The sequence below is a fragment of the Carcharhinus amblyrhynchos genome, chromosome 3, assembly GCF_965287045.1.
Source record: "Carcharhinus amblyrhynchos chromosome 3, sCarAmb.v2.hapA, whole genome shotgun sequence".
Classification (NCBI taxonomy): domain Eukaryota; kingdom Metazoa; phylum Chordata; class Chondrichthyes; order Carcharhiniformes; family Carcharhinidae; genus Carcharhinus; species Carcharhinus amblyrhynchos.
In genome coordinates, this window is record NC_137326.1 from 11,702,604 (window position 1) to 11,912,412 (window position 209,809).

Genomic DNA, 209,809 nt, shown 5'->3' on the forward strand with positions numbered 1-209,809 from the left:
AAATCCCCCAATGGCCACAGTCCAGTGCCTGTTTGGGTACACCGAGGGAGAATTTAGCATGGCCAATGCGCCTAACCAGCGCGTCTTTCAGGCTGTGGGAGGAAACTGGATCACCTGGAAAAAACACGGGGACATGGGGAGAATGTACAAACTCCAGAGAGACAGTGACCCAAGCTGGAAATCAAACCCGGGTCCCTGGCATTTTGAGGCACTTGGCACTAACCACTGTGCCACCGTGCTGGTGGGGAGAGAGGTGAATGAGCAGGCGTTCCATCTCCTGCTTTTGCATGGAAGGTTGTCTTGGAGAGTGGACAAGGCTGTGTGAGGAGTGAACCTGGTTATCACGGAGGGACTGTTTGCTATTGTCTGTTCCACACCATTAGGAAGGTTGAATTTAAAACACTGTAAACTCTAATAATCCCTAAAGCTGGCAAACCCAGTTTAGAGCGGCACGGTAGCACAGTGGTTAACAGTGCTGCTTCACAGCCCCAGGGACCTGGGTTCGAATCCCGGGCTCGGGTCACTGTCTGTGCGGACTTTGCACATTCTCCCTGTACCTGCGTGGGTTTCCTCCGGATGCTCCGGTTTCCTCCCACAGTCCAAAGATGCGCGGGCTAAGTTGATTGGCCATTCTAAATTGCCCCTTAGAGTCCCGGGATGCGTAGGTTAGAGGGATTAGTGGGTAAATATATGGGGATAGGGCCTGGGTGGGATTGTGGTTGGTGCAGACTCGATGGGCCGAATGGCCTCTTAGTGCACTGTAGAATTCTATGATCTGTGCCATACAGGTCAGGGGGTAATAAAAATTAGATTTTCAAAAAAAAAGTCCTGATTGGCCCCAGCTAATTTGTACTGATGACCATCAGCAAGCCCATTCCACTCCCTGAATGTGCTTGTGTTTGGCAGTTCACAATCTGTACCAATCCATATTTATAGCCATATGCTTCTCATTCTTGGGCTCCATTGGCAAGTAATGAATTTCTGTGTTTTGGACTGCCATTTCCTCCCTGTTCAAGTAAATTGGCAATGCTGCAGAAAGTCTTCGAATGGTTTCAGCATTCAGAGGTTTTGGAACCAGCTCGAACCCAACAACGGAGACCAGGACTGGAAGAGTTTTCATGCTGTATTAATTAATACTGGTTGTAGATTGCTGATTGCCATGTTGCTTCTATCCAGGGCAGCACCTGATTTATATTGAAAAGTGCTGGAAAATCTCAGCAGGTCTGATAGCGTCCGTGGAGAGAGAGACTAGAACCCACGTTTCGCATCTTCAAAGGGTCACCCAGACTCAAAACGTTGGCTCTATTCTCTCTCCACGGATGCTATCGGACTTGCTGAGAGTTTCCAGCAATTTTTCTGTTTTTGTTTCAGATTCCAGCATCCGTCGTGTTTTGCCTTTATATTTCACAGCTCAAGCCACCAACCCTTCCCTTGGAGCGAGCTCTTTGTGTATGTGTTAGCCTCTCGCCTGTGAGTCAGTGTCATGGGTTCCAATTCCAACTCCAGAGATGTAATCCAGGTTGCTGCGATAGTACAGCGCTCAGGAATGGCTGCACTCAGATACTTGAATATTGCTGGAGAGACATGTTGCTGAAGCTTTTCATCTTGCACTCATCAGGACAAACACAAGAATACCAAATTTCAAACAATCGCAATAATCTATACTCCAGGGGTGCTGATTGGTTGGCAAGTTGACTCTGATTGGCTGAGATCATTGAATCCTTACAGTACAGAAGGAGGCCATTCGGCCCATTGAGTCTACATCAACCTCAATCCCATCCAGGCCTTATCTCCGTAACCTCACGTATTTACTCTGCTAATCTCCCTGACATCCCCCTAACAAAGAACAAAGAACAAAGAAGAACCCAGCACAAGAAACAGGCCCTTCGGCCCAACGAGCCTGCGCCACCATCTTAACAAAGCATTTTCCTACACCTACCTTGCCCCGTGTGTATGCGAATGGTACCCCTATTGTAACCAACACTAAGGAGCAATTTAGCATGGTCAATCAACCTAACGCACACATCTTTGGACTGTGGGAGGAAACCAGAGCACCCAAAGGAAACCCATGCAGACACGGGGAGAACGTGCAAACTCCACACGGACAGTGACCCGAGGCCGGAATCGAATCCAGGTTCCTGGTACAATGAGGCAGTAGTGCTAACCATTGTGCCACCAAGATGTTGTCATGGAGAAAGCAATTCTTGTAATCATTTGAAATTTGGCACTCTCATGTTTGGCCTAATGAATGCAAGATGAAAAGTGGGGCAGGGGACACCTCTGTTGTGTGGGAAGATCGTCCATCAGGGCTGATCTGAACGTGGCCTCAACTACACCTTCCTGTCTATCCCTGATAGCCTATGGCTCTTCTGATAATCATGCTGACACTATAGTTAAGAAAACCCACCAACGCCTCTACTTTCTCAGAACACTAAGGAAATTTGGCACGTCAGCTACGACTCACACCAACTTTTACAGATGCACCATAAAAAGCATTCTTTCTGGTTGGATCACAGCTTGGTATGGGCTCTTGCTCTGCCCAAGGCCGCAAGGAACTACGAAAGGTTGTGAATGTAGCCCAATCAATCACGCAAACCAGCCTCCCATCCATTGACTCTGTCCACACTTCCTACTGCCTCAGAAAAGCAGCCAGTATAATTAAGGACCCCACGCACCATGGACATTCTCTCTTCCACCTTCTTCCGTCAGGAAAATGATGCCAAAGTCTGAGATCACGTACCAGTCGACTCAAGAACAGCTTCTTCCCTGCTGCTGTCAGACTTTTGAATAGACTTCCCTTGCATTAAGTTAATCTTGCTCTACATCCTAGCTATGACTGTAACACTACATTCTGCGTGCTCTCTTTCAATGAACGGTATGCTTTGTCTGTATAGCTGGCCTTTATAGTGAGGGGGATAGAACATAAAAGCAGGGAGGTCTTGCTGCAACTGTACAGGGTACTGGTGAGGCTGCAGCTGGAGTACTGTGTGCAGTTTTGGTCGCCGCACTTGCGCAAGGATATTTTGGCCTTGGAGGGAGTGCAGAGGAGGTTCACTAGGCTGATACTGGAGTTGAGGGGGTTGGACTATGAAGACAGACTAAATAGTCTGGGTCTGTACTCGTTGGAGTTTAGAAGGATGAGAGGGGATCTTATAGAGACGTATAAGATAATGAAAGGGATGGATAGGGTAAAGGTAGAGAGATTCTTCCTGCTTAGAAAGGATAGCAGGACTAGAGGGCACAGCCTCAAGATAAGGGGGGGGGCAGTTTAGAACGGAGTTGAGGAGGAACTTCTTCAGTCAAATGGTGGTGAATCTCTGGAATTCTCTGCCCGTTGAAGTGGTGGAGGCTGCCTCGCTAAATATTTTTAAGTCACGGGTAGATAGATTTCTGATTGACCGGGGAATTAAGGGTTATGGGGAGAAAGCGGGAAAGTGGAACTGATCCACTTCAGGTCAGCCATGATCTTATTGAATGGCGGGGCAGGCTCGAAGGGCTAGATGGCCTACTCCTGCTCCTATTTCTTATGTTCTTATGTATAGCGCTCAAGAAACAATTGTTTTCACTGTTTGTAAATACATGTGACAATAATAAATCAAATCAAATCAAACCCATCTCACACAAACATAGAGATAAGGAGCATTTTCAGATTTAAACCTGGGACTGTCTAACCATTGATGCTTTTCTTCTCTCAACTGGCCTTTCTAACCAGTCTGACCTGCACTCTTTAACCAGCTTTCCCAACTTGGAGTTATAAAGTAGGTTCAAAAACACAAACCGCATGAACTCAAAACTAGCAGTTTTAAGTATCAAATAATTCTCTTTATTCCCAGTTGAAATTTATATATTTTTTAAAAAATTATAGAATCCCGTTCATTTGGGATTGGTCTTTCAAGTCACAGGCTGCACTGCCACATAGTGGAGCATTGCTGTGTATACAGATCATCTCATATATTTTATCCTTAAGTTGAGCATTAGATAAATACATTTTACCAATTGTAGAATCATTGAATGCCTGCACTGCAGAAGGAGGCTGTTTGGCCTATGGTGCCTGCCTTAATCACAGTCCCACCCAGGCCCTATCCCCATAACCCCACTTACTTACCCTGCTGATCTCCCTGGCACTAATGGGCAATTTAGCAATGCCAATCAACCTAACCTGCACATCTTTGGACTGTGGGAGGAAAAACCAGAGCACCCAGAGACACGGAGAGAACATGAAAACTCCACACAGGCAGTCACCCATGCCGGGAATCGAACCTGGGCCATTGGCCAGTAATCAACGTCCTGAGGGTTTACATAAATCAGGAATTGAACTGACTGGACCAGCCGTACACATGCTGTGGCTAGAAGCGCAGGTCAGGAGTTGGGAACCTTGTGACAAGTAACTGACCTCCCCAAAGCCTGTCCACCAGCTACAAGGCACAAGTCAGGGGTGTTTGGAACACTCCCCACTTGCCTGGATGGGTGCAGCTCCAACAACACTCAAGAAGCTCGACACCATCCAGGACAAATCAGCCCTGAGGCACCCCTTCCACCACCTTAAACATTCACTCCCTCCACCACCCACGCACAGTGGCAGCCGTATGCACCATCTACAAGATGCACTGCAACAACTCATAAAGTTTCCTTCAACAGTATCTTTCAAACCTTAGATCCCTACAACCTAGAAGGACAAGGGCAGCAGATACATGGCAACACCATCACCATCTGCGTGTTCCCCTCCAAGTCACTCACAATCCTGGGTCAAAATCCTGGAACTCCCTCCCTAACAGCATCCGGGGTGTACCTACATAGACTGCAGCAGTTCAGGAAGGCAGCTCACCATGACCTTCTCAATGGACAGTAAGTGCTGGCCTGGCCTGCAATGCTCACAGCCCATGAACAGGCGGATTCTCGGAGGCTATTTCCCAGGGCTGAAATGGCTTCCACAAGAGGACACAGGTTTAAGGTGCTGGGAAGTAGGTACAGAGGGGTACGTTTTTCACTCAGAGGGTGGTGGGTGAGGTGGAATCGGTTGCCGTCGGTGGCGGTGGAGGCAAATTCGATAGGGTCTTTTAAGAGACTTCTGGATGAGTACACGGGACTTCAAAGGATTGAGGGTTATACGTAAGCCTAGTAGGTAGAGATATGATCGGCACAGCTTGTGGGCCAAAGGGCCTGTTTGTGCTGTAGTTTTTCTGTGATTCTATGAACGAATTTAAAAAGCAAGTTTATTTCGCGACACGGCTTATCAGAAAACATTTGGTATTTTTGCACGCTGTTTAATCTACCTGATGTTATCTCGAACAAGGTTGTTTTTCTTAAAGGCAATGTTCCTGTATTTACAATTTACTTTTAGATTTTAAATGTGATGCAAAATCAGTGAAGCAAAGGGTGACGCACATGGAAAAACATTGCGTCCATCTGTACCCAAGCAGTCTTTACCACCCACCTGATAAATAGTCCTAATCCCATTTAAACAAGCCCTGTATCCACATTCCTTTATCTCCTTAACCTTCGACAATCACTCCAAGATAATCTTGAAAGTTTACTTGGTTTTGCCTCAGCCAGTAACCAAGGGAGAGAATTCAATCTACCTCATAGTGCCCTGTTTAAAGACATCTTGAAATCTTTTTGTTCTAAATCTTGAATAGATCTCCGTTCCATTTAGATATCGGGTAATATATCGAGACATGTTAATGGCTGGAGATTTTTTTGCAAGCTTTGTACACAGTAGGGACATCAAGGACTCTTAAAGCAGATGATGGCATCAATTTGATTCAATGTGGCAACTTTAATAATTGAAAGTGTTGCAAACTCAGGCTTGGTTTTAGAACAGTCAGATTGAACCAACGTTGTTGTTCTAATTTAGCCCATGTGCTTGCAATCCATTATCTCTCTGGATGTCCCTGTACATATACAAACAGATGGGACCACCTCAGTGTCTACTCAGTTAGTATTGCTCCAGGCCATTAAAATCCTCTCCCCTGTGATGATTCTAAAAATGTACCCCAAATCTCATGTGGCCGCACTGCTGTGTCAGTTCTGGAACTTGGTGGCAAATGATTGCCTGTCAAACTTGTGCAGTTTAATTCTCAGTTTGGACTCGTGCCCAGTGTGTGCTGCCAAAACAGAACTCAACTTCACTTTAGAGAACGTGGCTTTAATCTGTTTCTGATAATAAATTCAAAGTGCAGCTTGCATTAATATAGTTCCTTTAACATCGTCCCCAAACAACATCACAGAACATTAGCAGAAAAAAATATTGATATTCAGTCGCAAAGAGATCTGCAGACAGACGATCAAAAGTGACAAAGAGATGGCTTGAAGGATGGGACAGGGATTGAAAAAGGGAATTCCAAAATTTGGAGCCAAGAATGAAGACCATCGTTGGTGGGAGGCTGAAAGTCGGGATGAACACAAGCCAGAACTGGGGGATGGAAGACACCTCGGAGGGTTGTATTTCAGCCAGAAGGAAGTTAGGGATCAGGAGGATTTTTCGATTTTGATTTTTTGAGTTGATTTATTACTGTCACATGTATTAACATACAGTGAAAAGTATTGTTTCTTGCGTGCTATACAGACCAAGCATACCATTCATAGAGAAGGAAAGGAGAGAGCACAGAATGTAGTGTTACAGTCATAGCTAGGCTGTAGAGAAAGACCAACTCAGTGTAATGTAGGTCCATTCAAAAGTCTGATGACAGCAGGGAAGAAGCTGTTCTTGAGTCGGCTGGTACATGACCTCAGACCTTTTTATCTTTCTCCTGATGGAAGAAGGTGGAAGAGAGAATGTCCGTGGGATCCTTAATTATGTTGGCTGCTTTGCTGAGGCAGCGGGAAGTGTAGACAGAGTCAATGGATGGGAGGCTGGTTTGCGTGATGGATTGGGCTACATTCACCACCCTTTGTAGTTCCTTGCGGCCTTGGTCAGAGCAGGAGCCCATACCAAGCTGTGATACAACCAGAAAGAATGCTTTCTATGGAAGCGAGTAGAGGCTGAGCTGACAGCAAAAGGCTAATGCTTCAGATGATGCAGGGGCCCAGCACATTGAAACTCGCTACACCACAACAGCAGGGGTCCAGGGTAGTCGCATAGCAACAGATATCAGAACTGCTAAGTTCCTGATTTAAGCGCAGTGCCACAGCAAGAAGCTGAACAAGCATTGGATGTTTTATTTTAAGCAAGATATAAAATGAAAGGGAGTGTTATTTGGGACGTTGTTGGCTGGGGAAATGCAGAATTAAATAGTTATTCTGAAGAATAAATCATTCTGCTCAACCCAAGTGTATTGGTGTTTATTCTCTGTATATCTGGAGCCCTAATCTGAGCGGATCAGAGGCCAGGAATACTGTAGCGAGTAACTCACCTCCTGACTCCCCAAAGCCTGTCCATCATCTACAAGGCACAAGTCAGGAGTGTGATTGAATACTCCCCACTTGCCTGGATGGGTGCAGCTCCAACAACACTCAAGAAGCTCGACACCATTCAGGACAAAGCAGCCCCGCCTGGTTGGCACCACATCTACAAACATTCATTCCCTCCACCACCGATGCTCAGTATCAGCTGTGTGTACTATCTACAAGATGCACTGCAGAAATTCTCCAACGATCCTTAGACCGCACCTTCCAAACCCACGACCACTTCCATCTAAAAGTATAAGGGCAGCAGATACATGGGAACACCACTTCACCTCTGAGTCACTCACTGTCCTGACTTGGAAATATATCATAAGAACATAAGAAATAGGAGCAGGAGTAGGCCATCTAGCCCTTCGAGCCTGCCCCGCCATTCAATAAGATCATGGCTGATCTGAAGTGGATCAGTTCCACTTACCTGCCTCCTCTTCATAACCCTTAATTCCCTTATCGATCTACCCGTGACTTAAACATATTCAACTCGGTAGCCTCCACCACTTCAATGGGCAGAGAATTCCAGAGATTCACTACCCTCTGAGAGAAGAAGTTCCTCCTCAACTCTGTTCGAAACCGCTCCCCACCACCCCCACTTATTTTGAGGCTGCGCCCTCTAGTTCTGGTTTCCTTTCTAAGTGGAAAGAATCTCTCTACCTCTACCCTATCTAGCCCCTTCATTATCTTATAAGATCCCCCCTCAGCCTTCTAAACTCCAACGAGTACAGGTCCAATCTACTCAATCTCTCCTCATAAGCTATACCCCTCATCTCTGGTGTCAACCTGGTGAACCTTCTCTGTACTCCCTCCAAGGCCAATATATCCTTTCGGATTCCGTCACAGTCACTGGATCCTGGAATTCTCTCCCTGATGGCATTGTGGGCCAACCCACAGAGCATGGACTGCAGCAATTCAAGAAGGCAGCTCACTACCACCTTCTCAAGGGAAACTAGGGGATGGGCAATAAATGCTGGCCAGCCAGTAACGCCCTAGTTCTACGAATGAATTTTAAAAAAAACCTGAAGAGCCCACCCTGCTTTCCTTCTCCCTCCATCTCCCATTCCTTCAATCCCCACCCCCTTCCCCACCTTTTGAAGCAATAAAGACAGGTGTCTGCTGCACCTCTGGTACCGTCTGGGTGTAAGACCAGGAAAAATGGAAGGAAACCAAAGTATGTTATAGAAACTGGGGAGCAAGAAAAGCACACACAAGGCCACACCACAACATTATCTTTACCTCAGTATGTGGCTGAATCTAAATTGTTCTGATTCAAATATGGTGAATTTGGAAACATTTGGTTAATGTTTGACTTTGCTCCAAAGCCAAATTAATAAATTTTGATGGGAAGTTTATTTCCTGGTAGCATTTATCTTTGGTTCATCAGTGTGATGACTGGTGACAGATGGAAGGTGTGGTGTGTGATGAGACTGTGCCTTTAAGAAATGCACCTATGCTATAGTTCTCATGAAGGGAATGTTTTAAAATTCAGCTTTGATTAAAGTGCCGACCTGTCTTCTCCAGGCAGCCCACGTGCTGGGAATGCATGATTGGTCCTAGATATTGGGGTGTTTGTTTTAATCTGAGCTAATGCAATTTTTATTTTTTTTTGGGTTATCCCCTGGGGTTTTAGAGTAGGTTTAATTAGGTTGATTGGCAGGAGCATGGCATGTGCTGATGGGAGAAGCTAGGCTTACAGAGATAAAAATCAAGAAGTTTCTGTTTGGATTTGCAAGGAGCAATAGCTCTTTTCCCTCTCTCTCTCTGAAGATTGAAGCCTGGGAACTGCTGGAAAACAGTATCTCTTAAAGGTATCTCTTTCCAGAAGTGCTAAAAGGTTTGAGGACTGGCAACCCACGTAAGCCTGTGTGTTTTTGCTAACCGATTTTGAAGAGGAGTTTAAGGCTATGATGAATATTGCTTAAATTGGAACTAATGAGGGTTATGGGGAGAGGGCGGGAATGTGGAACTGAGCCACGACAGATCAGCCATGATCTTATTGAATGGCGGGGCAGGCTCAAAGGGCCAGATGGCCTACTCCTGCTCCTATTTCTTATGTTCTTATGTTCTTAATAGTGATAGGTTAGTTGAGAATTGTATCTTGGCATGTTTCAGTGTTTCAGTTGGTAAATTGTATGTTAATTATTTTTGATATTGTTAAATTAAATTTGTTTTGATAAAAACTTCCCACTGGGCAAATAGAATCACACCTGGAGTGAAACATTTCACCCACACATTAATGCCAAAATAAAATATAGTTGGGGTGTAGTCCAACTTCATAATATACTTTGGAGTTTCTAACCTGGTCTCTAACTGGTGTAGGCAAATGGGATTCTGGTTACTAGTAGAGACACCCTGGAGTAAAGATGGCTCTTTCAATTCCCTTCCTCCCCATCATGTTCCTCAATTGTTTGTCATATAGACTGTAGCAAGAACAGTCCCCATTTGATGGTAAGATTTTTGATTTGATTTGATTTGATTTATTATTGTCACAGGTATTACTATACAGTGAAACGTATTGTTTCTTGTGCACTATACAGGCAAAGCATACCATTCATAGAGAAGGAAAGGAGAGAGTGCAGAATATAATGTTACATCACAGCTAGGGTGTAGAGAAAGATCAACTTAATGCAAAGTCGGTCCATTCAAAAGTCTGATGGCAGCAGGGAAGAGAAAATTGGCAATCTTGCAAGGAACCACCACATATCTTGGTATAAAATCAATTCTGTGACTGTCTATGTGGAGTTTGCATGTTCTACCTGTGTCTGTGTGGGTTTCCCCAGGTGCTCCGGTTTCCTCCCACAGTCCAAAGATGTGTGGGTTGGGTCGATTGACTGTGCTAAATTGCCCCTTAGTGTCAGGGGATTAAATGGGTAAATAGGTGGAGTTATGGTGATGGGCCCTAGGTGGGATTGTGGTCAACTCAGACTCAATGGGCTGAATGGCCTCCTTCTGCACTGTAGGGATTCTATGATTGGTGTTGGTTGCATCATTATAACACACACATGATACAACGGATGCGTGCAAAAGTCTAAATGTCAGCCAAAGCTCCTTCAGTATCTGTCTCACCCCTTCCTGTGGACCTTTGCAAATTGAAACAGCTGTAGAAAGCTCCAAACCCTTGTAGAATTGGAACTATAACCTAACCAAAAAACATTGTCACTGGTTAATCGAGAGATTGGCAGTGAGGTCCTTCCTGGTGCTAAACAACGTGTTCAACTCTACAAGATTAAGATGTGCATTAGCTGAGGTATTGAAATCCAAAAATGGCATTCGACACCATAGAAAAGTTGCAGCACAGGAGGAGGCCATTCGGCCCATTTTGTCCATGCCACCTGAGGACACTCAGGTGCCCTTTCCAATCCCACTTTTCCTTCATCCAACCCACAGCCCTGTAGCTTACAGCACTCAAGGTGCAGATTCAGATACTTCCTAAAGAGTTTAGGATCTCTGTCTCCACCCCCAACTTGGGCAGTGAATTCCAGATACCCACCATCCCCTGCGTAAAGAACGTTCTTCCTCATATCCCCTCTAAACTTATCTTGAATCTATTCCCTCTGGAATTCTCCAACAAGGGAAACAATTTTATCCTGTCCACTCTATCTCTTCCCTTCATAATTCTATACACCTCTATCAAGTCACCCCTCAGCCTTCTTTGCTCCAAGGACTCCAATTTCTCCTCATAGCTGCATTTTTCTAGCCCTGGCAACGCTCTTGTAAACCTCCTCTGCACACTCTCTCCAGAGCAATTACATCCTTCATGTAATATGGTGACCAGAACTACACACAATACATAAGAACATAAGAAATAGGAGCAGGAGTAGGCCATCTAGCCCTTCGAGCCTGCCCCGCCATTCAATAAGATCATGGCTGATCTGTTGTGGCTCAGTTCCACTTTCCCGCCCTCTCCCCATAACCCTTAATCCCCTCTCTTATCAAGAACCCATCAACCCGCTTCTTAAAAATATTTAGCGAGGCAGCCTCCACCACTTCAACGGGCAGAGAATTCCAGAGATTCACCACCCTTTGAGTGAAGAAGTTCCTCCTCAACTCCGTTCTAAACCGCCTCCCCTTTATCTTGAGGCTGTGCCCCCTAGTCCTACTGTCTTTTTTGAGCGGGAAGAGTCTCTCCACCTCTATCCTATCCATCCCATTCAATACTCCAGTTGTGGCCTCACCAGTGTTTTATATAATTTCACTGCTGGCATCAGATTGGTGTTGCACATTGATTGATGCCATGACTTGCCCTCTTTCATATTCTGGTCCAGACCGATGTCTTCACCAATATGGCGTCCAAAGCGATTCACCCTAAACATGTACCCAAGTACCACCAGCACCATTTCAGAGCTCCAGAGACCCCCCCTCGTCCCCAAATCAGGGGCACAAAGGAGCCCAATTTCTCGCCTATTGAATTTTGGGCAGCAGAGTGGAACGGTGACACAATGGTTACCACTGCTGCCTCGTAGCATCAGGGAGCCGAGTTCGATTCCCAGCTTGGGTCACCGTTCTGCACATTCTCCCTGTGTCTGCATGGGTTTCCGCCAGGCACTCAGGTTTCTTCCCACAGTCCGAATAGACGTGCTGGTCAGGTGCGTTGGCCATGCTAAATTCTCCCTCAGTTCACCTGAACGGGCGCCGGAGTGTGGCAACTGGGGGATTTTCACAGTAACTTCACTGCAGTGTTAATGTAAGCCGACTTGTGACTCTAATAAATAAATTTAAACCTTTGCTCTTGCTAATGTGAGTTTGCTAACCTTGGATTTTCAAACTTGTCAAGGATCCGGACAGGAAAATGTTGTGTATGATTTGAATGCATTCACACTTTCTTTCAGATCTTCAATTCGGGCAATAGTCAAAAGGGTTTTGTTTCATCGAGTGCTGCTTCTGAAGCAAGTGCTTCGAAATTAGACTCTTTACATGGCCTTGCACAGATGCTTCATCCACTATTTTAACAGAGGAATCAGCCCATTTATTTTACACAGGTCAGTGACTCTGTTAAACACCCAATAAAGAATTTCCATTCAAATCCAGTAAGCGTTGCAAGGAGCTGAAATTATTATAATTTAAAAAATACAAAAATCTACAAAAATAAACACTGCATGGTAACAGCCTGTACATGTTTTACTGTCAGAGAATTTCACCAGCTGTACAATCTGATTATTAATTCCACCTTGATTCTAAATATAATTGTCATCCGCGCAGGTTCTGAATCGTTCAAACCACTTCTCAGTCACTCCCATTCCACACAATTCTTTACCAGAGCAGAACATTTATATACAAAGCAGTCCTGCAATTATCCACACCTTTGGTGCTGAATACAGTCCAATCAGCGCATTGTCCAGTTAAATCTGGAGTCCCTCTTACTTATCATTAGGCTCTAGTTCAATGTATTACAGGCCTGTCTGAGATTGATTTGCTGGGGGACATTAAATTAGCAAATTGGGCAGTTTTATCTGCATTCCGTAAACTTCTAAAAGAAGCAACAACACCTCCCGGTTAAAGAGTTATGCATTCAGCAGAAGTGAATTCAAATGTGACCTTTCTTACTTGTTAAGTGAGAACATAGTTCCAACATACACACTGACACAAAAGCACAAGCAGGGGAGAATGTGTGGAGAATTAGTAAAGGGTCTCTGTAACGACTATGCCACCGTGAGCGGTTAGCACTGCTGCCTCACAGCACCAGGGACGCGGGCTCGGGTGCCTGCCTGTGTGGAGTTTGCGCGTTCTCCCCATGTCTGCACGGGTTTCCTCCCACAGTCCAAAGATGTGCGGGTTAGATAGATTGGCCGTGCTGTCAGGGGGATTAGGAGGGTTAGAATGAGTGGGGTTATTGAAATAAATGAGTGGGCCTGGGTGGGGTTGTGGTCGGTGCAGACTCGATGGGCCGAATGGCCTCTTTCTGCACTGTAGGGATTCTATGACAGATCTCACGTCAATTATCAGTGGGCGGGGTTTTCCAGCGGCTCCCTCCAGTGAATATTTTGATCCAGCTGACAGCAAACCCATCCCCACCGCCCCCCCCCCAGTGTGGGATCCCCAGAGGCGGACAGTACGAACAACTGGAAACTCTGCCAACAGTGCTGGGATCGGAAAATATGCCACCATTGAGGTGTGGGGAGTGGGTGGGCGTAAGAAAATCTTGCCCTCAGGCTCACATGCTATGTTAAAGAGTTATGTCTGCACAGGGAGTAACTCTGATGGGGTCTCCTGCAGTCTTCATTATCTAAACTGATCCGAATTTGAGTGGCCAGTTAACCAGCCGCAACCAGGCAAACTCGGTTCTCCCAGCAAGGACGGGGGCCGCGGGGCATCTTGGTGCACGGCCAAACAATTTTATTCTACAAGCGGCAACACTCATTGCAGACGTGGGACCGCTGAGCGCACAGGTAGAATCATACGGTGCAGGAGAGGTCCTTTGGCCCTTTGAGCCTGCAGCAACACATTAGAAACACCTACACTCCCAGTTCATCCCATCTGCCAGCATTTGGCCCATAGCCCTGAATGTTATGACGTGCCAAATGCTCATCCAGGTACTTTTCAAAGGATGTGAGGCAACCCACCAATACACCCTCCCAGGCAGTGCATTCCAGGCCATCACCAGCCTCTAGCTTTTCCTCATATCCCCCCCCCAAACCTCCTGCCCCTCACCTTGAACCTATGTCCCCTCATGACTGACCCTTCAACTAAGAGGAACAGAGTCTCCTTATCCACTGCGTCCATGTCCCTCATAATCTTGTACACCTCGATCCGGTCGCCGCTCAGACTTCTCTGCTCCAACAAAAATAACCCAAGTCTACGCAGCCTCTCTTCATAGCTTGAATGTTCTATCCCAGGCAGCGTCCTGGTGAATCTCCTCTGCACCCCCTTCAGTGCAATCACATCCTTCCTATAATGTGGCGACCAGAACTGCACACAGGGCTCTAGCTGTGGCCTCACCAAAGTTCTATATAACTTCAACACGACTTCCCTGCTTTTGTAATCTACGCTTCAATCGATAAAGGTTAAGTGTCCCATATACCCTACTAATATGCCCTTCTGCCTTCAGAGATCTGTGGACAAACATGCCAAGGTCCCTTTGTTCCACAGAACTTCCTTGTACCCTACCCTTCATTGAGTATTTCCTTGTCAAATTACTCCTTCCAAAGTATATCACCTCACACTTTTCAGGGTTAAACTCTATCTGCCACGTGGCTGCCCATTTGACCATTCTGTCTCTATCTCACTGTTAATCACCTGGCCAATTTTTTTTTATATATCTGCTGTTGATACCTTGCCTGCTCACATAAAGCAAAATACTGCTGCTTTCTACCTCTTCAATAACCATCGTTTTTTTTTAAATTCTACCAAGGAGTACAAGCATCCCTGACTAGGCTGGTATTTGGGCAGCACTGTGGTTAGCACTGCTGCCTCACAGCGCCAGGGATCCGGGTTCAATTCCAGCCTCAGGTCACTGTCTGTGTGGAGTTAGCATGTCCTCCCCGTGTCCCCACAGGTTTCTTCCAGGTGCTCAGTTTCCTCCCACAGACCAAAGATGTGCAGATAAGGTGGATTAGTGTTAGGGGGATGAGCAGGATAAAATATGTGGAGTTATGGGAATAGCGTCTGGGTGGGATTGTGGTCGGTACAGGCTCGATGGGCCAAATAGCCTCCTTCTGCACTGTAGGGAATCTATCATCCTCTGATTCTATGTGGTTTCATTCTTTGGAGTAACAAATCAATGTAATCAGAATGAATCACCAAATTTACAAATGTCAAAAGATGTGCAAATTAATTGCATTGACCATGCTAAATTGCCCCTTAGTGTCCTAAAATGTGCAGGTTAGGTGCATTGGTCATACTAAGTTGTCCCTTAGCATCCCAAAATGTGCAGGTTAGGTGCATTGGTCATACTAAGTTGTCCCTTAGCATCCCAAAATGTGCAGGTTAGGTGCATTGGTCATGCTAAGTTGTCTCTTAATGTCCAAGGGTCTAGCAGAGTAAATAGGTGAGACGACGGGAATAGTGCCTGGGTGGAATTGCTGCCAGTTCAGGCCTGATGGGCCAAATGTCCTCCTTCTGCACTGTAGGGATTCAATGATTTATTGCCCATCCCTAATTGGCTTGGAGAAGGCGGCGGTGAGCTGCCATCTTGAGGCAAAGATTGCAAGGTTGCCCCCGCAGTGCCAATCGGGAGGGGCGTGTTTCAGGAATGTGCAGTGAGTGGAAATAAAGTTTAAATGCTTCCTCGTTAACAGGGACGGGCGGGGTGAAGGGGGCGGGAGAGGGGTGGGGAGCGGGAGCCTAGAAACAGAGAGCTGCTGACAGGCCAGTCACCCACTTAATCATTGTCGGACTGTAACGTGCAAATGTTAAGAGTATTCTTTGTTAAATCTTATTGACAAATGGCCTCTCGCGTATTCCAATATCAGTGATGCTGCCGTATTTCATGAATATCTAATACAGTACCATTATAAAACAAATCAGCTTTTGCTGGCAGCATAATATTTGTCACCTCACGACTTTTCAATTAACTACAAAATGTTCCATCAAGAGAACAGTGTCTAGTGAATGTTTCATCGCTTGTGCGGAATGATAAACTTGAACTTTAAACTTTGGAAATGAAACATTGATGGAAGCCAAGTTGTTGAACAGGAAAACGGTGGGTTTTTGTTTGCTGACAGAGCATTTTAGATGGAGGCAATTTGCTGCTGAGAAAACAATTCCGTTATCACTCCATCTAACTGTGGATATCACTTCCTCACCTTTCCTGCAATGTCCCTTTGCCATCTGTGATTCCTTGGTCAGAAAACTGCGTCGTTTCCACAAAGCCACCATCTCACTGTTGCTCAGAATCATAGAGACATAGACAGCGGAAACAGGCCCTTCAGCCCAACTTGTCCATGCTATCCGGGTTTCCTAAGCTGAACGAGTCCCATTTGCCTGTGTTTGGCCCATTTCCCTCTAAACCTTTCCTCCCAACATATCTGTCCAAATGTATTTTAAATTGTGTCCACCTCCTCTGGTACCTCACTCCATACTCTGCGTGAGAAAAAGTTGCCCCTTGGGTCCCATTTAAATCTTTCCCCTCTCATCTTAAACCTATCCCCCTCTAGTTTTGGACTCCCCTCCCCTGGGGAAAAGACTTTGCTCGGTGAGATCACATTACTGAGGGCAACACTTTATTGGCACAGGCATCCGATTAAACAATGATCCACTTTTAAAATCCTCATCCTTGCTTTCAACCCCACCACGTGGCAGCACAGTGGTTAGCGCTGCTGCCTCACAGCACCAGGGACCCAGGTTTGATTTGCGGCTTGGGGGGCAGAGTCCGCACCTTCTCCCTGTGCCTGCGTGGGTTTCCTCCGGGTGCTCCAGTTTCCTCCCATAGTCCGAAAGATGAGCTGGTTAGGCGCTTTGGCCATTCTATATTCTCCCTTAGCGTACCCAAACAGGAGTGGTGGCGACTAGGGGGGATTTTCACAGTAATTCCATTGCGGAGTGACTGTAAGCCTATATGTGATTAATAAATAAACTTTATGGCTTCAACCCGCCTGCCATCTGTAATCTCCGCCTGCCATAGACCTCTCTGAGATATCTGCACTCCCGCAATGCTGGCCTTTTGAGTTTCCCCAAGGGTAATCACTCCTTTAGTGGTGGCTAAATTTTCAGTTGCCAAGGCCGTAACTCCCTCCCTAAACCCCTCTCCCCTGCTACATCGTCTTTCCCCCTTTAAGACACTCCTTCAGACCTGTCCCTTTGACCTTAATATCTTATTATGTGGCTCAGTGTGCACTTTCATTGACAGCCACCTATGGACCTGCAAACCACTGATGGACCATTATGAAGAGACGCTATCTGGATACAAGTTGTTGCTGAGAAGGATGCAAGCCACTGGCCTTCACCCTACCCTAAAAGAACAACATCCATCCATTGCGCACACACGCACAATGGTGTGTGCAGGACCATTGACTGATGGTGGACAGAAGTCTTGTTACTGGAGATGTGCTTTGGAGACCCCCGTACATCCTTCCCTACAGATTGGCCTGACCACATAAATTGGCAGAGACAGGCGGGAAGGCACTGAAGGCAAAAATAATAACTCAATGGCAGGGACAACTCCCGTTGTGTTTAAAGATAACATTCTCCCCTGAAATTCAAGTCAATGTTTCGAACAGGTTTAGCAGCGAGTGCAGTGATCAGTCTGAGTCCAGGTCCAGTTCATTGTCAGTCGTGTCCATTGCAGGGTAAGGCTGGTTGTTCCCCAAGTTCACATAGTTCACTTGCAAGTTGATATAATGTTCCCCTTTCAACATGGATTGAATCGTTTCGATTTCATAGACAATCTCAGTAAACTTTGGTCGCATTTCAGGCTTTGGGTCCCAGCATCGCAGCATAATGTCAAACCTGCAAAAAGGAAGAGGAATTAGACAACAGTGTTCAGTCTGATTTTTGTGGGTGGCACATTGGTAAGGACCACTGCCTCACAGTGCCAGGGTCCCGGGTTCAATTCCAGCCTTGGGTGACTGTCTGTGCGGAGTTTGCACGTTCTACCCATGTCTGCGTGGGTTTCCTCCAGGTGCTCCGGTTTCCTCCCACACTCCAAAGATGTGCGGGTCAGATGAATTGGCCATGCTAAATTAAGAACATAAGAAATAGGAGCAGGAGTAGGCCATCTAGCCCTTCGAGCCTGCCCCACCATTCAATAAGATCATGGCTGATCTGTCGTGGCTCAGTTCCACTTTCCCGCCTGCTCCCCATAACCCTTAATCCTCTTGCCTACCAAAAACCTATCTACCCGTGACTTAAATATATTTAACAAGGTAGCCTCCACCACTTCAACGGGCAGAGAATTCCAGAGATTCACCACCCTTTGAGTGAAGAAGTTCCCCCTCAACTCCTCTTTGATGAGTTGAGAAATTCTTCTTTTAAGAATTGCCTCTTAAAGGATTAGCAGGGTAAACGCGTGGGGTTACAGGAATAGGGACTGGGTAAGATTGTGGTTGGTGCAGACTCGATGGACTGAATGGCCTCCTTCTGTACTGTAGGGATTTAATGATCGTATGAATCTAACTGTTTGTGGAGGCCATGGAGAGGGTACAGAAAAGGTTTACCAGCACGTTGCCTGGTTTGGAGGGTATTAGTGATGAGGAGGGACTGGATAAACATGGTTTGTTCTCACTTGAATGTCAGAGGCCAAGGGGCAACCTGATAGAAGTTTACAAAATTATGAGAGGCATGTATAGAACGGATAGTCAGATCCTTTTTCCCAGGGTAGGAATGTCAGTTACTAAGGGATATAGGTTTAAAGTAAAAGAGGGAAAATTTAAAGGGGATGTGAGATGCAAATATTTTTTCCACAGAAGATGGTAAATGCCTGGAATGCGCTGCCAGAGGAGGTGGTAGAAGCAGATACAATAGTTTAAGAGGCATCTTGACAGATACATAAATAGGCAGGGAATAGAGGGGCACAGGCCACATTGAGGCAAAAGATCTTTAGTTTAGAAAGGTGTCATGTGTTGGTGTAGGCTTGTGAAGGGCCTATTACTGTGTGTACTGTTCTTTGTTCTTGTTTTGTTTTAACCTGTAGTTCAGTATTAACATCAGTTTGGAACAAGTCTTTGAAAGGAAAGGAAAATAGCCGATACATGGAACACTCACAGCTCATCTGGGCAGTATTCTGGCTGAGGCAATCTTCTCCCCTTTAATAAGTATCTGGTAACATCGTAAGGATCTACTTCTGGATAGGGCGGTGCTCCTCGAGTTAGCAGCTCCCACAGCAGCACTCCAAAAGACCACTAAACAGAACAACAGCAACAGGTCAAGCTGTAGATAGTGGCAGAAATCACACAGTGTCACACTCACTCAGATTCCAAACGTGTGGATAACATAAATGAGGTTTGATCCTCGAACCCTCAGCCACTCTCCAAAATTCCACAATGCAATTTTAAATATATTTCAGAGTTAACATGTTTGTGTAAAATTCCTGTAGGTGCTATGTGAACCGCTCAGCACCAAGGACCCAGGTTCGATTCCGGCCTCGGGTCACAGACTGTGCAGAGTTTGCACGTTCTTCCCGTGTCTGTGTGGGTTTCCTCCGGGTGCTCTGGTTCCCTCCCACAGTCGAAAGATGCGTGGGTTAGATTAGTTGGCCATGCTAAATTGACCCTAATATCAGAGGGGGGTGCAGATTAAGCAGGGTAAGTATTTAGTTTTATGTGAACATAGAAACCCTACAGTGCAGAAACAGGCCCTTCGGCCCATCAAGTCTGCACTGACCACAATCCCACCCAGGCCCTATCGCCATATATTTACCCGCTAATCTCTCTAACCTACACATCCCAGGACACTAAGGGGCAATTTTAGCATGGCCAATCAACCTAACCCGCACATCTTTGGACTGTGGGAGGAAACTGGAGCACCCGGAGGAAACCCACGCAGACACGAGGATTTCCTCCGGAAATACGTGGGGTTATGGGAATAGGGCCTGGGTGAGATTGTTGTCAGTGCAGGATCAATGGGTCGAACGGTCTCCTTCTGCACTGAAGGGATTCTACAAATTCATGATTCTAAAATTACGATGCCAATACTCGGAGTGAACTAGCAAACCCAAATCCATTCCTGGCTTACTCCCAAAATCTTGGGTGGGATTCTCCAGCCACGCTCGCCTCATATGAAACCCACTCAGTTGACTGTTAGGTTAATGATAGAATCATACAGTGCAGAAGAGGCCCTTCAGCCCATCACATCAGCACAAGGGCACAGTGGTTAGCACTGCTGCCTCACAACACCAGGGAGCCGGGTTCGATTCCCACCTTGGGTCACTGTCTGTGTGTAATGTGATGACCAGAAGTGTACACAAAATTCCAGCTCTGGCCTAACCAGCGTTTTGTACAGTTCCATCATTACATCTCTGCTTCTGTATTCAATACCTCACCCAATGATGGCACAGTGGTTAGCACTGCTGCCAATGGGCTCAATGGGCCAAATGGCTTCCTTCTGCACTGTAGGGATTCTAATGATATTAGTGAAACAAACAATAATCAATAATAGATTCATGGTCACCCATTACTGAGAGCAACTTTTAATTCCAAATTTTATTAATTGAATATATATAAATTTCACCAACTGCTAGGGTGGGATTTGAACCCATGCCTAAAAGGATCTCTGGATTACTGGTCCAGTAACATCACCATTATGTCACCATCTTCCCAGAGCTTGTATTTCCACAGTGCCTTTGATGAGACAAAACGTTCCAAGATAAAGCACATTGATAATTTCAGTGTCGTCCCAGGGAAGACTCCAATGGAGGACGGCTCAGTCATTCACTGGGGACTGGGTAGCACTGGTATGAGCCTGGCAGCATGAATTCACCATGGACAGAATTTTACTGCCCTGCCCGCCACAGGAAATTGGAGTGTGCGAGGGGCAGACAACAGGACGGTCTGGTGACCTCGGGCGGGATTTTATGGTTTTGGGACGAGCTAGGCCATAAACCATACCCACCACCCCCCACCCCCGATACTAGGGTCACCGGCTTGTTGAGGAGAAAATAAAAACTTTGGCCAGGATTTTCCAGTCCCACCCACCAGCCGCAGGGCTGAAAATTTCCACCTGCAATGAATGGACCGCATCAAATTTTCCATCCTGCCAGCGACATAGAAGGGGGGGGGGGTGGTTAAAATTGGGGCCTTGAGGTTAAAATACTCCCTGCGGTGATATGAAATGAGGAGTTCCTATTACAAGCTGGTAATAATAGAAGTGTCCGATGCAACATCCTAAAACCTACCACGTCAGACTTAGTGGTGAATTTTTGGGTCTGTAGACTTTCCAATGCCATCCATTTCACGGGTAACTTGGCTTTCCGATGATCCTGAATGCTGTAATATTCCTTGTCCAACACATCCCGTGCCATTCCGAAGTCCGCCACCTTCACCACATAGGATTCATCCAGCCTGGCACGTTCAAAGAAATGCACAAGTTAACTCTCATTATTCATCACTTGTGGTTTAGTTGGTAGCGTTCTCACTCTGAATCAGCGAGGTTTAATTCCCATTCCAAATAAATGTGTCACATTCCACAAGGCTTCTCTCTCCATTACAGAGAGACAATTGGTTATATAGGTTATGGGAAGATAGATTATTACTTGAACGGGTGTAAATTGAGAGAAGCGGATACTCAGAGAGAGCTTGATGTCCTCGTGCATCAGTCGCTGGCAGTAAGTGCGTGGGTACAAAAGGCAGTAAGGAAGGCAAATGGTATGTTGGCCTTTCCAGGAATAGCAGGTCTGTCATATGAGGAGAGACTATGTCGGTTAGAGTTATATTTATTGGCGTTTAGAAGAATGAGAGGGGATCTCACACAAACTTATAAAATTCTAACAGGGTAGATTCAGAAAGAATGTTCCCAATGGTGGGGGAGTCCAGAACTAGGGGACATAATTTGAGGATAAAGGGTAAACCTTTTAGAACTGAGGTGACAAGAAATTTCTTCACCCAAAAGGGTAATGAATGTGTGGAATTCACTACCACAGAATGTAGTTGAGGCCAAAACGTTGTGTGATTTCAAGAAGAAATTAGATACAGCTCTCGGGGCTAAAGGGATCAGGGATATGGGAATCAGGATATTAAATTAGATCAGCCATGATTAAAATGAATGATGGGTGCACTCAAAGGCTGAATGGCCTGCTCCTGCTTCTAGTTTCTATGTGAGGGGCATTCCTCCACATCAAGTGTGGGGCAAGGCCAGGACATAGACCTTCCTGAACTACCGCAGTTGCTATGGGATATGAGCCCATGCTGTTGGCATCATTCTGCACCACACATTATCCATCTAGCCAACTCATCAAACCAACCCTTCAGGACTTCAGCGCAACCCTTCAGTAGAGGGAGTGTAGCACTGTCAGAGGTGCAGCCTTCATACAATCCCTACAGCGCAGAAAGACGCTATTTGGCCCATTGAACCTACACCGACAATAATCCCAGCCAGGCCCTATCCCTGTAGCCCGTATTTTCCCTGCTAATCCCCCTGACACAAAGGACAATTTAGCATGACGATTAGCATCTTTGGATGAGTTGTCGAATTGAGCTCCCTTTAGCTGTCTTAAGTTAATGGGCGGCACGGTAGCACAGTGGTTAGCACGGTTGCCTCACAGCGCAAGGGAGCAGGGGTTCGATTCCGGCCTCGGGTCACTGTCTGTGCGGAGTCTACATGTCCTCCCCGTGTCTTATGTGGCTTTCCTCCGGGTTCTCCACTTTTCTCCTACAGTCCAAAGATGTGCTGGTTAGGTGGATTGGTCATGCTAAATTGCCCCTTAGTGTCAGGGGCACGGGATCTGCAGGGTAAATACATGGGGTTACAAGGATAGGGCCTGAATGAGAGTGTTGTTGATGCAGGCTCCGTGGGCTGTATGTTCTCCTTCTGTACTGTAGAGATGCTATGATTTTCATAGGACATAAGTGAATTATATGGCTTTTGAGTGACAATCAGTGATAGTTTCATGGTCACTGTTACTGAGACAATATTCTACATTTATACACTGAATTCAGATTCCACCAGCTGCCTTGGTGGGATTTGAACCCAGGTCCCTTGCCCCGAAAGCATTAGCCTGGGCTTCGGGATTACTAGCCCGATGACATTAACCAGTCTGCTCCCCTTTAAACTGACTGTGAACGGCCTCATAACAAAGTTTTGTCAACTATCTGATGTTGTTCTCGTGTTAAAAATTAATAACTGCAATAAATAAAATTTATTTTGGAAGGATTAGTCGTTATTTCTTGGTCAACTAATTTTCTCTCTCCGTCTCTTGAATGTCTAGATTCTCACAGGTTTCTGCAAACTTGCCCAAGGAGCCTAGGGAGTAAATGATGGTAAACTATTCAATCAGCCTATAGTTGAACCCATTGCTGTCCTGTTCCCATGTCTGGGCCTATGTATCTCTTAACAGCAACCTGGATCTGACATTTCCCCCACCCCGGCTCTCCTAGACAATGATGCCAAGGTTAACTGTAGGCAGCCAAACTCACAACTCAACAAGATAAGCTAACTCAGTACAAGCCAAGAGACTTCCAATTTATTTGGATTTGTTCTTGGCGGTGCCTTTAGCAACGATGTTACTAAAAAAAGTGGGGATTGGTTAGCTCAGTTGGCTGGATAGTTGGTTAGTGATGCAGGCCGATGCCAACAGCGTGGGTTCAATTCCCATACCGGCTGAGGTTACTCATGCACGCCCTGTCTTCTCAAACTTACCCCTTGCCTGAAATGCAGTGATCCAACACCACCAGTCAGCTCTCCCCCTCAAAGAGAACAGGCTACGGTCAGCCTGTGTGGGCGGCCCGGTGGCACAGCGGTTAGCACTGCTGCCTCACAGTGCCAGGGATCCGAGTTCGATTCCCAGCTTGGGTCACTGTCTGTGAGGAGTTTGCACATTCTCCCCGTGTCTGCGTGGGCTTCCTCCGGGTGCTCCAGTTTCCTCCCACACTCCAAAGGTGTGCGGGTTAGCTGGATTGGCCATGCTAAATTGCCCCTTAGTGTCAGGGGGATTAGCAGGGTAAATGCATGGGGCTATGAAGATTGGGCCTGGATGGGATTGTGATTGGTGCAGACTTGATGGGCTGAATGGCCTCCTTCTGCACTGTATGATTCTATGATCTGTGACTACGGCGACAATACTTTTCACCAAAGGAAGCACTGTGTTAAATTTGTTTTAGAACTGCCATATATTGGCTGGAATTCTCCAGTCGTTCACACTGGCGGGATTCTCTGGTCTCACCAGCAGCACACCCTTGCCCGCAGGTTCCTCGCTGGCGTGGGGTGACGTCAGTGGAAATTGACAGCGGAGGGGTCCAGAGAATCCCCAGTAGCTGGCAAACAATGCACCACCTCCCACTGGCGGCAGACTCAGAGGGTAGTAAGGGCGTGGAATGCCCTGCCTGCAGCAGTCGTGGACACACCAACTTTAAGGGCGTTCAGATGGTCAGTGGATAGGCATATGGATAACATTGGAACAGTTTAGGTTAGAGGGTCATTAGATTGGTTCCACCGGTCGGCGCAACATCGAGGGCCAAAGGGCCTGTACTGCGCTGTAATGTTCTATGTTCTATGACACACGGCTGGGAGGCGGAGGAATCCTACCCATCGAATGCCATCTTTTCCGTGCTGGATGAAAATGATTTCAGAGAGAACATAACGCAGGTTTGTGTGAGAGAGATTAAGAGCAGCGGATCAATTGTAAAACACTCAGTACCTCTCCCCGTACAATGGGGCGATCAACAGTCATTTGTATATGTACTTACATGCAATTTCTCGCTGCGAGGTCTCTGTGAACAAATTTCATTAGTGCAAGGTATTCCATTCCCTTGGCAACCTGGAGCCCAAAGCCTATCAAATCTTTCACTGTTGGATTCTGTATATAAAACAGGAAAATACAAACAGCAGCAATCAGACTCAATGCCCAGTCGATTCAGTGAACACAGAGCAGCAGTCTGTAACCCTGCATCAATGCCAATCCAAACCAGCTATTATTAGGACTTTTTTTTTTAAAATAGCTATTTTTATCGGCTTTCCCTGGACCGTACGTCCGCCATGGCTGATGAGGCTTGGCCGATTTCCCTCCCTAATGAGTGAACCAGATGGGCCTTTACAACAGGCCATGATGGTTTCACGGTCATCATTACTGAGACTAGAGTCGAGTTCTTCCGACCCTGACAAGGCGGATGTGGCGAGCCCGCCAAAAGACCTCCAGTGGGAATGGATGATCAGGCAGGGGCCAAAAAATATTCAGGCCAAGCTTTCAATTCCAGCTCATTAACTGAACTCAAATTCCAACAACCGCCGTGATGGGATTTGAAACCCATATCCTCAGAGCATTAGCCTAGGCCTCTGGATTGGGAGGGCAGCAGTATTGCCAGTATGGCACAACAAAAATGTTTTTTTTAATTCATTCATGGGACTGGGCATCACTGGCTAGCCAGCATTTATTGCTCATCCCTACTTGCCCTTGTTCAGAGGGCGGTTGAGAGTCAACCATATTGATGCCATAGCTGATACCGGAGATGAGGGGGGTTGGCCTATGACTAAATAGACTGGGTCTGTACTCGTTGGAGTTTAGAAGGCTGAGGGGGGATCTTATAGAGACGTATAAGATAATGAAGGGGATAGATAGGGTAAAGGTAGAGAGATTCTTCCCGCTTAGAAAGGATTGCAGGACTAGAGGGCACAGCCTCAAGATAAGGGGGTTGCAGTTTAGATCAGAGTTGAGGAGGAACTTCTTCACTCAAAGGGTGGTGAGTTTCTGGAATTCTCTGCCCGTTGAAGTGGTGGAGGCTACCTCGCTGAATATATTTAAGTCACGGGTAGATAGGTTTCTGATGGACAGGGGAATTAAGGGTTATGGGGAGAAAGTGGGAAAGTGGAACTGATCCACTTCAGATCAGCCATGATCTTATTGAATGGCAGGGCAGGCTCGAAGGGCTAGATGGCCTACTCCTGCTCCTATTTCTTATGTTCTTATATTGCTATGGCTCTGGAGTCACATATAGGCCAGACCAGGTAAGGACGGCAGATTTAAGAACATAAGAAATAGGAGCAGGAGTAGGCCATCTAGCCCCTCGAGCCTGCCCCGCCATTCATTAAGATCATGGCTGATCTGAAAGTGGTTTAGTTCCACTTTCCCACTTGCTCCCAATAACCCTTAATTCCCTTATCAATCAGAAATTTAAATACCCATGACTTAAACACGTTTAACGAGGTAGCTTCCACCGCTTCAATGGGCAGAGAATTCCAGAGATTCACTACCCTCTGAGAGAAGAAGTTCCTCCTCAACTCTGTTCTAAACTGCCCCCCTTTAATTTGAGGCTGTGTCCTCTAGTTCTTTCCCTCCCTAAAGGACATTAGTGAATCAGATGGGTTTTTCTGACAATCCACAATGGTTTCATGGTCATCAGTGGATTCTTAATTTCAGATTTTTTTTATTGAATTCAAATTCCACCATCTGCTGTGGCGGGATTCGAACCCGAGTCCCCAGAACATTAGTTGAGTCTCTGGATTAATAGTCTGGCGATAATACCACTAGGTCATTGCCTCCCCAGCCACTCTTAGAAACATAGGGCATTACAGCACAGAAACAGGCCTTCTTGGCTGTGCCGAACCATTTTTCTGCCTTGTCCCACTGACCTGCACCTGGACCATACCTCCCCACACCCCTCTCATCCATGTATCTGTCCAAGTTTTTCTTAAATGTTAAAAGTGAGCCCGCATTCACCATCTCATCTGGCAGCTCATTCCACACTCCCACCACTCTCTGTGTGAAGAAGCCCCCCCTAATATTCCCTTTAACCTTTTCCCCTTGTATTTTGTCTCTTGTGTTTTGGTGTTGCCCTCTTATTATTTTCCTGAATCTCTTCCTAAATCTCTTCCCTAGGAAGGCGATGGTCTACTGGTATTATCATTGAACTACTAATCCAGAAACTCAGCTTTCTCTGATGTGGAGTTGCCAGCTTTGGACTGGGGTAGGCACAATAGGTAGCCTCACAACACCAGGTTAAAGTCCAACAGGTTTATTTGGTAGCACGAGCTTGCGGAGCACTGCTCCTTCATCAGGTGAGTGGACCTGTTGGACTTTAACCTGGTGTTGTGAGACTACTTACTCAGCTATCTCTAAAAGGGATAAGGAGGAAAACTTAATCCATTGTTGGGAGCTTGTCACAAGACACAACAAGGGCCTAAACCAGCCCGCTAAGACATCTGAGCCGCTTGCCCATGTTATTTATAGATAGCAACACATTTGGTTCTTTCTCACATTTATATAAAATAGTTGGCCCTCCCTATGCGCCGTTGCAAAGATCAGAAGATTGCTATTGAGGGCAATATCAGAGGGTTGAACAACCTGTGATATTGCCCTCAATAGCAATATTTAACTGAGACTATTAACAAGGCACGCTGTCTTGGAACCTTGTCATCTGTGCCTCAACAGTGATAGAAAGATGGAAAAAGGAAAGATGTCGTGGCAGTGGAGGTAGTTCAGAGGAGGTTCACTAGATCGATTCTAGATATGAGGGGTTTGTCGTATGCAGAGAGATTGAACGGTTTAGGCTCATGCTCTCTGGAATTTAGAAGAATGGGGGGAGATCAAATTGAGGTATACAAGATGATAAAAGGTACGGATAAAGTAGACGTGGAGCGGATGCTTCCTCTTATTGTCGAGAGGTCATAGTCTTAGGATAAGGGGTAGCAAATTTAAAACAGAATGGAGGAGAATCTATTTCTCTCAAATCTGTGGAATTCGCTCCCCCAAAGTGCGGTGGATGTTGGAACAGTGAGTAAATTTAAGGAGTTAGTTTTTAATTGGTAATGGGTTGAAGGGTTATGGGGAGAAGGCAGGAAAGTGGGGACGAGGAGCATTTCAGCTATAATCAAACAGCGGAGCAGACTCGATGGGCTGAATGGCCTAGTTCTGCTCCTACACCTCATGAACTTATGAAGGCAGGAACAATAAGTCTTGCCCAGAGCACAGCTAATGAGCTGAGTGCAATCTGTAAATTGGAAGAAATTAGTTCGATGACACCCAGTGATGTGGCTGAGATGTAGACTTTGAGGTGGAGGAGAGAGAGGGGAGGGATCTGGGAAGACACAAAGGTTCAGGAAAATAATCGAGGGCAGCGGCACAATACCAAAATACAAATGTGACTGCTCCTTAAACCACAGCTGGGATTTCCCAGCCGCCGCATGCATCCCAGACGGAAAATTCCCACCCGAGCTTGACGGATCTTTAAACAGTCCCGCCAAATTTCCTGTCTCGCCAACGACCCCATTCCCACAGCGGACCGGATGGAAAATCTTCGGCCCATATTTGCAATTTTTTAATTTAAACCAGCTACGATCTTGTGCAGCCGAGTCGTATCGTTTTAAATAGATTAGGACCCCCTGTCACTTCCCGAGGAATTCATGCGGGGGCAGGAGAGGAAAAATGGACGGGGATTTGCAAAACAAACTTGCAGCTCGGGTCTCCCGGAGGTGGGGGGGTGGGAATTTCAACGTCTGTCGGACTGGCCATCTGTTATTGGGCGGGATTGTCCAACCCAACCCCCTCCAACCAAACCCGCTGTGGAGTGCCCCGCCACTGCCAGCAGGGTTTCCTATTGTCCGTACCCTCTGCTGCCAGAGAACAATGAGGGGGGGTCGCCATAGGTGATACTGGAACATCCCACCAGCGAGAATGACAGGTAAACCCCATTAATACTTTGCACTAATGGTTAATATTATCCCAGTGTCTGAAAATGATCGGACAGTCTCCCTGTAAATTTACAATTGAGCCTTTACTTACTCGCTCCTCCTTACGGATAAAATGTCGGAGATCTCCATGCTTCATGAATGGTAAAACTACCAACGGTAACCCTTCCCTAGGAAGAAAAACTCCCAGCAACGATAGGACGTTTTCGTGGTGGAAATCCTTCATGATAATCCCTTCTTTCAAAAACTGCTCCACCTCTTCAACATCTGAGATTCCTATCGAAATACCACAACACGTCAGGATGATTATGCTGCACGAAGCGGACATGGGGTGGGATTTTCCAGCCCCACCGCGGTACGTTCTCCGATGGCGAAGGCGGCTCGCTCGCTGTTGGCGCCAGTGGGATCTTCTGCTTCTGCAACTTTTTGCCTGGCTCGCTACCAGGCATGGGGGTGCCTGGGAGGGGTGCGGGGGGGAGCCACCTGCAGCATGACTGGAAGATCCCGCCAGCAGGAAGAACTGGAAAATCCCATCCATACAATTCAGATATGAAGGGTTTGCACATTGCATTTGCACCTACACACTGACATTTTCTCAACTAGTCATTGGATTGAGACTTGCGGACTCTGTCCTGGAAATCCTTGGCGCCTCTCTCCTGCAGGTAATACAGAGCCAAAGCTTGAAAAGGGCACAGCAGAAAGACATTCAGCCAATCGAGTCCATACTGGTTGGGCGCAATGTGACTAAAAGAATTCTGAGTGCCAAAAACCTTTGAAAACTGGCTAAAGTCAATTTAGCCATGCTAAATTGTCCCTTAGTGTCCAAAGATGTGTAGGTTTGATGGATTGGCCATGATAAATTGTCCCTTTATGTCCAAAGATTTGTAGGTTAGATGGATTAGCCAAGGTAAATGGCGCAGGGTTCTGGGGATAGAATGGGGGAAGGACATAGGTAACATACATTTCTGGAGGGTTGGCCGCAGACTGGTTGGGCTAAATCGCCTCCTTCTGAACTATAGGGATTCTATGGTTCAATGTGTCAGGACAATCTTGAATGTTCATCAAGTACATCTTGAATGTAAAATGGCTTATGGTGCAAGCAGGGCTAAATTAGGGAAGACATTCTAAAACAGTTAATATCAAGGGATAAGAGAAAAGCCACTGAACAACGGCAATGTATCAGTGGTATTATTGTACATACTATTCAGGGACTTGACAGCACAGTGAATTTCTTTCTCGTTCTGGTCTTTGTACAGCCCATGGTAAACACTGCCAAAATGTCCTGCGAAGAGAGATTGCATTACTTTCACATTCTTATCAATGCACTGAAATCTTAACCAAAAATATTGCTACTCTGGACTGTTCAATGAAGCAAAATTCCTGCTTTGAACAATCAACTTTTCACAGGCAACAGCAGATGATATAACTGCCTGGTGTGGTAACTGTTACTGGATTTTGTTTATCGTTATTAAAAACCCTTGCGATGTTGTTTGGGGAGAATTTGCTCTGAGGGTAGGGAAAATATAGGTGTTCAGAATTGGGTAAAGTTAGGGATATTGTGTATCGCTATTAATTTGTAAATTGTACTTCGAGTTGACTTCATTGTTGTGTATTGTGGTATTTAATAGATATTAACTTTTTTTAAATCATCACAGTAACATTTGGGATATCATTCTTTCCTCACATTATATTGAATTGAGGGCAGTTGTGTTAAGTTTCCCATCTGGGTTTGGAACTACCTGGGGCACAAACTTAGTGTCCATTCACGCCACACTCTCCCTGCAGCCAAGTTGGAGAATTTGGTGCTCAAACAAACTCCATTCACAGCAGCAGGAGTGGAGAATCCTGGCCGCAGGCGAGGTTGGAGAATCCCACCTAAATTACAAACTGACCTTGCAGCAATGCCAGCACAGCGGGAGGGAGGGGAGGCCCTTCACCTTAGCAGGAAGGGAGAGCCTCAAAGCTTGCCTGGAGTGCTGATAGCCCCCTAGCCTGCCAGCAGAGGGTGCCACCAGGCAGCTAACCTGTCCCCGGCACCTCAGGGGGCCCAGTCAGTCTTTATTTGGTCTGAAATGTCCCTTAGTGAGTTGGATAGATTACACAACACTTGAGGGCAAGCACTGGCATTGCCCCATTACTGCTGATGTGAAAATATCCCAGGGAACTGGCACATCAGTAAGCGACACTATTTCTAACGCCCAACCATAAGATATAGGAGCAGAATTAGGCCATTCGGCCCATCCAGTCTGCTCTGCCATTCAATCACGGCTGATATGATTCTCATCTCCATTCTCCTGCCTCCTCCCCATAATCCTCGATCAAGAACCTGTCTATTTCTATTTCAAAGGTACTCAATGAATCAGCCTGCATAGCTCCCTGTGGCAATGAGTTCCAACGTCTCTGACCCTGGTCCTGGTGGGACCCAAAAGTCAAGATTCCCGTAGAGGCAAGCAGACAGACCCGGGGGGGGTGGGGTGGGGGGGGGAGGTGGGGGGGGGAGGCGGGGGGGGGGAGGGGGGGGGGGGGCGGCGGAGGGGGGGGGATTGTTCTAGTCGCGCTTGCCCCAAAGCCATAAAATCCCGCCCTAGGCCAACGGACCTTTGCATGGTCTCCCCCCCCACAATCCCACCCACTACAATTCTCGTGACGTGCAGGACAGGAAAATTCCAAGCAAAGAGAGAGAAAGAGAAAGTGGAGACAAGCTCCACTTAGGACTCCACTTAGGACTAGAGGGCACAGCCTCAAGATAAAGGGGGGGCGGTTTAGAACGGAGTTGAGGAGGAACTTCTTCACTCAAAGGGTGGTGAATCTCTGGAATTCTCTGCCCGTTGAAGTGGTGGAGGCTGCCTCGCTAAATATTTTTAAGACGCGGGTTGATGGGTTTTTGATAAGCGAGGGGATTAAGGGTTATGGGGAGAGGGCGGGAATGTGGAACTGAGCCACGACAGATCAGCCATGATCTTATTGAATGGCGGGGCAGGCTCGAGGGGCTAGATGGCCTACTCCTGCTCCTATTTCTTATGTTCTTATGTAAGCTGGTAAGACAGTAGCTGGAAGACAAGATGGTAGCTGGAAAGCACAGGCAGGATTTTCAGGTCCTGCAGGTAGGTGGAATGGAGGCAGACTGGACTCTAACACGGTCACTGGACTGTGTTTCCAAAACCATTCCAAGAGGCAGCAACCATTTTCGAGATTAGATTGCAGGATTTGGCAGGACGTCTCAGCGCTCGGTAACAAGTAACCATTTGGGTTCAGTTGGAGACAGTGTCAAGGCCAATGAGGGAAGGGCAGCTGGGGGTTTCCATTTGGCCTCCTGTTTCCTGCTGGGTTTGGGGCTGGGTTTAGATGCTCGCAGGCGGATTGCCCAGATACCCTCCCCGGTTATCTGGGTATCGAAGCAGCCACCTGCTCCCTGGCAGCCTGCCTGCTACATGTTTTTAATGTAAGATTAAGAAACATTGGTGTGATTAAGAAACAAAGGAACTTTTGAACCCCACCGGGCCTCGATGTTGGGTCATCCATTACAGGCTGCTATTTTACTCACACTGGGAGGCTTCTGCTAGGCCCACCAGTTTCCAGAGCTCTCCCTCTGCCCTGCAGTCGACAGGGAGCCTTCCATTTCCAATGGAGGGGCTCTCTGAGTGAAAAATCCCAGAGTGACGGTTCCCCAACAGCTAAGTTAAAACTTGCAAACAATCCCGACTTCCATTCCTCACCTCCCTCCCTATAACCCCTCTTCCCACATATGTAGGGAAAATCCAACACAGATATGGAGAGAGATTGAATAGGTAGAGACATAAAGGGAGAGTGAGATAGAGTGTGAGGCAGACTGAGATAGAAAGAGAGTGAGGGAGAGTGAGATGGAGAGAGAGAGAGAGATGGAGATGGAGAGAGGGAGACTGAGAAAGAGACTGAGATAGAGAGAGAAAGGGAGAGACTGAGATATAGAGAGAGGGAAACTGAGATAGAGAGAGAGAGTGAGGGAGAGTGAGATAGAGAGGAAGAGGGAAAGAGAGTGAGGGAGACTGAGATGGAGAGAGAGAGAGAGAGAGAAAGAAAGATGGAGATAGAGACAGGGAGACTGAGAAAGAGAGAGAGAGAGATTGAGGTATATAGAGAGAGAGGGAGACTGAGATAGAGAGAGAGGGAGAGAGAGATGGAGATAGAGAGAGAGAGAGACTGAGGTAGAGAGAGAGAGGCAGACTGAGATATAGGGAGAGGGAGACTGAGATAATAGAGAGGAAGACAGAGAGAGAGACGGAGACTGAGATAAAGGGAAAGACTGAGACAGAGACAGAGACTGAGATAGAGAGAGGGAGATTGAGATAGAGAGAGGGAGATTACGATAGAGAGAGGGAGATTGAGATAGAGAGAGGGAGATTGCGATAGAGAGAGAGAAAAGAAAAAGGGAGATAGAGGGAGGGGGAGAGAGAGAAAAACTGAGATAGAGAGAGCAAAAGAAAGAGAGAGGGAGAGAGACTAAAGTAGGGATTGACTGAGGTAGACAGAGAAAAGGAGAGAAAGAAAGAGAGAGATACAGAGATAGAGAGAGAAAAAGAGGAGAGTGTGGGACAGAGATACAGAAAACGGGAACAAGCCTGTGATCTAAATATTCCAGTCCTGCCTCCTGTGGGAATGGTCGCGGGAGGGGTGGACAATTTGACAGACCAGCAAAGGACCATTGCCATTGGGTGGGAATTCTGCGGGAGTGGAAAATCCTGCCTTATCTATGCCCGCAGCCACATTAAAAACAACTCATGCTAATTGACATAACCACAGGGAGGGGCGGGGAAATAAAGATATTATTTGGCACCATTCTGGGCAGCAGAGTCCTGAAAAAGACAAATGTTAATAAATCAACAAGTGAGCAGAGACTAACCTTTCCCAATCACCTGGTCCATGTACGCGGTTAAACATTCACTCGGGATCAGAATATCTTTCACTTCTTCCAGCAGCTCTGGTCTCAGGTTCTGAGGCTTTATCTCTTTAGGGCTTAGCAGCGGGATCACGGCACAGTCGGCACTGCCTTTGTAACCCCGAAACATGACTCCACTTGAGCCAGACGAGGAGGTGAGGCCTGAGCAGAAAACAAAAGTACAATTTCTTTTTGAAAAAGGTACACTCCACTTCAGCATTTGAGAAGATTAAAGATAAATAAAGGCCTGGACACATTTTCAATAATTGCCAGGACAATTCTTGGTAATTCTGCCAGATAGCTTCCTTCTTATTCGTGGGATGTGGGCATCGTTGGCCAGGCCAGCATTTATTGCCCATCCCTAATTGCCCTTTGAGCTAGTGGCTCACTAGGTCATTTCAGAGGGCAGTTAAGAGTCAACAGCATTGCTTTGGCTCTTGAGTCACATGTAGACTGGGTAAGGACGGCAGATTTCCTTCCCTAAAGGACATTAGCAAGCCAGATGGGTGTTTCCAATAATTGGCAATTGGCAATTGACAATTGGGGTGGCATGGTGGCACAATGGCCATCACTGCTGCCTCACAACACCACAGACAATTCCCAGCTTGGGTCACTGTCTGTGCACAGTCTCCCCATGTCTGCGTGGGTTTCCTCTGGGTGCTCCGGTTTCCTCCCACAGTCCAAAAGACGTGCTGATTAGGTACATTGGCCATGCTACATTCTCCCTCAGTGTACCCAAACAAGCGCTGGAGTATGGCAACTAGGGGATTTTCACAGTAACTTCACTGTAGTGTTAAGGTAAGCCTACTTGAGACACTAACACAATTACTCCCACAAAACTCATCTCTAAAATTCGTGGCCTGGGCCTCGGCACCTCCCTCTGTGACTGGATCCTGAACTTCCTAACTCACAGACCTCAATCAGTAAAGATAGGCAACAGCACCTCCTCCACGATCATCCTCAACACCGGTGCCCCACAAGGCTGTGTTCTCAGCTCCTCACTATATTCTTTATACATCTATGACTGTGTGGCCAAATTCCCCTCCAATCCAATTTTCAAGTTTGCTGACAATACCACCATAGTGGGTTGGATCTCAAACAACAACGAGACAGAGTATGGAACGAGAATTTGGTGAACTGGTGCAGTAACGATAATCTCTCTCTCAACGTCAACAAAACGACGGAGATTGTCATCGACTTCGGAAAGTGTAAAGGAGAACATGCCCAAGTCTACATCAACAGGGCCAAGTAGAAATGGTCGAGAGCTTCAAGATTTTAAGTGTCCAGATCACCAACAACCTGTCCTGGTCCCCCACCATGCTGACACTATAGTTAAGAAAGCCTACCAACACTTCTACTTTCTCAAGACACTAAGGAAATTTGGCACAACTCTCACTAACTTTTACAGATGCCCCACAGAAAGCATTCTTTCCAGTTGTATCACAGCTTGGTATGGCTCCTGCTCTGCCCAAGACTGCATGAAACTACAAAGTGTTGTGAATGTAGCCCAATCCATCACTCCAACCAGTCTCCCATCCATTGACTCTGTCCACACCTCATGCAGCCTCGGTAAAGCAGCCAGCATAATAATTAAGGACCCCACGCCGTCCGGACACTCTCTCTTCCACCTTCTTCCATCGGGAAAAAGATACAAAAGTCTGAGGTCATGTACCAAATGACTCAAGAACAACGTCTTCCCTATTGCCGTCAGACATTTGAATGGACCTACCTCACATTAAGTTGATCATAGTAGCTATGGTTATAACACTACATTCTGTACTGTCTCCTTTCCTTCTCTATGAATGGTATGCTTTGTATAGCACGCAAGCAGCAATATTTTCATTGTATACTAATCATGTGACAATAATAAATCGAAGCAAATCAAATCACTGCTCCATTCTGCATTTGTGAATTTTCATGTGAACAAAAAGGCTTGCATTTACGTAGCACCTTTCACGAACCTATTGGGCAGCATTTTCCACATGCCATCACGCCGTGTTGCGTGGCAACAGAGATGGTCTGCCTCTGATCCTGCTGCTTTCAAGGGTTTCCCATTCTACACAGCCACCCCTCACCCACCACCGAGAAACCCAGGCAGGGGTTCGTTGTCGGCAGGACAGGAAGATCCCACTGATGATCTTCCTGTTGTGGTGATTCGGTTGAGAGATGATCCTTCTCTTCTCTGTAACAGTGCCATGGGAAGATAAGAGTGCGCAAACTAAAACTGGAAGGGAATATTCAATGGAATGCAAAACATTCCTGTTCCATGCTGGCTCCAGTTGTTATTAAAAAAAATCATTCTCTGTGAATTTTCCATAGGGGCTGACGTAAGAACGGAAAAATAGCTCATTACAGCAAAAATATTCTTCACTTTCAACAAATACATTAGTTATAGTCCATCAGAAATATCATTCAAGCAAAAAAGATAGTTAAGTCTAGATATGGAGGTGTTCCTGGTATCTACGTACATCTTTGAAATGTTTTGAGCAGGTACATAGAGACCATGGAATCCCTACTGTGCAGAAGGAAGCCATTCAGCCCATCAAGTCTGCACTGACCACATTCCCACCCAAACCCTATCCCCTTTACCTAATGTATTTACCCTGCTAAGCTCCCGACTCTATGGGGCAATTTAGCACAGCCAATCAACCTCACCCCAATATCTTTGAACTGTGGAAGGCAGCCAAAGCACCCAGAGGAATCCCATGCAGACACGGGGAGAATGTGCAAACTCCACATGGATAGTGATCCGAGGCCGGAAATGAACCTGGTTCCCTGGCACTGCGAGGCAGGAGTGCTAACCGTTGTGCCACCGTGCTGCCACATACAGGAATGGTCAGGGAAATTGTTGAAATGTGGGCCTTTATATCAAGAATGGAAGACAGCAGAGGTCACCCTACAGCTATACAAAACCCTGGTTAGAGCACATCTGTTTAGGGTGGCCCAGTGGTTAGCACTGCTGCCTCACAGTGCCAGGGGCCCGGATTCAATTCCCGACTTGGGTCAGTGTCTGTCTGGAGTCTGCACATTCTTCCCGTGTTTGCATGGGTTTCCTCCCACAATCTGAGAGGTGTGCTGGTTAATAAGAACATAAGAACCAGGAACAGGAGTAGGCCATCTGGCCCCTCGAGCCTGTTCCGCCATTCAATAAGATCATGGCTGATCTTTTTATGGACTCAGCTCCACTTATGCACCCGCTAAACAATAACCCTTAAAAAATGTTTCAATCCTTGCCTTTAAAACATTCAATGAGGTAGCCTCAACTGCTTCACTGGGCAGGGAATTCCACAGATTCACAACCCTTTGTGTGAAGGGGTTCCTCCTCAACTCAATTCTAAATCTGCTCCCCCTTATTTTGAGGCTATGCCACCTAGTTCTAGTTTCATAAAAACATAAGAACATAAGAAATAGGAGCAGGAGTAGGCCATCTAGCCCTTCGAGCCTGCCCCGCCATTCAATAAGATCATGGCTGATCTGTCGTGGCTCAGTTCCACTTTCCCGCCCTCTCCCCATAACCCTTAATCCCCTCTCTTATCAAAAACCTATCAACCCACATCTTAAAAATATTTAGTGAGGCAGCCTCCACCACTTCAACGGGCAGAGAATTCCAGAGATTCACCACCCTTTGAGTGAAGAAGTTCCTCCTCAACTCCGTTCTAAACCGCCCCCCCCCCCCACCTTTATCTTGAGGCTGTGCCCCCTAGTCCTACTGTCCTTTCTGAGCGGGAAGAGTCTCTCCACCTCTATCCTATCCATCCCATTCATCATCTTATACGTCTCAATGAGATCTCCCCTCATTCTTCTAAACTCTAACGAGTACAAGCCTAGTTTATTCAGCATCTCCTCACAGCTCAACCCCCTCAACTCCGGTATCAGCCTAGTAAACCTCCTCTGCACTCCCTCCAAGGCCAAAATATCCTTGCGTAAGTGCGGCAACCAAAACTGCACACAGTACTCCAGCTGCGGCCTCACCAATGCCCTATACAGCTGCAGCAAGACCTCCCTACTTTTATATTCAATCCCCCTCGCTATGAAGGCCAGTATCCCATTCGCCTTCCTGACCACCTGCTGCACCTGCAGGCCCGTCAATGGAAACATCTTCCCTGCTTCTATCTTGTCTATTCCCTTCATAATCTTATATATTTCTATAAGACCTCCCTTCATTCTTCTGAATTCCAATGAGTATAGCCCCTGTCTACTCGGTCTCTCCTCATAAGCCAACCCTCTCACCTCCGGAATCAACCTAGTGAATCTCCTCTGCACCCCCTGCAGTGCCAGCATATCCTTTCTCAAATAGCGATACCGAAATTGTACACAGTACTCCAGGTGTGGCCTCACCAGCACCTTATACAGCTGCAACATAACCTTGCTGTTTTTAAACTCCATTCTTCTAGCAATGAGGGATAAAATTCCATTTGCCTTCTTAATGACCTGCTGCATCTACAAACCAACTCCTTGAGATTCCTGCACAAGAACACCCAGGTCCCTCTGCACAGCAGAATGCTGCAATTTTTTACTATTTAAATAATAGTTCATTTTGCTGTTATTCCTATCAAAATGGATGACCTCACATTTACCAACATTGTACTCCATCTGCCAGGTCCTCGCCCACTCATTTAGACTGTCTATATCCCTTTGCTTACTTTCAGCATCCTCTGCACACTTTGCTCCACCACCCATCTTAGTGTCATCTACGAATTTTGACATACAACACTTGGTTCCCAACTCCAAATCATTTATGTAAATCGTAAAAAACGGCGGTGCCAACACTGATCCCTCAGGCACACCACTAGTCACTAATAACCAACCAGAAAAACACCCATTTACCTCCACTCCTTGCTTTCTGTTAGTTAACCAATCCTCTATCCATGCTAATACATTACCCGTAACACCGCGCACCTTTATCTAATGTAGTAGTCTTTAGTGCAGCAACTTATCAAATGCCTTCTGGAAGTCCAGATACACCACATCCACAGGTTCCCCATTGTCCGCTGCACATGTAATGTTCTCAAAGAATTCCACCAAATTAGTCAAACATGACCCTTCCCTTCATGAACCCATGCTGCGTTTTACCAATGGGACAATTTATATCCAGATGTCTCGCTATTTCTTCCTTGATGATAGATTCAAGCATTTTCCCTACTACAGAAATTAAACTAACAGGCCTATAGTTACCTCTCTTTCGTCAACCTCCCTTTTTAAACAGTGGCATCACATTTGCTGTTTTCCAATATATGGGAACCACCCCACAGACTGTTTAGGTGCATTGGCTGTGCTAAATTCTCCCTCAGTGTACCTACACAGGTACACTGGAGTATGGAGTCGCCGGAGTATGGCGACTAGAGGATTTTCAGTCACTTCATTGCAGTGTTAAAGTAAGCCTGCTTGTGCCACTAATAAATGAACTTTAAACTTAAATCTGGATTATGGAAAGCCTAGGCATCACAGTTTAGGAAGGATATAATGGCCCTGTAGGGAGTGGAGGTGTTACCAGAATGATGCAAGAATGCAAGAGTTAAATGTTGAGGACACACTGCATCAAGTAGTGTGTGACTTCTTGAAACTGAGAGTGGGGGTTTTTAGCCCTTCTGACCGGTGGGATCTTCCCATCCCACCAATGGTGACCCCCCCCCACCATGGTGAGTTCCACAGCTGCACTGGCAGGACTATAAGATCTTGCCACCAGGTAATGGCAAGAGTCGGGGGGTGGTGTGTGTGTGTATGGAGTCCTGGCCTGAGACGTTTAAGGGGTGTTTCGGGCAAACTTTTCAAGATACCGAGGGGAATTGAAAAAGGGTAGAAAGAGAGAAACTATTTCCTCTAGTTGGGGAGTGAGCAAGTGTTGGGACATAGTCTAAATACTAGAACCAGAGCCTTAAGGAGTGAAATTAGGAAAGATTTCTACATGGAACAGGTGGTAGAATGTTATAACTCTCTATCGCTGATGCTAGATCGATTTTGAGTTTATAATGGTGAGCGCAACACATCATAGTGACCTGGATTTCCTCCGGGCACTCCGGTTTCCTGCCACAATCCAAAAACGTACGGGTGGCCATGCTAAATTGCTGCTTAGTGTCAGGGGGATTAGCAGGGTTAGTACATGAGGTTGCAGGGATAGGGCCTGGGTGGGATTGCTGTCAGTGCAGGTTAAATAGGCCTCCTTCTGCACTGTAGAGATTCAGTGGTTCTACGGGGCTGCGACAAAGGGTTATCTAATCTCGAAACGTTGGCTCCATTCTCTCTCCGCAGAGGCCGGCAGACTTGCCGAGGATTTTCCAGCATTTTCCGTTGTGCCTTAAATTTATTTAGGTTGGACACTTTTGGTAAAGAGCAGCTCTGTCTTGACAAATGAGTCCGCCTCGCTCTCAGGAAGGAATTTTAAAATCAAAGTGCAGATTAAAAACTTATGTCATGGGTTTAGAAAATGACTTAGTTCCTGGGACTTACGAGAATTCCTGTAGTCGCTGGGGGCTGGTGGTACGCTGTTCAGAGTTATCATATTCACTGAAGCTTCCAAACGGTTCAGTAAATCCGCATGTTCTGAAAAACAAGATATATCATTTTTGTCAGCTGGCTTAAGGCACCAAATTAAACCGTTCATTGAACCAAACACAACGCATCGTAATGAAATAATGGAAGTAAGCAAGGGTTACGTGTATATCAAGGGGCGATTGATTTTCTGTGAATGGGAATGATATCTTGCACCCACTGTGTGCTGAAAATCCTTGAATGTCACAAAAAAGCTACTGACTGAATTGGATCCAAGGAGACCAGGGCCATAATTCAGGGGGTGGTGAGTGAATGCTGTCGGTGGTGGTGGAAGCGAACTCGCTGGGGTCTTTTAAAAGGCTTCTGGATGAGTATATGGGATCTAATGGGATTGGGGGTTATAGATAGGTCTATGGCTTAGTAGGTATAGATGTGATTGGCGCAACTTGTGGGCCTCCCAATGAAGCCAGCCATAACCAAGCAGCCAAGTTGTAGATCAGGGCAAAACGTGGGCTCATGTCAGGACATGAGAGCTGGGTTAAATTGTGCAAAACACCAAGGGTTGAGTAGAATCATAGAATCCCTACAATACAGGAGGATGCCATTTGGCCCATCGAGTCTGCACCAACTCTCCAAAAGAGTGTCCTACTCAGGCCCACCCCTCACCCTATCCCCATAATCACATACATTTACCATGTCTAATCCATCCAACCTACACACCCCTGGACAATAAGGGCCAAGTCACCTCGGCTAATCAACCTAACGTACACATCTTTGGGCACCAAGGGGCTATTTAGCATGGCCAAACCACCTAACCTGCACATCTTTGGACACTAAGGGACAATTTAGCATGGCCAATCCACCTAAACAGCATATCTTTAGACACTAAGGGGCAATTTAGCGCAGCCAATCCACCTAACCTGCATATCTTTGGACCGTGGGAAGAAACCGGAGCACCCAGAGGAAGCCCATGCAGACACGGGGAGAATGTGCAAACTCCACACAAACGGTGATCCAAGCCAGGAATCAAACCCAGGTCCTTGGCACTATGAGACAGCAATGCTAACCATCGTGCCACCTGTGGTTTAACTTCACAGATGCTTTCTAAAAAAAAAATTCATTCATGGAATGTGGGCACCATTGGCAGAGCCAGCATGTGTTGCCCATCCCTAATTGCCCGTCAATTGAGTAACTTGCTTGGCTGTTGCAGAGAGCGATTGAGAGGCGAACACACTGCAGTGGGGGTGTAGGCTCTGGAGTCACATGTAGGCCGGACTGGGTAAGGACAGCGGATTTCCTTCCCTAAAGGACATTACTGACACCAGCCGGGTGACGTCTCCAGGCTTTATGCCCATGTATATCCGTTCACATGCGCCTCGATTTAATAAGTGAACCCACTCATGGGAGCATAGCGCAGTGGCATTGTCACCAGACAAGTAATCCAGAGACTCAGGGTAATATTCTGGCGGCCTGGGTTTGAATCCCACCTTGGCAGATGGTGAAATCTGAATTCAGTAAAATCTAGAATTATAAGTCGATGGATCATCACGAAACCATTGTCAATTGTTATAAAAATCCATCTGGTTCATTAATGCCCTTTAGAGAAGGAAATCTACAGTCCTAAGTCAAAACCTTCTTGATACTGGAGAATAAGTTAAAGAATAAGATATTATTCAAGCGTTATACAAAAATCAGATATTGAGAAATTCTGAGTAGCCCCATATAGCCCCACTGTATAGGAAGGTGTCTACACATGTTAGAAATCAATTATAAATAAGTAGATGGTGGGGGAGGTAATGGCCGAATGGTATTATTTCTAGATTATTAATCCAGGAACTCAGCTAATGTTCTGGGAACCAGGGTTCAAATCCTGCCATGGCAAATGTTGGACTTTGAATTCAATAAAAAAAAAATCTGGAATTAAGAATCTACTTATGACCATGAAACCATTGTCAGAAAAGCCCATCTGGTGCACTAATGTCCTTTAGGGGTGGAAATCTGCCATCCTTACCTGGTCTGGCCTATATGTGACTCCAGAGCCACAGCAATGTGGTTGACTCTCAACATTCCCCAAGGCAAGAAATGCTGACCATCCAGTCTCACCCCACGTCCCGTGAATGAATAAAGAAAGGACCAAGCATTGCTTGACAATAATTAGGTCAACCCGAGATAAGAAGACATGATTTGAAGGGATCAGATGAAGGATTGAAGGAAACTATCTTTGTTGGCGTGTTATCCATGGTTCTAGGTGGAATTCCAAAAGATGAGCTGCCCTGTGACTGGCCGGAATTGTCACCACCACATGCCTTCAATCTGAGCAACCGAGAAAGCCAAGAGAAGTTCTTTTAGTCATTGTTAAGCTTTTTCCTTGTATTGTTAAACAAAACTTTGTTGTCTATCTTTTTAATATGATCTTTCCACCTTTTATTTGTTCATACATCTTTTGAATTTACTAAAGTGCTAGGCTCTGCCTGATGGTCCAGTCTATTGCGAACCAAATGATTTACAAGATCACTCGAAATGGGGAATTTATTGACTCCAGTCAAACGAGCTGTACCCTGTAAATTATCGTAACGCGGCTAACCGCGGAATGGGGTAATGGATGAGTCAGAGAAAAGGGGGAAAAGTAGCAAGCCGGGTTACCTTGACTTTTCTTCCTGTATATCACCAGCACGGCAATCAAAATCAGTAATGCCAGCAAGAAGACCACAGTGCCAATGATGATTCCCACAATTGTTTCGGAACCTTCCTCAACATGGATGACGTAACCAATGAAATACTCCACGTTATTCACCCAGAGCTGAAATAGGAAAAGAAGAATAAGAACAGAAAGAGTCACGAAAGAGAAATTTATGAAGGGCTAAGGAAATTTGGCATGTCAGCTACAACTCTCACCAATTTTTATAGATGCACCATGGAGAGCATTCTTTCTGGTTGTGCCACAGCTTGGTACGGATCGTGCTCTGCCCAAGACCGCATGAGACTACAAAAGGTCACGAACGATCCTTCACTCAAACCAGCCTCCCATCCACTGACTCTGTTTACACTTCCCGCTGTCTCAGAAAAGCAGCCAGCACAATCGAGGATCCCACACATGCTGGGCATACACTCTTCCACCATCTAGGGCGGCATGGTGGCACAGTGGTTAGTACTGCTGCCTTACAGTGCTAGGGACCCAGATTTGATTCCCAGCTTGGGTCACTGTCTGTGTGGAGTCTGCACATTCTCCCCATGTTTGCATGGGTTGGCTCCCACAGTCCAAATATGTGCGGGTTAGGTGGATTGGTCATGCTAAATTGCTCCTTAGTGTCAGGGGGACTAGCTAGGGTAAATGCATTGAGTTATGGGGATAGGGCCTAGTTGGGATTGTGGTTGGTGCAGACTCAATGGGTTGAATGGCCTCCTTCTGCACTGTAGGATTCAATGATTCCGTAGGGAATGAAATACAAAAATCTGAGGTCACATATCAGTTGACCCAAGAACAGCTTCTTCCTTGCTGTTATCAGACTTTCAAATGGACCTACCTTATATTAAGTTGATCTTTCTCTACATCCTAATTAAGACTGTAACACACTGTATTCTGCAATCTCTCCTTTCCATCAGTATGTACTTTATGAATGATATGCTTTGTCTTTATAGGAATACTTTTCATTGTGTACTAATACATGCGACAATAATAAATCAGATCAAATTATTCCACCCACTGCCCATGAATACTTCCAAGTCCCTGAACCGAAACACTGTGGAACAATCAGTCAAACAATGCAGCAGCAGTGTAAATATTAGGGTAGCTCAAACTTTTACATCGTAAAGAATGACGTGCATCGTACGTCCTGTAAATTGGGCCCAACTGGTCTCAGTTCCATGCAATTCTCCTCATACTCCCCTTCATCGACCAACGCATATTGCTTTCTTCCCCCAGTACTCACTCATCCCCTTAAATGTATCCATGGTCCTCACATCGGCCGTTCTTCATGGTCAAGAGTTCCATATTCTAACTGCCCCTCAGTTGCTATCAGGGAGATGAGCTCCAACCATCTGAATGCCCCCCACCCACCCCTCCACTCCCCCATCCTTGGGTTCTTCTCATATTCTCAAATTGGACCCCAAATATCAAAATGGAGGGATTGAATCTACTTATGGTCAATCAACATAGCTTTCTAGTTTTGCATCAATTTGGCCTATATTTTGATTCTAATGAACATAAATAACACTGCACTATTTGCATTCTTATGTCCTTCACATACATTTACTTTGAATTATGTGTACAGAGTCTCTACTGTACAGAAGAAGGCCATTAAATCTGTAAACTGCATCCCACTCAGGCCCTATTCCTGTAACCCCACACATTTACCCCGTTACTCCCACTTAATATAAGGTAGGTCCATTCAAAAATCTGATGGCAGCAGGGAAGAAGTTACTCTTGTGTTGATTGGAACGTGACTTTTGTATCTGTTTCCCAATGAACAATCATAGAATCCTACAGTGCAGAAGGAGGCCATTCAGCCCATTGAATCTGCTCTGACAACAATCTCACCCAGGCCATATCCCCATAACCCAATGTATTTACCCTAGCTGGTCCCCCTGACATTAAGTGGCAATTTAGCGTGGCCAAACCATCTGACCTACACATCTTTGGAGTGTGGGAGGAAACCGGAGCACCCGGAGGAAACCCACGCAGACATGGGGAGAATGTGCAAACTCCACACAGACAGTGACCCAAGGCCGGAATTAAATCGGGGTCCCTGGCATTGTGAGGCAGTAGTACTAGATTGTGTTAACCTGGTTAATGTACTGCTACCTTAGGAGGGTTTGGTCAAGAAATATCTTAGCCAAGAGGCAGGTGATTGGCTTGTTTCTAGAATCTAATGACTGTAATGACTATACAGCATCAGCCCACCCCTCTGACGTCCCATACTTGATCCCTAGTGAGTGGTAGTGAAAAGGGCTCTTCCTTGCTAGATCAATCATTGTCTTGTCAGCTTGAAACTGGCTTGTATCTCATGTGGAGACTAGAACATAAAACGTTACAGCACAGTACAGGCCCTTTGGCCCTCGATGTTGCGCCGACCAGTGGAACCAATCTAATGACCCTCTAACCTAAACTAGTCCAATATTACCCATATGCCTATCCAATGACCATTTGAATGCCCTTAAAGTTGGCGAGTCCACAACTGCTGCAGGTGGGGCATTCCACACACTTACTACCCCCTGAGTAAAGACTAGGTTTCAATTTAATTGGCTTTTTTGATGAGGAATAAAGTATCAAAAAAAAATTATCACATAGCCTAAGACTTTACAATCACCGTGAACCAAGAGGAGTAGAATCTCCTCAGGCTGAATGAGTTATTGTGGGTATACAGTGAATATTACAGGTATCTCAGTTGTACTGAGGCACCTCAGAGTGCAACATTTTCTATGTGGACAACCTTTAAAATAACTGTACCATTTGCAAGAGCATTGTAAAATGCCCGAAACATTTCCTTGACTGCACTGGCGCATCTCAGAATGTTACTGATGCGTGTAAAGAACCTTTTGATTTGATTTATTATTGTGACATTTGTCAGTATACAGTGAAAAGTATTGTCTCTTGAACACTGTACAGAAAAGGTATATCGTTCATAGAGAAGGAGAGAGTGCAGAATGTATTGTTAGAGTCATAGGTAGAGAAAGATCAACTTAATGTGAGCTGGGTCCATTCAAAAGTCTGACAGCAGCAGGGAAGAAGCTGTTCTTGAGTCGGTATTCTTGTATCTGAATAATATTGCTTTTTGTGTGATGGTCATTTTGGAATGCTAATGTTCTGACAGGTTTATGAATCAAGTATATTTTTTGGAAAGAAAAATCAGTTTATCGCTTATGGCTATGATCAAGCATCGGATCCAGCCCAAGATGGGCTGCAATGCCTTTTCCAGTCAGCTTGGATCCCGGGCAGACCATGGATTGGGTTCAATTGGAATTTGGTTTTTGGAGTAAGCAAGGAATGGATTTGGGTTTGCCCGGTCCAATCTGAGTAGTGGCTCTGTAACTTTAAGAATGGAGTAAATTGATTCTTTAAACAAAAAATTGTTTTTATCACTTCCTGGCCTTTTGGGTTGTGATGAAGAGCGGGATTTTACAACCTCGCTTGTCCCGAGATCGTAAGATCCTGCCCGAGGTCAACGGACCTTTCCACGTTCCGCCCTTCACCTGCTCCCATCCGTGGTGGGCAGGGCTGTAATATTCTGACCCAGGCATCAGATCAAGCCCAGGATGGGGCGCGATGCCTTATCTTGTCAGCTTGAATCTTGTTTATCTCTCTTGTGGGGGACCATGAATTGGGTTCAAATGGAATTTGGTTTTTGGGGCAAACGAGGGATGGGCTTGGGTTTGTTCTGTCTGCTCTGAACAACACAGCACAGGAAACAGGCCCTTTGGCCCTACAAGCCCGTGCCGCCCATTTTAACATCTAATCCTTCTTCTACCTACGACCTTGGTCTACGCCTCTTAGGCTCCACCATAAAGGGGTGCAAATATAGAGAATTATATGTACGCCAGATTAAGGGAGGTCTAATTCAGGAACAATTTGTTAAAACCAATCAGCCTAAAAGCATGTTTTTGGGGTGTGGGAGGAAACCGGAGCACCCAGAGAAAACCCACGCAAGCACGGGGAGAATGTGCAAACTCCCACAGACATCGACCCAAGTCGGAGATCCGACCCAGTGATAGTCACTGAGCTGTCGTGTTGCCCGTCAGTTGGTCCAGTTTAAGCGTACACTAGGCTTTAAGGACAGGGTAAAGATTGAAAATAAAAAGCGGGGCCGGGGCAACCATTATGAAGGGAGGGTGGGGACAAGTCGAAGGTCTAAAAACCAGCCTCCCAACCATTGACTCTGTCTACACTTCCCGCTGCCTTGGCAAAGCAGCCAGCATAATTAGGGACCCCACTCACCCTGGGCATTCTCTCTTCCACCTTCTTCCTTCAAGATACAAAAGTCTGAGGTCACATACCAACCGACTCAAGAACAGCTTCTTCCCTGCGGCCGTCAGCCTTTTGAATGGACTTACCTTGCATTAAGTTAATCTTTCTCTACAGCCGAGCTGTGACAGCAACACGACATTCTGCACTCTCTCCTTTCCTTCTCTATGAATGGTACGCTTTGTCTGTATGGCGTGCAAGGAGTAATACTTTTCACTGCATACTAATACATGTGACAATAATAAATCAAATCAAAAGGTCTGTTGGCCATAGTGCACTGAGGGGCTTGAAAATTTGCATCCACTCGGGCTGTGGGTCTGACATTGAACATTCTTTACAAGAGTATCGAATTTGCATTGAGAAGGCAAGCATTTTCTGACTGCCCTGTCCATGACCCTCATGGTTCTGTACACCTCCGTCCATGCTTAAATGCTTTTAAGTTTCACTACAAACACAGCAAGCGGAAAACTTAGAGAGACAAATAGTTCAACTCGTAAACCTTGACTGGAAAGCCTCCGCTGGGGAAATCCTCTGCCTCAGCCTGGATCTTACAGCTGATCTCCTGCAGCAGAATCTTCCGCTCGCAGACCACGCCTCCTACAGTAAGGGTCACGTTCATACAGTCTTTGAGATCGAACAACATGGCGTGCTGTCTCCATGGAAACAAAACAAAAACTCGTGTTAAAAAAAAGTAGCTGCCAGGTAAACAGTTTACCCTTCAATCTCCTCTCGCTCTTCCAGCAAGACGAAAATCTGCCATCATTTCAAGTACAGGAAATGTATTTCTACCCCCACCCCCACCATCTTCAGCCTGCAGTCCAAAGATGTGTGGGTTAGGTAGATTAGCCATGTCCCTTGGTGTCAGGGTAAATGCATGGGGTTATGGGGATAGGGCCTCGGTGGGATTGTGGTCAGTGCAGACTCGATGGGCTGAATGGCCTCCTTCCACAGCGTAGGATTCTATGATTCCAATATTCAGCTGCGCATTCGAAATGATCGATCTGGAAGTTAGTAACATGTCATTCTGTTGACACCCAAAAGTCTTAAAGTTTATTTATCATTCACAAGTAGGCTTATATTAACAACTGCAATGGAGTTACAGTGAAAATCCCTTAGTTGTCACACTCCGCTGCCTGTTCAGCTGCTCCGAGGAAGAATTTAGCACGGACAATGCACCCACGCAGCACATCTTTCGGACTGTGGGAGGAAAGCAGGGCCCCCGGAGGAAACCCATGCAGGCACGGGGAGAAGGTGCAGATTCCGCACAGGGAGTGACCCCGAGGCCGGAATCGAACCCGGGTCCCTGGCGCTGTGAGGCTGCAGTGCTAACTACTCTGCCACCGTGCAGATCAATGACAAATGCGCTTTCCCTTTTCTTGCCTCCTTAATCGTGTTTCACAAAGTGAGTTCTTTGGAAAATTAATGGGGATCTGATGGGGGGTCTAATATAGAGCCAATACAGGACGGACAGAATGCATGCCAGCTCCTGTACAGTCAGCACCATTCCCCACTCTATCCCCACAGCCCTGCAGGTCCAATTCCCGCAAGTGTCTGTTCAATTCCCTTTTGAAACAGTGAGGATGTTTTCCAGTCCTGTTCGCCATGATGCAAATTGCATTCCTGCTTTCAAGAGGGCCATAATGGGATTGATGCCAGGGAGAACGTTACCCTGAGTGACAGTGCCACTATGCCATTGCCTACCCACCATTACTCTGATGGAAGAGGATTATGAATTAAGAAAGAAAAACAATTTTTAAAAACTTTATGCTGATTTATAGTTTCTGGGAGGCGATCAGACGCAAATAACCCCAAGTGCCAAACAATCATGAAAACGGGAGAGAATCACTCTGGGTTTTTTTTTGGGCATGATAAAAATGGAATCTTACCAAACTCTGTCAAAAAATTGAAGCCAAACCTGTTTCCCGCCAGCAGGGGGAGGGGGGCAGGGCCTAGCTTGTCGAATATCCGGCGCCGGTTAAGATTGTGAGAGGCGAGAAACCGGATGCAAACCTGATGTCTCGGCTCTCTCGCGATCCTACCAGCTCGCCCCACCCATCGGACGATGAGGCAAAAAGGTAAGATTGCGGCTTCTGCGTTTCGGTGTGTGGGGTGAAGCTTTGGAATGTTTTGGATGTTGATTTGGAAAGATGGACAGGAGGTTAAAAAAAATATAAGGATTGAATATTTTACTGATTATAAAGTTAAGGAATAACATCCTAGTATTGTTTTGTGTGTTTACGAGGTGTTATTAGGATATTAGGAACACATCAAAGTATGTAACTGGAAAATTATTAAATACTTGAATTGCATTTGTGAAAAGGGGTGGGATTTAGAAGTTTGTACTTCTTCCTAGTCCTTTTCAATTGTGTATGTGCTATACAGACAAATAATTGGGGGTCGCACGGTGGCCCAGTGGTTAGCACTGCCGCCTCACAGCGTCAGGGACCTGGGTTCAATTCCCAGCTTGGGTCACTGTCTGTGTGGCGTTTGCACATTCTCCCCATGTCTGCGTGGGTTTCTCTGGATGCTCCAGTTTTCACCCACAGTCCAACAATGTGCAGGTTAGGTGGATTAGCCATGCTAAAAATTGCCCCTTAGTGTCAGAGGGACTAGCTAAGGTAAATAAGGTTACAGGGAAATGGCCTGGGTGGGACTGTGGTCGATGCAGAGCAGATGGGCCGAATGGCCTCCTTTTGCACCGTAGGGATGCTACGATTCTAACTTCCGCACTTCCTCGCAGCTGAAGAGCCCAAATGATTGACTCACGTGGATCTTAATCTCATCTTCGTCATTCGTCAACTTGAATACGTTGCCATCGTCATCGAACGGATGAACCACGTAATCCTTCATGTATTCCATCTCAAATGACTTGAGGTTCTGCACGCCGTCCATAATCACAGCCAGCATCCCTTCAATTTCATCATCGTCATCAATCAGTGGGGTTTTACAGATCATCGCCTCGGAGGCGTCCGGCTGCTCACATGGCTGCAGACAAGAGTATTTAGAATTATGCAAATGCTAACACATCCAGCTGATTCACGTAGCAGTTCATAAGAGAGCGGAGGCACGCTGGTTTTTGATTCAGTTTGATTTGATTTATTATTCTCACATGTATTGGGACACAGTGTAAGATATTGTTTCTTGCGCGCTATACAGACAAAGCATACCGTTCATAGAGAAGGAAAGGAGAGAGTGCAGAATGTAGTGTTACAGTCATAGCTAGGGTGTAGAGAAAGATCAACTTCTTATAGGGTAGGTCCATTCAAAAGTCCAATCGCAGCAGGGAAGGAGCTGTTCTTGAGTCGGTTGGTGCTTGACCTCAGATTCAGAAGAAGTCGGAAGAGGGAATGTTTTGGGGTGCGTGGGGTCCTTAATTATGCTGGCTGCTTTGCCAAGGCAGAGGGAAGCGTAGACAGAGTCAATGGACGGGAGGCTGGTTTGGACTGAGCTTCATTCATGACCCTTTGTAATTTCTTGTGCTCTTGGTCAGAGCAGGAGTAATACCAAGCTGTGATACATCCGGACAAGTGCTTTCTATAGTGCATCTGTAAAAGTTGATGGGAGTTGTTGCGGACATGCTGAATTTCCTCAGTCTTCTGAGAAAGTAGAGGCATTGGGGACAACACGGGAAGGTTCCCCGATTTGGGGCTACAGAAGGAACAGTTTTTGATCTTTTGACAGAGTGATGTCAAGCAATTGTGAGCACTGTAAGGGTTTATCAACCATTTTATTTGGTCCCATTTTTACGCTATTAAAATCACTGAGTTTCGCTTGGATTATACTGTCCTGGGATACAGCAAGCAAGGTGGAAGATATTGGGTATTATTTCCTTTTGGATTTAATGCCATGGGAAACTTATTTTGTTTGCCCAATCAAAAAAAAACACTGGGATCTTTCTGTACGATAACCCTTGAACACAGAGGGCCAACCTCGACCCCTACAACTCAATGGTCTGATCACCCATGCCCCCAACATCGGGCACACACCAGGGGGAGCCAACAAGAAAACATGAAGTTTTCTCATTGCAGAAACAGAAAATGCAGGAGAAACTCAGCAGGCCCCTTCTCTGAACAAGGGTCGTCGAGACTCGAAATGTTGGTTCTATTCTCTCTCCACAGAGGCTGTCGGACCTGCTGAGAGTTTCCAGCATTTTCTGTTTTTGTTTCAGGTTGCAGCATTTTGTTTTTATCTAAGTTTTCTCATTACTTGGGTTAAATTGACAGACCTGTGGAGCCTGGGCATATCTTTGCTGAAAATGGGTATAATATTTGCAATTCCCCACTCTGCTGGCACCACCCCATGTGTCAAAGGAAGATTGGAAGATTAAGGTCATCGTCTTTGCAAGTTCCATCCTTACTTCCCTTCGTATCCTGAGATGCACATCACCCAGTCACACTGGATCAATTTTACATTCAGTCAACAATAGTGGTAGTTGGCGTGTTCTGGTTCACTCAGCAAGGCTATGTTGCTACGGCAACATGCCCATATATTTTAGAACATAGAACATAGAAAAACTACAGCACAAACAGGCCCTTCAGCCCACAAGGTATGCTGATGATATCCATACCTACTAGGCTTACCTTTAACTCTCAATTCTATTAAGTCTCATGTACTCATCCAGAAGTCTCTTAAAAGACTCTATCGATTTGCCTCCACCACTACCGACGGCAGCCGATTCCACTCACCCACCACCCTCTGAGTGAAAAACTTACCCCTGACATCTCCTCTGTACCTACTCCCCAGCACCTTAAACCTGTGTCCTCTTGTGGCAGCCATTCCAGCCCTTGGAAAAAGCCTTGGGAATCCACCCTATCTATATCTCTCAACATCTTATACACTTCTATCAGGTCACCTCTCATCCTTTGTCTCTCTAAGGAGAAAAGACTGAGCTCCCTCAACCTATCCTCATAAGGCATGCCACCCAATCCAGGCAACATCCTTGTAAATCTCATCTGCGCCATCTCAATAGCTTCCACATCCTTCCTGTAATGAGGCGACCAGAACTACGCACAGTTCTCTAAGAGGGGTCTGACCAGGGTCTTATAAAGCTGCAGCATTACCTCCCGACTCCTAAACTCAATCCCTCGATTGATGAAGGCCAGTACACCATATGTCTTCTTAACCACAGCCTCTACCTGCGTGGCCGGAGAAACTGAGCTTTGGATAGACATCGTAGAGGCTCCAACTTTACATCACACAGCTGACCAGGAATCACTCCCACTCTTACCAATCCATCACTCAAACCAGCCTCCCATCCATTAACTCTGCCTACACTTGCCGCTGCCTTGGAAAAGTGTAATTAAGGGCTCCACACACCCCGGATATTCTCTCTTCCACCTTCTTCCATCAGGAAAAAGATACAAATGTCTGAGGTCATGTACCAACCGACTCAAGAATAACTTCTTCCCTGCTGTTGTCAGGCTTTTGAATGGACCTACCTCGCATTAAGTTGATCCTTCTCTACACCCTAGCTGTGACTGTAACACCACATTCTGCACTCTCTCCTTTCCTTTTCTACATACAGTATGCTCTGTATAGCACGCAAGAAAAATACTTTTCACTATATACTAATACAAGTGACAATAATAAATCAAATCAAAACCTGCCAATGGCCAGTTTTGGAAGGGTTTGCAGGTCACCGCTTTGGTCACATTGTGAACACGTCATCATTGGCCATTCAAATCCTGGGGTGGGACTCGAACTCAGAGCTCCTGTCAGAGGCAGAGATGCCACCCACTGCACCACAAGCCTTCCAGCTCTTTGAGTACCTCCTCCAGGACTTATTAATTATTTTAAAAACGGGTTTTAGCCGATTTAAGGGAAAGAGATGAAGAAGAGGGATAGAACAATGGTGAAATATTTCTAATCTAAAAACTTACCTTTTCAAATGTTTTGTTCTTGTCATCAGTAAATACTAGTTTTGGTTGATACACAGAGTTTAGATTTCTCCCACTTATTGTGATGTTGAGGCCTCTGTGGAAAAAACAAGCTCATTGGATTAAACAGTGATTCCATTCTTAATACATGCATGCATGAGAGAGACAGATGCACACACACTCAAATGTGCACACTCAATGCATGCACACATACGCACACCTTACAAATACATGCATGCACGTGTGGACACGCACACAAACACACACACTCAAAGTGGTCTGCAAAAGAAGAAGTGAAACCCCGGAACCCCTTTGAAGAAACCACAGCTGACATCAAGCTTAGAATCTTTGTAAACATTGCAGTTAGGAACAATGGAGATACTTCTGGTGCATTCAACAATGAGGGGAAAAATGAATAAGTACAGTTGACTGAAAGCTGAGTAGAAAACTATTAAGCAATCAATCAAAGCCTACGTCAAAACACCACATTATGAAATTGAAAGAGATCAAAGGTTTTCAATGGAAAAGAGAGGGTTTCAAAGCATTTGAGCTTTCTAGGAAGGCTCAAAGGTTTCAAATAAAAGACTTCAAAATAAAAGAATATGGAGGCTTTGGAGAGGGTACAAAAAAGATTTGGCAGGATGTTGCCTGGTATGGAGGGCATTAGCTATGAAGAGAGATGAGAGAAACATGGTTTGTTCTCACTAGAACGGCAGCGGTCGAGGGGCGACCTCATAGAAGTCTACAAGATTATGAAGAGCATAGACAGAGTGGATAGTCAGAGCTTTTTCCTAGGGTGAAAGGGTCAATTACTAGGGGGAATAGGTTTAAGTGGTGAGGGGCAAGATTTAAAGGAGATGTATGAGGCAGGTTTGTTTTACACAGAGGATGGTGGGTGCCTGGAACTTGCTGCCGGGGTTGTAGTGGAATCAGATACAGTAGTGACTTTTAAAGGGGCATCTTGACAAATACATGAATAGGGTGGGAATAGAGGGATATGGTTCCCAGAGGGTGGGGGTTTTAGTTTAGGCAGGCAACATGCTTGGTGCAGGCTTGGAGGGTTGAAGGGCTTGTTCCAGTGCTGTAATTGTCTTCATGCTTTGTTCTGTGCCAATACACTGGGGCTGAATGAACAAGTGTGGAAAGGGGAACCCCACCACCCCTCCCCTGCAACCAAGTGAATTGACATCTCCTCTCCGTCAGAGGACTTCAAAGGGCTCTGCTCACACCTGCAGCACCTGATAGAGAGAGAGAGGAATCCCCATTGCAGAGTGGAGTGGTGCAGTGATTTGAAAGCCTGCTGGATGCCCAGGAGGCGGGGAGGTCAAAGTGATCACTTCAAAGTTTCCACAGCTGACAGGCAGGAATTAAGTTGTTAATCACAGATAAAAGCAAAATACTGTGGACGCTGGAATCTGAAACAAAATCTGAAAATTTGGGGAAAACCTCAGCAGGTCTGACAGCATCTAAGGAAGGGTCATCCAGACTTGAAACCGTGGCCCTGTTCTCCCTCCACAGATGCTGCCAGGCCTGCAGAGATTCTCCAGCATTTCCTGTGATGCTGATCACATGATTATGAGGAGCATGCTCAGGTGTGATCACTCGGCCTGCCAGGGCTAGAAGGGGCAGTCTAACCACGGGGTCTCAGGGTTTGGGTGGGCCGGTCACTGGGAATCCAGTCTATTCAATTCAACACTCCCTCCCTGCCTCAGAACCCGTCTTAGGGACATCATAAAGTCCTGACCTTTGGTTCACACAAGTAAATTTTCATGCACTGCTTACGACAGTAACGACAGCGGGTAACCTTTTGTTACCTTATCGCCTGACTAAGCAACTAATGCAAGGCCTGACTAAATAGTGACTTACGTCATGATGCTGCAGCTTGGGTAGATGCTGTTGATGACGGGGTTTTTGCGGTACTGGAACCGGAAGTCTCGCTCAGTAGTTACTCTCACCGAGTCTATCACCACAATAGGAGGCTCCTCCATTAACGAATTCGCTCTTGCAGTTGTGCATCGTATAAAAGTATTATTTTTGCTGGCAGGGGTAAGTACAAAGGGATGAGAAATGTAGGCCATTTACTCAAACAACACTTGTTTCTTTCAACACTTCTGCTCATTCAGCAAGAGAATTAAAATACCAATAGTCAGCCTGATTTTCTGTTTGTACGGTGCAATAAATAAATCATTCACCCTCATGGGACGTTTGTGGGAAGATCACTCTTCATCTTTGTAAGCTCTTCACTCCCCTTCATTCTGGAATCGAAAACTCCCTTTGCAATTGCTCAGGTGTGTTTAAAGTTTATTTATTAGTGTCGCCAATAGGCTCACACTAACACTGCAATGAAGCTACTGTGAAAATCCCCTAGTCGCCACACTCTGCCGCCTGTTCAGGCACACTGAGGGAAAATTTAGCACAGCACCTAACCAGCGCGTTTTTCAGACTGTGGGAGGAAACCCACGCAGACACGGGGAGAATGTGCAGACTCCGCACAGGCAGTGACCCAAGCCGGGAATCGAACCCGGGTCCCTGGCGCTGTGAGGCAGCAGTGCTAACCACTGTGCCACCACGCCAACAACCAGATTGATAAGATTTGTATCAGGCTCACACTGCCAAGATTTGTAGATGTGTTTACATGATGCTAGAGTCAAGGAAATTCCAAGGAATGGGGATGGCTTGGCTGCAGTGTAAACTGGTAAAGGATGCTGTTCTGCGTTTGCCCCTTTTCACTGTAGTCCACCAAGAGTTGGCAATCTGGGCGCCTATCGTGATGTAACTACGGGGCAAGGCCAGGCCAACAAGAGCTGCCTCAGCCCGTACTGCAATTGAACCCATGCTGTTGACATTATTCTACACCACATTCTTCGCCAACTGTGCTAACCAGCCCCTGGGTACACAGTACACTGCACTCAGCATTATCATCACTTCCAGCCATTTTGAAACTGTTATATATTGAAGTGATTGCAGATTGCTTTAAGAACTGATCACATGGTTTGACAATGATGTCATTAGGGTGTTGCAGTGGCTGCTGTTTTACTTTCAGTTTGTCCCCCGTACAGGCAATGGCTCCTCCTGTTACGTGCTAGTGGGAGCCCCCTTGTGGAAACCACATTATTTCCTTTTTGTTAAAACCCATAACTCCTAACACAGTCAGAACATTACAGAAACACTTGGCTAAAAATAAAGAAATATTTTGCTTTGAAAGGTTAAAGATGGGGAGGGCCAGTTTGGGTGACTCAGTGAGTTATGAACCAAACCAAGGGACCAGCAATCTTTTGCATCCAAAGAGAGAGAAATGGCCAAAATAAAAACTACTGGGAGCCACAAGGGTTTCGGATTTCTAAAGCAAATATTTGGCAAGTTGCCAGAATGTATGATTTTCTTTAGAATAAAAATAAATTAAATTTAAAAATTAATTTAAAGCCAATTTTAAAAAAATTAAATAAATGCAGTTAAATTAAAAATTAAATAAAAATAACTTAAACGGATTGATAAATGAATAATTAAATAGAATGAATTAATAAATTAAAATTACTTAACTAACCTTTAAAAATAAATGAAACAAGATAAAAAAAATACATGTATTGAATTTACGTATCATTAGAAAAAGAAATCAAAATTAAAATAGACATAACTTTGATTATTGTAAACATTGACTATAATTCTAAATTTCAATCTCTAAAATTGAGTGTGCAGATAAAAAACTTTGAATAAAACATTCAGAATAATTTATCATCTTAGCTATGCCAGCTGTATAATAACCCAAATTCAAAATCTCTTCTTCCAATCCCGTAGTACATATGAACTTATGAATTAGGAGCAGAATTTTGATCTGATTTGATTTATTATTGTCACATGTATTAACATACAGTGAAAAGTACTGTTTCTTGCGCGCTATACAGGCAAAACATACTATTCATAGAGGAGAAACGAGAGAGTACAGAATGCAGTGTTACAGACATAGCTAGGGTGTAGAGAAAGATCAACTTAATGCAAGGTGGTAGGTCCATTCAAAAGTCTGACAGCAGCAGGGAAGAAGCTGTTCGAGTTGGTCGGTACGTGACCTCAGACTTTTCTATCTTTTTCCTGAAGGAAGGTGGAAGAGGGAATGTCTGGGGTGCATGGGGCCCTTTATTATTTGGGCTGCTTTGCTGAGGCAGCAGGAAGTGTAGAGAGAGTCAAAGAGTGGGAGGCTGGTTTGCGTGATGGATTGGGCTACATTCACCGCCTTTTGTAGTTCCTTGCGGTCTTGGGCAGAACAGGAGCACTAGGTTCACTAGGCTGATACCGGAGATGAGGGGGTTGGCCTATGAAGAGAGACTAAATAGACTGGGTCTGTACTCGTTGGAGTTTAGAAGGATGAGGGGGGGATCTTATAAAGATGTATAAGATAATGAAAGGGATGGATAGGGTAGAGGTAGAGAGATTCTTCCCGCTCAGAAAGGACAGCAGGACTAGAGGGCACAGCCTCAAGATAAGAGGGGCGCAGTTTAGAACGGAGTTGAAGAAGAACTTCTTCACTCAAAGGGTGGTGAATCTCTGGAGTTCTCTGCCCGTTGAAGTGGTGGAGGCTACCTCGCTAAATATATTTAAGATACAGGTAGATAGCTTTTTGGCAGGCAAGGGAATTAAGGGTTATGGGGAGAAAGCGGGAAAGTGGAACTGATCCACTTCAGATCAGCCATGATCTTATTGAATGGCGGGGCAGGCTCAAAGGACTAGATGGCCTACTCCTGCTCCTATTTCTTATGTCCTTATGTTCTTATAGGAGCAATACCAAGCTGTATTACAACCAGAAAGAATGCTTTCTATGGTGCACCTGTAAAAGTTGGTGAGGTTCGTAGCTGACATGCCAAATTTCCTTAGTCTTCTGAGAAAGTAGAGGCGTTGGTGGGTTTTCTTAACTAAGGTGTTAAGCATAGGGGGACCAGGACAGGTTGCTGGTGATCTGGACAGCTAAAAACTTGAAGCTCTTGATCCTTTCTACTTCATTCCCATTGATGTAGACAGGGGCATGTTCTCCTTTACGCTTCCTGAAGTCAATGACACTCTCCTTCGTTTTATTGACACTGAGGGAGAGATTATTGTTGCCGCACCAGTTCACCAGATTCTCTATCTCATTCCTGTGCTCTGTCGTGTCATTGTTTGAGATCCGACTCACCATGGTGGTGTCATCAGCAAACTTGAAAATCAAATTGGAGGAGAATTTGGCCACACAGTCACAAGTGTATAAGGAGTGTAGTAGGGGACTGAGAACACAGTCTAGTGGGGCACCGGTGTTGAGGATGATCGTGGAGGAGGTGCTGTTGCCTATCCTTACTGATTGTGGACTGTCAGTTAGGAAGTTCAGGATCCAGTTGCAGAGGGAGGTGCCGAGGCTCAGGGCACAGAGTTTGGAGATGAGTTTCGTGGGAATAATGGTGTTGAAAGCTGAATTGTAGTCAATAAATAGGAGTCTGACGTAGGTGTCCTTGTTGTTCCAGGGAGTGAGCCACTTGGCTCTTCAAGCCTGATCACCATTCACTAAGATCATGGTTGATCCAATTGTGACCCGCAATCCCACATTCCCATCCACGCCCAAAAACCTTTCACCCCCTTGTTTGCCAAGAACTTATCAAATTCTGCCTTAAAAATATTCAAAGATTCTGCTTCCACCACCTTTTGAAGAAGAGTTGTAGAGACTCTCTGTCTTATTTTATAAAGTGGAGGTGGATCCCCCTCCCCCCCCTCTGAGAACTAACACCTAACAACTCAAAGAGGAATACCTCACCTCATAATCTGTAAAATGTGAGTGTGAAGTGGTACGATCTGCTCTTTAGCAACTTTTAACAGTTAAATCAAAATAACTCCCTAACACTCTCTCTAAAATCAACAAGTAACAATTTATTTATCTAACTAACAGTGAACAGGTTTATTAAACTATTAACAAACCAAATAAAACACGATTCTAATGGAATGCTGCTCAGATAAATACAATTCCCACGTATTACATAAGAACATAAGAAATAGGAGCAGGAGTAGGCCATCTAGCCCCTCGAGCCTGCCCTGCCATTCAATAAGATCATGGCTGATCTGTCGTGGCTCAGTTCTACTTTCCCGCCTTCTCCCCATAACCCTTAATCCTCTTGCCTACCAAAAACCTATCTACCCACGTCTTAAATATATTCAGCGAGGAAGCCTCAACCACTTCAACGGGCAGAGAATTCCAGAGATTCACCACCCTTTGAGTGCAGAAGTATTAGCAAATAAAAACAGCTATGAGCTATGGCAGGCGGCATTTCTCTCTCCCTCTCTGGAGCTAAGAGCTGAACTAAGAGCCATTACTCTGGCAGATGACAATTACTCTCTGCTTTTGTCCCACTGCCAAGCTTCTTTTATACCTTTGGTGACATATCAACATCCCCCACAATAGGAATGGTCCTAGTTGCCAAAACCATCAATTTTAAATTTAATAGGTTCTTGGTACCTAAGCGCCTAATTCAAATTGACGAGCTGAATTCAAAAGCCTGTTGCCTTGGAAGCACTTCCGCTTGACCATTTGATACAAATGTTTCAGTTTGGGTACTCTATCTGCACTTGCATTTTTTTTTAACTGTCTAAGCACAGGCTGATACCGGAGTTGAGGGGATTGAGCTATGAGGAGAGGCTGAATAAACTAGGCTTGTACTCGTTAGAGTTTAGACGAATGAGGGGAGATCTCATTGAGACGTATAAGATGATGAATGGGATGGATAGGATAGAGGTGGAGAGACTCTTCCCGCTCAAAAAAGACAGTAGGACTAGGGGGCACAGCCTCAAGATAAAGGGGGGGCGGTTTAGAACGGAGTTGAGGAGGAACTTCTTCACTCAAAGGGTGGTGAATCTCTGGAATTCTCTGCCCGTTGAAGTGGTGGAGGCTGCCTCGCTAAATATTTTTAAGAAGCGGGTTGATGGGTTCTTGATAAGAGAGGGGATTAAGGGTTATGGGGAGAGGGCAGGAAAGTGGAACTGAGCCACAACAGATCAGCCATGATCTTATTGAATGGCGGGGCAGGCTCGAAGGGCTAGATGGCCTACTCCTGCTCCTATTTCTTATGTTCTTATGTTCTTATGTTCTTATGTAAAAAGCACCTCCTTTTAAAAGGGACCATGCAATGCTTACGCTAGCATTTTACAATCTGACAAACCCCAAGCTACAATTAGTCTACTCAACTTAGCAACACTTAAATGAGCCACCTTTCCTTCTCTATGAATGGTGTGCTTTGTCTGTACAGTGCGCAAGAAATAATACGTTTCATTGTATACCAATACACATGACAATAAATCAAACCAAATCAAAATCAAGACTAGTTATCTGTTCCGAAGATGTAAATAATCCCTCTATATTGCTTTTCTCTATTCTCATCTCTTACCTGTTTATGGTGCAGTCTTTCCCACCAATCGTCACTTTCTGATTGTTGCCTGTTGTCAGGTGTCGTCCCAGAAGAATAACCGCAGTCCCACCAGCTACAGGGCCGTAGGTCGGAGTCACCTGAGTTATGACGGGTTTCTGCAAAAAAAAACATTGCTTCACAGCTACCCACAAATCCTGATATTCACAGAATTACGCACCCCTCCATTGGCACAGGAGATGCACAGTTTGCAAAGAGGCTGTGCCAGAGAGATGGGAACAGGCCCCAGTTCATTCCTTGTATGGAACTCACTGATTTCCCCCAAGGAAGATGCAGGGATGGATAGAGACTGCACCTCTGATCAGTACCCTGAAAGCACACGATGGGAGACAAGATAGAGTATGGCACGCTCCTCCTCATGGTCACACTGGCTCCTGAGACTGGCCCTACATCAAGGAAGAGCCAGTTGCGGCCAAGTATTGGAAGTTGGGCAGATATGTTTGAAGATTCTGCCTTTTATCAGGCGAGAACATAGCAACAACTCGGCCAGCCAAATCCAACAGGCCAAGGTTCCAGTTTTGTCAATTAGCAGCCAGTGCATTATCTCGGCCAAATTAATAAATATGTTTTTAAAAAGGAAATAGATTTTGAGAGTCAAAAGTTGGCATGAGATATGGGGAGAGCGTGGGGGCCGCGGGGAGAGAGCGCGGGGGCATGGGGAGACAGCGTGGGGGCATGGGGGGAGAGCGCGGGGGCATGGGGGGGGTGTGGGGAGAGAGCTTGGGGGCGTGGGGACAGAGCTTGGGGGCGTGGGGAGAGCGCGGGAGTATGGGGAGAGCGCGGGTGTATGGCTTTGAGATAGAGGATCAGCCATGATCATATTGAATGGCAGGGCATGCTCAAAGGGCCGAATGGCCTGCTTCTAGTTCCTATTTTCCAAGTGAACTAATCAGCAATTTTTGTGCCTGGTTCTGCAATCTAAAGCGAGCATTTTAACAATAAAATTTGGCACTCGGAACCCACGTGTGAAAACAAATAAACCAATCATGATACTGCGGGAATCTCACCACAAATTGAAATCCTGGGAGGGAGTACGACCCACTGATGGAGAACTCGCCATCGTGCTTCTTCTCTTGAATAGTAATATTGACCTCTGTCAAAGTCTCAGGCTGCGGCTTTCCCGTGACTTGTAGCTTACACAACAACCTGTTGGAAAACACCCCCATCTTAAAATAAAATCAGTTCATTTCAGAGAATAAGTGCTGCAGCCGACTCGTTCAGCCTCTTTCAATATCTTTCGAACAAAGGGCAAAAGTGAATGCGAGGTTATGTTACAGCTGTATAAGGTGCTGTTGAGGCCACACCTGGAGTACTGTGTACAGTTTTGGTCTCCTTATACTGGCACTGGAGGGGGTGCAGAGGAGATTCACTAGGTTGATTCTGGAGTTGAGACGATGAAGAGACACTGAGTAGACTGGGGCTATACTCATTGGAATTCAGAACAATGAGGGGAGATCTTACAGAAACATATGAGATTATGAAGGGAATAGATAAGATAGAAGCAGGGAAGCTGTTTCCACTGTTGGGTGAAACTAGAACCAGGGGGCATAGCCTCAAAATAAGGAGAAGCAGATTTCGGACTGAGTTGAGGAGGAACTTCTTCACACAAAGAGTTGTGAATCTGTGGCATTCCCTGCCCAGTGAAGTAGTTGAGGCTGCCTCATTGAGTGTTTTTAAGGCAAGGATAGATAAATTTTTGAACAGTAAAAGAATTAAGGATTGTGGTGAGCAGGCGGGTAAGTGGAGCTGAGTCCATGAAAAGATCAGCCACGATCTTATTGAATGGTGGAGCAGGCCAAATGGCCTACTCCTGCTCCTAGTTCTTATGTTCTTATCATGGCCAATCAACCTAACCCACACATCTTTGGACTAATTTAATCACTGCAAAGCTATAAAAATGTGAGACTTTACTCTCTGTACAGCGTGCTCAGTAACCTTCTGAAATTATTTTGCAGTGGCGGAATATTTAACACTGATGCAATGCTAAACTTCATGAAAGCAGAAATCTGGCCCACAGACAATCACAGTAGGTGGTGGGCAGTGGCTGTGCTGGAGGCAACTTCTTAAAAATCCAACAATGGATCATCACCTATTTTTAAACAGATTACAACACACACGTGCGTTGTCATGGGAACAATTCATGCAGCTAAGCAGCAGAACAGCACACTGAGCTAGTAGGTAACGTGGAAGAGAAGAATCTTCCTCCTAAAAATTTTGCCTCCAACCTTTAGCATATCGTTAACAGAAATAGGCCATTCAGTCCCTCAAGCCATTCGGTTAGATCCAGACTCTCTTGCCTCAGTACCTTCATTGCAATGTTAACGTAAGCCTTACTTGTGACTAATGAACAAATAAACTTTAAAGGTTTCACAGCGCCAGGGACCCCGGTTCGATTCCCAGCTTGGGACAATGTCTGTTGCGGAATTTGCACATTCTCCCCGTGTCTGCGTGGGTTTCCTCTGGGTGCTCAAGTTTCCTCCCACAGTCCAAAGATGTGCAGGTTAGGTGAATTGGCCATGCTAAAATTGACCCCAGTGTCAGGGGATTAGCAGGGTAAAAATTCAGGGATACGGGAATAGGGCCTGGATGGGATTGTGGTTGGTACAGACTCGAAGGGATGAATGGCCTCCTTCTGCACTGTAGGGATTCAATGATTTTTACTCTGTCCAACTGCCCTCAACACCCTACCAATCTCAGTTTAGCCATTTCACGTTGAACCCTAGGTTCAATTGTTTGCTATTGAGTTACAGCTCAGGTTAATCCAGAGCATGCACCCAACTTGGAGTATGAAGGGTAGGCGTTGCAACATGAGCCATTTAAGAAATATGTAAGGGCATCCAAGCGATGGCTATCTTTCTGACTTCCTCCTCATCCTTACCCTTACTCTCTACTTAAAAGCTTCTCATATCTCGTGAGGGGTGTTTAAGGACTCTGGGTCTGTACTCAATGGTGTTTAGGAGGATGAGGGAGGACCTCATTGAAACTTACAGAATATGAAAGGCCCAGATAGAGTGGACCTGGGGAAGATGTTTCCATTGGCAGGAGAGACTGGGATCCGAGGGCACAGCCTAAGAATAAAGGGGCGACGCTTCAGAATCAAGATGAGGAGGAATTTCTTCAGTGGTGCAACTGTGGAATTCATTGCCACAGATGATGGTGGAGGTCAGGTCATTGAGTATATTTAAGATAGAGATCGATAGGTTCTTGATTGGTAAGGGGATCAAAGGTTACGGGGAAAAGGCAGGACAACGGGGTTGAGAAGCTTATCAGCCATGATTGAGTGGAGGAGCAGACTCGATGGGCTGAATGGCCTAACTCTGCTCCTATTTCTAATGATCTTATGGTGTCAGAGTAAAATTGAAAAGCAAATTAAGCAAGGGAACCAAACATTATGGCCCAGACATCATGTGCTAGACTGTTTTGTTTTTCCCAATGGGTAGGTTGGCTGCAAGTAAAACATTCCAGATAAAGAAGCTTATTCTCGGCAAGGTAAAGGATACAGAAAAGTAGGACATATTGACCAAATATTTTTGTAACTATCAGTAGCAGCAAGGGCATTCAAATGTGTTTTACCTCGAGGTGGTAATATGCTGACAGCACACCCACCTACGTGTCCCATACCAACAGATATACCCTAAAAATCCACACCATTGTTCACTCTGCAAAACATAGCTAAGCTCAGGTTCATCTGTGGCAAACTCCATTTTAAAATTGTACGCTAGTTTACATCTCTAACTTTGTGCTGAATCTCAATAGCCCTAAATCCAGGAATTTATCCCACATGTCGGTATACTTTAAACCTGTCCAGGGGGAGCTGAGTATCAGGAGTAATATAGCTTTACAGATATCTTAAATTGTTATTGATACATTTTGGCTTTCCAGAGAAAACAACCCAAGGCGATTCCAACCTCTCTTTATAACTTAAATAGAATCATAGAATCCTACAGTGCAGAAAGAGGACCTTCGGCCCATCGAGTCTGCACCGAACACAATCCCACCCCCATGTCCCTACATATGAGACCCACTAATCCCTCTAACCTACGCATCCCTGGGAATTAAGAGGCAATTTCTTTGCATGGCCAATCAACCTAACCCGCACATCTTAGGACTGTGGGAGGAAACCGGAGTACCCGGAGGAAACCCATGCAGACACAAGGAGAATGTGCAAACTCCACCCAGACAGTGACCCGAGCCGGGAATCGAACCCAGGACCCTGGAGCAGTGAAGCAGCAGTGCTAACCACTGTGCTACCAATGTTCCATCCAAGGCAGCATCCTGGTGGATCTCCTCTGCACCACCTCCAGTGTGTTCACATCCTTCCTGTAATGTGGCGACCAGAACTGCACACAGTAATCCAGCTGTGGCCCCACCAAATTTCTGCACAACCCCATCGTGACCTCTCTGCTTTTGTAATCTGGACCCCGACTGATGAAGGTGAGTGAGCGTTATGCCTTTTTCACCACCCTATTAACTGCCTGTAAGGAGGGGAATGTGGAAATGATAATGTCCCCATACTCCATTGCTGTGCTTTATCTTCAGGTTTGATGATTCTCAGCCCTTTTTAAAGTTTGTTTATTAGAACATAGAACATAGAACCCTACAGTGCAGACAGAGGCCCTTCGGCCCATCGAGTCTGCACCAAACACAATCCCACCCAGGCCCTACCTACATATTATACCCACTAATCCCTCTAACCTACACATCCCTGGACACTAAGGGGCAATTTCTTTGCATGGCCAATCAACCTAACCCACACATCTTTGGACTGTGGGAGGAAACTGGAGTACCTGGAGGAAACCCACACAGACACGGGGAGAATGTGCAAACTCCACACAGACAGTGACCCGAGCTGAGAATCGAACCCAGGTCCCTGGAGCTGTGAAGCAGCAGTGCTAACCACCAGTGTCACAAGTAGGCTTACATTAACAATGAAGTTACTGTGAAAAATCCCCTAGTCGCCACACTCCGGCGTCTGTTTGGCTTACATTAACACTGCAATGAAGTTACTGTGAAAAATCGCCTAGTCACCACACTCTGGTGCCTGTTTGGCTTACATTAACACTGCAATGAAGTTACTGTGTAAAATCCCCTAGTCGCCACACTCCGGCATCTGTTTGGCTTACATTAACACTGCAATGAAGTTACTGTGAAAAATCCCCTAGTTGACACGCTCTGGCGCCTGTTTGGGTATACTGAGGGAGAATTTAGCACGGCCAATGCATCTACCCAGCATGTCTTTCAGACTGCGGAAGCACCCAGAAGAAACCCACGCAGACATGGGGAGAATGTGCAGACTCCTCACAGACAGTGATCCAAGCCCAGGAATCGAAGCCAGGTTCACTGTGAGACAGTAGTACTAACCACCGTGCCACCAGAATCTTTTGGCTGGAATCTTTTTGACTGATTCACATCTCGCTGATGATTGTAAGCAGACTGGCTTGCTGCAAATAGGCAGCTTTGAGAATAGTTGGCAAAATTTCCCTGGGATTGTTAGTGGGTGGGAGTATCAGCGTGTCTCCCAGACAGAAACTCAAAATGCTTCAGATTTGAATAGAATGATTGTGTCCTCCCTTGGATAGCTGTCATAAAAATTCCCATGGCACACATTTAAACAGCAAGAGAGCTGGCATCCTGGCTGATACCGATCCAACGAGTAACAATAAGGCTTCAATAGCTGACCCCGATTCTGGGGATGAATTTTCATACAAGATTCTGCTACGTGTGTGTCACAGAGTCGTGTACCAGTTACACTAACATTGTGTTTCTGGGCTTTCCACCAGAGTTATGCCTGATAACTGGGAGGATCTCATCGAATCCCTAGAGTGCAGAAGGAGCCATTCGGCCCATCGAGTCTGCACCAACCATCTGAAAGAGGATCCATGAAAATTGATCTCACTGGGAACTGTGTGTGGGAGCGATGAGGTTGGGAGGGGGGAACGATGAGGTTGGGGGGGGTGGTGGTGGAGTTGGGGGGTCACGGCAGGTTCAATTACCGCTTTGCTCACCCCTTAAAAGCCACTGTCTGCCTGATACAAATTTTACGTGGGCCCATCATGGAGCAAGTGGCCACCCACCTGAAACTACAAGCAGGAGTAGGCCTTTTGGCCCTTCGAGCCTGCTCCGCCGTTCAATTTGATCATGGCTGATTGTCAATATCCTGATCTCCCCCATATCCCTTCATCCCTGTAGCTCCAAGAGCTATATCTAATTTCTTCTCAAAATCAGACAACGTTTTGTCCTCAACTACATTCTGTGGAAGTGAATTCCACACATTCACCAGCGTCTGGGTGAAGAAATTTCTTCTCACCTCAGTTCCGAAAGGTTTACCCCTTATCCTCAGACTACGACCTCTAGTTCCGGACTTCCCCACAAATGCGAAAAGGCTCAAGTGTGCAAAATAGCTAGATGGAAGGATACATGGTGATTTTTTTACTGGGCACTTTTTTGTTTCCTTTCTCAAGATATGCACAACATCGGCAAGGCGGGCATCTGTTGTCCACCCCTCAGTCATTTCAGAGGAGCAAAAGCCAAAAGGGAAAATGCTGGAAAATCTCAGCAGGTCTGGCAGCGTCTGCAAGGAGAGAAATGAGCTGACGTTTCGAGTCCAGATGACCTGTTGTCATTTCAGAGAAGAGCTAGGCACAGTGTGTGTGTGTGTCTGGTATACATGAAGCCCCAACCAGGAAGAGTGGCACATTTCCTGCCCTAGAGAGTATTAACAAATCAGACAGGATTGTTACAATGATTGCGCCATTTCTGTAACTAGCTTCCGGATTTATTCATTAAATTCCAACAACTGGCATTTGGTGGGGTTTGAACACATGCCCCCAGAGCTCTCGCCTGCATCTCTGCTCCAGGGACATTACCATGATGCCACTGTCTCCATTTACACGATCAGCGCTCCTTAATAGGACCTCTGTAGACTGCTCAGAAAATATTCCTCATTTCTATTTAAGGCTCGAGGAGAAGTAGGCCTCAATTGGCCTAGGCCACAAGCCTGCCAGAACAGATGGGTAGAGTTTCCATTCCATCATCTTCCTGTCAGTTTCTCTGTTCCTCCCTAAGTGTTTATATTTTAAGCTCAGAGATTTTTCTGTCAGTGAATCTTGCTTTAACTCCCTTTAGCCCAATATCATTGTTATAGCTTCGACACCAACTCATTGTAGCTTCATGTAACGAAGGGTTCATTATCAACATGGTGGCGCAAGGTGTATGCAAACCTGCTGCCGCACAGCGCCAGGGACCCAGGTTCAGTTCCCGGCTTGGATCACTGTCTGTGCAGAGTCTGTACATTCTCCCCGTGTCTGCGTGGGTTTCCTCCGGGTGCTACAGTTTGCTCCCACAACCCAAAGGTGTGCAGATTAGGTTGATTGGCCATGCTAAGTTCCCCCTAGTGTCAGGGAGATTAGCAGGGTAAATATGAGGGGTTATGGGAGTAGGGTCTGGGTGGGATTATGGTTGGTGCAGATTTGATGGGCCAAATGGCCTCTTTTTGCACTATAGGGATTCTATAAAAATATTTATATATGTACAACTGATGGTCTAAATGAACTTGTAATACATGTCTAATTTCTTCTCCCTGGGTCCAACTGATGTTCCTCCCCAACTTGGGAAGCACATCCTTGCTCCTGGTTGGCTCAGCTTCTCATGTAGCCTCTCCATAGGATCCATAGATCCATAGGACCTGTCATCACATGGTTCTCAGGGAATGCCCCCTTAAAGGGGCCACGCTACAAGAGCCATAAAAAAACCAAAAAAAACTTGCATTTACATAGCACCTTTCACAACCTCAGCCATCAAAATACTTTTGCAGTGTAGTCACTGTTTTAATATGGGAAATCCTGGCGGCCAACTTGGGCACAGCAAGCTCCCACAATCAGCAAAGTGATAATTACCAGATAATCGGTAGAGTTTTACGGCCGTTCACACCAACGGGATTCTCCAGTCCCGCTGCAGTGAATGAAGCTTTGGCTGAGCGCCAAATTCTCCGTCCTCGCTGACAATGGCGGTGGGACGTGAACTGCCAGAAATTTCCAGCTAATGGTGTTTTAGTGATGTCGTTTGGGTGATAAATACTAACCAGGACACACCCCTGCTCTCCCTCCAAACCTGCCAAGGGGTCTTCTACGTTCACCAGAGACACTTTAGCTTCTCTCTGAAGGATGGCAGTCCCTCAGCGCTGCACTGAAGCGGCAGCCTAGCTTAGGTGCTCAAGGTGAATGCAATAGTGCATTGTAGGCAAAGTGCTTCAACTGGCAGTCACACCCAGCCGATACGGATCCCACACAGAGAAAGAAACCACACAAGGACCATGTTAAAGATTTCACCTTTCTTCCTTGTTCATCCAATGAATTAACTAAGATAGAAACAGGAAATGTAGAAACTAGCAGCAGGAGCAGGCCATTCAGCCCTTCGAGCCTGCTTCATTTTGATCATGACTGATCGTCAAATTTAATATCCCGCTCCCCCTTCCTTCCCTTTGTCCCTTTAGCCCCAAGAGCTACATCTAACTTATTTGCGAAATCACACACGTTTTGGCCTCAACTACTTTCTGTGCTGGTCAATTCCTCACATCACCAGTCTCTGGGTGAAAAAATTTCTCCTCATCTCAGTTCTAAAAGATTTACCCCTTATCCTCAAACTATGACCCCTAGTTCTGGACTCTTTCTGAATCTACCTTGTCTAACCATGTTTAGAATTTTATAAGTTTCTATGAGATCCCCCCTCACCCTTCTAAATGCCGGTGAATATAGCCCTAACCAACTTAGTCTCTCCTTATCTGACTGACCTGTCATCCCAAGAATCAGCCTGGTAAACCTTCGCTGTACTCCCTCTATAGCAAGGACATCCTTTCTCAGATAAAGACACCAAAACTGCACACGATATTCCAGAAGTGGCCACACCAATGCCCTATACAATTGTAGCAAAACATCCTATCCCAATACTCTTGCAATCAGAACCCTACAGTGCAGAAGGAGGCTCTTTGGCCCATCGAGTCTGCACTGAACACAATCCCACCCAGGCCCTACCCCCATATCCCTACATATTATACCCACTAATCCCTCTAACCTCCGCTATCCTGGACACCAAGGGGCAATCAACCTCACCCGCACATCTTTGGACTGTGGGAGGAAACCGGAGCATAGAACATAGAACATAGAACACTACAGCACAAACAGGCCCTTCGGCCCACGAGTTGCGCCGATCACATCAACACCTACCAACCTACAGACCTATCTATAACCCTCAATCTCATTAAACCCCATATACTCATCCAGAAGTCTTTTAAAAGACCCCAGCGAGTTCGCCTCCACCACCACTGACGGCAGCCGATTCCATTCACTCACCACCCTCTGAGTGAAAAACTTACCCCTAACATCACTTCTGAACTTCCCTCCTTGCACCTTAAATCTGTGTCCTCTCGTAGCAACCATTTCAACCCGGGGAAATAGCCTCTGAGAGTCCACCCTATCTATTCCTCTCAACATTTTGTAAACTTCTATCAGGTCGCCTCTCAACCTCCGTCTCTCCAGGGAAAAGAGTCCCAGCTCCCTCAACCTAACTTCATAAGGCATGCCTCCCAGTCCAGGCAACATCCTTGTAAATCTCCTCTGTACCCTCTCAATAGCTTCTACATCTTTCCTATAGTGAGGCGACCAGAACTGCGCACAATACTCTAAATGAGGCCTGACAAGAGTCTTATAAAGTTGCAGCATTACCTCCCGACTCCTAAACTCAATCCCTCGATTAATGAAGGCCAGTACACCAGCACCTGGAGGAAACCCACGCAGACACGAGGAGAATGTGCAAACTCCACACAGACAGTGACCCGAGCCGGGAATCGAACCCAGGACCCTGGAGCTGTGAAGCAGCAGTGCTAACCACTGTGCTACCGTGCCGCCAACATTTGCCTTCTTTACTGCCTGCTGTACGTGCATACTTACTTTCAACGACTAATGCACAAGGACTCCAAAGTCTTGTTGAGTATCCACCTCTCTCAATTTACACCCATTCAAGTAATAATCTGTCTTCCTATTATTGCTACCAAAGTGAATAACCTCAGATTTACCCACATTATACAGCATCTGCCATGCAAGAACTGAATCAACTTTGCACAAAAAGAAACACACAAGCATTGCGACCTCTTAAATATTTTATACATATTTATGAACTGAACAGTGACCAGATCAACTGATGAATCGACACTTGTATTTGCCCCAGAGACGAAACAAAAGTGGTGGAAAAATCACGCTCTGGATTACCAAACTTTTCACACAGTTTTTCTAATGTACAACAGATGGCACAAGCGTTCTTGTGAAATCTCTGCACCGCCACAATCCAGAGAGGTCAGAAACCATCCTGCCCAAACTTCAGTACAAGCGTGTTTAGCTTCTCACCACCCCTGCCACAGGCACGAGAGAATCTACATCCATTCCGCACCAACCTCCCCCCCAAACACTGTAAAAGAAACCTCAATCATTCTTCTCCTATGATGTATTAATTGCAAGAAAATTGTTGGATCTGTAAAAACAGCATGTGAAAAAAAGAGAGAAAAGCAAGAGAGGGAGAAATGAGGGAGTGAAGTGAGAAAGAAATCAGGGAAAGGTGAGAGATTACAAACGAAACAGAGATAAGCAAGGAGGCAAACAGCCAAAAGAGAGCGGGTGGCCAGCAACACTTAGAAAAGATGGCCGACCAAAGCAAGAGACGCTCATCCAAAACAAAGGATAACAATTGAAAAATAGAGGAAGAGAGAGGGGGAAAAACAAAGCAGAAGAATTATAGAATCATAGATTCCCTACAGTACAGAAGGAGGCCATTTGGCCCATCGAGACTGCACCGACAACAATCCCACCCAGGCCCTATTCCCATAACCCCACATATTTATTCTGCTAATCCCCCTGAAACTGAGGGGCAATTTCATAGAATCATTGAATCGCTACAGTGCAGAAGGAGACCATTCGGCCCATCGAGTCTGCATCAACCCCTATCCCACCCCGGCCTTATTCCTGTAACCCCACATGTTTACCCCACTAATCCCCCTGACACTAAGGAGCGATTTAGAATGGCCAATCAGCCTAACCCTCACATCTTCGGACCGTGGGCACCCGGAGGAAACCCACGCAGACACGGGGAGAATGTGCAAACTGCACACAGACGGCAACCCAAGGCCAGAATCAAAGAATCACTGGGCTAGATGGGATAGACTTCGAACAGATCTAGTAAATGAAAATATTATACTGCACCTTGTAAAAGGTCTTAAAGAAATACAAATAAACTCCGTCAACTGGTTCTCTTTTATCTAACTTCCTTATTACCTCCTCAAAGAACTCTAACAAATTTGTCAACATGACCTCCCCTTGACGAAGCCTTGCTGACTCAGTCCTACTTTATCTAAGCTCTGCAGTCCTACCACATCTAGCCGTGAATGGTGGTGAACAATTAAACAACTGACTGGCGGAGGAGGCTCCATAAGTATCCCCATCCTTAGTGACAGATGACCCCAGCACATCAGTGAAAAAGCTATCATCCTGACTTCAAAATATGTCACTGCTCTTTCACCGTCACTAGATCAAGGTACTGGAGTTCCCTCCCTAACAGCACTGTGGATGTACCTACACCTCAGGGACTGCAGCGATTCAAGAAAGCAGCTCACCATCATCTTCTCAAGAGCAACCAGCGATGGGCAATAGATACTGGCCAAGCCAGTGATGCCCACATCCCATGAATGGATTTTAAAAAAGCAAGAAAATAGGTGGGAATAAGAGAAAGAGAAAGCCAGAAATAGAGCAGGAAAAGGAAGATTGAAAATCAGATAAAGGGATGAAGGCTGGATGCAGAAATTAGTGGAGAGGGAGAATAGAAGAAAGAGGGTAAAGCAAAAGTAGGAAGTGGGAAAAAGACAGAAAAGATAAAGAGAGAATAAGCAAGTAGCAAAGATGGATGGAAGAAACCTACAGGAAAAAAGACGATAAGATATAGGAGTGGAACCAGGCCATTTGGCCCATTAAGTCTGTTCCGCCATTCAATCATAGCTGATAAGTTTCTCAATCCCATTCTCCTGCCTTTTCCCCATAATGTTTCATACAGTGCAGAAGGAGGCCATTCGGCCCATCGAGTCTGCACCGCCCACAATCCCACCCAGACCCTATTCCCATTATCACACACATTTACCCCAGCTACTCCTCCTGACACCAAGGGGCAATTTAGCATGGCCAATCCAACTAATCTGCACATCTTTGGACAGTGGGAGAAAACCAGAACACCCAGAGGAAACCCACGCAGACACAGGGAGAATGTGCAGACTCCACACAGACACGATGTGGAGTTGCTGGCGTTGGACTGGGATAGGCATAGTAAGGAATCTCACAACATCAGGTCAAAGTCCAATAGGTTTATTTGGAATCACAAGCTTACGGAGCACTGCCCCTTCATCAGGTGAGTAGGGGATTGGGTTCACAAACTGGGCATATATAGACACAGACTCAATTACAAGATAATAGTTGGAATGCAAGTCTTTACAGGTCATCAAATCCTTACAGATGCAGACAATGTGAGTGGAGAGAGGGTTAAGCACAGTTAAAGAGATGTGAATTATCTCAAGCCAGGACAGTCAGTAAGATTTAGCAAGCCCAGGCAAGTCGTGGGGATTACAGATAGTGTGACATGAACCCAAGATCGGGTTGAGGCTGTCCTCATGTGTGTGGAACCTGGCTATCTGTTTCTGCTCGGCGATTCTGCGCTGTCGTGTGTCTTGAAGGCTGCCTTGGAGAACGCTTACCCGAAGATCTCTTGTGAAAAAGGTTGTGTTCAAGTCTGTGCATGGAGATGTTGGCATATTGAGGTGCGAATTCTGAGGCTGCAACTGCCTCAGTACTCAGTGCCAACAACTGCCGATGTCCAGATGCAATTCTACAACTCATTCGCAATCCTGGACCACAATGTCATCACCTTCAACAACCAGACACATGGAACAGCCATGGGGACCAAATTCACACCTCAATATATCAATATGTTCACGCACAGATTCAAACAAGACTTCTTCACCGCACAGGACCTTCAACCGACACTATACACTAGATACATTGATGACATTTTCTACCTTTGGACTCATAACGAACAATCACTGAAACAACTACATGATGACATCAACAAGTTCCATCCCACCATCAGACTCACCATGGATACTCTCCAGAATCAGTTGCATTTTTGGACACATGCATCTCCATCAAGGACAGCACTTCACTGTACCGCAAGCCCACGGATAGTTTCACAATGCTCCATTTCTCCAGCTTCCACCCTAAACAAACTAAAGAAGCCATCCCCCATGAACAAGCCCTCTGTATACACAGGATCTGCTCAGATGAGGAGGATCGCAACAGACACCTCCAGATGCTGAAGGACACCCTCATAAGAATATGGTATGGTTCTTGACTCATCAATCAACAGTTCCGACCCGTCACAGTGAAAAACTGCACCGACCTCTTCAGAGGGCAAACACACTACATGGTGGACAGAGTGCCCTTCAGTACTTCGCCAGAGCAGAGAAGCTATGACATCTTCTTCAGAGCCTTTAACTTGTCATTGTTGAAGACGAACATCGTGCCAAGCCCATCCCCACATCCTCACTCCTTGCCTTCAAACAACCACGCAACCTCAAACAGACCATTGTACACAGCAAACTACCTTCAGGAGAACAGTGACCCCAAGACCACACAACCCTGCCATAGCAACTTCTGCAATACATGCCAGATCATTGACACAGATGCCTTCATTTCACATGAGAACACCACCCAGCAGGTACACGGTACATACTCCTGAGCCTCAGACAATGTTGTCAACCTGATACGCTGCAGGAAAGGGTGTCCTGAGGCATGGTACATTGGGGAGACCATGCAGATACTACAGCAACAGATGAATGGACACCGCTCAACAACCACCAGGCAGGAGTGTTCTCTTCCTGTTGGGGAACACTTCAGCGGTCACGGGCATTCAGCCTCTGATCTTCAGATAAGCGTTTTCCAAGGTGGCTTACCCAATAACGCAGAATTACCCAGCAAAAACTGATAACCAAGTTCCGCACACATGAGGACGGCCTCAACCGGGATCTTGGGTTCCTGTCACACTATCTGTAATCCCAACAACTTAGCTGGGTTTACAAAATCTCACTAACTGTCCTGGCTGGAGACAATACACATCTCTTTAACCTGTGCTTAACCCTCTCTCCACTCACACTGTCTGTACCTTTAAGACTTGATTACCTGTAAAGACTCACATTCCAACCATTATCTTGCAGTTGAGTCTGTGCCCATATATGCCCTGTTTGTGAATACAACTCTCCACCCACCTGATGAAGGGGCAGTGCTCCGAAAGCTCATGCTACCAAATAGCCCTGTTGGACTTTAACCTGGTGTTGTGATACTTCTTACTGCATCCACACAGACAGTGACCCAAGCCAGGAATCGAACCCAGTTCCCTGCGGTATGGGGCAGCAGTGCTAACCACTGTGCCACCGTGCCACCCCAATTACTTTGATCCCCTTACCAATCAAGAACCTATCTACCTACACTCAATGACCTGACCTCCACAGCCTCCTCTGGCAATGAATTCCACAGATTCACCACTCCCTGGCTGAAGAAATTACCTGGGTGAAAAGGAGAGAGATATTGTACACTCCACTGACTCTCTCCCCAAGGCTACAAGGGTGTGAGAAACTGTATGTTCTTTTGAAGAGGGCAGTTTGAACTCAGTGATTCAACTAATTTTCTGTTCAAACTTGCACTCAAGAATGACGATTTGTTTGAGTGAGCCTCGCGTGATGGCAAATGGGTGAGCGTCCAACATACCACTCATTATTTAGTTGCTGGCTGCCTTAGTGTATGAAGTAAGCACATTTAGTAAATGTCAGCGGGTGTACAAGAAGTGTGTTGGCAACTTTACTTTTAATAGGGAAGTGAGGAAATCTTTCCTGCCATTTAAAAAAATAAGTTAAATGTTGACGTGATTAAACATGCGTGCAGTAGAGACAGATGTGAAATTATCAACCCTTTATGGGCTCATCTGAACATTCTGGTGCCCCACCCTGTTAAACTCCCTGTGTAGAACTGAGTCATTGCTCTCCATCCTCCTGGGCTAGGGAGGAGAAGGCAGGTATGGTTTAATTCCGGTTGCTCCAAGTGTTTCAACTAATTGTACAACAAAGAAACAGGTCATCTGCCCCAACTGGTCTATGCTACATTCTATGCTCAACTGGAGTTTATTCTCCACATGAACCTTCCCTGTCAATTCCTTTTTGGAATCATCAAATCCCTACAGTGCAGAAAGGAGGCCATTCAGTCCATCAAGTCCGCACTGACAATAATCCTATCCATGCCTGTCCCTGTAACCCCATGCATGCTAGTTCCCCTGACACTAAGGTGCAATTTTACATGGCCTCCAGAGCCACAGCAATGTAGTTAACTCACAAATCTCCTCGTGCAACTAAGGATGGGCAATAAATACTGGCCAGTCAGTGACGCCCATGTCCCACGAGCCAATAACAAAAAAACCCCCACTGTAAAAACAGCAAACTTCACAAATGTTTTATGGTCGCTTTCCAAAACAAGATGATTTCAAAATTGATCGACTAGTGTAAGCAAAAGGTTGTACAGATCTTGAAAGTTTTATACGAATAGGTAGAAAGTAACAGCATTCAGGTCTGTGCATGTTTAAGGGTGTATGTAACTGGATTGAAACCATGGCATGGTACGGTGACACAGCGGTCAGCACTGCTGCCTCACAGTGCCAGCGACTGAATTCGATTCCCGGTTTGGGTCACTATCTATGTGGAGCCTGTACGTTCTCCCCATGTCTGCGTGGGTTTCCTTCAGATGCTCCAGTTTCCTCCCTCAGTCCGGAAGGCGTGCTGGTTAGGTGCATTGGCCATGCTAAATTCTCCCTCAGCGCACCCAAACAGACGCCAAAATGTGGTGGCTAGGGGATTTTCACAGTAGCTTCATTGCTGTGTTAATGTAAGCTTAAATCCAGAATCATAGAATTATGCAGTACAGGAGAGGCCCTTCAGTCCATCAAGTCTGCATCACCATGTGAGAAACATCTGACCTCCCACCTAATCCCATTTAAGAACATAAGAAATAGGAGCAGGAGTAGGCCACCTAGCCCTTCGAGCCTGCCCCGCCATTCAATAAGATCATGGCTGATCTGAAGTGGATCAGTTCCACTTTCCCGCTTTCTCCCCATAACCCTCAATTCCCTTGCCTATCAGAAACCTATCTACCCGTGACTTAAATATATTTAGTGAGGTAGCCTCCACCACTTCAACGGGCAGAGAATTCCAGAGATTCACCATCCTTTGAGTGAAGAAGTTCCTCCTCAACTCTGATCTAAACTGCACCCCCCTTATTTTGAGGCTGTGCCCTCTAGTCCTGCTATCCTTTCTAAGCAGGAAGAATCTCTCTACCTCTACCCTATCCATCCCCTTCATTATCTTATACGTCTCTATAAGATTCCCCCCTCATCTTTCTAAACTCCAACGAGTACAGACCTAGTCTATTTAGTCTCTCTTTATAGTCCAACCCCCTCATCTCCGGTACCAGCCTAGTGAACCTCCTCTGCACTCCCTCCACGGCCAATACATCCTTGCACAAGTGCGGCGACCAAAACTGCACACAGTACTCCAGCTGCGGCCTCACCAGTACCCTGTACAGCTACAGCAAGAGCCAATACCAGCATTTGTCCAATAGCCTTGAATACTATCAGTGATACATGCTCATCCAGGTACATTTTAAAGGATGTGAGGCAACCCACCTCTATTACCCTTCTGGACAGCGCATTCCAGACCGTCACCACCCTCTGGATAAAAAAACCTTTCCTCACATCCCCCCTAAACCTCCTGCCCCTCAACTCGAATCTATGTCCCCCTCGTGACTGACCCTTGTGATCTATTTGGGCAATTGGGGTGGCACGGTGGCTAGCACTGCAGCCTCACAGCTCCAGAGGCCCGGGTTCAATTCCAGCCTTGGGAGTTTGCATGTTCTCCCCATGTCTGCATGGGTTTCCTATGGGTGCTCCAGTTTCCTTCCACAGACCAAAGGTGTGCAGGTTAGGTTGATTGGCCATGCTGAAGTAATCCTTAGTGTCTGGGGGTTAGCAGGATTAGTAAGTGGGGTTATGGGCATAGGGCCTGGGTGGGATTGTGGTCAGTGCAAACTCAATGGGCTAAATGGCCCCCCTCTACACTGTAGTGATTCTATGAATTATTCCCTGTGGGAAAGTTCTCAAGGGAAACGTTTTGAGCCAGATTTTCCCATTCAAGGTGTGGGACCAATCCCGGATTGGGAAAATGGACACTGGTAAGATTGTGGAGAAGTGGCAGCTTCCATTTGTATAGTTACAAGGTGCTACATTGTCAGCGTAACTACAGAGTAATGAAGAGTTACTCAATAGAAAGGCTTCCCACTTGGAAATGGAATGGCCACAAGGAGACTTCTTAACTTAAACCCATATTTATTAAAAATTAAACAGGGAAGAATAGAATGCACAAACCTACCTCCTGTCATTGCTTTTTTCAGGAATAACTTTGCACTGCCTCTTTCCCACTTGAACCACATGGGAGGTTGGCGTTATTGGAGGAGCGTCTGTAGATTGGAAATGCGTACCGCACAACGTCAATGTGGTCTCTCCATTAACAGGAGCACTTTTAGGTTGAAACTGAAATGGAAAGAGAATGGGAGAAGTTCAATAAGCATTAGGCAGATGTCCAGCATCTAACACCATAAAGTCCCTAAAGCACAGGGGGAAGCCATTTGGCTCATTAAGTCTGGACTGACTCTCCGAAAAGCAAGGCTCAGCCCAACGCCCTATCCCCTAACCCCATACATTCACGTAAGAACATAAGAACTAGGAGCAGAAGTCGGCCATCTGGCCCTCGAGCCTGCTCCGCCATTCAATAAGATCATGACTGATCTTTTCGTGGACTCAGCTCCACTTACCCGCCCGCTCACCATAATCCTTAATTCCTTTACTGTTCAAAAATGTATCTATTGTAATTCATTTCGGTAGGAGTAACAGATGTGTTCAGTATAGGGCTAACGGGAGGACTTTGAATAGTGTGGAGGAGCAGAGGGATCTAGGTGTATGTGTACATAGATCCCTGAAGGTTGGGAATCAAGTAGATAAGGTAGTTAAGAAGGCATACGGTGTCTTGGCGTTTATTGGTAGGGGGATTGAATTTAGGAGTCGCAGCGTCATGTTGCAACTGTACACAACTCTGGTGCGGCCGCACTTGGAGTACTGTGTGCAGTTCTGGTCCCCACATTACAGGAAGGACGTTGAGGCTTTGGAGAGGGTGCAGAGGAGGTTTACCAGGATGTTGCCTGGTATGGAGGGGAGGTCATATGAGGAGAGACTGAGGGATTTGGGGTTGTTTTTGCTGGAAAGAAGGAGGCTAAGAGGGGATCTTATTGAAACATATAAGATGATTAGAGGTTTAGATAGGGTGGATAGTGATAGCCTTTTTCCTCGGATGGAGAATGCTAGCACGAGGGGGCATGGCTTTAAATTAAGGGGTGGTAGTTATAGGACGGATGTCAGGGGTAGGTTCTTTACCCAGAGGGTGGTGAGGGATTGGAATGCCCTGCCTGCTGCGGTTGTAAATGTGCCTAGTTTGGGGGCGTTTAAGAGATCTATGGATAGGTTTATGGACGAAAAGGGATTGGTTTAGATTAGTGGGTCAGTGTTTTTTTTTAAAAGAAACTGGTCGGCGCAACATCGTGGGCCGAAGGGCCTGTTCTGCGCTGTAATGTTCTATGTTCTATGTTCTATGTTCTATCCTTGCCTTAAAAACATTCAATGAGGTAGCCTCAACTGCTTCACTGGGCAGGGAATTCCACAGATTCACAACCCTTTCTATGAAGAAGTTCCTCCTCAACTCAGTCCTAAATCTGCTCCCCCTTATTTTGAGGCTATGCCACCCAGTTCTAGTTTAACCTGCCAGTGGAAACAGCCTCCCTGCTTCTATCTTATCTATTCCCTTCATAACCTTATATGTTTCTATAAGATCTTCCCTCATTCTTCTGAATTCCAATGAGTATTGCCCCAGTCTACTCAGTCTCTCCTCATAAGCCGACCCTCTCACCTCCGGAATCAACCTAGTGAATCTCCTCTGCACCCCCTCTAGTGCCAGTATATCCTTTTCTCAAGTAAGGAGACCAAAACTATGCACAGTACTCCAGCGTGGCCTCACCAACACCTTATCCAACTGCAACCATACAGCAGAAGGCAATGGAAAATTAAAGCACGGCTTTGCCAGGAATAATCATGGACCAATCCATTGGAAACCCAGGGTTCTCAACACCCACTTAGGGTTTGGTACCCAGAGGATGAAGAATGGGCTAAGTGTCCGTCTTCTGTGCTTTGAATTCTTTTCTAACACTGTTGACCCAAACTGGTCTGTTGATAATTGGTGGGATAGTTACAGGATTGGAGTTTGACTGGCAGTAACCTGTAAACATATACTGTTGTTTGTGGTAGAGTTAAGCTATCCTATACCCATTTCCCGCTTTTCTTTCTGTAGTTTCCCATTCATAATTCCAGTGCTCTGATTTTGTATTTTGCAGCGAGACGTGCAGTTTCACACCTGCCACGTTTCTCAGTGTTAAACCTAATAAGCTCTGACTGGCCTTTCCCATTAGGTTCAACTCAACAGTGAGAATGGAGACACAGCAAGCCACAATGTGAAATCTCAGCGGATTTGCATTGTATAAAATCTGCGGTACTCTCTAATCACAAAAGGTGCAAAGTTTAATCTTCGGCAGACAAAGCACAAAGTCCATTTGGAAACAAAAGCTGTCTTAACCACTCTCAGGTGAAATGGGTTAGTGTTATTCTTTATGGTTAAGGTGAACAATTGGCTCAAACGGTTTGTCTTACCCAAGTTAGGAAACGGGCCACTTACGCCAAGGGTTTACACCTGAAAATGGCAATGCAGGAGGAGAAGGTAGTCAAGAAGGCATATGGCAAGCTCGCCTTCATCAGCCGGGGCATTGAGTTTAAAAATTGGCAAGTCATGTTGCAGCTTTATAGAACCTTAGTTAGGCCGCACTTGGAATATAGTGTTCAATTCTGATCTTACCAGAAGGATGTAGAGGCTTTGGAGAGAGTACAGAAAAGATTTACCAGGATGTTGCCTGGTATGGAGGGCATTAGTTACAAGGAGAGGTTGGAGAAACTTGGTTTGTTCTTACTGGAACGACAGAGGTTGAGGGGTGACCTGATAGAAGTCTACAAGATTATGAGAGGCATAGGCAGAGTAGATAGAAGCTTTTTTCCCCCCAGAGTGGAAGAGTCAATTACTGGGTGCATAGGTTTAAGGCGCGTGAGGCAAGGTTTAAAGGATATGTATGAGACAAGTTTTTTCTAACACAGGGAGTGGTGGGTGCCTGGAACTCACTGCCGAGGGAGGTAGTGGAACAGATACGATAGTAACTTTTAAGGGGTGTCTGGACAAATACATGAATAGGGTGGGAATAGAGGGAGATGGTCCCTGGAAGTTCAGACAGGCAGCATGGTCGGTTCGGGCTTGGAGGGCCAAAGGGCCTGTTCCTGTGCTGTAATTTTTTTTGGTTCTTTAAATCAAAGTCATCTTAGAAGCATTGAAAATAGGAGCAAGAGAGGGCCATTTGTAAATTTCTCCACATTGGCCGTTCTTCAAGTGTGAGCATTGGCGGGGAGTGTCATCAGGCCATTCAACAATGGGTGGCATCACAGCAAATACAATTCGATCACATCCAGCTTGCAATTTCCAACAGGATTTACAAATGGGAATTTTAGCTGATCTTTCCTTAATCCTGGGGGATCCAGGATAACTTCAGCACCTATATTGCTACTCTGACGGAAAGAGAGAAGAAGAGAGAGGGAAAGGAACAGGGAAGGAATGAGAAAGAGAGACAGAAAGGAAGGAGGAAGAAATAGAAAAAAGAGGAAAAATAAAGAGAAAGAAAGAAAAAGAGAACAGAATTAAAAGGAAAAGAGAGAAAGAAATAAAGAAAATGAAAGAAAGAAAAAGAGGGAAAGAAAGAGAAGGAAGGAAAAAGTAAAAGAACGAGAGAAAGAAAGAAACAAAAGAGAAAGAAAGGGAAAGAATGGGCAAATGAAAGAAAAAGAAAACGGAATAAAGAGAAAGAGAAAGGAAAAGCGAGAGAAAGAGAGAGTGAAAGAAAAACAAATGAAAGAGAAAGAAAGAAAAAGAAAGAAAGAGAGAGAAAGAAGAAGAAATTAAGAGGAAGAAAGACTTGTATTTAGTTAGCATTTTTCACACAGTCCCAAAGTGCTTTGCAACCAGTGGAATGTCCCAGGATTTTGCCACAATTTGTGCATCGGCCCCCCCAAACAGCAATTGAATAACTGAGTGGATGAATTGTTTTAGTACGGGTTGAAGGGTAAATACTGAGCACGGGACACTTTGAGAACTCCCTTGCTCTTCTTCAAATAATGCCGCGGGATCTTCTACGTGTGCCTGAGAGCCAGACAGGATCTTGGTTTAACCCTTGGTCTGCAAGGTGGCGCCTCTGACAATCCAGCAGAATTGTCCCAGATCGAATTGTCACAGCGCAGGAGGAGAACTGTCTCATCAAAACAACTGCCTTGATTGTGTGCCCTCCCCCACCACCAGTCATCCCAAGACACGTCCCAGCCAATGAAACAGTGCCCTGAGCAGAGATTGTGTGCTCTATTCTCTGGAGTGGCACTCGGGTTCACCGCCTCTTAACTGAGAGCTGGAACGATCTAACGATTGATATTGATCAGTACGACCTGCGATATCATCAGATCAACTCGCTGATTCATTGAATCCATACAGTGTAGGAGGCCATTCGGCCCATCGTGTCTGTCATTGCGACAAGGAAAGAAAAAAAGAGAGAACGAAAGGAAAAGAAAAAGGAAGAAATAAAGAGAATGGGAGAGAGAGAAAGAAAGAAGGAAAGAAAGAGAGAACGAAAGAAGAAAAGAAAGAGAAAGAAATAAAGAGAATGAGAGAGAAAGAAAAAGCAAAAGGGAGAGAAAGGAACAAAAAGAACTAAAGAAGAACAAATGAAAGGGAAAGGGAGAAAAAGAAAAAGAAAGAGAAGGTAAAAAACATGAAGCAGAGAAAGGAGAAGAAATTGAGAGAAAAAAAAGAGAAAGAAAGACAACAATCCCATCCAGACCCTATCCCTGTAGTCTCTCATATCTATCCTAGCTAGTCCCATCGACACTAAGGGGCAATTTAGATGGCCAATCAACCTAACCCACACATCTTTTGAGTGTGGGACGAAACCAGAGCACCCAGAGGAAACCCACGCAGACACAGGGAGAACGTGCAGACTCCGCACAGACCCAGGCCAAGAATTGAACCTAGCTCCCTGGTGCTGTGAGACAGCAGTGCTAACCACTGTGCCACCGTGCCGCCCATTCATCGACAAAGCCTATTTTCTTTTTAGGAAACTGAAACGGCTGTACATTTTTAGAAACGTACTTCAACGATAACGGGTGTGCAAGTGTCCGGCAACCACTTTTTCCGGCATTCCTGCTGCCGGGTACAAGATCCCTCGCACCAGCCACACCTCATGAAGGACGGTGCAATCTGACAGGATTTGCAGGTGAGGAAGTGATGACAGCCTGGTCCATCGATTGGCACTTTGGTCAGCTGAAAGCAAACAGGGAAATAATCAACAACAAAAACACAACATGCTGGAAAATCTCAGCAGGTCCAACAGCATCTGTGAAGAGAGAATAGAGCCAATGTTTCGAGTCTGAGGAAATCCACATATTTCTTTGTATGATGGAACAAAACATTCTTCAGTAGCAATCCTCAATTTAGTCTCAAAATCATTTATTTATTGATTAGAGTCACAAGTAGGCTTACATTAACACTGCAATGAAGTTGCTATGAAAATCACCTAGTCGCCACACTCTGGGGCACCTGTTCGAGTACACTGAGGGAGAATTTAGTATGGCCAATGCATCTAACCAGCATGTCTTTTGGACTGTGGGAGGAAACCGGAGCACCCGGAGGAAACCCATGCAGACACGGGGAGAACATGTAGACTCTGCATAGACAAATTGGAAATCGAACCTGGATCCCTGGCAGTGTGAGGCAGCAGTACTAACCACTGTGCCACCATGCCACCCCTAATGCAGAAGACAATACTTTGGTTGTGGTATATAAGGAGTAACCCAGGTAGAGAGGGAGATGATATACGAACGTATTGGTTGCATTACGTCCTTGAAATACATTTCCAGCCCATATTAATCTTCACAATATGAAGAGATGAACTTGAGAACTGACTGATTGGTTTTGTCTTGCAAGAATTACTCAGTTATTGTTGGTTCAGAGATATGTTATCAGCAGAAATCTCTTGTTTAATATTTTAGATCAACAGGTAAGTCACATTCATTTGCCCAAAAGAGGAATAGTGCCTGTGACAACAAAGACACAAATGTGCATTTACATAAATATCTTTTACTATCAAAACTGTCTCAAGGCATTTTACAAAGGTGCGGCCAGACTAAACAAAATGTTGAGATCATGGGAGAGATACCAAATTCTGGGTGAGAAAGGTGGACTTTGAAAGAGTCTTAGTGAGGGTGGAGGGCTGTAGAGAGGGAGAGGATCATCTGGAAGGAACTCCTGAGCATACGGTTTGTAGGCATCCACAGGCATGCCCACCAACAGAGGTGCAATGGGAAGATGAGCATACAAGAGGGCAGAGTTTGGGAACAGCGGGTTTGGTGGGAGGGTTGGCTTGTAGAACTAAGGAGGTTACAGGGATAGGGCAGGGCGCCACACAGGGGTTCAAGAATTTCCGTTCAAAACATCAAGGATGACATCAATGTGAGAGGACGGGTTGGCAGGAGTTAGTGCAGGTGGCAGAACTCTAGATAAGCTGACAGAGTGTAGAGGATGGGAAGTCAATCACTGGAATAGTGCAGTGGAGGAAAGGCAAAAGTATGAGAATTTCAGCAGCGAATGGGATACAATGGGTGACGTAATGGAGGTGAAAAAGAACTGTCCTTGTGACGGAGAAAATGATTCTTTTTCCCTTTGTTCTTATCCCCTATTCCCAATTTCCACTACTGGGGGCCTGGAGTCACATGTAGACCAGCAGATGGAATTTTACAGCAATCAATGGCAGTTTTCATAGTCACCATCTTGGATTCATAGAATCCCTATAGTGCAGAAGGAGTCCATTCAGCCCATCGAGTCTGCACCGACTCTCTCACAGAGTCTCTTTACCAAGTCTTCTCCCCCCACTCTGTTCCTGTAACCCTCACACATCTACCATGGCTAATCCACATCTTTGGATGATAACCGAGCAATTTATCATGGCCAATCTATCTAACCTATACATTTCTGGACACTACGGGGCAATTTAACATGGCCAATCCATCTAAACTTGCACATCTTTGGCCTATGGAAGGAAACCTGAGCACCTGGAGGAAACCCACACAGACACAGGGAGAATGTGCAGACTCCACACAATCAAGTGAGGCTGAAATTGAATCTGGGTCTCTAGCACTGTGAGACAACAGTGCTAACCACAGAGACACCATGCCACTCCTGGTGAGATTTAAACCTATGCTCCCAAAGCATTGGTGTAGGTCTCTGAATTACTAGTCCAGTGACATGACTACGACACCACCATTCCCTACACAAGGTTCCAGCCTTTAGCTCGGTATAAATAGGCTTTTTTTTTGCCTGTTTTTATTGAATTCAAATTTCACCATCTGCTATGGTGGGATTTGAACCTGGATCCCTTGAGCATTATCATGAGTCCCTGGATTACCAATCCAACAACAATACCACTACACCACTGCCCCCTGGGATTAAGAATGGGTGACAAATGTTAGCCTTCCTAGTGACACTGTGAAGCTAGCCAGATTCCATGGGTTGGTAAACATCAACTTAGACTCTATGGAATCTATAGAATCCCTAATGGAGCAGAAAGAGGCCATTTGGCCCATCAAATGCACCAATAATAATCCCATCCAGGCCCTATCCCTGTAACCGCACGCATCTGCCCTGTCAATCTCCCTGACACTAAGGGACATTTTACCTCAGTCAGTTAACCTAAGCCGCACATCTTTGGACTTCAGGAGGAAACCGGAGCACTCAGGGGAAACCCTTCAGTTAATGATGTCTCAGGGAGGGCTTCAACACCACCTGGTAAGAATTTCATTCCAACTTCCATTCCACGCACACTGCATTTGGCAGCAGTAACATTTCACAATATCTTTCAATTGTTTTAGATTTAAGAGATTTTGGAAAAAGTCACTGAAGGGTCACAGGATGCTATTGCACCAGCAAGTTGTATTACAGATTATTAGCTAATGGATTCCTTCTGTTTTCCCCTGCTCTGTTTTCATTGCAGCTAGTCATCTAATGGACATGAGAAGCAATTCTCTACAACAACAGGCAGACAGTAAGCCAAGAAGTTTTGTTTTTATACATGTTCATTCATGGGATATGGGCATCACCAAGGAGGCTACCATTTGTTGCCTATTCTAAATCGCAGGGGGCAGTGGCGTAGTGGTATTGTCATTGGATTAGTAATCCAGGGACCCAGGGTAATGCTCTTGGGGACCCGGGTTCAAATCCCACCATGGCAGATGGAGAAATTTGAAAGCAATAAAAATCTGGTATTAACAGTCTAATGATGACCAAAAATTGTTATAAAACCTCATCTGGTTCACTAATGTCCTTTAGAGTGAGAATCCCATCCTACCTGTGACTCCAGACCCACAGCAATGTGGTTCAACTCTAAAGTAGAACACCGAGAGCACAGGCAGAGGCCATTTGACCCATCGTGTCTGCGCTGTCCCTCCAATGGGGCATCTCACCCAGGTCCAGCCTCTGCCTTATCCCCATAACCCCACGCATTTACCCCTCTAATCGTTTAATTTGCACATCTTCAGAGAATAAGGGTCAATTTAGCATGGCCAATCCACCTAACCCACACATCTTCCGGACTTTGGGAGGAAACTCTCGCAGACACGGGGAGAACGTAACTCCGCACAGCCAGTCACCCAAGGCCAGAATCGAATCTGAGTCCCTTGGCACTGTGAGTCAATAGTGCTAACCACGCTGTCACCGTGCCAGCCATGGCCAAGCAAACCACTCGGTTCAAAACAAACTAAGGATGGGCAACAAAAACTGGTCATGATGTGGATGTGCCGGCGTTGGACTGGGGTAAACACAGTAAGAAGTCTGACAACACCAGGTTTAAGTCCAACCAATTTATTTGATAGTAAACTCACAAGCTTTCGGGTTAGTCCCTTCGTCAGGTGAATGGAGAGTTCTGTCCTCAGACAGAGCATATAAAGCACAGACAGTTTACAGATTACTGATTAGAATGCCAATCTTTACACCTAACCTGCTGTTCAAGTCTTAAAGTGGCCGACAATGTGTGTGGAAGGAGCACTGATCACAGGTTAAAGAGATGTGTATTGTCTCCAGACAGTACAGTAAGTGAGGTTTTGCAAACCCAGGCAAGTCACAAGGGTTACAGATAGTGTGACATGAACCCAAGATCCCTGTTGAGACCGTCCTCATGTGTGCGGAACAGTACACTCACTGTACTGTCTGGAGACAATACACATCTCTTTAACCCATGATCAGTGCTCATTCCACTCACGTTGTCGGCCACTTTAAGACTTGAATAGCAGGTTAGGTGTAAAGATTTGCATTCTAATCAGTAATCTGTAAACTGTCTGTGCTTTATATGCTCTGTCTGAGGCCAGAACTCTCCATTCACCTGACGAAGGGACTAACCCGAAAGCTAGTGAGTTTACTATCAAATAAATCGGTTGGACTTAAACCTGGTGTTGTCTGACATTTTACTGAACAAAAACTGGCCCAGCCACCTCCCATAAATGAATTAATTGTTTTTTTAATTGCCCTTGAGAAGGTGGTGGTGGTGAACTGTTTGGCATAGGTACACCCACAATGCTGTAAATTTTAGGGAGTTGATAATAAACACAAAATAAACAGCAGCATGTTTCCATATACATGGATGGCATGGCGGCACAGTGGTTGGCACTGCTGCCTCACGGCGTCAGGAACATGGGTTCAATCCCAGGCTTGGGTCACCGTCTATGCGATGTTTGCACATTCTCCCCGTGTCTGCGTGGGTTTCCTCCGAGTGCTCCAGTTTCTTCCCACAGCCCAAAGATGTGCAGGTTAGATGGACTGGCCAGGCTAAATTGCCCGTTAGTGTCAGGGGGACGAGCTAGGGTAAATACACGGGCTTATGGGGATAGGGCCTGGCTGGGATTGTGGACGGTGCAGCCTTGATGAGCCAAATGGCCTCCTTCTGCACGGTATGGCTTCTATGATTCTATGATTCCAAGTCAAGATGGTGTGGGGCTTGGCTGGGAACTGGCAGCTGATGCTATGTGTCTATTCATTGACCTAAAAGAGGCCTTGTGTCAATTCAACCCAAAACCAGTTACTTCCAGATGACTGAGGTCATTAAATTAATTTCTTGGCCCAGAACACAAATTTTAATGGCGTAATGAGATAAAAGGAAAAAATACATGTATAAAACAGAAAAAAACGTACAAGGAAATAATATGTTTTAGTTTCTGGTACAGGTTTTTGATTGCTATGTTCTCTATAACAATTGCAATATCAAATTGCAAGCTTTCTGTAAAAACATACAAGAGCATTCTTGCGTAACATTTTGAATGTAAAAGAAAAAGTTTAGGTTGGTTATTTTGGTGACGCTATTGATCAATTTGTGACAGCTCCAGTCCAAATTCCTCTTGTTCATTCTTACCTTTTCTCCTGTAATGAACAGCAAAGAATCACTCATACGTGCCACCTTCCTGGAGACGGGATCTGACTCACTCAAGCTGAAATTTGCGTGTGGTTTAAAGGATCTCTGAATGATCACCTACAAATAGAAAGGAGGCAAAAAACTTTGAGAGAGACTTGGTAAAACTCAGATATCAAAGCCCAGACTGGGAAGCGCAGAGCTTGACAATAACACCCATTCAATCGCAGTCACTGAATTGTTACAATGCTGTAAAGCTCCAGCAATTTAAAGTTTATTTATTACTCACCAGTAGGCTTACATTAACATTGCAATGAAGTTATTGTGAAAATTCCCTAGTCGCCACACTCTGGTTACACTGAGGGAGAACTTAGCGTGGCCAATGTGCCTAACTAGCACGTCTTTCGGATTGTGGGAGGAAACTGGAGCACCCGGAGGAAACCCACGCAGACACGTGGAGAATATACAAACTCCACATAGACAGTCATCCAAGCCGGGAATCGAACTCAGCTCCCTGGCAGTGCTAACCTCTGTGCCATCGTGCTGCCCCTTTGATAATACACACTGAAAAACAGTGGCACATGAAAGCCAGACCATATATAAATGGTAGATTTCGTTAGTCAACCAGGTGGGCTTTTACAACAGTCAGCACAGAAGGAGGCCATTCGGGTAATCATGTCTGTTCCTGCTCTCCAGATGAGCAATGCACCTGGTGCCACACTCTGCTTCCCGTCTTCTCCCCATAATCCTACACATCATTCCTTTTCACACATTGATCTAATTCCCTTCTAAAAGCCTTGATTGAACCTGCCTCCACCACGCTTTCAAGCAATACACCCCAGTTCCTAACCACTTGCCGTGTGAGAAAGGTTTCCCTCGTGTCGCCATTGCTTCTTTTACCAATCACCTTAAATCTGCGCCCATTTGTTCTCCATTCTTCTGTCAGTGGGAAAAGATTTTTCCTATCTGCCCTTTTTAATATCTCTAACAAATATCCTTTCAACTTTCTCTTCTCCAAGGAGAGCAGTCCCAACTTCTGTCTTCGTAACTAAAGATCCTCCTCCCAGGAACCGTTCTGGTGAATGTTTCCTGCAGCCTTCAAATCCTTCCTAAATTGTGGCAATCGGGCTCAATACTTCAGCTGAGGCAGACCATTGTTTTAATACAGGTTTAAAATAACTTTCCTTACTCTTATACTCTACACCCCTATTAATAAAACCCAGGGAACAATAAGCATTTAAGTTTTTTTTTATCATGACAAAGGTTTCCCTCACTTCCAGGTACAAATTCTGAACACATTCTGTATTTCAAGTAATCACTGACAATCCAGTTTTGGGTGAGATTTGTCTTCCTTAAGAACCACTGTTGTACAATTTTCTAAAGTTCAAATTTTTATTCTTTTGTGGGTTGTGGGCATTCCTTACCCAAGGGCAGCATGGTGGGCACAGTGGTTCGCATTGCTGCCTCACAGCGCCAGGGACCCGGGTTCGATTCCCAGCTTGGGTCACTGTCTGTGTGGAGTCTGCACATTCTCCCTGTGTCTGCATAGGTTTCCTCCAGGTGCTCTGGTCTCCTCCCACAGTCTGAAAGACATGCTGGTTAGGTGCATTGGCCATGCTAAATTCTCCCTCAGTGTACCCGAACAAGGGCAGGAGTGTGGCGACTAGGGAATTTTCACAGTAACTTCATTGCAGTGTTAATGTAAGCCTATTTGTGGACATTAATAAATAAACATAAAATCCTAATTACCCTTGAACTGGGTGGCTTGTTAGGCCAATGCCTGTGGGTCTTTTTTTAATTAATTTGTGGGACATGGGCGTCACTGGCTGGCCAGCATTTATTGCCCATCCCTAGTTGCCCTTGGCTAGGCCAAGGACAGTTGAGAGTCAACCACATTGCTGTGGCTCTGGACTCACATGTAGGCCAGATCGGGTAAAGAAGGCAGATTTCCTTCCCTAAAGGACATTAGTGAACCAGATGGGTTTTTCCGACAACCGACAATGGTTTCATGGTCATCCGTAGATTCTTAATTCCAGATTTTTTTATTGAATTCAAATTCCACATTCTGCCATAGTGGGATTTGAACCTGGGTCTCCAGAATTTAAGCTGAGTTGCAGACACATGCAGACCAGAAAAGTAAGTATGGCAGATTTCCTTCCTTAAGTGAACCAGATGGGTTTTCACAACAATCCTCATTATTGGGAGCACTTTTTAATTCCATATTTATTAATTGAATTTAAATTCTACCAGCTGCCGTGGTGAGAACTGAACTCATGGTGCCAAGAACATTAGCCCAGATTACTAGTCCAGTAATATTACCACGACTTCCTTTGTGTAAATTGAATTGGAGCTGTATGACCAGATGGAACTATTATTGCTAATCTTAGCCAACATTGCTAGTTTCTCCAGGAACAGATAATTACAATTGAAAGATTCTTTGTTTTTAAGGTTTGTCGTTTGTCACCAATGCATCAACTTGTAACTAAAATGAGGATTTATATTTCAACGTTCCTCTATTCCTGAGGTAACCACTATCATATTGTGGACTCAGAGATATGCTTTTCTATTCTTTCAAGAATGTCGACATCACTAGCCAGGCCACCATTTGTTGACCCTCCCACGTTCCCCCTGAACAGTGTAGATTGCTAAGTCACAGGAGTCAACCACATTGCTGGGGTCTGGAGTCACATTTGGCCAGATCAGGTAAGAACAGCAGATTGCCTTCTCTGAAGAACATTAGTGAACCAGATGGGTTTTTATGACAATCAATGATGGTTTCATGTCCACCATTATTGGGACTTTAAACTACACCATCTGCCATGAATTCATAAGTCCAAAGATGTGCAGGTTAGCTGGAATTGGGAATGTTAAATTACCCCTTGGTCTCCCTACACAAGCTCCCAGAGACCAGGAAAAAGCCCAGGCTTCTGTCGGGAAGAAGATACTAAAGTCTGAGGTCATGCCCCAACCAACTCAAGAACAGCTTCTTCCCTGCTACCATCAGATTTTGCTTGGTCTATATAGCGCACAAGGATCAATACTTTTCACTGTATACTAATAAATGTGACAATAATAAATCAAATCAAATCAGGATTAACAGGGGAAATACATGGGATGACGGGGATCAGGCCTGGGTAGGATGTTCTGTTGAAGGATCAGTGCAGACTTGATGGGCCAAATGGCCTCCTTGTGCACTATAGGGATTTTATGAAGTGTGTTGGAATATTTTCGGAAATCAAAGGTTCCAATCTAGCGAACAGTGATTTGCATTATAGGGGAGCTGATGGCCTAGTGGTATTATCGCTAGATTATTAATCCAGAAACTCAGCTGACGTTCTGGGGACCCAGGTTCGATTCCTGCCACGGCAGGTGGTGGAATTTGAATGCAATAAAAAAAAAATCTGAAATTAAGAATCTACTGATGACCATGAAACCATTGTCAGAAAAACCCATCTGTTTCACTGATGTCCTTTAAGGAGGGAAATCTGCTGTCCTTACCCGGTCTGGCCTACACGTGACTCCAGAGCCACAGCAATGCGATTGGCTCTCAACTGCCCTCGGCAACTGGGGGTGGGCAATAAATGTGGCCCAGCCAGCGATGCCCACATCCCATGAACGAATAAAGAAAACAATTTGCCGACCTCAACGCACTTCAAAACCGACTCAGAGTTTGACATTAAAGTTGAAAAGTTTATTTATTAGTCACAAGCACTGGTGTGACTAATAAACCCACGCGGGGAAATGTGTAAACTCCGCACGGACGGTGACCCAAGCCGGGAATTGAACCCGGGTCCCTGGCGCTGTGAGGCAGCAGCGCTAACCACTGGGCCGCCTTTTGAGGGATTTCAGTCATCCTGCTTTTCGCAAACATGTTTTCTCTGTGAGCCTGGCGGCTGTACTTTCAATATTGTGCTTGGAACAAGGCGATGTACTCCCCTCCAAACATAAATTCTCTTGGACGCAAAGGAATTGAAGACGGGACGGTGGCGGGGTTGGGGGGGGGGGGGGGGGGGGGGGGTACCCTCATCATCAGAAGCAAAATCAGCTAATCACTTATTTCATGTTCCTCCTGGTGCTAAAGCCAGGAAGCAGATTGGGAAGTCAGTGCTCCTTTTGCTGCTACAAACTGTGCGACAAGCAGGAGTACGATCAGGAAACACTGCTTTTTACTAGCACGCTGACCTTGGCAAAAGCGAAAGGGGCTGCCTTAATCCCGGGTGAAACGGATTCACAGCAGGCTAACGTACTGAGGTACTCGTTGCACGTCACTCAGTTCCTGCAGAGTAAACAAACCCTTTGGTGCCAAACCTCCAATCCCCTTCAGGAATTCAGGCAGAAATTTCACTGTGGAATTTGAAACGAGAGATCCGCTTCGAAAAGTTTCTTACATGCCGTCTGAATAGTTTCCAAAATGCAGATTCTTGACAGCAAGCAGACCCAACACAAGTCACACGGTTTGTAGAATCATGGAATGTACGGCATGAAAACAGGCCCTTTGGCCCAAACCGGTCCATGTCGACCAAAGGAAAAAGCAGATCGAAGCCAACCCCATTTGCCTGCATTTAGTCCATATCCGTCTAAACCTTTCCTATCTGGGTATCTGTTCAAATGCCTTTTAAATGTTATCAATGTCCCAGTCTCAATCGCTTCCTCCAGCAGCTCATTCCATATATGTACCACCCTCTGTGTGTAAAAAAATTAATCACTCCTCAGGTTCCCATTAATTCTTTCCCTTCTTAACTTAAACCTACGCTCTCTAGTTCTCGATTCCCCAATCCTGGGAAAAAGCCTGACAGCATTCATAGAACATAGAACATTACAGCGCAGAACAGGCCCTTCGGCCCACGATGTTGTGCCGACCAGATGAAAAACAATGACCCTCTAACCTAAACCAAACCCTTCCCATCCATAAACCTATCCACGGATCTCTTAAACGCCCCCAAACTAGGCGCATTTACAACTGCAGCAGGCAGGGCATTCCAATCCCTCACCACCCTCTGGGTAAAGAACCTACCCCTGACATCCGTCCTATAACTACCACCCCTTAATTTAAAGCTATGCCCCCTCGTGCTAGCTTTCTCCATCCGAGGAAAAAGGCTATCACTATCCACCCTATCTAAACCTCTAATCATCTTATATGTTTCAATAAGGTCCCCTCGTAGCCGCCTTCTTTCTGACGAAAACAACCTCAAATCCCTCAGTCTCTCCTCATAGGACCTCCCCTCCATACCAGGCAACATCCTGGTAAACCTCCTCTGCACCCTCTCCAAAGCCACCACATCCTTCCTATAATGTGGGGACCAGAACTGCACACAATACTCCAAGTGCGGCCGCACCAGAGTTTTGTACAGTTGCAACATGACGCTGCGGCTCCTAAATTCAATCCCCCTTCCAATAAACGCCAAGACACCGTATGCCTTCCTAACTTCCTATTCACCTTATCCTTTTACAGATGCACCACACAAAGCATTCTTCCTGGTTGTATCACAGCTTAGAATGGGCTCCTGCTCTGCCTCAAGACCACAAAAGATTGTGAATGTAGCCCAAACCATCACGCAAACCAGCCTCCCATCCATCGACTCTGTCCACACTTCCCGCTGCCTCGGCAAAGCAGCCAGCATAATTAAGGACCCCACGCACCCTGGACATTCTCTCTTCCACCTTCTTCCATGGAGAAAAAGATACAAAAGTCTGAGGTTACATACCAACCAACTCAAGAACAGGTTCTTCCCTGCTGCTGTCAGACTTTTGAATGGACTTACTTTGCATTACGTTGATCTTTCTCTCGCTATGAATGGTATGCTTTGTCTGTATAGCACACAAGAAACAATACTTTTGACAATAATAGATCAAATCAGATCTATCCATACCTCTCATGATCTTATACACCTCTATAAAATCACCCCTCAGTCTCCTACATTCCAGAGAAATAAGTCCTAGCCTGTCCAATCTATCCCTATAACTTAATCCCTTGAGTCCTGGCAACATTCTTGTAAATCTCTTATACACTCTCCCCAGTTTAAGAACATCTTTCTTATAACAAGGCGACCAAAACTGAACACAATATTCTAGGTGCAGCCTCACTATAGGTGATACAGAAAACGTGATCAGGGTGTAACTGAGAAAATCAAAAGAAATTTGTGCCAACAAGAACTTTATCAATCGCACGATGACAAGTTGAAGCAACAGCACATGATTGCTAAAGGCAAGCTCACCAAATATTTGCTTTGTTGCAATTTCTTTTAAACGATAGCACAGAGAGTTTACAAATTCACCGGATACCACAATAGGTCCACCACAGGAAGAATTAGTTCTCTTCAAAATACACCAGTATCTTAACACTGAAAAGTGTGAGGTGATACACTTTGGAAGGAGTAAGTTGACAAGGAAGTACTCAATGAATAGTAGGACACTAGGAAGTTCTGTGGAACAAAGGGACCTTGGTGGGTTTGTTGTCAGATCTTTGAAAGCAGAAGGATATGTTAGTAGGGTGGTGAGAAAGGCAGTTGCCTTTATCAGTGGAGGCATAGATTACAAAAGGCAGGGAAGTCATGTTGAAGTTGTATAGAACTTTGGTGAGGACGCAGCTAGAGTGCTGTGTGCAGTTCTGTTTGCCACATTATCAGAAAGATCTGATTGCCCTGGAGGGGTGTGGAGGAGATTCACCAGGATGCTGCCTGGGATGGAACATTTATAGATAGATTTCATAGAAGTTCACAGAACCCTACAGTGCAGAAAGAGGCCCTTCGGCCCATCGAGTCTGCACCAAACACAATCCCACCCAGGCCCTACATATTATACCCCCTAATCCCTCTAATCTACGCATCCCTGGAGACTAAGAGGCAATTTCTTAGCATGGCCAATCACCCTATCCTGCACAACTTTGGATTGTGGGAGGAAATCGGAGTACCTGGTGGAAACCCACACAGACACCAGGAGAATGTGCAAACTCCACACAGGCAGTGACCCGAGCCGGGAATCGAACCCACGGCCCTCTAGCTGGGAAGCAGCAGTGCTAACCACTGTGCTACCGTGCCACCCATTTAACCATTTAAGTTATGGAGAGAGGCTATATAAGCTTGAGTTGTTTTCATTGGAGCAGAGAAGAATGAGGGGCGACCTGATGGAGGTGTACAAGATTATGGGAGACACGGACACAGTGGATAGGGAGCAGCTGTTCCTCTTAGTTAAAGGGTCAGTTATGAGGGGTCACAGGTTCAAGGTTTAGTGGGGGATGTGAGGAAAACCTTTTTAACCCAGAGGGTGGTGACAGTCTGGAATGCGTTGCCTGGAAGACTGGTGGAGGTGGGTTGCCTCACAATCTTTAAAAAGCATCTGGATGAACATTTGGCACATCATAACATTCAGGGCTACGGGCCAAGCGCTGGCAGATGGGATTAAATGGGAATTCAGGTATTTCTAATTTGTCAATGCAGATGCAATGAGCTGAAGGGCCTCGTCTGCACTGATTCTATGATCTTAAAATATAACTTCTTTCCAGTTGGGGGCTGAACTGGAACCAAACACATCTGGTTCTAATTCTACTTTCGACAGCGCCCTGGCAGTACTTGGATCAAAATGGAATGCCAAACATTTTATCTTACTGGTACTGGAATGGAGCAAATCTTTTCATTCATTCATGGGACATGGGCGTTGCTGGTTGCCCAGCATTTATTACCCATCCCTAGTTGCCCTTGAGAAGGTGGTGGTGAGCTGCCTTCTTGAATCACTGCAGTCCATGTGCTGTGGGTCGATCCACAATGTCGTTAGGGAGGGAATTCCAGGATTTTGACCCAGCGACTGTGAAGGAACGGCGATATATTTCCAAGTCAGGATGGTGAGTGGCTTGGGGGGGAGCTTGCAGGAGGTGGTGTTCCCATGTATCTGCTGCCCTTGTCCTTCTAGATGGAAGTGGTTGTTGGTTTGGAAAGTGCTGTCTGAGGATCTTTGGTGAATTGCTGCAGTGCATCTTATAGATGGTACACACTGCTGCTACTGAGCGTCAGTGGTGGAGGGAGTGGATGTGGTGCCAATCAAGCAGAACTGCTTTGCCCTGGATGGTGTCTGCACTTGAAACATGAAGCTCGCTAACTTTGACATGATGGAATTAGAACATGAAGCAGCTTCCAATCAAGGGTCAGCTCCACATTCCCAGGGGTCAGTCCCATGCATTATTGTATTTCACTGTCCTATCCCATTGGTCTCAACTTCCCAGCCCCCAGAACTGCCTCTCATTACCCCGTCACAAGTTCAGTACTGACACCCTCAATTGTCACCATAAGACGTTTTGCCAACTACCCAGGTGCTGGCAGCATTTTGACAAGCCGTAACACAGCTGCCCATCATCTCGCCAAGGATACAAAGGAACTCGTGTCCTCGGGGCAGCAAGCACTTTATTACAGTGTGTATAATCGTGTTTACTCCTCTTGGAAACGGCTTTCTTAGAGGCATAGATTGCCCCATCATCAGTATTTTCCATCTACAGACAAAAAATCCATTTCAGGTTGGAAAAGGGTACAACTAATCCTAGAATCCTCACAGTGTAGAAAGAGGACATTCGGCCCATCAAGTATGCACCAATTCGCTAACAGAGCTTCTTATCCAGGCCGTGTTCTTGTTACCCCATATTGGGACACTCAAGGGCAAACTGGCACCGTCAATCCACCTAACCCGCAGATCTTTTGGACTGAGGGAGACCATCAGAGCAAACCCACGCAGACATGGGGAGAATGTGAAAACTGCACACTGTTACCCAAGGCCGGAATTGAACCCGGGTCTCTGGCGCTGTGAAGCAGCAGTGCCAACCATTGTGCCACCACGGTTGAAATGGCCAACCCTCGAGAGGCAGGTTCTGCCACAAGTGGCGCACATGAGGTTACACTAACTGACCTTTCAATAATGTTGTCCTTCAGAGGGCTCAGTTGACCTGTTGCTGGTTTCCTGCCATTGCCTCAGTCCTGCCCACGAGCTAACCTCCAGCCCCTGATTCTTCCCACGACTGCTTTTCACTTCAGCCATGGCAGCAGCCAGCTAACTCTGCTTTCTTGCTGCTTCTTAGCTTGTTTTGTATTTGCCTGCAGATTCCCCACCACCAGCTTGTCAAACCAGACAATTAACGGCGCCAGCTGTAAGGCAGAACGATCCGCTCAGCAGGATCCTGGCAGCTGCGTCCCAACAGGGAACTCATTATAGAATCTCAGGAACCCTGCAGTGCAGAAGGGGGTCATTCAACCCATCGACATTCATGCACCGACAACATTCCCACCCAGGCCCTATCCCCGTAAGCCCATGTACTTACCCACTTAATCCCCCTGATACTAAGGAACAACTCAGCATGGCCAATCAATCTAACCTGCATATCATTGGACAGTGAGAAAAAGACTGGAGCACCCGGAGGAAACACATGCAGACATGGGGAGAATGTGCAGACTCCACACAGTCTGTGTGGAATTGAACCTGGGTCCTGGCACTGTGAGGCAGCAGTGCTAACCACTCTGCCACTGAGAGGGACGGCACTGAACACACCGAGAGGTTTTGACTCAGAGGAGAAGCCGGGATATCGGAGGTAGAACACAAACCTCCAAGTCCACCCATCCAACCGTCCCTGCACCACCTCCATCCCTTCACTTGACAGGGTTGGCAGATTGGCTTCATCAGTCAATCCCATCGACTCCAAGTGGAGACAACTCATTCTCAATCCCAAGTGACTGCCGAAGAAGAACGGGGAGCTTTTTTTATTCAACACAGCCAAACTTCCCAAAGTATGAAGTGAAGTTGGATTTTGGTCGATAAAGAAAGCAAATGTATAACTCCCCCATCCCCCTCCCCCCACCACCCTATGATGCAGCCTGAAGGGAACTCCTTTTCCTTCACGTGCTTCATGTGGGACAGCACGGTGGCACAGTGGTTAGCACTGCTGCCTCACAGCGCCAGGGACCCGGGTTCGATTCCCACTTGGGGTCACTATATGTGTGGGGTTTGCACATTCACCCCGTGTCTGCATGGGCTTCCTCGGGTTCTCCAGTTTCCTCCCACGCTCCAAAGGTGTGCAGGTTAGGTTGATTGACCATGCTAAATTGGCCCTAGTCTCAGGGGGATTTGCAGGTTAAATATGTGAGGTTACAAGAGTAAGATCTGGGTGGGATTGTGGTTGGTGCAGCCCTGGATGGGCCAAATGGCCTCCTTCTGCACTGAAGGAGTTCTATGATTTTCAAAAAGGCCAACAAGGCAGATGGAACCAATTGCTCACCCGACAGCATTACATCAATACCGGATGAAATAGTTCATGTGGATGAACCTATTGATTCCCTGTGTGACAGCAGTCTCGGAGTTTCAGTTCTCATAAGACGTCTCCACAAGTCAAGATCAGACCCCCCCCCCACCACCGCTAATGAATTCTCCCCAATCCACCCTTGTCCAGTGGCACTTTACTCAAACCCAGAAGCAAACAAAACACACATTCTTGGAGCAACAAATGAGTTTCCGACTGATCTGCCCGAAAGTTGTTAAAATCAGGCCCATTGTTTCTGGCGCAGTTGTAACTAATGCAGTGTCACACAGGGCGGAATTTTACTGGTACGTCCGCCCACGGTTCGTACAATCTGGCCCGAGGCCAGTGGAGAATGCTGTTCTCCGAGCTTCACCTGCCTCCGAAATCGGGATGGGTGTGTCAGTAAATTTCTGGCCACAGGGTCAATTTTCCTACCAGGCTATTTTGAGCCACTATTTTAGTTCACTTTCTGAAGGGTGAATCACTGTTACATACGTACAAACATAGGAGGAGGCCACCCAGTCTCTTGGGCCTGCTCCACCATTCAATAAGATCACTGCTTGTCTGACTGTAAGCTCAACTCTACATTTCCATCTTTCAACCCTTTTCTTCCAAGAATCTATCTAGCTCTCGCCTAAAACTATTCAAAGATTCTGCTTCCACTGCCTTTGGAGCAAGAGCGTACTCCCAACCACCTGAGAGGAAACATCTCTCATCCCTCTGTCCTAAATGGGTGATCCGTTATTGTTAAAGTTTATTTATCAGTGTCATAAGTAGGCTTACATTAACACTGCAATGGAGTTGCTGTGAAAATCTCCTAGTCGCCACACTCCGGCACCTGTTCGGATATACTGAGGGACAATTTAGCATGGCCAATGCACCTAAAAATAATGTTTCCTCTTCATAAATGGCCAAATCCCCAAGTGAATGGACAATGTTACAGTTCACAAGGCCAAACTATACGAAACACAACGAATCTGTAATGTTGCAGGTTAATCACCGCAGAACCAGGTTCCTCTGCTCCTCCCAGGATTACCACAGCCTGCCTGATCATCGTTGTACAAAACATTTATTTCTCAGTTTAGTTATTCATTACTGTCACGCATAGGCTTACATTAACACTGCAATGAAGCTACCGTGAAAATCCCCGAGTTGCCCACATCCAGCGCTTGTTCGGGTACGCTGAGGGAGAATTTAGCGCAGCCAATGCATCTAACCAGCACATCTTCTGGACTGTGGGAGGAAACTGGAGCACCCAGAGGAAACCCAGGCTGGCACAGGGAGAACGTACAAACTCTTCTTCCATTGGGAAAAAGATACAAAAGTCTGAGATCACGTACTAACTGACTCAAAAACAGCTCCTTCCCTGCTGCCATCAGACTTTTGAATGGATTTACCTCGCACTAAGTTGATCTTTCTCTACACCCTAGCTATGACTGTAACACTACATTCTGCACTCTGTTGTTTCTTTCTCTATGTACAGTATGCTTTGTCTGTATAGAGCGCAAGAAACAATACTTTTCACCGTATACTAATACGTGTGACAATAATAAACCAAATCAAATCAACAACAGTTAACCAAGCCAGGAGTCGAACCCAGGTCCCTGGCGCTGAGAGGCTGCAGTGCTGACCACTGTGTCACTATGCAATGAAAGTTAAAATAAATGTTGTCTCTGTGGTGATCAGTGCTTCTTTGCTATTTAAACCTCACCTTTTCCTTCCTGTAATTGTTTTTTTTTTCCTTTGCCATTTACCATGGACAGAAAAGCAGTAACAGGCATTGCCATCACCCCATATTGCAGTATAGTCAGGCTGTGAGACATAGGTATACTCCCTGATAGACAACCTGTCTGACTGCACTGGTGCTTTCATTGTTTTGCGTTCTGAATTGCAAAGAGCTGATGACACCATCCCACAGCTCTAATTATAGCAAAATGACATGGGGATGATTTGGACGTACTGTAAGGTCACACATCATTTACAGAGCCCGCATGCCACTCTGCATTGTTCTGACACTCACCGGTGTGACCGACCTAGGACCTCTGTGTTCCAATTTCACCACCACCCCGCTTCCGCACCCCACCCCTTTATCAATTCTCCCACCTTGTTTTCCAATCTTACAGAGGTTATGCATATACGCATTTATACAAAGCGTATAGGGAGCAGGTCTGCAGAAAACGCACCTTAAAGGGCAATATCGAGAGGGATAATGATGAGTTGAGGGGAGAATCTGGCAGGAAGGCTGAGGCAGAGAGTTTGGAACCACAGTGACCTGACTGAAAACATCAAACTGCAAATGTCACTACCGTATCCACTTCCACTACCTCCCCCAGCAATGAGTTCCAGGCACCCACCACCCTCTGTGTAAAGAATCTGCCTCATACATCTCCTTTAAAACTTGCCCCTCGCACCTTAAACCTATCCCCCTAGTAATCGACTCTTCCACCCTGGGAAAAAGCTTCTGACTATCCACTCTGTCCATGCCTCTCATAATCTTGTAGACTTCTATCAGATCTCCCCTCAACCTCTGTTGTTGCTCCAGTGAGAACAAATCAAGTTTCTCCAACCTCTCCTCATAGCTAATGCCCTCCATACCAGGCAACTTCCTGGTAAGTCTTTTCAGTACTGTCTCCAAAGCCTCCACATCCTTCTGGTAGCGTGGCAACCAGAATTAAATACTTTATTCCAAGTGCGGCCTCACTGAGGTTCTATAAAACGTCAACATGACTTGCCAATTTTTAAACTCAATACCCTGGCCAATGAAGGCAAATATACCTTCTCCGCCTGCATTGCCACTTTCAGTGACCTGTGTTCCTGTACACCCAGATCCCTTCGCCTATCGATATTCCTAAGGGTTCTGCCATTTAGTGTATATTTCTTATCTATATTACATCTTCCAAAATGCTTTATCTCACATTTGTCTGGATTAAACTCCATCTGCCATCTCTCCGCCCAAGTCTCCAACTGATCTATATCCTGCTGTATCCTGTGATGGTCCTCGTCGCTATCTACAAATCCACTAACCTTTGTGTCATCTGCAAACTTACTAATCAATCCAGTTAAATTTTCCTCCAAATCATTTATATATATTACAAACATCAAAGGTCCCAGCACTGACCCCTGAAGAACACCACTTGTCACAGCCGTCCATTCAGAAATGCACCCTTCCACTGCTACCCTCTGTCTTCTTTGACCGAGCCAGTTTTGTATCCACATTGCCAGTTCACCTCTGATCCCATGCGTCTTTACCTACTGCACCAGTCTGCCATGAGAGACCTTGGCAAAGGCCTTACTGAAGTCCATGTAGACAACATCCACTACCCTACCCTCATCAATCATCTTTGTCACTTCCTCGAAAAACTCGATCAAGTTCCTGAGACACGACCTCCCCTTCACAAAACCATGGTGCCTCTCACTAATACATCTATATATTTCCAAGTGAGAATAAATCGTGTCTCGAAGAATCCCCTCCAATAATTTCCCTATCACTGATATAAGGCTCACCTACCTGTAATTACCTGGATTATTTTTGCTACCCTTCTCAAACAAAGGAACAACATTGGCTATTCTCCAATTCTCTGGGACCTCCCCTGTAGCCAGTGAGGATACAAAGATTTCTCTCAAGGCCCCAGCAATTTCCTCCCTTGCCTCTCTCAGTATTCTGGTGTATATTCCATCAGGCCCTGGAGACTTGTCTACCTTGATGTTTCTCAAGAACCTCAATACCTCCTCCTTTTTGACCTCAACATGACTCAAACTATCTACACATCCTTTCCCAGACTCATCATCCATCAAGTCCTTCTCTTTGGTGAATACTGATGCAAAGTACTCATTAATACCTCGCCCATTTCCTCTGGCTCCATGCGTAGATTCCTTCCCTTGTCTTTGAGTGGGCCAACCCTCTCCCTGGCTCCCCTCTTGCTCTTTATATATGTGTAAAAAGCCTTGGAATTTCCCTTAATCCTGCTGGATAAAGATAAATGTAGTCCTCAAATTAAGGTGCTAAATTCGGGGAAGGCTAATTATAACAATATTAGGCAGGAACTGAGGAATGTAGATTGGGGGCAGATGTTTGAGGGCAAATCAACATCTGGCACGTGGGAAGCTTTCAAGTCTAAGTTGATTGGGATTCAGGACTGGCACATTCCTGTAAAGATGAAGGATAAGTATGGCAAATTTTGGGAACCTTGGATAATGAGAGATATTGTGAGCCTAGTCAAAGAGAAAAAGGAAGCATTTGTCAAAGCTTGGAGGCTGAGAACACACAAAGCAAGTGTGGAATACAAGGAAAGTAGAAAGAAACTTAAGCAAGGAGTAAGAAGAGCTAAAAGGGGTCATGAAAAGAAAAGAGGGTCCAGGGAAAACAGAGGCCAGTGAATCACTCACCTCCTCAGCCTAGAATCGTCCACTGCAGTAAATGTGGCAGAGGGTGCAGTGCCAGAGTGCAGCTGCTGAATTCAGTTCCAAAGTCTTACAACTCTCTGAGAGGAAAGAGTTTTCCTCATCCGAAACTGGAGACCTTTTATTTCTGAACAGTATTGGGTTCTTCCACAAGAGGAAACAATCCATCCTCTCAAGACCCCTCGGGATCTTTCAATAAGCCATCTCTTGCTCTCCTAAACCCTGGCGGATACAAGCCTAGCCTGAACAATCTTTCCTCACAAGACAACCCACCCAACCCGGGTATTAGTCCAACAAACCTTCTCTGAACTGTTCGACACAAGCCATCATCTTACGCAGCAGAGGGTTGTCAGGAAGACGGGAGAATCATTTGGATACACAACTTCACTTGAACAGTATCGGGGATGAGTGAGATGGGGGAGGGGGGCGAGGTGGGGAGGGGGGTGGTCGGAGAACCAACAGACTCCATAGGACAACTTCAACAGCTTTGAGTGGCAATTGCAGTTACAAGAAGCAAATGTCCTAATGTACGCTTTCAAAACCCCTCGGAAAGAGTGATCCGAAATTCACTGAGCTCCAACAAGATATTAAATGAGGATTCCATCGAATGAAGAGATTAATTTAAAAAACAAATGAAATGTCATTGGTGAGGCCGCAGCTGGAGTACTGTGTGCAGTTTTGGGCGCCGCACTTGCGCAAAGATATTTTGGCCTTGGAGGGGGTGCAGAGGAGGTTTACTAGGCTGATACCGGAGTTGAGGGGGTTGAGCTATGAGGAGAGGCTGAATAAACTAGGCTTGTACTCGTTGGAGTTTAGAAGAATGAGGGGAGATCTCATTGAGACGTATAAGATGATGAATGGGATGGATAGGATAGAGGTGGAGAGACTCTTCCCGCTCAAAAAAGACAGTAGGACTAGGGGGCACAGCCTCAAGATAAAGGGGGGGCGGTTTAGAACGGAGTTGAGGACGAACTTCTTCATTCAAAGGGTGGTGAATCTCTGGAACTCTCTGCCCGTTGAAGTGGTGGAGGCTGCCTCGCTAAATATTTTTAAGACGCGGGTTGATGGGTTTTTGATAAGAGAGGGGATTAAGGGTTATGGGGAGAGGGTGGGAAGGTGGAACTGAGCCACGACAGATCAGCCATGATCTTATTGAATGGCGGGGCAGGCTTGAAGGGCTAGATGGCCTACTCCTGCTCCTATTTCTTATGTTCTTATGTTCTTATGAGTCAGGATGCTTCATATCATGACAGACTTGGGAAAGAATCAGAAACCTAAGTAGAACTTCCTGTATTGGGAACGGCTTAATCCCCGAGAGCAAAGCGATGCTTATTGTTCTGCTTGAAGGACTAAATCGGCAAACTCTCACGCTGACAGTAAACATGGGAAACCACCTCACACTCAATTCAGGCAATGTCTACAAAAACTACCAGCACCTTGCAATGTCAAAACTTTCCATTATCTAATCAGTAACAATCAGAGCGCTGTTATGACACTGGAACAGCAATCGACACAGCGTGACTTTGGAACCCAAGGGTGCAAATTAAAGATTTTTTTAATTTATTAGTGTCACAAATAGGCTTACATTAGTACTGCAATGAAGTTACTGTGAAAATCCCCTAGTCGCCACACTCCAGCACCTGTTCGGGTACACCGAGGGAAAATTTAGCATGGCCAATGCATTTAACCAGTACGTCTTTCGGACTGAGAGAGGAAACCGGAGCACCTGGAGGAAACCCACACAGACACGGAAGAACATTCAACAGTGACTCAAGTCAGGAATCGAACCCAGGGTCCTTGGCACTGTGAGGCAGCAGTGCTAACTACTGTGAATGTGATGTGGAGATGCCAGTGTTGGACTGGGGTAAGCACAGTAAGAAGTCTCACAACACCAGGTTAAAGTCCAACAGGTTTATTTTGGTAGCACAATTAATAATCTCCGGAGGCTTCAACATGTCATTGATGGGGACGAACATCTCGCCAAGGCCATCCCCACGCCCCCATTTTTTGTCTTCAAACAATTGCACAACCTCAAACAGGCCATTGTCCGCAGCAAACGACCCAGCCTTTAGGAGACCACGACACCACACAACCCTGCCACAGCAACCTCTACAAGACGTGCCAGATCATCCACACAAATGTCATCGTCTCACGTAAGAACACCATCCGCCAGGTACACAGTAGATACTCTTGCAACTCAGCCAATGTTGTCTACCTGATAAACTGCAGGAAAGCATGTCACAAGGCATGGTACATTGGGAGACCATGCAGACACTACAACAACAGATGAATGAACATCGCTCAACAATCACCAGGCAGGAGTGTTCTGTTCCTGTTGGGGAAAACTTCAGCAGTCACGGGCATTCAGCCTCTGATCTTCGGGTAAGCATTCCCCAAGGCGGCCTTCACAACACACAACGCAGAATCGCTGAGCAGAAACTGATAGCCAAGTTTCACACATGAGGACAACCTCAACCGGGATCTTGGATTCATGTCACACTATCTGTAACCCCCACGACTTACCTGGACTTGCAAAATCTCACTAACTGTCCTATCTGGAGACAATACACATCTCTTTAACCTGCGTTTAACCCTCTCTCCACTCACATTGTCTGTAGCTTTAAGACTTGATTACCTATAAAGACTCGCATTCCAATCATTGTCTTGTAAATTGAGTTTTTGTCTTTATATGCCCTATTTGTGAACACAACTCCCACTCATCTGATGAAGAAACAGGGCTCCGAAAGCTAGTGCTACCAAATAAACCTGTTGGGCTTTAACCTAGTATTGTGAGACTTCTCACTGTGAATAACCATGGGACTATCAGACTGTTAACAAATAGGGTTTTTCTTTTAATCACTTAGATCATGATATCAGGATGTCTTGGAGCACTTTTAGACCCAATTAAATACTTCTGAAGCATATTCACTGTTGTAATGTAGAAAATTCAGCTACAAACTTGCCAGAGCAAGCTCCCACGAACAGCAACCTGCAAATCAGTGGATAATTTGTCTTTTTTAATTAGGTGAGGGATAAAAATTGGCAAGGAGCGCAGGGAGGGAATTTTTCTCAAAATAGTGGTAATGCCTGTGTGTGTTCTGAGGAGGCCTTGATTTAATGCCTCATTAAAAAGAAGGCACCTCTGACAGTGAAGCATGTCCTCAGTACTGCAGTGAAGAGTCACTGTAGATTTTGCAATCAAAGGCAGGATTTTCACCCATCCAGATGAGGGTGAGTGTGGATGCAGGGGAGTGCAAAAATCTGTCAGCTGCCACTGTCCCCACCCAAGCCATTTTCCCCAAAAATGGAAAGGGGGGGGGGAAGGGAGGCAGCATGGTCACCCACCCACAAGATGCGTGTCGCCAATAAAGTTTTTAAAGTTTATTCATTAGTGTCACAAGTAGGCTTACATTAACACTGCAATGAAGTTACCATGAAAATCCCCTAGTCGCCACACTCTGGCGCCTGGTTCGGGGCACACCGAGGAAGAATTTATCATGGCCAACGATGAAACCAGCATGTCTTTGGGCTTGATACATATCTTTGGAAGACTTGATACTCAGGATAAACCTCTGAACCAGACATCGGGAGTTAGCCCACACAGCACGTAACCGAGATCAAGTACCACACTTGCATCTTTTACCTGCAAAATTCTTCCATTTGCTGTTCCAAGGTGACCAACTGTGAAATTTCCTATTACAGATACGATGATGGACGTGAGCTTGGTATCATCCAGCGCTCCATCAAATCTATCGATGCGGCTGAGGGCTTGCGATGTCTTGGTTGGTTTGTCCCAACATTCTCTCTTACCCTGAAAAAGAGAAAGCAAAAATAGATCATTGCATTGGCAAAAATTCACGCATTAACCTGCAAAAGGGATAGTGCTGTTCATCTGGAAGACTCCGAGCAAAATGGCAGCAGAAGTTGTAGACATGAAAAGACTAGCAGATCCGGGTGGTACAGTGCTTAGCACGGCTGCCACACAGCACCAGGGACCCAAGTTTGATTCTCATCTTGGGTCACTGTTTGTGCGGAGTTTGCACGTTCTCCCCGTGTCTGCATGGGTTTCCTCCCACTGTCTTAAGATGTGTGGGTTAGGTGGATTGGCCATGCTAAAATGCTCCTTGTTGTCAGGGGGAGTAGCTGGGGTAAATGCATGGGGTTATGGGTATAGGGTCTGGGTAGGATTGTGTTTGGTGCAAGACTCGATGGGCTGAATGGCCTCCTTTTGCACTATAGGATTCAATGATTCTATGATCTTGAGTGATGCTGCCTCCAGTGCATCAAAGGTTAGCTTGTGGAGGGTGGTTGTGTGCATGTGGAAGCAGTAGTGGCAGCAATATAAGTACTTAGAAAGCATGAGGGACTAAGACTTCACCCTGTATAATTTTTTTAGAAAATGTTCAGAGATACAAGGTGGCACAGTGGTTAGTATTGCTGCCTCACAGCGCCAGGGACCCGTGTTCAATTCCAGTCTCGGGCCATTGTCTGTGTGGAGTTCTCCCCATATCTGCCCCTTAGTGTCAAGTGAGTAGCAGGGTAAATGTCCAGGGTTACGGGGATAGGTCTGGGTGGGATTGTTATGGGTGCAGGCTCAATGGGCCAAATGGCCTCTTTCTGTAATAAGCTCATTCTCTCTCTCTCGTATTGGACAAAGACTCTAAATGGCTATATCTATGTCTGTCTGAGACCCTGAACTAAAGGAGCTACCTGGTAGTACCAGGGAAATTCACACCACATTATTCCTGAAGAGCCACTAATCCAACCCAGGAGACCAAACATAACGAGAGCTAATCAAAGGCCATCTACATTTCATAACACAGATCGGCCAACCGCAATCTGTTAAAATGAAGGGCCTGGTAACCTTCTTAATGATTGAGGCATTTGACAATCTTGCAGATTCAGGCAGGGTTTACACATTGATTCTGGATAGTGTGGAGAGATGGGAATCAAACGCCGTGGCCCTTGTGGAAGCAGTAATACATCCTCGCTGAACTGCACAGTCTCAGTCTGTCTTTTTACAATCGGACCGGCAGTGTCGTAGACAAGGAGCTCCGGCCCATGCCGGACACCTGGCCCCATCTACGCTGCTTCTGCTGGAAACACTGACTCATCACATGCAAGACCAACTCACCTGTCTACCCATCTCATAATGTGAAGTCAACACCACTGGAAAAGTGAAGTATCCCTCTTGGTTTTCAGCTCACTGACATCCACGAAGGAACACCTCACTCACTTTGATTCCACGCTCAGAGACCCACGTGAAACAATGGGCAGGATTTTCCCTTTGCGTTCGCTCCAAGACCGGAAAATCCCACCCAAGGTCAACTAACCTTTGTATAGTCCATGTCCCAAACGGTACGATACCAACTGACTCAAAAAAGTTTCTTCCCTGCTAACATCAGACCTTTGAATGGGCCTACCCCACATTAAGTTGATCTTTCACTACACCCTAGCTATGACTGTAACACTACATTCTGCAACCTCTCCTTCTCTATGAATGGCATGCTTTGTCTATATGGCGCGAAAGAAACAATACTTTTCACTGTATACTAATACACATAGCAATAATAAATCAAATCAAAATAAGTAAGCACACACATTTTCATTTACTAGCCGATTATAGAAAACAATTGAAGGAAATTTAAATCTGTATTTTTGGCTTCTAATCATAGAACCCCTACAGTGCGAAAGGAGGCCATTTGGCCCATCGAGTCGACACCAACTGCAATCCCACACATGCCCTATTCCCGTGACCCCACATACTCTGCTAATCTCCCTGACACAATGGGTCAAATTAGCATGGCCAATCAACCTAACCCACACATCTTTGGACTGTGGGAGGAAACCGGAGCACCCAAAGGAAACCCACGCAGACACAGGGAGAATACGCAGACTCCACACAGACAGTGACCTGAGGCCGGGATTGAACCGGGGCCCCTGCCGCTGTGAGGCAGCAGTGCTAACCACTGCGCCGCCCTAATGTCTTTCGTTATTCATAAATGGGTTCCTGGTACTCGTATGTGCAGCTCACCTAGCCACAAATTGCTTCAGGATGGGTTGTGAATAAATAAAGTACCATTGCTGATCGCACGGTTAAGAAATACATGTTTATTCATTACAGATCTAAGCCAGCACAGGTCACAAAGAGAACGGCAACTGGTTGAAGTGAGGAAGGTGACAAAAAACAAAAAATAGGAATTCTCATTGCACGACAGGTAGAAATCAGCAGTCACGGCGCCTGGAGTGGGTTAGGATGAACCAAAAACATCACATCACCACTGTGCTGCCCCAGTATCACATTGCAAACTATGTCTGAACTTGTTGGGGGAGGAGGCGGCAAAATAAAGAGCTTTTCAAAGAACATTTTGAGTAATTTAATCAGTCAACTCTCTCCATTCTTTCACAACAGGGTTCTCAGAATGGGTTACTTCTAAGAATTAGACAGTTGGTAAGGAAGCCAGTTGGCCCATTGCCTCCATGCTATCTCACTGTCCTGCACCAGATTGCCCTCAGCTTCGGAGACAGGATATTTTCCATCATTCTTCCAGTTCATTCTCATCGAAAGTTTGGCGAGATGATTAACTGGTGGCGCAGACTGCACGCCTAGCCATGATCTGTCTACGTTTGAACCCCTCAACTGAATGAAACATGTGTGTAGCATGATCAGCTTAGATTTGATTCGAAAGCATGATGGACAGGAATCACAAGCAGGCAAAAAGTTTCCAGCATCTCAATGTCAAAAAATAGGAAGAAAGACAGTCATGGAAGATCTTTAATTCAGTTACTTGCTCCCAACCCCATTACTTCTACTGAGACACTGTTTACTTTCATCACTAAGTCTGCCAAGATCAACACTATTTTGGTGCATAGTGTATACATGGATCTGCAAATATATTCCAGAATAACACAAGCACATGCTTGTGGCTCAGAATCAAATATACAACAGCAACATATGTGGCACCCTTATTATCATAAAACACTTCCCAGGAGCGTTCTAAAGCAAAATCACCCAGACATGTAAGGGTCGATGGGTGTCTTAAGGGAAGAAAGAGGGGGAGACATATAGCGTTCCAGAGCTTAGGACCTATATAAGAACATAAGAAATAGGAGCAGGAGTAGGCCATCTGGCCCTTCGAGCCTGCCCCGCCATTCAATAAGATCATGGCTGATCTGTCGTGGCTCAGTTCCACTTTCCCGCCCTCTCCCCATAACCCTTAATCCCCTCTCTTATCAAAAACCCATCAACCCGCTTCTTAAAAATATTTAGCGAGGCAGCCTCCACCACTTCAACGGGCAGAGAATTCCAGAGATTCACCACCCTTTGAGTGAAGAAGTTCCTCCTCAACTCCGTTCTGAACCGCCCCCCCTTTATCTTGAGGCTGTGCCCCCTAGTCCTACTGTCTTTTTTGAGCGGGAAGAGTCTCTCCACCTCTATCCTATCCATCCCATTCATCATCTTATACGTCTCAATGAGATCTCCCCTCATTCTTCTAAACTCTAACGAGTACAAGCCTAGTTTATTCAGCCTCTCCTCATAGCTCAACCCCCTCAACTCCGGTATCAGCCTAGTAAACCTCCTCTGCACTCCCTCCAAGGCCAAAATATCCTTGCGCAGGTGCGGCGCCCAAAACTGCACACAGTACTCCAGCTGCGGCCTCACCAATGCCCTATACAGCTGCAGCAAGACCTCCCTACTTTTATATTCAATCCCCCTCGCTATGAAGGCCAGCATCCCATTCGCCTTCCTGACCACCTGCTGCACCTGCAGGCTGGGTTTTTGCGACTCATGCACAAGGACCCCGAGGTCCCTCTGCACCGTCGCCTGCTGCAGTTTTTCGCCCCGTAAGTAATAGTCCTTCCTACCATTCTTCCTACCAAAGTGGACCACCTCACACTTGCCAACATTAAATTCCATTTGCCATTTCCTGGCCCATTCGCCCAGCCTATCTAGATCCTTCTGCAGACTCTCCACACCCTCCGCACAATTTGCCTTTCCCCCAATCTTGGTGTCATCAGCAAATTTCGACACCCTACACTCGGTTCCCTCCTCCAGATCATCTATATAAATGGTAAATAGCTGAGGCCCCAGCACCGACCCCTGGGGCACCCCACTAGTCACCAACCGCCAATCCGAATAGCACCCATTGACCCCCACTCTCTGCCTCCTATTTGACAACCAATCCTCTATCCACGCTAACACCCTACCCCCAACTCCATGTCCTCTGACCTTCTGCAGTAACCTCTTGTGAGGTACCTATGTCAGCTGAAAGAACAGTGGTTAGCACTGCTGCCTCGCAGCGCCAGGAACCCAGGTTCAATTCCAGCCTCAGATGACTGTCTGTTTGGAGTTTGTACATTCTCCCCGTGTCTGCGTGGGTTTCCTCCAGATGCTCCAGTTCCCTCCCACATCCAAAGATGTGCGGGTTACATGCATTGGCCATGCTAAATTGACCCTAGTTTCAGGGGGATTTGCAAGGGAAATATGGAGGATTACGGGAATGAGGCCTGGGTGGGATTGTGGTGCAGACTCGATGGGCCAAATGGCCTCCTTCTTTACTGTAGGATTCTATGATTTTTGCCAAGGCAGATGGAACCGATTGCTCACCCGACAGCATTACATCAATACCGGGTAACATAGCAGACATAGTTCATGGGAATAAACCTGTGTGACAACAATCTCAGAGTTCTCCTCAAGCTCCCACAAAGAAAGATCAGACTTCCCACCGCCTGCTAAAATATTATCCCCAACCCATCATAAGAACATAAGAACATAAGAACATAAGAAATAGGAGCAGGAGTAGGCCATCTAGCCCTTCGAGCCTGCCCCGCCATTCAATAAGATCATGGCTGATCTGTTGTGGCTCAGTTCCACTTTCCCGCCCTCTCCCCATAACCATTAATCCCCTCTCTTATCAAGAACCCATCAACCCGCTTCTTAAAAATATTTAGCGAGGCAGCCTCCACCACTTCAACGGGCAGAGAATTCCAGAGATTCACCACCCTTTGAGTGAAGAAGTTCCTCCTCAACTCCGTTCTAAACCGTCCCCCCTTTATCTTGAGGCTGTGCCCCCTAGTCCTACTGTCTTTTTTGAGCGGGAAGAGTCTCTCCACCTCTATCCTATCCATCCCATTCATCATCTTATACGTCTCAATGAGATCTCCCCTCATTCTTCTAAACTCTAACGAGTACAAGCCTAGTTTATTCAGCCTCTCCTCATAGCTCAATCCCCTCAACTCCGGTATCAGCCTAGTAAACCTCCTCTGCACTCCCTCCAGGGCCAAAATATCCTTGCACAGGTGCGGCGCCCAAAACTGCACACAGTACTCCAGCTGCGGCCTCACCAATGCCCTATACAGCTGCAGCAAGACCTCCCTACTTTTATATTCAATCCCCCTCGCTATGAAGGCCAGCATCCCATTCGCCTTCCTGGCCACCTGCTGCACCTGCAAGCTGGGTTTTTGCGACTCATGCACAAGGACCCCGAGGTCCCTCTGCACCGTCGCCTGCTGCAGTTTTTCTCCACGTAAGTAATAGTCCTTCCTACCATTCTTCCTACCAAAGTGGACCACCTCACACTTGCCAACATTAAATTCCATTTGCCATTTCCTGGCCCATTCGCCCAGCCTATCTAGATCCTTCTGCAGACTCTCCACACCCTCCGCACAATTTGCCTTTCCCCCAATCTTGGTGTCATCAGCAAATTTCGACACCCTGCACTCGGTTCCCTCCTCCAGATCATCCTCACCCATCCATCCTCCATCCATCCTCACCATCCATCCTCACCCAGCGACATCGTACTCAAATCCAGAGGCAAAACAAAACATTTCTGGAGCAACAAGTGTGTTTCTAAGAGGAAAGCAGGCTATGTGGGCAGCACAGTGGCACAGTGGTTAGCACTGCTGCCTCCCAGCACCAGGGATCCGGGTTCGATTCCCAGCTTGGGTCACTGTCTGAGTGGAGTTTACACATTCTCCCTCTAACTGCATGGGTTTCCTCTGGGTGCTCTGGTTTCCCCCCAAAGATGTGCAGGTTAAGTGGATTTGGCCATGCTAAATTGCCCCTTAATGTCCCAAGGTGCTTAGGTTAGACGGTTAGTGGGGTAAATATGTCGGGTTACAAGGATAGGGCCTGGCTGACATGCTCTGACGGCGAGCCGGTAAAGATTCGATGGGCTGAATGGCCTCCTTCAGTACAGTAGGGATTCAATGATTCTATACCACTGGTGCACCAAATCGGGGATGGTCAAATGACCAGAATTAGATGAGTACGGATATCTTGGAGGGGCGAAGATCACAGAACTAGGGATTGAACCAGGCAGAGGTTTGAGGAAAAAGAATGAGAATTATAAAATCGGGACGTCACACGGTCAGCAGGCAATGTGGGTCAGTCAGAAGAGGGGCAGTGTGTGAGCAGGACCAAATGCAAGTGATGACCCAGCTAGCAGAGTTTGAGACGACCTCAAGTTTATGGAGTGTAGGATTTGGGAAGCTGGCCAGGGGTGCATTGAAATACTGAAATATGGAGACAACAAAGTCGTGAATGAGGGTCTCTGACGCAAGTGGGAAATTGGACATTTGCAGGAATCCAGCTGTTGGGATTATCCGGTCCTGTCACCGTGTTCTGAGATTTGGCTAAGCACCAAATTCTCCATTCTCCCTGGCAGCAGCAGTGGGGTGTGTGAGATGGGAAAATTCTGGCCAATATTACAAAATTGGAAGCAGGTGGTCTTAGCAAAATGGCACAGATGTGGCTGTTAGTTCATTCTGGGGGCTAAATATGCCAAGCTTTTTTTTTCAATTCATTCATGGAACAATAGGCCTCACTGGCTGGCCGACATTTATTGACCTTTGAACTGAATGGTTTACTCGGTCCATTTCAGAGGCTGTCTCAAGTCTATGCTAACTCTCCACGGAGCAATCCAGTCCGTTCCAACGCCCTGCTTCTCACAAAAAATAAATATAGGACTTCCTTTTGCGAAATGATTGGTGCCACCACCATTACGTCACAGATTGTGCCTGGACCCATATACTAAATATACTCGATGGGCTGAATGGCCTCCTTCTGCACTGTCAGGATTCTATATAACATCCCATCCAAAAGATGACACCACTGTAATGTTGACGTAGCGTTCTCTGCTCAGATCTCTGAACCGGGGCATGATAAATTAGAATACTTAAGCTAATAGTCTACTAAAATGTGACTGGTTTTAAGCACATTAAATTATTTTTTCATCGAATCCCTACAGTGCAGAAGGAAGCCATTCGGCCCATCAAGTCTGTACAGACTCGCAACGGAGTGTTCCACCCAGGCCCTATGCCCATAACCCCGCATATTTATCCTGCTAATCCCCCCTAACCTTCCCATCTTGCGATACTAAGGGGCAATTTAGCACAGCCAATTCACCTAACCTGCACATCTTTGGGCTATGGGAGGAAGCCAAAGGACTCAGAGGCACTGCTGCCTCACAGCACCAGGGACCCAGGTTCAAGTTCCAACTTGGATCATTGTCTGTGCACATTCTGTTTCCTCCGGGTGCTCCTATGTGGAAAGAGCCTAGGTGGGATAGTGGTCAGTGCCGACTCGATGGGCCTCCTTCAGCATTGCTGGTTTCTATGTAACCCACGCAGACACGGGGAGAACGTGCAAACTCCGCACTGACAGTCAGCCAAAGCCTTAATTGAACCTGGGCTCCTGGCGCTGTGAGGCAGCAGTGCTAACCACCATGCTTCACTGGGACATTGCTGAGTTTGTGATGTAGTTAAAGCTTTCATTAATCACAGCAGCACAAACACAGCAGACAGCTAAAGCGTCAGAGCACATTGCCACTGGCTGTGAACTAGCGTCTAAAGGCACAACAATTCTGACTTAATGCTCTGGCTTCATTGCAAAAACTTGCATGACTATAAGGGTACCTCATGCTGACTCATGCTCCGTTGCTATTAGTGAACTATCTGTCTGAGTGTTGAAATATCAGTTCTGTGAGCTCATGGTCCACTAGCCATGAACTATTACTGAACCCAGCATTCTATGCGATGCCTAGAACTGTGTATCACATGACCCGGTCAATGAACATAAGAAATAGGAGCAGGAGTAGGCCATCTAGCCCTTCGAGCCTGCCCCGCCATTCAATAAGATCATGGCTGATCTGTCGTGGCTCAGTTCCACATTCCCGCCCTCTCCCCATAACCCTTAATCCCCTCTCTTATCAAAAACCCATCAACCCGCGTCTTAAAAATATTTAGCGAGGTAGCCTCCACCACTTCAACGGGCAGAGAATTTCAGAGATTCACCACCCTTTGAGTGAAGAAATTCTTCCTCAACTCCGTTCTAAACCGCCCTCCCTTTATCTTGAGGCTGTGCCTAGTCCTACTGTCCTTTCTGAGTGGGAAGAGTCTCTCCACCTCTATCCTATCCATCCCATTCATCATCTTATACGTCTCAATGAGATCTCCCCTCATTCTTCTAAACTCTAACGAGTACAAGCCTAGTTTATTCAGCCTCTCCTCATAGCTCAACCCCCTCAACTCCGGCATCAGCCTAGTAAACCTCCTCTGCACTCCCTCCAAGGCCAAAATATCCTTGCGTAAGTGCGGCGACCAAAGCTGCACACAGTGCTCCAGCTGCGGCCTCACCAGTGCCCTATACAGCTGCAGCAAGACCTCCCTACTTTTATATTCAATCCCCCCTTTGTATGTTCCTGCTTCTGTCAATACAACGTACATGCATGGTGGGGCTGACAGATTTTATTGAACAGTAAATCACATGTGTGCCAAATTTCATGACTGATTTACCTTTCTGTAAACTATTGAAACTGTTTTGTTAGCTATACTGCGGCTGTATAGGGCACTGGTGAGGCCGCAGCTGGGGCACTGTGTGCAGTTTTGGGCGCCGTACTTACGCAAGGATATTTTGGCCTTGGAGGGAGTGCAGAGGAGGTTTACTAGGCCGATGCCGGAGTTGACGGGGTTGAGCTATGAGGAGAGGCTGAATAAACTAGGCTTGTACTCGTTAGAGTTTAGAAAAATGAGGGGAGATCTCATTGAGACATATAAGATGATGAATGGGATGGATAGGATAGAGGTGGAGAGACTCTTCCCGCTCAGAAAGGACAGTAGGACTAGGGGGCACAGCCTCAAGATAAAGGGGGGGCGGTTTAGAACGGAGTTGTGGAGGAACTTCTTCACTCAAAGGGTGGTGAATCTCTGGAATTCTCTGCCCGTTGAAGTGGTGGAGGCTACCTCGCTCAATATTTTTAAGACGTGGGTTGATGGGTTTTTGATAAGCGAGGGGATTAAGGGTTATGGGGAGAGGGCGGGAATGTGGAACTGAGCCACGACAGATCAGCCATGATCTTATTGAATGGCGGGGCAGGCTCGAAGGGCTAGATGGCCAACTCCTGCTCCTATTTCTTATGTTCTTATGACATGGGTTAAGCGAGTGAGCGAAACCATGGCAACGTAAAGGGGGATTCGGGAATCCAGACAGGCAATTTTTTAAAAATTCATTAATGAGACATGAGCATTGCTGACTGGCCAACATTTATTGCCCATCTCTAGTTGCCCGAGGAGGGCAGTTGAAAGTCAACCACATTGCTGTGGCTTTGGAGTCACATGTAGGCCAGTTCAGGTAAGGACAGCAGATTTCCTTCCCTAAGGGACATGAATGAACCAGTGGGTTTTTCTGACAATTGACAATGGTTTCATGGTTATCAGTAGATTCTTAATCCCAGTTTTTTTTTATTGAATTCAAATTCCACCATCTGTCGTGGCGGGATTCGAGCCCGGGTCCCCGGAACATTAGCTGTGTTGCTGGATTAATAGTCTCGCGATAATACCACTAGACTATCGCCTTCCATTTCACTAAAATTGCAGGTATGAATGTAATCCCCAAAGCTAATGGAACATTGGCCTTTATCTAAAGGGACCACAACACAAAGTGGAGAAAGCTACACTTCTATCACATCAAGTGGCACAGTGGTTAGCGCTGCTGACTGGCAGCGCCAGGGACCTGGGTTCAATTCCGGCCTTGGGTCACTGTTTGGAGTTTGCATATTCTACCGGTGTCCACGTGGGTTTCCTCCGCGTGCTCTGGTTCCTCCCACAGTCCAAAGATGTGAAGGCTAGGTTGACAGGCCATGCTAAATTGACCTTAGGATTAGCAGGGTAAATGTCTGGGGTTGCGGGAATAGGGCCTGGGTGGGCTTGTGTCAGTACAGACTTGATGGGCTGAATGGCCCCCAGCTGAACTGTCAGGAGTCTATTCTATGTAGGTGTGATCGGGTGGGTTAGGCTTACTCAGTCAATGTGCTTCAATCTTCCTGAGGAGTCAGGCTATACCATATGAAGGCAGACACATGTCACATTGCACACGCCACACACATGATCTCAATTCACTCAGCTCCACTATATATGGGTCACGTGACCTAGCAAGCAGACAGGAGGCAAGTTTAATTACCTAACACGAGTACTGATTTCCAATGGAATATAAAAGATAGTCATATTAACCTTCCAGTCACAAGGGGGCACGGTGGTTAGCACTGCTGTCCCACAACGCCAGGGACCTGGGTTCAATTCCTGGCTTGGGTCACTGTCTGTGTGGAGTTGACACTTTCTTCCCGTGTCTGCATGGGTTTCCCCTGGTGGGAGACTCTTGGACAAGAGAGCATAATCCCAGAGTAAGGGGTTATCCATTTAAGACAGAGTTGAGGAGGAATTTCTTTCCTCAGAGGGGAGTGAATCTGTGGAATTCTTTCCCGCAGAGACATGTAGTTGTTGGATCATTAACTATGTTCAAGGCTGAGATGGACAGATTTTTAATCAGTCAGGGAATAGGGGGGTTATGGGGATAAGGCGGGAAAGAGGAGTTGAGGATTATCTCAGATCAATCATGATCTCATTGAATAGCAGAGCAGATTCAAATGGGCTGAATGGCCAACCTCAGCTCCTATGTCTTGTGGTCTTGTGGCAGGTTCAAGTCAGGCTTTCAAAAGGGAATTGGATCATTAACTGAAAAGGAAAAATAACACACAGGGCTACTGGGGAGTGGCATGAGGTGAATTGCCCCTTCCGAGAACCAGTACAGGCACAATGGACCAAAGGGCCTCCTTCCTTGCTGTAACCACTGAACAAACCTACTGCAAACAGTAAATGGCAGCACTCTTAAGAGTATTGATAGACAAAGGGATCTGGGTGTACAGGTACCCAAGCCACTGAAAGTGGCAATGCAGGTGGAGAAGGTAGTCAAGAAGGCATATGACATGCTTGCCTTCATCAGCTGGGGCACTGAGTTCAAAAATTGGCAAGTTATGTTGCAGCTTTGTAGAACCTTAGTTAGGTCGCACTTGGAATATAGTGTTCAATTCTGGTTGCCACACTACCAGAAGGATATGGAAACTTTGGAGAGGGTACAGAAGAGATTTACCAGGATGTTGCCTGGAATGGAGAGCATTAGCTATGAGGAGAGATTGGAGAAACTTAGTTTGTTCTCACTGGAGTGACAGAGGTTGAGGGGAGACCTGATAAGAAGTCTACAAGATTACGAGAGGCATGGACAGAGTGGATAGTCAGGAGCTTTTTCCCAGGGCGGAAGAGTCAATTACTAGGAGGCACAGGTTTAAGGTGTGAGGGGCAAAGCTTAAAGGAGGTGTCCAAGGCAGATTTTTTACACAGGGTGCCTGGAACTCATTGCCAGGGGAGGGAGTGGAAGCAGATACGGTAGTAACTTTTAAGGAGTGTCTTGACAAGTACATGAATAGGATGGGAATAGAAGGAAATGGTCTCTGGAAGGTAGGGGGTTTTAATTAAGTCGGGCAGCATGGTCGGTGCAGGGTTGGAGAGCTGAAGGGCCTGGTCCTGTGCTGTGATTTTCTTTGTTCAAACCAGCTGGCTGGCAACAAAGGCAAAGATTATCAAAAACAAAAGTTAGACAGGTTTTAACTGGACGCTGACTGGGAGCGAGGGGAAAAAAAATGAGGGAGTGGAGAAGGGTGGAAACTTGAGAGCGTCAGAGGTGAAAAAAAATGTCGCAACAGAAAGTAAAATAAGAGGAGAGTCATAGATACAATCAATTGGGGAAACAGAAAGAAAGAAAATAATCAGTTGACTTGGCTAAAAGAAGTTTTCCCTGTGTTAATAAATCAGGTTCCATTTCCAAAGCATTTGCCCATATCACTCAGATTCCAAATATTGACAGCGTTCCCTTTGGACAGTCGAACTCTCCAGTGTCACCCTTGTACAAAAACAAACAAGCTGTGTATAGTGCCCCGTGTCTGTCACCATAACCCTGTGTAAGATATCTCGCTGCCTCCCCGGGACAAGGTTTCAGTATCACCCGTCACAGAAACAAAACACAGACTCTGACCTCTGAGCCAGGAGATAAAGAAAACAGGAGTATCTTGTGAAAAGCGGAAGGAGAGATAAGAGAATTCACCTGAGAGAAAAATGAGGCTTTTTTTCCATTTAAAAGTCACTTCATTTGCCATATTTCATTGATTATCTTTTCAAATCAAAAAAACTACGCGAGATAGGAGCAGAATTAGGCCATTCGGCCCATCAAGCCTGCTCCGCCATCCACTCATGGCCGATAAGTTTCTCAACCCCATTCTCCTGCCTTTCCCCCATAACCAGTTTCTCGATCCCATTCTCCCTTTTTTTTTCCATAACCTTTGATCTCCTTACTGATCAAGGCCCTATCTATCTCTGTCTTATATACGCTCAGTGACCTGGCCTCCACAACCTCCTGTGGCAACGAATTCCATTAATTCACCACCCTCTGACTGAACGAATTCCTCCACATCTCAGTTCTAAAGGGTCATCTTTTTAGACTGAGGCTGTGCCTTTGGATCCTAGTCTTGCCTACTAATGGAAATATCATCCCCTTGTCCACTCTAGCCAGGCCTTTCAGTATTCTGTAAGTTTCAATGAGGTTCTCCCCTCATCCTTCTAAACTCCATCGAGTACAGACTCAGAGACTTCAAACGCTCTTCATATGTTAAGCTTTTCATTCCTGGGATCATTCTCATGAACCTCCTCTGGACCCTCTCCAGACCAGCACATAAGTACTTAGATATGGGGCCCAAAATGGCTCACAATATTCCAAATATGGTCTGACCAGAGCCTTATAAAGTCTCAGTACATCTCTGTACTGGTATTCTTGTCCACTTGAAATGAATGTTAACATTGCATTTGCCTTTCTAACTACTAATACACACACACACACACACACACACACACATAGTGGTTAGCACTGCTGCTTCACCGCTCCAGGGACCTGGGTTCAATTCCTGGCACGGGTCACTCTGTGTGTGGAGTTTGCACATTCTCCTCGTGTCTGCGTGGGTTTCCTCCAGGTGCTCTGGTTTCCTCCCACAGTCCAAAGATGTGCAGTTTAGGTTGATTGGCCATGCTAAGAAATTGCCCCTTAGTGTGCAGGGATGCATAGGTTAGAGGGATTAGTGGGTATAATATGTAGGGATATGGGATAGGGCCTGGGTGGGATCATGTTCGGTGCAGACTCGATGGGCCGAAGGGTCTCTTTCTGCACTGTAGGGTTCTATGATTCACACACGTCACACCCTCAATAAATCCAATGATCTTAAATGATTGGTGGTCAGTTAGCTCAGTGGGCTAGTCGTTTGGTGCAGAATAATGCCGACCGCATGCTTTCAATTCTGGTCTTGATGAAGGGAGCCTTGGGGCCTGACTCCTAACCTGGGCCATGCTTAATGTGAAATGGGCTCCCCTCAAGCCAGTTAACCAATGGTCTCTGTCTAATGGTGAGTGATCTCCATGGTCCCTCATGAGCTATGAGTAATTACCTACCTACCCTCAATGATTCACAAGACCACATTACACCAAATGGTAATCACCAGACAGGAATGTGTCACCGTAACCTGATGAGGCAGAAAGGGAGTGCCAGAATGAAAAAAAAAGAGAAGGCAAAGAAATCAGAGAATAGTATGTCCAAAAACTGAGAACAAAGGAATAAGAGGGACGAGAGTATCAACATGGGCGGCACAGTGTTTAGCACTGCTGTCTCACAGCACCAGGGATCCGGGTTCAATTCCAGTCTTGAGTCACTGTCTGTTTTCCCTGTGTCTGCGTGGGTTTCCTCCCACAGTCCAAAGATGTGCGGGTTAGGTTGATTGGTCACGCTAAATTGACCCCCAATGTCAGGGGGATTAGCAGGGTAAATGAGGGTTACGGGAATAGGGCCTGGAGTAGGATTGTGGTCGGTACAGACTCAATGGGCCAAATGGCCTCCTTCTGTATTGTAGGGATTCTATGAGTGCTAGAAAATGGATGAGAAGGGCAGTAGAATAGCAGAGTACGTGAGTTACAAGTTAGTTGTTAGTCGTGGCTCAATGGGTAGCCCGAGGGTCAGCAGGTTGACGTCTCACTCCAGAGCATGACGTTTAGGCTGAGCAGGAGGCCTGCCATCTTTCAAACATTAAACCAGCCTCCCCTCACGGATGGTTGTTAGGAATGCTAGGGCTGAATCTCTCCACTGCTGTGGCCCAACGGTGAGAACCTGAGCTGTGTGGCCGGCTGGTCGAGCCACAAGATTGGCTAATTAAGTGCCGCTCGCCACCTCCCGCCACCGACATTTTGCCCACATCAGGGGGATTTGTCGCCAGGTGGGAGGCTGCCAGAGGTCTCCCTGTGGAGTGTGGGGAAGTGGAGGCCCACCTTAATGAGTTCATTCATGGCCTCAGAATGTTCTGTCAGTGGCAATGGGCTGTCCCTGGCACGGCAACAGTGCCACCAATGCACCACGACAAGGCTCACCTCGACTTGACCTTCCCCAGCCAAAGCCACCTATCCTGGAGGGTGCCTCACTGTTGAGACACCATCTGCTTTGTGAGGCAGCCCTAGCTTCTGCTAGTGGTGGCGCTGCCGAGGAACTGGCCTGCTGATTGGATCATACAATCCCAAGAATGCAGAAGAGGCCATTCGGCCCACCAATTCTGCCCTGACTCTCCGACAGAGTATCTTATCCCCGCCCTCTTCCCCACCCTATCCCCTAACCCCACACACTTCCCGTGGCTAATCCAACTTACCTATACGTCTTCAGACACTAAGGGGCAATTTAGCATGGCCAACCAACCTAACCTGCATATCATTGGAGGAAACCCACGCAGACACAGGGAGAACGTGCAAACCCCACACGGACAATGACCAAGGCTGGGGTTGTACCCGGGTCCCTGGAACTGTGAGGCAGCAGTGCTACAGGCTGTGCCACTCGGGCACTGAAGCAGCAACTCACGCCGATGGTTGGCATCCTCAATAGCATAGCAGCCCCGGGGACGGGGTGGGCCTCTTAATCAGAAGATGCCACCAAAATGCCCCCTGGGTTAAGAGCCCACGGGAGTGGGACCACCTCATGCTTTTAGCCTCAGGGGTAACACTTCAAGATCCATGGCAAATCCAACTCCCAGTCCTCTTTCCTTTGTGAATGAGTGTTTGCAGCAGAAGCGGTGTGTGAAATTACAGGTTAGAGAGGATAAACACCGACTCATTTCATTCAATGATGAGTCATTGTGACAAAATTGGACGCAGACCAGAAAACACACACACACAAATGCACTCAGCATAGACATTGATAAGTGCAAGCACACATTTCTGGACACACCTTTGCATTCCACCAATTCCACTTGCCTTCTCTCGCTAAGATAGGTATTGCTGGAAGGTGTTGCTGGATAAGGTGCGAGGAAAACTGTTGTGGGATAGAATTCTGGGAAGCTGAAGGCCCAGTGCTGGAAAATGGGATTAGAATAAATAGCAGCCGGATGGCCAGCACAGACACGATGGGCCAAAGAGCCTCTTTACATGTTGTAAAACTCTAGAGCCAGAACGTTACGGCTGTCCCATTCATACCGGCAAAATTTTCCCACCCTGCTGCAGTGAATGGAGATTTGGTTGGGTGTCAAATTCTCCGACAGCACTGCGGTGGGAGCGTGGCGTGAACAGCCGGATGTAATTGCACCCTAGGAGTTCTCCTCCAATAACAAAGCAGGTCATGCAATGAACTGAATTTTAATTCCCAGACTGAAGTGCTCAGTTGGCAAAACCACTCCTAGGGCTCACCAGAATTGATGATTAAAAATGATTTAATATTTGATCAAGTATGATATTAAGATGAACATGTTCTAGATCTGATGTTCTTTTTTCCTGCCCTGTGACTCATCTTGGGGTCTTACTCAAATCCTACAAGTGGTTCCATCTTCATCCAGAACTATTCATAGAATCATACGGTGCAGAAAGAGGCCCTTCGGCCCATCGAGTCTGCACCGAACACAATCCCACCCAGGCCCTAACCCCATATCCCTACATATTATACCCCTCTAACCTACACTAAGGGGCAATTTCTTAGCATGGCCAATCAACCTAACCGGCACATCTTTGGACTGTGGGAGGAAACCGGAGCACCCGGAGGAAACCCACGCAGACACGAGGAGAACGTGCAAACTCCACACAGACAGTGAGCCGAGCTGGGAATTGAACCCAGGACCCTGGAGCTGTGAAGCAGCAGCGCTAACCATTGTGCTAGCGTGCCGCCAACACGGGATTCCCTCAACTCAACAAACAGCTTGTTTCTCCCCTTCATCCATCCAACTCCCTTCCTAAACTCAGCAGGAATGTTTTCCCTTCAATAAGTGTTTGCTTCCCGGAAAGATGATTTAGTGCGGTTCTCTCACTGGTCCACTGTGAGTGTTGCTTTTTATCCTTTCAGGGAATATGGGTGGTCACTGGCTGGGCCAGCATTTACTGCCCAGGCCTAATTGCCCTTGAAGGGGCAAGTTAAGTCAACCAGATTGCTCTGGAGTGACATGTAGGCCAGACCAGGTAAGTATGGCAGATTTCCTTCCCTAAAGCACATTTATGACTATGGACAACAGTTTCACAATCATCATTAGACTTTTATTTCCAGATCTGTGTTGTGACTGTCAAAGCTCTGATCCTCCCACAACACAGCACTGCCTCATTTGTTGAATTAATTTATTTTTGTTCATTCATGGGACAGGGCGTGGTTGGCTAGCCAGCATTTATTGCCTATCCCCCGTTGCCCGAGGGCAGCTGAGAGTCAACCACATTGTTAAAGTTTATTTATAAGTTTCACAAGTAGGCTGATGTTAACAATGCAAATAATTGACTGTGAAAATCCTCTGGTCATCACACTCCAGCATCTGTTCGGCAGAGAATGTAGCATGGCCCAGCACGTCTCTTAGACTGTGGGAGGAAACTGGAGCACCTGGAGGGAACCCAGGCGGGCACGGGGAGAACATGCAGACTCCGCACAGTGACTCAAGCTGGGAACCAAACCCGGATCCCTGGCGCTGTGAGGCAGCAGTGCTAACCAATGTGCCACCATGCTCTGTAGTTACATGTAGGCCAGGCTAGGTAAGGATGGCAGATTTCCTTCCCTAAAGAATATTAATGAACCAGACAGGTTTTTCTGGCAATCGACAATGGTTTCATGGTCATCAGTAGATTCTTAATTCCAGTCATATTTTTTATGGAATTCAAATTCCAGCATTTGCCGTGGTGGAATTCGAACCCAGGTCCCCCAGAACTAAGCTGAGTTTCTGGATTAATAGCCCAGCGATACCACCACTAGGCCTCCCCCACATACTTGAGTGAACTTGTACAACGCTGCAAACATTTGAACCATTACAGCTAAAGGTCACAAGGTAATTACAGATGGAGACAACCAATCAGGTAGCTTTCCTTCAGTTCCTCCCCACCCCCGCAGCAACTGGATCTTATTGGATCACTTCACATTCCATCTTGAGGTACGTTATTTTGCACTGAAGAAGAACTCAGTAAAAATACCTCAGAATTGCCTTCACTGCCTGAAGGTAGGTGCGGCCCACCTCCAGTGCCGACAGGGTTGAATCCATTCCAGCCAAAACGGGGGTCCATCCCCATAGTCCCAGCACCAATCTGACCCACAGCGGACTTCCACTCAACTGGCCCCTCCCCCAGTGAGTCTGAGTTGCCGTGGCAACATGCATTTTTAAGGGGAAGATGATTTTCACGTGCGCGTTGTGGTCTAGAGCTCTGGACCGTGATGGCGGAGACTCCGATTTCTTTCCATCTCATATCTGACTAGCAACCTCTCCCACTACTAGTGTCTGTCACTGGCTTGTAATGGGAAGGAATACTAGTCAGAGAGTAGTAAGAGCTTGGAAATGTCCTGCCTGCAACAGTAGTGGATTCGCCAACATTAAGGGCATTTAAACGGTCATTGGATAAACATGTGGATGATATTGGAGTAGCGTAGGTTAGAGGGGCTTTAGATTGGTTTCACAGGTTGGCACAACATCGAGGGCCGAAGGGCCTGTACTACGGTGTAAGGTTCTACGTCCTACGTTCTATATTGGAATTCCAGGTTGATGCCCTACCACTTTGGCCACATTATGAGTGCACCTTCCTAGAGTGAAAAGAGGGACATTCCGCACTGCGCCACAAGACCTCCTACCCTGCACCTTTAGTACAACAAAACATCACGGGTACAATCTTCCCGTCCCACCCTGCAGGGGAATCGTAGCGGGCCGGGGGCAGCCCATGCAAAGGTTCGTTAACCTTGGGCAGGATTTTCTGGTCTTGGGGGTGAGCGTGGTCAGAAAATCCCACCCCACAAGGAGCATTATAAACCAAAAACGTGACGCTGAGCCACCTAAGAAAATGTTGGTGAGAATTCTTTTACCAGCCATGCCCCGCCGCTGCTGCCAATGAGAATTTGGGGCTTAGCCAGCAGCGGGACAGGAAAATCCAGGGCGCGGGCAAGATCGGAGAATTCCGACCCATTGGAAATAAGAACAGAAAATGTTGGATAAACTCAGCGGGTCTGTGGAGAGAGAAACAAGAATGGGAATGACGCTCCTTCAGCGCTGCTGAGGGCCGGAATTTTCTAGAGATTCATGCCCCACCGTCGCTGCCAGCAAGGACAGAAAATTTGACACACGGCCAATTTTCCATTCACTTCAGCGGGGCTGGAGAATCCCAGAAAATTCTGGCCAAGGAATCCGAGGGAGAATCATATGGACTTGAAACATTAGCTTAGTGTCTTATTTAAGAACATAAGAACATAAGAAATAGGAGCAGGAGTAGGCCATCTAGCCCTTCGAGCCTGCCCCGCCATTCAATAAGATCATGGCTGATCTGTCGTGGCTCAGTTCCACTTTCCCGCCCTCTCCCCATAACCCTTAATCCCCTCTCTTATCAAGAACCCATCAACCCGCTTCTTAAAAATATTTAGCGAGGCAGCCTCCACCACTTCAACGGGCAGAGAATTCCAGAGATTCACCACCCTTTGAGTGAAGAAGTTCCTCCTCAACTCCGTTCTAAACCGCCTCCCCTTTATCTTGAGGCTGTGCCCCCTAGTCCTACTGTCCTTTCTGAGCGGGAAGAGTCTCTCCACCTCTATCCTATCCATCCCATTCATCATCTTATACGTCTCAATGAGATCTCCCCTCATTCTTCTAAACTCTAACGAGTACAAGCCTAGTTTATTCAGCCTCTCCTCATAGCTCAATCCCCTCAACTCCGGTATCAGCCTAGTAAACCTCCTCTGCACTCCCTCCAGGGCCAAAATATCCTTGTGCAGGTGCGGCGCCCAAAACTGCACACAGTACTCCAGCTGCGGCCTCACCAATGCCCTATACAGCTGCAGCAAGACCTCCCTACTTTTATATTCAATCCCCCTCGCTATGAAGGCCAGCATCCCATTCGCCTTCCTGACCACCTGCTGCACCTGCAAGCTGGGTTTTTGCGACTCATGCACAAGGACCCCGAGGTCCCTCTGCACCGTCGCCTGCTGCAGTTTTTCGCCACGTAAGTAATAGTCCTTCCTACCATTCTTCCTACCAAAGTGGACCACCTCACATTTGCCAACATTAAATTCCATTTGCCATTTCCTGGCCCATTCGCCCAGCCTATCTAGATCCTTCTGCAGACTCTCCACACCCTCCGCACAATTTGCCTTTCCCCCAATCTTGGTGTCATCAGCAAATTTCAACACCCTGCACTCGGTTCCCTCCTCCAGATCATCTATATAAATGGTAAAAAGCTGAGGCCCCAGCACCGACCCCTGGGGCACTCCACTAGTCACCAACCGCCAATCCGATTTTAATTCATTCATGGGACATGGGGGTCACTGGCTGGCCAGCATTTATTGCCCATCCTTAGTTGCCCTTGGAGGGTAGTTGAGAGTCAGCCACATTGCTGTGGCTCTGGACTCACAGATAGGCCAGGTAAGGGCAGCAGGTTTCCTTCCCTAAAGGACATTAGTGAACCAGATGGGGTTTCTTTTTCAAACCGCTATTAACAACAGTTTCATCATCGTCATTAGGCTTTTAATTCCAGATTTGTGTTGTGGTGACTGTCAAAGCTCTGATCCTCCCACATAACAGTACTTTACTGAATTAATTTCTTTTTGTTCATTCATGGGACAGGGCGTCGTTGGCCAGCCAGCATTTATTGCCAATCCCTAGTTGCCCGAGGGCAGTTGAGACTCAACCACATTGTTCAAGCTTAACTTTTATTTATGAGTGTCACTCGTAGGATTACATTCACACTGCAATGAAGGTACTGGGAAAATCCCTCAGTCGCCGCACTCTGGCACCTGTTTGGGTGCACTGAGGGAGAATTTAGCATGGCCAATACACCTAACCAGCCCATCTTTCAGACTGTGGGAGGAACCTGGAGCACCCGGTGGAAACCCACGCAGACACTGAGAGAACATGCAAACTTTACACAGACAGTGACCCAAGCTGGGAATCAAACCCAGGTCCCTGGAGCTGTGAGGCAGCAGTGCTAACCACTGTGCTCTGCAGTTACATGTAGGCCAGGCAAGGTAAGGACGGCAGATTTCCTTCTCTAAAGGACATCAGCGAACCAGATGGGTTTTACCAATAATCGACAACGGTTTCACGGTCATCATTCTTAATTCCAGATATTTTTTATTGAATCTCTCTCCACAAACACTGCCAGACCTGCCGAGATTTTCTGTTCTTATTTCTGATTTCCAGCATCTGCAGTATTTTGCTGTTAAGGTGTTCAGTCACAAGCTTTACCACTGAGTCAGGTCTTAAGAAGCATTTTAAAAGGGGGAGGAAGGTGGGCATGGGGGTTTGGGGGGATAATTCAGAACTTTGGGGCCTTGGCAACTGAAGACAGACCACCAGCGATGAAGAAATGGAAACAGTGGATTCACAGCGGGCTAGAGTTGGAGATGTCACCCAGGGTTATAGAATCATAGAAAAACTACAGCACAAACAGGCCCTTCGGCCCACAAGTTGCGCCGATCATATCTCTACCAACTAGGCTTACCTCTTACCCTCAATCCTATTAAGTCCCATGTACTCATCCAGAAGTCTCTTAAAAGACCCTATCGAATTTGCCTCCACCACCACCGACGGCAGCCGATTCCACTCACCCACCGCCCATCGTAGGGACAGACAGGGCTACAGAGATCAGCCCTGATACATCAATTCTAAATTTGACTACTTGAACTTATCGTTTTGAATCTGTGGCCCCTCCTCCTACAATCAAAGTAATTTTCCATATCTTCATTGCTGAAGATCATCGCATTCAAGCGGCTTCTAAGAACATAAGAAATAGGAGCAGGAGTAGGCCATCCAGCCCTTCGAGCCTGCCCCGCCATTCAATAAGATCATGGCTGATCTCTCAGAGCTGGGAAAGTCTCAGTCAACGGGCAATAACAATTTGCATTTACATCGTACCTTTATTGTAATAAAACGTCCCAAGCCACTTTACAAGAGCATTATCGATCAGAATTTGGCACCCAGCCACAGAAGGAGCTATCAGGATAACAAATGGCGGAAGCCCAGAGAAAGAGGTAGGCCGGGATTTTGCTGTTCCTCTCACATTGCTGGCGGGGTTAGTTAAATCCAACCCTGTAGTTTCTAAGGTCTGTCTGACAGTGGGAGAGAAGGCTGGCAAGAGGGGGGGAGGTTACAGAGCTGGGTGTTAGGCCGCAGCAACCAACGGCACGGTCGCCAAGGTTGGGACCAATTAAAATTGGATGCTGGAAGAATCAGAGGAGCACAGCGATGCTTGGAATGTCGTAAGGTCTGGAGGAGGTTGCAGAAAAAAGGAGGGTTGTAGGGCTGGAGGAGGTTGCAGGGCTAAGGACAGTTTTAAGGTCTGGAAGAGGTTACAGAATCAGGAGTGTTGTAGGGGCTGGAGGAGGTTACAGAGATAGGGAGGGTTGTAGGGCTGGAGGAGGTTACAGAGATAGGGAGGGTTGTAGGGGCTGGAGGAGGTTACAGGGATAGGGAGGGTTGTAGGGCTGGAGGAGGTTACAGAGATAGGGAGGGTTGTAGGGGCTGGAGGAGGTTACAGGGATAGGGAGGGTTGTAGGGCTGGAGGAGGTTACAGAGATAGGGAGGGTTGTAGGGCTGGAGGAGGTTACAGATATGGGGAGGATTGTAGGGCTGGAGGAAGTTACAGAGATAGGGAGGGTTGTAGGGCTGGAGGAGGTTACAGATATGGGGAGGATTGTAGGGCTGGAGGAAGTTACAGAGATAGGGAGGGTTGTAGGGCTGGAGGAGGTTACAGAGATAGGGAGGGTTATAGTGCTGGAGGAGGTTACAGATATGGGGAAGATTGTAGGGCTGGAGAAGGTTACAGAGTTAGGGAGGGTTGTAGAGGCGGGGGAGGATACGGTGATAGGGAGGGTTGTAGGGCTGGAGGAAGTTTCAGATATGGGAAGGATTGTAGGGCTGAAGGAGGTTGCAGAGGTAGAGCGGGTTGTAGGGCTGGAGGAGGATACAGTGATAGGGAGGGTTGTAGGGCTGAAGGAGGATACAGTGATAGGGAGGGTTGGAGGGCTGGAGGAGGATACAGTGATAGGGAGGGTTGGAGGGCTGGAGGAGGATACAGTGATAGGGAGGGTTGGAGGGCTGGAGGAGGATACAGTGATAGGGAGGGTTGGAGGGCTGAAGGAGGATACAGTGATAGGGAGGGTTGGAGGGCTGGAGGAGGATACAGTGATAGGGAGGGTTGGAGGGCTGGAGGAGGATACAGTGATAGGGAGGGTTGGAGGGCTGGAGGAGGATACAGTGATAGGGAGGGTTGGAGGGCTGGAGGAGGATACAGTGATAGGGAGGGTTGGAGGGCTGGAGGAGGATACAGTGATAGGGAGGGTTGGAGGGCTGAAGGAGGATACAGTGATAGGGAGGGTTGGAGGGCTGAAGGAGGATACAGTGATAGGGAGGGTTGGAGGGCTGGAGGACGATACAGAAACAAGCCTTGCAGGGCCAATATTTGTCCCCGGCAGGCTTCCTCTTGATGTTAGGCCCATTCTTACAATCTCGCCAAAGGTATCTCAACACGTGTGTTGTACTTTTGAAAAACACGCTCAATCTCTGTAACAAGCGCACTGAAAGGACAGCTATATTTTCAAACCCTACATTACAACAGACACTACAATTGCAGAAGGTGCTTCACTGGCTTGAAAGGACAACAAACGCTGGCCCAAAGCCAGCGACTCCCACATCCTGTTAAAGTTTAGAAATAATAGCCCTTGCTTCCTTATAGCTGAATAAGTGTCAAGAGGACATCAGATAATCTCAATCGATGCTAACAAAATACACACTTCACGCCTGACCAATGTCTGGAGGTCGTATCCAGTTAACCTCGCAATGCTGCGGTCGATGAGTAGAATGGAAAACTTCAGGGCTCGAGTTTTGATTCTTCACGAGCTGTAAAAGGGCCACAGAGCCTCAGGGATTTGGACCTGATGCTATCAGCGCAAACTTCAGCTGCAGCCAAGTACATCAGAAGATCAGGAACAACATGAGAGCAGAAATGTTCTTGTACTTGTTACAATCCCTATGGGGCAGGGGGGAGAGGAGTGATTAAAAACTAAAGCAACCAAACCACCCCCATAAGAAGATAAAAAAATCAGCAAGATTTCCCTATTGGAAACTTTTACTTTAACACAGCGCCAGGGATCCAGGTTCAATTCCCAGCTTGGGTCACTCACTGTACGGAGTCTGCACCTTCTCCCCATGTCTGCGTGGGTTTCCTCCCTCAGTCCAAAAGACGTGCCAGTTGGCCATGATAAATTCTCCCTCAGCGTAGCCAAACAGGCACCAGAGTGTGGCGACTAGGGCATTTTCACAGTAACTTCATTGTAGTGTTAATGTAATCCTACTTGTGACATTAATAAATAAACTTTTAAAAAAAAAACAAATCAGAATGGAGTAAGTTAAACATGCAAAGGGAAATGATAAAATCAATTTAAATAGTCAATATAACAAAGAAATGTTTTACACAACCACGCACATCATTCCCTAGACCAATGTGTCAGCCTATAGGCTACACAATTCCTCAGTACGCTGCTCTTTATTCACACAGGAGTCCAATCTGACAACAGATTTCACCTCAGAGTTCCAATCATCATAATGGAGACACACTTCTACAATCCCTCCTCTCCCTCGGGTCACGACAGTCCTAATTCTGTAACCTTCCGCAGATCTTTTTCAACCGACCTACCAGGCAGCTTGGAGGTGGCCTTTCCCACATTACAACCGAGACCGCACCTCACAATGACTTTACCGGCCATAACCAGCTCAGCTGCGTGGACAGCTGGTTCACGACGCAAAGAGCGCAGGTTCAATTCCCGTGCCGGCTGAGATTATTCATGAAGCCCCCGCCCTCTCAACCTTGCCCCTCGCATGACCCTCGGGTTAAATCACCACCGGTTGGCTCTCTCTCGAAGCGTTTTGCGGCCAATGGGACCATTTCGTTGGCCGCAAAACACTTTGGGGCAATCCTGAGATTCGGAGAGCCGGGATATAAACATCTCTCATGGTGGCCTTCCAATTGATCTCATCCCATTTGGAATCAAGTCAACGGGAAATACAAATAGTCAAACCAGGTTATCAGCTGGGATTTGAGGCTGAATTGTCAAAGCTCCGGGATTCCCACGTACAGGTGCTGGATAAGACCCGCCCTTCAGATTCCAAGCTGCTGACTTTCCTGTTTGTTACCTCAATGATGAGACACAGTCTAGTCCACGATGATTTATTGCAGTCCTGTCTGCACAAGAGCTCTTTGTTACCTTAGCGACCGAATTGGCAACACCTTACACCAACAATAGTGAAAGCATGACAAACACACCTGCGTCACTGATCTATCCCAATTCCAAACATGGCTACTTCCCCTAGGAATGGGATGGGAAGGTAAGGCAGAGGACATTGGGGTTAGCACCGCTGCCTGACAGCGCTAGACACCCGGGTTCAATTGCCAGCTTGGAATACAAGAGCGGGGATGTACTCGTTGGAGTTTAGAAGGGTGAAGAGGGATCTTTTTGAAACTTACAGGACACTGTGAGGCCTGGATAGGGTGGACACGGGGAGGATGTTTCCACTGGTAGGAGAAACTAGAACCAGAGGGCACAACCTCAGGCTAAAAGGGGTGATCCTTTAAAACAGAGATGAGGAGGAATTTCTTCAGCCAGAGAGTGGTGAATCTGTGGAACTCTTTGCCGCAGAAGGCTGTGGAGGCCAGGTCATTGAGTGTCTTTAAGACAGAGATAGATAGGTTCTTGATTAATAAGGGGATCAGGGGTTATGGGGAAAAGGCAGAAGAATGAGGATGAGAAAAATATCAGCCATGATTGAATGGCGGAGCAGACTCGATGGGCCGAGTGGCCTAATTCTGCTCCTATATCTAATGGTCTTACATTCATATGGGTCACTGTCTGTGTGAAGTTTGCATGCTCTCCCCGTGTCAGTTTGGGTTTCTTCCGGGTACTCTGGTTTCCTCCCACAGTCCAAAGATGTGTGGGTTAGGTGGATTGGCCATGCTGGATAGCCCCTTAGCATAGAGGATGAACAGGGTAAATATGTGGGATTACAGGGATAGGCCTGGATGGGATAGTAGTAGGCACAGACTTGATGGGCTGAAAGGCCTCCTTCTGCACTGTAGGATTCTATAACATTTCTGAAATCTGGGACAGGATTTTCCCTGCGGGTTACTCACCTCCAAAGTCAGGCTGATTAAATGAGTCAGAAACTCGCACTGTGGGAAGTTATAGAATCACAGAATCCCTATAGTGCAGAATGAGGCCATTCGGCCCATCGAGCCTGCATCCTACCCAAGTCCTATCCCCATAACCCCATGCATTTACCCTAGCTAGGCCCCCTGAAGGCAATTTAGCATGGCCAATCCACCTATCCACACATCTTTGGAAAGTGGGAGGAAACTGGAGCACCTGGTGGAAACCCACGCAGACACAGGGAGAACGTGCAGATTACACACAGATAGTGAGCCAAGGCGGGAATCAAACCTGGGTCCCTGGTGCTGTGTGGCAGCAGTGCTAACCACTGTGCCACCGTGCCACCCTTTGGAAACCCTACTGTACAGAAGGAGGCCATGCGATCCATCACTCATAATTTCCCCCAGAGTGACAAATAAGTGACCAGAAGGCAGGCTTACCATCCAATTTAGGGGACAGGGTGGTGCCAGCATGCCAGGGCTGGGCACACAGCCCAGCGGTGCTATTTTTAATGCCCTTCTACCATCATTACCAGCCCTAACAGAGTCTAAAACGGTGGCACAGCGGTTAGCACTGCTGCTTCACAGCGCCAGGGTCAAGGGTTCAATTCCCAGCTTGGGTCACTGTGTGTGTGGAGTTTGGACATTCTCCTTGTGTCTGCGTGGGTTTCCTCCGGGTGCCCCGCTTTCCTCCTACAGTCTGAAAGACGTGCTGGTTAGGTGCATTGACCCGAACAGGCATCGGAGTGTGGTGACTGGGGGAATTTCACAGTGACTTCATTGCAACGTTAATGTAAACTTTACTTGTAACCAATAAATAAACTTTAAAAACCAGGCCTCTTGGATTGAAATAGAGCAGAGGAGAAAGTAAAAGTCAGTCTGTAAACACAGGTTGGTGCCCAGACAGGGAGCTGGTTCACAAGAACATTAGTTCACCTGTATCTGTGCGTCGCTATACAACACTGATGAATAGATAGATGTCTGGACTGACTCATGTAATTGTTTCTAATCAACCATGCCTTGCTCACACTCTCATCTGAGTTGTGGGGTTGGGCTGGACTCGCCACCTCAGCGTAATAATCAGGGTTGGTACCGCACTGCCGTACTGGGACGGTGCTGCACCATCAGAGATGTCGAAAGCCCATTCGCCACCCCCAGCCCCCCTGGACACCACACCCATTTCCCATGATCTCCCCCCTCCCACACCCCCCAACCCACACCCCCGCCCCCGGCAACATCTAATCTAAACGAACCTCCAACAGATATACGCAAACCCAAGGCTCCATTTTTACTTTGAGAGTGGGAAACAGGAACTGTGGCTTCTGGCAGGATTGGTCGCGGGAAGTCGGGTGGCGGGGGGGGTGGACAGAACTTTTGACGGACCAGCCAAAAGTCCATTGACTTTGCGCAGGAATTTACTGTCCCCCCCCCCTCCAACCCTGGAGGACAGAACCAGAAAATCCCGGCCTACATAACCAGGTCTTAAACGTACCCCCAGAGGGGAAACTCTCATTCTTTGAGAATTTGACCAAGGTGGCCATTATTTGGTATGGAGACGGGATTTTTGTCCAATTAAAGGTGAAGGGTAGGTTCTTGAAGCTGGAGGTCCAATCAGAGATCTTCCAGCCGGAGGGGGTAAGTATCTGAGGGGGTATTTCAAAATGGAGGTTCTCTCTCAGCATTTATTTTAAAAATGCAATTAAATAATGGAAAAAGCAGCCAGTTGACCACTAAGGGGCAGGAGGTGGTGGTCCTACAGGGTGGTCTTTGACTGCAATCCCTCTCAGACAGGGAGTGATGGCCTATAAGCCTGTTTGAGGAACTGGCACCCCACCACCTCCAGGCCTATTGTTGGGTGCCCAGCTCCAGGCATTGGGAAACTGGAGGCCAATTGGAAAATCCTCCTTTGCTTACCATTAACGAGGCTCTGAAGGAGCCTTCCTGGGCCTCGAACCAGCCACACTGACAGTCCTGGGGACTAGGGGTCCGGCAACTGGCATCAACAGTCAATGCCGCTAATTTCTGATCCCATCCAACTCTGTTTCTGCCCTCAGAGGGGACGAAAGATCCCGTGTCTTACAAAGATGTGCGGGTTAGGTGAATTGGCAATGCTAAATTGCCCCTTAGTGTCAGGGGGACCAGCTAAGGCAAAGGCATGGGGTTACGGGAATAGGGCCTGGGTGGGATTGTAGCCGGTGGCCTCCTTCTGCACTGTAGGGATTCTATGATTCCTTCGCAGGATGAACTACAAACAAACACAGCCAGATCTTCGCAACTACTGACAACATAATTCACTTCTGGAGGGCAGCTTTGTGGGAAAAGGAATGGATTAGTACATGTGGCCTCAGTGGTCTTGTTGAGTGGGAGGCTTGTAAAACACAAACATTGTCTTACACTTGGAGTGAGCTTTACTCGAATGAACCTCGTGCCCTAGATCGCATATTTGTTTGAAAGCCTTAAAAGGAAATTGTGTGCATAGCCCAGACATTTCAGCAACGTCTCGAGTGCAGATTGGTGAAATGCTCCAAAATATTTTCAGTGCTCAAGATTAGCAGGCAAAAAATGTCCTTTGACAACATAGGGTGTTCCATTTCAGACACAGTCATTCACTAAACAAAGCCAAGCTGTTTTTATCATAGGCCCTACACTGAAAAGTCTCGCGCTATCGCATGCTTCCAATAGTGAGAGGACCAGAACTATGGCCTAACCAACGCTCAGTACAACTCCAACATTACCGCATTGCTCTTATTCTCTATGTCATGACTGATAAAAGCGAATATCCCATATGATTTCTTAACTATCCTAGTCACCTGCTTTGCCAACTTCAGAGATCTGTGAATAAGTACCCCAAGATACTTGGGTCCAAAGATGTGCGGGTTAGGTTGATTGGCCATGCTTAAATTGCCCCTTAGTGTCCTGAGATATGTAGGTTAGAGGGATTAAGGGTTAAAACATGTAGGGATGTATGTGTAGGGTGGGATTGTGGTCAGTGCAGACTCAATGGGCCGAGTGGCCTCTCTTTGTACTGTAGGGTTTCTATGATTTTTAAGATCTGTTCCTCTGAGTTTCCCAGCATCCTGACATTCATTAAATACTCCCTCGTCTTGTTTCCTCTCCCAAAGTGCATCGCCTTGCACTTATCAGGGTTAAATACTACCTGCCCCTGTCCCATCCAGCCGACCAACCCACTGAGGTGATGACAACAACTGGAGTTCATATAGCCCCAGTAACACGGTGAAACGTCCCAAGGTGAGAGCCAGAGAGCTCAAGGTTCGACGTCTGCGCTTCTCGATCCATTCTGGGTATGAGTCGTACAGGTCAGGACATCCAGCGGGACTTGTACAGCTCACATACCAGGGGGTGGTAGTCAGGGGATTGGAGCGGACGTATTGGCCCAGACTGCCCTCATTTGTTTAAGTCTGTTCACCGCTGAGATAAGGGAGAATGAGTCAGCGGTTTAATAGTCACGGGCAGGCTGCACATTTGCCAATCTTTCCAAATCCAAACTAGAACAGCAAAACGTTTTTAAAAACTGCTCAACATTACAAGAGAAAATCTTGGGGGAAAATGTGACAAAGGTTTTGCAATGAAGACGACAACCCTTGTGGATAGCAACTTGATTAAGGTTTCCACAGTGGCTGAAGTGGGTTTTCTCTTGAAAGTTTCTCTTGAAATGCCAGAGATCATACAAACATACGAACAAGGAATAGGGAGTAGGCCATTTGGCCCCTCGGGCCTGCTCCACCATTCCATAAGATTATGGCAGGTCGGTTCATGGCCTCTTTCCCATCTTTACTTCCGATATCCTTTGACTCCCTTATTCATAAAGAATCCATCTGTCTCCGCTTAAAAGATATTACATGGCCTCCATCACTCTCTGGGGAAGAGTTCCACAGACAGGGGCCTCAATTCAAATTCTATCCATACCAGTGCCAAGTAAATGGATTGGTTATGTCTTGTAGGCTTTCAAATACATTAGAAGTTGTTTTGTGCAATCAGTTAAGCATAAGGAGATTCATATCTTTTCATTGAGTCCCTACAGTGCAGAAGGAGGCCACTTGGCCACAATCCCACCCAGGCCCTATTCCCGTAACCCCACATATTTACCCCGCTAATTCCCCCTGGCAATTTAGCACGGCCTATCAACATAACCTGCACATCTTTGGACTGAGGGACGAAACCAGAGCACCCAGAGGAAACCCAAGCAGACACGGGGAGAACGTGCAGACTCCACACAGACAGTGACCCGAGGCCAGAATCAAACCCAGGACCCTCACACTGTGAAGCAGCAGTGCTAACCACTGTGCCACCGTGCCGTCCCATTAATGGATCCCAAGCCAGATGAAACCAAAGCAAATTCTTTTCTTGATAGCGGGGTTATAGTGCAGGACATAGCTCTACGTATGTCTGCCTCTATATCACTTGACTAGTAATCCACAGAGCTGAGTTAAAACTCTGGCTGCCAACGTTCGAATCCCACCATGGCAGATGGTGAAATTTGAATTCAAAAAAAAAATCTGGAATTAATAGTTGCTTCATAAAATCCAATTGGGTTCACTCATGTCTTTTAGGGAAGGAAATCTGCCTACATGTGATGACCACAGATCTACAGCAATACAGTTTACTCTGAAATGGCCTAGCAAGCCACTCAGTTCAAGGGCAATTAGGGATGGGCAATTAAAGTGACACCCACATCCATGAATGAATAAGAAGTTATTTAAACCACTCCAAACTGATAAGAGATGTAACAGCGCACATATTCTATGAGCACAGACTCAGAGGTAGTAGGTTGTGTGGAATTCCTTGAGATTAGGCACGTACTCTGAACCCACAAAGAAATTACACTGGGCCAACCAGCCCACTGGGGAATTGATCCCACTGTCAATTAGCCAGATGATAACATTATTTACAGAGAGCAACAGAACTATGGGCGGCACAGTGGTTAGCACTGCTGCCTCACAACGCCAGCAACCCAGGGTTCAATTCCCACTTCAGGTCACTGTCTAGTGTAGGGCGTGTACATCCGCCCCACGTCTGCGTGGGTTTTCTCCGGGTGCTCCAGTTCCCTCCCACACGCCAAAGATTTGCAGGTTAGGTTGATTGGCCATGTTAAATGGCCCCTTAGTGTCAGGGATAATAGCAAGGTGAATAAGTGGGATAGGGCCTGGGTGGGGTTGTTGTCGATGGGCTGAATGGCCTCTTTCTGTGAGTAGGGATCCTATGATTCTAGTTCAATGAAGTGGTTGGCAGCAAGTTAAATAGACAGGGTGATTTCATGACAATAATGTCCCTCATTCTGAGCAACCCAAATTCCTTCCGTCAGATATTTTACTTTAAAGACACAGTAGCCTATAAATTGAGTTGTGACCATTTTTGGGTGCAGTTTATCACCAATCCCCTTGCCCGGAAGTTGAGGCTCAAGGCTCTCTGGATATTATCAGTACCTAAGGTCATGAGAACTACATCTGTTTCCGAATGCAGACCTTCCTCGAAAGCATATTGCCGCAATCGCTGATATTGCAGTAACTCAAGCACTTTCCTTGAGGCTTAACAAGCTCCAGTCTTCCTTTCTGGAGAGCGATTGGGATAGAAAGAAGAAGAATAGTGGGAAGGAATTCAGTACTCACGTTTTGAGGGCAGTACTCCATTTTCTGGTAAAACTCCAGGCCCCTTTTCAGAGGTTCCTCCGACCTCTCGCAACAGCCTTTCATGTCCCTCTCTATCACCTCGTCAATCATTTTGACTGGGAACGTGCACAGGGCGGACTTGTAGCCCGCCTCTTTGCTTTGAGGATAACTTTCCGCAAACACCCCAAATAACACGTCGTCATCTTCCGAAACAAAAAGCTCCTTGGCAAGGTAGGCGCCCGGCTTCGCCAGATAGGCAGCCTGCAAGACGTTGAAGAGGGTCTCCCGGCCACCGGCCATCCTCCTCCTGCGCCGGGGCTCGTACTCGCAATGCAACACGAGCTCGCGGTAATTTCCCACCACGTAGTCTCCCACCTTCAAACGGGCGATCCTTGTCTCGTAGTTTTTTGAAGTGGTGCTTTCCCTTTGGACAGTTAGGAAATAGACATAATTTTCAGTGCTGAAAGAGTAAATGTAATCTATGGGGTAGGAGTCCAGAAACTCATTCAACACCGTTAAAGAGGTTTCCCCATCAGGAGGGAATTCAAACCCCTTCTGTGAGCCCATCAATTTTTTCATTGATATTGACTTTGGACTGTAGGCTTTGGCCACTGAACTGTTGACCGTAGCAGCAACGAAAAGATAGGTGGCAAATAATTCTGTGATGACATGTACTTGGGTCCCCAGGGGACTCGCCACGCAGTCAGGACAATGGTCAGGCCTGTTGTTTTCTTTAACGAACAGACATTTTGTCTGATTCAGGTCACCTTCTTCAACAGAGTGCGCGTAGCATATGCCATGTCGAGAGCTCCCGCAGTTAAACAAGAGCGGCTCAAAGCTATCAAACACGAGGACCTCATTGTCATTATCTTCCGTGCCAGCGACCGGCTCCCAGCCGGTTGTGCAAAGTTTGCAGACTGCGCAGTCCGGGCTGCCAACTGGTCCCGTCTGCAGGGAGGCTGTCTTTTCCAGAGAGGTGTTTAACGCGTATAAGTGGTTGCGCACGGCTACGTACACGCTTTGAGCGTTATCCTCGTACAAGGCTACATTCTGGATGGGCTGCCCTGCGTTGAAACTTGGCAGGGCGTAGTGGAAATCAAAGTTGAAGCTCTGTGCCTCCCACGAGCACTCCTGGGTGCCGCCGAACGGGATATGTGTCGACAAGCAGACGGTGAACCAAAGGAAGAATTCTGCCCCGAGTGGCATTCCGTTGCCAGGTGTTGCTTCTAACCAAGGCCGAGTCAGGCGGGCGAAGGAGATGAGCGCTTTGCCAAATTGTCCCAGGATCGAGGACAAATCCTTAGCTTGCGAAGCAGGGTCCCACTTCAATTTTGGTGTCACAACAAAGAACCGAAGAAAACCTGGTCGGAATACATTGTTTCATGCGCTAAATAAAAAATCAGATGCAGTCCCGACTCAAAATTCGTATCTGCTTCACGGTTGTAGTCTTCCTGCAGGAACCTGGTGCGTCCGAAGGCTAAAGTCCTGCTAAACCAGAGAGAAAACAGACATAGTTAGCTAACTGTAAATCAAGGACCATTGCAGAGTGTTCTCCTCTTGTCACATGTAGTAACATCTAAATTACTAAAACATTATTAAAAACTAAGCACAATTAACTTTACAGGACACAGCGGTTAGCGCTGCTGCCGCACAGCGTCAGGAACCTGAGTTCAATTCCAGCCTTGGGCTACTTCCTGTGTGGAGTTGGCACGTTCTCCCCGTGTCTGTGTGGGTTTCCTCCTGTACTCCAAAGATGTGCAGGATAAAGTGGATTAGCCATGCTAAATTGCCTCTCAGTGTCCCAGGATAAGTGGGTTAGAGTTTTCAGCCATGCTAAATTGCGCCTTCAGAGTCTCAAGATATGTTGGTTAGGGGTATTAGCCATGCTAGATTGCCCCTTATTGACCAAAGATATGTAGGTTAGAGGAATTAGCCACGGTAAATATGTAAAGTTACCGGGATAGAGCCTGCGTAGGATGGTTGTCAGTGATGGGCCAAATGGCCTCTTTCTGCACTATAGGAATTCTACGATTCCATGATTTCATCTGAAGAACTTTCAATGCCTTATAGTCTAAAGCACATTCAATTTATTCATCCATTCTGCAAACCCTTAAAATCGATTGCTTCGGGGAAATTAAAGAGGTTTTGGGCTGGATCTTTGCTCAGGGAAATCCCCTCACTCGGCAGGTCCGCCTGGGTGCAAAACTAAACACAAGTTCTGTTCCAGAGAGGCGTGTCCGCTAACCTCGATGGCAAATTATAGTGAGTCTCAGAGGCAGGCAAGTGCTGTGGCAAGATGGTTATAAGGCCCACCATGGTTCACTGGTAGCTTATTCCATTAGAAGTCAATGGGCCCTCTAGCCTTCACCCCTCACACCCCTGATAGACCCAATGCAACCCCCAAGTCAACCATGTCCCCATCCACACCTCATACCTCAATGCCAACTCACACTCGCACCAAACCAACATCCATTAGGTAGATCTCAGGAGCCATGTGGAGATGAAAAGCAACTTCTAACAATTTTATAGAACTCTTACTCCTACACATTCGGTCATGAAAAAACTCCCATTCATGAATGCCATTCAAGGCTTTTAAATATCAAGAAGTTAATCTATTATGCAGATACATTCCTGTTCAGGTTCCACATCAAAGTCCTTTAATAGCCTCTTTAAACTGACAATCAAGCAGTGAACTCTGAACCCCTTGCTGAGGCAAGCATAGCTTTAGAAACCAAACATTCATCATGATACAGCCCTTGGGGAAATGTCAACAAAGAATTTTTCAAGTTCTCTTGCATCCTGAGGGTGCAATTTCCTTAAAACTTTCAATCACCCAGCATTTGAGTTCCTTTGCTTGCATTTCATTCTGGAGTTTAAAAAGAACTTTGCAGTCCTTTCTAATCCTCAGCAATTAGATTATTGCTAGATGATCTGCATTTTAATGAAGTTGGTTGGCTGATTCATATTGACCAGGACAGTGGAACACTTCCCCTGCTCTTCTTCAATACAGTGCCCTGGGATCAACGTCCTAATATTGTGTCCTTCACGGTCATCCCTGGATATTATCTGGTTTACTGTTCTCAATCTGCTATTGAAAATAACACATATTATCATGTTGAATTCATCACCTCAAGTTGCTCCCATGGTCAATAGAAGAAACAACTTGGCTCAAACCCTGACCCAGGCCCAACCCAATTTTGGAAGGACAAGGTGCGTCAGCTCATTGCACTGACAGACGTTTTCTCGCAATGCAAGACCGCGTACAAAATGAGGACTTGGCATTCTTCATAACATTTTATTGTGGCCAGATGGCCAACGGCAGTGGCAACAATGACAATGAGAAAAGCTACAAATCAAGCATGCTGGGAATTTTGGTCAAGTGGTGTTAAATACTGACACAGGTCAGAGAAGGTTGCAGCAAGTCGTGACCCGTCCTGGGAGATGTGACCTGACGCCTCCTGTGTTGACCAAATAAGGATGGCTGTTTTGGGGGAGCGCCAGACATCCCGGCACCATGGCCTTATTCCATATATGGTGAGACCACGGGACTTGCATGCAACTTGGTGTACACATTTGGGCATTGTTTATGAGCAATTCCAATGGCTATAAATCGAACGTTGTGATCAGTTTCCAGTGGTTTCATTGGCTGAGTGCCAGGGAGCTTTCTGTAAGAATGTGTAAAGTTCAAGATAAAACAGGAGCTTTTCTCCCCTCAGTAGAAAGCCGAAAATCACAGTCACAACATGCCCTGAAGACCATCTTCAGAGAAGAACAAAAGAACCCTGAGGAAGATCTATACCCAAGGGCAGGCCTGACCAGTTCGCTCAAGCGTGTAGTATCTGTTCTCAGTCAAAAAGTTTAAAGTTAAAATTAGCGTTGAAGTTAAGTTTTAAGTTCAAGTGTGTTCATTAGTGTCACAAGTAGGCTTACATTAACACTGCAATGAAATTACTGTGAAGATCTCCTAGTTGACACACTCCGGCGCCTGTTTGGGTACACTGAGGGAGAATTTAGCGCGGCTAATGCACCTAACCACACGTCTTTCGGACTGTGGGAGGAAATTGGAGCACCCCACGCAGAAATGGGGAGAACATCGCACAAACAAGCCAGGAATCGAACACAGGAACCCGACACTGTGAGGCAACAATGTTAACCACTGTGCCACCCCAGAGCTAGCGCTGAAGTTAAATGAGTTAAGTTGAGTAAGTTAAAGTGCTGCACCTAATGTAGATTTATGTTGAGTGTTGGTATCTGAAGGGTTAAATAAAGAGAAAGCTATTGTTCAGGTGAAATCCAAGACAAATCTCTGTCTTTTGTTGGTCACACAAGAGAAAATATCTGGGGAAAAGGTATTCCAGTCAGATAACATTCCAAAAGACAATTTTTATTTTGAAGAGAGGCAGCCTTATCCCCGACCAAAATATTCTGCATGTACCATTCTTGCAATTTGATTGGTGAGTCATGAATGACATTTTCCAACTTTTCCATTAAAAGAACACTTTATCCCCACAAGCCGCTCTCCCACCTCCTTGTGGGAATGTAAAATGCTTCTAGACTCACAGTGAAACTGGTCAACAAATACTAATCGTGCTTTAGTCTTAATGCGCCATAAAACATTTCCCATTTAGCGTCTAAAAATTCAATAACCTCGGTATAATATCAGATGGCCTTCATTAATTTGCGAGCTGTACTCCCATCTCATTGCAATCTGAGATCACTCATTTTGATTTATGTCTGTAATGGACCCAGCCACTCTGACTATTGTTGTGCAATAAACCAGAAGCAATCCTACATCCTCCTCACATTTCCGGTAATAGTTGGTGTTATCAGTCACTTGCTCCCTTCTGGAGTTTGGCAACGAGAACCTGGCAGAAAAGTGAAACAGGGGACAGAATTTGCTCAGAAAGCAGCTCCAGACCATCAGGGATTGCCAGTTTGGAGTAAGTTCTCGGTGGCGATACTTAAACACACACAAACACGCGTGCACTCATACACACTCGCATACGCACATGCAGGCTCATGCACGCACACACTATGCTCGCACGTGCACACACACACACTCGTGCATGTGCACTCATGCATAATTCTGCGCGCACTCACAATATGCATGCTTGTGGTTGCACGCACATGCACGCTCATCCATGCACACATATGCATGCGTGTGCATACACACGCTCACCCGTATACACACACATTCACACACGCGTGCTCACTGACACAATTACATGCATTCATACTCATGCACGCACACTATCTTTTCTCTCTTTTCCACTTTGCAACGAAGTAAGTGCAACAAACAAAGGGTTATTGAGCAATATTCATTCATTTGATGTGGGTGTACAAACATTCACTTGACTTCCGACCACTAATTACCCTTTGCTGAATAGATTCCACTTCACAGTAAGAGTCAAACACATTGCTATGGATCTGGAGTCAAATACGAGCGAGACTGGGGTAAGGTTGGCAAACTTCTTCCCTAAAAGGACGGTACTGAGCCTGTTAATGTTGACAAGGATTTGGCACTTACCTAGTCACACCATCTCTAAAACCGCCTTGGTGAATTCGGGCCTTATTTCTGAATTAAATTTTAAATTCCCCAGTTGCCAAAAGCTCATCGATGGCTGTAAAACATCTTGGGAGTGTCTTGCGCTTGTGAAAGATGCGATATAATCTTAATCTTGGAAACCCTACTGTGCAGGGGCAGGCCACTCAGCCCATTGAGTCTGCTCCATGTCCAGTCCCACCTAGGCCCTATCTCTGTTACCCCACTAATCACCCTAACCTACACATCCCGGGACCTACACATCCCAGAGCGGCACAATGGTTAGCACTGCTGCCTCACAGCACCAGGGGTCCAGGTTCAATTCCCGACTTGGGTCACTGTCTGTGTCGAGCTTACACGTTGTTCCCATGTCAGCGTGGGTTTCCTCCGGGTGCTCCGGTTTCCTCCCACAGTCCAAAGATGTGCTGGTTAGATGGATTGGCCATGCTAAATTGCCCCTTAGTGTCAGGGGGACTAACTAGGGTAAATGCATAGAGTTATAGATCATAGAATCTTACAGTGCAGAAGGAGGCCATTCGGCCCATCGAGCCTGCACCGAACACAGGCCCTACCCCCCCCTACATATTTTACCCACTAATCCCTCTAACCTTCACATCCCTGGACACTAAGGGGCAATTTCTTAGCACGGCCAATCAACCTAACCCGCACATCTTTGGATTGTGGGAGGAAACCCACACAGACACAAGGGGAATGTGCAAACTCCACAGACAGTGACCTGAGCTGGGAATTGAACCCAGGTCCCTGGCCCTGTGAGGTGGCAGTGCCATCCATTGTGCCACCATGCCGCCCAAAAAGTGTTTCCTGTGACAACATGGGTCAGATGAAGAATGATCATTGTTAATATCTGGACTATCACAGGCCTGCATTGCAGAGTAATTCATTAAAAGCTAAGACTTTTCAACGTGAATCCCCTTTCCAAGCCTTCCTCTTCCTTTCAGAATTGTACACGACTGATTAATTGGAAGTGATACAATAATAAGCACGCCCTGTTTTGCTGCATTTCTTGACTCTTGCCCAGACAAGAAGCACCTCACTTTGTTGCATGAATCACAACCTCATTCTATAACAAACCTGCAGTTGAACATTTGTGGAAATATTAAATCCCCACTCCATGTAACATCATTAGGCGAAGTCTCATCCCAAGGAAATGCCTCCAGGGAAATCTGTCTGAAATCAAACGCAACCGGAGATTTGGGAGAATTGTTTCAAGGGCTTAAGTTGGGTGGATTCATTGAAGAGCCTCTTCCCCTTGGGGGGGGAAAGAGATGTTTGAAGGAGATTTGATGGAGCTTTTTAAGATCATGAGGGATTTGGATGCAGTGGATGGGGAAAAGATTGTTTCCACTAATGGTATGGCATGGTTGTACAGTGGTTAGCACTGCTGTAAGCATAGCACCAGGAAACCAAGTTCAATTTCAGCCTTGGATTTGATTTATTGCCGCATGTATTAGCATGCAGTGAAAAATATTGTTTCTTGAACGCTATACAAAGCACGCTATTCATAGCGAAGGAAAGGAGAGAGTGCAGAATGTACTGTTACAGTCAAAGCTAGGGTGTAGAGAAAGATCAACTTAGTGCAAGATGGGTCCATTCAGAAATCTGATAGCAAAAGGGAAGAAGCTGTTCTTGAGTCAGTTGGTACATGACCTCAAAATTTTGTATCCTTTTCTGAATGGAAGAAGGTGGAAGAGAGTAGTCTGGGGTATGTGGGATCCTTAATTATGCTGGCTGCTTTGCCAAGACAGCGGAAAGTGTAGACAGAGTCAATGGATGGGAGGCTGGTTTGCGTGATGGACTGGGCTATGTTCATGCCCTTTTGTGGTTTCTTGCGGACTTGGTCAGAGTAGGAGCCTCACCAAGCTGTGATATAACCAGAAAAAATGTTTGGGTGAATATCTATGTGGAGTTTGCACGTTCTCCCCATGTCTGTGTGGGTTTCCTCCCACAATCCAAAGATGTGCAGGTTAGGTGGATTGGCCATGCTAAATTGTCCTTTCGAGTCCAAAAATGGATAGGTATGGGGATTAATGGGTAAAATTAAAGTTAATTTATTAGTCACAAGCAATGAAGCTACTATAAAATTCCTGTAGTCGCCACACTCTGGCGCCTGTTCGGGTCAATGCACCCAACCAGCACATCTTTCAGAATGTGGGAGGAAACCGGAGCACCCAGAGGAAATCCACGCAGACATGGAGAGAATGTGCAAACTCCATACAGACAGTGACCCAAGCCGGGAATCGAACCCGGTTTCCTGGTGCTGTGAAGTAGCAGTGCTGACCACTGTGCTGCCGTGCGGGGTTACAGGGATAGGGCCTGGGTGGGATTGTGGTCGGTGCAGACTCAATGCACCAAAAGGCACTGTAGGGATTCAATGCAAGATGAAGAAGCAGAGGGCACCAATTTGGGGGTGATTGATAGAAGAACTGGAGGTGATTTGAAGAAAAGCTTTGTGGAGATACTAACTGCTCTCTGCACAAAGTGCTGTCTGGAGTGTGGTGGAGGCAGACTCAATCATGGATTACAAGAGGGAACTGGATAATTGACAGAAGAGAAAAAAAATTATAGGTTCTTTTCATTTTTTCATTGATGTGAGCGTCACTGGCTAGGCCAGCATTTTAATTGCCTGTCCCTAATTATCCTTCAGAAAGTGGTGGTGAGCTGCCTTCATGGTACACTGCAGGCTATATGGTGTAGGCGCTGTTAGGAAGGAAGGAAGTTCCAGAATTTTGACCCAGTGACACTGAGGGAACGACAATAAGTTTCCAAGACTGGATGGTGTCCAGCCTGGAGGCGGTGGTGTTCCCATGCATTTGCTGCCCTTCTCCCTTGAGGTGGTGGAGTTCGCAGGTTTGGAAGGTGCTGTCGAAGGAGCCTTGGTGAGGTTGCTGCAGTGCACCTTGGAGGCAGCGCACAGGGCTGCCTCTGTGCGTTGCTGACGGAGGGAGTGAATGCTGAAGGTGGTGGATGGGGTGCCAATCAAGGGGACTGCTTTGACCCAGATGGCACGAAACATCTTCAGTGCCATTAGAGCTGCCCTTACCCAGGCAAGTGGAGAGCACATAGAATGTAGAACATTACAACGCAGTACAGGCCCTTCGGCCCTCGATGTTGCGCTGACCAGTGGAACCAATCTAATGACCCTCTAACCTAAACTATTCCAATATTATCCATATGCCTATCCAATGACCATTTGAACACCCTTGAAGTTGGCGAGTCCACAACTGCTGCAGGCAGGGCATTCCACGCCCTTACTACTCTCTGAGTAAAGAGCCTACCTCTGACATCCGCCCTATAATTATCACCCCTCAATTTAAAGTATGTCCCCATCGTATTCCATCACACTCCTGTCTTGTGCCTCGTTTATTTATTAGTGTGACAAGTAGGCTTGCATTAACACTGCAATGAAGTTACCGTGAAAAAATGTGTAGATGGCGGACAGGCTTTGGGGAGTCAGTCGGTGAGTTATTCACTGCAGGTTTCCTGCTCTCTGACCTGTTCTCGTAGCCACAGTGTTTCTATAGAACTATAGAAAAGTTATGGCATAGAAAGGGGCCATTCAGCCCATCATTCTGCACCAGCAAAAAAAAGAGGAAAAGGAATCCAAGCAATTCAGTTTAATCCCACTTTCCAGCACCTGGTCAATTGCCTTACAGGTTGTAGTAATCCAGGTATTTTTAGATGAATTAAGCATTTCCACTCCAAACACCAATTCAGGCAGTGAATTCCACTACCCTCTGGGTGAAAATGATTTCCTCATGTCCCCTCTAATACTCCTACCAATCACCTTACATCTACGTCTCTTGTTAATTGACCCCTCAGCTCTGGGGAAACACATCTTTCCTGTCTGCTCCATCTCAGCCCCTCAATTTTGTACACATCAATTCGGTCACCCCTTAGCTGCCTCTGTTGTCAGAGAGACAAGCCCAGCCTACCCATTCTCTCCTCGTAGCTGCAATAATTAAGCCCTGGCAATAGTCTTAAAAAACTTTCCCTGCACTCTGTCCAGAGCAATCCTGTAACGTGGTCAAATGGCCTATTCCTGCTTCTCGTTTCTCTGTAATGTGGTGACCGGAACTGTGCACAATATTCAGGTTCCGGGCCTCACCAGCGTTTTACACAATTCAAGCCTTTCATCCCGGCTTTTATATTCAATATCCCAGCCGTATGCTGACTTTAACCACCTCATCCTGCTGTCTGGGCACCTTCAGGGATGTGTGGACATGTTGCAAGGTCTCACACTTCCTCTACGCCTCTAAATAACCTCCCGTTTATTGTGTATTCCCTCCCTTTGCTTGCTGTCTCCAAATACATTTCCTCACACTTCTCCTGATTGAATTCTATGTGCCACTCAGGTCCCCAGAGCATATGTTACTTCCTCCCCAGCTTCCTCCAGCAGCCTGGGTTACAATCCATCAGCTGTAATGATGTACTCACCTTCAAGGATGTCAGTTCCTCCTGCACTTCCTTTTCTCATAATGCTTACTGTGTCTAATATTTCATATTCCTCCTCCTTAATTAGAATGTCTGCATCCCTCCGCTTAGTGAAGGCAAAGATAAAGAACTTACTGAGAACCCTGTCCACATCTTCTGCATCTATGTACGTCTCTGATAGGCCCTATCATTTCCTTAGTTATTTTCTTGCTCTTAATGTATGAGTGAAACACCACAGGGTTTTCTTTGATTTTATCTGCCAATATTTTTTCGTATCCTCTCTTTGAATCACAGAATCCCGACAGTGCAGAAGGAGGCCATTCGGCCCATCGAGTCTGCACTAACCACAATCCCACCCAGGCCCCATGCCTATAACCCCGTTCATTTACCCCTCAGCTAGTCCCCTTGACACTGAGGAACAGTTTAGCATGGCCTAGCAACTTAACCCACACATCTTTTGGACTATGGGAGGAAACTGGAGCACCCAGAGGAAACCCACACAGACACAGAGAGAATGTGCAAACTCCACACAGACATTGACCCAAGCCGGGAATCAAACCCAGGTCCCTGACATTGTGAGGCAGCAGTGCTAACCACTGTGCCATACTTTTCTAATTTCTATTTTTACTTCACCCCTGTACTTTCTATACTTCTCTAGGCTTTCTGCAGTATTAAGCTATTTATGACCATCATAAGCTTTCTTTTTTTGCTTTATCTTAAGCAGGGGATTCTGGATTTAGCAATACAACCCTTTTTCTTTTTGGGGGGCACGTTGACACTGTGCCCGTAGAATTTTGAATGCCGACCACTGACTTTGATACTGTTTTCCTTTCTCGTAGCTGTATCCAGTCAACTTTCTGCAGTTTCACCTATCATTTTTGCAAACCTCGGGTGGGATTTTCCTGGCACACTCGCCCCGAAATTGGAAAATCCCGCCTGAGGTCATCGGACATTTGGATGGTCCACGTCCCGCCCATTAGGATTCCTGTGAGATGGGAACATTCAGCCCTTCGTCTGCCCTCAGTTTAGAACCTCTACTGCTCTTCTTTCTTTCTCTTTTTCCATAGTGATGCTAATTCTTCCTGTATTTTGATCACTATCTCCAAAATGCTCCCCCACTGCTGCTTCATCCACATGCCCAGCTTCCTTTACTAAGACTAAATGTAGAATTGCGCCCCCCCCCCCCTTGTAGGGCTTGTTACGTGCTGGCTAAGAACGTTCTTTTGAATGTCGTTCAAGAACTTTGTGCCCTTCACACTGTTTATACGTCAGTTGATATCAGGGTTGTTGAAGACTCCAAGTATTACTGTCCGACTTTATTTCCACTCGGGAATTTGCTTACATGTTGGCTCTTCTAACTCCCTTCCATTAGTTAGAGATTTATCTCAAAAACCAGGGGCAGGAGTAGATATGAGGCAGTTTTGGGCCCCATATCTAAGGAAGGATGTGCTGGCTTTGGAAAAGGTCTGGAGGAGGTTCACAAGAATGATTCCTGATTTCACTCAGTCTTCGATTCTTCCATCGAGACAGGAGAATGGGGTCAGTCACGCAAGAATCAGCAGGTGGAGACTCGCACAGTAATAAAATTGCAGACATTAAACACAAGCGTGGTTCTCTGGGAGGGGAATTTTAAACCCCCTTAAATCACCTGCAAAATCCAGCTCCTGATAGTCCACTTGACGGCTCGGGAGTTGCAAATGGAATTCATTTTGGAGCATCCACGATGCTGAGGAGGTCTGCATGTTCTCCCCATGTCTACATGGGTTTCCCCCAGATGCTGCGGTTTCCTCCCACAGTCCAAAGATGTGCAGTTTAGGTTGATTGGCCATGCTAAATTGCCCCCAAGTGTCAGGGGGATTAGCAGGGTAAATATGTGGGGTTATAAGGATAGAGCTCGGGTGGGATTGTTGCTGGTGTCGGCTTAATGGGCCGAATGGCTTCTGTCTGCATTGTAGGGATTCAATGACTCTGAAAAGAGCTTCATTGAGCAACCTGGGACAATCTCTGGTTCAGTTTGTCTCTGTCACCAATGGAGTGGTTACAACTGACCCTGATCCACCTGGTTTACAGCATATCCTATTCCCGATCACTCTCCACTCACGCTTCTGGATTGGAGGATATTAGGCAAGGCCAATTATTGCTTTCAAAACCTCAAACCCCCGCAGCACCCTCCCCCAGTCTGCCGCCAGAGGGTGCTTTGCTATTGGAAGTACTTGCAATTGCGCTCAGGATTAAGGGGTCTGTCTTTAAGAAAGACACTGGAAGATTTATTCTAGTGGGACAGAGAGAAGAGGGGACCCATTAAAGGTTGTAGGAGCTTGAAACGTTCCACACAGGACCATCACTGAAAACCTCCAACCCTCATCCATGGCTGGGATTCTCCAGTCCTGCTGCCGTGGATAGAGTTTTGACTGAGCGTCAAATTCTCCATTCTCGCTGGCAGCAGGGGACGGGCTGGACTAGCTGGGAGAATCACGCTCTATATCTCTGCTGAGTGTGTGGCGCAATGTGTATATGTGGCGCGGCATTAGTTGCCTACTAATGTTTCGTCAATGATGATTTTAGTTTGTTTATTACAGTAAAAGTCTTAAAACGTACACTCTCACTGTGCGATGCTTTGCATTTCAGGTTGGGACTTGCACCTCCACCTGGGAGGAAGTCCCACACCCTAGAGGCTTGTGGAACTGCATAATAACAAGGAATTAGATCTTGCAGGAGAGGAAGGAAACTCTTGGCAGAAGAAGGCAGAAAATATAGGCACCTTCTCAGCTGGCAAATATATACACGCACGCAGACATACACATACACACACACACACTCTCACACATTCACTCACGCACACTGACACGGAGAAAAAATATTTAGTTCTCCCTGCAAATGCCAGTTTGTGAAATGTACTGCATTGCACAATTGTGTAATTGAGATCGGTTTACCATCCCTGGATTTTGACTGAAATAGAACTAAAACTCCCAGATAGGTTAAAGACACAAACCGCACACCTCATAATCAACCACTACCGCAATAAAAAGACTTTAAATATCGCACTAACTGACAGAAACAGTGTAGACTTGAAAACAGTTCAATTATAAAAATGGCCCACTCACACAGTTCTTTCTCTAAAGCATTGCCACATGCTGCCCCAGCTGTTGAAACTGACGCAATGTATTTCCTTCATTCTTTGCTAAACAGGATGGATTGTTAGTTTGATTTGTGGTTGTTAGTTCTGAACATAAAATAATCATCCCACCACACAGAGACTTCAATTCTCATGCGACGGCAGTGTCTCCCTGGGCTTTCACGTTAGAGTTTATTTATTAGTGTCACAAATAGGATTATACTAACACTGCAATGAAGTTACTGTGAAAATCTCCTGGTCGCCACACTCCAGCACTTGTTCGGATACACTGAGGGAGAATTTAGCACGGCCAATGCGCCTAACCAACGCATTTTTCGGACTGTGGGAGGAAACCAGAGCATCCGGAGGAAACCCACACAGACGCGGAGAGAATGTGCAAACTCCACACAGTCACCCAAGGCCGGAATTGAACCCAGGTCCCTGAGGCAGCAGTGCTAACCATTGCGCCACCCCTTTAACTTTCACCAGGAGAGACGCAGAGGCGTTAAAAAAAAAGAGTCACTGCTCTTAATGGGATCACTTACATTTCAAACTAACCAATGCAATCAGCCAGCGTTATATAAGCAGAATGCCCACACATCATTCACTTGTCAAACAGGAAACAAGCTATTTGACAAAGGTTGCAATAATAGGTTTTATTCTGCCAGAGGGAGAGAGAGGAAGAGCTGGGGATAACCGCCCTTGAATGGTAAAAAAATCAGTCAAAATGGGGAAAATAAGAGCACAAGACATGTATACCTTAAAATGAAACACCAGTAAAACTGAGAAATAAGAATATTGGTCTGAACTGGTCGTGTACAGCTTACAATCATAGAATTATAGAATCCCTACAGTGCAGAAAGAGACCATTCAGCCCATTGAGGCTGCACCGAATACAATCCCACCCAGGCCCTATTCCCAGAGCCCCACATATTTACTCTGCTAATCCCCCTGACACTATGGGGTAATTTAACATGGCCAATCAATCTATCCTACACACCTTCGCCTTAAAACGGATGCCACTTATACGGACTTCCGGAAGGTTTTTGATAAAGTCTCGCACAAGAGAGTGGTAGCTAAGATAGAAGCCCATGCAGTTTGAAGGTAGAGTGATGATAATGGATAGGAAACTGGTTGAGCAACAGGAAGCAGAGAGTTGCAGTAATGGGTAAGCACTCAGATTACAAGGATGTGACTCGTGACGTCTGGCAGGGATTTATCTTGGGGCCTGAATTTTCTTACAATATTCATTAACAGTTTAGATAATGGCACGGGTGCAGAGGAGGTTCACAAGAATGATTCCTGACATGAAGAGCTTGTCGTAAGAGGAAGGTTGAAGACTCTGGGTCTGTACTCGTTGGAACGTAGAATTATAGAACTCTACAGTGCAGAGAGAGGCCCTTCGGCCCATCATGTCTGCAATCCCACCCGGGCCCCACCCCCCATATCCCCACATATTATACCCACTAATCTCTCTAACCTACGCATCCCTGGACACTAAGGGGCAATTTCTTAGCACGGCCAATCAACCTAACCCACACATCTTTGGACTGTGGGAGGAAATCGGAATACCCGGAGGAAACCCACGCAGAGTTTAGAAGGATGAAGGGGGGGATCTTATTGAATCTTACAGGATGCTGTGAGGCCTGGATAGAGTGGAGGTGGAGAGGATGTTTCCGCTGGTAGGAAAAACTAGAACCAGAGGGCACAACCTCAGGCTAAAGGGACGATCCTTTAAAACAGAGATGAGGAGGAATTTCTTCAGCCAGAGAGTGGTCAATCTGTGGAATCTTTGCAGCAGAAGGCTGTGGAGGCCAGGTCATTGAATGTCTTTAAGACAGAGCTAGATAGGTTCTTGATTAATAAGGGGATCAAAGAAAAAGGCAGGAGAACAGGGATGAGAAAAATATGATTGAATGGTGGAGCAAACTCGATGGGCTGAGTGGCCTAATTCTGCTCCAAAGTCTTATAAAAAAATGAAATATCCAAATTTGCGGACATCACAGAATTGGGCAGCATTGTAGACGGTGTTGAGGGCAGCATAAAACTACATGTTGATAGATTGGGTGAATGGGCCAAGCTGTGGCAAATTGATTTTAATATAAACAAGTGTGAGTTAACTATTTCTGATCAAAAAAGGACAGATCTGGGTTTTTTTTCAGAAGGCACAAAGTTAAATTGAGGGGGTTCAGGGCCTAGCTCCTTAAAATGCCACGAACAGGTATGGAAAATAGTCAAGAGGGCCAACGCATATGGCCTTCGTATCAAAAAGGCTGGAGACCAAAAGAATGCAGATGTTATGCTGCAGTTGTACAAAACCCCAGCCAGACCCCACTTAGTGTACACCTCAGGAAAGATGTCTTGACCTGAAGGAAGTTCAACGCAGACACACAAGAATGATAGAAAATGCTGGAAAATCTCAGCAGGCCTGACAGCAGCAGCGGAAAGCGAGTAGAGCCAACGTTTCAAGTCTGGATGACCCTTCCTCAGAGCCCTGATGAAGGCCCATCTCCACTCAAAATGTTGGCTGGACTCTCTCTCCACAGATGGTGTCAGCCCTGCTGAGATTTTCCACCCTTCCTATTTCAGATTCCAGTAACCGCAGTATTATGCGTTTCTTTTACAAGAATGATATCTTGGATTTCAGGGGTTAAGTTACGAGGAGCGATTAGACAAATTAGACAATCATTCTCTCAGACACAGAAGGTCGAGAGGTGATCTGATACAAGTCTACAAAATATTTACAGGGTAGATTTGTTTTATTAGTTCATGAGATGTGGGTGTTGGAACTGCATTTACTGCCCATCCCTAATTTTTAAAAAATGTAAAAAAGTTTTTTTTATTAATGGGCTTTCATTAATGCTGCAAAGAAGTTACTGTGAAAATCCCCTAGTCGCCACACTCTGGTGCCTGTTCGGGTACACTGAGGGAGAATTTAGCATTGCCAATGCACCTAACCAGCACGTCTTTTGGGCAGCGAGGTAACCGCAGCATCCAGAGGAAACCCACGCAGACACGGGGAGAACATGCAGACTCCGCATGGACAGTGACCCAAGCTGGGAATCGAACCCAGGTCCCTGGCACTGTAAGGCAGCAGTTCTAGGTGCTGTGCCACCATGCTACCCATTGTCCTTGAGGGGGCAGTTAAGAGTCAACCGTGTTGCTGTGGGTCTGGAGTCACATGTAGGCCAGACCAGGTAAGGACAGAAGATTTCTTTCCCTCAAGGATATTAGCAAACCAGATGGGTTTTTACGACAATTGACAATGGTTTCATGGTCATCGTTAGACTCTTAACTCCAGATTGTTATTGAATTCAAATTCCACCATCTGCACTGGGCAGGATTCGAACCCCAGGTCTCCAGAGCATCACTGTAGGTTTCTGGATTACTAGTTGAGTAACAATGTCACTATACCACCAGCTCCCCTAAACAGATAGGGATAAACTGTTTCCACTAGTTGAAGGTTCTAGAGGCAGGGGTCATTATCTAAACGTTAGGACCAAACCATTCAGGAGGGATGTTAGAAAACGCTTCAAAACACAGAAAGTGGTGGAGATTTGGAAGCCTCTTCCTCAAATAGTGGTGGACGCTGGTTCAAATGTTAGGTTTAGGTGTGAGACAGATACATTTTTTATTGCACGGGGCTATCAGCGGATATGGGCCTACTGTAGGTATATGGAGTTGGGCCACAAATCAGCCATGATTTTACTGAATGGGCTCGGGAGGGGGCTGAATGGCCCACTCCTGTCCCTATGCTCCTAAAATGGACTATCAGTAGTAATTGGGAAGTAGGAATATTGGTCTGAGCTGTTTGTTCTCTCTGGGTGTTCTATTTCTTTAAAGCCACAGTCACTTAAGTGTTTTGATGTCCAACCATGAAACTCCATTCAAGAACGGCAGATTGCTGCCAAGAGTCCTTTTATAAATGGAATCCCTACAGTGCAGAAGGAGGTTATTTGGCCCACTGAGTTCTCTGATAGGGAATCTTACCCAGACTCTCTGTGCTGCTTACGGTATCTGATCCCAAACCAAAGTTTAAACAAATACACCCTCCATCATGTTACAACATGTGCTAAAATAATCAACAATCTTTCTTCCCCCAACACCCTCCTCATTTTTCTCCACCCAGTATCAGATCTATTCATGTTTGTACCTCTCAGAGAGGAGGAAAAAGAAAATAAAACTGGCCATGCTAAATTCTCATAAGAACATAACATAAGAACATAAGAAATAGGAGCAGGAGTAGGCCATCTAGCCCTTCGAGCCTGCCCCGCCATTCAATAAGATCATGGCTGATCTGTCGTGGCTCAGTTCCACATTCCCACCCTCTCCCCATAACCCTTAATCCCCTCTCTTATCAAAAACCCATCAACTCGCGTCTTAAAAATATTTAGCGAGGCAGCCTCCACCACCTCAACAGGCAGAGAATTCCAGAGATTCACCACCCTTTGAGTGAAGAAGTTCCTCCTCAACTCCGTTCTAAACCGCCTCCCCTTTATCTTGAGGCTGTGCCCCCTAGTCCTACTGTCCTTTCTGAGCGGGAAGAGTCTCTCCACCTCTATCCTATCCATCCCATTCATCATCTTGTATGTCTCAATGAGATCTCCCCTCATTCTTCTAAACTCTAACGAGTACAAGCCTAGTTTATTCAGCCTCTCCTCGTAGCTCAACCCCTTCAACTCCGGCATCAGCCTAGTAAACCTCCTCTGCACTCCCTCCAAGGCCAAAATATCCTTGCATAAGTACGGTGACCAAAACTGCACACAGTACTCCAGCTGCGGCCTCACCAGTGCCCTGTACAGCTGCAGCAAGACCTCCCTATTTTTATATTCAATCCCCCTCGCTATGAAGGCCAGCATCCCATTAGCCTTCCTGACAACCTGCTGCACCTGCAGGCTGGGTTTTTGCGACTCATGCACAAGGACCCCGAGGTCCCTCTGCACCGTCGCCTGCTGCAGTTTTTCGCCACGTAAGTAATAGTCCTTCCTACCATTATTCCTACCAAAGTGGACCACCTCACACTTGCCAACATTAAATTCCATTTGCCAGCTCCTGGCCCATTCGCCCAGCCTATCTAGATCCTTCTGTAGACTCTCCACACCTCCGCGCAATTTGCCATTCCACCAATCTTGGTGTAATCAGCAAATTTCGACACCATACACTCGGTTCCCTCCTCCAGATCATCTATATAAATGGTAAATAGCTGAGGCCCCAGCACCGACCCCTGGGGCACTCCACTAGTCACCAACCGCCAAACCGAATAGCACCCATTGACCCCCACTCTCTGCCTCCTATTTGACAACCAATCCTCTATCCACGCTAACACCCTATCCCCAACTCCATGTCCCCATTCTCCCTCAGTGTACCCGAACAGGCGCCAGAGTGTGGCAACTGGGGTATTTTCACAGTAACTTCATTGCAGTGTTAACATAAGCCTTACTTGCGACACTAATAAATAAACTTAACTTATACATCTTTGGACACGAAGGGACAATTTAACAGGGCCAATCCACCTAACCTGCACATTTTTTTGGAGGAAACCCACACAGACACGAGGAGAATGTGCGGACTCCGCGCAGACAGTGACCCAAGCCGGGAATCGAACCCGGGTCCCTGGTGCTGTGAGGTGCTAATCGTGGCAAGGTAGCAGGCGGCAACCAAAGGTGAAATAATCTCCATTCTGTACAATCCCACTTGTCCCTTCCTCCAGACACAGCGCCTTCCTGGGAAGAAGCCCATTCCTTAAATGACCTGGAATTTTCCTGGGTGCAGTTTAATGGTGTTGTTAGGTTGGCTGATCCCAAACTAAAGCTTAAACAAATACACTCACCTGGAAGGTACAACATGCGCTGAAATAATTAACAATGCTCCTTCCCCCACCCCCTTCACTTTTATTCACCAGGACCAGATCTATTCCTGTTTATATCTATCAGAGAGGGGAGAAATACAAGTTAAAATTGGCCCCAGCTTGGTTGGGCAAATTTTCAGATAGACCTCTCAATTCCTCGCCACCTGAGTGCCTTCAAGCTGGGGTATTTTGGGAGGGGGGGGGGTCTGTAATTTAACCCACACCCAAAGGCTTTGGGAGTGTTTGGAATTCTCAGTAAACTTTTAAAAGTAATCATTCCTCCCCATTCCCGGGGTCCCTGCTAATCAACTTTCAGGGCGTTTCAGGGTCTTTGGGGAAACAGAGTCCCGGTGAAGTTTTGTTAAAGAGTCCACACTCACCTGGTTGTAGCCACTTGGGAAGTGTGTCCCGGGGACCGGGCAGGTAAATTGGGTGTGAGAGAGAGACAGAGAGAGATCGATCCGGATTAGCAAAGCTTGTGTCTCAGTGTGAATCCAGAGTGTCCGAGCTGGAATTGGAGATGTTCTGCTTTCCACCCTCACCTGGATTCTGGCTGGGGGTTTGGTCTCACTTGGGGAACGCTGCAGCTCCGCTGAGTCGCGCTGACACTGCCCCTCGGCTGGCCTGGGCTGGAGAATTTCGTCTTTAACCCGACTCTCCAGCTTGCAGTTGCTTTTTAACCTCTCTCCTCTCCTGCCCGCGGCACCAGTCTCCCTCTTGTGGCAACTCACTCTGTGTTCCACACGAATGATCACCGCCTGTTGTGTAACATGTCAGCAGTGAATGCGTATCTAACACAGGACTTAACATTTACCTCCTCATGATCCTTATCTGAGATGCATGTTTATCGCCCTCAGGTGTACGAATGTGTGTCTGTGAGTATGCCTGTGTTGTGCTGGGTGGGCACACGTGTGTCAGTGTGTGTGTTGGTATGTGTGCATGTGGCGTGTGTGTTTGTGGTGAGCCCGTATCTTGTGTGTTGTGCGCCTGTGTATCTGATGGATGTGTGGTACCTGTGTGTGTGTTGTGTGTCTCTGTGTTTAGCGTGTGTGGTACCTGTATGTGTGTCAGTGTGTGTTTAGCATGTGTAGTACCTGTGTGTGTTGTGTGTGTGTCCATGCTACCTTTTGTTTAGCATGTGTGATACCTATGTGTGTGTGTCTGTGTGTGTTTAGCGTGTGTGGTACCTGTGTGTTGTGTGTGTTTCTGTGTATGTATTTAGCATGTGTGATACCTGTGTGTGTGTCTGTGTGTGTTTAGTGTGTATGGTACCTGCGTGTGTTGTGTGTGTTTCTGTGTAATTGTTTAGCATGTGTGATACCTACGTGTGTGTCTGTGTGTTTAGCATGTGTGGTACCTGTGTGTTGTGTGTGTGTATGTGTTTAGCATGTGTGATACCTGTGTGTTGTGTGTGTGTCTGTGTATGTGTTTAGCATGTGTGATACCTGTGTGGTGTCTGTGTGTGTTTAGCGTGTATGGTACCTGTGTGTATTGTGTGTGTGTCTGTGTATGTGTTTAGCATGTGTGATACCTACGTGTGTTTAGCATGTGTGGTACCTGTGTGTTGTGTGTGTGTGTCTGTGTATGTGTTTAGCATGTGTGATACCTGTGTGTTTGTGTTTCTGTGTATGTGTTTAGCATGTGTGATACCTGTGTGTGTGTCTGTGTATGTGTTTAGCATGTGTGATACCTGTGTGTGTGTCTGTGTGTGTTTAGCCTGTGTGGTACCTGTGTGTTTAGTGTCTGTGTATGTGTTTAGCATGTGTGGTACCTATGTGTGTGTCTGTGGGTGGTATGTGTGTGTGTGCATGTGTGTGTATACAAGATGATAAAAGTTCTGGATAAAGTAGACGTAGAGCGGATGCTTCCTCTTGTGGGACATTCTAGGACGAGAGGTCTTAGGATAAGGGGCAGCAAATTTAAAACAGAGTTGGGGAGAAACTACTTCTCCCAAAGGGTTGTGAATCTGTGGAATTCGCTGCCCCAAAGTGTGGTGGATGCTGGGACAGTGATGAATCTCTGGAATTCTCTGCCCATTGAAGTGGTGGAGGCTGCCTCGCTAAATATTTTTAAGACGCGGGTTGATGGGTTTTTGATAAGCGAGGGGATTAAGGGTTATGGGGAGAGGGCGGGAATGTGGAACTGAACCACGACAGATCAGCCATGATCTTATTGAATGGCGGGGCAGGCTCGAAGGGCTAGATGGCCTACTCCTGCTCCTATTTCTTATGTTCTTATGTTCTTATGAGTAAATTTAAGGAGGAGTTAGACAGATTTTTAATTGGTAATGGGGCTGAAGGGTTATGGGGAGAAGGCAGGAAAATGGGGATGAGGAGCATATCAGCCACGATCGAATAGCAGAGCGGACTTGATGGGCCGAATGGCCTAATTGTGCTCCTATATCTTATGAACTTATGTATAGGGTGTGTGTGGTACCTGTGTACGTGCAGTGTGTGTGTGTCTATGTGTGTGTCAGGATGTATGTCTGTGTGTCATGTGTGCTTGTGTGTATGGTACATGTGTGTGTGTGAATGCATGTGGTGTAGGTGGCTGTGTGTGTATAAGTATTGGTGTGTGTGTCATGTGTGTATGTGCATAGTATGTGTCATGTGTGTAGAATATGTGTATGTAGTGTTAGCGTGTGTTGCGTATTCATGTATCTGTAGTGTGGCATATGTAAGCGGCCAAGGTTGCTTTGAGGGAAATGTGTGGAGGGGTTAGACTGGGCATGTGGGGAGGATGTGACGGGAAAGACCCTTTCCACCAGCACTGGCCATGCTACATCCTGGTGTCCATTTGGAAGTTCTGGCAATGAGGCATTCTGCTAAGTCAGTCTATTCAGAGAATTATCCGACAGGATCCACCATCTCCTTTATCCGCAGGTCCACTCTACAAAACTACAAAAGGTCATGAATGTAGCCTAATCCATCAGGCAAACCAATTTCCCATCCATTGACTCTGTCTACACTTCTCATTGCCTTTGGAAAAGCAGCCAGCATAATTAAGGACTCCACACATCCTGGACATTCTCTCCTCTGCCTTCTTTCGTCGGGAAAAAGATACAAAAGTCACAGGCCAACCGACTCAAGAACAGCTTCTTCCCTGCTGCCATCAGACATTTGAATGGGGCTAACTCGCAATAAGTCGATCTTTTTCTACACCCTAGCTATGACTTCAACATGACATTCTGCACTCTCTCCTTTCCTTCTCTATGTACGGTATGCTTTGTCTGTACAGCGCACAAGAAACAATACTTTTCACTGTGTGTTAATACATGTGACAATAGTAAATCCAATCAAACTGAATTACTCTCTGTGGTTTGAGGAACAAGTGAAGAGTAAACAGTAACCAGGCCACAAACACTCACTGTTTGAACAAACTGTTCCCAGATGCTCATAATGTTAAATCAGTCAGCAGCGCATGGCCAACTCCTGCCTAAACAGGAACCTTCAGAAAACCAAAATCAAAAACTGGCACGTGCGTGACAATGTTGGATAAAGGGACGAAGATTTTAAAATTAAAGGGCATGAATTTTTACAATTCATCCCGCCAAAGTCTACAGACCTTTGAATGTCTCGCCGCATCTCCCGATCCCTCCCACACAATGAGGGGGCCGGACATTCTGCTCCCACTGCTGTTGTTGGACGGAAACACATCAAGAAGTCTGACAACATCAGGTTAAAGTCCAACCGATTTATTTGATCGTAAATTCACAAGCTTTCAGGGTTTCTCCCTTCGTCAGGTGAATGGAGAGTTCTGGCCTCAGACAGAGCAAATAACAGCACAGACAGTTTACAGATTATTAGAATGTGAGTCTTTACAACTAACCTGCTATTCAAGTCTTAAAGATGCTGACAATGTGAGTGGAAAGAGCATTAAGCCCAGGTTAAAGAGATGTGTATTGTCTCCAGACAGTACAGTAAGTGAGGTTTTGCAAACCCAGGCAAGTCATGGGGGTTACAGATAGTGCGACATGAACCCAAGATCCCTGTTGAGACATAGAACATAGAACACTACAGCACAAACAGGCCCTTCGGCCCACAAGTTGCGCCAATCATATCCATACCTATCAGGCCATAGAACTATCTATAACTCCCAATCCCATTAAATCTCATGTACTCATCCAGAAGTCTTTTAAAAGAGCCCAGCGAGTTTGCCTCTACCACCACCAACGGCAGCCGATTCCACTCACTCACCACCATCTGAGTGAAAAACGTACCCCTAACATCTCCTCTGTACCTGCTCCCCAGCACCTTAAACCTGTGTCCTCTCGTAGCGACCATTTCAGCCCTGGGAAATAGCCTCCGAGAATCCACCCTATCTATACCTCTCAACATTTTATAAACCTCTATCAGGTCACCTTTCAACCTTCATCTCTCCAGGGAGAAGAGATCTAGCTCCCTCAATCTGCCCTCATAAGGCACGCCTCCCAATCCAGGCAACATCCTTGTAAATCTCCTCTGCACCATCTCAATAGCTTCCACAACCTTCCTGTAGCGAGGCGACCAGAATAGAATGATGAGACTGTCCTCATGTGTGGGGAACTTGGCTATCAGTCTCTGCTCAGCGACTCTGCGCTGTCGTGTGTCGTGAAGGCCGCCTTGGAGAACACTTACCTGAAGGTCAGAGGCCGAATGCCTGTGACCGCTGAACTGTCTGTGCTGTTATTTGCTCTGTCTGAGGCTAGAACTCTCCATTCACCTGATGAAGGGGCAAACCCCAAAAGCTCGTGAGTTTACTATCAAACAAATCGGTTGGACTTTAACCTGGTGTTGTCAGACTTCTTACTGTGTTTACCCCAGTCCAACGCCGGCATCTCCACACGTTGGATGGGAAGCCAGTAGAGGTCAGTAAGGCACAGTGGTGGCACTGCTGTCTCACAGCATCAGCGTTGGTGACCATCTATGCTGTAATGTCCCATAAAAGGTCAGTGCCGGGTCCTCAATTGCTCCCCATGATTTTGGGGACTTAGATGTTGGGATATTTAAGTTTAGCTGATGACACAAAGATGGGTGGCATTGCAAGCAGAGTGGTTGAAAGCGTAACATTATAAAGAGGTGTTGATAGATTGAACGGATGAGACTGTGACAAATGGGTTTCAACACTGGCAAATGTGAGCTCATTCACCTTGGATTTAAAAAATGGTAAACAGTGGAAAAACTAGAGACAGTGGAGGTCATAGATTCCCTACAGTGCGAAGGAGGCCATTCAGCCCATCGAGTCTCACTGACTTTCTAACAGAGCATTTAACCCAAGCCTTAATCCCATAACCCCACATATTTACCCCGCTAATCCCCCCTAACCTACACATCTTGGGACACTAAGGGGCAATTTAGCGTGGCCAATCCAGCTAACCTGTACCTCTTTAGAGTGTGGGAGGAAACCGGAGCATCCGGAGGAAACCCACGCAGTCGTGGGGAGAATGTGCAAACTCCACACACAGTCACGTGGAATTGAACCCGAGTCCCTGGTGCTGTGAGGCAACAGTGCCAACCATCGTGCCACTGTGCCACCACCGGTCAGAAGAGACAATAAGGCCGCAGGTAATAGTGTGAATAGAGAGAATGCTCCAAAAGGCTAATTAGTGGCTGACTTTGATATCCAGAGGTCCAGAACGAGGTGGGATTCATAAGAACATAAGAACATAAGAAATAGGAGCAGGAGTAGGCCATCCAGCCCTTCGAGCCTGCCCCGCCATTCAATAAGATCATGGCTGATCTGTCATGGCTCAGTTCCACTTTCCTGCCCTCTCCCCATAACCCTTAATCCCCTCTCCTATCAAAAACCCATCAACCCGCGTCTTAAAAATATTTAGCGAGGTAGCCTCCACCACTTCAACGGGCAGAGAATTCCAGAGATTCACCACCCTTTGAGTGAAGAAGTTCCTCCTCAACTCCGTTCTAAACCGCCCCCCTTTTATCTTGAGGCTGTGCCCCCTAGTCCTACTGTCTTTTTTGAGCAGGAAGAGTCTCTCCACCTCTATCCTATCCATCCCATTCATCATCTTATACATCTCAATGAGATCTCCCCTCATTCTTCTAAACTCTAACGAGTACAAGCCTAGTTTATTCAGCCTCTCCTCATAGCTCAATCCCCTCAACTCCGGTATCAGCCTAGTAAACCTCCTCTGCACTCCCTCCAAGGCCAAAATATCACTTATATAAATATCAAAATATCACAAGGCCAAAAATTCACTCAGGCCAACAGCGATCTTACCCAGCAGTTAGGGAATGGGCAGAGATTCCGACCCCCCTCATTCCATGGTAGAAACTTGACCACATTCACTGACTTTCAGACACATAATTGGCCACTCATGATTAATGCCGAATGGGCAGCATGGTAGCACGGTGGTTAGCACTGCTGCTTCATAGCTCCAGGGACCTGGGTTCAATTCCCAGCTCGGATCACTGTCTGTGTGGAGTTTGCACCTTCTCCTCGTGTCTGCATGAGTTTCCTCCAGGTGCTCCGGTTTCCTCCCGCAGTCCAAAGATGTGCGGGTTAAGTTGATTGGCCATGCTAAAAGATGTGCTGGTTTGGTTAGGTGTGTCGGTTGTACTAAATTCTCCCTCCCGAACAGACGCCGGAGTGTGGCAACTAGGGGATTTTCACAGTAACTTCATTGCAGTGTTAAGGTAAGCCCACTTGTGACAATAGTAAATAAACTTTAACTTTACTGAATGTGTCTGCTTGTCCAGAGATCCTTGGTGATTCTGGAGAAATGTTCCCACGAGTGGTGATTAGAATGACATTGTTTCTATAAACTGGGCACAATCACTGTAAGTAAGCAGAATCTAAATAAGTTCACCGCTTTGCTTGGGCTTTCAGGACTGCTACTTTGGTGAAAAATGAGACAAAAAAATTAGAATTTAAATAAATAATTGTTGGAAAGAAACCAAGTGCCTGTGGTTTTTCTTTCAATTCTTTCATTGGCATGTTTTGAAAATTCAGAGGAATTTTACACTAATTCAAAAAGTTGAACAGAAGAATTGGCTTGTCACAAATATTGGGAGCAGGTATACTAGGATGCTTAGGTTAGAGGGATTAGCAGGCAAAATATGTAGGTATATGGGGCTAGGGCCTGAGTTGGATTGTGGTTGGAGCAGACTCGATGGGCTGAAGGGCCTCTCTCTGCAATGTAGGGTTCTATGATTCTAGGTCTGCCACTGGAACCAGAACTCCAGCTGTCAGCAATGTACCCACCAGAGACCCAGGACCACTCATCCAAACCTGGGTAGCTGGAGTCGGTCAATAAAAAGCTGGTCTTTCCAGCAGTGTCAACATTCTGAGGATACAGAAGGGAAACTGCCAGATAAGAAATCAAAGCGCAGACAGGAATGAGACCTCACGGGGTTTAAAGTTTATTTATTAGTGTCACAAGTACGCGTACATCCCAGATGTGCAGGTTAGGTGGATTGGCTACGATAAATCACCCCGTAGTGTCAGGGGGATTAGGAGGGTAACTATGTGGGGTTCTGGGGATAGGACCTGGGTGGGATTGTGGTCAGTACAGACTCGATGGGCCAAATGATCCCCTTCTGCACTGTAGATCCTATGATTCACACTGCAATGAAGTTACTGTGAAAAATCTCCTAGTCGCCACACTCCAGCGCCTGTTCAGGTACACTGAGGGAGAATTTAGCTTGGCCAATGCACCCTAACCAGCACATGTTTGGAGTGTGGGAGGAAACTGGAGCACCCGGAGAAAACCCCCACAGACACAGAGAGAATGTGCAAATTCCATACAGACAGTGACCCAAGCCGGGAATCGAACCCGGGTCCCTGGCGGTGTGAGGCAGCAGCGCCAACCACTGTGCCACCGAGTTTAGCTCCCGGAACACAAAAAAGCCTCTTGTCATTCGCGCTATCTGAAATTTGCTCTCTTTGACTAACCACCTCTTGCTTTGCTCTCTTCACTATTCCAACTCATGGCCAGAACCTGCTCCCAATATTTGTGACAAGCCAATTCCTCTGTAAACCTTTTTGAATTAGTGTAAAATTCCTCTGAATTTTCAAAACATACCATGAAAGAATTGAAAGAAAAACCACAGGCGCTTGGTTTCTTTCCAACAATTATTTATTTAAATTCCAATTTTTTTGTCTCATTTTTCACCAAAGTAGCAGTCCTGAAAGCCCAAGCAAAGCGGTGAACTTATTTAGATTCTGCTTACTTACAGTGATTGTGCCCAGTTTATAGAAACAATGTCATTCTAACCACCAGTCGTGGGAACATTTCTCCAGCATCACCAAGGATCTCTGGACAAGCAGACACATTCAGTAAAGTTAAAGTTTATTTACTATTGTCACAAGTAGGCTTACGTTAACACCGCAATGAAGTTACTGTGAAAATCCCCTAGTTGCCACACTCCGGCGTCTGTTCAGGAGGGAGAATTTAGTACAGCCGACACATCTAACCAGTACATCTTCTGGACCGTGGAAGGAAACTGGAGCACCTGGAGGAAACCCACGCAGACACTGGGAGAACGTGCAGACTCCACGCAGACAGTGACCCAAGCCACGAATCGAACCCGGGTCCCTGGGGCTATGAGGCAGCAGTGCTAACCACTGTGCCACCTTGCATTAGGTATATTAGATGTTTTGCAGTTCCTGTGCAACAGTACGTTAGTTAGGAGTCTGGAAAAATGAATGCACAACAAACAGGATGTACTTTTGATACAACCTTAATATTCTGCAAAGTACTGATCCCATTAACCCCACCCACACATCCTAACTCAGTACTGCACCACTGAGTCCTCAACCTTTGCAATTGGAAATTAAAGAGTCTTCTCTGGCACTCATGAATCTTTACCTTGAGATTTTGCTTCTTTTCACATCGTTGGAATCCTTCAGGCTTTCTAGTTTTGGAAATAGCTGCCCAGACTCAATTCCGGCCTCAGGCTACTGTCTGTGCAAAGTCTGCATGTTCTCCTCATGTCTGCATGGGTTTCCCCTGGGTGCTCCAATTTCCTCTCACGGTCCAAAGATTTTGGTGGATTGGCTATGCTAAATTGCACTTGCAACAACAAAAACAGCAAATGCTGGAAAATCTCAGCAGATGGAGAGAGAATAAGAGCCAGTTTCGAGTCATCATGACCCTTTGTCAGATCTCAAAACGTTGGCCCTTATGTAAATTGCCCCTTAATGTCTAAAGGTGTGTAAGTTAGATGGAATAGCCAGGGCAAGTGGTGCAGTGTTAGGGGGATAGGGCGGAGGAATGGAAGGTGGGATGCTCTTTCGTAGAGTTGATGCAGACACAATGGACCAAATGGCCTCTTTCTGCACAGTAGGGATTCTGTGACAGGAGCTTTGTAATGACAGTTATCTACACCAGGTGGCAGAGGAGAGCTAGGAAACTGGGAGCACTGTCTCCAGATCAAAGTCAACACTGCAACACGTAAACTTAATCCATGGCTCCCAGCTTTTTTGTAAACTATTCCCACACCACTCATGCAACCCAAGTCCTTGCCACCAAGCTAAATCCAGGGGAATGATTTATTTCTGTCAAAGCAACAAGAGATTATAGAAAGCACACCTAAGCAAGTAAGAGATGATTACTGCGTTTCACTTTAAATAAAGGGGACTGGTTAAAGCCACGTTAACCAAGATAGGTCTCATTCCACCGTACACAATGCTAGGGAGAATTCCGGCTCCTCCCAACCATTCCCATCGGTCTGGAAGTGTGGCGCCAGAGTGTGGCGACGAGGGAATCTTCACAGTAACTTCATTGCAGTGTTAATGTAAGCCTACTTGTGACACTAATTAATAAACCTTAAACTTTTGGGTGGCTGTCTGTGTGGAGTTTGCACATTCTCCCTGTGTCTGCATGGGTTTCCTCCGAGTACTCCAGTTTCCTCCCACAGTCCAAATACGTGCAAGTCAGGTTGATTGGCCAGGATAAATTGCCCCTTCGTGTCCAAAGATCATAGAATCGTGGAAACCCTACAGTGCAGAAGGAGGCCATTTGGCCCATTGAGTCTGCACCGACCTCAATCCCACCCAAGCCCTATTCCTGTAACCCCACATATTTACCCCACTAATCCCTCTAATTTATGCATCCCGGGACGCTCAGGGGCAATTTAGCATGACCAATCAATTGGGGTGATTAGTGGGGTAAGTAAGTGGGGTTACGGGGATAGGGCCTGGATAAGATGCTCTGTCAGAGAGTCCGTGCAGACTCGATGGGCTGAATGGCCTCTTTCTGCACTGTCTGGATTCTATCACTTGCCAGTTTTTACTGTTTTTTTTCCTTCGGGGTTTGGAATTGACATTTTTCAGCAATATCGGTTACCTTTAAACTCAACGCGTTCCAGAATTGGAAAGGCAATTTCCTCTTCCGGAACATTCCGACAGCTCTTAAACATTCCCTATCGCACCTGCTGCTGACAATCTCCACACCTTTCACACATCCTCGGCTACTTCTCCTGATACCGGACAAAGATCTTCAAACTGTGCTTCTATTTACATCAACGTCACCTTCCTCTCTCCAAGACCAATGTTTCCTACACTGGGTGGCCACATCCCATACTGCTTACAGCTGGTTGGGATTTCAGAGCCAATCCTACGCAGAAAGAGGCCATTTGGTCATCAAGTCCATACTTTCTCTTCGTAAAGCAATCTGCAGTGGTATTGTCACTGGACTAGTGCTCCAGAGAGCCACGGTAATGCTCTGGGAACCCAGGTTTCAATCTTATTGTTGGCAAGAAAGGCTTTGTTAATTCCAGCCACATCAAGTTACCCTCAATTTACACATGTCCACCTTCGTAGGCAGTGAGTTCCACATCATTACCACTGACTACCCAAAGCTGTCCCTCCTCACGGCATCTTTGACAATTTGTCTCCTGCCAATATAAAATGGCCGTGTAAGATGACTGCCAAACCCCATCTGTGCGCACGCACTTCTCCCTGCCCGCGCCACAATCCCAGTGACATCGGTCCCAGCCTGCCAGTAACCTCTGTGCGTGCATCAAGGACGTCATCACACACAGCGGCACTGTTGCATCACAGCGCCAGGGACCTGGGTTCGATTCCAGGCTTTGGTCACTCTCTGTGCAGAGTCTGCATGTCCTCTCCATCCCCTTGTGGGTTTCCACTGGGTGCTCCGGTTTCCTTCCACAGTCTGAAAGGCATGCTGGTTATTTGGCCATGCTAAATTCTCCCTCAGTGTACCTGAACAGGCATCAGAGTGAGGCGACTAGAGGATTTTCCCAGTAACTTCATCGCAGCGTTAATGTAAGCCTACTTGTGGAACTAATACATAAACTTTAAACATACATCCCATGCCAATTCCTGGGAATAATAATATAGTTATCCATGGATGTGGCGATGTTAGCTATTTCCCGTATATATCTCCACATGAACTACATTTACTTACAGCAATGGTCTTTTTCTAGTTATTGAACCTGGAAGGCCCCCTGCCCTATCTTGAGAGAGCAATGTGCTTTTTGTAAATAAGCTACGCCATTTCCCAACAGCTAGTCATGTGTTTTAAGACAAATTTGTCAACAGAATGAAATCATTCAATCACAGAAATAGCCCACCTGAAGCAAGGAGAAAACAAGGCCAGTAATGTATATCAAACCACCTGAAACACAGCTGTGATGGTTTGAGCAACGCCATCTCTGCTCCATGCTGCTGCCTACTGTGACATTAGTGTACCTGTAAGAAAGGTTTTTTTTAAATCATGATCTCTGCAGTTCTTATAGCTTCAGTGACGTCATTGTGGCTGACTTGACTGGATTTGCCCTTTAATTGCTTCTTGATGGCTTAAATAGGGTTGTTTGTGTTTATTCTGGGATTAGTTTTACAATCCTGCATTGTTAGGAGGAAAGATCATGTGTTTTTGAAGTTTTTTTGATTTATTATTGTCACATGTATTCGCATACAGTGAAAAGTATTGTTTCTTGCGTGCTATACAGAGCATACCATTCATAGAGAAGGAAAGGAGAGGGGACAGAATGTAGTGTCACAGACACAGCGAGGGTATAGAGAAAGATCAACTTATTGCAAGGTAGGTCCATTCGAAAGTCTGACGGCAGCAGGGAAGAAGCTGTTCCTGAGTCGGTTGGTACGTGACCTCAGACTTTTATATCCTTATTCCGACGGAAGAAGGGGGAAGAGAGAATGTATAGTGAGGAGCTTGAAGGGGAGCAGACAGACACACACACACACGCACTCACATGCACGCACATTCACATGCACACAGACACATACGCACACAGAAACATGTGCGCGCGCGCACACACACACACACACACAGAAACATGCACACAGGCACACACACACAGAGTAGTAAATTTGGAGGCAGCTCATAGTCCAACAAGAGAAGGTTTATTAAACTAATATATATTTATATATATACAAAGCGTAGCGGTCTGACAGAACCAATGCACAGGTCTCCTCTCTTCTCCTCCCTGGCTCTAACTGAGGGTCCTCCTTGTCCCAGGATGTGACCCATTGCTCCCAGTTGGTCCAGCCTCCTGCGTGGCCACTCCATAGGGTCCGGCCCTATCACACAGTCCGCAAAAGATCGCCCCTTAAAGGGGCCATCTTATCAGACACACAAAGACACGGACAAATACAGTCACACAGACACTTAAACACACATGTATAGTCACACACCCACACACACACACATACAAGCAAAGTCCTACACACACAGTCACACGACACACACTGCCAACACACAGACATACACCCACAGTCACACATTCAGAATCACACACTCAAACATACATGTATAGTCACACACCCATATACACATGCACACACGTACTTAAACACACAAGTAGATTCATACACACTGAGACAGACATACACACACACCGTGACATGCCACGCACCGCCAATACACAGACACAGAGACACACAGACATACACACGCATATACAGACACACAGACAGACACACAGGCCGGAATTTTACCACCTCGCCCACCACAGGAATCGGAGCGGGCAGGGGGCAGAGTATTGGTAGGGTCAGTGGATCTCGGGTGAGATGTTACAGTTTTCGGACGAGCAAGGCCGTAAGATCCGGCCCATTCTCGGTGTAAAAGCAGAGTGTACGAGGTGAATAGCTCTCTTTCCAATAAATAATGAAGAGAGAAGGAGAATGGCGAGCGAAGACCACATCATCAGAACTGTCATGGCCACTTACAGAAAGATCAATGAATACAAGTATTCTCTATGCGTCCTTAGGATAGGGAACAGTAACGTCATTTAATTTAGTAACTTATCCAGCAAATATCCACATGAATTAACCAGAGGGATGGAATGTACTTGCAAAATAACGTCATGTTAGGAAGTTGGAAATAACCCAGGAGAAATCGAGATCCTTCGGGGATTTTTACTCAGTTGTGTTTAAGTTGGATGAGAGGTTAAGACAAAGTGATTACAGAACTCCAATGAATCAGTTGTTCATGAATGATTCCCAATATTGATGGAGACTGTGTGGAATGCTGGTTCCATCAATTAAGACCATGAAAAAGGTGTCTCAGCAACTCCAAGTTGATCATAAAGTCCATTTTAAAGGAAAGGAATAACCCCAACACATTGCATCGGAGAATGACTCGGTGTCTTGGGTGGCAGAATGGTTAGCACTGCTGCCCCACAACGCCAGGGGCCTGGGTTCAATTCCCAGCTTGGGTCACCGTCTGTGCGGAGTTTGCACGTTCTCACTGCGTGGCTTTCCTCCAGGAGCTCCGGTTTCCTCCCACAGTCCAAAGATGTGTCGCTTAGGTGCATTGGCCCTGGTTAATTGACCCGAGAGGTGGAGATGCTGGCGTTGGACTGGGGTAAACACAGTAGGAAGTCTCACAACACCAAGTTAATTGACCCTAGTGTCAGGGGATTAGCAGGGTAAGTAGGGCTGGGTTATGGGAGAATAGGGCCTGGGTGGGACCGTGGTCGGTGCAGACTCAACGGGCCAAATGGCCTCCTACTGCACTGAAGGATTCTATGGTACAACTCCTCAGGATATTGTTCAATGCATTAAACAGAAAAGTGACAGTTTATTTGGCCATCCAACTTTTTAGAGCGTGTGTGGTGCCTTGAAGCTAAAGACTCTTGAAATTGTGTATTTTTGATGAACTGTCACCATTCCTGCTTGCATCAGTCAGGAAAAGTCACGTTCCAAAACCTTCAGAATCGTGGCAGAGATCAACAGAGTAAAGCAGCGGGAGTTGGTAGGAAATAAATTCTGTTTTACACCATAATACTCACAGTACGTGAAAACACCACAGTTTGTTTATAACCGGGAAAGAACTGCTCGACCGGGTTATTGCTGTCCATCTCTCCCTCCCCGGAATACTCTCTATCCCTCACGCGCACCAACTACACAGCCGGGATTTTCCAGCCTCACTCGTCCCAAGACCGGAAAATCCCACCAGAAGTCAATGGACCTTTGCACGATCTGTGTCCCACCCACTACAATTCCCGTGGCGGCGGAACAGGAATATTCCATCCCAGAGATAAGGGCCAGGACTCCACCACGTCGCCCGCCACAGAATTGGCGCAGGTCCGACAACGGAACCCTCTGTGGTCCTCAGGTGGGAATTTCCAGTCTCGCCCGAGTGAGGTCGCAAAATCCCACCGAGGCCTCGGAAATGTTTAAATCAAACTCCTGTTTTTATTATGTTTGCAGACTCCTTGTCCTAGGCCCAAGAGCTTACTTTACAAGTCTCTTTGCCAATGAAAGCCCTCCCTGAGAGAGAGAGAGAGAGAGAGAAAAAAAGAGAGAGAAAACATTGAGGACCGAATCCCATTTGGAGGGATCCTACAGAAAGCCTGGAAAAAAGTTTTTTAACCTGATCCTTCCATCCAGGGTTGTAAAACAACACGAAATACAAATTAAGAGAAATACCAACTCCAACAGAAACAGCCACTGGAGACAGTTTCTTCCGTATAATGTGTAACAAAACTGTACATTGATTGAATTTAGAATTACTGAGATATCTACGCTCCTCTGATTCTAACCTTCATCCCTGAGTTTAATCACTGTACCATTGGTGTAGAGGTTAAGGTAAAGCTTTCCACCTCACTTTCCTTTAAGATGCTCCTTTGACCAGGCGTTTGATCTCCTACCCTACGTGGTTTAGCGTCAAATCTTTTCCTCGTTATGATCCTGTGATGTGCCGAGGGATGTTTCTATACTGAAGGCACTACACAAATGCAAGTTGCCGCTGCTACAAGTGACCCACCCGTTTTATCGTTCCAACGACAGCTCCTCCTGGTCCAACGTTTTGAATTTCTGAAGTGGTGCAAAATGTAAAGCCCCCACCCCAATCTGACAGTTCGTAAGAAGTCTCACAACGCCAGGTTAAAGTCCAAAAAGTTTATTTGGAATCACGAGCTTTTGGTGATGAAGGAACAGCGCTCCGAAAGCTCATGATTCCGAATAAAACTGTTCGACTTCAACCTGGTGTTATGAGACTTCTTACTGTGCCCATCCCAGTCCAACATCTGCATGTCCACATCAAATTGTCCCTTAGTGTCAGGGGATTAACAGGGTAAATGCAAGTGGTTATGGGGATAGGACCTGGGTGGGATTGTTTTGGTGCAGGCTTGATGGGCCGAATGGCCTTCTTCTGCACTGTAGGGATTCTATTCTACAACACGTCAATACATGATGCCTAGTTAAACCCATATTGCTGTTCCTAATGGCATGTTCCATTCACCAATCCACTAGAGATTTCTATGGGAGACATCGGGTAGCACTGTCCTGGAAATGGTGCTGAAAATGCCCGGAAATCTCACAGAGACACAGCAGAATCTAAGTATTCGGTCAGCGCAAAACAAGCAACTTGTCAGAGCTGACGCTTTGATGTTCTCCTCCTTGTTGACCTCCCTCCCTTCCCTCTCCCACCCCCAATATCTCTATAATCTCCTATAGCCCAACAACCCTTCCAAGATCTCTGTACTCGCTCCTCTGATCTGACATCCTGTGCAGCGCTGAATTTAATCGTTCTACTTTTGGCTGCCTGGGCACTCGGATTTGCAATTCCTTCCTTTAACCTCTCAGTCACCTTCACCCTCTCTATCCTCTTTTTAAGCTGCTGCTTAAAATCTTTTTTTATATATTCATTTGTGGGACATGGGTGTCGCTGGCTGGCCAGCATTTATTGCCCATCCCTAGTTGCCCTTGAGAAGGTGGTGGTGAGCTGCCTTCTGCAATTGTTGCAGTCCGTCTGCCATGGGTTGACCCACAATGCCGTTAGGGAAGAAGCTCCAGGATTTTGACCCCGCGACTGCGAAGGAACGGTGATATATTTCCAAGGCAAGTTGGTGAGGGGAACTTGCAGTGGTGGCGTTCCCATGTATCTGCTGCCCTTGTCCTTCTAGATGGCAGTGGTCGTGGGTTTGGAAGGTGCTGTCTGAGGATCTTTGGTGAATCTTCCTCTATGGTCCATCCCTTATGTGGTCTAGTGTCTAATTATGTTTGGTAACATTCTTATTGGGAAGGTTTAAGGACATTATGGGCACTGTGGGAATGTAGGTTGTTATTGCCATAGAGCAAACTGCATTAGCTATCAGGGCACCATTCCTGTTATTGGCTGTACTATAGCACAGATGAAAATTGTACGGAGGGAATCACAGCCCCAGATGCTTGATTTTCCACCCATTTTAACCGATAGAAACGCCCTCTGGCTCACCATGGTTTTGTATCAAACATCGCACCAGTTCCAGAGGCGTTGACATTTCGGCAATTTCTGCTGTTTTTCTTTAACACTACTTTGCAATAAGTAATTTATTGGCCACTAGCATTTACAAAGATTTATTTTTAAGATATGCTACACCATCGCAGGTGACCACTTATCGATGAAGCCAAAGTTGAGGCTTCTGTTTTCAGTGTAACTCAAAGGTTCTTTTAAGATTTGCAAGAAGGTCCTCCTCTCCATTAGAAATCTCTGGCCTTGGACAGGACAGAGTAATGGGGCTGAATGGCCTCCCCCCCATTCCCGTGTCACAGTTCACCACAGCCCTCAATCTCCAGGTCTGCTGGTGTCACGCTTGCTCAAGCGCATTGATTGGTCCGCCATGTTTCCTCGGGAACCGGGATCATTCCCTTCTCCCCGGCACCCCGGGGGTAATTTAGAACACTTCTCCCAATAGAGCTCCGAGACTTCGGAACTGGACGGGATGACGGAGAGAGAGGGGAACCTAAACTCTAAAAGCTGATGGCAGCTAACTGGTGTCAAGTATTTGGATTGGAAGTAGTGCTTTTTTTCAAATAAATGGCTAACACCTGATTGTTCATTTAAAAGCTCTGTGACAAACATCGATAACCATGTATCCCACACACACACATACATTCTCACTCGTTGGTCAGTTTTTTTGGTAGGTAGTGAAGGAGACCGTCTATCACAGCCGTGTCCTATCAGTACGTTACTGGGTTGAGGATGAAGAGTTTGTCTTCTTCTTTCCTGATCCACTTCATGAGTTTGGTAATGGCGCCCACTGCAGTAGCTTTGGTTCCCAAGGGAGTAAAACACATGTAGAGTTCAAATCCACTCGTAACCTGGACAGGACAAAAGTTAGGAAAACATTCAGCTATGTCTACATTTACAAACATTCCAGTCTACGTCAATTTTTCCCACCCCCGCTACACCTGAGGTAGCGTCATAGAGGTTTACAGCACGGAAACAGGCCTTTTGACCCAACTTGTGATACTGCCCTTTTCTCCTAATCACTAAGCTAATCCCATTGCGTGTATTTGGCCCATATCCCTCTATACCCATACTGCCTCTGGCAGTTTCTTCCGCACACTCACCACCCTCTGTGTGAAACAAAAACTGCCCCTCTGGACCCTTCTGTATCCCTCCTCTCTCACCTTATGCCCTCTAGTTTTAGACTCCCCTACCTTTGGAAAAAGATGTTGACTATGTAACGGATCTGTGCCCCTCATTATTTTATAGACCTCTATAAAATCACCCCTAAGCCTCTTACACTCCAGGGAAAAGAGTTCCAGACTCTCCTTATATCTGAAATTCCCTCTAAATTTACTCAGCCAGCATTTCTTCACTCAAAGGGTGGTGAATCTCTGGAATTCTCTGCCCGTTGAAGTGGTGGAGGCTGCCTCGCTAAATATTTTTAAGACGCGGGTTGATGGGTTTTTGATGAGAGAGGGGATTAAGGGTTATGGGGAGAGGGTGGGAATGTGGAACTGAGCCACGACAGATCAGCCATGATCTTATCGAATGGCGGGGCAGGCTCAAAGGGCTAGTTGGCCTACTCCTGCTCCTATTTCCTATTTCTTATGAAGCATTGTATGGACTGAGTGCGGGGTAAATCTTGTCTTACATCACCCTAATTGTTCATGGGTCACTTTTTAAAACTCCAATTCAGAGTGATGCTCACTACTCTCCGGCAACAACGATGCACCCCTCATAAGAAAGCTATTTATTGCAATGGAATCACATTTCCGTTTCCAGCAGAGCAACTAGGTTTGGGGACAGTTGATATTTTTAGCTTCGCAACAATTGATGCCAAACCCTGCACTCTCTAATGGACTGTTATGAGGTTGGGCTGGCACGGTGGCACAGCGGTTAGCACTGCTGTCTCACAATGCCAGGCACGATTCCTGGCTTGGGTCACTGTGTGGAGTCTGCACATTCTCCCCATGTCTATGTGGGTTTTCTCTGGGTGCTCCGGTTTCCAGCCACATCTGAAGGACATGCTGGTTAGATGCATTGGTTAGATGCTACGTTCTCCCGTAGTGTACCTGAACAGAATGTGGCGATTGAGGATTTTCACAATAACTTCATTGCAGTGTTAATACAAGCCAACTTGTGACACTAATAAACTGAAAATTTGTACGTCCAGAGCTCAGCCACAGCTGCCAAGAAATCTGGGACTCCCCCATTCCATCACCACCACCAAGATTGCTAAAAAGGTGGGAATGAGGGGTGTTCATAATAACTTTTAGGGTTTGATGGAGGAGTAATGCAGCGGCTTGTCTTTTACCGTCAGCAAGTTTATTCTGCTCCCCCACGCAACAGAGATACAAACCCCATATAAAATCCCCACAGTGGCCGTGCCTCGTCTTTAATGGGGCAATCATCTTAACACTGTAGTTATCACAGTACGCAGTTACTGGTACACTGACACAGAGACAAGGGGTGAAGGAAGCTTGGCAAGTATGCTGAACTCCTAATAGGCGGGGACAGTAAAATAGTATCCGCTTTGTTGTGGTTTATGTGCCTGTGGTAAACTTTTATATTCATTCATGAGACATGGGCGTCGCTGGCTGGCCAGGATTTATTACCCATCCCTAGTTGCCCTTGACAAGGTGGTGGTGAGCTGTCTTCTGGAATCGCTGCAGTCCACGTGCTGTGGGTTGATCCACAATGCCGTTAGGGAGGGAATTCCAGGATTTTGACCCAGCGACTGCGAAGAGATGGCGATATATTTCCAAGTCAGGATGGTGAGTGGTTTGGAGGGGAGCTTGCAGGAGGTGGTGTTCCCATGTATCTGCTGCTCTTGTCCTTCTAGATGGAAGTGGTTGTGAGTTTGGAAGGTGCTGTCTAAAGATCTTTGGTGAATCGCTCCAATGTATCTCGGAGACAGTACACACTGCTGCTGCTGAGTGTCGGTGACAGAGGGATTGAATGTTTGTGGATATGGTGCCAATCAAGCGGGTTGCTTTGTCCTGGATGGTGTCGAGCTTCTTGAGTGTTGTTGGAGCTGCACCCATCCAGGCAAGTGGGGAGTATTCCATCACACTCCTGACTTGTGCCTTGTAGATGACGGACAGGCTTTGGGGAGTCAGAAGGTGAGTTACTCACCGCATTATTCCCAGCCTCTGACCTGTTCTTGTAGCCACTGTATTAATGTGTGGACACAGCATGGATAAGGCCCATATTTCATTCTCAGAAGATAAACTAACAGACTTGTCACTCCAGCACTTTATCCAGCGGTGAAAGTCCTCAGCTCCACCTCAGAGTGTCGTCCAATTTCTTGATACTCTGGCCCATGTCACATCCCCGTCCCCACCCACCAATTTGAATTAATTATTATTTTAACAAATTGCTTGTATTAGGGGAGGCAGTGGCATCGTGTTATTGGAATAGTAATCCAGATACCCAGGGCAACAGCCTGGGGACCTGAAATTGAATCTCACCACAACAGATGATGAAATTGGAATTAAAAGTCTAATGACAATCACAAAACATTTGTTGATTGTCAGAAAAGCCCATTGGGTTCACTAATGTCCTTTAGGGAAGGAAATCTGTCTTTCCTACCCAGCCTGGCCTACATGTGACTCCAGAGCCACAGCAATGTGGTTGACACTTAACTTCCCTCAGGTATGGGCAATAAATGCTGGTCCAGCCAGTGACCCCAACATCCCACAAACAAATAAAAAAAAACTTACACATTTGGCTATTAACTTAGATTTGGCAAGATCCCACTCATTTCCCTGTGATTTCTTTTTTTTGTGCAGGATTTAATTAAGATTACAGGTATCTTACTGACTGAGATGAGGTCAAGCGGGAAGCGACACAAACACCACGGTGGCACAGTGGTTAGCACTGCTGCCTCACAGCACCAGGGACACAGGTTTGATTCCCGGCTTGGGTCACTGTCTGTGTGGAGGTTGTACATTCTCCCCGTGTCTGTGTGGGTTTCCTCTGGGTGCTCTGGTTTCCTCCCACAGCCTGAAAGACATGCTGGTTAGGTGAACTGACCATGCTAAGTTCTCCCTTAGTATACCTGAACAGGCACCGGAGGGTGGCAACTAGGGAATTTTTACAGTAACTTCATTGCAGTGCGAATGTAAAACTACTTGTGACTAATAAATAAATAAACTAGATACCAGCACAGACTAGTTGGGTCAAATGGCCTGTGCTGTGAATGTACTAGGATGTTACAAGCCTTGGTTCTTACCCATGCCAGTAGGTTCTCTCTGTCTCCTGCATAATAGATGTACTTCAAAGGTCTCGCAGAGTTGTGGATGCGACTGTACAGGTACTGATACAGCTCCAGTAACCTTTCCTGGTCTTCTTCAGTTATGTAAGGGGCTTCAACTTCTGGGCTACCAAAACAAGTGTATAAAACGTTTATGCCATTCTTGGATCCAAAAACATTGCAAAGACAATACTAAGATGAGAGAACGAGACGTGTTCCTGTGTGTGAGTTTTCAGAAGAGGATCTTCACTAAGTTGCCAAGAAGATTTCAGAGAAATAATTCTTCTTTACTAAGATAAAGTTTATGGGCTCTTGTCATGAGAAAGAGACTGTGGTGTAGCAGTAATGTCATTAGACTAGTAACCATGAGGCCAGCTTACTGATATAGGGGCAAGGATTCGAATCCCACCATGGCAACTGATAAAGTTTAAATCAAATCTAGATTTTATTAATTCAAAGTTAACCTCAGTAATGGTGACCATGAAACTACCATCTGGTTCACTAATGTCCTTTAGGGAAGGAAACGTAGGCACAGTGGTTAGCACTGCTGCCTCACAGAGCCAGGGACCCGGGTTCAATTCCGGTCTTCAGTCACTGTCTGTGCAGAATCTCCTGTAACTGCGTGGGTTTACATAAGAACTAGGAGCAGGAGTAAGAGTAGGCCACCTGATCCCTCGAGTCTGTTCCGCCATTCAATAAGAACATGGCTATTTTTTCATGGACTCAGCTCCACTTACCCACCTGCTCACCACAATCCTTAATTCCTTTACTGTTCAAAAATTTATCTATCCTTGCTCTAAAAAACATTCAATGGGATAGCCTCAACTACTTCACTGGATAGGGAATTCCACAGATTCACAACCCTTTGGATGAAGAAGTTCCTCCTCAACTCAGTCTGAAGTCAGTTTCCCCTTAATTTGAGGCTATGCCCCCAGTTCTAGTTTCACCCACCAGTGGAAACAACTTCCCTGCTTCTATCTTATCTAGTCCCTTCATAATCTTTATATGTTTCTATAAGATCTCCCCTTGTTCTTCTGAATTCCAATGAGTATAGCCCCACTCTATTCAATCTTTCCTTATAAGCCAACTGTCTCAACTCCGGAATCAACCTAGTGAGTCTCCTCTGCACCCCCTGCAGTGCCAGTATATCCTTTCTCAAGGAGACCGAAACTGTACACAGTACTCCAGGTGTGGCCTCACCAGCATCTTATACAGCTGCAACATAACCTCACTGTTTTTAAACTCCATCCCTCCAGCAATGAGGGACAAAATTCCATTTACCTTCTTAATTAACTGCTGCAAACCAACTCCTTTAGATTCCTGCACAAAGACACCCAGGTCCCTCTGCACAGCAGCATGCTGCAATTTTTTACCATTTAAATAATAGTCCATTTTGCTGTTATTCCTACCAAAATGGATGACCTCACATTTACCAATATTATGCTCCATCTGCCAGACCCTCACCCACTCACTCAGACTATCCATATCTCTTTGCAGAGTTTCAGCGTCTTCTGCACACTTTGCTCTGCCAGTCACCTTAGTGCCATTTGCAAATTTTGACACACTGCACTTGATCCCCAACTTCAAATCATCTATGTAAATCGTAAACAATTGCGGTCCCAACACTGATCCCTGAGGCACACCACTAGGCACTGATCGCCAAGCAGAAAAACACCCATTTACCCTCACTCTTTGCTTTTTGTTAATTAACCAATCCTCTATCCATGCTAATACATTACCCGTAACACCGTGCACCTTTATCTTACATCGCAATCTTTGGTGCAGCACCTTGTCAAATGCCTCCTGGAAATCCAGATACACCACATCTACAGATTCTCCACTGCCCACGTAATGTTCTCAAAGAATTCCACCACATTAGTCAAACATGACCTTCCCCTCATGAACCCAGGCAAATGTGGGCAATTGAGATTAGCTTAGGGGTTTTACCTCTATGACTCTATAACTCTAGTTCAGTTCCAGTGTTGGTTTTAAATCGAGATAGTTCCAGAGTTTGGTCTTAAATGTAGTTCAGTTCCAGAGTTAGTCTTAAATCTAGCTCAATTCCATTGTTGGTTTTTAATACAGAAGTGTCCAGAGGGGCAGTTCTTTCATACAGAGGGTGGTGAGTGTCTGGAACAAGCTGCCAGAGATAGTAGTAGAGGCAGGTACAATTTTGCCTTTTAAAAAGCATTTGGGCAGTTAGGTGTGTAAAATGGGTATAGAGGGGTATGGGCCAAATGCAGGCAATTGGGATTAGCTATGGGGTTTAAAAAAAAAGGATGGCAAAGGGCCTATTTCCATGCTGTAAACCTCTATGATTCTATAACCCATGCTGCATCTTACAATTAATTACAATTTAAATCCCAATGGCTATTTCTTCCTTGATGATAGATTCAAACATTTTCCCTACTACAGAAGTTAAGCTAACCGGCCTATAATTACCTGCGTTTTGTCTACCTCCCTTTTTGAACAGTGGCATCACTTTTGGTGTTTTTCAATCTGCGGGAACCACTCCAGAGTCCAGTGAATTTTAGTAAATTACCACTAGTGCATTTGCTATTTCTCCCGCCTTCTGTTTTAGTACCCTGGGATGCATTCCATCAGGTCCAGGAGATTTGTCTACCTTTAGCCCCATTAACTTGCCCACACTACCTCGTTTGTGATAATGATAGTTTCTAGGTTCTGACCTGCCATAGCCTTCCTGTCATCAATTTTTGGCATGTTATTTGTGTCTTCCACTGTGAAGACCAACACAAAATATCTGCTCAATGCCTCAGCCATTTTCTCATTTCCAGTTATTACATCTCCCTTCTCATCCTCTAAAGGACAAATGTTTGCTTTAGCCGCTCTTTTTCATTTTATATATTTGTAGAAACTTTTGCTATCTGTTTTTATATTCTGAGCTAGTTTACTCTCATAACCCATCTTACTTTTCTTTATAGCTTTTTTCATGGCTTTCTGCTGACATTTAAAGATTTCCCAATCCTCTAGGTTCCCACTAATCTTTGCCACTTTGTATGCATTTTCTTTCAATTTGATACCCTCCTTTATTTCCTCAGATATCCATGCTGATCATCTCTTTTTCTACAGTTCTTCCTCTGGATGTCCAAAGATGTGCGTGTGAGATTGATTGGCCAGACTAAATTATCCCTTAATGTTAGGGGATTAGCTGGGTAAAAATGTATGTTTATGGGGATAGGGCCTCAATGGAATTGTTAATGGTGTGGGCTCGATGGGCCAAATGGCCTCCTTCTGCACTGTAGAGATGCTATGACTCTACGAAATCTGCCATCCTTACATGGTCTGGCCTACATGTGACTCCATACTTCCGGCAATGACTTGACTTGGTTTATTATTGTCACATATTGGGATGCAGTGAGAAGTATTGTTTCTTATACAGACAAAACATACCTTTCGTAAATAACATAGAGGAGAAGGAAAGGAGAGGGTGCAGAATGTAGTGTTGCAGTTACAGATAGGGTGTAGAGAAAGACCGTCAGAGTTTTAAGAGCGTACAATTAGAGTAAAAGATGGAATTAAGGACATGCTGGAAACAGCTCACAAGAAGTCACCTTGCTCTGGCGCCATTTTGTTTGTGGTTAATTCTCAACTGCCCTCTGAACTGGCCTTGCAAACCACTCAGTTCAAACACATTAGGGATGGGCAATAAATGCTGACCCAGCCAGCAATGCCCACATCCCTTTTCTTACCAGCCTTCTATAATGGTCTAGTAGATCAGTCAGTTCAAGGGGAGTTAGAGATGGGCAAGAAATGCTGGCCTTGCATATGCCCCATGAAAGAAGAAAGAAAAGATTTATATTATTTGGGCTCTGTGTGTAACACGTTTATCAATATTAAAAGGAATTACTTCACAATGAAGTACTCTGAGAGACGGTGGTGTAGGAACGAACAGGTGCCTACCTGGTGAAAAGCCCCGAGCTCCTCGATTTATAAATGAAGTGCCTCAGGTCTTGGATGCCCACTTGGGAAACACTGTAAGACGGAGTCCGCAACTCTTCCAGCAGCGTCTGCAAGGTATTGCGTCTCTTCACGCGCTCCAGAAACTTGGTTTTACAGTTGGAGATGGTGAAGAAGTGCTCGCGGTCAGTGGAGATGAGAAGCAAACACAGGCTGCTGGCCTGGTCAAGGTAGGAGATGTGGACGTGGAAGAATCCGCTGGAGTTGAACTTGGGCAGACAGACGGGAGTCCAGGCCTCGCCGTCCCGGAAGGAGGTGGACGCGCTGATGAGGTTGAAGAGAAGATGGAGGTCGATGGGGTGAAGAAATTGGTCCTTTTTTCTCACCAGCGTGACGAGTTGGTTCTGGGCCACCAGAATGGAGAAGACGAGACTCTTGTCTTTGGCCTGCTGGAGGCTGCTGCTAATCATATCTCTCACAGAAGAGGGCAGCGGGCGGCACCGCACTGCGCACGTTAAGAAGCTGGGATCTTTGTCCATCAGATTGAGGAGATGGTCAGTTATCCGCTCAGAGCCCGAGAGCAGTCGGCGGAGATCGTAGTTCTTCTTCTGCTCGAAGATCCTGTTCAGCTGAGTTAAAGTCAGCAGGCTGATAATCTGGTAGTAAACGTACAGGAGTTCCTTAGCCACCTCCTGCTCTGACTGGCGGGTGCGAGAGACAGCCACGAGGACAAGGGGACTGCGGCGGACAAACACCACCTTATAACCCTCTGCGGAAAAGAAAGCAGAGACTTTGTCAATCTACACTGCGCTGCTTTGGGAAGAGATGATTGACGCAGTGCTGGGCAAACAAATCTTTCATTGGATAAAAATGACAAAAAAAACTGCTTAACACCCCAAGGCGAATGTACAGCCGGTAACCAAGGTGCCAGATGTTTCTTCTTTAAAAATACAAATCACGGTTACGGTGGCCCCTGCTTTTTCTGGTTTCCTCACAGATAGCAAATGACTCTCTAATCCCCATTTCCCGGTTAAATTGCATCAGTCACATGTTTTAATTGGATGAAAACCAGTTGGTGAAGCAGAAACCAAGGCACACAGAGTTTTTCTTTATCGAGCAAGTCTACTGACTTATTCAGTCCCTTACCTCTCTTCCCATTCAACCCAGTGTCCCAGCTATCCCCTGTTTGTAGTGATTTGTTCAGTCTCACAGCTCTCCTCCCATTCACCGTGCCAGAGAATCATGGAATCATAGAAATCATAGACAGTGCAGAAGGGGGCCATTTGGCCCATCGAGTCTGCACTGATAACAACCTCACCCTAGGCTCTATGCCCACAACTCCACACATTTACCCCACTAATGCCTCTCACCTACACAGCCTGGGACACTAGGGATCAATTTAGCGTGGCCAATTAACCTAACCTGCACACCTTTGGACTGTGGGAGGAAATCGGAGGACCATGAGGTAACCCACGCAGACACAGGGAGAATGTGCAGACTCCACACAGGCAGTGACCCAGGCTGGGAATCGAAACCAGGAGCTGTGAAGCAGCAGTGCTAACCACTGTGCTACCATGCCACCATGGTGGCACAGTGGCTAGCACTGCTGCCTCACAGGTGCCAGGGACCCAGGTTAGATTCCCGGCTTGGGTCACTGCCTGTGCGGAGTTTGCATGTTCTCCCCATGTCTGCGTGGGTTTCCTCCGTAAGCTCCAGTTTTCTTGCAGTCTGAAAGACGTTAGGTGCATTGGCCATGCTAAATTCTCCCTCAGTGTGCCCGAACAGGCACCGGAGTGTGGCAACTAGGGGATTTTCACAGTTACTTCATTGCAGTGTTAATGTAAGCCTACTTGTGAGAATAATAAACAAAATTTTAAAAATTCAACCCCATGTCATTAATATCCTCTATTTATACACGCTCATGAACAATTAATGGCCAGCATCTGTTTCTCTTAACCTTAACAATGTAATTGACGAGACATTAACAACACGGGTAAGTTGAGTTGAAGGCCAGGGCACAATTAAACGCTGGAGCCCTATTATGGAGGTTCCTCTTTCTAGAAGATGATCAGGTCATGGGGGAGAGAGCAGAAGAGATTCACGAAGATGATACCGGGGATGAAGAAACGTGATTTATGGGGACAAATTAGGATAGGCAGGCGAGCTTTTCATGAGAAACTCAGACTACACAGAAACATCTCAAATCGCCAGGAGTTTCAGAAAGAAATACTGCCAGTCTGTTGTTGTACTCTCTCAGATGGCTGGTCATATCAAGTGTCTAAGGACAGCTGGGAGCAGATCTTCATCCACTGGGATATGGCATGAAGAAACTCAAACAGGTGTAGGGAATGGGAGAATTAGGGAACAGAATCGGAAAGTTGGACCGGTGGTGTGTCACAGTTTACTAAGTCCGAGTTACCGTGGCAACATGCACTTTTCCATGCGTGTTGTAATCTGGAGCTATGGATTGTGATGGTAGAGGCTGCAACATTCTTTCCATCACATGGATGACTAAGAATCCCCCCTGCTCTCGTCGCGGGTGGCATGGTGACACAGTGGTTCTGCTGACTCACAGCGTCAGGGACCCGGGTTTGATTCCAGCCTGGGTCACTGTCTGTGCAGAGAACATAAGAACATAAGAACATAAGAAATAGGAGCAGGAGTAGGCCATCTGGCCCTTCGAGCCTGCCCCGCCATTCAATAAGATCATGGCTGATCTGTCGTGGCTCAGTTCCACTTTCCCGCCCTCTCCCCATAACCCTTAATCCCCTCTCTTATCAAAAACCCATCAACCCGCGTCTTAAAAATATTTAGCGAGGCAGCCTCCACCACTTCAACGGGCAGAGAATTCCAGAGATTCACCACCCTTTGAGTGAAGAAGTTCCTCCTCAACTCCGTTCTAAACCGCCCCCCTTTTATCTTGAGAGTCTGCACATTCTCCCTGTGTCTGCGTGGGTTTCCTCCGGGTGCTTCTGTTTCCTCCCACAATCCAACGATGTGTGGGTTAGGTTGATTGGCCATCTAAATTGACCCTTAGTGTCGGGGGTTACATGTGTGGGGTTATGGGGGGATAGGGCCTGGGTGGGATGGTGGTCGGCACAGACTTGATGGGCCGAATGGCCTTCCTCTGTACTGTAGGGATGCTACAGATGTTTTAAAATAGGGATAATGTAAATAAGAGCCACTGGGTAAGAAAGCTTGGAGCTGGGTTTGAAGACCATTGTCTCAATGTTCCTTTCAGAATGGTTTGGTCATCATTTCCACCCACACTGGCGCTAGTACAGGAGATAATCGGCTGGAATTTTACCGGCACGTCTGCTCCAATTCCGGGGACAGGGAAGGCTCGGAGAACGGCATTGGCCTCGTACGGAACCGTACGAACCTTGGGCGGTTGTGCCGGTAAAATTCCGCCCCATCGGGTCAAAGAGAACAGTGGAATGCAACAAAATCTCAGTGAAGTTCTGAGACGCACCTGCGTGGATGGACTTGATCACATTTTTGCTTGCCTCAATGAAGGAGACGAGTGCGACCATCACCCCCATGATAGAGGACAGCGCTTCCTCCGTCCCGTAACGGGAATAAATGGGCTTCCCGGCATCGCTGAAGACAAAGATGTGCTTCCGGTGCTGCCTCCACGATTCAGCCGTCACGTCCTCCTCCTTCTCGGAGAGCCCCAGTTCTCTGCAGGGCCTCCCAGACGTCCCGTCCCCCTCCGCTTCGCTGTCTATCATCTCTTTGTTGACATCCATGGCGACACCGGTCAGCTGCGTGCTCAGTTCATTGAAGTCTTTGCTGATCTCTTCGATCTGGGATTGTTCCGTGGCGGCCTGGTTGGAGCTATCCACACACCTCTTCACTTCCTCATCTGCGGTCAGGTCCTCATATGATCTTGTGTGGACAAACATTGAACTCTCTTGTCCCGCGCCTAGATAAAGGAACAGGTGCTAGTAAAGATATGTCTGGCAGTAATTAACTAATAATGACTAACTGAGAGTCAGTTTCTCTACACCGAAAGGGTTCAAAGGGTTGTTGGATATCTATCTGGGAATGACTGTAATCTTATCATGGAACTCAGATGGTTTCTGTTTAAACAACGAACACCCAGAGAAAGAATTCAAATGTGGTCCTTTTAATTAATATGTTAACACATCCCTCAGAGAGCATATAGGCCAAGAAGCAGAGGCCCTGATGTGAAAGGGGAGACAACGGCCTAGTGGTATTATCGCTAGACAATTAATGCACAAACCCAGTTAATGTTCTGGGGACCCAGGTTCGAATCCCGCCACGGCAGATGACAGGATTTAAATTCAACAAAAAATATCTGGAATTAAGAATCTACTGAAACTGTTGTCAATTATTGAGATAACTATCTGGTTCACCAATGTCCTTTAGGGAAGGAAATCTGCCAACCTTACCTGGTCTGGCCTACATGTGACTGCAGAGCCACAATAGGCGGGGGCAAAACAATGGTACATGGTTAGCACTGCTGCCTCAGTGCCAGGGAGCCAAGTTCAAATCCCATCTTAGATTACTGTCTGTGCGGATTCTGCATGTTCTCCCCGTGTCTGCATGGGTTTCCTCTGATGCTCTGGTTTCCTCCCACAGTCCAAAAGTTGTACCGGTTAGGTGCATTAGCCATGCTAAACCCTCCCTCAGTGTACCCGAATAGGTGCCAGAGTATGGCAACTCAGGGATTTTCACAATAATTTCACGGCAGTGTAACATAAGCCTACTTGTGACACCAAACCTTAAACTCAATGTGGTTGACTCTCAACTGCCCTTGGGTGACTAGGGATGGGCAATGAATGCTGGTCAGCCAGCGACGCTCATGCCCCATGAATGAATAAAGAGCAAATTGGCACATGATAAATATTTGTCCTTGAACAAGCAAGATGCACTCACATTCAGAATCTTACATTCACATACGTACCATCTGGGATGCATTTTTATTGAATTCATATTTTTGTTTACCCTTTCTGGTTTAAGAGGAAGAATATCAACTCTGGAAAGGGAAATGTTTTCCTTGCCTTGTAGCCAGAATAAATATAACTTGGATCAGATTCAAAACAGTTTCCCCTCAGCAGCTTCAGAAGTCCAATTCCCATAATGGTTAATTCTTGTGATATTGGAGTGAGATGCGTCACTTGCACACCAATTTATATTAAACTACAGGCAGTCTTGTGCAGTTTGTTTGTTTTCAATTCAGGTGCAGGGCATAAACATAACTGGCAAGGTCTAGACTAATACCAGGAATGGGCGGATTGTCTTGCGAGGAAAGGTTGGAGAGGTTAGGTTTGTATCGATTGGAGCGTAGAAGAGTAAGGGACAAATTATCAAAACCCTTAAGATCCTGGGGGGGTCTTGACAAGGTGGACGTTGTCAGGGAATCTCGAACTAGGGAGTCATCATTTAAAAGTAAGGGCCACTCATTTAAGATTAAAGTTTATTTATTAGTGTCACACAGGCTTACATTAACATTGCAATGAAGTTATTGTCAAAATTCCTATTCAGCACACTGTTTGGGTAGACTGAGGGAGAATTTAGCACGGCCAATGCACCTAACCGGCACATCTTTTGGATTGTGGGAGGAAACCTGAGCACCCAGAGGAAACCCACGCAGACATGGGGAGAACATGCAGGTTCCACACAGACAGTGACCCAAGCTGGGAATCAAACCTGGGTCCCTGTGAGGCAGTAATACTACCCACTGTGCCTAAGATGGGGATGAGGAGGGTTTTTCCTACTGCAAAGCCAGGCAGTAGTAGCTGCTTCTGGGCTGTTAGGGATGGGCAATAAATGTTGGTCTTGCCAGTGATGCCCATATCCCAAGAATAAATTTAAAATACCGCAGCCCTCCCCCACCAGTGTCCTATTGGAGGGATCTGCTTCTAGCCTTTTACCAATGTCATTTTATTCCCAACTGCTACCTTCACCAAAGCATTTAAAAAGCATAATCATCTGACATTTTTGCCAATTCCAGCGTGATGCCATCACCAAACACATCATCACCCCCCCCCTCCCTCTGTCAGCATTCTGCAGAGACCGTTCCCTCCGGGATAACCCAGTCCACTCCTCTACTATACCCAACACCTCTCCCATCATTCATGCAATCGCAGAAGGGGTAACACCTCTCCCTTTCCCGCTTCTATGCTCACCATCCAAAGGTCCAAAACATTCATTCCACATTTCACTTGCACCTCTTTCAATTTGGTCTGTTGCATTCACTGCTCCCAATGTGGTCTCCTCAATAGCGGAGAGACCAAGCGTAGACTGGGTGATCGCTTTGCTGATCACCTTCGGTCTGTGCGCAAACAGAACCCTGACCATCCGGTTGCTCCCACACGGTCCTGCTCCCATTCCCACAGGTCTGTCCTTGGCCTGCTGCAACGTTCCAGTGAAGCTCAACACAAACTGAAGGAACAGCAGCTCATCTTCCAGCTTTACAGCCTCCCGGTCTCAACATCGAGTTCAACAACTTCAGATTCTACCCCACCTCAACCCTTTTGTTTTCATTTTATTTTGTTTTTAACTGTTCTCTACATTTTTTTTATTGTATTTCTTTATTTTTCATTCCTCTGACTTTTCCCCCTATTTTTTCTTACCTATTCTCCCCTTTCCCCTTTTTTTCTCAATTTTACCTCTCTCCCACCCATTTCCAGCCCCCACCACCCACCGCCACCCCCAACCCCACCTCCCTCCACACCCATATCTTCATTTGTCACAGCCTCCCCTCGGATTTCAGCTTCTCTATTTGGTCATTCACACCTTCTATTCTCTCTGTGGACTGCCATCAGCAGCCTTCCCCTTGTTTTTGTGGCTATGACGCATTCCCTCACCCTACGGTATAAATACTTCCCACTTTCTATACCTCCCTGTCAAAACTAAGAGTCATTTGGACTCAAAACATTCAGCTCTTTTCTCTCCTTACAGATGCTGCCAGACCTGCTGAGACTTTCCAGCATTTTCTATTTCGATTTAAAAAGTTCTCTTCCATCTCCCGTTGTTTAAAGGTTTTCAGACTGCTGTTATTCAGCAGGGTGATACGAACCAGTGTGTCTGGTTAATTTTATCTGCTTGTACTCACGACCTGTACTTTGTCTTCAGGTCACTCGTCAATCTTTCGGAGCCAAGGGCGTGGAACCTGTTCAGTCAGCATCTGTGACGTGTCAGCACTTTTTAAATTCAGGACTTCAGTTTCAAATCAAATTGTCAAATCCAGGGGTCTCTTTACTTGAAAGTAGAGATGGACCCAGTTTTTGATATAATAATTGTGTGAACTTGCCTGTCTGTGATTTTAACAGGCAAGGAGATTGTGAACTTGCCTGTCTGTGATTTTAACAGGCAAGGAGATTGTGAACTTGCCTGTCTGTGATTTTAACAGGCAAGGAGATTGTGAGCTACCAGTTGCAGAATTGCTAAGCTTCAGCCAATAGAATCCCTACCTGTAGAGACTCGCATTCCAACCATTATTTTGTAAATTGAGTTTGTGTCTTTATATGCCCTGTTTATGAACACAGCTCCCATTCACCTGATGAAGGAGCAGTGCTCGGAAAGCTTGTGCTACCAAATAAACCTGTTGGACTTTAACCTGGCGTTGTGAAACTTCTTACTGTGCCCACCCCAGTCCAACTCCAGCATCTCCACATCGATTTAACATGGCCAATCCACCTAACCTGCACATCTTTGGACAATAAGGGGCAATTTAGCATGGCCAATCCACCTAACCTGCACATTTTTGGACAATAAGGGGCAATTTAGCATGGCCAATCCACCTAACCTGCACGTCTTTGGACAATAAGGGGCAATTTAGCATGGCCAATCCACCTAACCTGCACATCTTTGGACAATAAGGGGCAATTTAGCATGGCCAATCCACCTAACCTGCACGTCTTTGGACAATAAGGGGCCACTTAGCATGGCCAATCCACCTAACCTGCACGTCTTTGGACAATAAGAGGCAATTTAGCATGGCCAATCCACCTAACCTGCACGTCTTTGGACAATAAGGGGCAATTTAGCATGGCCAATCCTCCTAACCTGCACATCTTTGGACAATAAGGGGCAATTTAGCATGGCCAATCCATCTAACCTGCACGTCTTTGGACAATAAGGGGCAATTTAGCATGGCCAATCCACCTAGCCTGCACATCTTTGGACAATAAGGGGCAATTTAGCATGGCCAATCCATCTAACCTGCACGTCTTTGGACAATAAGGGGCAATTTAGCATGGCCAATCCACCTAGCCTGCACATCTTTGGACAATAAGGGGCAATTTAGCATGGCCAATCCACCCTAGCCTGCACACCTTCAGGCTGTGGGAGAAAACTGGAGCAACCAGAGGAAACCCAAGCAGACATGGGGAGAAGGTGCAAACTCCACACAGATAGCGACCTGAGGCTGGAATCGAACCCGGGTCCCCGGTGCTGTAAGGCAGCAGTGCTAACCACTACGCCATCGCGCTGCCCCCAAATATTTTATTGAGCAGAACTTCCATTATTGACAGATTTTCCCATCTTTATGTCTGGTTTTCAGCATCTGAGTGAGGAGGGTGGAGGCAGGGGTGTGCTGATTTTAATTCCTATCCTCAGATGAATGCCGGGAAGAAAACTCCGCTCCCCTCTAAGTGGAAAACTCCCATCCCAAAGGAAATGTGGGAGGCAGGGGAGAGACCGGGGGAGTTTAATTGTGTTGCGATCTGAAAAGGGGTAAGGATAGCTTCAGCGAGTGGGAAAAGAACTAGCATATGGAATATAAAGTCAGAAAATGTGGATTTGTCACTTTGGCAGGAAGAAGAGGAGAGCAGCATATTATTTAGATGGACAGAGATTGCAGACCTCTGTGGTACAAATGGTGTAACAGAGGGATCTGGGTGTCCCAGTACATGAATCATAAAACGTTAGTGTGTAGGTATAGCAAGCAATTAGGAAGACAAATTGAATGTTGCTGTTTATTGCAAGGGGAATCAAGTATAAAAGTAGCAAAGTTATCCAAATCTTGTACAGGGCTCTGGGGAGACAACATCTGGAGAATTGTGTACAGTTTTTGTCTCCTGATTTAAAAAAAGGCTATAACTGCAGTTTAGAGAGGCTTCACTTAACTCTCCCTGGAATGAAGGGGTTATCTTCCAAGGATAGGTTGGACAGTTTGGGCCTGTATCCATTGGGGTTTCGGAGAATGAGAGGTGATCTTATTGCAGATCCTGAGGCGACTTGACAGCGTGGATGCTGAGATGATGTTTCCCCTTGTGGGACAGACAAGAACTAAGGGGTACAGTTTAAAAACAAGAGGTCCCCAATTTTATACGGAAATTAGGAGAATTTTTTCCCTCTCAGAGGATCTTTAAGTCTGTGGAATTCTCTTCCCCAAAGAGCTGTGGAGGCTAGGTCAGCGCATGAGGTAGTGAATTTGTGGAACTCGCTGCCCCATTGCACAGTGGAGCCTGGATCATTAAGTACTTTCAAGAAGGAGCTAGATATATGTCTGATTTTAAAAAAGGGGTTAAAGGGATAAGGGGAACAGATAAGAAGATGGATTTGAGACCAGGAAGAGATCAGCCATGCTCTGGGGTGGCACGATGGCACAGTGCTGCCTCTCAGCACCAGGGACCCAGGTTTAATTCTGACCTCGGGTCACTGTCTGTGTGGAGTTTGCACATTCTCCCTGTGTCTGAGTGGGTTTCCTCCGGGTGCTCCGTTTTCCTCCCACAGTCCAAAGATGTGCAGGTTAGGTTGATTGGCCATGCTAAATTGCCCTAGTGTTAGTGGGATTAGCAGGGTAAATACGTGGGGTTACGGGAATAGGGCCTGTCTGCAATGTGTCAATGCAAACTGAATGGGCCGAATGGCCTCTTTCTGCACTGTAGGGATTCTATTCTGTGAATGAATGGTGGTGCAGGCTCGGGGGGTTGAATTACCTATTTCTGCTCCCAGTTCCTATGTTCTATATTTTTGCATTATAAAAGCAGGGAGGTTATGCTGGAACTATAAAAAACATCAGTCAGGCCACACCTTGAGTACTGTGTGCAGTTCTGGTCACCTCATTACAATAAGGGTGGAATTGCAATGGAAAGTAAAGAGACAGTGTTAACGTAAGCCTACTTGTGACACACATAAGCTTTAAACTCAAACTGGAAAATCATTGCTGTGAGCAAGGTTCAGATAGGCTGGGATCATTCTCCTTGGGACAGAGGAGGTTGAGGGTAGATTTGATTGAGATGTACAAAATTATGAAGAGCCTGGACAGAGTGGATGGAAAAGGCCTATTTACTCTAATAGAGAAGTTAGTGATTAGGAGCATAGATTTAAAGTGATTGGGAGAAAGATTAGAAGGAGGATGAGGAATTATTTTTCACCCTGTGCATTGTGGAGGTCCGATACTCACTGCCTGAAAGGGAAACAGAAGCAGAAATCCTCAACTCATTTAGTAAGTTTCTAGATGTGCACCTCACGCTGTAACCTGCAGGACTATGGACACAATGGAAGTGGAATTAGGCTGGGGTAGCCCATTCTGGCTAGCACAGACATGATGGGCCAAGTGGCCTCATTCTGTGCCTTAAACCTTCTATGATTCTGTGAAATCATAAAATAGACCAACAAGAATTCAATCCACCTTACTTAGTTGTAGGGTTAGAAAGTATGGTTTTAACTTAGCACTTGAGGCAAATGAGGATCAAAGGATATGGGGGGGAAAGCGGAACTGAGTTGGATGATCAGCCATGATCATAATGCATGGTGGTGAACAGGCTTGAAGGGCCAACTGGCCTCCTCATGCTCCTTTATTTCTATAACTTTCCCACACAATCCGTGCTCTTAAAATGAGAATCTTGAATGCCCTCTCACTTGCCCAATCTTACTCTAGATAAGAATGTCATACCTGGCTCCGTGCCTTCCACCAGGCCGGGAGTGGGACTCTCCGATCTGTTGCTGCGCTGGGGTTCGGCTGGGGCCAAGGAGCCGTTGACCTCCCATGGTACCTTCCTGTTGTGAACATCAGCCTCCATATTCTCATTCCTTGGGTGACTGCAGACAAGCAAAAGAACATCAGCAGGGTTCATTTATCTGATAACTAAATGACGAGCCTTCAGAGCTCCAAAGGGTCAGATATCACATCAACGGCAAGTGTAATGATGGTGTCTACAATGGGACAATATTCCACTTAAACCCATGCCGTAGCTCCAGCGTTATCCCAGAGTTTGTCAAATCTACAGGCCTACTCCACAACCGTAAATGTTATATGATGAAGAGGGCTGGTTTAGTTAGCTGAACTAACTGAGATTAATGTCTGTAGCACAGATTTGATCCCATTTTGGCTGCAATAGATTCAGAGTCTGTCTCCTCACCCTCCCTGCAGTTAAAAAAAAATCACAACAAGTTGCTTTGGTTTGTTAAATAAAGTGTCTGAATATATACCTCAAGTTCCAGGAACCTGCAGGGCACATTCAAGATGGCGCTGGACTGAGGCAGCTTCTTGTGAGCTGTCCCCAGCATCTTTTACTCTCGTTCCATGGCTTTTATTCTATTCTAACTCTTCCGAACAACTATAATTCCACGCCCTCGCTTTTCGTTCTCCCCCCTTGTACTCTATCCATGGTATGTTTTTGTCTGTGCAGCGCGCAAGAAACAAAACTTTTCACTGTATCCCAAACATGTGACAATAATAAATCAAATCAAACGCTGACTAAATGCTGGAATGGGGGGATAATCACCCACACAACAGCAGTTCCTCTTTCGGGTAACGAATTGAACATCAAGGATACTATTGAATTAGAAACAGTGCAGAAAAGATTTACCAGGATGCTACTGGGACTTGATGGTTTGAGTTATAAGGAGAGGTTGGATAGACTGGGGCTTTTTTCTCTGAAGTATAGGAGGCTTAGAGGTGATCTTACAGAGGTCTATAAAATAATGAGGGGCATAGATCAGCTGGATAGTCAACATCTTTTCCCAAAATCAGGGAAGTCTAAAACTAGAGGGCACAGGTTTAAGAGAGGGCTGCCAAAGAAACGATGCCTTTCTGTATGTTTCTCTGTGCCAAAGTAACAAATTAATTTTTTTTAGCTTTCCAAGTTTAAAACCTAACAAAGGCTGTACTGTGTACAGATACTTACATTTATGCTACAAATAAACAGCATATTATGGAAAAGGAAATTTAATCTGTTATCTGATATGGCAACATGATTCTCTGGCTCACACACTCAGACTAATAGCACAATGTTATATGTAAAGGATAGATAGTCAAATAAAACAGATATCATGAAAGTAGACCCGCTGTCATAGAATAGAATCATAAAATCCCTACAGTGCAGAACGAGGCCATTCACATGTATTAGCATACAGTGAAAAATGTTGTTTCTTGCGTGAGATACAGGCAAAGCATACTGTTCATAGAGAAGGAAAGGAGAGAGGACAGAATGTAGTGTTACAGTCATAGCCAGGGCGTAGAGAAAAATTAGCTTAATGCAAGGTAGATCTATTCAAAAGTCTGACGGCAGCAGGGAAGAAGCTGTTCTTGAGTCGATTGGTACGTGACCTCTGACTTTTGTATCTTTTTCCCCAAAGGAAGAAGGTGGAAGAGAGAATGTCCGGTGTGTGTGGGGTCCCTGATTATGCTGGCTACTTTTCCAAGGCAGCAGGAAGTGTAGACAGAGTCAACAGATGGGAGGCTGGTTTGTGTGATGGATTGGGCTACATTCACAACCTTTTATAGTTCCATAAGATTTGAAAAATGATGGCAGATGAAATAACTTTTAAGAGGCCAGTGTCCTTTCACCCAAACTGATATATTTATAATGGTTTGCAATACTTGGCAATTCGGCCTATCAAGTCTACACCAATCACAAACCCACCCAGGCCCTTTTCGCGTAACCCCTCATATTTATCCTGCTAATCCCCCTGACCCTAAGGGGCAAATTACCACAGCCAATCAACCTAACCCGCACTTCTTTGGACTGTGGGAGGAAACCGGAGCACTTGGAGGGAACCCGTACAGACACAGGGAGAACATGCAAATTCCACACACACAGTGACCCGAGGCCAGAATTGAACCCGGGTCCCTGGCGCTGTGAAGCAGCAGTGCTAACCACTGTGCCACCATGCCATCCTTTAGCAACCAGACAGATGTAGGGTAAATGACTTTTGTAGATATATAATTAGGACTAAATATAGCAAAGATGAATATATACAAATGAAAAACGTGTAAACAAAGCACACCGAGAAAGCGTGAGTTAGGTAAAATAGGTCAGCCATTTCCGTTTGGCAAATTGAATGTGTCAGTATCAGCAAAGTGAATGTTTCCTGAGATATCAATAAGCTCCTGTCGTAATGACTTCCTGAGATTCATGAGTTGGATCCTCTGGAATACCAGCTTCCTAATTGATGCCCATCTACAGCTTCAGGCAGTGGGCAATCAAGAAGGTTGTCCAACCCGACTGTCTGCCCCTCTACCGTGGCTATATTCATAGCTGGGTGTCCCGGGAGAGGGAGCATGCAGTGTACAAGGATACCGTTAACGCCTTCTGTGCCCGCTGGGCACCGCAGGGATTTGAAAGTATTATTAACCTCTTTAATCACATTTTAATTCAGGCTCCTTTTAGGGAGCTGCCCTTTTTTGAGTTGTCCCTAAGTTAAGTTGATTTTGTTTATTTGGTCGGACACAAAAAGATGTCCCTAGTTGAGGCCTGTCAAGGCTACCCAATCAGGGAGCTTTACAGACACATATCCTATGGAGTGCCCATGTTGCTGCGCTCGGAGTAAATACCCTATACTGGGAAGTCCCTGCCTGAGACTTGTAAATCATTGTAAATAAATCAGTTTTGGTGAAAGGACACCAGCTTCTCAGAAGTTATTTCATCTGTCATCATTTTTCAAATCTTTGAACGGTTATCAGGAGGAACATTAGAAAGGCAACAAAATGTGATAACTCCATGAACCATGCACACACATTCCCAACAATCTGTTTTGACACGGAATGTCAAATCTGCCCAATTTTCAGTCCCCTAAGAATGGACGTCGAGACCAATTGTCGCTGCCTCCTCACTCCCAATATCCCAACCCCTACTGCGTCACCCCAACCTTTGCCATTCCTCTACACTGGGTTAAATCATGTACGGGGTGAGTACCCGCTATCTGTAAATCCAAAAAAACCAAACACATCCAAAAACCCATACTTTTGTTTTACCCCCATCAACCTATAAGGTGGCACAGTGGTTAACACTGTTACCTCACAGTGCCAGTGACCCGGGTTCAATTCAGATCTCAGGTGATTGTCTGTGTGGAGTTTGCACATTCTCCCCGTGTCTGTGTGGGTTTCCTCCAGGTGCTCCAGTTTCCTTCTGCACTACACAGACGTGCAGGTTCGGTGGATTGGCCATGCTAAGTTGCCCCTTAGTTTCAGGGGATACAAGGGTAAATAGGTGGGGTTATGGGGATAGGGCTTGGATGGACTTGTTGTCGGTGCAGACTCGAAGGGCTGAGTGGCCTCCTTCCACACGGTAGGGATTCTACGTTCTTGACCCAAGCTGACATGAACCTCACTGAACACCCCCACGACCTTTAGCGCAGGGTGTTGTTTGTCTCCGTTTTCCTTAGATAGCACCTTCCAACCCACGATCACTACCATCTAGAAGGAGAAGGGCAGCAGATACTTGCTAATATCATCTGCAAGGTTCCCTTCAAGCTCCTCACCATCTTGACCTGGAAAGATATCACCATTCCTTCACTGTCGCTGAGTTAACATCCTGGGATTCCCTCCCTGACTGCACCGTGGGTGTACCTACACCTCAGCAGTTCAAGGTCACCACCTCCTCAAGGGTAACAGTAGGTGAGCAATAAATGCTGTCCTAGCCAAAGATACACACGTTCCTTTAAATGAATAAGAAAAAAATCTCTCTGAGCCCTCCCCTGGCAGCAGAATCCCAGATTGCGCCAAGGATGGTAAATTATTCCAGGTACCCTGTGTTGATTATTCAGTGATATATCTTACCTTTCTAGTCAATTTATTTACTACAGACAAGAGCTAGCCTAGGCTTCGACCACTGTAATGTAATTAGGCCTAGTCCAAAATCCGTAATGCAATGATTTGAAATCCAGAAAGGGTTTTGGATAAAGAATACTCGACCTGTATTGTCAGGAAGAAAGCACTGGGATTAAGGCAGTGTCAGATAGACACTAGCATATTTCTAACACATTACACATCACAGTGGGTGTTTTGCCTGGAACATTTGGAACGCATTAGTGTACGGCCCCTGGTGTTGCCCAAGGCCAGTTGCTGAATTGAAGGGTTTTAATATAAAACAGGCACAAAATGGCTGCTGTTGCTTGGAGCGACAGGATATCTGCTGTCATGGTATGTCATAGTCATCTGTCTTGCACCATCTCCACCTCCCCTGTAGCTGATTAGTAATCACTCTGTGACAGCCGTCATCCATAAGACTATAAACTACAGGAGCAGAATTAGGCCATTCAGCTCATCGAACCTGCTCTGCCACTCGATCGTGGCTGATAAGTTTCTGAATCCCATTCTCCCACCTTATCCCTGTAACCTTTGATCGCCTTACCAATCAAGAACCTATCTATCTCTGTCTTAAATACACTCAGTGACCTGGCCTCCATAGCCTTCTGTGGCAATGAATTCCACACATTCAGCACCCCTCTGGCTGAGAAAATTCCTCCTCATCTCCGTTCAAAAGGGTTGTCCTTTTTCTCTGAGGCTGTGCCTTCGAATCCTAGTCACATCTACTAATGGAAATATCTTCTCCATGTCCACTCTATCCAGGCCTTTCAGTATTCTAACTGTCCCTATCCAAGTACCCCCATCTCAACCTCTCCTTCTGCTATCTTTTCCCTCTCGAAGAGATTTCTGTTGCTTTTCAAGTGTGATCAGTCAGCCAAAATATGGACTTTTTTTTTCCTGGATGTCACTTTTGAGACAAACGGTCAAGAGCTTCAAGTTTTTAGGTGCCCAACGGCCTGTCCTGGTCCTTCTATGCCAATGTTAAAGCTAAGAAAGCCCACCAACGCCTCTGCTTTCTCAGGAGACTAAGGAAATTCAGCATGTCCACCACGATTCTCACCAACTTTTACAGATGCGTTATAGAAAGCATTCTTTCTGGTTGTATTGCAGCTTGCATGGCTCCTGCTCTGTCCAAGACCGCAAGAAACTACAAAGAGTCGTAAATGAAACCAAGTCCATCTAGCCTCCCGTGCATTGACACCATCTACATGTCCTGCTGCCTCAAAAGCAGCCAGCATAATCAAGCACCCCACGTACACTGGACATACTCTCTCCCATCGCGAGAAAGGTACAAAAGTCTGAGGTCACGTACCAACCGACTCAAGAACAGCTTCTTCCTTGCTGCCATCAGATTTTTGAATGGACCTACCTCATATTAAGTTGATCTTTCTCTACACCCTAGCTATGACTGTAACATTACATTCTGCACTGTCTCCTTTCCTTCTCTCCTATGTACTCTATGAACTGTATGTTTAGTCTGTATAATGCACAAGAAACAATACTTTTCACTGTATGCTAATACATGTGACAATAATAAATCAAATCAAGAGTTCTTTTGCTCTGGCAAATTCAAGCATCTCTTCATTTATCTTAGGGTCTATATGTGCAATTTTAAGCAAACATCTTAATATCCACATTCCAAAACCCTTTATTTTCTTCCACAGATTTTTACTTTTGGTCCAACTTTGAAGGAAAGTGAAGAGAATGTAACATCGTAGGAGATTCTATTTTCTAAGACAAAGTAACAACAGATTATCTAAGAAACAGAATCTGTCATCAAATATGTATATATTTGGGATATATCCCAACTGACTTGAAACATTCAATATTCATTTACATGCACAATGGCACATGAAAGAGATTTTAGTGAAATGTGAGCCATGGAGTTATCTAGTAGTCCAAGTCTGCAGCTAAGTCAAATTTATTTATTAGTCATAAGTAGGCTTACATTAACACTGCAATGAAGTTACTGTGAAAATCCCCTAGTCGCCACATTCTGGCGCCTGTTCAGGCACACTGAGGGAGAATTTAGCATGGCCAATGCACCTACCCGGCGCATCTTCCAGACTGTGGGAGGAAACCAGAGCACCCGGAGGAAACACACGCAGACACGGGGAGAACGTGCAGACTCTGCACAGACGGTTACCCCACTAACAAAGTGAATCAAATGCAAAATATAAAGTTGTCAGAGAAATTAAACCAAAAATTGCAACAAACGTACAAAACAAATGTACCAGAAGTGTATGCCTAAGCTACATTTACAATTTGATATCAATTGATAAGATGATCACTGTCATACGGATGTTAAATGCCACAACCAGATCAACCACGATCTGATAGAATGATGGAGAAGGCTAGATGGGCCAAATGGCCTTTTCCTGCTCCTAGCTCATATGTTTGTCTAGAAGATTGTATGTTGGTATAGTTGCCTGAAGGGGCAGGAATGATAAAACGCTGGAAGTAAAATAGTGCTGACTGGTAGATTTCCACAATATCTTACCTACACAATCAATAATTTCATTGTACAGTCTGCAGTGAGGTGTTGCTTAACTGCAGTCAAAACCCAACAAGAGGTAAAAATGAATTCCAGCAGCAAAACAGCCTATAATACACAGGGTTAATGACTAATCTTAGTCAAGCACCATAACTGGGAGCTGGAGGCTGAAGCAAACTCCACACTTCTCTTGTGCATCTACTGGCCATCAGCTCCAGCATTGGTAACAGACTGATTCCTCCCACCCTCACCAGAGAGCAACAGGGTGTGGCCTACCATAGCAGGAGTGAAAAGTGGAAAGCAAGAAGCACATTACAATGACAGAGAGGAAAAAGAAGTGCACACTTCTACCGTCATGCAATAACCACAGAGCTATGGCACAGTGGCACTGTGGCTAGCACTGCTGCCTCACAGCGCCAAGGACCCGGGTTTGATTCCTGGCTCTGCACTATCTGTACACATTCTCCTGTGTCTGCATGTGTTTCCTCCGGGTGCTCCGGTTTCCTCCCACAATCTGAAAGACGTGCTGGTTAGGGTGCACCGGCTGTGCTAAATTCTCCATCAGTGTACCCAAACAGGCACTGGAATAAAGTATATTTATTAGTCACAAGTGAGGCTTACACTGCAAGGAAGTTCATGTGAAATTACCCAAGTTGCCACACCCCTGCGCCTGTTTGGGTCAATGCACCTAACCAGTGTGGTGACTAGGGGATTTTCACAGTAGCTTCATTGCAGTATTAATGTAAGCCAACTTGTGACACTAATAAATAAACTTTAGAAGCTACTTGCAGTTTGTTTCCAAGTGATTGAGTGTTGCCTCTTTAAGGAGCGTTTGGTTTCCACTGCAGTTAAACAGCACCTCACTGTGGCCTCTGTACAATGAAATTATTGATCATGTACATAAGATGTTAGGGAAGTTAACACAGACAGCACTATTTTACTTCCAGCATCTTTATCATTGCTGCACCTTCAGATAAATATACCAACATACAATGTTCTATATGAACTAGAAGCAAGAGTAGGCCACTTTTTAAAATGTATTCATGTCACAAGTAGGCTTACATTAACACTGCAATTAAGTTACTGTTAATATCCTCTTGTTGCCATACTCAGGCGCCTATTCGGGTACAATGAGGGAGAATTTAGCACGGCCGACGCACCCTAACCAGCACATCTTTCAGACTGTGGGAGGAAACTGGAGCACCAAGAGGAAACCCACGCAGACATGAGGAGAACGCGCAGACTTTGCACAGACAGTGGTCAAGCCGGGAATTGAACCTGTGTCCCTGCTGCAGTGAGGCAGCAGAGCTAACCACTGTACCACCCTACCACCCACTTGCCCCCTCAAGTCCGCTCTGCCAGTCAAAAAGATCCAATCGTGGCCTCAACTCCACATTCCCACCCACCCCCAATAACCTTTGACTCCCTTTCTGGTCAAGGATCTATCTACCTTTATCTTAAAAATATTCATCGGCCTTGCCTCTACTGCTCTCTCAGGAATACGGTTCCAAAGATTCAAGACTCTCAAGAGAAAAAAAATTCTTCTTGTTTCCACCTTAACTGGGTGATTCCTTATTTTTAAACTGTGTCCCCGAGTTCTAGACTTTGTCATGGGGGAAACACGCTTTCAGCATCCACGCTGTCCAATCCCCTCAGGATCTTGAGATTCTCTAAATGCCACCCAGTAACCTCCTTAATTAATAGGGCGGCACAGTAGCACATGCTGATGCATTTGAACTGGGTTCATTCTTTGCCATTCTGTCTTCCAAGGATGACGGTTAGATTTCAATAACAGAATTATGCTGGAGCACCAGTGACGATCCCTTTTAGCATAGAAATAATACTTTAATACAAAGCAAAACTCTGTTTTTTGGGGAACATGCCCATGGAGGGGGGGGGTCACTGATCAGTCATGGTGACACTGAATGCCTTGGGGTTGAATGGCCCCTTCCTGGTCTTAGGTTCCTGCAAAAGAAACAGTGCATGGGCATGAAAAGATCGGTTGCTTGCTTTTCTTTTTAAAAGTGCAACAATTTGGTGCTGGAAATGACAAGTGGGTTTTGATGTGGTGGATAAGGAGCAACGGTTTTCAATGGCAGGAAGCTCAGTCGACAAATTTCTTATAATTGGTGGGCGAAAAAGCTAGGGAAAGATGAGGAATTTATTTACCTCATTGAGTTCATAGAATCCCTACAGTGAAGGAGGCCATTTGGCCCATCGGGCTTGCACTGCTAACAATCCCACCCAGGCCCGTAACCCCACATATTTACCCTGCTAAGCCCCCTGACTTTTATTTATTCATTCGTGGGCCATGGGCATCACTGGCTGGCCAGCATTTATTGCCCATCCCTAGTTGCCCGAGGGCAGTTGAGAGTCAACCACATTGCTGTGGCTCTGGAGGCACCTGTAGGCCAGACCAGGTAAGAATGGCAGATTTCCTTCCCTAAAGGACATTAACGAACCAGATGGGTTTTTCTGACAATCAACAATGGTTTCACGGTCATCAGGAGATTTTGATTCCAGATTTTCTTCTATTGAATTCAAATTCCACCATCTGCCATGGCGGGATTCGAACCCAGGTCTCCAGAACATTAGCTGAGTTTATAGTTTAGTGATAATACTAGGCCATCGCTTCCCCACATTGGCTAGGGGTAATTTAGCATGGCCAATCAACCTAACCCGCACACCTTGGGACTGTGGGAGGAAACCCACACAGACATGGGGAGAAGGTACAAGCTCCTCACAGATAGTGACCCGAGGCCACAACTGAACCCGGATCCCTGGCGCTGTGAGGCAGTAGTGCTAACCACTGAGCCTCTGTGCTGTTCTGGGGGTGATGGCGGTGTGGTGGTATTTTCATTAGACTAACAATCCAGTGCCCCAGGCTAATTCTGGATTCAAATCCCACCATGGCAACTTCATTCAATTTTTTGTTTTAAAGTCTGGAATTGAAAGTACTTTCAGTGAAATAGTCATCGAATGTTGTAAAAAAAAAACCCAATAACGTCCTTCGGGGAAAGAGATCTTCAGTCCTTATCTGGTCCGGTCCATGTGTGACTCCACAGCGATGTGGTTTCCTCTTAACAGTCCTCTGAAACAGCCTGGCAAGTCACTGATTTGAAGAGCAGTTAGGGATGGGCAATAAATGCTGGCCTTATCAGTGACACCTACATCCCAGGCGAAGATGTGTTTAACATCCCAGAATGTGTTGGCTGAAAGGGCAGTGGGAGAAAATCCAAGTGACTTGCACAGTGGTTAGCACTGCTGCCTCACAGCGCCAGGGACCCGGGTTTGATTCCCAGCTTGGGTCACTGTCTGTGTCTAGTTTGCACGTTCTCCTCGTGTCTGTGTGGGTTTCCTCCCAGGAATCTGCTGGTTAGGTGCATTGGCCGTGCTAAATTCTCCCTCAGTGTACCCAGACAGGTGTCAGAATGTGGCGACTCAGGGATTTTCACAGTAACTTCATTGCAGTGTTAATGTAAGCCTACTTGTCACCTTAATAACTAAACTTTTAACTTTTTCAACTAGATTGGACAACGGAAAGGGAAGGAGCTGGGGGAGTTTGGAACATCTGGATGGATCTTTCAAAGAATTGACACTTTGAAGATGGGCTGAATGGCCTCTTCAGTGTTGCACAATTTTACAACTTGAAAAGATGATTGCCACTTGGGTAGAAATCTGTCAGAACAGAGCACCCTGGCTCTGTCTCACCTGAATGGAAATCAGGCAAAACATTTCTGAAGACAAGGCCTAATATTCTGATTGGGAGGAGGGGGTGAGGTGGGGGCGATTGTGGTTACTCAGCTAGTGAGACCGCTTTGCCAATAGCCTGGCATTCAATGCCAGCTCCCGCTGAGGTAGAGGGGGAGAGCTTGCTTCCTCACACTGCCCTGTGGTAAAGTCATGGCAAACGCAGGTGACCCCCAGACAATCGAAGACGCTGAAATTGCCATCCAATTAGCCCAATCTCCCTCCCCGCTCTTTCCCTTTCCACGTACCAATCCACTTCCCTAAAGAGAGTCACCGCTCAGTCTTCTTCCACCATCCTTTCCCACAACACGTTCTGGGATTTTAAATACAAATATCCTCTCCAGGTGTCGCTGGCTGGGCCAGCATTTGTTGTCCATCTCTCACTGCCCTTGAACTCAAGGTGCTGGGACGAAGACATATTTGAGACGATCGGCCAGAGCGGGTGAAGATGCGAGCCTTATCCGCAGGCGGGTTTCTGCGCAGCCACCCTCTAAACGCAGCCCGAGCTAGTCACTTCGCAGTGGCGGTTTGACAGCGGCCAAGTTACTAATCTCATTCTGGGCCACTGCCAAGTAGAGTTCAGGTGCTTCCCTCGCAAAGAGGAAGTTGGCCGATTAAAAATAGAACTGAGAAGACAAATCGCCCATGCAAGTCTGAAACTGCTGATGGCAGAGCAACATTACCCTCCCCCCACCCCAGCCAACCCCAAAGCCCCTCGACTGCCCACCCTTGGAGCTGGGAAAAGTGAGAGTGAACAAATAATGAATAACAGGACAGCAAGCAGGACATTTATCTTTACAAGCAGCTCAAACATTGTGAGGGAACTCCATCAGCTCCCCACTTCCTCCTTCCAGCACAGAACTAGCAGCTCAAGTGAGGACCACATGGTCCGATTACTTTGAAACAAAAATTCTAAATGCAGGCAATCCAACCTCCTGACTCCCCTGTCTAGGTGAATCACTGATTGCAAACTGACCACTTCATCCAGGGTGACACAGCGGCACAGTTTGCCCCACAAGGGGCAACATCCTTTCAGCGTCCACCCTGTCCAATCCCCTTCAGGATCTTAAGATTCTCTAAGCGCCACCCTGTAACCCTCCTTAACTAATAGGGCGGCACAGTGGTTAGCACTGTTGCCTCACAGCACCAGGGACCTGGGTTCAATTCTTGCCTCAGGTCACTGTCTGTATGCAGGGTCTACTCATTCTTCCCCGTGTCTGCGTGGGTTTCCTCCGGGTGCTCTGGTTTCCTCTCAAAGACGTGCTGGTTAGGTGCACTGACCATGCTAAATTCTCCCTCAGTGTACCCACACAGGGGCCAGAGTGTGGCAACTAGAGAATTTTCACAGTAACTTCACTGCAGTGTCAATGTAAGCCTACTTGTGACACTAATGAATCAGCTTAAACAATCCCAACCATCTACTCCTGATCTGTAGTATCTCTCTCTTCAATTCTTAATCACAGACCACTCATGCCTATTACAACAGGGACGTATTGCCTCCACTAATGCAGGAAAAAAAATGCTTACAATGCAGGATTAAGGTGACAATAATAAATTGTACCTTGAATTTTCGGCTGGAGCATTCTGTTCTAAGCGACAATGTTACACAGCGGCAGAAGCCATACCATAAATATTTAAAGGAAACTTCTGTTTTCCCACCCTATTAATCATTAATTACCTGTGATATCATTCACTGAGACAATGCAGCCGAGTGTCACAAACCTGCTTAATTGTCAGGCCTTTCTTTCTGCCAGGAAGGATTGGGTTTTATATATATCTCTGTTGGCTATTTCCTCTCGCACTCCCGTTTTGATGGTTTTCTTTTCTCTCCTCTGTTCTTTACAGCCTGCCTGTGTCTAGGTCCCCGCTGCTTCTGTGCGATCTATCCAGGGTGCAGAAGGACATTGCCTCTCGGAAACTTACTCCTTGCATCATAAAGGTCAAAGCCAGCTTCGCAATGAGTAAGAGCCAGTCTCCCTCCCACTTCTATAGCTTGCTGGGACTTGTAGTCTGCAGCTTAACACGCTGTAGTCCCAGAACGGCAGTAGGGTTATTGACCCAGCGCGTTCAACTGTCTCTCGCTTAAAATTAGAGCTAGTCCGTTAAAGAGAAAAATCAGCAAGCACATTTTTCACACAGAGAGTGACAGCAATGTGGAATTCTTTGCTCCTAAGGGCTCAGGGTGTATCTCCAACACTGACACAGCTAAGATTGAGAATTTTTATAGATGCACCATAGAAAGCATTCTCTCTAATTGTATCACAGTTTGGTATGGCTCCTGCTCTGACCAAGACTGCAAGCAATAACAAAGGGTCCGAAACAAAGTCCAGACCATCACTCAAACCAGCCTCTCCTCCATTGACACTGAAAACACTTTCAGCTGCCTCAGCAAAGCAGCCAGCATAATCATAGACCCCACCCACCCTGGACATTCTCTCTTCCACCTTCTTCCATCAGGAAAAACATCTAAAAGTCTGAGGTCACGAACCTCAAGAACAGCTTCTTCTCTGCTCCGATCAGACTTTTGAACGGACTTACCTCGTTTTAAGCTGATTTTTCTCTACACTCTAGCTACGACTGTAACACTACATTCTGACCCTCCTTTCCTTCTCTATGAACAGTATGCCTTGTCTGTATAGCTGCAACTGTATCCCAATACATGTGACATTAATAAATCAAATTAAATGCACTTAGCACAGAGTCCTGGGTTTTATAAAGTCATAGATTCATAGAAACGCTACAGTACAGAAAGAAGCCATTCGGCCCATCGAGTCTGCACCAACCACAATCCCACCCAGGCCCCATCCCCATGTTCCTACATATTGTACCCACTAATCCCGCTAACCTACGCATCTCAGAACACTAACGGACAATTTTAGCATGGCCAATCAACTTGAACCTTTGAACTGTGGGAGGAAACCAGAGCACCCAGAGGTAACCCATGCAGACACAAGGAGAATGTGCAGACTTCACACAGACAGTGACCCAAGCTGGGAATCAAACCCAGGTCCTTAGATCTGTGGAGCAGCAGTGCTAACCACTGTGCTAACATACCATGTTACCCCCAATTTGAAGACAACTTGGAGGAAGTGTAGAGCACAGAGTGTACTCTGGGGCATAGCCGCTAGGATGGATCTGTGGCAGGTGGTGAGGGAGAAACCCACTTCCTCAACAATCTACCTGTCATAAATGCATCTCTCCATGGGAGCATCAGTCAGAGTGACCACCACACAGTCGTTGTGGAGGCGACATCCTGTCTTCACTTTGAGCCACTACCACCTTGCTGAATGGGACAGATGTATGTGTACCGATACCACACGGACTGCAGCAGTTGAAGGTAGCAACTCACTGCCACCTTCTCAAGGGCAATTAGGGATGGGCAATAAAAGGCTGCCTACCCAGTGATACCTTCAGCATGTGAAAGAATAAATTAAATTGGCCTTGCAGAGAATCAGCCTGACTGGCCAAGTTACAGCTGCTCTGCACTGTAATCATTTTATGATCCAAAGATGGCACACAAAGTTGATTTGCTAAGTAGCCGTGATTTAGTTGAATAGTGGAGCAGTTCTGAGTGGGAAAACAGCCGAACTTTCTTTTGTTCCATAGTCAGTTAGCCAATATTATTGGCACCTGAAGCCACACTTAATAATATGTGAATTGTAGTTAAATAGGGCATTGATTGTTTTGTCACTTGAGCACCTATAAAGAGAGACTTATTGACACTGCAGTCTGGTTGGGTATGAGGTATATGCTTGTAATCTTTCCTTCTATGAATAAATCTAAGCTGAGTAAAGATTGGCTCTTGTTACACCCTTTACCACCTTGTTATCAGGAGTTTAACATAGACCAAAATATGGATAAATTGAATGTCCTCTGTAATTTCTTCTACAATAATACACGCCTATAAGTTAGGGAGGAAATTGTGGGTTCCCTAGCCGAGATATTTGAATCATCAATAGTCTTGGGTGAGGTGCCCGAAGATTGGAGAGTGGCAAATGTAGTGCCTTTGTTTAAAAAGGGCTGCAGGGAAAAGCCTGGGAACCACAGGCCAGTGAGCCTCACATCTGTGGTGGGTAAATTGTTGGAAAGTATTTTGAGAGATAGTACCTACAGGCATTTAGAGATGCAAGGACTGATTAGGTAGTTCTTTTCATGTACCCAATGAGTACACAAACTCAAATTAACTTAGGGACAAATTAAGAGGGACAGCCCTCCAAAAAGGAAGGGGGGACGGCCCAAACAGAAACCAAAGTCCAAAGGAAACTTAAAACATTAAGTCAAAATATAGGACTGATTAGCGACAGTCAGATTGGCCTTGTGAAATTTGTGAAAATCATGTGTCACAAATTTTATTGAGTTTTTTGAAGGGGTAACCAAGAGGGTAGATGAGGGCAGTGCAGTTGATGTTGTCTACATGGACTTTAGCAAGACCTTTGACAAGTTACCGCAAGGTAGGCATAAAGTTAAATCTCACAGGATCCAGGGTGAGATGTCTAAATGGATACAAAATTGGCTTCTTGACAGAAGCCAGAGGGTGTAGCTGTTTTTCAAACTGGAGGCCTGTGACCAGCGGTGTGCCTCAGGGATCAGTGCTGGGCCCACTGTTATTTGTCATTTATATTAATGATTTGGATGAGAATATAGGGGGCATAAGTTTGCAGATCACACCAAGATTGGTGGCATAGTGGACAGTGAAGAACATTATCTCCAATTGCAATGGGATTTTGATCAATTGGGCCGGTGGGCTGATGAATGACAGATGGAGTTTAATTTAGATAAATGTGAGGTGATGCATTTTGGTAGATTGAACCAGGGCAGGACTTACTCAGTTAATGGTAGAATGCTGGGGAGAGTTACAGAACAAAGAGATCTAGGGGTCCATGTTCATAGCTCCTTGAAAGTGGAGTCACAGGTGGACAGAATGGTGAAGAAGGCATTCGGTGTGCTTGGTTTCATTGATGAGAACATTGAATACAGAAGTTGGGGCATCTTATTGAAGATGTACAAGACATTGGTAAGGCCACACTTGGAATACTGTGTACAGTTCTGTTCACCCTATTACAGAAAGGTCAAGATTAAACTTATATAGAAGGTATTCGGCATGCTTGGTTTCATCAGTCAGAACAATGAATACAGGAGTTGGAATGTCTTGTTGAAGTTGTACAAGACATTGGTAAGGCCACATTTGGAATACTGTGTACAATTCTGGTCATCTTATAGAAAGGATATTATTAAACTAGAAAGAGTGCAGAAAAGTTTTACTAAGATGCTACTGGGGACCTGATGGATTGAGTTATAAGGAGAGGCTGAATAGATTGGGATTTCTTTCTCTGGAGCATGGGAGGCTAAGGGGTGACCTTATAGAGGTCTATAAAATGAAGGGCATAGACAAAGTAGATAGTCAATATCTTTTCCCAAAGGTAGAGGAGACTAAAATAGAGGGCATAGGTTTAAGGAAAGAGGGGAGAGATACAAAGGGTCCAGAGGGGCAGTTTTTTTTCACACAGAAGTGTCTGGAACAAGCTGCCAGAGGTAGTAGTAGAGGTGAGTACAATTTTATCTCCTAAAAAGCATTTAGATAGTTATATGGATACAATGGGTATAGAGGGATATGGGCCAAATGCGGGTAATTGGGATTAGCTTAGGGGTTTTAAAAAAAAGGTTGGCATGGACAAGTTGGGCCAAAGGGCCTGTTTCCATGCTGTAAACCTCTACGACTCTATAAAGTCCTACCTTTACAATTTGAAAACCTAAAGTAACCTTGCAATTGAATGAACGAGTCAGCAATTCATGAGAATGGATTCATTGCTACATGAAGGACATTAAACTCACACAGGGGGTGAAGATTTGCCAGCCAAATTGAGAGCAGATTTTCTGCTTGTGCGTTCCCCATACAGGAGTTCTGGTAGTCAATAGCGGGAGATTAAACATAGGCAGCCCACAAGTTTCTATCCACACACTGCAATGGTTGGGAGATTGTGTCCAACAGTTTTTTTTTCTCAGTACAAAGTCGCTAGCTGGCACAGCGCTACATCGAGAGGGGAGGGGAACACAAGTGGAAAATTCACCCTTTCATGTTCTGCTTTTCTTTGAACTCAAATCCCCCTGACTTTCCTTTGGGCTGTTTTCTCGTCCAGTGGAGTTCATTTTGACCTTTAGGCAAAGGTGGAAGAGCCAATCCACCACTTGAATTGCTGATGAAGAGGCTGTGCAACATCAAAGTCTCACGATGACATTGTTGCTACATGTTAGATGTCACCAACAGTATTTTTGGTCGTTTTGCTGGACTGGAAAGTTGTTGAATATGACAAATACGGGAGTTATTTGGTATGTTGCTGATATCCCTGTTAGCATTTGTTAGTAGGGTGTAGGGATTTCC

At 46.1% G+C, this 209,809-nt stretch overlaps 2 protein-coding genes across 4 annotated transcripts; both read right to left on the bottom strand.

The window, feature by feature from the left end:
- Positions 1-15,873: 15,873 nt before the first annotated feature.
- Positions 15,874-157,993, bottom strand: mst1rb (macrophage stimulating 1 receptor b). The gene is made up of 21 exons (XM_080181391.1): positions 157,745-157,993; positions 138,408-139,895; positions 106,391-106,558; positions 88,080-88,196; positions 82,778-82,948; positions 77,816-77,976; positions 61,275-61,413; positions 60,229-60,365; positions 54,704-54,874; positions 52,841-52,934; positions 49,728-49,946; positions 47,461-47,610; positions 42,647-42,803; positions 39,962-40,054; positions 33,479-33,676; positions 29,801-29,881; positions 28,694-28,875; positions 24,666-24,775; positions 21,161-21,326; positions 19,033-19,169; positions 15,874-17,778 (listed from the first exon to the last, which is right to left on the bottom strand). The coding sequence occupies exons 2-21, from the start codon at positions 139,611-139,613 to the stop codon at positions 17,571-17,573; spliced, it is 4,065 nt and encodes a 1,354-aa protein (XP_080037517.1). The 5' UTR covers positions 139,614-139,895; positions 157,745-157,993; the 3' UTR covers positions 15,874-17,570.
- Positions 157,994-169,678: 11,685 nt separating this feature from the next.
- Positions 169,679-205,361, bottom strand: mon1a (MON1 secretory trafficking family member A). 3 transcript variants are annotated; one of them, XM_080181403.1, is made up of 6 exons: positions 205,153-205,361; positions 193,050-193,195; positions 185,649-186,101; positions 182,180-182,945; positions 178,238-178,385; positions 169,679-174,872 (listed from the first exon to the last, which is right to left on the bottom strand). In XM_080181403.1, the coding sequence occupies exons 2-6, from the start codon at positions 193,174-193,176 to the stop codon at positions 174,732-174,734; spliced, it is 1,635 nt and encodes a 544-aa protein (XP_080037529.1). In that variant the 5' UTR covers positions 193,177-193,195; positions 205,153-205,361; the 3' UTR covers positions 169,679-174,731. The 3 variants fall into 3 exon arrangements, with proteins under 3 accessions (XP_080037529.1, XP_080037532.1, XP_080037538.1); XM_080181406.1 differs by having other exon boundaries at positions 205,109-205,361; XM_080181412.1 differs by lacking the exon at positions 205,153-205,361 and adding an exon at positions 204,992-205,045.
- Positions 205,362-209,809: the final 4,448 nt, after the last annotated feature.

Coding starts and splice junctions, on each gene's coding strand:
- mst1rb (XM_080181391.1), bottom strand. CDS start 139,613: ATGCCACTCGGGGCAGAATTCTTCCTTTGGTTCACCGTCTGCTTGTCG. Junction 88,197..106,390: donor CAAATGGAAGAATTTTGCAG/GTAAAAGATGCA, acceptor TTCTATTTGTAG/GTGATCATTCAGAGATCCTT. Junction 54,875..60,228: donor AAAGACTGCACCATAAACAG/GTAAGAGATGAG, acceptor TACCCCTGCCAG/CAAAAATAATACTTTTATAC.
- mon1a (XM_080181403.1), bottom strand. CDS start 193,176: ATGGAGGCTGATGTTCACAACAGGAAGGTACCATGGGAGGTCAACGGC. Junction 182,946..185,648: donor GATCAAGTCCATCCACGCAG/GTGCGTCTCAGA, acceptor TCTTTTCCGCAG/AGGGTTATAAGGTGGTGTTT. Junction 174,873..178,237: donor GAGAGAACCTACTGGCATGG/GTAAGAACCAAG, acceptor TGTCCTGTCCAG/GTTACGAGTGGATTTGAACT.